The sequence below is a fragment of the Pseudophryne corroboree genome, chromosome 3 (assembly GCF_028390025.1).
Source record: "Pseudophryne corroboree isolate aPseCor3 chromosome 3, aPseCor3.hap2, whole genome shotgun sequence".
NCBI classification, from domain to species: domain Eukaryota; kingdom Metazoa; phylum Chordata; class Amphibia; order Anura; family Myobatrachidae; genus Pseudophryne; species Pseudophryne corroboree.
The window spans coordinates 351,709,221-351,997,578 of NC_086446.1; the positions used below are offsets into that span (position 1 = coordinate 351,709,221).

At 46.9% G+C, this 288,358-nt stretch overlaps 1 protein-coding gene across 3 annotated transcripts; it reads right to left on the reverse strand.

Annotated features, from left to right (window-relative positions):
* Positions 1-439: 439 nt before the first annotated feature.
* Positions 440-233,132, reverse strand: MED24 (mediator complex subunit 24). Of its 3 annotated transcripts, none has more exons than XM_063959759.1 (26): positions 233,027-233,132; positions 229,065-229,203; positions 203,930-204,012; positions 197,479-197,517; positions 187,618-187,691; positions 178,586-178,809; positions 165,787-165,898; positions 130,042-130,192; positions 129,656-129,769; positions 122,149-122,196; positions 119,012-119,094; positions 118,440-118,526; positions 118,251-118,356; positions 117,560-117,702; positions 117,437-117,474; positions 117,105-117,187; positions 95,739-95,920; positions 92,497-92,596; positions 90,719-90,894; positions 86,508-86,772; positions 83,579-83,760; positions 83,363-83,456; positions 82,401-82,503; positions 17,744-17,824; positions 2,750-2,898; positions 440-1,924 (listed from the first exon to the last, which is right to left on the reverse strand). In XM_063959759.1, the coding sequence occupies exons 2-26, from the start codon at positions 229,192-229,194 to the stop codon at positions 1,808-1,810; spliced, it is 2,964 nt and encodes a 987-aa protein (XP_063815829.1). In that variant the 5' UTR covers positions 229,195-229,203; positions 233,027-233,132; the 3' UTR covers positions 440-1,807. The 3 variants fall into 3 exon arrangements, with proteins under 3 accessions (XP_063815829.1, XP_063815830.1, XP_063815828.1); XM_063959760.1 differs by having other exon boundaries at positions 17,744-17,821; positions 229,065-229,236; XM_063959758.1 differs by having other exon boundaries at positions 229,065-229,236.
* Positions 233,133-288,358: the final 55,226 nt, after the last annotated feature.

A 288,358-nucleotide genomic window follows, 5' to 3' on the forward strand; every position in this document is an offset into this window, starting at 1 on the left:
GTGCACCCTTCTCCTGAGGGCACTTTTTAATAAACTGCCTGTGGGAGGGGGCAAAGAGGGGAGGAGCCGGCACACCAAGTTGAAGAAATTTAAAGTGCACCGGCTCCTTTGGACCTCGTCTATACCCCATCGTACTACGTCTCCCCAATATCCCTTATGGATGCTAGAGAAATTGGGGTACAAGGTACGGGACAGGTATATCGGAGTTCTTTATGAGTGGGACAAGTGTCTTTAGACTTGCAGATAGGAGTTATCAGTCTGTTTCTACTTTTTTTTTTCTTTAAAGTCCCCTAAAATGACCCAACTATATACTTATACCCATTTTTATGTACCCCAAATTTAATTATTTTGCTGGACAAAAAAAATGCTTTCTATAATTTTTTTTACATAAAAAAAAAAAAAAAAAAAAGAATATGCATATAACAGCCATTTGACCCAATTTAAGTACCAGAAATACCTTTATTATAATCAATATTAAACTTTTATACTGTTATCGATGTTAGTTTCACTTTTTTGGGAGGTACGGACAGATTTACCCATTTTTCACTTTCGACGCCAATTTTTGCGGCAATCCCGTTTTAGATAATTTGCCGATAAATAGGGCGAAATGCGGGAGCGCACAGATCCGCGAAAACTGACTTTTGGGTGCAAAAATGGTGAAAACGGCAACTGCGGTAAATTGACACAATTTAGTTGCTAATTGATTACCCCCATAGTCTTAGACAAACCTGTATCAAAAGCACACTTGTAAGAAAAACTTTAATTTTCTAAAATAAATTATACAATATAGTATAATACTAACATAAGACCCTACAAATGTTTGCCCCCTGCTAGAGAACCCCTCTTCCCTGGGATATATGACAGCCACTATAGTCGGGAGCAGTTAATTGAATGAGACATATATCAGCACAACCAGCTGTTATTCAAAAACATTCACTTGTTAAAAACTTAGTTGACCGATATGAGTCAGACAGTTACGTGTTTTAGCTCAGGGGTGCATAAAATAATATTGAATTCGCAACTACTCAACTCAAGTTAGGATGTGCATCCATTGCCATTAACAGAAAATATACTTAATAGTTAAATGCCAGCAGTAAGGTTTTAGGCACACTGGCAACCTTGTTGGTGGAGTTGACCCTATTCGTTCAAGAGAATACATCAATTCATTACTGTAGATCCACGTGAATTTAAAAACTGCAGTACTGATCAATTTTGGTTCAGTGAACAAAATGGCCACCTTCTCTGGGTAAAGTTGATGGATTAAAAAATAAAACCAATATATATATATGCGCACACACACACAAAGATATGGGAATTATCTTGTAGAATACTTAAGGCTTAGGGTTCTTCTACGATTTGGCCGTACAATGTATTAATATACTATTAAAATTTACCCCTGACCATTAAAGTGATTATCAGAGATGATGACCTGTTTACTTGTATAACAAAATCACATTATTGGGCATCAAGGTATGTTTTGGGCAATAACTGCTGCAATATCGGTTCTACTACTGTTATCACCATGTTTGTGGCCCTCTTCACTTAATACGGGCATATTTAACTCAATTAGGAATTTTAAGGCATCTTTTACTGGGTAAAGATTGTAGATTTTACGTTTAAGTCCTAAAGTAGAACATTAGCAAGAAGTTTGACACAGGGTGACACTTTAGCAGCAAAAGGTACAATGGATAGAAAAATGGATGGACTTTTGTTTGCAGAAGTCTTGGCAAGATTAGGAAATCGGTCAAGTTGGTTTCAGGCAAACAGCAAACCATACTGCAGAGAGAAATGTTCATAGAATAGATCATCATAGAGCAGTCAAAGCCTTGGCAGCCACTCTTCTCCCAAGTGGGAGGGTCAGGTCTGTGATAGCCAAGACAATTTTAGGGCTAGACAGGGTGGAGACTTTAACCAACTCAGAAACCTGTGTAAAAAAAAAAGTAAAATATGAAAATAAATAAATATTAAAATAAAATCACATTCAGCAGCCATTAGTCAACACTCCTAGTGAATTTTAACAACTGTACCAAAATATTTACAAATCAGACACTATTAACCATTGAGAGAAAGATTTGTAGACCACTGACATCCTTCACCTCCTACTATATGGTTGAGCAAGGCTACAAACGGTTAACACGTAGCAGCGGAGTAGAAGTGTGTCTTGCCTAGAATAAGACTGTGGATAACATGTCCCACCCATCATGCAGGGGAGACCCAGGTTTTAAACGATATTTCCCCTTACAAACAGTTCATGTAAAAACAAAAGTTTTCCATAGATACTGGGGGCAATCTAAAGCCCACATCTCCCCCACACCTTATGTCAGATGAAAAAATGCAGGATTTCTACTCATAGTTTAAAAATTAGTAGGCTTTGTTGGGCTGCCATATTATTCTTAAGACGTCATAAGCATTTACATTAGATGGGGAAAATATTAGCAAAATATGATATTTTTTCTTTGAAACCCATTACTTTCATTTGCACATTATTAGTATTTCATAAAAGTCTACACTAGAATCCTGCTTTATTTTATTCTGGAAAGGATAATAATGTAGGTGCAAGTACCACAAAATGTGTGCATATCTATAAATGAAACAGTGAAAAATAGATTCATGCGCGCTTTTGGTTTACTTTCCTAGATTTCAATGAAATAAATAGTTTTTTGTCTATTTTGGTTTTATCTGACAAGCAAAACAACTAATGGTACTTTCTAAATATACAAAGTCTGCAGAAAAAAAACAAGGTACTTACCATGCTGAAGGGCATAAACTGCAAGATCCCTCCTTTCCCTCCCTGCTCCAAGCTCTCCACACATTCCTCCATAAACCACTGCACAAACTGAGTGTGGGCACCTGCCGTCCGGGCGCCGAGGATGGATGAGATCAACAAGAAAAGGTTGGCTGTGAGCAAGAAGAAACAAGAGAGTGATCATTGGAGAAGGGATAAAACATAATCCAGGTAATAGGTACACATATAGACATAGATGGGCACATACGTGAATAAGTGGCACTACTATGTGGTGTAATATGAATAAGGGGCACTATGGGGGGTTATTCAGGTCTGATAGCAAATCAAAAAAGTTAGCAATTGGGCAAAGCCATGTGCAATGCAGGTGGGGCAGATGTAACATGCGCAGAGAGAGTTAGATTCGGGTTGGTTATGTTGTTTCTGTGCAAGGTAAATACTGGCTGCTTAATTTCTACACTGCAATTAAGATTTCAGTTTGAAAATCCACCCCGCCTGCAGTACAACATGGTTTTGCCCAACTGCTAACTTGTATGCTAACCTGACTAACCCCCCCACCCCCAAAGTCCCTTAATTTGGTATATTGTGTGCGGTGTAATGTGAATATAATTAAGCTACTGTGTGGCATTATTTAAACTGGGAGTACTATTATGTAGCCATGCCCCTTTCTTGTGAGACAACACCCCTTTGTTTGTGGTGCGTGCTGTCCCTTTATACAGTATGGGAGGCATGGCGCAAGATTATAGTTTGTAGGGGGAGGGGGCGCGGAACATTGTAGCACCGGCCCTGTGTACAAGTATGTTACATGAGCTGGTCAGCCAGCTAGTGTGTATGAACAGTATAAATAATAATAATGTTATTTATAGAGCACTTTTCCCCTAATAGAAGTGTTGTACATTTGCCTTTTAAGCACAAAATGCAAAATAAGCTTAATAGTGGATTAGTGGAATTCTTAAGTAAATAGGTAAGTCTGTGTTCTATTTTTAAAGGAAGAAAAAGACGCAAGGCTAGTTCATATGCATAACTGAGGAGGAAACATAGGGGCTCAGTTTTATAACTCGTTGTGTATGATAAATGTTTCTCCAGTCAATCAGCTCCTGTCATGTTGTGTCATGAAAATTGACAGTTGGGAGCTAATTGGCTGGAGCACCATTTAACATATGCAACAAGTTTTAAAACTTTTTGCGTATGCTAAAACTCTTGATAAATCAGCCCCATAGAGTCTAAACCTGCATTCGCAAGTGTATTTTTTTAAGCTTCGGAAATGCTAATCTTCGCTAGTGATAATAAGACACCCACTAGAGAAATCGCAAACTCACTGGCAACTCCATACACTTAGACTACAGCAGGTAAAATAAGTATGGGCTATTGTAATCACATTTTCTCCAAATGTCAGCAACAACCCACGCATTCCACACATGCCAAGAAATCAAACCATATATGTTCGTAAATTATGTTTAATAATGTGAAATGACACAGGGAAAAGGTACTGAACACATGAAGAAAGGGCGGCGCAAAAAGGCATGGAAAGCCAAGACACTGGGTGATATCAGTAATTAGAAAGCAATCCTACCCCTTGTCAGTGCAAATTAATATAAGCTGGTGCAGTCCCAACTGATGGTCTAAAGGTGTGTCATTACCAAGGAAACAAGAAACATCTCATGATGGTTAAAAGCAAAGAGCTCTCTCAAGACCTTTGTGACCTTATTGTTGCAAAACATACTGATGGCATTGGTTACAGAAGGATTTCTGAACTACTGAATGTTCCAGTGAGAACTGCTGAGGCCATAATCCGGAAGTGGAAAGAACATCATTTCACCATAAACCGGCCACAACCAGGTGCTCCTCGCAAGACTTTTTGACAGAGGAGTGAAAAGAATTATCAGAAGAATTGTCCAAGAGCCAAGGACCACTTGTGGAGAGCTTCAAAAAGACCTGAAATTAGCAGGTACAATTGTTTCAAAGAAAACAATGAGTAATGCACTCAACCACCATGGCCTGTATGCACGCCCACCACGCAAGACTCCATTGATGAAGAAAAAGCATGTTGAAGATCGTTTAAAGTTTGCTGCACAACATTTGGACAAGCCTGTGAAATACTGGAAGAAAATAATCTGGTCAGATGTGACCGTAATTGAACTCTTTGGATGCCATAATACAAACCGTGTTTGGAGGAGAAATTGTACTGCACATCATTTAATAAACACCAAACCAACAGTGAAGAATGGAGGTGGGAACATCATGGTGTGGGGCTGTTTTTCAGCATACGGTACTGGCATACTTCATATAATTGAAGGAAGGATGAATGGAAAAATGTATCGAGATTCTTGATAAAAATTTGCAGCCATCTACCAGGATACCAAAGATGAAACGAAGGTGGACATTTCAGAATGACAATGATCCCAAACACACAGCCAAGGACACTCTCAATTGGTTTCAGAAAAATAAAATAAAGCTGGCCTGAATCCAATTGAAAAACTATGGAAAGAACTAAAGATCAGAGTTCATAGAAGAGGTCCACGGATCCTTCAAGATTGGAAGACTGTTTTTGCGGAAGAATGGGTCAATATCACACCTGAACAATGCATGCGGCTAGTTTCTCCACACAGGAGGCTTCTTGAAGCTGTCATTACCAACAAGGCTTTTGTATGGTTTGATTTTTTTTGCATGTGTGGATTGCATGGGGTGTTGCTGACATTTGGTGAAAATTTAATTACGAGAGCCCCATTACAAATATATTTACTGAGAAAAAAGTTGGTGTGTTCAATACTTATTTTACCCGCTGTATATACAAGAACGAGGAACAGGATTGCTAGGGTTGCCTGCTGGTTACGCAGACTGGCCACAGCAGTAGCGACACTGGTACGTTTCTCTACATACATGATCGCAGCCAACGGCAGATACACACCCTGAAAACAGCAGTGACGCCTGCTTTCTTGCTGCCACTTCCCGTTACCACCCCAAAAGGTCCCTACGATAAAAAATCTCAATGCGATCGCAAAAGTACATTGACACACGTGCAGTACAATCGCAAATAATCGCCCACTTGTGTGAACATTGGCGATTGTGTACAAAAATGAATTAGGCCCATAGACAGAAGGGTATTAGGGTATAGTGCAACTGTTAAATATGAGGAATAAATAAGAGGTTTAGGGCTGGTGTAAATAATGGGGTATTGGGATTAAATCTAAACTTGTTTTCATACAATCTTAAACAATGACGTCTGCCAATAACTAAAATGGTTGTACAGATTGGTGCTTTGTAGGTCCCCTTTTCCTGGTTTTAATTCTCTCTATTCCATAGGCTCTTCAACACCCTTCTGCACAATAGAAAATAAGAATTTACTCACCGGTAATTCTATTTCTCGTAGTCCGTAGTGGATGCTGGGTACTCCGTAAGGACCGTGGGGAATAGACGGGCTCCGCAGGAGACTGGGCACTCTAAAAGAAAGATTAGGTACTATCTGGTGTGCACTGGCTCCTCCCTCTATGCCCCTCCTCCAGACCTCAGTTAGGGAAACTGTGCCCGGAAGAGCTGACACTACAAGGAAAGGATTTGGAATCCAGGGTAAGACTCATACCAGCCACACCAATCACACCGTACAACTTGTGATAACTATACCCAGTTAACAGTATGAACAACAAATGAGCCTCATTAACAGATGGCTCATAACAAAACCCTTTAGTTAAGCAATAACTATATACACGTATTGCAGAGAGTCCGCACTTGGGACGGGCTCCCAGCATCCACTACGGACTACGAGGAATAGAATTACCGGTGAGTAAATTCTTATTTTCTCTGACGTCCTAGTGGATGCTGGGTACTCCGTAAGGACCATGGGGATTATACCAAAGCTCCCAAACGGGCGGGAGAGTGCGGATGACTCTGCAGCACCGAATGAGCAAACTCAAGGTCCTCCTCAGCCAGGGTATCAAACTTGAAGAATTTTGCAAATGTGTTTGAACCCGACCAAGTAGCAGCTCGGCAAAGTTGTAAAGCCGAGACCCCTCGGGCAGCCGCCCAAGAAGAGCCCACCTTCCTCGTGGAATGGGCTTTGACTGATTTAGGATGCGGCAGTCCAGCCGCAGAATGTGCAAGTTGAATCGTGCAACAGATCCAGCGAGCAATAGTCTGCTTAGAAGCAGGAGCACCCAGCTTGTTGGGTGCATGCAGGATAAACAGCGAGTCAGTTTTTCTGACTCTAGTCGTCCTGGAAACATAGATTTTCAGGGCCCGGATTACGTCCAGCAACTTGGAAGCCTCCAAGTCCCGAGTAGCCGCAGGCACCACAATAGGTTGGTTCAAATGAAACGCTGATACCACCTTAGGGAGAAATTGGGGACGAGTCCTCAATTCTGCCCTGTCCATATGGAAGATCAGATAGGGGCTTTTACATGACAAAGCCGCCAATTCTGACACACGCCTAGCCGAAGCCAAGGCCAAAAGCATGACCACTTTCCACGTGAGATATTTCAACTCCACGGTCTGAAGTGGCTCAAACCAATGTGACTTTAGGAAATCCAACACAATGTTAAGATCCCAAGGTGCCACTGGGGGCACAAAAGGGGGCTGAATATGCAGCACTCCCTTAACAAACGTCTAAACCTCAGGCAGTGAAGCCAGTTCTTTTTGAAAGAAAATAGACAGGGCCGAAATCTGGACTTTAATGGATCCCAATTTTAGGCCCATAGTCACTCCTGACTGTAGGAAGTGCAGAAATCGACCCAGCTGAAATTCTTCTGTTGGGGCCTTCATAGCCTCACACCAAGCAACATATTTACGCCATATGCGGTGATAATGTTTTGCTGTCACATCCTTCCTAGCTTTAATCAGCGTAGGAATGACTTCAACCGGAATGCCCTTTTCCATCAGGATCCGGCGTTCAACCGCCATGCCGTCAAACGCAGCCGCGGTAAGTCTTGGAACAGACAGGGCCCCTGCTGTAGCAGGTCCTGTCTGAGAGGCAGAGGCCAAGGGTCCTCTGAGATAATTTCTTGTAGTTCCGGGTACCAAGTCCTTCTTGGCCAATCCGGAACGATGAGTATAGTTCTTACTCCTCTCTTTCTTATTATCCTCAGTACCTTTGGTATGAGAGGAAGAGGAGGGAACACATAAACCGACTGGTACACCCACAATGTCACTAGAGCGTCCACAGCTATCGCCTGAGGGTCCCTTGACCTGGCGCAATATCTTTTTAGCTTTTTGTTGAGGCGGGACGCCATCATGTCCACCTGTGGCCTTTCCCAACGATTTACAATCAGCTGGAAGACTTCTGGATGCAGTCCCCACTCTCCCGGGTGGAGGTCGTGCCTGCTGAGGAAGTCTGCTTCCCAGTTGTCCACTCCCGGAATGAACACTGCTGACAGTGCTATCACGTGATTTTCCGCCCATCGGAGAATCCTTGTGGCTTCTGCCATCGCCATCCTGCTTCTTGTGCCGCCCTGTCGGTTTACATGGGCGACCGCCGTGATGTTGTCTGACTGAATCAGCACCGGCTGGTTTTGAAGCAGGGGTCTTGCCTGACTTAGGGCATTGTAAATGGCCCTTAGTTCCAGAATATTTATGTGTAGGGAAGCTTCCTGACTCGACCATTGTCCTTGGAAGTTTCTTCCCTGAGTGACTGCCCCCCAACCTCGGAGGCTTGCATCCGTGGTCACCAGGATCCAGTCCTGTATGCCGAATCTGCGGCCCTCGAGAAGATGAGCACTCTGCAGCCACCACAGCAGAGACACCCTGGCCCTCGGGGACAGGGTGATCAGCCGATGCATCTAATGATGCGATCCGGACCACTTGTCTAACAGATCCCACTGAAAGATCCGTGCATGGAACCTGCCGAATGGAATTGCCTCGTAAGAAGCTACCATCTTTCCCAGGACTCTCGTGCAGTGATGCACCGACACCTGTTTTGGTTTTAGGAGGTCTCTGACCAGAGATGATAACTCCTTGGCCTTCTCCTCCGGGAGAAACACCTTCTTCTGTTCTGTGTCCGTCCCCAAACAATTCCTCACCCTTATAAGGCAAAATTTCCATGTGCCTTTTAGAATCAGCATCACCCGTCCACTGCCGAGTCCATAATACTCTCCTGGCAGAAATGGACATCGCATTAATTCTAGATGCCAGCCGGCAAATGTCCCTCTGTGCATCTCTCATATATAAGACTACGTCTTTAATATGCTCTATGGTTAGCAATATAGTGTCCCTGTCAAGGGAATCAATGTTATCAGACAGGGAATCAGACCACGCTGCTGCAGCACTGCACATCCATGCTGAAGCAATAGCAGGTCTCAGTATAGTACCTGAGTGTGTATACACAGACTTCAGGATAGCCTCCTGCTTTCTATCTGCAGGCTCCTTTAAGGCGGCCGTATCCTGAGACGGCAGTGCCACCTTTTTTGATAAGCGTGTGAGCGCTTTGTCCACCTTAGGGGATGTCTCCCAGCGAAACCTATCCGTTGGCGGGAAAGGGTACGCCATTAGTAACCGCTTAGAAATTACTAGTTTCTTATCTGGGGAACCCCACGCTTCTTCACACAATTCGTTTAACTCATCAGATGGGGGAAAAATCACTAGCTGCTTTTTCTCCCCAAACATAATACCCTTTTTTGTGGTAACCGGGTTTATGTCAGCAATGTGTAAAACATCTTTCATAGCCGTAATCATACATCGGATGGCCCTTGTGGACTGTACATTTATCTCATCCTCGTCGACACTGGAGTCAGACTCCGTGTCGACATCTGTGTCTGCCATCTGAGTCAGCGGGCGTTTTTGAGCCCCTGATGGCCTCTGAGACGCCTGGGCAGGTGCGGACTGAGCTGCCGACTGTCCCATGGCTGTCACGTCGTCAAACCTTTTATGTAAGGAGTTGACACTGTCGGTTAAAACCTTCCACATATCCATCCACTCCGGTGTCGGCCCCACAGGGGGCGACATCACACTTATCGGCTTTTGCTCCGCCTCCACGTAACCCTCCTCCTCAAACATGTCGACACAGCCGTACCGACACACCGCATACACACAGGGAATGCTCTGACTGAGGACAGGACCCCACAAAGTCCTTTGGGGAGACAGAGAGAGAGTATGCCAGCACACACCACAGCGCTATATAATCAGGGATGTACACTAACACAAAGTGATTTTTCCCTATAGCTGCTTTACATATACAATTTTGCGCCTAAATTTAGTGCCCCCCCTCTCTTTTTTACCCTTTGAGCCTGGAAACTGCAGGGGAGAGCCTGGGGAGCTGTCTTCCAGCGGAGCTGTGAAGAGGAAATGGCGCCAGTGTGCTGAGGGAGATAGCCCCGCCCCCTTCTCGGCGGACTTCTCCCGCTCTTATATTTATATTATGGCGGGGGATTTTGCACATATATAGTTTATTGGACTATATTATGTGCTTTTTGCCATAGAAGGTACTCTAAATGCAGCCCAGGGCGCCCCCCCTCCCAGCGCCCTGCACCCATCGGTGACCGGAGTGTGTGGTGTGCATAGGGAGCAATGGAAGACCGAAGTCTTCAGCCGCCGATTTTCAGGATGTTCTTCTTGCTTCTGGATCTGCAAGGGGGACGGCGGCGCGGCTCCGGGACCGGACGATCGTGGACGGGCCCAGTGTTCGATCCCTCTGGAGCTAATGGTGTCCAGTAGCCTTAGAAGCCCAAGCTAGCTGCAAGCAGGTAGGTTCGCTTCTCTCCCCTCAGTCCCTCGTAGCAGTGAGTCTGTTGCCAGCAGATCTCACTGAAAATAAAAAACCTAACAAATACTTTCTTTACTAGAAGCTCAGGAGAGCCCCTAGTGTGCAACCAGCTCGGGCCGGGCACAGATTCTAACTGAGGTCTGGAGGAGGGGCATAGAGGGAGGAGCCAGTGCACACCAGATAGTACCTAATCTTTCTTTTAGAGTGCCCAGTCTCCTGCGGAGCCCGTCTATTCCCCATGGTCCTTACGGAGTACCCAGCATCCACTAGGACGTCAGAGAAAATAAGATTTTAAACCTACCGGTAAATCTTTTTCTTCTAGTCCGTAGAGGATGCTGGGGACTCCGTAAGGACCATGTGGTATAGACGGGCTCCGCAGGAGATATGGGCACTCTAAAGAACTTTTAGTATGGGTGTGCACTGGCTCCTCCCTCTATGCCCCTCCACCAGACCTCGGTTAGAGAAACTGTGCCCAGAGGAGATGGACAATATGAGAAAAGGATTTTGTAAATCTAAGGGCAAGATTCATACCAGCCCACACCAATCATACCATATAACTTAGAATATACGCAACCAGTTAACAGTATGAACGAAAAAAACAGTATCAGTCAAAGACCGATTCCAACTGTAACATAACCCTTATGTAAGCAACAACTACATACAAGTCTTGCAGATTTAGTCCGCACTGGGACGGGCGCCCAGCATCCTCTACAGACTAGGAGAAAAAGATTTACCGGTAGGTTTAAAATCTTATTTTCTCTTACGTCCTAGAGGATGCTGGGGACTCCGTAAGGACCATGAGGTTTATACCAAAGCTCCAAACCGGGCGGGAGAGTGCGGATGACTCTGCAGCACCGATTGAGCAAACGCGAGGTCCTCATCAGCCAGGGTATCAAACTTGTAGAATTTTGCAAAAGTGTTTGAACCCGACCAAGTAGCCGCTCGGCACAACTGTAATGCCGAGACGCCTCGGGCAGCCGCCCAAGAAGAGCCCACCTTCCTAGTGAAATGGGCCTTTACCATATTCGGTACCGGCAATCCAGCCGTAGAATGAGCCTGCTGAATCGTGATACAGATCCAGCGAGCAATAGTCTGTTTAGAAGCAGGCGCGCCAATCTTGCTGGCTGCATACAGGACAAACAGAGCCTCTGTTTTGCTAACCCTAGCCGTCCTGGCTACGTAAATTTTTAAGGCCCTGATAACATTCAGGGACTTGGAGTCCTCCAAGTCACCCATAGCCACAGGCACCACAATAGGTTGGTTCATATGAAAAGAAGAGACCACCTTAGGCAGAAATTGAGGACGAGTCCTCAACTCTGCTCTATCCACATGAAAAATCAAGTAGGGGCTCTTGTGAGACAAGGCCGCCAACTCTGACACCCGCCGTGCAGATGCCAAGGCTAATAACATAACCACCTTCCAGGTGAGAAATTTTAATTCCACCGTTTGAAGAGATTCAAACCAGTGTGATTTAAGGAACTGTAACACCACGTTAAGGTCCCATGGTGCCACTGGTGGCACAAAAGGAGGCTGGATGTGCAGCACTCCCTTTACGAAAGTTTGGACTTCTGGGAGAGAAGCCAATTCCTTTTGAAAAAATATAGATAGGGCCGAAATCTGTACCTTAATGGAGCCTAATTTTAGGCCCATATCCACTCCCGTCTGTAGGTAGTGGAGAAAACGGCCCAGATGGAAATCTTCCGTAGGAGCATTCTTGGTTTCACACCAAGATACATACTTCCTCCAGATACGGTGATAATGCTTCGCCGTTACTTCCTTCCTAGCCTTTATCAGAGTAGGGATAACTTCCTCCGGAATACCCCTCTCTGCTAGGATTCGGTGTTCAACCGCCATGCTGTCAAACACAACCGCGGTAAGTCTTGGAACATGCAAGGCCCCTGCTGTAACAGGTCTTCCCTGAGAGGAAGAGGCCACGTATCTTCTGTGAGCATTTCCTGAAGATCCGAATACCAGGCCCTTCGAGGCCAATCTGAACCACGAGTATTGTTTGTACTCTGTTTCGTCTTATGATTCTCAACACTTTTGAGATGAGAGGTAGAGGAGGGAACACATAGACCGACTCAAACACCCATAGTGTCACTAGGGCGTCTACCGCTACTGCCTGAGGGTCCCTTGACCTGGCACAATACCTCCGAAGCTTTATGTTGAGGCGTGACGCCATCATGTCTATTTGAGGAAGTCCCCAAAGACTTGCTATCTCTCCAAAGACCTCTTGATGAAGTCCCCACTCTCCTGGATGGAGATCGTGTCTGCTGAGGAAGTCTGCTTCCCAGTTGTCCACTCCCGGTATGAAGACTGCTGACAGAACACTTACGTGATTTTCTGCCCAGCGCAGAATTCTGGTGGCTTCCGCCATTACCACTCTGCTCCTTGTCCCGCCTTGGCGGTTTACATGAGCCACTGCTGTGACGTTGTCTGATTGAATCAGAACCGGTAGGTTGCGAAGAAGATACTCCGCTTGTCGTAGGCCGTTGTATATGGCTCTCAATCCCAGTACGCTGATGTGTAGACACGCCTCCTGGCTTGACCATATCCCCTGAAAATGTCTTCCTTTTGTGACTGCTCCCCATCCTCGGAGGCTCGCGTCCGTGGTCACCAGAACCCAGTCTTGAATGCCAAACCTGCGACCCTCTAGAAGGTGATAACTCTGCAGCCACCACAGGAGAGACACCCTGGCCCTGGGGGACAGGCTTATCTTTTGATGAAGGTGTAGATGGGACCCCGACCATTTGTCGAGAAGGTCCCACTGAAACGTCCTCGCATGGAACCTGCCGAAGGGGATGGCCTCGTAGGCTGCCACCATTTTCCCAGAACTCGAGTGCATTGATGAACAGACACTCTCTTTGGTTTTAGCAGGTCCCTGACCATGTTCTGGATGTCCTGGGCTTTTTCTATCGGTAGAAAAACCCTCTTCTGTTCCGTGTCCAGAATCATGCCTAGGAATGATAGTCGAGTCGTTGGAAGCAACTGAGACTTTGGCAGATTGAGAATCCAACCGTGTTGATGTAACACTCTCAGGGAGAGTGACACGCTTTTCAGCAATTGATCCCTTGATCTCGCCTTTATCAGGAGATCGTCCAAGTACGGGATAATTGTGACACCCTGCTTGCGCAGGAGCACCATCATTTCCGCCATTACCTTGGTGAAAATCCTCGGGCCGTGGAAAGCCCAAACGGCAACGTCTGAAACTGGTAATGACAGTCCTGTACCGCGAAACGCAGGTATTCTTGATGAAGAGGAAATATGGGGACATGAAGATAGGCATCCTTCACGTCCAGCGACACCATAAAATCCCCTGCTTCCAGACTGGATATCACAGTCCGGAGTGATTCCATGTTGAATTTGAACTTTTTCAAGTATAGGTTTAGGGATTTTAGATTCAAAATTGGTCTGACCGTCCCATCCGGCTTCGGGACCACAAACCGTGTTGAATAGTACCCTTTTCCCTGTTGGCCTAGGGGAACCTTGACAATCACTTGCTGTTGACACAGCTTTTGAATTGCATCTAATACCACTCCCCTCTCCGGGGAAGAGGTTGGCAAGGCCGACTTGAGAAATCGGCGAGGGGGCAGCTCTTCGAACTCCAGTTTGTAACCTTGGGATACAATTTCCAAAGCCCAAGGATCCACGCCTGATAGGACCCAGACCTGGCTGAAGAGTCGAAGACGTGCCTCCACCGGTGAGGACTCCCTCTGTGGAGCCCCAGCGTCATGCGGTGGATTTAGCAGAAGTCGGGGAGGACTTCTGCTCCTGGGAACTAGCCGAAGCAGGTGTTCTCTTACCTCTACCCTTACCTCTGGTGAGGAAAGAGGAGCCCCGACCTCTTCCGGACTTATGCGACCGAAAGAACTGCATCTGATATTGTGGGGTTTTCTTTTGCTGTGGGGGAACAAAAGGCAAAAATTTAGATTTACCCGCGGTAGCTGTGGAAACCAGGTCCGCGAGACCATCCCCAAACAAAACTTCACCCTTGTAAGGTAAAACCTCCATATGCTTTTTTGCGTCGGCATCACCCGACCATTGGCGGGTCCACAGAGCTCGTCTTGCCGAAACTGCCATGGCATTGGCTCTGGAACCAAGCAGCCCCACATCTCTTTGAGCGTCTCTCATATACAAGACTGCGTCCTTACTGTGACCTAAAGTCAGGACAATGGTATCCTTGTCCAGGGTATCCATGTCAGCCAACAAGATATCTGTCCATGCTGCAACAGCGCTACAGACCCATGCCGATGCTATTGCCGGTCTGAGTAAAGCCCCCGTATGTGCATAAATAGACTTTAAGGTAGTCTCCTGTCTACGATCCGCAGGATCCTTAAGGGCCGCGGTGTCTGGAGACGGTAGCGCCACCTTCTTGGACAGACGCGTTAATGCCTTGTCCACCCTGGGCGAGGATTCCCAACGTACCCTGTCCTTTGCTGGGAAAGGATACGCCATAAGGATCCTCTTGGGAATCTGCAGTTTTTTGTCTGGAGTTTCCCAAGCTTTTTCAAATAATTTGTTCAGTTCATGAGATGGAGGAAACGTTACTTCAGGTTTCTTCCCCTTAAACATGTGTACCCTCGTGTCAGGAACAGAGGGGTCTTCATGAGATGGAGGAAACGTTACTTCAGGTTTCTTCCCCTTAAACATGTGTACCTCGTGTCAGAAACAGAGGGGTCTTCATGAGATGGAGGAAACGTTACTTCAGGTTTCTTCCCCTTAAACATGTGTACCCTTGTGTCAGGAACAGAGGGGTCATCTGCGATATGCAAAACATCTTTTATTGCCATAATCATATAATGAATACTTTTGGTCACCTTAGGGTGCAACCTTGCCTCATCGACTATGGAGTCAGAATCCGTGTCGGTATCAGTGTCTACTATTTGTGATAAGGGACGCTTTTGAGACCCTGACGGGCCCTGTGACCCAGCCAAATCCGCGGATTGACTCCCTGCTGTTTCCTTGGACTCAGCTTTGTCCATTCTCTTATGTAATAAGGTCACATTAGCATTTAAAAAATTCTACATATCATACCAATCATGAGTCGGCGTTGCCAACGGAGACACCACAATCATCTGCTCCACCTCCTCCTTGGATGAGCCTTCCTCTTCAGACATGTCAACACACGCGTACCGACACCCGTACACACACACAAGGATATATCTATAAGGGGACAATTCCCCAACAAGGCCCTTTGGAGAGACAGAGAGAGAGTATGCCAGCACATACCCAGCGCCAACTGACACTGGAAACAATTCCCAGATATAGCGCTTTTATATACATGTCAATCGTGTGATACACTCACCGCGCCAAAATGTCCCCCCCCCTCTTTTTCAGCCCTGTATCACCGTTCTGCAGGGGAGAGTCCGGGGAACAGCTTCTCTTCAGCACACTGTGGAGAAAATGGCGCTGGTTAGTGCTGTGCGACCAAGCTCCGCCCCCTCTAGTGGCGGGCTTCGGTCCCGCTCAAATTCACAATTAATGGCAGGGGATGAACATATCCACTGACTCCGCAGCCCATATGTGTAATAACATGCCAAAACAGAAGTATGTATTGCTGCCCAGGGCGCCCCCCTGCGCCCTGCACCCATCAGTGCCTGTCCGTGTGTGTAACGTGTGGGAGCATTGGCGCGCAGCGAACCGCTGCACGCTTACCTCAGGGAAGATCTGAAGTCTTCTGCCGCCTTAGAAGTCTTCTTTTCTTCTTATACTCACCCGGCTTCTATCTTCCGGCTCTGCGAGGAGGACGGCGGCGCGGCTCTGAGACGAACAGCAGGGGGAGACCTGCGTTCCGATCCCTCTGGAGCTAATGGTGTCCAGCAGCCTAAGAAGCAGAGCCTATCATTTAAGTAGGTCTGCATCTCTCCCCTCAGTCCCACGATGCAGGGAGCCTGTTGCCAGCAGTGCTCCCTGAAAATAAAAAACCTAACAAAATTCTTTTATCAGTAGAGCTCCCCTGTAGTGCACCCATTCTCCTCTGGGCACAGAATCCAACTGAGGTCTGGAGGAGGGGCATAGAGGGAGGAGCCAGTGCACACCCATACTAAAAGTTCTTTAGAGTGCCCATATCTCCTGCGGAGCCTGTCTATACCTCATGGTCCTTACGGAGTCCCCAGCATCCTCTAGGACGTAAGAGAAATTAACTGTACTAGATGAGTCAAGATGTTGGATAACATGACAGATGGAGAACTGATAAGACTATCAACGCATATCTTTAGTTTACAGGAATACAGTTATAGGCATCTTGCAGGAATAGATCAAGATGTTTAGGAATAGTAATGTTTATTACTCATCGTCAATGGAGAAGAAGCCGATACACACAACACTAATGTAAATGTAGTGGTTGATACACAAAGTTTGCATGGTTCGTTCCTGTCCTTTATATATAGCTTAGATCTAGAAATGAAAGCAAGCAGTAATCCACACCGCTGTCCCTTTCACCAGTACCATTTTGTACCTTCTAACAGTGTGCAAGTATTGGCATGAGGATTTATCTTTAAATCTCCACCCAAACTACCTTCCAGGATACCTGATCTGGTAATCTAAGACGTCTCTTTTCTTCCTTTTTCTGAAACCCTTAGTGATCAAGTGTGGCATTTGTCCACAGGAACTCCTATATGTAACTAGGAGGCAACACCTGAAGTTCATTCAGTGCCACACACTAAGGATGTAGTTGACAGCATTCGGGATCTCGTGGTCAAAATACAGGTATTGGAATCCCGACAGCTATCAGAATCCCAACGCCGTAATCCCAAATGTAAGTATGCCGAGAGGATTAGGGTTAGACTGCGGGGAGGGTGGGTTAGGCTGCGGGGGAGGGAGGGTTAGGCTGTGGGGAGGGAGGAGATAGGGTTACTTTGCACCAGTGCCCCGGTCAGTATTTCAGGCTTTCGACTGCCGGTAGCCCATACCCAACCCTGCAAATAGATGCTGGGGCTAAGATGTTGCAGCTAGCAGTCAATGTTGTGGCTCAGGACCAACAAGTAATGCAGAAAAAGGTAATGTACCCAGAAATTCACAGATGAGACCACAAGTAAATTCCCATAATCCAGCAGGAGCCGCCTGCCAGCAACTTTTTAGGGTTTATGGAGATTATATATTAGACCGTATTGTGTAGTAATACATCCGCCAATCCAGCTGCAAAACGTGCTTGAAAACCCTTGATAATTTACATGATGCTGAGTTTGCTCAATGAAAACCTCTTGCAGCAATAACATGAGACACATTAAAATTCTCCTGGACGCCCATATTATGAGTTATCATTAGATGTGAAGGAACAAAGGACACTAGGAAGGTGTGATGTGTAATCTTACCTAGCACTCTGTTTAGTGGCTCTTTGGAGCTGATGTTGTGGATTTGTGAGGCAGAGAGCGAGCTGTTCATGGGACGATCTGCTGCGAGTGGAAAAGACATTATTTGATTATTCATCCAGATGTATTACTGGATCAGGATAGAACACGTCCAAGGAAGATCAAAATAAAATAAAATAAAAACAAAACATAAAAACATTATTTCAATTAAAGAGATTCACATATACAAGCCTATATGCAAATTAGTTTAATATAATTGCCCTTGGACACACCTACACGCCAGTAAACCCTTGAAGCAATAAGTAAAAACTGTCTGCAGGAAGAAAACACATTTTAAAGAGACTCCTTCAAAATATATTTAAAACAAGTTTACTTTTAACTAGTAAATTTAGTTATGAATTTCGCATCTTTAATCTTACCCAAACACGCTTTTATCAAGAAAAAGTTAAAAAGGAAAATCATATTTACAGTACAGTGTTTGTTTTATGTACGCATGTAATGGACCATATGGAAGAAGCTCTCTGTCAAAATGCCTATAATTCCCTTGGGCACACCTGTTCCACACAACTGTGACAGCTAAAGGGAAGCCGTACTGACTACCATTTCAGCACATCCCCATTGCAGCAGTCTTATCTATAGTGAAATGCCAATCATCTCTTGAAATATACTGTAACTTCTACTGGACAACGTCCAATTTATTATGAACCCTGTTGAGATCTCTAAAGTTAGAGTGCCTGAGGCAAAAACTTGTAACCTGTCTTTTTCTGACAACAAAGGCAATGTTAGAATTGCAGAACTGCCTCCAAAAATACCACACAGAACACCAGTAGTTATTTGAGGATGCCCATCTGTGCCATTTGCATAATCAGTATTTATGGACCTGCTCAGGAGTAATTTATATTTTACCTGTTTCACAATCCATCGTGTATAAAGAATCTTCCAACAGTTATATTTCCTTAGGTGAGCCACATTTACCACCATTATATATAGTATCCAGGATCTGTTCTCACACCTATACTTACAGATTTACAAGAGACATGGTTTTTCATTTCCGATGACTATCTACCCATACACTTATTCAATTAATATCACAATATATTGTCAATAATACAATTACAAGAACATCCTATCCCTGTCATTATGCTCCATCAACAGTTTATAACAATGTATAGTGTATAACAAGTATACTTTTTTCTAGAATTTTTGCTCTGTATTGTGAATCATTTTCTACTTTGTTCATACGTTTTTTTTTAATCATCTGTTTTTTTATTATTTTATTTTATGTTCAATATGAGTGACAAAAAAGACAAAGTATAAAAAATAAGGGCCCAAAACAGGGATGTAGTTGGAATACCGGCGGTCAAAATACAGACGCCGGAATCCTGGCAGCGCCACCACAGCTATTCCCACTCCTGGGTGTCCACGACACCCATGGAGTGGGTACAGAACCTGTGGCGAGCGAAGCAAGCCACCGAGTCCGCAGCATGGCAAGCCCACAAGGGGCTTCGTTCCGCTTGCCTCCCTGCCGGCATTCTGACAGTCGAGATTCCGGCGTTAGCATTTTGACGCTGGGATTCTGACTGCCGGGATCCCATACCCAACCCCCCAAAACATAGTAACACACATGAACAACAAATCGCTATAGAGAGTAAAACCAATCCTAACGTTTTATAAATACATAAACAGTAAAAGGTTAAAGAAGGAGAAAGTAGGCCCATTACAAGATTAATTGGGAGCTTTGATAAACGATGATAAAATAAAATCTGAAATACTGAACAAATTTTTTTCCTCAGTATTCACCAGGGAGGATAAGACGGTGAGAGTAGTGTATAACGATAGTGAAGGTAATGACTCTTGGCTTGAGGCTTGTTTAAGTGAGGAAGTAGTCCTGGAGACACTAGGCAACAAAGATTAATAAATCACCAGGCCCAGATGGTTTTCATCCAAGGGTTATTATGCAGCTTAAGTCACAGCTAGCAAAACTCCTATACATGATTTTCCATAGTTCAATTACATCAAGCATGGTACCAAAGGATTGGCGCATAGCAGTGCCTTTATTTAAAAAGGGAACTAAAAATAATCCTGGTAACTATAGACCAGCTAGTTTAACCTCTATAGTAGGTAAAATATTGGAAGGTATTTTGAGGGATGGCATACAGAATTATCTGCAGGTAAATAAGATTATTAGCAAAAGTCAGCATGGGTTTGTAAGGGACAGATCATGTCAAACTAACTTAATCAACTTCTAAGAGGAAGTGAGCGAGAATCTTGACCAGCAAAAAGCAGTGGATGTGGTGTATTTAGATTATGAAAAAGCCTTCAATACGGTGCCTCACAGGAGACTGATCACCAAATTAAGGGAACTTGGCCTAGGATATACCATTTGCACATGGATAGGTAGTTGGCTAGTACGGGTAGTGGTCAACGGGATGTTCACCAGCTAGGCACCAGTAGTCAGCGGAATACCACAAGGGTCCGTACTTGGCCCGCTACTGTTCAATATATTTATCAATGATCTAGGAATAGGCCTGGAAAGCACACTGTCAATCTTTGCAGATGATACTAAACTGTGTAAGGTAATTAATTAAGAAAGCGATGTGACTTATTTAAACTTGAAACCTGGGCGTCTAAATGGGGAATGAGGTTCAATATAGAAAAATGCAAAGTTATGCATTTGGGACAAAAAACACACATGCATCCTAAACTGTAAATAGGGTATATTATAGGGGTAACCAAGGTGGAAAAAGATCTGGAGGTGCTCATAGATAATAGGATTTTAAATAGCTACCGGTAAATCCTTTTCTCATAGTCCATAAGGGGTATTGAGGACAGATAAGTATAGACGGGTCCAAAGGAGCCAGTGCACTTTAAATTTCTTCAACTGGGTGTGCTGGCTTCTCCCCTCTTTGCCTCCTCCTACAGCTCAGCTATAGGTAAAACAGTGCCCAAAGGAGAATGACATACTTGAGAAAAGGAACATAACAACAATAAGTGTGGTGAGATTTTCACACCAGCACACCAACATAAAACTTAGCCAGCAACATCTGGCAAAATTAACAGCAACAGCTGAACAGCAACACATAACAGAGAACCTGTAAAAAGTCACCGCACAGAGGCGGGGGCCCAATATCCCTTATGGACTACGAGAAAAGGATTTACTGGTAGGTATTTAAAATCCTATTTTCTCTAGCATTCATAAGGGATATTGGGGACAGATTAGTACGATGGGGATGTCCCAAAGCTTCCAGAACAGTCGGGAAGGTGCGTAGACATCTGCAGCACCGCTTGCCCAAACTGGGTATCCTCTTTGGCCAGGGTATCAAAACTTCACAAAGGTGTTCTTCCACGACCAGGTAGCAGTTTGACATAGTTGTAGGGCCGAGACTCCACGGGCAGCCGCCCAGGAAGAGCCCACCGATCTTGTACAGTGGGCCTTCAGAGACTGCGGAACAGGTAAGGCTGCCGACGCATAGGCCTGTTGGATAGTAAGCCTAATCCAACGAGCAATGGACTGCTTAGAAGCAGGGCAACCCTTTTTCCGTGCATCATAGAGCACGAACAAGTAATCCGTCTTTCTGATCCGAGCCGTCCTCTTGACATAGATTTTCAAGGCTCGCACAGCATTAAATGCCTCCGGAGGAGCAGAAGTGTCAGAACTGTACGGAATCACAATAGGTTGATTCATGTGAAACACGTAGACCACCTTCGGCAGGAACTGCTGTCTAGTCTGGAGCTTCGCTCTGTTCTCGTAAAAGACCAAGGGGGTCATTCCGAGTTGTTCGCTCGCAAGCTGCTTTTAGCAGCTTTGCACACGCTAAGCCGCCGCCTACTGGGAGTGAATCTTAGCATAGTAAAAGTGCGAACGAAAGATTCTCAAAATTGCGATTACACACCACTTAGCAGTTTCTGAGTAGCTTCAAACTTACTTGGCATCTGCGATCAGTTCAGTGCTTGTCGTTCCTGGTTTGACGTCATAAACACACCCAGCGTTCGGCCAGACACTCATCCGTTTCTCCAGTCACTCCCGCGTTTTTCCCAGAAACGGTAGCGTTTTTTCGCACACACCCATAAAACGTCCAGTTTCCGCCCAGAAACACCCACTTCCTGTCAATCACATTACGATCACCAGAACGAAGAAAAAACCTCGTAATGCCGTGAGTAAAATTTCTAACTGCATAGCAAATTTACTTGGCGCAGTCGCACTGCGGACATTGCGCATGCGCATTAGCGACTAATCGCTCTGTTGCGAGAAAAAAATAACGAGCGAACAACTCGGAATGACCCCCCAAGTACGGACTTTTGCACAAAAATGCCCCCAATTCTGAGACATGCCTAGCAGAAGCCAGGGCCAGTAACATCACCGTTTTCCACGTGAGGTACTTATCTTCTACCGTCGTCAGAGGTTCAAACCAGGAGGACTGTAGAAAGCGTAACACTTCATCCAGACCCCAAGGCGGCGTAGGCGGCACAAATGGAGGTTGTATGTGAAGCACCCCTTGCAAGAAGGTCTGAACCGCCGGCAATAGAGCCAACTTCTTCTGGAAGAAGATGGAAAGAGCTGAAATCTGGACCTTAATGGATCCCAGACGTAAGCCTTTATCCAGTCTAGCCTGCAGGAACCTTCTCAAGTTGAATTCTGCAGAGGAATATATGCGTTCCTCGCAGCAAGAGACATATCTCCGCCATATATGATAGTGTTTCGACAGTGCAGGTTTTCTGGCTTGCACCATAATGGCAATTACCTTCTTGGAAAACACTTTGTGAGCTAGGATGTTCTGCTCAACTTCCATGCCGTCAAACGAAGCCGCCATAAGTCCAGGTAGACGAACAGTCCTTGTTGAAGAAGATCCCTTTTTAGTGGTAGAGGCCAAGGGTCCTCTACGGACATGTCCAGAAGAGCCGCGTACCACACTCTATGGGGCCAATCAAGATTGTGTCCACTCTTTGATGTCTAATCTGCTTGAGCACCCTTGGGATCAGCGGAATTGGAGGTAACAGGTAGACCAGCTGGTAAGGACAAGGCAATGTCAGCACATCCACTGCGCTCACCTGAGGGTCCCTGGCGCATGACCAATAGCAGCAAAGCTTCTTGTTGAGACGAGAGGCCATCAAGTCGATCTGTGGGCATCCCCACCTATCGATGATCTGTTGAAACACCTGAGGGTGTAGTCCCATCTCCTCCGGGTGGGGGTCGTGGCGACTTAGGAAGTCCGCTTCCCAGTTGTCCACTTACGGAATGAAGATTGCGGACAGTGCTCTTGAATTTCTTTCTGCCCAGAGGAGTATTCTGGACACTTCTCGCATGCAGGCCTGCTTTTTGTCGCTCCTTGTCTATTGATGTACGCCACTGCCGTGGCGTTGTCCGACTGCACCTGGATCGCCTGATCCCGGAGTAGAGGGGATGCCTGAATCAGAGCATTGTAGATAGCCCGAAGTTCCAGAATGTTGATCGGAAGTAGGGCCTCTTGGACAGACCACCTGCCCTGGAACTGCGCCCCTTGGGTGACAGCTCCCCATCCTCTCAGACTCGCAACCGTCGTGAGGAGGATCCAATCCTGAATCCCAAAGCGTCGACCTTCCAGCAGGTTGGAGTACTGTAGCCACCACAGGAGAGAAATGCTGGCCTGAGGTGACAGTCAAATAATTTGGTGCATCTGAAGATGGGAATCGGCCCACTTGTTCAGGATGTCCAATTGGAATGGTCTGGCATGAAACCTTCTGAACTGAATCGCCTCGTACGAAGCCACCATCTTTCCCAACAATTTTATGCAAAGATGAATCGAGATTTGAGTAGGTTGGAGCACCATGCGAACCATTTCTTGAAGTGTTCTCACTTTTTTCTCTGGGAGTAACACTTTCTGTGCTACAGTATCCCGTAGTATCCCCAGAAACAGGAGCCACTGAGACGGTACCAGGTGGGACTTCTGCAGATTGAGGATGCACCCGTGGTGCAACAGAAATTGGATAGTGCGATCTATGTGGAGCCATAGAAGCTCTCTGGAACTTGCTTTTACCAGGAGAGCTGTAGACAGGTCGAAGGGTAATGCCTGAAACTGGTGGTGATCGTTCAGTAGGGCAAACCTCAGATAGGCCTGATGAGGAGGCCAAATTGGGATATGTAGGTACGCATCCTTGATATCCAGGGACACTAGGAATTCCTGTTCCAGGCCTGCGATCACCGCTCTCAAAGATTCAATCTTGAATTTGAAAAACTTCAGGTAAGGATTCAAGGGCTTCACATTCAGAATGGGTCTCACAGACATGTCTGGTTTTGGTACTACGAACAGAATGGAGTAGTAACCCTGTCCTTGTTGTAGTAGGGGCACTGGAACAATGACCTGGGCTTGTTTATGGCCAGTAGTAGCGTACCACACATTTTCCAAAGCTGGTAAGCTTGATTTAAAAAATCGTTGGGGAGGAGCACCGTCAAACTCCAGCTTGAAACCCTGAGAGATAAGGTCCCTTACCCAAGCATCTTGGTAGGAACCGTCCCAGATGTGGCTGTGGTGACGTAACCGAGCTCCAACCATGAGATTCCCTTGGGGTGGGAGGGCACCATCATGTCGAAGGCTTTGCAGCAGTAGAACTGGTGTTCTGGTCCTGAGATCCGGCAACGGCTGGTTTCTTAGGTTTTCCTCTGGAGCCTCTAGCTGCATTGGAGGCTCCTCTGGCCCTAGATCGAAGTCTTGAGGACCGAAAGTACTGAGTAGACGGTCCCAGGTAGGTACGTCTAGCAGGTGGAGCCCCCCAAGGGAGAAACATGGATTTCCCAGCAGTAGTTTTGGAAATCTATGCCTCCAATTCACCTCCACAGAGCCATTCACCTATGTAGGGATGAGATTCCACATTACGTTTGGAGTCAGCATCAGCAATCCACTGACGCAGGGCCGTAACTACGTGTGTGCCAATTGTGCCTGGCACACAGCGCAGTCGCCCTGAGGGCGCAAAGACCAGCGGCACGTAATGAGTCAAATTGACTCATTACATGCCGCCTCTGCTGTGTGCCGTGCGCCGCGCTGGAGAAAGTAGCGCCGGGCAGCGGTGAAGGAGGAGGAGGGAGGGGGACTGGAGCCGCAGCATCGCTATGTCATTGGTAGTAGCGCCGCTGCAGCAGCCCCCTCTCCTTCCGTATAGGCTGCCCGGCGCTGCTGTGAATGCTGGGATGCGCTTCCTTCATCCCAGCATTCACAGCAGCGCCAGGCAGCCTATACGGAAGGAGAGGGGGCTGCTGCAGCGGCGCTACTACCAATGACATAGCGATGCTGCGGCTCCAGTCCCCCTCCCTCCTCCTTCTTCTCCGCTGCATGCACCGAGGGAGATGCCAGCACGAGGAGCCTGACTGCCAGCGGGGAGATGGTAAGTATATCTCTCTCTCGCTCTATCCTTTCTGCCGCAATGTGTAAAAAGGGGGACACCGTCTGCCATAATGTGTAAAAAGGGGGACACCGTCTGCTGCAATGTGTAAAAAGGGGGACTGGCTGCCGCAATGTGTAAAAAGGGGGACGTCTGCCATAATGTGTAAAAAGGGGGACGCTGTCTGCCGTAACGTGTAAAAAGGGGACGCTGTCTGCCGTAACGTGTAAAAAGGGGACGCTGTCTGCCGTAACGTGTAAAAAGGGGGACGCTGTCTGCCGCAGTGTGTAAAAAGGGGACGCTGTCTGCCGTAGAGTGTGTAAAAAGGGGACGCTGTCTGCCGTAAAGTGTGTAAAAAGGGGACGCTGTCTGCCGTAAAGTGTGTAAAAAGGGGACGCTGTCTGCCGTAAAGTGTGTAAAAAGGGGACGCTGTCTGCCGTAGTGTGTAAAAAGGGGACGCTGTCTGCCGTAGTGTGTAAAAAGGGGACGCTGTCTGCCGTAGTGTGTAAAAAGGGGACGCTGTCTGCCGTAGTGTGTAAAAAGGGGATGCTGTCTGCCGTACTGTGTAAAAAAGGGGGACGCCGTCTGCCGTAATGTGTAAAAAAGGGGGACGCCGTCTGCCGTCATGTGTAAAAAAGGGGGGCGCTGTCTGCCGGAATGTGTAAAAAAGGGGGGCGCTGTCTGCCGTAATGTGTAAAAAAGGGGACGCTGTCTGCCGTAATGTGTAAAAAGGGGACGCTGTCTGCCGTAATGTGTAAAAAAAGGGGACGCTGTCTGCCATAATGTGTAAAAAGGGGACGCTGTCTGCCATAATGTGTAAAAAGGGGACGCTGTCTGCCATAAAGTGTCAAAAAGGGGGACGCTGTCTGCCGTAATGTGTAAAAAAAGGGGACGCTGTCTGCCGTAATGTGTAAAAAGGGGGACTGTCTGCTCTAATGTGTAAAACGGGCTCTACCTGGTGTAGTGGCACTACTGTGCAGTGTAATTTGAATAATGGAGACTACTGTGCACCGTAGTATGCATTGGTATTATTTTGTGGCCACGCCCCTTCCCCACGAAGCCACGCCCCTATACAATTTTTTACACGCCATGGGCGCGCACTGCCCCTATCTTGCATGTGGGGGGCGCCAATGCCGTTTCTTGCACACAGCGCTAAAATGCCTAGTTACAGCACTGCACTGACGCAACCATATGGCTCTGCGCGCAGACAAAGCCATATCTGTAGTCCTAGCATTAATATTGCCAATCTCTTTAAGGGAGTCACAGAGGACACTTGCCATGTCCTGAATGTTATTCAGGAAAGTAACAGTATTATCTAAGGTCATATCACCCGAGAGACCTTCCTTAATTTGATTAGCCCAGGAATGAATTGCATGTGTCATCCAGCAACCTGCAATGACCGGCCTTTGAGCAACACTTGCAGCAATGTAAATAGATTTTAGAGTGGTCTCAATTTTTTCTATCTGCCGGGTCCTTTACTGTAAAGGAGCCAGGAGCAGGGAGTACCACCTTTTTAGAAAGGTGAGAGACTGAGACGTCTACTGCTGGAGACTCTTCCCAGAATTTTCTGCCTTCAGGGGCAAAGGGAAATATATGCAAAAACAGCTTTGACACCCGATATTTTTTTATCCTCCAGGGGGAGCTTTAACACATCCCTAATAGCCAATATGAGGGGTTCATACACATATGCCCCCAGCAGTGCAGTGCCAGATACACATAATATGCAACCACAGTGTCAGATACAGATACACGTGCCCCCCCCAAGTGTCAGATACACGTGCCCCTCCAGTGCCAGATACACGTGCCCAACACAGTGTCAGATACACGTGCCCCTCCAGTGCCAGATACACGTGCCCAACACAGTGCCAGATACACGTGCCCAATACACGTGCCCAACACACGTGCCATATACACGTGCACCCTGTAGTGCTTCTCACCGCCGCCGGCCTCTCCAGCTGCTCCCATCGCTTCCGCTCTCTGTGTGAGGGGAGGAGAGCGTAGCGTGCGCCTCTCCTGCTCCTCATTCCTGTCTCCGTCGGCCCCCTGCCTGAAGCTGCCGGTCCATCAGCCAATCAAAGCTCTGATTGGCTGACGGACCAGCGGATGATTTGAAATTGCGGCCGGCTACCGGCCGCCCTTAGGAGTCGGCACCCAGCACGGTCTCTCCTAAGGAACGTGCATGGAGCCGGCCCTGGCCATCAGATGTTACTAATTAAAAAACAATTTATAAATTTATGCAAAGCCGCACTCCTTATGCTCAATGAAATCCATACATAAAAATAAATCTAAAATGACTGGAGATCATGGGGCGCAATTCAACTGTTTTTCCCCCCCGTGCTGATCGTGCCCAGAAAGGTCAGGTTTAGCCACGACCAAAGTAACAGGCGCAACGTGATTCCCATTTGAGCGCTCAAACGGGTCACTTTTCACGCATTCCCGCTCAAACATGTCACTTTTTATACTGTATGGGAAAAAACTGATAGCTTGCTGCGCTTGTGATGATCTGCTCAGTTTCTAGATCAGTGGATCAGATTTATGGAGAGTTTCACTAAGCGCTGTGTCTGTCTTTAGTGCGGTGAATAAAATAATAGAACCAGTAATAATAATAAAAAAATAATATATATATATATATATATATAATAAGAATTTACTTACCGATAATTCTATTTCTCGGAGTCCGTAGTGGATGCTGGGGTTCCTGAAAGGACCATGGGGAATAGCGGCTCCGCAGGAGACAGGGCACAAAAGTAAAGCTTTCCGATCAGGTGGTGTGCACTGGCTCCTCCCCCTATGACCCTCCTCCAAGCCAGTTAGGTACTGTGCCCGGACGAGCGTACACAATAAGGGAGGAATTTTGAATCCCGGGTAAGACTCATACCAGCCACACCAATCACACCGTACAACTTGTGATCTAAACCCAGTTAACAGTATGATAACAGCGGAGCCTCTGAAAAGATGGCTCACAACAATAATAACCCGATTTTTGTAACTATGTACAAGTATTGCAGATAATCCGCACTTGGGATGGGCGCCCAGCATCCACTACGGACTCCGAGAAATAGAATTATCGGTAAGTAAATTCTTATTTTCTCTATCGTCCTAGTGGATGCTGGGGTTCCTGAAAGGACCATGGGGATTATACCAAAGCTCCCAAACGGGCGGGAGAGTGCGGATGACTCTGCAGCACCGAATGAGAGAACTCCAGGTCCTCCTTAGCCAGGGTATCAATTTTGTAGAATTTAGCAAACGTGTTTGCCCCTGACCAAGTAGCTGCTCGGCAAAGTTGTAAAGCCGAGACCCCTCGGGCAGCCGCCCAAGATGAGCCCACCTTCCTTGTGGAATGGGCATTTACATATTTTGGCTGTGGCAGGCCTGCCACAGAATGTGCAAGCTGAATTGTATTACACATCCAACTAGCAATAGTCTGCTTAGAAGCAAGAGCACCCAGTTTGTTGGGTGCATACAGGATAACAGCAAGTCAGTTTTCCTGACTCCAGCCGTCCTGGAACATATTTTCAGGGCCCTGACAACATCTAGCAACTTGGAGTCCTCCAAGTCCCTAGTAGGTGCAAGGCACCACAATAAGCTGGTTCAGGTGAAACACTGACACCACCTTAGGGAGAGAACTGGGGACGAGTCCGCAGCTCTGCCCTGTCCGAATGGACAAACAGATATGGGCTTTTTTGAGAAAAAACCACCAATTTGACACTCGCCTGGTCCAGGCCAGGGCCAAGAGCATGGTCACTTTTCATGTGAGATGCTTCAAATCCACAGATTTGACTGGTTTTAAACCAATGTGATTTGAGGAATCCCAGAACTACGTTGAGATCCCACAGTGCCACTGGAGGCACAAAAGGGGGTTGTATATGCAATACTCCCTTGACAAACTTCTGGACTTCAGGAACTGAAGCCAATTCTTTCTGGAAGAAAATCGACAGGGCCGAAATTTGAACCTTAATGGACCCCAATTTGAGGCCCATAGACACTCCTGTTTGCAGGAAATGCAGGAAACGACCGAGTTGAAATTTCTTTGTGGGGCCTTCCTGGCCTCACACCACGCAACATATTCTCGCCACATGTGGTGATAATGTTGTGCGGTCACCTCCTTTCTGGCTTTGACCAGGGTAGGAATGACCTCTTCCGGAATGCCTTTTTCCCTTAGGATCCGGCTTTCCACCGCCATGCCGACAAACGCAGCCGCGGTAAGTCTTGGAACAGACATGGTACTTGCTGAAGCAAGTCCCTTCTTAGCGGCAGAGGCCATAAGACCTCTGTAAGCATCTCTTGAAGTTCCGGGTACCAAGTCCTTCTTGGCCAATCCGGAGCCATGAGTATAGTTCTTACTCCTCTACGTCTTATAATTCTCAGCACCTTAGGTATGAGAAGCAGAGGAGGGAACACATACACCGACTGGTACACCCACGGTGTTACCAGAACGTCCACAGCTATTGCCTGAGGGTCTCTTGACCTGGCGCAATACCTGTCCCGTTTTTTGTTCAGACGGGACGCCATCATGTCCACCTTTGGTATTTCCCAACGGTTTACAATCATGTGGAAAAAAAACTTCCCGATGAAGTTTCCACTCTCCCGGGTGGAGGTCGTGCCTGCTGAGGAAGTCTGCTTCCCAGTTTCCATTCCCGGGATGAAACACTGCTGACAGTGCTATCACATGATTTTCCGCCCAGCGAAAAGTCCTTGCAGTTTTTGCCATTGCCCTCCTGCTTCTTGTGTCGCCCTGTCTGTTTACGTGGGCGACTGCCGTGATGTTTTTCCCACTGGATCAATACCGGCTGACCTTGAAGCAGAGGTCTTGCTAAGCTTAGAGCATTATAAATTTACCCTTAGCTCCAGTAAATTTATGTGGAGAAAAGTCTCCAGACTTGATCACACTCCCTGGAAATTTTTTCCTTGTGTGACTGCTCCCCAGCCTCTCGGGCTGGGCTCCGTGGTCACCAGCATCCAATCCTGAATGCCGAATCTGCGGCCCTCTAGAAGATGAGCACTCTATAACCACCACAGGAGAGACACCCTTGTCCTTGGATATAGGGTTATCCGCTGATGCATCTGAAGATGCGATCCGGACCATTTGTCCAGCAGATCCCACTGAAAAGTTCTTGCGTGAAATCTGCCGAATGGAATTGCTTCGTAGGAAGCCACCATTTTTACCAGGACCCTTGTGCAATGATGCACTGTTTTTAGGAGGTTCCTGACTAGCTCGGATAACTCCCTGGCTTTCTCTTCCGGGAGTAACACCTTTTTCTGGACTGTGTCCAGAATCATCCCTAGGCACAGCAGACGTGTCGTCGGGATCAGCTGCGATTTTGGAATATTTAGAATCCACCCGTGCTGTTGTAGCAGTATCCGAGATAGTGCTACTCCGACCTCCAACTGTTCCCTGGACTATGCCCTTATCAGGAGATCGTCCAAGTAAGGGATAATTAAGACGCCTTTTCTTCGAAGAAGAATCATCATTTCGGCCATTACCTTGGTAAAGACCCGGGGTGCCGTGGACAATCCAAACGGCAGCGTCTGAAACTGATAGTGACAGTTCTGCACCACGAACCTGAGGTACCCTTAGTGAGAAGGGCAAATTTGGGACATAGAGGTAAGCATCCCTGATGTCCCGGGACACTATATAGTCCCCTTCTTCCTGGTTCGTTATCACTGCTCTGAGTGACTCCATCTTGATTTGAACCTTTGTAAGTGTTCAAAAAATTTTTTAGAATAAGTCTCACCTAGCCTTCTGGCTTCAGTACCACAATATAGTGTGGAATAATACCCCTTTTCTTGTAGTAGGAGGGGTAATTTAATTATCACCTGCTGGGAATACAGCTTGTGAATTTTTTCCCATACTGCCTCCTTGTCGGAGGGAGACCTTGGTAAAGCAAACTTCAGGAGCCTGCGAAGGGGAAACGTCTCGACATTCCAATCTGTACCCCTGGGATACTACTTGTAGGATCCAGGGGTCCTGTACGGTCTCAGCGCCATGCTGAGAACTTGTCAGAAGCGGTGGAACGCTTCTGTTCCTGGGAATGGGCTGCCTGCTGCAGTCTTCTTCCCTTTCCTCTATCCCTGGGCAGATATGATCTTATAGGGACGAAAGGACTGAGGCTGAAAAGACGGTGTCTTTTTCTGCAGAGATGTGACTTAGGGTAAAAACGGCGGATTTTCCAGCAGTTGCCGTGGCCACCAGGTCCGATGGACCGACCCCAAATAACTCCTCTTCCTTTATACGGCAATACACCTTTGTGCCGTTTGGAATCTGCATCACCTGACCACTGTCGTGTCCATAACATCTTCTGGCAGATATGGACATCGCATTTACTCTTGATGCCAGAGTGCAAATATCCCTCTGTGCATCTCGCATATATAGAAATGCATCCTTTAAATGCTCTATAGTCAATAAAATACTGTCCCTGTCAAGGGTATCAATATTTTTAGTCAGGGAATCCGACCAAGCCACCCCAGCTCTGCACATCCAGGCTGAGGCGATCGCTGGTCGCAGTATAACACCAGTATGTGTGTATATACTTTTTATGATATTTTCCAGCCTCCTGTCAGCTGGTCCTTGAGGACGGCCCTATCTATAGACGGTACCGCCACTTGTTTTGATAAGCGTGTGAGCGCCTTATCCACCCTAAGGGGTGTTTCCCAACGCGCCCTAACTTCTGGCGGGAAAGGGTATACCGCCCATAATTTTCTATCGGGGGGAACCCACGCATCATCACACACTTTATTTAATTTATCTGATTCAGGAAAAACTACGGTAGTTTTTTCACATCCCACATAATACCCTCTTTTGTGGTACTTGTAGTATCAGAAATATGTAACACCTCCTTCATTGCCTTTAACGTGTGGCCCTAATAAGGAATACGTTTGTTTATTCACCGTCGACACTGGATTCAGTGTCCCTGTCTGTGTCGACCGACTAAAGTAAACGGGCGTTTTAAAACCCCTGACGGTGTTTTTGAGACGTCTGGACCGGTACTAATTGTTTGTCGGCCGTCTCATGTCGTCAACCGACCTTGCAGCGTGTTGACATTATCACGTAATTTCCTAAATAAGCCATCCATTCCGGTGTCGACTCCCTAGAGAGTGACATCACCATTACAGGCAATTGCTCCGCCTCCTCACCAACATCGTCCTCATACATGTCGACACACACGTACCGACACACAGCACACACACAGGGAATGCTCTGATAGAGGACAGGACCCACTAGCCCTTTGGAGAGACAGAGGGAGAGTTTACCAGCACACACCAAAAACGCTATAATTATATAGGGACAACCTTATATAAGTGTTTTCCCTTATAGCATCTTTTTTATATATTTCTAACGCCAATTTAGTGCCCCCCCTCTCTGTTTTAACCCTGTTTCTGTAGTGCAGTGCAGGGGAGAGCCTGGGAGCCTTCCCTCCAGCCTTTCTGTGAGGGAAAATGGCGCTGTGTGCTGAGGAGATAGGCCCCGCCCCTTTTTCGGCGGCCTCGTCTCCCGCTCTTAACGGATTCTGGCAGGGGTTAAATATCTCCATATAGCCTCCGGAGGCTATATGTGAGGTATTTTTAGCCAAAATAGGTATTCATTTGCCTCCCAGGGCGCCCCCCTCCCAGCGCCCTGCACCCTCAGTGACTGCCGTGTGAAGTGTGCTGAGAGGAAAATGGCGCACAGCTGCAGTGCTGTGCGCTACCTTTAGAAGACTGAGGAGTCTTCTGCCGCCGATTCTGGACCTCTTCTTACTTCAGCATCTGCAAGGGGGCCGGCGGCAAGGCTCCGGTGACCATCCAGGCTGTACCTGTGATCGTCCCTCTGGAGCTGATGTCCAGTAGCCAAGAAGCCAATCCATCCTGCACGCAGGTGAGTTCACTTCTTCTCCCCTAAGTCCCTCGTTGCAGTGATCCTGTTGCCAGCAGGACTCACTGTAAAATAAAAAACCTAAGCTAAACTTTTCTAAGCAGCTCTTTAGGAGAGCCACCTAGATTGCACCCTTCTCGGCCGGGCACAAAAATCTAACTGGCTTGGAGGAGGGTCATAGGGGGAGGAGCCAGTGCACACCACCTGATCGGAAAGCTTTACTTTTGTGCCCTGTCTCCTGCGGAGCCGCTATTCCCCATGGTCCTTTCAGGAACCCCAGCATCCACTAGGACGATAGAGAAATATATATATATATATATATATATATATATATATATTTGAGCCGCTGAAAGTTTGTGAATTATAGAAAGTAAATGCGGCTTAACTGTTTGTCAACAAGATAAAAGTCACCTTGTAAAATTTAATAGGTACAGGGACACTTTACCCGTCCACAGAGTCCAAAGTTAATAAAGTCTGTCCGACCGCTGATATACACTCCTTTAGACGCAGTCTTGTCCAGAGGAAATAAACATAAAAACATCCATGGTGTGGAATTTCATCTCCCCAATCAATAGGACGCTTTTCTGTAATACGTGTCAAAGATGCAGTGACATGCTTACCGCTCCCATCAGCGTACCGCTGTGTTTGTGTGTTGCAGAGATCCCGATGGTTTCCTCGGTTAGGGGGAATAAAACAGTAGCCTGTTAGTGAGCTCCCAGTCAGATTAACGCGTTTCCCTGCCTGTGACCAACCTCGGCGGCTTCCTCAGAATGCATTCATTTTTCATCTCCACTGTAGAGTGCCGCTCAGCCCTCACGCACCTTTGTAGCAGATGTTCACCTCTGACACTAATGGCACGTTGTACTCCGCAGTTTCTACGTCGGTTATTTGTTGGTGCTATTTGTCCAGTCACAATACACCTTCACCACAGCAGCACGCAAACAGTTCATAAACTGTGCTGTTTCAGAAATACTGCCACCTTTGGCCCGAAAACTGATAATCATCCCTTTTTGCAACTGGTATAAATCGCCCCTTTTTACCTATGACAGCAACGAGTAATGTGTGTGCAGATGGCCTATCGCACAGCTTATACAGTATACCCACCAAGCCTGCATAGGTAGGTACATTTCCATCATGCAATACCATCAGGAAGATCCATGATTAAGTGAGCTAGTGCACAAAACGCGTTGGGTACCATAGGAGTGAAAGCGCTGAAACCAAATATGGGATCCGGTCTGAAGATCGACACTGTCTAGGTCGACAATGTTTAGGTCGACAGTCACTAGGTCGACAGGGTTTCTAGGTCAACATGTGCTAGGTCGACATGAGTTTTTTAAATTTTTTATTTTTTTGAACTTTTTCATACTTAACGATCCACGTGGACTACGATTGGAACGGTAATCTGCCCGAAGCATGGCGAGCGAAGCAAGCCATGCGAGGGGACACGGTGCTCTCATTGGAGTTCCCGGTCACTATGAAGAAAACGACACCAAAAAACAAAACTCATGTCGACCTTTTGACCTGTCGACCTAGCACACGTCGACCTAGAAACCCTGTCGACCGTCCAAACCTGTCGACCTAGTCACTGTTGACCTATAGTGGTCGACCTAAACATTGTCGACCTAGACACTGTCGATCTAATGATCCACACCCCCCAAATATATAGCCTGTAGAATTGCAGAATTCCTCATCCTCTCTATTCCACTGACTGAATTTGTTTAATTAAGTTTGTGATAACTCCTATTGGAGTCATTGATTAGATATAGTATGAGGTTTCTCTGCAATACCTGCATGTAACCTGAGCTGACAGATGCCTTTGGATTATTTAATTTACCCAAAATATTAGTGACTGACATTGCTGTAAGATCATATGTTTTATGCGAGACCGTGGATACTGTATATTCATCATTCTGGATTGCTCTGATTTTCATTATTCTTAATGATATAACATTGAAGTGGCGATGAGTCATTATAGTTTGGAGCTATAATATAGGGAGTTTCTGGATTTCATCAAACAAGAAATATTAGACCTACATTTGGTCATAGGTGAGGCTCTATTGTAGCCGATTTTTTATATGTAAATAATTTCTCAATGTTATTTGTTTTATATTTACTTTTTAATCTTCGGCATAAGATGCATATGTGATTTATGCTTTTACTGTGGTTATTTATTTTTTAAGTTTATATATTCAGTAGAGAGAAGCATGAAGACAGTGACACGTACAGAAAGATAAAGAAATGGAATACCACATGCATCACATGTTCCATATGTTACTAGTATAAACATGGAGCCAAAGAAGTTAATGCAGCAGCAAGCAGAAACTTGGACTGTGATGGAATAAGGGAAAACTATAAAAGCATATCTTATTGATAACTGTGTAGAGGGCTTGAGGGGTAGACTTTTTCCATCTTTAGCCACATGGGGTTTGTCTGCAGACATATTGATGCTGCGTATTGGTTTATGTAGCAGAATCGTGAAAAGCTCTTAATTAGGTTGAAGAGATATATTTTCTATGAGAGAAACAACTTCTTTCCATAGACCCCCACTACCGCCAGTATAACTCAGATGCCTGAGGGAAAATGGCATGGATTTTAGTGGGTGTAAACTCTGTAAAAATATTCCTTAATAGTCACACTAAGAGGCTTTTGACGCTTGTCGATACATTTTAGTCCACCCCAACGTCTACATTCCACCCCCCCCCCCCCCCCTCCCAACCCATCTACATCCTGTTCCTATGCCAGTTTCACTGAATCAGAACTGGGCGGAAGCACGGACTGATAGACTGGGATTATTTCTCTGCTTCATCAGGATTGCAGGTGTAAACTCTTTCAGAAGGAGCGAGTAACCTCATTTTGGATGATTTGAGCTGGGACTGGATAAACTGTTGCATCTAATAAAAAAACATTTGTATTGAGTGGCGGATATGACAAATTTTACAAACTCAACCAGAGAGCCATTGTTATATAAGAATGGTATGTAGTCATTATGTTGACATTCAGAATGTCACACAGAATGCTGACATGGACATTATGTCAACATTGTGAATGTTGAAAGTCACAATGTCGAGAGTATGGGGCTGATTCAGAGGTGGGAGCAAAGCACAGGAAGCAGGTAATTTTGGGGCAGATGTATTAAGCTTGGAGAAGTGATAAAGCAGTGATAAGTGGTAGGCGATAATACACCAGCTTCTGTCATTTTTTCAAATCCGTAAAGACTGGCTGGTGCGTTATTACTCCTTTATCACTTCTTTATCCCTTTCTCCAGGTTAATACATTTGCCACATTGCATCTGGAACAAACCCAGCTGTGATGCAATGGGTGCAGGGTAAATACTGGCTGCTTTTGCATGTAGTCCACAAATAATGGGCAGCGCTGACTTACACTGCAATTTAGATCTGATTTTGGACACAGTCCTACAAAGTCTAAATCTCCCTGCACATTTTAAGACTGAATCAGCCCACATACAGTATATCAGGGTGACGTTTAGGGTTAGGCTGAGGTTAGGGGATGCGGTCAATTTACCTACAATCAAAATCCTGACAGTCAAAATCCTGACAACCATAGACCAACGGTCAAAATACTGACAAGGTCAAAATCCCGACATTTAGAATACAGACAAGGTCAAAATACCGACATTTAAAACGTCGGCAGGTCAAAAAGTCGACATGAGTTTTTCATTGAAACCGACTTGTTCACACTTTACCATCCCAGTGGACCTGAGTGGGGAATATAATAGTGCGCGTGGCACCGTACCCGAAGAATGGCAAGCCATGCAAGGGGATGCGGTACACTTATACGGTGTCCATGTCAACCCTGTGTCGACATACACACCCCAAAAAACAATGAAAAACTCATGTAAACTTTTTGACCTGTCGACATTTTAAATATCTGTATTTTGACCTTGTCGGTATTTTGACCGTCGGTCAATTGTTGTCAGGATTTTAATTGTAGGTCTTCATACTAAACCCGTGGTTAGAGCTTAAATCATGTAAAATTGCTATGTCAAAATGCAGATATGTCGGCATAACATCTTGACCATGTCAACATTCTGAATGTCAACATTTCAGATCACACTCAACTCTATGATACTAGTGCTAGTAAACAGCAATACTAGCTAATGTGCCACTCATTTTGTCTGGTCACTGGCTTAGAATGGTCCAATATACCAAATTTCCTGATACAGATGTGTCCATCTACATCTAGCCTGCCTGCACATTAAACAGCCATTCTAGTCACACCATGCTGTGACTCGGTAGCACCTAGCATCTTTACGTGCATTTTTTTTCCATTAAAATGCATCTTATTCACAAAACAGTATGAATAGGACACACAAGCAGCATCTACTAATTAAAATACTAAGCAGCATGCCTATATTATATGTGTGTCCGCAGCTGTATCTGCATATGAAATGCTACGTTACAGTGTTTTCCTAGAAAACACTAATGTAGCATTTCATATGCAGTTATAGCCACAGACACACACAGAATATAGGCATGCAGTATATCATTTTAATCAGTAGGAGCTCCTTGTGCGTCCTATTTGCATAGTGATGCGAATAGGACGCATTTTCGCCAGAAAAAAAAAAAAGACGCCCGAGGCTAATGGAGTTGCACGGGACCTGTCAGCTCCAATGCACGGTGCATCTTGCCTTAATGCATGGTGTATTGAGGCAAGATGTATGACTACACATGTGTAGTAGTTTTTACCTCAATAACACTCCAAATACGCCCGATATGCATAACAGGACTGAACATGGGGCCTAATTCAGACCTGATCGCAGCAGTAAAAATTTGTTAGCTAATGGGCAAAACCATGTGCACTGCAGGGGGCAGATATAACATGTGCAGAGAGTTAGATTTGGGTGGGTTATATTGTTTCTGTGCAGGGTACATACTAGCTGCTTTATTTTTACACTGCAATTTAGATTTCAGTTTGAACACACCCCACCCAAATCCAAATCTCTCTGCACGTTATATCTGCCCCCCTGTAGTGCACATGATTTTGCCCATTGGCTAACAAATTTGCTGCTGCGATCAGGTCTGAATTAGGCACATTGCTCTATCCCATAAAGAGCCATTACTTTAGGCTGTCCTTTTATGGATCAATACCTGCTATGTAATAATACACATCAGTTAATTTGTGTGAGGTATCTAATTACCCCACACCTAACTTTTCTTCCTTTTATTTTTCATTATATTCAAAATATACTGTTTTGGGTTTACTGCTGAAACGTTGTATGGTTTTCGCTTACGTCACAATACATATGCTATTAATTAGAGCTGGACACATCCATATGTGGGTTACACCTTAGGAGAAGTTCAGTGGAGAAGTATTTCCCTCAAACACCTGGGGGAGTATTTAATAAAGATCGATTTTTTAATCAATTTTAAATAGATGAAAATTGGTCTCAATCGATGTTGGGTGTCAGGGGCTGAAGCACACATTTACTAACAGATGAATTTTTTATATTAATATTTAAATGTTAAGATCATCCCTTTCACACTACCAGCTACATCCTGGGTTATTTCACATGAATGCGCAGAAACCCTACCCAAATCTAACAATCTCTGCACATGTTATATCTGCTCCACCTGCAGTACAACATGGTTTTGTCAAGTTGCTTGCTTTTTTGGTTTGCTAACAAAGCTGAATAAGGCCCTACATCCTGTTCTAAACCCACACCTATACATGGAAATACACCAACAACTCACTGTCTGACCGGAAATCCGTAATTAAAAAATTCTAGAATTACAGCATTTGCAGTGAAGTAATATCCTATAGTAATGGATCAGGCTGAAGTTTACTCATGGAGTTCAAAAATGTTCCAGTGCTATATTTAAGCCTCTAAAAGCAGAAACTTCACAACATGCGTCAACTGATGACGTAAGCTGCTGACGAAAAATAAATTGACAAACTGTCAAGTAATGGAATCAACGTTTCAAGAGAAAGAAGAAGTTGAGCGTCTATTACAGAGTGATCAAAAGGAAGTTTTCAGATTTGTATTTTTCCCTTTCCCCAGGATGTCAAGCCCGCGGTGAGCACATGTGCATTCATCAGTAAAAATAGGCAGCTAAAAGATGCATGGGAAAAAGGATAGTTATGGTAGACTTACCGTTGTTAACTCTCTTTCTTCGAGGTCCACAGGGTCAACAGGGGAGACAATGGAGTGTAGGAGGTAGTAAGGACTGGGCACCAAACTGTTCAAGCTTTAGGTATCCCAGGATGTTCTTGTCCTCCCCCCTCTCACGTCCCGGGAGGCCTCCCAAATTGAAAGGTCCGGTGAGGCCTCCCCCATTGAGAGGTTAAGGTGGAAACAGAACCAGACCTTGGGAAGGTAGCCAGGCCAAGTTCAGAAAACAGCCCTGTCCTGATTAAAAATCAGAAAAGGAGAGCAACAGGAGAGCGCCCCTAAATCTGAGACCTGCTGGTCAGAGTCAATGAACAAAAGGAAAAGAGTCTTTGCTGTTAGCCATTTGAGGTCCCCCGATTCCAGAGGTTCAAACGGAGGCTCCTGAAAAATGACAAATCCCGCGGAGCCACTGCAGGGACGAAGGGAGGTTGAAAAAGAAGGACATCCTGAAGAAAGGTGCGAACATTTGGCAATTCTGTGCTGGAACCATATTGACAGAGCAGAGACGTGCATTTTAAGAGAGGCAAGGTGGAGTCCGAGATACAATCCAGCTTGAAGAAAGGCAAGGATCTGGGAAACTCTAAAAACAAAAAGGGTCATAGCGCATGATGAGAGGGTGCTATAGATACATGCAGGTAAGCAACCTGAATGTCCAGGGACACCATAAAGTCCCCAAGCTCCATAAGTAGTGGAGGGTTTCCATACAAAACCTGGGCACTCTGAATAAACCTGTTAAGGTATTTGAGATTGAGGATAGGCAGATGAGACCCACTGGGTTTCTGAACCAGGAACAGGGTAAAGTAGAAACCTGTCCTGCAATGTCAGCAGGGGACTGGCACTATTACCCTTGATTGCAGTATGGACTGAATGACCTTCTGGAGTGCAAAAGCCTTGCTTGAGTCTGATGAGGGCCTGTGCAAAAGACAACTTCTCCGGAATGAGACAGACTTCTGTGGTGGTCTGATGCCAGAAGTGTGCGAACTGAAGAAGTTGGCCTTCCACCCCTGGGATCCCCTAGGAGGAGGCCTGCCCCGACAGGCTGAGGGCCTGTCTTCAGACTTGTTAGTTGGTCATCTGGCAACCCAGGCCTGTTTGGTTCTGGGCTTGGTGGTCTTTGTGGAAGCAGATTGTCTGGGGAAGGACTGACTTTTAGCTTTGCCTTGTGGGCGAAAGGACCGAAAGATGGATATCCAAGACCTTGGAGCAGAGGCTGAGGGCAGGAAAGCAGTCTTGGCGGCTGCCAGAGTAGCCACGATTTTGTTAACTCTGCGATATCCCCAGTGTAAGACAGCAATTCTAGGGCCTTCATGGAATCCGTGTCTGCTTTCCATGAGCCTAGCCAGAGGATGCAGCGGGCTACCACAGAGGTAGCAGATGCCCTGGAAGCCAGGGGACCAGTATCCAAAACAGCTTCCCTGATATGAGTGATGTGGGACAGATGTTCTCTGGAAACGTCAGAGGTAAGGCCTTCTTCCAGAGCAGAACAAAAAACTGCAACAAGCGCCTAATCTTCAAATAACAATGAAAACCAATACGTGTTTCGTGGGATCAAATGATCACAATTTTATGTTCCTGATAGTCTGCGCTTGCCGGAATACTATGTGTAGTATTGTGGTGATGGCATAGAAAAAGAACAAGCGGCTGCGCTGAATATCAGGAACGGAACACAATGTACAGAGAGCCAACGTAAAAAATAACAGTGTTTATTTGTAAAACATATAAAAAGATTAATTATCATATGACCGGTGAATAATATATATATAAGAACATTCACTAGACGTGAACTGGTGGTCTGTTGTAATAGCTCAGCTTTTTGGGGTGAGAAGTTCCGTGTTCAACTAGTTAAAACATTGATAAGTACCAGGTGTACTAGTGGAATCCTAATAGATTCAAAGTCCCTCAGTTGAATTTGAGATTCAATACCTTTCCAGATGGGCTGGTGAAAGCCGAGCGTCCTCGGCTTCAATGTCCTGCAATGTCCATATACGCTGTGCAGCGGAAAGGAGGAGACCGTCTCTCTCACAACCCGGTCGTGGCGGCGTGCGTGCTGAAGCCGCTGATGTCGGATGCTGTAGACGGAGGGTGCAGCGGGGACCAAGGAACACCTGGAGGATTTCACCTGAGCAGAGTACGGATAGGGGCGGGTCCTGACGCGTTTCGTCACGTTCACGTGACGAAACGCGTCAGGACCCGCCCCTATCCGTACTCTGCTCAGGTGAAATCCTCCAGGTGTTCCTTGGTCCCCGCTGCACCCTCCGTCTACAGCATCCGACATCAGCGGCTTCAGCACGCACGCCGCCACGACCGGGTTGTGAGAGAGACGGTCTCCTCCTTTCCGCTGCACAGCGTATATGGACATTGCAGGACATTGAAGCCGAGGACGCTCGGCTTTCACCAGCCCATCTGGAAAGGTATTGAATCTCAAATTCAACTGAGGGACTTTGAATCTATTAGGATTCCACTAGTACACCTGGTACTTATCAATGTTTTAACTAGTTGAACACGGAACTTCTCACCCCAAAAAGCTGAGCTATTACAACAGACCACCAGTTCACGTCTAGTGAATGTTCTTATATATATATTATTCACCGGTCATATGATAATTAATCTTTTTATATGTTTTACAAATAAACACTGTTATTTTTTACGTTGGCTCTCTGTACATTGTGTTCCGTTCCTGATATTCAGCGCAGAAGCTTGTTCTTTTTCTTCTTCCAGAGCCTCTGCCCAGCTTCTCAATGGCATTGGCCACCCAGGCAGTAGCCACAGCAGGCAGAGTAATAGCTCCTGTAAGGTAATAAACGGGATGTGATTAAATTACTGGCTGTCGGAATACAGACACCGGAATACTTACAGCCGTCACAATGCCAGCGCCGAAATCTAGAAAAGTACGGGACACCGTCACCAGAATCCCAACTGTCGGCATCCCAACCTAAGTAAGTATAGCGCAGAGGTTATGTTTAGGGCCGGGGAGGGCTTTATTTTAGCTGCCCTCCGGGGATGTTAGTGTTAGGCTGCGGGAGTGGGGGAGGTTAGTGTTAGGCTGCGGGAGTGGGGGAGGTTAGTGTTAGGCTGTGGGGAGGGGGGTTAGGCACCCACAGGGAAGGTTAGGGTTAGGCAACAGGGGAGGGAGGGTTAGGCTTTGGGGAGGGGTTAGGTTTGGGCACTGCCACACACAGAGAGCTAGGGTTGGGCACCATAGGGGGAGGTTAAGGTTAGGCTGCAGGAAGGGAGGATTAGAGTTAGGGGGTAGGGGACAGTGGAGAAAATCCCCAACTCACCCCTGTCAGCTTTCCAAACTTTGGGATCCCGGCGTCGGTCTTCTGACTGACGGGATCCCATGCATTTCGTACTGAATCTGAATAGACAGATTTGAGACAGGTTACAATCCTCCTATTCGTAGTCTCCTCTAAGGAAGATGTTTTAGGGATAGGTAAAGTAGAGGTTTTAACCAGACGGACCACAAGAGAATACACAACTGGGGGAACCTCCCTTAGCATAGACAATGCAGAATACAATATGATGAACTGCAATGGCACTAAATCAACTACACAGACCGCAGTGGATGGTAGGAAATAGTGCCGTGTAACCTAACTTTTAGGACAGGTATACAGGGAATCTGGACCCAGTGTTTCCGGAGACCTCTAAGCTGCAGAATGAAAATGGCTATCATGGGTCTCTCAGGGGTAGGAGGGGAAGAGAGAAGCAGCTCAGGTGCAGGAAGATTGCAGTGAAATGCTCTGACCCGAGAGAGGCCGCAGGGAGACAGCCGACTTCTCCTATGCTGACATCAACCACTGGTTCCCTGGCCTATGCTAATGAAGCCATGCCCCAGTATAGTTTGTACTGGTAGTCTAGTGGAGTCCCAGACGAACTGGTGTCCACGTCAGCACCTCCGGCCTGTCTCCTGAAACCAGAGGTAGGACTGCACAAAAGATATGGCGCCTTACTTGTCCCCACTGTGCCAGCTGCAGTCCGAAGTCCTCCTGTGGAGCCGTGATAGCTGTGCTCCCAGGCTTCCCGATGGAAGTACCAGACTTGGGGCTCAAGTTTTAGTGCCGGCAGGGGGTGATGGAGCAACAGACTTGGCGTTCAGAGGACTGTGCTGCTGGTCAGTCCAAAACAGAAAATAGGATTTTGGTTACCTACCGGTAAATCCTTTTCTCGTAGTCTGTAGAGGATGCTGGGGTCCACATTAGTACCATGGGGTATAGACGGTACCACCAGGAGCCATTGGCACTTTAAGAGTTTGAGAGTGTGGGCTGGCTCCTCCCTCTATGCCCCTCCTACTAAATTCAGTCTAGAAACTGTGCCCGAGGAGACCGACATCTTCAAGAGAAGGATTTTACACAGATAGTGGCGAGATTCATACCAGCTCACACATACAATGCACATCAAGCTAACTAGCTTGAAAAACTCAGCAACTGCTGAAACATTACTTACCAAGTAACAATGCAGTACATAACTAAACAAAGTTGTACTGAACCAGATAACGGTTGCAGGGAAACGAAGAGCTGGGCGGGCGCCCAGCATCCTCTACGGACTACGAGAAAAGGATTTACCGGTAGGTAACCAAAATCCTATTTTCTCTTACGTCCTAGAGGATGCTGGGGTCCACATTAGTACCATGGGGATGTACCAAAGCTCCCAGAATGGGAGGGAGCGCGCGGAGGCTCCTGCAGAACTGATTGACTGAACTACAGATCATCAAAGGCCAAAGTATCAAACTTGTAAAACTTAGCAAACGTGTTCGACCCAGACCAAGTTGCTGCTCGGCAATGTTGTAATGCCGAGACACCACGGGCAGCCGCCCAGGAAGACCCCACCTTACGAGTAGAGTGGGCCTTAACAGATTTTGGACACGGCAATCCTGCTCTAGAATACGCATGCTGGATAGTGAACCTAATCCAGCGAGAAATAGTCTGCTTTGAAGCAGGACACCAAATTTTCTTGAAACATACAGGACAAACAAAGTCCGAGTTCCTGTGACGAGCAGTCCTCTTCACATAGATTTTCAAAGCCCTCACAACATCCAAGGACTTTGACGAAACTGAGGAGTCCGTAGCCACTGGCACCACAATAGGTTGGTTGATATGAAATGCAGACACAACCTCTGGAAGAAACTGCTGACGTGTCCGGAACTCCGCTCTATCTTCTTGGAATAACAAGTAAAGCTTTTACAGGACAAAGCCCACAATTCTGACACACGTCTAGCAGAAGCTAAGGCCAACAGCGTGACAGCCTTCCATGGTAAGAAATTTGAAATCAACCTCCTGTAGAGGCTCAAACCAGTCCGACTGGAGAAACTGCAACACCACTTTAAGGTCCCAAGGTGCCGTAGGCGGTACAAAGGGAGGTTGGATGTGCAGAACTCCCTTCAAAAAGGTCTGAACCTCAGGGAGGGCAGCCAATTGTTTCTGGAAGAAAATGGACAGGGCCGAAATCTGGACCTTCACAGATCCCAACCTCAGGCCCATATCCACACCTGCTTGCAGGAAGAGGAGAAAACGTCCCAGTTGAAACTCCACCGCAGGAAACTTCTTGGACTCACACCAAGAGACATATTTCTTCCAAATACGATGGTAATGTTTAGACGTTACCCCTTTCCTAGCCAGGGTAGGAATGACCTTCATCGGAATGCCCTTCCGAGCTAGTATCAGGAGTTCAACCTCCATGCCGTCAAACGTAGCCGCGGTAAGTCTTGATAGGCGAACAGCCCCTGCTGCAGCAGGTCCTCCCGAAGAGGAAGAGGCCTCGGCTCTTCCTGCAAGAGATTCAGAAGGTCCGCGTACCAAGACCGCCTTGGCCAGTCTGGAGCAATGAGGATCGCCTGAACTCTTGTTCTCCTTACGAACTTTAGAATTCTTGGAATGAGTGGGAGTGGTGGAAACATGTACACCAACTGGAACACCCACGGAGTCACCAGGGCGTCCACTGCCACTGCTTGTGGGTCCCTCGACCTAAAACAATAGCGTTGAAGCTTCTTGTTGAGACGAGAGGCCATCATGTCTATTTGGGGTAACCCCCAAAGGTCTGTTATTTCCTTGAACACTTCCTGATGGAGACCCCACTCCCCCGGAAGGAGATCGTGTCTGCTGAGTAAGTATGCTTCCAAGTTGTCTACTCCCAAAATGAAGATTGCAGAGCGCGCCAACGCGTGTGATTCTTGTCACCTCTGACATCGCAGCTCTGCTCTTCGTTCCGCCCTGTCAGTTTATGTAAGCCACCGTTGTTACATTGTCCGACTGTACTTGAATAGCCCAGATTTCTTAGAAGATGGGCCGCCTGAAGAAGACCATTGTAGACGGCTCTTAGTTCCAGGATGTTGATCGGAAGGCCGGCTTCCAGACCTGACCACCTTCCTTGGAAGGTTTCCCCTTGAGTGACTGCGCCCCAGTCCCGGAGGCTCGCATCCGTGGTTAGAAGGACCCAGTCCTGAATCCCGAACATGTGGCCCTCCAGAAGGTGAGGCAATTGGAGCCACCAGAGGATTGAAATCCTGGCCTTTGGCAATAGACGAATTCTCTGGTGCATGTGTAGATGAGATCCTGACCACTTGTCCAGGAGATCCAGTTGGAAGGCCAGAGCATGGAACCTCCCGTACTGGAGAGCCTCGTAAGAGGCCACTATCTTCCCCAGAAGGCGAATACATTGATGAACTGACACCTGGGCTGGCTTCAGGACATCCCGGACCATTGTTTGTATCACCAACGCCTTTTCCTGTGGAAGAAACACCCTCTGCACTTCCGTGTCGAGGATCATCCCCAGAAAAGACAACCTCCGGGTTGGTTCCAAATGAGATTTTGGAAGGTTCAGAATCCAACCGTGGACTCTAATTAGGCGGGTTGTGAGTACAATGGACTGCAACAGCTCCTCCTTGGACGATGCCTCTATCAGTAGATCATCCAGATACGGAATGATGTTTACCCCCTGTTTTTGGAGTAGAACCATCATCTCCGCCATCACCTTGGTGAACACCCTTGGTGCTGTAGAGAGGCGAATGGCAGGGCCTGGAACTGGAAATGACAGTCCAGTAATGCAAAACGGCGATAAGCCTGATGCGGTAGCCAAATCGGAATGTGGAGGTACGCATCCTTCATATCCAGGGATACTAGGAATTCCCCCTCTTTCAGACCTGATATCACCGCCCTGAGAGACTCCATTTTGAACTTGAACTCCTTCAGAAAAGGGTTCAGTGATTTTAGGTTCAGAATGGGCCTGACCGAACCATCCGGTTTCAGTACCATGAAAAGGTTTGAATAGTAACCCGTGGCTTGCAAATGAGGAGGTACTGGCACAATGACCTGTGCCTCCACCAACTTCTGGACTGCTGCTTGTAGGACAGTCCTGTCCGCCAGCCGAACTGGCAAGCCTGATTTGAAAAATCGGTGAGGGAGATTTTGAAATTCCAACCTGTAAACCTGGGACACAATATCTATCACCCAGGGATCCAGGCCAGACGATACCCAGACGTGACTGAACTGTCTAAGCCTCGCTCCCACTGGCCCCACCTCCAGGCCGCGCGGTCCACAGTCATGTGGAAGACTTCGGCGTACTGGAAGCAGACTTAGTTTCCTGGGAACCTGCCGCAGCAGGTTTCTTGGATTTAGCTCGACCTTCCCAAAAGAAGGTATTGGACGGTTTGGCCTTTCTAGGCTTGTTAGACCGAAAGGACTATGATGCTGATGAAGAGAAGGATTTCTTCGGAACAGGTGCAGCTGAGGGAAGGAATGAAGACTTACCCGCTGTAGCCGTAGATATCCACGCATCCAAAGCTTCCCCAAAGAGAGCCTGACCTGTGTAGGATAGGGACTCCACACTTTTTCTGGATACCGCGTCGGCCAACCAGTGGCGCAGCCACAGTCCCCGATGAGCTGAAACAGACATGGAAGAGATCCCCACAGCCATGGAACCCAGGTCTTTCATGGATTCTACCATAAAACCTGCTGAATCGTGAATGTTACGCAAAAACAATTCAACATCACCCTTATCCATTGTATGCAAATCCTCAAGTAAGGTGCCTGACCATTTTACTATAGCTTTTGCAATCCATGCACTAGCAATAGTGGGACGTAATATGGCCCGCGAAGCGGTGTACATTGATTTAAGTGTATTATCAATTTTTCGATCAGCCGGCTCCTTTAAGGCGGTAGATCCAGGAACAGGTAAAACCACCTTTTTTGAGAGTCTGGACACAGATGTGTCAACAATTGCCGGGCTTTCCCTTTTTTTCCTATCCTCCTCAGGGAAAGGAAATGCCACCTGGACCCTTTTAGGGATCTGGAATTTTTTCTCAGGGTTTTCCCATGCTTTCTCAAATATAGCATTTAATTCCTTTGACGCAGGGAATGTTAGCGAGGCTTTCTTATTTTCAGTGAAAAAAGCCTCCTCAACCTGCTCAGGTGTTGTATCATTAATATTCAATACATCCCTGATAGCCTCCATCATCAATTGCACCCCCTTTGCAAGAGAGGCAGACCCCTGCAACACATCCCCAGTACAGTCTCTGGTATTAGAATTGGTATCCGTGTCATCTTGCATGACATGAACAAGCGCACGTTTGTGGGGGTATATAGCAGAGCGTCCTGAGGTACCAGGATCGGGCCATACTGCTATAGAGTTCTGTAATACCTGGGTTGCAGATTCATTACTTGCAACCCTATCTGAAATCTGAGAAATCCAAGATTTGATAGAGGAAAACCACTCAGGTTCCCATGCTGGAATCTGTGCTAAACCAGTGCTATCCTAATTACATGGAATGGGATCATCCAGGGAGGACATATCCTTCACAGCATATGACACAGTGTCCCTGGACATAGCTAAAGGAAACCACAAAACACCACACACACACACACACACACACACACACACACACACACACACACACACACACACACAGAGGGCAGACAGAGTTTCCCCCCAAGAATGGCAAGAGAGGCACAGAGATTGGAGTCAACCCACCCACAACGCTTTTAACCGAAGGGAGACCCCTTGTCAGCGCTGACTGTGCACCTTAATAGGATACACAGTCGTATTGCAGCCTCCCCCCCTGCTACAACCCCCTGGTACCGTGAGAGATAGCTAGAGTTGCTGTAGAGGGACCTTCTTTCTCCGGATCAGCGCTGTGCAGGCAGTAAAATGGTGCTGAACGCTGCTGGGTCCGCTCTGAGGAGAAGCTCCGCCCCCAAAATGGCGCTGTCTTCCCGCTCTTCATCTGATTATACTGGCCGGAGGATTGATGCTGGCTGAGATCCTGGGATCCCGACAGGCTTTACAACCAGTGTAGGGTGTAAGCGCTGGCTCAGGGCGCCCCTCAACGCGCCGCACTATGTACCGCTAAGCCATCCCGAAGCGCAGTTAATACTGCGCTCCTACCCTGCTGCCGCCATCTTCATACCGGCTTCCTGCTTCCAAGGGGGATCGGTGTCTTACTCGCCACAATCTTCACCTCTATAAGGGGGTGGCGGCATGCTGCTGGGGTGAGCGATCCCCTGTGGCGGGGAGTGATCTATCACCTCAGGAGCTCAGTGTCCTGTCAGCAGAGTAAGTGGCTCAGACCCCGTAGGGTGGACACTACTCCCCCCCTTAGTCCCACGATGCAGGCAGGCTCTTGCCAGCAGCCTCCCTGTAAAATAAAAAGCTCTAAAATAACTTTTTACTAGAAAAGCTCAGGTGAGCTCCCCTAGATGTGACCGGCTCCTCCAGGCACATTTTCTAGACTGGGTCTGGTAGGAGGGGCATAGAGGGAGGAGCCAGCCCACACTCTCAAACTCTTAAAGTGCCAATGGCTCCTGCTGGACCCGTCTATACTCCATGGTACTAATGTGGACTCCAGCATCCTCTAGGATGTAAGAGAAATCAATAAAACCAAAAAAGGAATCTTAGGCTGCTTAATAGCAGCCCCACTGCTTAATTGTGAACTGAAGAGCCTGAGCTGTGGGTGGAGTAAGGGGGGGGGGGGGGAGGAGACCAGAGCTTCCTGGGATACCTAAAGCTTCAACTGTTTGGTGTAGGGTCCTTACCCTGTCCTACACCGCATTGTCTCCCCTGTGGGGCCCTATGGAACACGAAGAAGAAACACTATTTTGTGAATTCAGAATATGATACACTAAAAAACTCCCATGAAATTTCCTTTTGCGCTGTGCATGATCCTGCATTCTAGTTATGTTCTTCAACAGATATAAAATGTGACTTCCTGTTCTGCTTCCATGGAAGTTAGGCGTGCATAATCTAAAAAGGAAAAGATTAGCTATTTATAAGTGGAGCATATTTTCATAAAAAACATATAGTAAAGGGAGTAGATGGTTCTACACAAGGATCCTCAAATTTTGTTATATTTATATTCCCAACTGCCCTGGATGAGTTTGGTTCACATCAGACAGCCCCCATAGACATAAACAGTAGGCCTTGGTTAAGGATCTTCCTCACTATGTGAGGTATATGTCTACCAATAAGAAAGCTGTACATAAACATCATAGGGTTACTGTTACTTGATTATGACATTTTTTAAATGTTTTTGATTGGACAAGGTAAATTTAAGGACTGTCAACAGGATGAAACAAATGTATGCCACCTTATAGTGACCCTCCCCCTCACCCCCAAAAAAAAGTGCAACATGACCTATTTTATAGTGCTATATTTTTTGTGATTTCTTTCACTTCTGTAAATATGGTTGTACAAGTAACATGTGTCACCAATGGAACAATGTGCTATTTTGGCCCATTTGCACTAGGGGTTCAGCTCAAAGAATAAAAACTTTAACACAAGTAACTGCTGGTTTCACTGCAATACGAAACCCATGGATATATACTAGTTCTCATTAGCAGGTGTTGGTGCTAGGCATAACATTTATAGCCATACCCAGAGTATGACTAGGGTGACTCTTGCCAGTACAGGTCGGGTATCTGTTATCCGGCTACTCGAAAAACAAAATATTTAAAAAACTGGAATATTTCAGCCCTATAGTGACGTCAAAGTGGCTGGCGTCATGATGTCATTGGAGTCCATGGCCAATCACACACAGGTGAGGGAGTGGCTTTGCAGCCATTCCCTCAACGTCACTGCTGACAGGACCCGCTGATGTGCCTGACCTGCCGCGGACCCCCCGCCAACGCGCCGGACCCATCTGTTATCCGGAAAAATAGGATTTTAATACCCACCGGTAAATCCTTTTCTCTTAGTCCGTAGAGGATGCTGGGGATGCTTCAAGAACCATGGGGTATAGACGGGATCCGCAGGAGACATGGGCACTTTAAGACTTTAAAAGGGGTGTGAACTGGCTCCTCCCTCTATGCCCCTCCTCCAGACTCCAGTTATAGGAACTGTGCCCAGGGAGACGGACATTTTGAGGAAAATAATTTATTTAATTTTTAAACTAAGGTGAGATACATACCAGCTCACACCTCAAACACGCCGTACAACATGGCATTCAACAATAATGCATGCAACGGCATGACTAACATCAGCCACAGAGTGACTGAACTCAACACAACATGTGTGTAACCATAACCAATAACTGCAGATACAGCCCGCACTGGGACGGGCGCCCAGCATCCTCTACGGACTAAGAGAAAATAAGAATTTACTTACCGATAATTCTATTTCTCGTAGTCCGTAGTGGATGCTGGGAACTCCGTAAGGACCATGGGGAATAGCGGCTCCGCAGGAGACTGGGCACAAAAGTAAAGCTTTAGGACTACCTGGTGTGCACTGGCTCCTCCCCCTATGACCCTCCTCCAAGCCTCAGTTAGGATACTGTGCCCGGACGAGCGTACACAATAAGGAAGGATTTATGAATCCCGGGTAAGACTCATACCAGCCACACCAATCACACCGTACAACCTGTGATCTGAACCCAGTTAACAGCATGATAACAGAGGAGCCTCTGGATAGATGGCTCACAACAACAATAACCCGATTTAGTTAACAATAACTATGTACAAGTATTGCAGACAATCAGCACTTGGGATGGGCGCCCAGCATCCACTACGGACTACGAGAAATAGAATTATCGGTAAGTAAATTCTTATTTTCTCTGACGTCCTAGTGGATGCTGGGAACTCCGTAAGGACCATGGGGATTATACCAAAGCTCCCAAACGGGCGGGAGAGTGCGGATGACTCTGCAGCACCGAATGAGAGAACTCCAGGTCCTCCTCAGCCAGGGTATCAAATTTGTAGAATTTAGCAAACGTGTTTGCCCCTGACCAAATAGCTGCTCGGCAAAGTTGTAAAGCAGAGACCCCTCGGGCAGCCGCCCAAGATGAGCCCACCTTCCTTGTGGAATGGGCTTTTACAGATTTTGGCTGTGGCAGGCCTGCCACAGAATGTGCAAGCTGAATTGTATTACAAATCCAACGAGCAATAGTCTGCTTAGAAGCAGGAACACCCAGCTTGTTGGGTGCATACAGGATAAACAGCGAGTCAGATTTTCTGACTCCAGCCGTCCTGGAAACATATATTTTCAGGGCCCTGACTATGTCCAACAACTTGGAGTCCTCCAAGTCACTAGTAGCCGCAGGTACCACAATAGGTTGGTCCAGATGAAACGCTGAAACCACCTTAGGGAGAAAATGAGGACGAGTCCTCAATTCCACCCTGTCTGAATGGAAGATCAGATAAGGGCTTTTACAGGATAAAGCTGCCAATTCTGACACGCGCCTGGCCTAGGCCAGGGCCAACAGCATGACCACTTTCTATGTGAGATATTTTAACTCCACAGATTCAAGTGGTTCAAACCATTGTGACTTTAGGAACCCCAAAACTACATTGAGATCCCAAGGTGCCACTGGAGGCACAAAAGGAGACTGTATATGCAGTACCCCTTTTACAAACGTCTGAACTTCAGGAACTGAAGCTAGTTCTTTCTGGAAGAAAATTGGCAGGGCCGAAATTTGAACCTTAATGGACCCCAATTTTAGGCCCATAGACACTCCTGTTTGCAGGAAATGCAGGAATCGACCTAGTTGAAATTCCTCCATCGGGGCCTTACTGGCCTCGCACCACGCAACATATTTTTGCCTAATGCGGTGATAATGCTTTGCGGTTACATCCTTCCTGGCTTTGATCAGGGTAGGGATGACTTCATCCGGAATGCCTTTTTCCTTCAGGATCCGGCATTCAACCGCCCTGCCGTCAAACGCAGCCGCGGTAAGTCTTGGAATAGATAGGGTCCTTGATGGAGCAGGTCCCTTCTTAGAGGTAGAGGCCACGGGTCCTCCGTGAGCATCTCTTGAAGTTCCGGGTACCAAGTCCTTCTTGGCCAATCCGGAGCCACGAGTATAGTTCTTACTCCCCTCCGTCTTATAATTCTCAATACTTTTGGTAAGAGAGGAAGAGGAGGGAACCCATACACTGACTGGTACACCCACGGTGTTACCAGAGCGTCCACAGCTATTGACAATGCTATCACATGATTTTCCGCCCAGCGAAAAATCCTTGCAGCTTCTCTACGTGGGCGACTGCCGTGATGTTGTCCGACTGGATCAGCACCGGCTGACCTTGAAGCAGAGGTCTTGCTTGGCTTAGGGCATTGTAAATGGCCCTTAGCTCCAAGATATTTATGTGAAGTGATGTCTCCAGGCTTGACCACAAGCCCTGGAAATTTCTTCCCTGTGTGACTGCTCCCCAGCCTCGCAGGCTGGCATCCGTGGTCACCAGGACCCAGTCCTGAATGCCGAATCTGCGCCCTCTAGAAGATGAGCACTCTGCAACCACCACAGGAGAGACACCCTTGTCTTTGGTGACAGGGTTATCCGCTGATGCATCTGAAGATGCGATCCGGACCACTTTTCCAGCAGGTCCCACTGGAAAGTTCTTGCGTGGAATCTGCCGAATGGAATTGCTTCGTAGGAAGCCACCATTTTTCCCAGGACCCTTGTGCACTGCTGCACTGACACTTGGCCTGGTTTTAGGAGGTTTCTGACTAGTTCGGATAACTCCCTGGCTTTCTCCTCCTGGAGAAACACCTTTTTCTGGACTGTGTCCAGGATCATCCTTAGGAATAGAAGACGTGTCGTCGGGATCAGCTGCGATTTTGGAATATTAAGAATCCAACCGTGCTGCCGCAACACTACTTGAGATAGTGCTACCCCGACTACCAACCGTTCCCTGGATCTTGCCCTTATCCGGAGATCGTCCAAGTAAGGGATAATTAAAACTCCCTTCCTTCGAAGGAGTATCATCATTTCGGCCATTACTTTGGTAAAGACCCGGGGTGCCGTGGACAAACCAAACGGCAGCGTCTGAAACTGATAGTGACAGTTCTGTACCACAAACCTGAGGTACCCTTGGTGAGAAGGGTAAATTGGGACATGGAGATACGCATCCTTGATGTCCAGAGACACCATATAAACCCCTTCTTCCAGGTTTGCCATCACTGCTCTGAGTGACTCCATCTTGAATTTGAACCTTTGTATGTAAGTGTTCAAGGATTTCAGATTTAAATTAGGTCTCACCGAGCCGTCCGGCTTCGGTACCACAAACAGCGTGGAATAATACCCCTTTCCCTGTTGTAGAAGGGGTACCTTGATAATCACCTGCTGGGAGTACAGCTTGTGAATGGCTTCCCATACCGCCTCCCTGTCGGAGGGAGACGTCGGTAAGGCAGACTTTAGGAAAACGGCGAAGGGGAGACGTCTCGAATTCCAATTTGTACCCCTGAGATACCACCTGAAGGATCCAGGGGTCCCCTGTGAGTGAGCCCACTGCACGCTGAAATTTTTGAGACGGGCCCCCACCGTGCCTGAGTCCGCCTGTAAAGCCCCAGCGTCATGCTGAGGACTTGGCAGAAACCGGGAGAGGGTTTCTGTTCCTGGGAACTGACTGTTTTTTCCTCTCCCTCTGCCACGGGGCAGAAATGAGGAGCCTTTTGCCCGCTTGCCCTTATGGGGCCCAAAGGACTGCGCCTGATAATACGGCGTCTTCTTATGTTGAGAGGCTACCTGGGGTAAAAATGTGGATTTTCCAGCCGTTGCCGTGGCCACCAGGTCTGTTAGACCTACCCCAAATAACTCCTCCCTTTTATAAGGCGATACTTCCATATGCCTTTTGGAATCAGCATCACCTGACCACTGTCTTGTCCATAACCCTCTTCAGGCAGAAATGGACAGCGCACTTACTCTTGATGCCAGTCGGCAAATATCCCTCTGTGCATCACGCATATATAGAAATGCATCTTTTAAATGCTCTATAGTCAGTAATATACTGTCCCTATCTAGGGTATCAATATTGTCAGTCAGGGAATCCGACCAAGCCACCCCAGCACTGCACATCCAGGCTGAGGCGATTGCTGGTCGCAGTATCACACCCGTGTGAGTGTATATACATTTTAGGATATTTTACTGCTTTCTGTCAGCAGGTTCCTTAAGGGCGGCCGTATCCGGGGACGGTAGTGCCACCTGTTTAGACAAGCGTGTGAGCGCTTTATTCACCCTAGGGGGTGTTTCCCAACGTGCCCTATCCTCTGGCGGGAAGGGGTATGATGCTAATAACTTTTTAGGAATTAACAGTTTTTATCGGGGGAAACCCACGCATCATCACACACTTCATTTAATTCCTCAGATGCAGGAAAAACTACAGGCAGTTTTTTCTCACCCAACATAATACCCTTTTTAGTGGTACTGGTATTATCAGAAATGTGTAAAAACATTTTCCATAGCCTCAATCATGTAACGTGTGGCCCTACTGGAAGTCACATTCGTCTCTTAATCGTCGACACTGGAGTCAGTATCCGTGTCGGCGTCTGTATCTGCCATCTGCGGTAACGGGCGTTTTAGAGCCCCTGATGGCTTTTGAGACACCTGGACAGGCACAGGCTGAGTCGCCGGCTGTCTCATGTCATCAATCTTTTGTAAAGAGCTGACTCACATAATTCCTTCCATAAGCTCATCCACTCAGATGTCGACTCCCTAGGGGGTGACATCTCTGTTACAGGCAATTGCTCCGCCTCCACCTCATTTTTCTCCTCATACATGTCGACACAACGTACCGACACACAGCACACACACAGGGAATGCTCTGATAGAGGACAGGACCCCACTAGCCCTTTGGGGAGACAGAGGGAGAGTATGCCAGCACACACCAGAGCGCTTTATATATATACAGGGATAACCTTATATAAGTGTTTTTCCCCTTATAGCTGCTGTATTGTTATACTGCGCCTAATTAGTGCCCCCCTCTCTTTTTTAACGCCTTTCTGTAGTGTAGTAACTGCAGGGGAGAGCCAGGGAGCTTCCCTCCAACGGAGCTGTGAGAGAAAATGGCGCCAGTGTGCTGAGGAGATAGGCTCCGCCCCCTTCTCGGCGGCCTTTTCTCCCGTTTTTCTGTGGAATCTGGCAGGGGTTAAAATTCATCCATATAGCCCTGGGGGCTATATGTGATGTATTTTCGCCAGCCAAGGTGTTTTTATTGCTGCTCAGGGCGCCCACCCCTAGCGCCCTGCACCCTCAGTGACCGAAGTGTGAAGTGTGCTGAGGAGCAATGGCGCACAGCTGCAGTGCTGTGCGCTACCTTGGTGAAGACAGGATGTCTTCTGCCGCCGATTTTCCGGACCTCTTCTTGCTTCTGGCTCTGTAAGGGGGCCGGCGGCGCGGCTCTGGCACCGGACTCCGAGGCTGGGCCTGTGTTCGGTCCCTCTGGAGCTAATGGTGTCCAGTAGCCTAAGAAGCCCAATCCACTCTGCACGCAGGTGAGTTCGCTTCTTCTCCCCTTAGTCCCTCGATGCAGTGAGCCTGTTGCCAGCAGGTCTCACTGAAAATAAAAAACCTAAAACTAAACTTTCACTAAGAAGCTCAGGAGAGCCCCTAGTGTGCACCCTTCTCGGCCGGGCACAAAAATCTAACTGAGGCTTGGAGGAGGGTCATAGGGGGAGGAGCCAGTGCACACCAGGTAGTCCTAAAGCTTTACTTTTGTGCCCAGTCTCCTGCGGAGCCGCTATTCCCCATGGTCCTTACGGAGTTCCCAGCATCCACTAGGACGTCAGAGAAAAGGATTTACCGGTAGGTATTAAAATTAGTGATGAGCGGATTCGGTTTTACTCGGTTCTCAAAACCGAATCTTATTGGCTATCCAAAACACGTGACATCAGTGAGCCAATAAGATTCGGTTTTGAGAACCGAGTAAAACCGAATCCGCTCATCACTAATTAAAATCCTATTTTCTCATACGTCCTAGAGCAGTGGTGGCCAACGCGTGGCTCTAGAGCCACATGCGGCTCTTTCTATATTCAAATGTGGCTCCCAACACTAAAAGTCACGTGACCACAAGAGATCTGTAAATCGCTGCACTCCAGCCAGACATGCAGCAGCATTACGTAGACTGAGAACTGAGGGAGCCAAATACACATGGAGGAGCTGGCTGGAGTGACACAGGCGGGTGCTGGCTGGAGTGACACAAGCTGGTGCTGGCTGGAGGGACACATGGGGGAACTTAAGTGTATTATGTGAATCTGGCTTTTCAATATATTTTATGCGGCTCTGGCTTTTTCAATTATTTGATGTAGAAGTGGCATTTTCATTGCATTTAATGTTGGATCTGGCTTTTTCAATGTATTTTATACCAGGGGTGTGGCCTAGCAGGCACAAGGTCACACCCCATTTTTGCAAGTGCGCCGTCGGCTCTTTGATGTACCTAACAAGATTTCTTGGCTCTTTGTCTCTGACTGGTTGGCCAGCCCTGTCCTAGAGGATGCTGGGGATGCTTCAAGAACCATGGGGTTTATTCCAAAGCTCTAGAACGGTCGGGAGAGTGCGGATGACTCTGCAGCACCGATTGACCAAACAAGAGGTCCTCCTCAGCCAGGGTATCAAACTTGTAAAACTTTGCAAAAGTGTTTGATCCCGACCAAGTAGCAGCTCGGCAAAGCTGTAATGCCGAGACCCCCCGGGCAGCCGCCCAGGACGAGCCCACCTTTCTGGTAGAATGGGCCTTCACCGATTTCGGTAACGGCAATCCAGCCATAGAATGAGCTTGCCGAATCGTATTACAGATCCAGCGTGCAATAGTCTGCTTGGAAGCAGGAGCCCCAATCTTGTTGGGAGCCCACAGGACAAACAGAGCCTCTGTTTTTCCTAATTTGAGCCGTTCTGGCGACATAGATTTTCAAAGCCCTGACCACATCGAGAGACTTCGATTCCGCCAAGGCATCAGTAGCCACTGCCACCACAATAGGCTGGTTTAAGTGAAACGATGAAACCACTTTTGGCAGAAATTGCTGACGAGTCCTCAACTCCGCTCTATCAGCATGGAAGATTAAATAGGGGCTTTTGTGAGACAAAGCCGCCAATTCAGATACCCGCCTTGCGGATGCCAAGGCCAACAACATGACTACTTTCCAAGTAAGGAATTTTAACTCAACCTTACGCAAAGGTTCAAATCAATGAGATTGCAGGAACTGCAACACCACATTCAGATCCCATGGTGCCACTGGGGGCACAAAGGGAGGTTGGATGTGTAGTACGCCTTTCACGAAGGTCTGAACTTCTGGAAGGGAGGCCAATTCTTTCTGAAAGAAAATTGACAAGGCCGAAATTTGTACTTTAATTGAGCCCAACTTTAGGCCCGCATCCACACCTGCTTGCAAAAAATGGAGCAAACGCCCCAACTGAAATTCCTCCGTAGGAGCCTTCTTGGATTCACACCAAGAGACATATTTCCTCCAAATACGGTGGTAATGCTTTGCCGTTACTTCTTTTCTAGCCTGAAGAAGTGTGGGAATGACTTCACTGGGAATACCCTTCCGGGCTAGGATTTGGCGTTCAACCGCCATGCCGTCAAACGCAGCCGCGGTAAGTCTTGATACACGCACGGTCCTTGTTGTAAAAGGTTCTCTCGTAGAGGAAGAGGCCAGGGATCTTCTATGTGTAATTCCTGAAGATCGGGATACCAGGCCCTCCTTGGTAAGTCCGGAACAATGAGTATCGCCTGAACCCTTGGTCTTCTTATCATCTTTATCACCTTTGGAATGAGTGGAAATGGAGGGAACACATATACCGACGGAAACACCCACGGTGTCACTAGGGCGTCCACCGCCATCGCTTGAGGGTCCCTTGACCTGGAACAATATCTCTGAAGTTTCTTGTTGAGGCGGGACACCATCATGTCTATTTGAGGAATTCCCCAACGACTTGTCACTTCTGCAAAGACCTCTTGATGGAGACCCCACTCTCCTGGATGGAGATCGTGTCTGCTGAGGAAGTCTGCTTCCCAGTTGTCAACTCCTGGAATGAAGACCGCTGACAGAGCGCTCGCATGTTTCTCCGCCTAGCAAAGAATTTTTGCGGCCTCGGTCATTGCCGTTCTGCTCTTTGTTCCACCCTGGTGGTTTATGTACGCCACTGCTGTTATGTTGTCTGACTGAATTAAGACGGGCAGACCGCTTGCAGAATGCAGTTGTAAATGGCCCTTAATTCCAGAATGTTTATGTGCAGACAAGCTTCCTGGCTTGACCATTTTCCCTGAAAATTTCTCCCCTGTGTGACTGCTCCCCAGCCTCGGAGACTTGCATCTGTGGTCACCAGGATCCAATCCTGAATCCCGAACCTGCGTCCCTCCAAAAGGTGAGAACTGTGCAGCCACCACAGAAGGGAGATCCTGGTCCTGGAAGATAGGAATATTTTCCGGTGCATGTCCAGGTGAGACCCGGACCACTTGTCCAGCAGGTCCCACTGAAACACCCTGGCTTGGAACCTGCCATACTGAATGGCATCAGAGGCCGCCACCATCTTCCCCAGCAACCGAGTGCATTGAAGAATCAACACTCCAGCCGGTTTCAGAATCTGTTTTACCATGTTCTGTATTTCCAGAGCCTTTTCCACTGGAAGAAAAACTCTCTGTAATTCTGTATCCAGAATCATACCCAGGAACGACAGCCGTGTCGTCGGAACCAACTGTGATTTTGGCAAGTTTAGAAGCCAACCATGTTGTTGCAGAATCGTCAGAGAGAGTGCAACGTTTTTCAGCAATTGTTCCTTGGATCTCGCCTTTAAGAGGAGATCGTCCAAGTACGGGATCATTGTGACTCCCTGCTTGCGCAGGAGAACCATCATTTCCGCCATAACCTTGGTGAAAATCCTCGGAGCCGTGGACAGACCAAACGGCAACGTCTGAAATTGGTAATGACAATCCTGAACAGCAAACCTCAGGTAAGCCTGATGCGGAGGATATATGGGGACGTGTAAGTAGGCATCCTTTATGTCGACCGACACCATAAAAATCCCCCTCCTCCAGACTGGAGATCACTGCTCGGAGAAATTCCATCTTGAATTTGAATTTTTTTAGAAAGAAATTGAGGGATTTTAGGTTCAGAATCGGTCTGACCAAGCCATCCGGCTTCGGTACCACAAACAGACTCGAACAAAAACCCTCCCCCTGTTGTGACGGGGGTACCGTGACAATGACTTGATTTTGACACAGCTTTAGTATCGCAGCGAATACAACCTCTCTTTCTGGAAGAGAAGCTGGCAAGGACAATTTGAAAAATCGGTGAGGGGGCACGTCCTGAAACTCTAACTTGTACCCTTCGTCTACTATTTCTAATATCCAAGGATCCAGGTCCGAGCGAACCCAGACCTGACTGAAGAGTTTGAGACGCGCCCCCACTGGTACGGACTCCCGCAGAGAAGCCCCAGCGTTATGCGGTGGATTTGGTAGAAGCCGGAGCGGACTTCTGTTCTTGGGAACTTGCCACAGCCTGTGACCTTTTTCCCCTTCCTCTCGCAGCAAGGAAGGACGATCCTCGTCCTTTTTTGTATTTATTGGCCCGAAAGGACTGCATCTGATAGTGGGGCGGTTTCTTTGGTTGCGCAGGAACATAAGGTAAAAATGACGACTTACCCGCGGTAGCCGTAGATCGCAGGTCAGTGAGGCCGTCACCAAACAAGACACTACTGTTAAACGGCAGAGACTCCATAGCCTTTTTTGAGTCAGCATCAGCATTCCATTGATGAATCCACAATGCCCTCCTGGTCGAGACTGCCATGGCATTGGCCCTTGATCCCAAAAGGCCAATATCCCTTGCAGCTTCTTTTAAATATGTTGCAGCGTCCAAGATATGACCCAGAGTCAAAAGCACGTTATCCCTGTCCAGGGTATCTATCTCAAATGACAAGTTATCTAACCACTTTTCAATAGCGCTACTCACCCATGCCGAAGCAACGGCAGGCCTGAGTAGCGAACCTGTAGTGACATAAATGGATTTTAGTGTATTTTCCTGCTTACGATCCGCAGGATCCTTTAGGGCTGCCGTGTCAGGAGACGGAAGAGCCACCTTCTTGGACAGACGCGACAGAGCTTTGTCCACTGTGGGGGTTGACTCCCACTTTTCCCTGTCCCCAGAGGGGAACGGATATGACACTGGAATTCTTTTGGGAACCTGTATCTTCTTGTCAGGATTTTCCCAAGCCTTTTCAAAAAGAGCGTTCAGTTCATGAGAGGGAGGAAACGTTACCTAAGGTTTCTTTCCTTTAAACATACAGACCCTTGTATCAGGAACAGCAGGGTCCTCAGTGATATGTTAATACGTCTTTTATTGCCACAATCATGTACTGAATACTCTTAGCCAGTTTAGGATTCAATCTAGCATCACTACAATCGACACTGGAATCAGAGTCCGTGTCGGTATCTGTATCTGCTATCTGGGTAAATGCACGTTTCTGTGACCCCGAAGGGGTCTGAGCTTGAGACAATGCATCCTCCATGGATTTCCTCCATGTCTGGTTCTTAGACTCAGATTTATCTAATTTCTTAGTCAACCGAGCCACATTTGCATTCAAAACACTCAACATATTTACCCACTCAGCAGTCGGCGGTGCCGACAGGGTCACTCCCACCGCTTTTTCTGTCCCCACTCCGGCTTCCTCCTGGGAAGAGCACTCAGCCTCAGACATGTCGACACACACGTACCGACACCCACAATCACACTGGGCTATAGGGGACAGACCCACAGGAAAGCCTGTTAGGGAGACCCAGAGGGAGTTTTCCCCCTCACAACACAGCGCCTATGCCGGTACTGAAACTTTATATTCAATGCCTCAGACCTGGTAGCGCTTTCATAATAAAGATAATAGTACCAAATTTACTGTGTCCCCCCCCCCCCCCCCCTCCTCCCCCCAGTTTTGCACCCTGTTACTTGTACAGCAGTGTGGAGGTCAGGGCCAGCGTCTCTGCAGCTTCTGTGAAGAGAAAATGGCGCTGGTCAGAGATGTGAGGGCTAAGTCACGCCCCCTCACCGGCGCGCTTCAGTCCCGCTTATTTTAACATTTTTATACTGGCGGGGGTCTATATTGAGTGCCTAGGCACTTTTCATATAACTTTTGCCAGTTACTTTCATGTGCACATGCTGCCCAGGTCGCCCCCCCTGCGCCCTGCACCCTGTCAGTGCCGCTGTGTGTTTGGGAGCATGGCGCGCAGCGCGACCGTTGCACGGTACCTCAAGACCTGAAGTCTTCTGCCGTCACTGAAGTCTTCGTTTCTTCTTTTACTCACCCGGCTTCTTTTTTCTGGCTCTGCAAAGGGGGGTGACGGCGCGGCTCCGGGAACGAGCAGCTAGGCGTACCAAGTGATCGAACCCTCTGGAGCTAATGGTGTCCAGTAGCCTAAGAAGTGAGCCTTTGAACTCACAGAAGTAGGTCTGCTTCTCTCCCCTCAGTCCCTCGAAGCAGGGAGCCTGTTGCCAGCAGCGCTCCCTGAACATGAAAAACCTAACATGTCTTTTTTCAGAGAAACTCAGTAGAGCTCCCCTGTGTGTGACCAGTCTCCCTGGGCACATAATCTAACTGGAGTCTGGAGGAGGGGCATAGAGGGAGGAGCCAGTTCACACCCCTTTTAAAGTCTTAAAGTGCCCATGTCTCCTGTGGATCCCATCTATACCCCATGGTTCTTGAAGCATCCCCAGCATCCTCTAGGACGTATGAGAAAATCTAATTTCCGGAATGCTTCTGTTCCAGAGCATTCTGGATATGGGATACGCGACCTGTATAAGGACATAATGTACAGTCAGAATTGAATGTCTTTATATGGAGCGACACTCTCAAGTTGCCACAGATGGTGCCATTTCTGTCTACTTATTGAGAAAGAGGCCCAGATAACTAAACTACCCAATTTGTTAATAAGGAGGTCCTCATAGCTTGATCCAGAGTGGGGTCAGGGAATGAAGCATTAACTTCGTATTTTCTGGGGAAGGCTGTTAAATTTTTTCCCTTGGCATTCAGTAAACATATCCTTTGGCATACATAAAAAGGGAAAGTATATGTTGTCTTAATAGGTGTATGTATATATATATATATATATATATATATATATATATATATATATATATATATACTATTATACAGTATAAGTTATGATAGCCTTACCCTTATTAATTCTCTTTCTTCGAGGTCCATAGGGTTCCACAGGGGAACATCGGGGGTTGTAAGTGGTAGGATCAGGTCCTGGGCACCAAACATTTAAGCTTTTCAGATTTCCCAGGATGCATCGGTCCTCCTCCCTATAACCCCGCCCCCATGCTCAGGCAGGTCAGTTTAGTTAACAAGCACAAAGTAGGAAGAGGATTAAGAGAGTAGAAAGATATGGTACACATAAGAACACACTCTCACAGACAGTAGAAGGGAACCAGTGACCAAAGCCACAAACCCATATAGGCCAGGTGCGTCAGGGTGGGCACCCTGTGGACCGTAATTACCTCAAAGAAAGAGTTAACAAGGGTAAGTCTACCACTCTCCTTTTCTTCTTCGGGTTCCACAGGGGAACATCTGGGATGTCATAAAGCAGTACTTCAAGAGTGGGGATGCTCCTGAATGGATAGTAGAATCTGGCGTCCAAATTAAGCATCTTGGGAGGTGAATGTATCAAATGCATAAAACCTAAGAAAGGTTTAGATAGCCACCTTGCACAATTGTTCAGCAGACACACCACGGCGCACCACCCATGACTGTCCCACAGAGAGTAGAATGAGCAGATATAGAAGCTGGTACTGAAAGATCAGCTTGAGAGTATGCTTGTGCGATAGCCATTCTAATCCATCTGGTGTCTGTTTATTAGCTGGCCAACCACGTTTGTGAAAACCATAGAGGATGAAGAGGGAATCTAATTTTTTAAGTGAACTGGTCCGATCTACATAGATATAGAGAGCATGAAACACATCCAGAGAACTTTCCCCTGTAGAGAGGTCTGAGGATACGGATGCCGGAACCACAATCTCTTAGTTCAAGTGGAAACGGGAGACCACTTTAAGTAAGTAACCGGGTCAAGTACAGAGAACAGCTCTGTCCAGATGAAAGATCAGGAAAGGAGGGCGACAGGAGAGAGTGCCAAAATCAGACACCCGTCTGGCAGATGCAATGGCCAGGAGGAATAAAGCCTTTGAAGTCAACCATTTTAGATCAACCGACTCCAGAGGTTCAAACAGAGGCTGCTGAAGAGCGTCTAGAACCACAGATAAATCCCACGGAGCCACAGGAGGTTCGTAGGGAGGCTGGACCTGGATAACTCCCTGTAGGAAGGTGCGAACATCCGGCAGTGGAGAAATCCTGTGTTGAAACCATACTGACAAAGCAGAAATATGCACTTTGTGGGAAGCCAGGCGAAGGCAGAGGCTCAATCCACGTTGCCAGGAAGGCAAGTATACTAAATATCCTGAGACAGTAGGGTCATAACGCTAGAAAAAGCACCACCGAAAGTAAGTATGCCACACCCTATAGTATATACAGACTGAGGCCGGTTTTCTGCCTAAAGTATGGCTTGCATAACCAAGTGAGAAAAACCTTTTGCCCTCAATATGGAAGATTCAAGATCCACTCTGTCAAAGACAGTCATGCTAGGTCCGGGTGTAGACACGGTCCCCGAGACAAGAGGTCCTGTCGCAGAGAAAGTTGAAGGGGAACTCCTACTGAGAGACCCTGGAGGTCGGAGAACCAATGACGTCTGGGCCACTACGATGGGTTTGCCGCCTTCCCGTTTGTATTTCTGTAGAACCCTTGGTAGAAGGGCTACTGGAAGGAAGATGTACATGAGATGGAAGGTCCATTTGACAGAGAGAGCATACATGAACCCTGCCCGTGACCGGGATCTGTACACCGGAACCTTGTGGTTGTGTCGTGAGGCCATGAGATCAACGTCTGGTGGACCCCACCTGTCCACTAGAAGTTGAAAGACTTCTGGAAGTAGGGACCATTCGCCAGCTTGAACATCCTGGCGACCCAGTTGTGGGTCCCTGGTATGAAGACGGCTGAGATTGCCGAAAGGCCCACTTGAGGATTCCGGCCACTTTCTGCATCGCCATTAGATTGCGAGTGCCACCCTGGTGATTGAGATAAGCCACTGCTGTGGCATTGTCGGACTGAATCTGAACAGGTCTGCATTGAAGGACAGTGTGTGCCAGAGTCAAGGCTTTGCATACGGCTTGTAGTTTCAGGACATTGATTGGTAAGCGAGACTTCGTCTGTGTCCAACGACCCCTGAAACGAAACGAGCGTTGTTCAGTCACTGCTCCCCTAACCGCAGTCGCCCTTTGTCTAGGTGGTTCGTTTGTAGCCACCAAGTTAGAGATAGGCGAACTTCCGAAGTTAGAGTTAACATTTGTGATTTGATCAAATGTGGACGTCCATTCCACTTGGACAGGATCAGATACTGTAACAGGAATGAATGAAACTGGACATACACCACCATTTCGAAGGTCGAGACGATCATTCCAAGGACTTACATGGCTGTGTATTTGGACAATCGGCGAAGCTGGAGCAACTTGCAAACTCGGGCCTGCAGTCTTGAGATTTTGTCTGCTGGCAGGAAGAGACACTGACTCGCAGAGTCCTACAGTGCTCCCAGGTGTAACATTCACTGGGATGGCATGAGGGATGACTTTTTCCAATTGATGAACCGTTGCAAGACGTCTGGTGAAGTGGCTAGGAGCAGTATCTCATCTAGATAACGGAGTATTCTGACTCCCTGACGACGCAGCCGTGCTGCCATGACTGCTATATATATATATATATATACGTTATGGTAAGAACTTACCGTTGATAACAGTATTTCTCCTAAGTCCACAGGATCCACAGGTTAACAATGGGAATGATGAAGCGACATCGGATTTGCACCAATCGGTCAAAGCTTTCCGGCCTCCCAGCATGCAACGGGCCCGTCCATATATCCCTGCCTCCTTGCTCAGGCAAATCAATTGTATTCCATAGCTCAAGACAGGAGCATCATGGATAGCCCTAATCAGGCGAAAAGAACACACATGCACACCCTTCCGTACAAAAAGGAGGAGGTTAGCGAGTAAAAGGATCCTCAAATGAAGTGCGTCAGGGTGGGATCCCTGTGGATCCTGTGGACATAGGAGAAATACCGTTACCAACGGAAAGTTCTTACCATAACGTATATTTGTCCGGCAGGGTCCACAGGTTATCCACAGGATAACAATGGGATTTCCCAAAGCAATTTAGTGGTGGGGACGCTCATGATTGGACAGGAGAATCCTTCGCTCAAATTCAGCTTCATAAGAGGCAAAGGTATCCATGGCATAATGTCTAATGAATGTGCTGCCCATGATGGACCTACCTTATGAGTGGAGAGAGCAGAGACATTGGGGGTTATTCAGAGTTGATCGCACGCTGCAACTTTTTGCAGCCCGTGCGATCAACTAGACGCCGCCTATGGGGGAGTGGATTTTTGCATAGCAAGGCTGCGAACGCTTGTGCAGCCCTGCTATGCAAAAAAAGTTTTGTGCAGAAGTAGACTAGGGTAAGAGTTACTCACCCTGTGCGATCACTTCAGCGTTACAGGTCCCGAAATTGACGTCAGATATCCGCCCTCCAAACGCCTCGACACACCTGCGTTCGGATCTCCACGCCCCGAAAACTGAGTTGACGCCCGAATCCGCCTTCTTCTTGCGGTCACCGCTGCGACCGCTTTCTTCGTTGGAGGCGTCGGTGACCGATAAGCAACGACGCGCTGCGCAATGCAGCCACCGCGCATGCGCAGTTCCGACCCAATCGCACGGCTATGAAGAAGCGCAGCATGCGATCGGGTCGGAATGACCCCCATTAGCCGGAACAGGGAGATCAGCCTGAGAATATGCTTCTGAAATCGTCATCCGAAGCCATCTTACCAGTGTTTGCTTATCAGCACGCCATCCTCTCTTGTGAAATCCATAGAGAACGAAAAAAGAATCTGTTTTTCTGATGGCACTGGTACGATCCACGTAGATCCTTAATGCACGGACCACGTCCAGCGATGCATCTCCCGCAGAAAGGCCCGGTACCTGGAAAACCGGGACTACAATTTCTTCATTAAGGTGGAATTTAGAAACAACCTTCGGAAGATACCCAGATCTAGTTCGGAGAACTGCTTTATGTGGATAAAAAAAATCAGAAATGGGGAACGACATGATAATGCCCCTAAATCTGATACTCTTCCAGCTGACGTCATAGCCAGTAGAAAGAGAACTTTAGCTGTCAACCATTTAAGATCCACTTTATTAAGTGGTTCAAATGGGGCAACTTGAAGGGCTTTCAGGACTAAATTTAAGTTTCAAGGCACTGTAGGAGGAACAAAAGGAGGTTGAACGTGCAGCATTCCTTGGAAAAAAGTATGCACATCCTGTAAATTGGCAATTTTCTTTTAGAACCATACAGTCAATGTTGACACTTGCACTCTCAAGGAAGCCACCTTCAAACCTTTATCCATTCCTACCAGAAGGATTGCTTAGACCCTGGAAACTCTGAAAGACTTAGGGTCCATTTTCCGTTCACTGCATCAATGAATATAGGTTTGCCATATTCGGTGATAAAGGAAGGTTTCCTTGCTCTGAGCATAGTTTGAATTACCTGTTGTGAGAATCCTCTTGACTTCGGTATAGAGGTTTCAAGAGCCACGCCGTCAAAGACAGTCGATCCAGATGTCTGTGATAACAAGGACCCTGCATCAGTAGATCTGGACGTTGAGGGAGCAGAAGTGGAGCATCCATCGACATTCTCTGCAGATCCGTGTACCAATGCCTTCTGGGCCAAGCCGGAGCTATTAGTATCACGGCACCTTTCCCTTGCTTAATTTTTCTCACCACCCGGGGTAATAGGGTGATTGGAGGAAACACATAAGCCAGATGAAAGTCCCATCGCACCGACAGGGCATCCACAAAGATCACTCTGGGATCCTTTGTTCTTGACCCATATGCAAGAACTTTGCTGTTCAGACGGGACGCCATGAGATCTATCTCTGGCAACCCCCACTTGTCTACTAGAATCTGGAAGACCTCCGCTTCGCTTGCCTGAATGGCGTGTCGACTGAGAAAGTCCGCTTCCCAGTTTAGGGCACCCTGAACGAACACTGCGGACAAGGCTGGATGATGAAGTTCTGCCCACTTTAGTATGTGACTTACCTCCTTCATCGCTTTTCGGCTGCGAGTTCCTCCTTGATGGTCGAGGTATGCTACTGCCGTCGCATTGTCCGAGCGGATCTGGACTGGTTTTCCCCGAAGAATGTCCTTTGCCTGAAATCAGTGCCATGTATATGGCCAAAAGTTCAAATATATGTATTGGCAGGCAACCTTCTTCCTTGGTCTATTGCCCCTGGAAACACAACCTTCCTGACACTGCTCCCCAGCCCTGGAGACTGGCATCTGTCGTCAGAATTTCCCAATCTGACATCCAAAAGGGTCTCCCCTTGTCCAGATGGGATGTCTGTAGCCACCAGGCTAATGACTTTCTTACTTCTATCGTAAGAACCATAGTCTGTGTTTTTATAGTCTGATGCAACCCATTCCATTTGGCAAGAATCAGACGCTGCAGAGGCCTCGAGTGGAATTGTGCATACTCCACCATGTCGAATGCTGACACCATCACACGTATTGCTGCGTGAATGGATACCTTTTGACTGTGTAGCAAGTCCTGGATCCTTGACTGAACCTTGGATATCTTGTTCAGAGGTAACATTACTCTCTGAAGACTTGAATCCAGAACAGCCCCCAAGTGAGTCATCCGTTGTGACAGAACCAGAGACGATTTTGCCCAATTTATGAGCCACCCATGCTTCTGCAGACACGATATGGTCTGTTGCAGATGACATAGGATCAATTCCTGCGACTGTGTCAGGATTAAAAGATAGTCCAGGTATGGAAAAATTCTTATCCCCTGCTGGCGGAGATAAGCTGCTATTACCACCATAATCTTGGTAAATACTCTGGGGGCTGTGGCTAGCCCAAAAGGTATGGCCTGGAACTGAAAATGCTGTTGGAGGATAGCGAACCTGAGATAGCACTGATGGGACAGTGCTATAGGAACATGTAGGTAAGCACCCTGTATATCCAGGGATACCATATAATCCCCTGGCTCCATGGTCAAAATGATGGAACGTAAGTCTCCATGTGAAACCGAGGTATCCAAATGTATTTGTTCAGCACTTTGAGATTGAGAATGGGCCGAAATGACTCATTTGGCTTCTGAACTAAAAACAGGTTGGAGTAAAACCCCTGTCCTCATTGTGCATGAGGAACTGGAATGACTACTCCTGACTGAAGCAATTTCTGAACTGCCTCTTGCAAAGCCCTGGCATTCGTCTCTATCCGAGATGGGCTGGTACAAAAAAACCTTAGAGGAGGGTGCTTCTTGAAGGCAAAAGCATAACCAAGAGATCCTGCACCCAGGCATCTGTTGTAGACTGCTGCCAGATCTGTGCAAACTGAAGTAGTCGGTCCCCCACCCTGGGATCCCCCAGGTGGAGGCCCGCACCATCAGGGTGATGGCTTATCTGTTTTACCAACTGGTCGTCTGGTAGCCCAATGCTTTTTAGTCTTACCAGACCTATTGTATTGGGACTGCCTGCTATCACTTTTACCTTTAGCTTTTCCTTGAGACCGAAAAGCCAGAAATTTAGGTTTGAAATTGTATGTGGAAGGGAACTTTACTTTCTTGGAGTCTGCTTCTGACCCCAAAATATTTGCCAATTCTTTACCAAAAAGAATATCTCCAGAGAAGGGCAAAGATTCCAAAACCTTATTAGATTCTGAATCGGCTTTCCACGTACGTAACAAACTGCTTTACTAGCAGCTATTGTTGATGCCCTGGAGGCAATACTACCCATATACATTGCTGCTTCTTCCAAAAACATTGCATCCTGTTTTATATGTGCTATATGGGATTTTTGCTCTCTAGATGCTATTGAAAAATACCCCTCCAATGCATCAACCCAAGCAGCCACTGCCTTTGCCATCCAAGCTGAAGCCATGGCTGGCCTTATGACTGCCCCAGACAGGGAAAAAATGGTTTTTAGAAAACCATCCACTCTCCTATCTGTGACATCATTTAATGATGTTGAAGGCAAAGGTAATGTAGATTTTCGCACTAATCGAATTACATGCGTATCTACTTTAGGAGCCACCTCCCTTTTTAAACAATCCCCAGCTGGAAGAGGATAATTGGAATTCCAGTTCTTAGGCATTCTAAACTTCTTATTAGGCGTAGCCCAAGCCTCTTCCATGATTTCCGTCAGCTGATTTGACCCTGGAAACTCAGTATTAACTGTTTTGGGACGTTTAAACACAGTTGCCTTGGTTTTTAAACACAGGCTCTGCTGAATCCTCTAAGTTCATTGCTTTAATTAACTCAGCTATATCCACTGAGCTGAGACCTTCCTCCTCCTCTTTGTATGCTGAAGTAAAATTAATTGAGCTTTCATCCGCCGATGTATCCTTATCTGAACCATACAGAAAAACAAAAATGTAAAGACGGCGCTTCACTTCATAGGTGCTGCAACCCACCAGACAGGACGGTCACCTTAGTCCTTTAATAATTCTTTGTAGAGTTCTTGTATTTGCTGTGGTGCGCTCCCTGGGTTTTAGCGGCAGTATTCTCAATCCAACAATGAGGCCAACAAAAGTTCATAAATGCCTGGTCACAGAAGCAACAAGTCCGTCTATCTTCTATCCACAAAGACACTTCACCAATCCACCAATTTAAGAATCCCCAAAATATAAGGAGAGAGTTTATATATGGTGAAGTACAGTTTAATAAATTCCAATACAATGACAAATGTGCAAATCACGTAAAAATGTGCAAATAGGCAAAAAACATAGGATGTTACTTCCAAATGTGCAAATTGCATATAATGTGCAAAACAGCAAATTCATCAGATGTTACTTTTCAACTGTGCAAAATGGCATAAAACTGCAAATTAGCAAAAGTTACTTTAGAATGAAATAAAAATCCACCACTGATTGGCGGACCAGATAATATGGGGTGTCAAATAGCCCACCCAAGATCGCATGAGAGGTTACTTCCCGGGATTTTTAGCAAAAATCAGCTGATGCGGGTTTCTCGGCTACTCTTACTCTCCCCTCTGGCAGTGGAAGGTCCCTCCAAACAATCACCAACGCATTTCTGCTCGAAATGAGCCTCTCTCAAGATGTGTGGTGTGGCTGGGGTGTGAGGTCTTTTTAAACCCCTCTCTGTGCATTGATTGGACGGAGTTCCACTGTCATTTAGACCATTTCTATCTTATCCTATTTAATTCCTAATCGCTCCCTCTGCCGCTATAAACTCCCTTTATTATTTACTGATGGTCTGCGTCTCATCTGAACCATATGTAGCCTGAGTATGAAGATTTACTTACCACCGGCTTATCAGCCTGTTTCTTTGGAGAGGTAGCTGCTGGAAGTGATACACCACAGGTGGGAAACTACATGTAAGGGTTAACCGTGTAACCTATCCCCGGTACAGGAGTTGGAGAAATTATCCTTTCAGCTATACTGGATAAAGTCTGTGCAAACATAGCCCAAGGTGGATCAACCTGCACCTGAATCTGCCTTGTATTTTTCAAGAACCTCTAGTGAAAGCTAAAACAATTGGCACACAACCCATCCTGAACCAGATCCTGAGAGGATAACACAGCTTTGCAAGAAAAACATGATATGAGTGTTGGTATTGCTGTAAGTGTATCTTTGTCACCTTTGCCGCTCTTAGACATGATAAATAATCAACACTTCCACAGTGTACTACACAATTTGTGACTGTAATCACTTTAAGCTTTTTAAAGTGACATACAATCTGACCCTACCCATGCACCAGCATTGAGGATCGGAATAGAACAAAACTGACAGAATATAGTAAAGTCAGCAATCACACTAGCAGTCAGTCAGATATTGGGGGTAATTCCAAGTTGATCGCAGCAGGAATTTTGTTAGCAGTTGGGCAAAACCATGTGCACTGCAGGGGAGGCAGAAAGAGTAAGATTTGGGTGGGTTATTTTGTTTCTGTGCAGGGTAAATACTGGCTGCTTTATTTTTACACTGCAAATTAGATTGCAGATTGAACACACCACACCCAAATCTAACTCTCTCTGCACATGTTAAATCTGCCTCCCCTGCAGTGCACATGGTTTTGCCCAACTGCTAACAAAATTCCTGCTGCGATCAACTTGGAATTACCCCCATTATACATTAGTATAATAAGCAATATGAGCACATCATCAACTACATTTCAAGTATGTAGGAGAACATATTACCAAATCATGTTTAAACAGATCTACCGTACAACAGTAAATGTATACACACTCATATGCAAAGGGCAGTTATCCAACTATTCATACTCAAAAAGGTAGATAGAGACTTAGTGCTGTATTACCCGTACTCAGTAGAGTGGGATACAGGGAGACTCACCTCGCTTCCAGGACCGATCAATACGTTAGCAAACGCTGAGTGGATCCAGACGCTAATAGTGTACAGTGCTGCACCATGAACCTACAGTGAACACAGACGCTCAGTGAAAACAGACGCACCAGTCACACAGCCGCCTATGCTGTGACTGGGTCCCCTTCGTGTACAGCGTCTGAGACGGAAGCAGGAAACATTCATGGCGGGGGACTCGGAGGAAACTGGTCATGAACCGGGTGGAGGGGCGACCAGGAGAGCGTCTGACTCCCCACTGCTGACATCAACCCTGGGGATCGCGGCCTCATACTATTCCTGGAGCCTATGATCCCTAAGGCCTAGCGCTGGTGCACCCGAAGTGGCAGCCGCATCAGCGACTGTTTGGTAGTCTCCTCCCAAAACAGTGCGGCTGTGTCCGTATTCCCCTTCTAAGTGGAACCGATGCCTTACCATCTCCCCATGCTCCGGCCACAGCATGCTAACGTCTGCTGGACCTGCTAGTTTATCCGACACGGAAGCCCGCCGAAACAGCACTTGTACCGTGGGTAAGCATTGTTGCGACCCGGCGGAGAGTTGTTGGAGCGACTCTTTCTAAGGTACGTATAAGAAACTGTTTAGAAAGATTGCCCAGAAAAATAGTAAGGCTATAAAAATAAAATAAGAAAGCTTAGGGCTGCTAAAAACCAGCAGCCCTCTGACCATGGTCCGGCTCCTGCCGCACCAAACAAAAAACTGATTTGCCTGAGCCAGGAGGCGGGGATATATGGACGGCCCATTGCATGCTGCGAGGCCGAAAACCTTTGACCGATTGGTGCAAATCCGCTGTCGCTTCATAATATCCCATTGTTATCCTGTGGATAACCTGTGGACCCTGCCGGAGAAAACCTTGGTAAAAATTCTGGGCGCCGTAGACAGCCGAAATGGCAGAGCCTGGAATTGATAATGTTGGCTGGAAATAGCAAACCATAGGTATTGTTGATGCGTAGAAGCGATAGGCAAATGCAGATAGGCATCTTGTATGTCCAGGGATACCATAAAGTCCCCCGGCTCCATAGCACAGACTATGGAATGAAGAGTTTCCATGCGAAACTAGGGAACCTTTAGCGAGATTTGAGGTTGAGGATGGGTTGTTGGGGCCCGTTGGGCTTGGGCACGATAAATGGGGAGGAATAATAGCCCTTGCTGCATTGGGACTGAGGGACCGGAACTAACACCCCTGACTGTAGGAGGAAGTGACCAAGTTCTTGTACAATTTGAGCCTTTTGTGGGTTTGAAGGAAAGCCAATGCAAAAGAACTGTGGCGGGAGGCGTCTCTTGAACGAGACGGCGTACACATGAGACCATCTCTTGCACCCAGACGTCTGAAGTGGCCAGAGTCCAGACAAGCGCAAAGTGAAGAAGTCGGCCTCAAACTCTGGGGTTCCCCAGGAGGAGGCCCGCCCCTTCAGGCTGCTTGCTTGAAGTTGTCGTGCAGCCCAGGGTTGTTTGGCCTTAGGCTTTATGTTGGATGTGTGTCTGGGAAAAGTCTGTCCTTTCGCTTTGCCTTTTGGAACAAAAGGAACGAAAATTTTAACTCTTAACATGTGGAGGAGTGGACTGGAGAAAGGCTGTCTTAGCTGCAGCCAGGGCAGTGACAATTTTGTCCAATTTAGCTCCAAATAACACATCATCCGCAAAAGGTAGAAATTCCAATGTTTTCTTGGAATCAAGGTCAGCTTTCCAGGAACATAGCCAGAGAATGCGTTGTGCCAGTACAGAAGTGGCTGACGCCTTTGCCGCCAATACTCCAGCATCAGAAAGAGCTCCATGACTGTAAGAAGCTGCGTGCTTAATAAGGGCCAAATATGACACGCAGTCCTCAGATATAGCTTAGGGCAATTCCTCCTCTATGGCCCGTAACCATGACTCACTGGCTTTTGCAGCCCAAGAAGCAGCCACTGTAGGTCTATTGACAGCACCAGTGAGAGAAATTATAGACTTAAGGCAATTTTCGATACATGCATAGAATTACAATAATACAACTGCAATGAGCACTTTATCAACTACTCAGCTTTGATTGGTAGCAGGTAGGATATAAGTGATGTAAAAATAGGATTTTAATTACCTACTGGTAAATCCTTTTCTCGTAGTCCGTAGAGGATACTGGGGTACATTTAGTACCATGGGTATAGACGGGTCCACTAGGAGCGATGGGCACTTTAAGAATTTGATAGTGTGGGCTGGCTCCTCCCTCTATGACCCTCCTACCAGACTCCGTTTAGGAAACTGTGCCCGAGGAGACGGACATTCTTTGAGAGAAGGATAGATAAGGATAGTGGTGAGTTTCCGAACCAGCACACACAACAAGAGGAAAGCCAAGCTACCCAAACTTGAAACAGGAACAGCAACGGCTGAACCAACATTACTTAACCAAGTAACAGTGCAGGAAGAACGAAGCACTGGGCGTGCGCCCAGTATCCTTTACGGACTACGAGAAAAGGATTTACCGGTAGGTAATTAAAATCCTATTTTCTCTTACGTCCTAGAGGATACTGGGTCCATTTAATACCATGGGGATGTACCAAAGCTCCCAAACCGGGTGGGAGAGTGCTGAGGTTCCTGCAGAACCGATTGACCAGAACTTAGCAAACGTGTTCGAACCTGACCAAGTAGCTGCTCGGCAGAGCTGTAAAGCTGAGACACCCCGGGCAGCCACCCAGGAAGAACACGCCGACCTAGTAGAGTGGGCCTGTACAGATTTTGGACACTGCAAACTTGCCATGGAATAAGCACGCTGGATAGTAAGTCTGATCCAGAGTGCAATTGTCTGCTTTGAAGCAGGACACCCAAACTTATTGGGATCATAAAGAACAAACAGCGAGTCCGTCTTTCTGCAACTAGCTGTTCTTTTCACATACACCTTCAAAGCCTTCACAACATCCAAAGACTTTGAAATAGCAGAGGTGTCGGTGACAACCTGAACCACAATAGGTTGGTTGATGTGAAATGCGGACACCACTTTAGGAAGAAATTGCGGACAAGTTCTGAGTTCAGCTCTGTCCTTATGGAAAATTAAATAGGGACTTTTGTGAGACAAAGCCCCCAGCTCCGACACACGTCTTGCTGAAGCCAAGGCCAACAGTGTGACGGTCTTCCACGTAAGATATTTTACGTCCACCTTCTGTAATGGTTCAAACCAGTTTGATTGGAGGAACTGCGGCATCACATTGAGATCTCAAGGTGCCGTGGGAGGCACAAAGGGAGGTCTGGACCTCAGGGAGAGAAGCCAATTGTTTCTGAAAGAAAATGGACTAGGCCGAAATCTGGTCTTTTATGGAGCCCAGATGCAGGCTCACATCCACGCCTGCCTGCAGAAAAAGTCCCAGATGACATCCCACCGCAGAATAATTTCTGCTCTCAACCCAAGAGACGTATTTCTTCCAAATACGATGGTAATGCTTAGATGTTACCCCTTCCTTGCTTGGATCATAGTCAGGATAACCTTGTTAGGGATCCCTCTCCTGGCTAGAATCAGCCATTCAATTTCCAATCCTGTCGAACATAGCCGCATTAAGTCCTGATAGACGAACGGGCCCTGTTGCAGAAGATCCTCGCGAAGACGTAGAGGCCACGGATCTTCGAGGAACACCTACAGAAGATCCGCGTACTAGGCCCTTCTTGGCCAGTCCGAAGCAATGAGTATTGCTTGAACCTTTTCCCTTTTTATTCGTTTTAGAATTCTTGGGATCAGAGGAAGTGGAGGAAACACATACATCATCTGACAGATGCCCTGACAACTCCATGGGTCTACCTCCACTGCCTGTGGGTCTCTCAACCTGGAACAATAACACCTGAGCTTCTTGTTGAGACGAGAGGCCATCATGTCGATCTGTGGATATCCCCATCGACTTGTCAAGCACCTGAACACTTCCAGGTGAAGGTCCCACTCCCCCGGGTGCAGGTCATGTCTACTGAGGATGTCTGCCTCCCAGTTGTCTACTCCCGGAATGAAGACTGCTGACAACGCCACAGCGCTTCTTTCTGCCCAGAGGGGAATCCTTGACACCTCTACATTGTGGCTCTGCTTTTTGTTCCGCGCTGTCGGTTTATGTACGTTACTACCGTCACATTGTCCGACTGGACCTGAATTGCCCGATCTTGTATAAGATGTGAGGCCTGCAGAAGGGCGTTGTATATGGCCCTGAGTTCCAGAATGTTGATTGGAAGGATGACTTCCTGACTTGACCATCTTCCCTGTAACTGCACCCCCTGAGTGACTGCTCCCCAACCTCTGAGGCTTGCGTCTGTGGTTAACAGAATGCAGTTCTGAATTCCGAACCTCCGTCCTGTGACGAGGTGAGAAGACTGTAGCTACCACAGAAGGGAGATCCTGGCCTTTGGCAACAGACGGATCCTCTGGTGCATGTGAAGATGCACACCGGACCATTTGTATAACAGATCGAGCTGGAAGGGTCTTACGTGATACCTTCCGTATTAAAGTGCCTCGCAAGAGGCCACCATTTTCCCCAGACGGCGAATGCACAGATGCACCGACACCCGGGTTGGCTTCAGGACATCCCGAACCATCGACTGAATTACCAATGCCTTTTCCAACGGAAGGAACACCTTTTGTGACTCAGTGTCCAGCATCATTCCCAGGAATGGGAGCCTCCGTGTTGGCTCTAGGTGAGATTTCGGAAGGTTCAGAATCCACCCGTGATCCTGGAGGAGTTTGGTTGAGAGTGCAATGCTGTCCAGCAACCTTTCCCTGGACGGCGCTTTTATCAGGAGATCGTCCAGGTACGAAATTATGTTCACTCCCTGTTTGCGGAGTAGAAACATCATCTCTGCCCATCACCTTGGTCAACACCATCGGTGCCCTTGAGAGACCAAAAAGCAGGTCCTGGAACTGGTAGTGACAGTCCTGCAGTGCAAACCGGAGATAAGCCTAATGAGGCGGCCAGATAGGAATATGAAAATACGCATCCTTGCTATCCAGAGACACTAGGAATTCCCCCTCCTCCAGACCTGAGATCACCGCTCTCAGAGACTCCATCTTGAATTTGAACACTCGTAAGTACGGGTTCAAAGACTAGAGGTTCAGATTGGTAAGTTGGAACAGTACCCCTTGTTTAGTAGATGAGGTGGAACTGGAACAATGACCTGAGTCTGTACCAGTTATTGAATGGCATGCTGTAGAGTTACACTTGCCTCTCTTGTGAAACTGGCAAGCCTGATTTGAAGAATCTGTGAGGTGGGAGCTTTTGGAACGCCAGTCTGTAGCCTTGGGAAATAAGATCTATGACCCAGGGATCCTGGCACGAATTTGACCAGATGTGCCTGAAGAATTGTAGTCGGGCTCCCACCAGACAGCCTTATAGGCATTGCGGTCTACCGTCATGCTGAAGTCTTTGAGGAAGCAGAGCCTGAGCTCTGTTCCTGAGCACCTGCTGTTGCTGGTTTGCGTGGTTTACCTCTTGCGCCGCTGGAGGACGTAGAAGGACCTCTGGATTTGCCCTTGAACTTGGCCGTCCAAAAGGACTGTAAATTTGAAGCTGAATAAGCTTTCTGTCAGGTCTGTGTAATTGTCTGTTCCCGGAGGGGGCACTAGTGGGTCAGTGGTGGTAAGATGGAGGAAACAAGGAGGCCGTAGTAAGTTACTGCGCATGCGCACAATGATGTTTATTAAATACACACAGCAATATAATGATTACTGGAACAGGAATAACAATACAGAAGTTTCACAGCGTGGACGCTGACACTGGTTTTAAGTACAGGCACGAAGAATGAGCTGATCTGGAAACCAGCGGTGATTAGAGAACAGTAATGACTGGCCTGGGAGCCGAAGGCAATCAATGATGGTCGGCCTGGGAGCCGATGGCAAATAAACGATGGTCGGCCTGGAAGCCGATGTGAAGCAGAGTCTATATCCTGAGGATAAATAGTGACAGAGGATCGGCCTGGAAACCGATGGGAGAATGTGATGGAACAACACAGGCAATAAGTAACTTTTGGTATTCAGTCTGGAAACCGTTAACAACTTGCAAATAACGATGGTCGGCCTGGGAGCCGATGGCAACTGAAATCAGTACTCTGGAGGTAAGTAATACAAATGGTATATAACAGTCACAGGTAATGAACTGGTCTGGGAACCAATGTAATTAGCAAACTGCGATGACCGGCCTGGAAGCCGATGGTGAACATCGATGGCTGGCTTGGAAGCCGATGGTAACAGGATCAATATGCAGTAGGTAGGTAATGCAACCGATGGTAGTAAATACAGGCAATAAGTAACTCCGGTAATCAGTCTGGAAACAGACAGCAATAGATTCACACAGTCAGAATATATGCACAAATTCCACAGAGCCAAGCAAGGCTATAGCAGGAGACAGTTGGTAATATACAAGCTGGTTGTTTAAGTGCTGGATGCAATAGCACAGTGCTGAATGCAGATTAACAACACAGGTGAGAATGATGAGGCAGCACCTGGAGAGAGTCTCTTACTGCACGTAGAAGTGGAAGCTGACTGTGGAAGGAGTTGTAGCAGAGCTGGATGGCTGTAGCCTGTAGTTCCACAGAAACACTGAAGCTAGGAAGTCACTGGAGACAGCTGGTGACTGGATCTGAATGCAGATGGAACTGCACCAAACTGGATGGCTGATGCCTGTAGTTCCACGGAGCTAATACACAGGGGAATCTCTGAAGACAGGAGACTAGAGCCAAGAGACGCTTGTTCACAGGACGTGACGCGTTGTTCAAGGCAATGATACGGAGCAGGAAACTCTGAGTATATACCCCCTGGTCAGTAGGGATTGGAGAATCAAGTCATGTGAGCGCTCCAATGCTCAGGAGTGGATAGCACCAAGTCAGCTGACTGCAGGTGTCATGGCAGCACCCATACTGTGGAAATAGTGGGAATACATCAGGGTACACGCTGTATGGCGAGCAGGGTACACACTGGAGAGAGAGTCTCTGCACATTGCAGGCAATCATGGAACATGCTGCCAGGCTGGGAATGTGACCTCCGGAGGCAAGAACATCAGAGCACTGGTAAGTGACGTGATGCAAAATGCAGATTCCTGACACTTTCCTGGCTGGGGGAGCTACGGAAGGAAGATACGTAGAGACTTACCCGCAGTAGCTGTGGAAATTCATTTGTCTAATCCTAGAGTCAGCGTCAGCAGTCCACTGCGTAGCCACAAGCCCCTGCGTGCTGACACTGCCATAGTGGTGGTGCGTGCGTTAAGCACACCTATTTCCTTTATGGCTTCCACCATAAAGTTCGCAGAGTCCTGTATATGCTGCAGGAGTAAGAAAACGTCCCCCCTAGATAAGGAATCTAACCCCTCAATTAGGTTACCTGACCATTTAGCAATGGCTTTAGTGATACACGCACATGCAATAGTGGGTCTTTGGGCCACCCCAGCAGCTGTGTACAATGATTTAAATGTAGTCTCAATTTTACGATCAGCCGCGTCTTTCAGGGAGGCTGCACCAGGGACAGGCAGTATAATTTTATGTGACAGCCTAGAGACTGATGCATCCACTATCAGTGGATTTTCCCATTTTTTCCTATCCTCCAGAGGAAAAGAAAAAGATGAGAGCAACCTTTCAGGGATCTGAAACTTCTTATCAGGATTAACCCATGGTTCTTCAAACAGGGTATTCAATTCCTTTGACACAGGAAAAGTAACTGATGACTTCTTTTTTACATTAAAATAAGATTCCTGATACTCCTCTGACACCTTATAAGGAGTATGCAGAACATCTCTGATAACCTCTATAAGAGCCTCTATTTCCTGTGACAGAGCTGCATCCACCACCCCCTCCTCCATGTCTGACCTGTCGGCGTCAGAATCAGACTGCAGGATATGGGCTAGAGATCGCTTTTGCGGGCAAATTGGGGGACTGAGAAGCTGTTTTGGGGACTGAGTCTCTGTTCATAAACTCATCCACAGTCTGCTTTAAGTATTGTGTCTTTCTCATTGCGGGACAATTTTGTAGAAAGAGTGGACATCATTCCTTTAAGAGAATTAACCCACTCCGGTTCAGCCCCGCTATTCTGTGAACCCTGAGTACCCAGTAGTGAGCCCCTGGTGAAGGGGAACACTCCGCTGTACAAGAAACACACTCTTTGCCTGACATAATGTAAAAAATACAGCACACACACACACAGGAAAAGGTTAAGCACAAGTAACCCACAAAGAGCCCTTCAGGAAGACACATTGTTTGGAGCAAGCCCCCACCGCGCCCTTCCCGCTAATGCCAAGCTTAGCCGGGTCGCAGACGAAGTACCCTGATAGGGGACTTAGTACGGTAATAGTCGCTCCCCCCCTGCTATGACCCCCTGTTACAACTGAGGTAATTTGGAGTCACACCGGAGGAGCTGTGCATCCCTGTCAGTCAGCGTCTGTGTCCACTGCAGAGGGAAAATGGTGCTGGTGAGCTGCTGGAGCCTCTTATAGTGAAGCCCCGCCCCTTCAATGGAGCACGGTCTTCCCGCTTTTTTTTATACTGGCTGAGGTTAATTTTTGTGCTTAAAATGGAGCAGAACTGTTTGAAGGCTGTGTTTGCCAGTCTGGGTACTGTGTACAGTGTACTGAGACGCAGTTGTGTACTGTGTCTGGAGACGCATTCCGCCCGTTTAGAAGCCGTGCATCTCCGTACCCTCGTGCCGCCATAATGGCCGGCGCCCCGCTAACCGGGACGCCGACTCAGTAATCACCACTCTTTATTCTTCTGGCTCTGTTAGGGGTGGCGGTGTGCTGCGGGAATGTACGCTTGCCGTGGTGGGGCTTGTGAATAGTTCCCTCAGGAGCTCAGCGGGGAACGGGACCATTAACCCTTCAAGGAGGTTGGGCCGTTCCCCCCCTAAGTCCCAAGAAGCAGGAAGGCTGGTGCCAACCAGCCCTGTCTGAAAATAACAAATAACGGGTGGTTTAGTCGAATCCCTGGTCGGCACTAGTGTCCACACTAGCGTCGCTGTCCGTCACCCATGATGCGTAGCGGATCAAGGTTTCAGTGTAGGTCACGGAAACCACTTACCTGCTCCCCTGTTGCCGGCCATGCAGTCCTGGGGTCATCACAACAGCAGCGGTGCTAGTCGCTCCGTGCGGCCCCTGCCGCAAGTGCCCATTTTGGCAGTGGCCGTGTGGGAGTTTTGGCGCCAGCAGGGAGTGATGGAACCCTCAGTGCTGAAGTCTACGAGAATTCCAGCGGTGACAGGCTCAGTAGAAAAGTGTAAAAAGAAAAAGCTTGGGGCTGCAAAAGAGCAGCCCCTTCCAGAAAGGTGCGTCCAGCTTCCTACTGGCACCAGCTCAAAACTGCCTGAGCATGGAGGCGGGGTTATAGGGAGGAGGACAGAGGCATCCTGGGAAATCTGAAAAGTTTATCTGTTTGATGCCCAGGACCTGATCCAACCACCTACAACCCCCGATGTTCCCCTGTGGAACCCAATGTAACCCGAAGAAGAAATTTCAAAAGATTTGCAATATGACTGACTGCTTACCTGTTTCAAAAAATAATATAGGGAACTATTTAGAGGTGAATGAAAATTTAAAAAGAAAGAAGAGGAAATGGACTGCAGAAATAGTAAACTAAGAAATATGTGTGGTTTTTATTATTCACGATGACTGATGGCCTTTCTCGCTTATGATGCCAAGAGACTGCCCAGGTGTATTGTTTTAACAGAAGGGAATTCTCAACAGGCTTTTGGAGGGTGTGTTGCCACCAGCACCACCAGGAAGTTGAGAGAAAAATGTCAAAAAGATGAAAGGATTACAATGAAATGTTACACCCTTACCTAGATGAAACCGTCACAACCAACATAAAGCTATGCAACAAATTAGTAACTTAATATTTGAATATTAAAGGCACAATGAAACCTCTGGAAAATGAGTTCCTGTATATGTAGATTAAGTTAGTTTGCAACACTGCTTTCACTCACCACCCTACTTTACTTATCCAATATCCACCCCCACTCTTCTAATATACTCAACTTCCTTTTCTGCTCACTAGCCCCACATTCCCTTCCTCCACCGCATTTAATGATGTTCCCAACTACTTCAAAAAACAAAATCAACATCATTCAACTAAAAGACCATATCATCCATCTTCTCCTGTACTCCCCAATCCAGGCTTCAGGTTTTCATCTTTTTTTTTTCTTTTTCTTTGAGCTCTTTATATAGAACTCTATGTAACGACAGATAAGGTGTGCGCTCCCCCTCGTAGACTGTGCTAGCTGCAGAAACTACTCTAGAGAGGAATCTGGCTCTCTTGGGGGTAAATTTACTAAGATGGGAGAGTCCTATTTAAGATGGGATGTTGCCCATAGCAACCAATCAGATTCTACTTCTCATTTATCTAGCACCTTCTAGAAGATAATACCTGTACGCTGATTGGTTGCTATGGGCAACACCCCATCTTAAATAGAACTCCCATCTTAGTAAATTTACCCCACGGTCATTAGATAATGTAAATGGGAGGGTGACGGAGTACAAGAATCTACATTATTTACATTACTAAAGAACTACCCAAACCCACCCTTTCAAAATAACTGCAATATAATGTTGTCTGAACCTTTTTAAGTGAATCACTTATTTCTATACTGTACTCAGTATACTGTATATAAACTTTTATTCAATAATATAACATCCATTCACAACTGTTGTGTTGGAGTTAGTCCATGAGCTTGTAGGGAGAACTCTACTTACTGGGGTTAGCTTGCACAGAAACATGTTCCTCCTCATTGGAGCTGAGAAGACGCATCAGTTTGGATTGCTGTGTGTCATCCAGAGGAAAAAGGCTGCTGTAATCCTACACAAAGAAACATTCATTGTCTTCAGAACCATTAACATCCCACAAAGTATTAGTACACTTAAGTCTAAGGGTGAAATGTAACCTTACGATTATGACTATATAGTCAAAATCGTAGGGAAATTAGTGCAAATCGCACTTTGTGTACACAACTTGATACCGATGCGCGTTTCCGTGGGGTCGGTATCGCAAGAAAAGATGGACTGTGCAGGCAAGTCAATCTTGACTATATTGTGTACAATCTAGTACATAGTATAGTAAAAATTGGCACTTAGTCAAAGTCTCACAGGTAAAATCTTAAGTAAAGATAGTCAATATCGGGGCTTCGGGGAGTTCAGGGGAAATCGCAAAGTCAAAATCAGAGATAGTCAATATGTCACAGTGTGTATGCACCTCAACAACTATCCATTAAAGGAACAGAATAAGATCTTTCCCATATATACAAAACTACACTGTTTCAAACTAAAAGATTAATGCAGGGTTCACCAATAGGCTGCAAAGCAGAGTGGGTACACCTATTCTATACGCACTGTAAGTGCAACTACATTCTATATAGAATATCCAGTGACCTAAAGTAAAATTCCTAATCAACAGAAGTCTTGAGAGTTGACTTTAATACATTTTGAGAAATATTGAAAACCATTTTGAGAAATATTGAAAACGGACTAATTTTTCTGAAGAAATTCAAAGATTTATTGGATTCAATAATGTATGAGGCCTTAAGTCTTGTCAGTAATTCTTAGCTGAGACTTTGAATTCTCATTTCATGCCTGCCTTTGTGTAGGCTATAGGTAGAATTTAATAAGGCATCTTTAATTGAAATCATTGTAAATGAATAAAAACTGGACTGATTGCACACCTCAATGTCTTCCCTATGTCTTTTCCGTTGTCGGGGAGAAGGTTGTCCTTTGTTGTGGATGGAGTAAGAAGTCATCGCACACCAGACAGACAGCCTATAATAAAACAATACAACCATTATGATGATGGGCATCGGGTGACAAGCTAACCCCAAAACGCAGAGGCAGGACAGATTTAATGTACAAAACTGAAGGAGGACAGTGAAAGATTAACTCACTTTGCCAGAGCCCGGCCTGGTGGGTCCATCAATGTGTGCCATTTGGCAGAATCTGTCAAAAGAGAAGGTAGAACATGTCCTAGGAGAGTGAGTGTGAGCTGCTGCATGTCCAAGCAGAAGATAGCATACAGCAGTTCTACTGCCCGCACCGCAAATTCCATCCGAGTTTCTCTCAACAGCTCCTGCACAAAAGAGAGTGATTGCGCACTTACAGACTATACCTCAATTACTAAAGAGAAGACTTTATTACTTTATAAGTCTTACTACTTTATTACTTTATTTATTTATACTTTATAAGACTGAATTACTGTCTTATCACATAGAATACTGTACATTTAGATTCTGTCAATGAAAAAAACATTTTAGGAGTATAAAATAAGAGTGGGTAAGAAATCTGCAATTAATGAAGTCCTAACTAAAGTAGAATGCGCATCACCTGTCCCCCCCTATGTGGGACATTTACTCTCTGATGGTAGTCTCCCTTATATTACGTTATCTGTACTGATGAATAGTAGCTAGGATAGAAGTACCAAGACAGGAGCCGTCAAACTAAACTCATCCTTAGGAATAAGCTTGCATTCCCGGCAGATGTGGTGTGAATGCAGCACCTGAATGGATTTCCTGTAATCATGCCCATTCTGGTGCTGTATTCTCTACACACATCCACCTAAGGCATTTTGAACCTCCCATCAGTACTTTATAATGCAGGAAAACCATTCTTGCACAGCTGTCACAGGCAACATTGTGGCAGCTCACTTCAGCTAAGAATAGAGGTGCTAAGAGGATGAGGAGTGGCAACGGTTTCTTTGCCTAGTAAGCTCCGACTGCTTTCTAATGGTACATGATAGGAAGTGATAAGTGAAAAGGGTAATTGCCTGCTAATGGAATATGGGCCTTATTCAATTTTGTTACCAAACCAAAAAAGCACATTAATGGGCAATACCATGTTGCACTTCAGAGAGATTTATATTCAGGTGCGGTGTGTTCAGACTGAAATCTAAATTGCAGTGTAAAAATTAAGCAATCAGTATTTACCACAGAAACAATATAACCCATCCAAATCTATATCTCTCTGCACATGTTACACTTGCCCCACCTGCCGTGCAACTTGGTTTTGCCCAGTTGATTGCTTTTTTGGTTTCCTGAGGTCTAAAGAAGTCACAGAATGACTACAAATGTGACAAATAGTCTGATCATAGAACTAAAGTAGTTTTTATTACCTACAAATTCCATTTTGTATTGTACGTACTGTATGTGCTGGGCACACATTCTCTGAAATTGAGTGTGGGCTTCAGAAAACGTGGTCTCTAAGGCCAGTTTGATCACAGTTGTAGTTACAGTTTCAGACATTACTTACCACTCTGTCTGCTGATTAAGTATATAAAGCAATATTTATCTTCCAAAAAATGAAATCTATTCTATAAATGCAGTTATTGTTCTTTGGCTAAAGCGTACGATCCTTGTTTGCTATTACATAGAACAGTTGATTGCTGTTATTACATACAGTAATCCTTTAATTCTGAAATGCTGCACACAGAAAAATTAAAGTCCTGTACTAAAAGGGTCACTTAACATAAAAGACAAGGTCATCTGACATGAGGAAACATATTTGGAATATTTACAATATATGTTTCAAATATATATTATTAAACCAATTCATGTAACATTGTTTATCTATCAACTTTAGAGGCTGTATTGTTTTCAGCTATTGCTTAATATACTAAAACAGGAAACAGAAGAAAGCTGGGGCGCTGTAAGTAGCACCGAGCAATAAGAAATGCCCAGATTTCAGTAGGAAAAATAATAACAAAAATTCAGGGCAGACAATTTTGACTAGTATACACACACCATATATACAAATAGGTACCAATTTGCTGCAGGTCACATCTCTTCACTTGGATTTAGCTGTCCTTTTATGAAATTATGTTCCTGTTTGATGGTCTGTCTCACTCTGCTGCCCCCCATCATCATGTTACAGTCACAGTCCCTCATCTCTCTCTGCCTCTTTGCTTTAGCTTCTTACCCATGGTAACCACTGTCACCCTTACTGCTTGTGTTCAACCAGCTGCTGGCCTAGGTGTTTACAAGGCTTGAAGAAGGACATTAAAGCTATGAGTTATACAGCTACTAATCTGCTGTCAGGATCAGGGTGTTTTAATAGCTTCACTTCTTTGTGTCCGCTAATAGCACAATCCAGCAGCCGGGTGAATTGCAAGGCAGCCACACAGTTACTATAGCAACACGCTGTTTTTATTTACCCTACCTATAGTCTTCTTTCCCTGCCGATTGGTTTTTCTGTCTTTGCAGTGGATAAAACCTTGACAGGCTGGGAAAGGAGACTATAGCGAGGGACCAAGCATCTTGCTGATCCTGTAACTACGTACCGCCTGAATTGTACATTTACACCAGGAGACACATGAATATTTTAAGACAAACCTATTTTCAATCTTAAAAAGTATGATAGGATTCAAAACATTAAATATGCAGATTCCTTTGCTGACTGATCTCTGCAGAGACTGTCATTTCGTGCTTAGCTACCATTTGATGGAGTAGACTGCTTTTGCCCTATGCTGTACAAAGAGCACATATACCTACAACCAAAGCCAACACTGGGGTTTGCATATTGCTTAATTATTATTGACTCCTTTCTGTTGCACTTGCACTCAGGAAATAGGACACTGGTGATTACCAGCTATGGGTTGCAATGCCCGACCAACATTATCATCAATAGATTTACTGGATTATACAGATGTTTGTGACTATCACTAATAGATTACGCACTAAAATAATATTTTCCTTTATATTTAAAGCCATTCAATGTCTACAACAGATTATTATGTTACTGCAATGACCCATGTTGATGATATTACTTAATGAACTCCATTTACTATGTCTGGAAGTGCTTTAGAGTAACAACAACTAGCCGCACCTTCACCAAGTTGTTGCAGAACCAGTAGACTCCTCCCATGTGAAGTAGTGTGTCAAAGATGTGGAGTGATCTGATGTCCACCCAGCCATTTTCTAATGTGGTGCTGAAGGCTCCATGTAAGACCTCTTTAATAGGCTTTTTGGGGGGTAGCCGGTGAACATATGGCACAGGCTCACTGCCGGTCACTGAAAATTTTATCTGAGTGGCCGTCTGCTGCAGGACTTCAGAGCACATATTCTCCAGTATGGAACTCATGATGATCACTCTGGGCAACCAAAATAGTTAGTCAGAAGAATTGAGGTGATGGGGAGAAAACAAAATATTAAAACGAGACAGAGAAAATAGAACACGCAAGATGATGTCGGCAATGAAAACGAGCAGGGAAAAAAAAATGAAACAAAATATAAGTAATTTGTCATAAATAAGAATGCTGTGAAGGAAGATGACAAAGCTTCTTGCAGACTGCAGTATAACAGTTATACAGTGGTTTTCAGTAAGCAATGGATGGGCAATCTAAAATAATATTGGGAGTGCCAGAGTCTGTGTTAATGTCCTATGCATTCTCTCTCTGGTTCCGTTACTTTATGTTAAAGCAGAAGTACTCTAGCGGTGAAATAGTGAGAAATGAGAGAGATCTGCTTAGTACACTGGGGCTAATTCAGACCTGATCGCAGCCGTGCAAAATTTTGCACGCCTACGATCAGCCACCCTGACAGGCAGGGGGGGGATGCCCAGCACAGGGCTAGTCCGCCCGTATGTCTGGCCCTCCCCCCGTGCGATGCTAATGTACCCGGCGAGTAAGTCCCTACCTGCGCACTTTTTCGCCGTGTCTCGGGTCGCAGCGGCTGCATGTGACATCATGCCGCCGCAGCCCGCCCCCCGCACGGTCTGGGCACACCTGCGTTGCTCGGACCACGCCCCCAAAACGGCGGTCGATCTCCGCCGGCCCGCCCAGCAAACGCCTCTGCCTGTCAATCAAGCAGAGGCGATCACTAGGCTGAGATGCCGATAGCATTTCTTGCATGCACATGCTCACTGCGGCGCATGCACATTTCAGACTTGATCACCCGCTGTGTGAAAACGCACAGCAACGATCAGGTCTGAATTAGCCCCACTGTTTTCAGAGACGTGGGTAGCAGTGAAGAAGCATAGCAAAAACCACATGGGACTGTAAGATGCATATCATTAGCTACTGAGGCTGACTAAGTAAATAGCTCCATGGATATTAGGATGCTGAATATGGGATTTATTACCTGCACATAAAAAAGCTGATTAATACAGAACAGATATACAGAAATATAAAATACAACTAAAAATGTATAACATCAGTCATTAACCTAAACGCTCACCACTATTGTTTATAAAAAGAGGATATTTGGTTGCTTACAGTTGAATCCTTTTCTCTGAATCTGACTAGGGAACACTGGACAACGAGATTGCTAACGGGGACCACGGGAGCTGGCACTTAAACAATACTATCACTTTAAATATAAGCAACTCCCAGTACGCCAGTACAACTTAAAAAGAGCCTGCAAAGGAGAAGCAGAAACCCAGTGAAACTGTAACAACCAAAACAAAACAGAACCACAGGGAAACAGTGGCAAAATAAAGAACCTCACGATTGAGCGTGAGGGAGGGAACGCAGTGTTCCTCAGCCGGATTCAGAAAAAATAATTCAACGGTAAGCAACCAAAAATCCTTTTTTCACCTGCTTCCAGGCTGGGTGACAATGGACAATGCGACGTTGAACAACCGTCCCTAGGGGAGGAAATGCTCAGGCTGCCTGACTGGAGAACAGTACACTCAAATACTGAAAATGATCAAACCGAGCCAACGTGTGGACAGAGGACCAGGAAGCTGCCCGGCAGACCAGTTCAGTGGAAGCCCCATGAAGCGCTGCCCAGGAGGTCACCACTGCTCCAGTGGAGTGCTGTGACAGCGGTTCTGCAGCCTGACACCCAGCACTGGAACAGACCCGAGTAATAACAGAAGATCCACCGCGCAATGGTCTGCCAAGCACATTTATGAGCACTTGTAGAGAACCAGAAGGGAACTTGTGCGGTGGAAGGAGGACGTCCTGTCCAAATATAGCTGAAGAGCCCAGACCACGTCCAATAGAGCCAGATCCTCTCAGTCAGTCTGTGAAGAATGGAAACACAATTTCCGGATTAACGCGAAAAGCCGAAACAACTTTAGACTGGAAATAAGGAACTGTACCAAGAACAGCCCTATCATCATGAAATACGAGAAAAGGCTATCTGCAAGACAATACCCCCAACACGGAAACTTGCCAAGCTGAGGCAATGGCCATGAGAAAAATCAATTTCCAAGTCACGAACCTAAAGGCTCAAGAGGAGCCTTCCTGAGAGCCAAAAGGACCAGATTACGTTCCCATGGTGCCACAGGTGGACGAAACAGATGTTGAACCTGCAATACACCCTGTAAAAATGCCTGAATTCCGGAAGAAGTGCCAGGCGCTGCTGAAAATAAAACAAGAGCCGAAACCTGTACCTTCAAGGAACTAAGCCGTAAACCTGCTTCCAAACTGCATCTGAAGGAAAGCTAAGAAACGAGGAAGGCAGAACCGTGAAATATGAAAGTCATGCCTCTCACACCAGAGTATGCAGAACCTCCAGTCTCTGTGGTAATTGCGAAACAAACCAGTTTCCGGGCCCACAACATAGTACGGATCACAAAAGGAGAAACCCTTAGCCTTTAAGAGCCCAGTCTCAAAAGCCAGGCCGTTAAAACCAACTGAGGAAGGTCCTCGTGCAGAAAGGGACCTTGCAACAGCAAATCTGTCCATAATGGAAGATACCACCATGGGACCTACCGCCAGTTTGAGAAAGCCATCGTACCAGGACCTGCGCGGCTAGTCCACAATCACTAGGATCACTGGTACTTGTCGCTCCTTGACCCATTGAGAACACAAGGTACAGTAAGCAGGTAATAGGATGGAGCAGAATTCCAGGATCCATTCCAACTCCAGGACTGGAAGAAATAACTTCTGAAAGCAGAGAATATATTGCCTGGTCTAAGGACACCCTCTTCACCGTATCCCGGGGAAGAGGTCGATCACGTAAAGCTAGGAAACTATGCCCTGTATCCAAGCATCGGAACCCCACCCACCTGTCGCTGAACTGGAGCATTGTGCACCCGTAAAAAAACATAACGCCATAGTGACACCCTTAGCCTTGACAGTCTTTGCCTTGTCCACCATTAACTCTGTGCTGCAAATGGTCAATAAACAGATCTAGAAGGTAAAAACAGTGGTATCACATAAGGGCACAGAGAAAGCACCAAAAACAAAAGGGGTATTTAGCCGTTCAGCAGGCCAACAGTTTAATAACACAGTCTCTGTAAAGGAGTCTGATATAGCCTTTACAAGATCTTATAATAGGTCTCTTCTTCTTCTCATCTCTCCACTTCAAAATCTTCCTTTCCTTTTGATGGTGTGATCACGTTATATTAAATGGCCCACACAAATTTCGTGGGGTGTTCAAGCATGTCTACCCATAAAGAGCATAGATTATTCAATACCCTCCCGGGTTAAAGGTACCAGATTACTGTCAAGATGGAGCCTTCTGATTCTCCCCAAGAAAGAGCTGGTAGGTATGTCTGATCACAGACGCGTTTCTGCTCTCTAGGAGCCTTTTGTCAAGGTCACATAACTTACACCCCCCCCCTCAGACATTGTGCAGTTGGTATGTTTTGCTGCCAGTCACCCTCTCTGACTTTTTGATTAAAGATTTCTTATGGTACAGATACTAAGCATCTGCCTATTACAAAGGATCTCAAAACCTGGACCGTTTGGGTGCCTTGAGGATCGTGTTTGAGAACCTCTGGCCTATTAGATACACTTATTCCTAAATTGAGCTATACCTAGCTACTCTTATTCATGCCACATCTCTTTCCATCCCAGCCAGCAACCCCCCCCCTCCCCTTCTCCCCAACTCCACTAAACCTTTCTGCCCTCCCCAAGCCACCTTCTATTCCCACTTACCCAAGCAAATTTATGGAAAAAGTCATATGTATCTGTTCGATTCGGAATTTGTTAAAGGTTTGATTTTTTTCGAAATCATTTAGAAAGGTGAACTCCCATATGATGCTGAGTATGTATTCCATGTTTTCTAATCAACTCATCACTTGGTTGGTGGCCTACTATGTGTTGTATCTTCAAATTCGGAAAAAAACCAAAAACAAAATCTCACCGCTCATTGTAGAACTGCAATATGTTGTCTCCATACATGGATGTCCCCAATTGCCGGATCATCTGCAAAGACTTATCCCTCTCATCTAGACCCAACATCCGAACATGAGCCACAAGCCAGGCTACAGCACACACTGCCAGGCTGCACACCTTCCCTTTTATATTGTCTGTAATTTTCTGCAATTTACAAAAACAGATGGACTGAGATAAATGCTTGTGTAATAGGAAGAGGTGAGAGGAACATGCAATGATGTCCATGTACTAGGAAGGGTATAAGCACAGATGACTGTACGAGGAAGGGGATGAGAGGTATATGCACAGATGTCTGTATTAGGAAGGGGATGAGAGGTATGTGCACAGATGTCTGTACCAGGAAGGGGATGAGAGGTATGTGCACAGATGTCTGTACCAGGAAGGGGATGAGAGGTATGTGCACAGATGTCTGTACCAGGAAGGGGATGAGAGGTATGTGCACAGATGTCTGTACCAGGAAGGGGATGAGAGGTATGTGCACAGATGTCTGTACCAGGAAGGGGATGAGAGGTATGTGCACAGATGTCTGTACCAAAAAGGGGATGAGAGGTATGTGCACAGATGTCTGTATTAGGAAGGGGATGAGAGGTATGTGCACAGATGTTTGTACTAGGAAGGGAGTGAGAGGTATGTGCACAGATTTCTGACTAGGAAGGGGATGAGAGGTATGTGCACAGATTTCTGTACGAGGAAGGGGATGAGAAGTATGTGCACAGATTTCTGTACGAGGAAGGGGATGAGAAGTATGTGCACAGATTTCTGTACTAGGAAGGGGATGAGAGGTATGTGCACAGATGTTTGTACTAGGAAGGGGATGAGAGGTATGTGCACAGATGTTTGTACTAGGAAGGGGATGAGAGGTATGTGCACAGATTTCTGTACTAGGAAGGGGATGAGAGGTATGTGCACAGATGTTTGTACTAGGAAGGGAGTGAGAGGTATGTGCACAGATTTCTGTACTAGGAAGGGGATGAGAGGTATGTGCACAGATTTCTGTACAAGGAAGGGGATGAGAGGTATGTGCACAGATTTCTGTACTAGGAAGGGGATGAGAGGTATGTGCACAGATTTCTGTACTAGGAAGGGGATGAGAGGTATGTGCACAGATTTCTGTACTAGGAAGGGGATGAGAGGTATGTGCACAGATGTTGTACTAGGAAGGGGATGAGAGGTATGTGCACAGATTTCTGTACTAGGAAGGGGATGAGAGGTATGTGCACAGATGTTTGTACTAGGAAGGGAGTGAGAGGTATGTGCACAGATGTCTGTACCAGGAAGGGGATGAGAGGTATGAGCACAGATGTCTGTACGAGGAAGGGAATGAGAGGTATGTGCACAGATGTCTGTACGAGGAAGGGGATAAGCGGTATGTGCACAGATGTCTGTATTAGGTAGGGGATGAGATGTATATGCACAGATGTCTGTACTAGGAAGGGGATGAGAGGTATGAGCACAGATGTCTGTACTAGGAAGGGGATGAGAGGTAGGAGCACAGATGTCTGTACTAGGAAGGGGATGAGAGGTATGAGCACAGATGTCTGCACGAGGAAGGGGATGAGAGGTATATGCACAGATGTCTGTACTAGGAAGGGGATGAGAGGTATGAGCGCAGATGTCTGTACGAGGAAGGGGATAAGCGGTATGTGCACAGATGTCTGTATTAGGTAGGGGGTTAGAGGTATGTGCACTGATGTCCGAGTACTAGGGGGAGGTGAAATGAAAGTCTATTTAGAGATGGATTTATACCTGAATGGCTTCAAAAGAAAGAACTCCATTCTCCCAGGCATTATGAACCTCTAAGATTGCAGCAGGAATACTTAGACAAACTTCATGCCACTTTGTCTGACTGCACAAAATAGAGAAACATTTCTTTATATAAAAACTCAAATAAACAAATAATAAAACATACTATATTACAGCTTCATTTCCATAGCTGCAAAGTTTACTGTTAATGTGTAGGTTACAGTGGTTATACCAGAGTGTCAATTCCAAAATGATGGTGTAGTGGTTAGCATTACTGCCCCACAGCACTGATGTCATGCGTTGATTTCGAACCATGGCACAGTGTGGAGTTTATACAAGCTCCCTGTGCTTTTGTGGTTTTCCTCTGGGTATTCCGGTTTCCTTCCAAAATCCAAAAATATGGTAGTATTTTACAGCGTTTCACTTTTTTCACATTTTGTTATGTTACAGCCTTATTCCAAAATGGAATAAATTAATGTTTCCCTCAAAATTCTACAGACAATACCCCATAATGACAACGTGAAAAAAGTTTTTTTTTATATTTTTGCAAATTTATTAAAAATACAAAACTAAGAAATCACATGTACATAAGTATTCACAGCCTTTGCTCAACACTTTGTTGATGCACCTTTGGCAGCAATTACAGCCTCAAATATTTTTGAATATGATGCCACAAGCTTGGCACACCTATCTTTGGGCAGTTTTGCCCATTCCTCTTTGCAGCACCTCTCAAGCTCCATCAGGTTGGATGGGAAGAGTCGGCGCACAGCCATTTTCAGATCCTTCTAGAGATGTTCCAAGTCTGGGCTCTGACTAGGCCACTCAAGGACATTCACAGAGTTGTCCTGAAGCCACTCATTTGCTATCTTGGCTGTGTGCTTAGGGTTGTTGTCCTGCTGAACGATGAACAGTCACCCCAGTCTGAAGTCAGGAGCGCTCTGGAGCAGGTTTTCATCCAGGATGTCTCTGTATATTGCTGCATTCATCTTTCCCTCTATGCTGACTCGTCTCCCAGTTCCTGCCGCTGAAAAACATCCCCACAGCATGATGCTGACACCACCATGCTTCACTGTAGGGATGGTATTGGCCTGTTGATGAGCAGTGCCTGGTTTCCTCCAAACATGACGCCTGGCATTTACGCTAAAGAGTTCAATCTATGCCTCATCAGACAAGAGAATTTTGTTTCTCATGGTCTGAGTGTCCTTCAGGTGCATTTTGGCAAACTCCTGGCGGGCTGCTATGTGCTTTTTACTAAGGCGTGGTTTCCGTCTTGCCACTCTACCATACAGGCCTGATTGGTGGATTGCTGCAGAGATGGTTGTCCTTCTGGAAGGGTCTCTCCTCTCTCCACAGAGGAATGCTGTAGCTCTGACACAGTGACCATCGGGTTCTTGGTCACCTCCCTGACTAGAGACCTATTCTCCCGAAGGCTCAGTTTAGACGACCAACCAGCACTAGGAAGAGTCCTGGTGGTTCCGAACTTTTTACATTTACGGATGATGGAGGCCACTGTGCTCATTGGGACCTTCAAAGCAGAAGATATTTTACTGTAGCCTTCCCCAAATTTGCGCCTCGAGACAATCCAGTCTCGGAGGTCTACAGACAATTCCTTTGACATCATGCTTGGTTTGTGCTCAGACATGCACTGTCAAGTGTGGGACCTTATACAGACAGGTGTGTGCCTTTCTAAATCATGTCCAATCAACTGAATTTACCACAGGTTGGCCTCCAATTAAGCTGTAGCAACATCTCAAAGATGATCAGTGGAAACCGGATGCATCTGAGCTAAATTTTTTGCTTCATGGCAAAGGCTGTGAATACTTATGTACATGTGATTTCTTAGTTTTTTTAATTTTTAATAAATCTGCAAAAATTAAAAATAACAAAAACTTTTTTCACGTCATTATGGGGTATTGTGTGTAGAATTTTGAGGGTTAAAATTAATTTATTCCATTTTGGAATAAGGCTGTAACATATCAAAATGTGGAAAAAGTAAAGTGATGTGAAAACTTTCTGGATGCACTGTATGTATGTGTGTGCATGCAAGTACATGTAGTAGGGAATATAGGATTTTTTTTATTGTACCTGTTATTTGAAAAGGGTTTAGTGGCCTTTCTTTTTCAATCCAGCTGCATAATTAGTTTGGACATTTGTGACATATTTTGTTCAATATAGGAGTCTATTTACGAAGCCTTGGAGAGAGATAAAGCACCAATCAACTGCATTGTTACAGGTGTGTTTGAAAAATGACAGTTAGGAGCTGACTGGCTGGCACTTTATCTCTCTTTAAGGCTTAGTAAATAGACCACATAGATTATTAACTCCACTGGGACAGGGCCTGATGTGAATGGACAAATGCACTTTGTAAAGCGGTGCGGAATATGTATGCACTATATAAATAACTGGTAAAAAATGAAGAGTCAAGTGGATGAAGGTGTTCGGTTTAGAAGAAACTGAAAAATGAACACCTTTATCCACTAAAACTGACTTAAGAATTGGACATAGCACTTTTATCCACAAAACATATCAGTAAATAGACTATCAACATTTAAAATAACTTTAATACTATGATCCCTAGGTCATAATCATCATCCATTAAAAAAAAAAAAAAATTCTGAAAATTGTTACATAACCCCTTCATCCACTTGCCTCTTCAAATAAATAAAATGTGTAACAAAAACATGTGCGCTAACCGCTTTACAGTAATTTCCCTTTTAAACAGTTGTACACTAAAGGTGGGTACACACTTAGCGATAAAGTAAACAACGTCACTCATTCTGACCCCTCCTGAGCGACGTCGTTAACTTTATCGCTAAGTATGTATGCTGCCGCCGGCGAGTGTTGCACGGCCCTGTGGGTCATTAACGACCTACAGTGTTGGCTGTGCATGCAGCTCAATTTGGACTCATCATCCAAAACTGCATGCTCCGGCAGGCTGCGGCATGACGTCACTGTGCGATATCATTAGTGATATCACACAGTGTGTATGCCCGCCATTGGGCAGCCGGCCCGGGAACCACTAGGCGATGTCGCTCATCAAGCACATCGCCTAGTGTGTACCCACCTTAAGTCAATATGGCTCCAACCCTGCAGTTGCACTTAGAGGTCTTGTAGGGCGCAGACTTCAAAATAAAATTATACCAGTGTCTAATTATTGCAGGAAAGCACATGTAACCTTTGACTGCAGTGGCAAGCAGAGGTATGGTAGCTTTTGGTTTATATTATCACAATATTACATGACATACACCAGTTTCATCTCTGTAGATGTATTCAGAAGAGTAACCAAGGCTTCCACTTTTGGGATATCAGGGTGGCGGAAGCAGGGATGCTCTGGGTTTAGGACCTTGCCCTCTCCTGGCATGCACGTTTGCATCCAGCTCTCAAAGAATGGAGTCTCTGATCCAGCACTCCCATCTGACAGGATCATCTGTAACAAAAAGACAATGTTTAAACTAGTATAAGGAAATGTTCCGTCTGCCTCTACTTGTCCTTTCTTCCCAATTTCTTGCATCATCCAGCTTTGGCAAGCACAGCATAAAAAGATAGTTGCCTAGGAAGCCAATGGGGGTATATAGAGGCCAAGGAGCTTGAGCTTTTGCTGGTAAATTAAAAGTTCCTAAGCTACTGTCTCTGCTCTATGTAACCCATGAATTAGGAAGAAAACTTCTCAACAGGACTTATACAACTAAATTGTTGCTAAATAAAAAAAAAGAAAACTAACTGATAAATGTAATAGCCTCAGAGATCCAGATGTGCAGAAATTTTGTGCGAGTCTGCCTGTTTTTTTAAAGCAACAATCATTTGCAAGGCAAAACCAGGTTTGTTTTGCCTTGTAAATAATTGCTGCTTTAAAAAAGGACAGAATCGCACCACCAGAACTTGGAGAATATTACATTTAGCCGTATGTGTCTTTCTGGGGCACACAATCATTTAATAAAATTTTACTTTTATTATTATACACTTAGGTGAAAATAGACATACAAACAATTCACGTCTATTTTCGCCTTTTAGTGTATAATAATAAAAGTTACATTTAAATAAAGTATTGTAGGTGTGCCACAGAAAGTCATGGGATCCGGTCTGAAGATCGGCACTGTCTAGGTCAACCACTATAGGTTGACAGTCACTAGGTCGACAGGGTTGGAAGGTCGACAGGTCAAAAGGTCGACATGAGTTTTTAAAAAAAAAAATTCTTTTCTTGAACTTTTTCATACTTAACGATCCACGTGGACTACGATTGGACCGGTAATCTGCGAGGGGACACGGTGCACTAATTGGGGTTCCCGGTCACTCTACGAAGAAAACGACACAAAAAAAAAGGAAAAGAAAACCTCATGTCGACTTTTTGACCTGTCGACCTAGCACATGTTGACCTAGAAACCCTGTCAACCTTCCAACCCTGTCGACCTAGTGACTGTCGACCTATAGTGGTCGACCTAAACATTGTCGATCTAATGATCCACACCCTCCGCCATCACCTTTGTGAATACTCTCGGAGCCGTGGACAAGCCAAAGGGTAATGCCTGGAACTGGTAGTGATCATCCAGTAGGGCAAACCTCAGATAAGCCTGATGATGTGGCCAAATTGGAATATGAAGGTAGGCGTCCTTGATATCCAAGGAAACCAGGAATTTCTGTTCTTACAGGCCCACAATCACTGCCCTCGGGGATTCCATTTTGAACTTGAAAACCTTCAAGTAACGGTTCAAGGACTTTAGATTCAAAATGGACCATACAGAGCCGTCCGGCTTTGGTACCACAAATAGGTTGGAGTAATAACCCCTGCCTCATTGTGGTATCGGTACTGGAACAATGACGTGGGACTGGACCAACTTTCAGATGGCCTGTTGCAACGTAACTTGCGTATCCTCCAAAGCTGGCAAGCTTGATTTGAAAAATCGTTGGGTATGAGCACCGTCGAACTCCAGCTTGTAGCCCTGAGAAATTAGGTCCCATACCCAGGTATCCTGGCAAGAGCTTTCCCAGATGTGGCTGAAGTGACGCGGTCGAGCTCTCACCTTGAGATCTTCTCAGGGTGGGGGAGAACCGTCATGCTGAGGACTTAGTGGAAGCAGAACTGGTGCTCTGTTCCTGAGAACCGGTGGTTGCAGGTCTATTTGACTTACCTCTGGTGCCTCTATTCGCAATGGAGGCACCACTGGCCCTAGATCGAAATCTGTTAGACCGAAAGGACTGAACAGACGGCCCCGGGTAGGAACGCCTAGCCGCAAGGCCCTAGAGGGGAGAAAATAGGATTTTGGTTACCTACCGGTAAATCCTTTTCTCGTAGTCCGTAGAGGATGCTGGGGTCCACCTTAGTACCATGGGGGTATAGAAGGGTCCACCAGGAGCCATTGGCACTTTAAGAGTTTGAGAGTGTGGGCAAGCTCCTCCCTCTATACCCCTCCTACCAGAATCAGTCTAAAAACTGTGCCCGAGGAGACGGACATCTTCGAGAGAAGGATTTAACACAGATAGTGGCGAGATTTATACCAGTTCACACATATAAGGCACATCAAGCTAACTTAGCTTGAAAACTCAGCAACTGCTGAAACATTACTTACCAAGTAACAATGCAGTACTCAACTAAAACGAAGTTGTACTGAACCAAATAACGATAGCAGGAAAACGAAGCGCTGGGCGGGTGACCAGCATCCTCTACGGACTACGAGAAAAGGATTTACCAGTAACCAAAATCCTATTTTCTCTTACATCCTAGAGGATGCTGGCGTCCACATTAGTACCATGGGGATGTACCAAAGCTCCCAGAACGGGAGGGAGAGCGCGGAGGCTCCTGCAGAACTGATTGGGCTCTGATGATCTGAAGTTCAGTAAAAGTATCGAACTTGTAGAACTTTGCAAACGTGTTCGACCCAGACCAAGTTGCAGTTCGGCAAAGTTGTAATGCCAAGACACCCCGGGCAGCCGCCCGGGAAGACCGCACCTTACGAGTAGAGTGGGCCTTGACAGATGTAGGACCCGGCAATCCTGACGTAGAATATGCATCCTGGATAGTGAACCTGATCCAGCGAGAGATTGTCTGCTTAGAAGCAGGACACCCAATTTTCTTGGGATCATACAGGACAAACAGAGTACGATTTTCTGTGACAAGTAGTCCTCTTCACATAGATTTTCAGAGCCCTTACAACATCCAAGGATTTTGATGAAATTGAGGAGTCAGTAGCCACTGGCACCACAATAGGTTGGTTGATATGAACTGCGGACACCACCTTTGGAAGAAACTGCTGACGTGTCCAAAGCTCAGCTCTATCTTCGTGGAAGATCAAGTATGGGCTTTAACAGGACAAAGTCCCCAACTCCGACACACGTCTAGAAGAAGCTAAGGCCAACAACGTGACAGCCTTCCATGTAAGAAACTTGACCTCAACCTCCTGTAGAGGCTCGAACCAGTCCGATTGGAGGAACTGCAACACCACTTTAAGGTCCCAAGGCGCCGTAGGCGGTACAAAGGGAGGTTGGATGTGCAGAACTCCCTTCAAAAAGGTCTGAACCTCAGGAAGGGCAGCCAATTGTTTCTGGAAGAAAATGGATAGGGCCGAAATCTGGACCTTCACAGATCCCAACCTCAGGCCCATATCCACACCGGCTTGTAGGAAGAGGAGAAACCGTCCCAGTTGAAACTCCCTACCGCAGGAAATTTCTTGGACTCACACCAAGATACATATTTTTTCCAAATTCGATGGTAATGTCTAGACGTTACTCCTTTCCTAGCCTGTAGGAATAACCTGCAGCAGGTCCTCCCGAAGAGGAAGAGGCCTCGGCTCTCCTTGCAGTAGATCCAGAAGATCCGCGTACCAAGCCCTTCTTGGCCAGTCTGGAGCAATGAGGATCGTTTGAACCCTTGTTCTCCTTATGAGCTTTAGAACTCTTGGGATGAGTGGAAGTGGAGGAAACACGTACACAGACTGGAACACCCACGGAGTCACTAGGGCGTCCACCGCCACTGCTTGCGGGTCCCTCGATCTGGAACAATACCGCTGAAGCTTCTTGTTGAGACGAGAGGCCATCATGTCGATCTGGGGTACGCCCCAAAGATCTGTTACCTCCTTGAACACCTCCGGATGGAGATCCCACTTCCCTGGATGCAGATCGTGTCTGCTAAGGAAGTCCGCTTCCCAGTTGCCTACTCATAGAATGAAAATTGCCGACAGCGCCAACACGTGTTTTTCTGCCCAGAGGATGATTCTTGTTACCTCTGACATTGCAGCTCTGCTCTTCGTTCTGCCCTGTCGGTTTATGTAAGCCACTGTTGTCACATTGTCCAACTGCACTTGAACGGCCAGATTTCTCAGAAGATGGGCCGCATGAAGAAGACCATTGTAGACGGTACTGTTCATCGGCAGGCCCGCTTCCAAACTTTACCACCTTCCTTGGAAGGTTTTTCCTTGAGTGACTGCGCCCCACCCCACGGAGACTGCATCCGTGGTTAGAAGGATCCAGTCCTGAATCCCGAACCTGCGGCCCTCCTGAAGGGGAGGCAGTTGCAGCCACCAGAGGAGTGAAATCCTAAGCTTTGGTGACAGACAAATTCTCTGTTGCATGTGTAGATGGTATCCCGACTACTTGTCCCGGAGATCCAGTTGGAAGGACCGAGTGTGAAACCCCCCGTACTGCAGGGCCTCGTAAGAGGCCACCATCTTTCCCAGAAGGCGAATGCACTGATGAACAGACACCCGGGTTGGTTTCAGGACATCCCGGACCATTGTTTGTATCACGAACGCTTTTTCCTCTGGAAGAAACACCCTCTGCACTTCTTTGTCGAGGATCATTCCCAGAAAGGACAACCTCCTGGTTGGTTCCAAATGTGATTTTGGAAGATTCAGGATCCAGCCATGTTCCCTGAGAAGCTGGGTCGTGAGAGCTATGGACCGTAACAGCTTCTCCTTGGACAATGCTTTTATCAGCAGATCGTCCAGATATTGAATTATGTTCACCCCCTGTCTGTGGAGGAGAATCATCATTTCCGCCGTCAACTTGGTGAATACCTTCGGTGCTGTGGAGGCCGAATGGCAGGGCCTGGAACTGAAAATGACAGTCCAACAGTGCGAATCGAAGATAAGCTTGATGCGGCAGCCAAATCATAATGTGGAGGTACGCATCCTTGATATCCAGGGATACCAGGAATTCCCCCTCCTCCAGACCGGATATCACTGCCCTTAGAGACTCCATTTTGAACTTGAACTCCCTCAGAAAGAGGTTTAGTGATTTTAAGTTCAGGATGGGCCTGACCGAACCATCCAGTTTTGTTACCACGAAAAGGTTTGAAGTTTAACCTTTGTTTTGCATATGAGGTGGTACTGGCACAATGACCTGTGCCTCCACCAACTTCTGGACGGCTTCTTGCAGGACAGTCCTGTCCGCCAGCAGAGCTAGTAAGCCTGATTTGAAAAATCGGTAAGGAGGGAGATTTGGAATTCCAGCCTGTACCCCTGAGACACAATATCTTGCACCCACCTCTGGGGCGTGCAGTCCACCGTCATGCAGAGGGCTTTGGTGTACCTGAAGCAGGTTTCTTTTCCTGGGAACCTGCAGCTGCAGGTTTCTTGGACTTGGGCCGACCTCCCCGAAAGAAGGTGTTGGACGGCTTGGCCCTTCTGGGCTTGGGAAACCGAAAGGGCTGTGATGTAGCTGAAGAAAAGGGTTTCTTCAGAGCAGGTGTAGCTGAGGGAAGAAAGGGCGACTTACCAGCTGTAGCCGTGGAGATCCACGCATCTAACGCTTCCCCAAAGAGAGCCTGACCTGTGTAGGGTAGGGTCTCCACACTTCTCCTGGATTCCACGTCGGCAGACCACTGACGTAACCACAGTCATCGACGAGCTGATACAGACATGGAAGAAATTCCCGCAGCCATGGAACCCAGGTCTTTCATGGATTCTACCAGAAATCCTGCCGAATCCTGAATGTTACATAAAAACAATTCAACATCACATTTCTCCATAGTATCCAAGTCCTCAAGTAACGTGCCTGACCACTTTACTATAGCTTTGGCAATCCAAGCACTGGCAATAGTGGGACGTAGTATTGTCCCAGAAGCCGTGTACATGGATTTGAGCGTATTATCAATTTTACGATCAGCCGGCTCTTTGAAGGCGGTAGATCCTGGAACAGGTAAAACCACCTTTTTTTTTTTAGAGTCTAGATACTGACGCGTCAACAATAGGCGGCTTTTTCCATTTTTTCCTATCCTCTACCGGGAAACGAAACGCTACCAGAACCCTTTTAGGTATCTGGAATTTTTTATTCAGGTTTTCCCAAGCCTTTTCAAAAATAGCATTTAATTCCTTTAATGCAGGGATGGTTAGCGAGGCTTTCTTATTTTCAGTGAAGTAAGCCTCCTCAACCTGCTCGGGTGTTGTATCAGCAATATTCAACACATCCCTAATAGCCTCTATCATCAACTGCACCCCTTTTGCAAGAGATGCTGCCCCCCGCAACACATCCCCATCACCGTCTGTAGTATCAGAATCGGTATTATCCTGAATGATCTGGGCAAGAGCACGTTTATGTGAATATACAGCAGGGAGCCCTGAGGTACCAGAACTGGGCCAGACTGCCATAGAGTTCCGTAAAGCCTGAGTTGCAAATTATTTTTTTTGCAACCCTATCTGAAATCTGAGAAATCATAGATTTAATAGAGGATAACCACTCAGGCTCCCTTGCTGGAATCTGTGCTAAACCAGTGCAATCCTGATTACATGGAATGGGATCATTCTGAGAGGACATATACTCTGCAGCATATGACACAGAGCCCCTGGACATTGTTTAATGGAGACCACAGACACTCCACACACACACAGGGGAGGACAGACAGAATTTTACCCCCAAGAACAGCAAGAGAGACACAGAGATTGGAGCCAACCCACACACAGCGCTTTTAATATAAAGGGAGACCCCCTATCAGCGCTGACAGTGAACCTTAATAGGTAACACAGTCGTTTTGCAGCCTCCCCCACTTCTACAACCCCCTGGTACCGTGAGAGATAGCTGGAGTTGCTTTGGAGGGACTTGCTCTTCCTGGACAGCGCTGCGCAGGTAGGAAAATGGCGCTGAACGCTGCTGGGTCCGCTCTGAGAAGCTCCGCCCCCCAAAATGGCGCTGTCTTCCCACTCTTGCTATGATTACACTGGCCTGAGGATTTGTGCTGGCTGAGATCCCAGGACCCCGACAGGCTGTGTGACCAGTGTAGGGTGTAGGCGCTGGCTCAGGGCGCCCCTCACGGCGCTGCACTATGAACCGCTGAGCCTCCGGAGCGCAGTTAATACTGCGCTCCTACCCTGATGCCACCATCTTCACACCGGCACCCCGCTTGCTAGGGGGGTCGGTGACTCACTCACCACTGATCTTCAGCTCTGTAAAGGGGTGGCGGCGGCATGCTGCTGGGGTGAGCGATTCCCTGTGGCGGGGAACGATTTATCCCCTCAGGAGCTCAGTGTCCTGTCAGTGGAGATAGTGGCTCAGACCCCGCAGGGCGGACGTAGTCCCCCCCTTAGTCCCACAAAGCAGGGAGGCTGCTGCCAGCAGCCTCCCTGTAAAATAATAAACTCTAAAAATAAACTTTACTAGAGAACCTCTGGAGAGCTCCCCTAGCTGTGACCGGCTCCTCCGGGCACATTTTCTAAACTGAGTCTGGTAAAAGGGGCATAGAGGGAGGAGCCGGCCCACACTCTCAAACTCTTAAAGTGCCAATGGATCCTGGTGAACCCGTCTATACCCCCATGGTACTAATGTGGACCCCAGCATCCTCTAGGACGTAAGAGAAATGTGTATTTGCCAGCAGTTACTTTGGAAATCCACGTATCAAACTCAACCCCAAAGAGCAATTCCCCAGAAAAGGGGAGGGATTCCACACTGCGCTTTGATTCTGCGTCCACTATCCACTGACGCAACCACAAAGCCCTGCGCGCTGACACTGCCATGGCAGAAGTCTTAGCATTAATATTCCGCATCTCCTTGAGCGAGTCACACAGGACACGTGTAGTGTCCTGAATGTATTTGAGTTGAGTCACCATAGTGACCATGGGCATAGCCCTGGAGAGGCCCTCCTGAATTTGAGTAGCCCACATATGAATGGCATGGGTCATCCAGCAACCTGCTATGACTGGCCTTTGCGATACACCTGCTGCTGTGTAGATAGACTTTAGCGTAGTCTCTATTTTTCTGTCCCAAGGGGCCTTCATGGTAAAGGAACCCGGGGCAGGTAGCACCACCTTTTTGGACAGTCGATAGACTGATACGTCAACCCCCCAGGGGGTTCCTCCCAGAATTTCCTACCTTCAGGAGCAAATGGGAAAGTGCGCAAAAACTTTTTTGACACTTGAAATTTTTTGTCTGGATTTTTCCAGGCCAACTTGAATAGGTCATCTAACTCTGCAGAATCAGGGAAAGTGACATTAGACTGATGCAGCGTCCTCTAGAGGGAGCTTTAACACGTCCCGTATAGCCAGAATGAGGGGATACCCTGAGCAGAATCGGAATCCCCACTAATGGGATCTAAGTCCTCCCCATCCTCCTGTATGTCCTCATCTGAGTCAGAGTAGGAAGGTAAACAACACTTCTGTGGACCTGCATGAGAGATGGAGGGCTGTGTAACATCTGCCCTAGTAGCTAAATCTGCATCAGTCTGTTGTAGTAGCTGAGTTTTCTGAACATTAGCAGTGAGTTGTGATGACATATCAGACATCATAGTTTTAAGAGCCTCTAGCCAGGAGGGCTCTGGACCCTCTCCCCCAAGCCCCTTCACTGATTTGTGAAGATTGGCTGCATTGGCTGCAAATTTCACTGCTCTCTCATACAGCCACCACTCCCCCTATTCTCATTTTACTACCAGTTTACACCCCATCCACACTATGGCCAGGCTGGCAAACCCCATTACTCATTGTCTTTCTAATCCTTTATTCTGTCCCCTGTTACCACCTCTATCCCTCTCTCCCAGTCTCGTACATCTCATCCTCTCTCCTCTCCTCTGTCTGCCTCCCTACCCCTCTTCTGTTTCCCCATTGCAATTCACTTCTGCCCCTTCACACCATTTATACCCCACCACTCAACCCTGCTCTCTCCCTCCTCTGCCTGTCTCCTCACCTCTCCTCCACCAGTATCAAACTGCACTCCCTCCCTGTCTCACTCATGCAGTCTCCCTTCCTAGCCAAGGCCCCAGCACCATCATCACACCCTCTTTATCCTTTCCTTCCAAATTACTCCTACCTCAACGCTACAGCAATCCTGATAATCTCATTCACATCTCTCCCACAAACTCATAGCCCCTATCCTGTGCACTCTGGAATGCCAGATCTATTTGCAACAAACTGGCCCCCACTCATGACCTTTTTATTTCCAACTCCCTGCACCTCCTGGCCATTACAGAAACCTGGATTACTCCTCATGACACCACTTCTCCTGCTGCTCTCTCTGCTGGGGGCCTCACATTCTCACACACACACCCCGACCCGGGGGTCGCCATGGGGGTGGTGTTGGGATCCTTTTACCCTCAAGCTACACATACCAACTTATACCTCCAGAACCTTCTCTTACATTCTCTACATTTGAGGTCCATGCAATACGCCTCTACCAACCTACTAATCTTCGAGTTGCTGTCATTTAGCGTCCACCTGGCATTTCCTCCAAATTCCTCGACAACTTTGCTTCCTGGCTACCTCACTTCCTCTCTTCTGACATTCCCTCCATTATTCTAGGTGATTTCAACATCCCTATCGATAACCCCACAAAATCACCTGCCTCTAAACTCCTTAACCTCACCTCTTCACTTGGTCTCTCCCAGTGGACCACCTCACCCTCCCATGTGAATGGGAGCTCACTGGATCTGGTTTTCACTCACCGCTGTGATATTTCTGACTTCTCCAATTCCCCTTTTCCCCTCTCTGACCACCACTTGCTCTCTTTCAACTTATCTATCTCTGCTTCCCCATCTCTCCCTCCTAAGGCTACCACCACGAAGCGTAACATTGAGGCTATTGACACCTCATCCCTATCCTCCCTGTTTGACTCCCTTCTCTCTCCTCTTCTCTCTCTCACATGCCCTGAACAAGCCACATCCCTATACAATGCATCTCTTACTTCTGCCCTTGACTCTGTTGCTCCGCCAACCACTATTCACCGTCGCAAATCAACACCTCAACCCTGGCACAACAAATGCACCAGATATCTACAAAAATACTCACGTACTGCCGAGCGACAGTGGAGGAAATCACGCTCTAAGGCAGACTTCCTCCATTTCAAATTCATGCTCTCATCCTTCAGTACTGCCCTTTCCCTTGTAAAACAATCATACTTCAAAATCCTCATCTCTACCCAGTCTTCCAACCCCCGGCGCCTCTTTGCCACTGTTAACTCCCTCCTCTGCCCACAACCACCTCCTCTCCCTTCCTCATTGTCTGCTCTTGACTTTGCCACTTATTTCACATTTAAGATTGACTCCATACGTCAGGATATCACATCCCACCAGACCAGCAACCAGCCACCACCCATCCCTTGCCAACCCTCCCCTTCCCTCTTACCAACTCTGACATCTTTCTCCCAAGTATCTGGCGAGTAAGTCATGGCCCTCATCCGTTCCTCCCCCCCCACAACCTCACCGCTCGACCCTATCCCCTCCCACCTCCTCCGCTACCTCTCTCCTTCTGCCTGTTCCCATCTTGCCCACCTTCTCAATCTCTCCCTTTCATCAGGCACTGTCCCCTCTGCCTTCAAGCATGCTCTTGTCTCCCCATTCTTAAAAAACCTACCCTTGATCCTAACACTCTCTCCAACTATCGACCCATCTCTCTCCTCCCCTTTGCCTCCAAACTTCTTGAGCGTATTGTCTATAATCGCCTCACTGCCTTTCTTTCCTCTCACTCACTGCTTGACCCATTCCAGTCTGGTTTCCGTTCTCTCCACTCCACTGAAACTGCCCTCACAAAAGTCTGCAATGACCTCCATGCAGCCAAATCTAAGGGCCACTACTCTCTGCTTATTCTTCTTGACCTCTCTGCTGCTTTTGACACTGTGGACCACCCTCTCCTTCTGCAAATTCTTCACTCTCTTGGTCTGCGTGATACTGCCCTCTCCTGGCTGTCCTCCTACCTCTCTGATCGTTCCTTCTCTGTCTCCTCTCATGATGCTATCTCCCGCCCACTTCCACTAACTGTTGGTGTCCCCCAAGGCTCTGTTCTTGGTCCTCTCCTTTTCTCTCTCTATACGTCCTCTTTAGGTGAACTCATTAGTTCTTTCAACTTCCAATACCACCTCTATGCTGATGACACTCAAATCTACCTCTCCTCCCCTGATCTCTCCACGGCTCTCCTCACTCGGACCTCAAACTGTCTTTCTGCTATCTCTTCCTGGATGTCTCAGCGCTTTCTTAAACTCAACATGTCTAAGACTGAGCTGATCATCTTCCCACCCTCCCGCACAGCCTCACCTCCCACAATCTCATTATCCATTGATGGCACGACTATCTCCATTAGCCCCCAAGTACGCTGTCTTGGCGTAATCCTTGACTCCTCCCTCTCCTTCAAACCACACATTCAGCAGCTCTCACAAACCTGTCATTTTCATCTCAAAAACATTTCTAGAATCAGACCTTTTCTCACCCAGGATGCCACTAAGATCATTATTCACTCACTGATTATTTCCAGACTGGACTACTGTAATCTCCTCCTAACTGGCCTCCCTGACAATTACCTCTCTCCACTCCAATCTATCCTCAATGCTGCTGCCCGGCTCATCTTCCTCACCAAACGCACTACGTCTACCTCCCCTCTCCTACAGGCCCTCCACTGGCTTCCCTTCCCTTTCAGAATCCAATTCAAACTTCTCACACTCACTTACAAAGCTCTCACCCACTCCTCTCCCATCTACATCTCTGACCTTATCTCCCTTTACTCTCCCACCCGTCCTCTTCGCTCTGCTAATGCACGCCGACTCTCCTGTCTTCTGATTACTTCCTCCCACTCCTATCTCCAAGATTTTTCACGTGCTGCTCCCTTTCTCTGGAATTCTTTACCTCTCCCCCTCAGACTCTCCACCTCTCTACAAAACTTCAAACGGGCTCTTAAGACCCATTTCTTTACCAAACCTAGCCAAATCTCAACCTAACCCTCTGTTCCATGCGCTCTATGTACCCCATCTGTGTCACCCCTGTCTGTCTACCCCTCCCCTTAGAATGTAAGCTCTCCCTCTTCCCTCATGTGTTTATACTTTTCTTACTTTAATAATCCTCAACTGCCCAGATCCCGCAGTTTTTTGGCCACCTGGAACTTATCTCTATGTTTACTGGTGTAGTTATGCTTAGTTGCCCTTTACTTGTCCTATATTGTCTTCAACTGTAAGTCACTGTTTTCCTGTTTTGATTATGTGCATATGTATTCTGTAATTGGGCGCTGCGGAACCCTTGTGGCGCCATAAAAATAAAGGATAATAATAATAATAATTGTTCACATGAAACAGAATCAGTAGATAAGGGAGAGAATCTGGTGTGACATATACTAGAGTTTGTGTTTACCCATGTTTACAGTAATTACACTGACATACACACAGACAGTAATACTGATCAAGCCTGCCCTTGCTGTATGTGAGAGGAGACACACAGAGAAAGAGGCCAGCACACCCCTACCTGCACAGTCCCAGTGAGACTGTCAGCTAACTATATCACAGTGAAACACTAGTAAAGTCTGTCCTGTAGAAGACAGAGATTGCTACAATAGCGGCTCTCCCCCTTTGCTACACCCTGTACCAGTTTTCCAGGGTGTCTTGGGAGTCAGGAAGAGCTGTGTATGCTGGTTGCTGAAGAAATGGAATATAGTGGCGAAGTAGTGCTGGGATGTGGAGTGCACCATCTACAGGGTGAAAATGATGGATGCTTGCCTGCGCTGCCATGCTGAGAACAAGCAGGGAGACTGTGTAGTGCTGTTTGTATACAGACCTGTTGTTTCTTTGCTCACTGAGGAAGGAAGTGGGGGATAAAGTGGTCGTATACCAAGCCAGTATATACCACCCCACTTCGATCTAAAAAGATCACCAACTAAGGAGGAGTTCGGTTGAATTTCTTTGGTGATCAAACCATGAAACTTAAAAGGATTGGGACATCCCCTGAACATGAACCTGCAGCACAGATGGTCAAATTCCACCTTGATCAGCAGACTTTCAGGGTAAAGGATAAAGGTCATCTATCTATATATGATAATAACAGCCATCACTGCTATGATCTTTACAAATACTCTAATCAGGCTGAAATGCAGAGCTTGAAAATGAAAGTGATGGAACTTAATGGCAAAGCTGAGCCAACACTGGGCCCATCCAGACTGGAAATTGCAAGTAAACATCCTTGATGTCCATAGACTCATATGGGTCTAAGGCAGTGGTTTCCAAACTTTCTTGAATCACGGCACTCTAGAGTATCATAAAGTTTTGAAGGCACCCTTAGGCCAAGAGTTCCTCATTAAGAATTTCAGCAAAAATAAATACATTAAGTAAACTGTGCTTACCTGTCACTTAGGGCCAGTTATGTGGTGGTGGATAGGGTTACTCTTCAGTTTGTCACATATGTTATGACTGGCAGCCACCATCACTGGTTTGCCTGTCACACTGACTGACTAAGAAATACCCCTACCACTATGTAAGTAGACATAAAGGTCTTCTCAAACTTCCTATCTGAGTTGTTCCTCAGAACCACAACACTCAGAATCAAAATGGTGGTGGTCTGAGAAAGTTTTGCTATGGAAGCACCTACACAAGATGGGGACTATATACTAGTATATACTAATAGAGAATAAAGCTTTTGCAGCCTACATGAGACCTGGAAACTTCTAGAAGGTCTGATCCCCACATTATCTGTTTTTACCCCCTCTTCAACAGAGAATTGTCAGCACAACAAACTTCTCACTATCTTGAACATTCAGTACTTGCCTGGCTGGCACTATTCCAAACTCCCTACTGCCTATGGGAATTCTCAAAGGATGAAATAACTCTCCACCCTCACCTTCCTCACCATCATAGAAAACTCCTCAGAGTAAGTGACTATAGTGCAGTCACAGCCAGACATTACCACATATTGGCAGTTGATCCATATCCCAGGTAGGAAGGGCATACACTATAAAATTATCATGCAGATAATTTGTGGTTGGAATGAGAACCTGGTAATGGATGAGAGCAACTGACAATCGATCATTTGCTACCAAACACTGGAAAATGGACAAAACCTGTCCGTGATTAAACCAATTTGTATGAACAACCATTTGAGTGTTTGGTAGCAAATGGTCGATTGTCAGTTGCTCTCATCCATGCCGAGGTTTTCATTCCAACCACAGATTATCTGACAGATAATTGTGTAGTGTATGCCCAGCTTTACTCTCCTGAAAAGATGAGATCCTAAAACAGTCATGGATTGACTTTCACCATTACATCTGGCCAAGCTGGCTCATCTGTTTATGAGGAATACAGTATAAAGCACAAACACCCCTCTCATTGTACTACCAGTATAGAAATATTGGATCCCAAGGCTCACAACTACAAAAACTCCAGATAGGCCATGCAAAACACCTCGTTTGAGCAAGTTCCTGAATTTCAGTGGATACCTCCACAACTGAGTGTGGCTGCTGTACCTTCATTTCATATACTGCTCTTTTTTTTTTTTATCCCAACAGTTTTCTGATTGTGAGATGCCACGTCAGCATAGCTCTGACCAGCCTTCATGAGATTATATAGAGAAGCTCACAATACGTATTAAAAAGGGATTCTATCTACAAAATGGCATTAACAGTCTGAGGAAGTGGGCAGTTTGCCCTTGAAATGGGTTACTAGAGTTTTTGAGGGGCCTATCCTGATGAGCCACATGAGATGATGAACACCTATCCGTGTATTTGTATGAAAATATACGACTAAGACTTCTCAGTAATTAGGACCTATGATCTATTACAAGTGGGCTTTATTTGAGAGATTTTGGAATCCTTTCCCCTTTGTAAAGCAAACACTAGTGATTGGCTGAACGGTTTCTCCAGCGAGTGGGCGTGAATCACCCATTTCCTAAAAGTGTCAGAACCTAATTGGCCACTACAGTAGCACTTGGACCAGGTAATAAAATATTACCTATGCCTCCTTCTAATATATAATAGGATTTTAGTACCTACCGGTAAATCCTTTTCTCTTAGTCCGTAGAGGATGCCATGGGGTATAGACGGATCCGCAGGAGCTTGGGCACACTATAAAGACTTAAACTGGGTGTGAACTGGCTCCTCTCTCTATGCCCCTACTCCAGACCCCAGGAGAGATGGACATTTCGGGGAAAGAATTTATAAACACGGTGAGTGTCATACCAGCTCACACCACGAACATACCGCAGAACGTGGCATTCAATAGAAAACCAGCCTACGGCATGAAAAATACACAGCCACATGCTGAGAGAATATGTAACACAACCTGTGTGCCAACACAACCAATAATAAGACACCTCATGTCATGGCATGAACAACGTCAGCAACAGTCTGACAGAGAAGAAACACCACTAAAGTGTAACCAAAAGCAATAACTGCAGACACAGTACGCACTGGGACGGGCACCCAGCATCCTCTACGGACTAAGAGAAAAGGATTTACCGGTAGGTACTAAAATCCTATTTTCTCATACGTCCTAGAGGATGCTGGGGACTCCGTAAGGACCATGGGGATTATACCAAAGCTCCAAAACGGGCGGGAGAGTGCGGACGACTCTGCAGCACCGATTGAGCAAACATGAGGTCCTCATCAGCCAGGGTATCAAACTTGTAGAATTTTGCAAATGTGTTTGAACCCGACCAAGTATCCACTCGGCAAAGTTGAACCGCCGAGACTCCTCGGGCATCCGCCCAAGAAGAGCCCATCTTCCCAGTAGAATGGGCCTCCACCGACTTCGTGACGGCAATCCAGCCGTAGAACGAACATGCCAAATAGCATCACAGATCCAGCGTGTAACAGACTGCATAACACAGTTACCTAACTCATGCTGGGAACAAACCAGACAAACAGAGCCTCTGTTTCCCAAATTGGTGACCTAAATATTGAAATCCCTGGCTACATCGAGAGAATTTGAATCAGCTAATGCCTAAGTAACCACCGGCATCAAAATCGGCCGATTTCTGCAAAAGCCAGAAACCACTCTTGGCAGAACTACTAACCGAGTTCTCAATTCCTCTCTATCCACATGAAAGAGCAAACAAGGCTCTTGTGAGACAAAACCACCACTTCCGACACCCGCCTTGCGGATGTCAAAGCCAAGAGCATGACCACTTTCCAAGAGAGAAATTTTTGTAAAGAAATTATTAGGCCACACTGCACTGAAATGGAGCCCAACTTTAGGCTTGCATCCACACCGGTTTGTAAAACATGGATAAGAACGACCTAGCTGAAAACCTTCCATAGGAGCCTTCCTGGATATACACCAAAACACATAGTTACGCCAACTACGGTGGTAAAGCTTAGCCGTTACTTCTTTCTTAGCTTGAAGAATTGAGGAAATGACGTCACCGGGAACACCCTTTCGGCTTAGGATATGGCCTTCAACCGCCACGACGTCAGACGCAGCCGCGGTAAGTCTTGAAACATGCCCTGATCTTATTGTAACAGATCCTCACGTAGAGGAATAGTGCAGGAATCTTCTATGAGTAAGTCATGAAAAACTGGATAGCAAACCCTCCTTGTCTAGACCGGATCCAAGAGGATCGCCTGAACCTTTGTTCATCTCACGTTTATCACCTTGAGAAAAAGTGAAAGCGGAGAGGCCACATAGACCGACTAAAAGCACCCACGGTGTCACGAGGGTGTCCACAGTTATAGCTTGAGCTTCCCTTGACCTGGAACAATATCCCTGAGGCCTCTCGTTGAGGCGAGACGCCAGCATATCCAATTGCGACATTCCTCAAAGACTTGTCACGTCTGTGAAAACTTCTCGATGATGACTGAATTTCTCCCGGATGGAGATCGCGTCAGCAGAAGAAATCAATTTCTCAGTCGTTCACCTCCGGAACGAAGACTGCTAATATAGCGTTCACCAGACCTTCCACCCAACGGCAAAACTGTGCATCATCTGCCATTGCCGCTTTTCTCCTTGTTCCGCCATAGCGGTTTACTTACGCCACTGCTGACAAGTCGTCTAGCAGAACTAACACGGGCAGAACATGACGAATACGTTTGTCGAAACTAACTCTTAATTCACGAAAGCTTATAGCAGACAAGCTTTCCAACTTCACATCCCCTGGAAACACGTCCCTTGCAAGGTCTGCTCCCCCGTCTCGGAGATCTGTATGCACGGACACCAGGATCTACACCCGGAACCCGAACCTTCATGCCTCCAGAAGGAGAGAACCGAGCAGACACCACAGGAGCGATGTCCTGGCCGTTAGGATTATATTCATGTGCAGGTGATACCCGGACCACATTTCCAACTGGTCTCTTGAAAGCCACTCTGGCATTAGACCCACTCACCAAAAAAGGCCTCTCAGGCCGCACCCAAACGGTTTAGTAATGGAACACCTTGATGAAGTGTCACAGTAAAGCTGATCCAACTCTGGATCTTCAGACCTCTTTCCACATAGAAAAACACCGAACCTCAACCGGTCATTATCTACTCTGAAACCCCCTTCCGACCTCTGTGTCGTTGGAAACAACAGCCAATCCCTGTGTCGAAGAACAGATCGAGAGAAACAACGATATGCACCTTTATACAGGGACAACCGGACAATGTCCTGATCTTGACGCACCTTTGTATGGCGTCGCGTACTATCTTCCCTTCCAGAGTGGAACGGCAAGAACTATTAGAAAAACAGCAAGGGGAAAAAATCATAACTTAGAATGTTCCCCCTTGGATTCTATAAATAACCCACAGGTCCTAGTCTATTCCTGGACCAACTGAAAATTAGTAGACAAGTGCCCACCGGAGTGGGGACCAGTCCTATAGACTCAGCGACAAGTGGTGGATGTGGAGGAAACAGAAAACGCATCCACTACTGCGAACCTAACAAGGCTGCAGAACTCTTACCTTTTCACCTTCCACTGTCTGCACAGAAAAGGAAAAAAAGAACGGTATCGAACCGGTTAAAACGACTGCATCCCACAAAAGAATGCGTCACCAACCGTTGTGAAGGAGGCTAACTCACGAAGTTAGACTTACCAGTGGTATCTGCAGAGATTGACTGAACAGAGGCCACACCAAACAGCTGTATACCTCCCTCCAGTATCTCCCGGAGACCTCCTCTGCATTTTTCCAGTCACACCTCCTGCTGTCACGTGGCAGCCTGCTGTAATGTTATAAGGTAGAATCAACATAGGCAAGCCCACCCACTCTGGGTAGGGTAATTCTATCGGATGCCTACCCGAATACAACACTCCCTCAAGTGCATACAGTGCAAATAAGGTCAAAGTATAGAAATAAAATTTCACTTAGCTTCCTGTGTATGATCCTTTTCGACCGGGCTCTGCGTCGACCAGGAGTTGACTGTCATAATGTTCCCTCCACGTCGGGAAGAGAATAATATCTGGACTCTTTGAAAGGATCGAAACCCAACTCGTCACGGCCAATCTAGAGCTTAATCAACAGAGCGACCAGCACATGATAAGAATACCATTATTTCAGCATTCCTGGATATACATCATATAATACACAATAAAACACATATACCCTAACCATGCATATATAAACCTATATCTACATATATATACATATAGATATAACCTATACGCAAGTGGATTGTCCAGACCTGTCAGGTCCCTAGAGACAGTAATGTGTTGTGAATGTGTACGACCATGTACTGACATGCCCCCGAAGTGGATCTACCAGGAACGTTATGGTAGACAGAAACTAAGTAAATGTCAACAGCCAGGAACAGTAATCAGGTAAAAAATAATAATAATCTTGGAACCCGAGGGGTTTGAGGGACGCATACAAATACAATTTCGATAACACTCCCCCCACATATACCTAGAAATATATATATACAGGTACCAGGCAATAACAGCCTGTTAATGTTTTTAACCAGGAGGTTACCATTGATGCCGACAGGGCATCTACCAACCACTGTGTCTCCCCTAGCGTGTTTACTGTTTTAAGCACACAAACACCAACTTGCTAATACTTAATTTTCCGAAACAAGTACCGCCATGCGCCGGCGAAGCCGACAGTTATCACCACAGCAGCTTGTGACAAAGCCCTCACACCTGTCGACATATGTCGACTAACCGATAGTGGGTAAACAAACAGGGAAACAGTGAATTTATGTATTACAACAGGGATTATGCGTCCATTATCAATCATAATGCTATATGACACCCATATAGCATTAAAAACACTGTGCCCCCCCTCCTTCTTACTACACAGCAAGTCCTGGTGGGTATCTGAGGAAAATGGCGCTGACTCCTCTGTGAGGGCTAAGCTCCGCCCCTTCCCGGCGCGCTTAACCCCGCTCAAATATAATATATATAACCCTATATTGACCCGGGGGACCCTATATACAGGGAGTTTTACATCTGAGAGGGGCAACATAACACCCAAACACTACGCCCCCCCCCCCTTAGTTTGTGCTTTACAAACTTCTTGGCAGGGACAGCAGGGAAAATGGCGCTGACACTATGTGTGAGGCTAAGCCTCGCCCCTCTCGGCGCGCTATAGCCCCCCTGTATTCTAAAAAACAAACAGGTCGATGAACATATATAGCGTAAAAACACTATACCCACACAGACACCAATGCTGCTCAGGGCGCCGCCCCCCCACCCCACCCCCACGCGCCCTGCACCCCAGGCAACCAACGGCTCTAATGGCGGGTTATCGTATGCGGCGCCCGGAACCCCCAAAACACCTCTGCTGCCCAGGGTGCCCCCCCCCCCCCCTGCACCCATGGAGGCTGACGGGGGAGAATGGCGCGTAGGGGGGTCTGTATATGGAGCCCCGGCAGCGCAAGCAGTCAGCTGAAAAACAAACTGACTCGCTGCCCAGGGCGCTCCCCCCCCCGCGCGCCCCCTGCACCCATATAAGCGGCGGCGGGGAAACAAAGGCGCGTGGCGCTAAACCACGCTGGCGAGGGATGAACCACGGTGCCTCGGCACCGAAATGCTTTTATATGCCAGATCACATTAAGAAGACTAGTAACTTGCTGCCCAGGGCGCTCCCCCCCCCCCCCCCCAACACCCTGTGAGCGCGTTGGTGTGTGGGAGCATGGAGCGCAGCGCTACCGCTGTGCTGTACCTCCGTTACTGAAGTCTTCTTTTCTTCCAATACTCACCCGGCTTCTTTCTTCTGGCTTCTGTGAGGGGGGTGACGGCGTGGCTCCGGGAACAAGCAGCTAGGCGCACCAAGTGATCGAACCCTCGGGAGCTAATTGTGTCCAGTAGCCGAGAAGCAGAGCCTTTAAACTAAGAAGAAGTAGGTCCTGCTTCCCTCCCCTCAGTCCCTCGCTGCAGGAAGCCTGTAGCCAGCAGGTCTGCCTGAAAATAAAAAACCTAACAAAGTCTTTCAGAGAAACTCAGGAGAGCTCCCCTAGTGTGTGACCCATCACTCCTGGGCACAAAGTCTAACTGAGGTCTGGAGGAGGGGCATAGAGGGAGGAGCCAGTTCACACCCAGTTTAAGTCTTTATAGTGTGCCCAAGCTCCTGCGGATCCGTCTATACCCCATGGTCCTTACGGAGTCGCCAGCATCCTCTAGGACGTATGAGAAATACCTTTATCACTCTTTATAGAACCAATGAGTAGAGATAGAAAACAACTGCTGTGCAAAAAGGCAAACAGGCTGGACTGCAAAATAGACACTAATTTCATAAGCAACAAAGCATAAGCTGCTATCTACTGCAGTGTATAACTTCAAGCGGGCTTGGCTCTGTGAGGGAAGCCCTGCACACATGAGGTGCTCAATAGGGTTAGTACCTCCACCTCAGTGTCCAAAAGTAAGATGGTTGCCCTCCAACCCAGTCTTCTCGCTAATATGGCGCTGCCTGGTCAGGGATCCTCCCCCTGAACTCCACTTTATATGGAGTAATCCACAAATAAAGAGCCCACTGCCCTCTTTCAAGGAGTGGATTACTGTGTCCCAATGCGCTGGAGGTGTCCCAGTGCGTTGGAGGAACAGGGACCCAAGGCAGCGGATTCCTCCACTCAGTGATGGTCTGAGTGGAGGAATAAATAAAATATTAAAGAATAGCCATTGTAGCAGAGCTCTGCTGTTGTGTGCACTTAATAAAAAAAGAAACACAAAAAAAAAAAAAAAGAGAGAAAAAAAAAAAGAGCTTCCTGGAGGCTTTCCAGGGTATAAAGGAGTTGGTGCTTGAGCTCAGGGAGGTGACTTTACTGTTCATAGTTCCTGTCATTGCACACTATCAATTTTTATGATCACACGCAACCCCAAAATTAAGACTGAATGATTTAGCAACAATGAGTACTCATACACAGTATGTTACATTTCACTGGACACATATAACTGCTTTGAAACTACTTTTTTCAGGCTGGTAAATGAATATTGGGCAACAGCTCTCTCTTGTGGATTTGAAGCAAAACTATTTCCAGAAACCATAGGCAATTTTAGAATTCTAAAAAAAAAAAAAAAAGCAGACTTTTAAAAAATGACTGAATAATGAAATACCTCTGAGCCATAAGTCTGTGCCACATGACAGAGCATCAGGAAAGAGATATCGAAAAGCAGAGCACGGGTTGATGCAGCCTTTGCTGTAAAAAAAGGAATAAAAAAGTGGGCCAATTATTTCATCTGAAAAGAAAACAAGTACTCAGATCTAAATCACCTACTATAGTGTTTCAGAAAATCTGCTAAAGTATAAATAATGAGTCTATATGTGGTCAGCTGGTAACTGTGTGATTAATAATGCGCAGGTAAAAGCAAAAAAAATGGACACAATAAGGAAAGTGTGTATATGTATATTGTTGGCAATGAAGCAAAGAGAAAGATGTCCCACTTACAGCTTTCAGCACCGATATGTCGGGTGAATTCATTTAACCTGGAGGAATGAAGCACATATAAAATGCAGGTAACTGCAGGAGCACAGTTTCACCACTACAAGTTACCCAACACATATAACTTACTGGATAAATTTGCGGGCAAAAGATTTCAATTTCCCGGTAGCAGCTGCAGCGGCCAATAGCAGATCCAGACTCTTCCCAGTCAACATATGGCCCAAGACTCCCAAAAGACCCTCCGGAGACTTTGAATGATCTGCATCCATAGTCTGTAGAACAAATACTAACTCTAAATAAGAGGGATCCCCTATGAGTAAACAGATTATACCAAAATATTAATTATTCTAAAAACAATGATATTTTCTTAATTTCCTTCTTCGTTCACCATGATGTTTTGCAAAAATATGTAGGACTTGGGAGAGGAAAAAAAGGAGTGTATTACATCAAGTCCTGAGGGCCAACTGTGTGCCTATTAAAACCATTTTCGCTTCCAAAGAAATAAGAATAGCAACATCCACTCCGCAAAAAATACAGGGACATATTTTACCTTTAGGTGCACACATCAGAAGACAGTGAAGAAAGTCATTCTGAGGTTTGTACACATCTAAGAGGATGTAGAACATCACTTCACTATGAACAGTAATATTACGGTTATCTTACCAGCGAATGGATAGATTGACTTTTGGTTGAGCTCACACAACAGTTTTCTACACCTTGGCATAGTAGTAGCACAAAGGTGAAAGTAGGAGGAGGACACTGTTCAATGGTACATCACAAACCGCTTTCTGTTCAGCTATGACCCTAATAGATCTCTCACCTTCAGGATGTTGGTGACAGTGGGCTCTGCACGGAGTATGAGTCCTGGATTAGGTTGGATGGCGGAACTTTCAGATGAGCGTGGAGCGTGTTCTCGGTCAGCAGACCTAGGTAATGAGGTGTTACAGGATATTGATTTGGAAAGTATGCTAGGAAAGAGGAACGCTGGGAACAAAATGCGTTATGTTACCTTTTAGCTACAAGATTTTCCAAGTGAAGATCAGACAGCAAACCCAGCTTGTTACATTCCTGTAGTAACAGACTGACACAGTCACAGCTGGAGAAGAGACATACAAATACTGAAGTTATTCTTGATTGGTTTACCTAAACTGAAAGTGGGCTTATGTAATACCCAATCAAATATCATCGTTCAAAAGTTTGCTGCAGTCAGAATAATAAAAGCAAATATCACATTAGTAGCTATGGGTTACTGCATGTTATGACCATACTGAGTGAAAATTGTAATATTATACTGAAACATAATTTATTTAAAAAATATAAACTATCAAAGGGTGATGTTTTGTTGCAATAGTATTATTCCACAATTTCTTCAGATAAAGCGGACTCTAGTAGACTACTTTAAAGGTGTATGGGTGATATTTAATGTGAGCCCACCCCAAGAAAAGCTCCTTCTAATACCAGCATGAAAGAAGAAAATGTGAAAACAAATGCCTCATATAAATCACATGTATTCCTTCTTTAAAGACAATTAATTGATCAGAATATGATCTTAAAGATTAAACCCAGAAGTAGGCGACTTACTTGCATCTCTGGTCAGCTTTGTCTAGTAGCGGGGTAAGTTTGAGTAAATACTCAAAAGCCGTGTTCATATCTTCGCTGAAATCCTATGAGAGATAGGATAGTGACAGCATTAGATGTTTAATGTCCATATAATATTCAATAACTGCTGAGTGATAGGATGGAAGGGGATGAGGTTAGTATCCCGGCACTGAAGATGTGGGCGGTCATGTAACCGACGTGCCCGCTGGCATCCCGACCACCAGGATCCCGCACCACACCGCATGCAATATGTGCATACATATAATGCTCAGTGACTGCTGAGTGTTTTAAATGGATATGCATGTACAGGTAATACTCAGTGTCTGCCGAGCGAGTCTAATCCCAGTGTATGATGGAATATGTCTGCACATTTAATACATAGTGACTGCTAAGTGATAGGATGGAATACAAGAGTGCATGTAATAGAGGATGCAATACGAGAGTACATGTACAGCGCATTCGGAAAGTATTCACAGCGCTTCACTTTTTCCACATTTGTTATGTTACAGCCTTATTCCAAAATGGAATAAATTAAGTTTTCCCCTTAAAATTCTACACACAATACCCCATAATGACAATGTGAAAAAGGTGTTTTTGAGATTTTTGCAAATCTATTAAAAATAAAAAAGAAGAAATTACATGTACATAAGTATTCACAGCCTTTGCCATGAAGCTCAAAATTGAGCTCAGGTGCATCTTGTTTTCACTGATCATCCTTGAGATGTTCAGACAGTTTTGTTGGAGTCCACCTGTGGTAAATTCAGTTGACTGGACATGATTTGGAAAGACATACATCTGTCTATATAAGGTCCCACACTTGACAGTGTATGTCTGAGCACAAACCAAGCATGAAGTCAAAGGAATTGTCTGTAGACCTCCGAGACAGTATTGATTCGAGGCAGAAATCTGGGGAAGGGTACAGAAAAATATCTGCTGCTTTGAAGGTCCCAATGAGCATAGTGGCCTCCATCATCCATAAATGGAAGAAGTTCGGAACCACCAGGACTCTTCCTACAGCTGGCCGGCCGTCTAAACTGAGCAATCGGGGGAGAAGGGCCCTAGTCAGGGAGGTGACCAAGAACCTGATGGTCACTGTGCCAGAGCTACAGCATTCCTCTGTGGAGAAAGGAGAACCTTCCAGAAGGACAACCATCTCTGCAGCAATCCAATAATCAGGCCTGTATGTTAGAGTGGCCAGACGGAAGCCACTCCTTAGTAAAAAGCACATGCAGCCAGCAAGGAGTTTGCCAAAATGCACCTGAAGGACTCTCAGACCATGAGAAAAAAAATGCTCTGGTCTGATGAGACAAAAATTGAATTCTTTGGCGTGAATGCCAGGTGTCATGTTTGGAGGAAACCAGGCACCGCTCATCACCAGGCCAATACCATCCCTACAGTGAAGCATGGTGGTGGCAGCATCATGCTGTGGGGATGTTTTTCAGCGGCAGGAACTGGGAGACCAGTCAGGACAGAGGGAAAGATGAATGCAGCAATGTACAGAGACATCCTGAATGAAAACCTGCTCCAGAGTGCTCTTGACCTCAGACTGGGGCGACTGTTCATCTTTCAGCAGGACAACGACCCTAAGCACACAGCCAAGATCTCAAAGGAGTGGCTTCAGGACTACTCTGTGAATGTCCTTGAGTGGCCCAGCCAGAGCCCAGACTTGAATCCGATTGAACATCTCTAGAGAGATCTGAAAATGGCTGTGAACCGACGCGTCCCATCCAACCTGATGGAGCTTGAGAGGTGCTGCAAAGAGGAATGGGCGAAACTGCCCAAAGATAGGTGTGCCAAGCTTGTGGCATCATATTCAAAAAGACTTTAGGCTGTAATTGCTGCCAAAGGTGCATCAATCGGAAAAAGTGAAGCGCTGTGAATATTTTTCGGATCCAATGTAATACTCAGTGACTTGTAAATAAAAGGATGGAATACGCATGTAAATGTAACATTTAGTGACTTCTGAGCAAAGATGGCATATGCGAGTACATGTAATACTTAGTGACTTCTGAATGAGAGGATTGAATATGCAAGTACATGTAACACTTAGTGACTGCTGAAAGGATGGAATACGTGATCACATGTAATACTTAGTGACTTCTTAGAGATAGGATAGATTACACAAGTACATGTTAGTGCTCATTCTAGCACCCTGCACCTTTCAAAACCTGCGCAGTTCCTCTTTCCAGCCTGTGGTGTCGCTCTCTACTGTGGTGCTCCTAGCAAAGTCTGGTCTGTATCTCAGTGCTGAGATACAGACCGGAGTGTGCTAGAAGCACCAGAGCAGAGTACAACATTTAAGTTAGGAAAAAGGAAGTGCACAGGTTGAGACAGGTGCAGGGTGCTAGAATGCACACTACATGTAACACTCAAGGCCTAATTCAGATCTGATCGCAGCAGCAAATTTGCAATCAGTAAGTATTACACCTACACAAGATCTTATCATTTCGCAGTCACTGAGTGTTTATTACATGTACTCACTTATTCCATCCTTTCACTGAGAAGTCACTAAGTGTTACATGTACTCATGTATTCCAACCTTTCACTCAGAAGTCACTGAGAGCCTAATTCTGGATTTGTTAGCTAATGGGCAAAACCATGTGTACTGCAAGTGGGGCAGATATAACGTGCAGAGAGAGTTAGATTTGGGTGGGTTATATTATTTCTGTGCATGGTAAATACTGGCTGCTTTATTTTTACACTGCAATTTAGATATCAGTTTGAACACACCCCACCCAAATCTAACTCTCTCTGCACGTTATATCTGCCCCTCCTGCAGTGCACATGGTTTGCCCATTAGCTAACAAATCCAGAATTAGGCTCTCAGTGACTTCTGAGTGAAAGGTTGGAATACATGAGTACATGTAACACTTAGTGACTTCTCAGTGAAAGGTTGGAATAAGCGAGTACATGTAATAAACACTCAGTTACTGCGAAATGATAAGATCTTGTGTAGGTGTATTACTTACTGATTGCAAATTTGCTGCTGCGATCAGATCTGAATTAGGCCTTGAGTGTTACATGTAGTGTGCATTCTAGCACCCTGCACCTGTCTCAACCTGCATTTACATATAATAATCAGCGACTACTGAGTGATAGAATGAAATACAATGTCTTACCTGATCCACTTGCCAGAATTTCTTTAATTTTGAAAGCACTTGTGGGATCTGAAGAAGGAACCACCAGAATAAATAAATTGTAAGAGTGAAAACAGGGCCTTCTTAACTCTGTGTGTGTGTGTGTGTGTGTGTGTGTGTGGGGGGGGGGGGGGGGGGTACAGTGGGAGAAAGCCTTATTGACGAGTTTGACCTAAAACCAGCTAGTAGGTTGGGGGAAACGTTGTATCCTAGTTCTCTTGTTTGTGTTAGACCCTTACTGAGACCCTTCTTGTACAAACAACACTGTCTAAAGAGTAATCCTTGAGTCTTCCTTCTCCTTTAAACCACACATTCAATACCACTCTCAGTCCTGCCATTGCCATCTAAAAAATGTTTCCAAGATCAGACCCTTTCTCACACTAGATGCCGCTCACTGGTCATTTCCAGAATGGAATACTGCAATTTCCTCCTATCTGGCCTCCCTGACAAACATCTCTATCCACTCCAGTCTGTCCTCAGTATTGTATCCTCTGTAGCATGGTGAGTGCTATTCATCAAATAATGGAAAGCCTTGCTTTCCGCTTCTCGAGTGTGTTCAAATTCGCTATCTCAGGATAGCGTAATCGGAAGATGTAAATTAGGCACACTGAAGCTCCTCAGTATGTAAAGCCCTAACTTTTACCCAAGGAATCTTTCCAAACCATAATAAAATAGATTTGGTTGCACTGAAAGGAACAAAGGGTCTTGGAGGAACTATGTACCAGTAGAGCCTGAAAATTAGACAGCAACTGAGGTACTATGTTCATTTACGTGTGATGGTGCATAAAAGTTCAGGGTAGTTAGCAGAGTAGAGTGTATAGTCTGGTTATAAACAGGCCCAAGTATTAGAGGAGGTGCTTTGTCCAATTGTGATTCAATGGTAGTATAGCTTGGAGTGAGTCTGAGAGGTGGGGGTTTAAAAGTTCTGCTTTAGAAGAATTCATTTTGAAACTGGAGCACTCACCAAAAATGGGTAAATCTTCCAAAAAGTTGAAGAGAAATGAGCGGATTTGTGAGAGATAGGCAGGATATAGTCAGCATACAAGGAGATCTCGTATTCTGACGAGCCTATATGCATACTACGGAGTTATCTGGATTATGTCTGGATTACATCAAATGTTAGACGCCAAAGGTTCCATCATATGGGTGAAAAGTAAAGGTAACAAGGGGCCTCCCTGCCTGGTGCCATTGCAAATGAAAAGGGATGAGAATTAAAGCCAGGGCAAAATTTTTAGTACGCAGCATCCAAGAGGTGTGACCTAACATCCCCAAAAGATTGCCAATAGATGAAACATTAATGTGAAGATAACTACTAAGTAGATCTTTAAGAGCCCATTCCTTTTACTATGCAATCCCTTGTAACAGCTAAGCCTTTTAGGAGACAGCTACATCACCCAATTACCAGTTTATACAGCCCCAGCAATGAGTAGTAGATCTTGACATGACTGACGGAAGCACAGTGCAGCTGTATCATAAGAATGACACGCATACAAAAATAACGTGACATGTCACATGCTCAGCTGCCAGAGCAGAAAGTGCAGTTACAATATTGAGAACATAACCACTATGTGCATACACTGGAAGCAGCCATTTTGTAGATCTAAACGTATAAGACTAAATCGTATCCATTCAAGTAAAAGACAGTGACACCAGTGGGAGATGAGGCACAAGTGATCCAATACTTCAGAGATGTGACCAATTATTAGGGAATAAATGAAATGGAAAAATTAATACCAGTTCTCCTAAGGTCAAGCTTAATCCTGTGTTAACATTAAATGCTTATGAGCACTGACAGGCTTTATGCTATAACACTTAAAAATACAAAAGCAATACTTCCTATTTTGATGCTTCCATGGCCTGATGGTTTAGACAAGCAAATGGGCGCAGAGATACATAAAAAAAAATAAGATTTTACTTACCGATAAATCTATTTCTCGTAGTCCGTAGTGGATGCTGGGAACTCCGTAAGGACCATGGGGAATAGCGGCTCCGCAGGAGACTGGGCACATCTAAAGAAAGCTTTAGGACTAGCTGGTGTGCACTGGCTCCTCCCCCTATGACCCTCCTCCAAGCCTCAGTTAGGATACTGTGCCCGGACGAGCGTACATAATAAGGAAGGATATTGAATCCCGGGTAAGACTCATACCAGCCACACCAATCACACCGTACAACTTGTGATCTGAACCCAGTTAACAGTATGATAACAACGAAGGAGCCTCTGAAAAGATGGCTCACAACAACAATAACCCGATTTAGTTAACAATAACTGTGTACAAGTATTGCAGACAATCCGCACTTGGGATGGGCGCCCAGCATCCACTACGGACTACGAGAAATAGATTTATCGGTAAGTAAAATCTTATTTTCTCTGACGTCCTAGTGGATGCTGGGAACTCCGTAAGGACCATGGGGATTATACCAAAGCTCCCAAACGGGCGGGAGAGTGCGGATGACTCTGCAGCACCGAATGAGAGAACTCCAGGTCCTCCTCAGCCAGGGTATCAAATTTGTAGAGTTTAGCAAACGTGTTTGCCCCTGACCAAGTAGCTGCTCGGCAAAGTTGTAAAGCCGAGACCCCTCGGGCAGCCGCCCAAGATGAGCCCACTTTCCTTGTGGAATGGGCTTTTACAGATTTTGGCTGTGGCAGGCCTGTCACAGAATGTGCAAGATGAATTGTACTACAAATCCAACGAGCAATAGTCTGCTTTAGAAGCAGGAGCACCCAGCTTGTTGGGTGCATACAGGATAAACAGCGAGTCAGACTTTCTGACTCCAGCCGTCCTGGAAACATATATTTTCAGGGCCCTGACCACGTCAAGTAACTTGGAGTCCTCCAAGTCCCTAGTAGCCGCAGGCACCACAATAGGTTGGTTCATGTGAAAAGCAGAAACCACCTTAGGGAGAAATTGAGGACGAGTCCTCAATTCTGCCCTGTCAGAATGAAACATTAAGTAAGGGCTTTTATATGATAAAAGCCGCCAATTCTGACACACGCCTGGTTGAAAACAGGGCTAACCGCATCGTCACCTTCCATGTGAGATATTTTAAGTCCATAGTGGTGAGTGGTTCAAACCAATGTGACTTAAGGAACCTCAAAACAACATTGAGATCCCAAGGTGCCACTGGAGGCACAAAAGGAGGTTGTATATGCAGTACCCCTTTTACAAATGTCTGAACTTCAGGTACTGAAGCCAGTTCTTTCTGGAAGAAAATCGACAGGGCCGAAATTTGAACCTTAATGGACCCTAATTTTAGGCCCATAGACAGTCCTGTCTGCAGGAAATGGAGGAAACGACCTAGTTGAAATTCCTCTGTAGGGGCCTTCTTGGCCCCACACCACGCAACATATTTTTGCCAAATGCGGTGATAATGTTTTGCGGTTACATCCTTCCTGGCTTTGACCAGGGTAGGGATGACTTCATCTGGAATGCCTTTTTCCTTCAGGATCCGGCGTTCAACCGCCATGCCGTCAAACGCAGCCGCGGTAAGTCTTGGAACAGACAAGGCCCCTGCTGGAGCAGGTCCTTTCTTAGAGGTAGAGGCCACGGGTCTTCCGTGAGCATCTCTTGAAGTTCCGGGTACCAAGTCCTTCTTGGCCAATCCGGAACCACGAGTATCGTTCTTACTCCTCTCCTTCTTATGATTCTCAGTACTTTTGGTATGAGAGGCAGAGGAGGGAACACATACACTGACTGGTACACCCACGGTGTCACCAGAGCGTCCACCGTTATTGCCTGAGGGTCCCTTGACCTTGTGCAATATCTGTCCAGTTTCTTGTTAAGACGGGACGCCATCATGTCTACCTTTGGTTTTTCCCAACGGTTTACAATCAGTTGGAAGACTTCTGGGTGAAGTCCCCACTCCCCCGGGTGGAGGTCATGCTGAGGAAGTCTGCTTCCCAGTTGTCCACTCCCTGAATGAACACTGCTGACAGTGCTATCACATGATTTTCCGCCCAGCAGAGAATCCTTGCAGCTTCTGCCATTGCCCTCCTGCTTCTTGTGCCGCCCTGTCTGTTTACGTGGGCGACAGCAGTGATGTTGTCCGACTGGATCAATACCGGTTGACCCTGAAGCAGAGGCTTTTCTTGACTTAGGGCATTGTAAATGGCCCTTAGTTCCAGGATATTTTTGTCTCCAGGCTTGACCATAAGCCCTGGATATTCCTTCCCTGTGTGACTGCTCCCCAGCCTCGCAGGCTGGCATCCGTGGTCACCAGGACCCAGTCCTGAATGCCGAATCTGCGGCCCTCTAGAAGATGAGCACTCTGCAACCACCACAGGAGGGACACCCTTGTCCTTGGTGACAGGGTTATCCGCTGATGCATCTGAAGATGCGACCCGGACCATTTGTCCAGTAGGTTCCACTGGAAAGTTCTTGTGTGGAATCTGCCGAATGGGATTGCTTCGTAGGAAGCCACCATTTTTACCCAGAACCCTTGTGCATTGATGCACTGAGACTTGGTTCGGTTTTAGGAGGTTCCTGACTAGCTCGGATAACTCCCTGGCTTTCTCCTCCGGGAGAAACACCTTCTTTCTGGACTGTGTCCAGGATCATCCCTAGGAACAGAAGACAAGTCGTCGGAACCAGCTGCGATTTTGGAATATTGAGAATCCACTCGTGCTGCCGCAACACTACCTGAGATAGTGCTACACCGACCTCCAACTGTTCTCTGGATCTTACCCTTATCAGGGAATCGTCCAAGTAAAGGATAACTAAAATTCCCTTCCTTCGAAGGAATATCATCATTTCGGTTATTACTTCAGTAAAGACCCTGGGTGCCGTGGACCATCCCTACGGCAGCGTCTGAACTGATAGTGACAGTTCTGTACCATAACCTGAGATACCTTTGGTGAGAAGGGTAAATTTGGACATGAAGGTAAGCATCCTTGATGTCCCGAGACATCATGTAGTCCCCTTCTTCCAGGTTTGCAATCACTGCTCTGAGTGACTCAATTTTGAATTTGAACCTCTGTATGTAAGTGTTCAAAGATTTTAGATTTTAAAATTGGTCTCACCGAGCCGTCTGGCTTCGGTACCACAATAGTGTGGAATAATACCCCGTTCCCTGTTGCAGGAGGGGTACCTTTATTATCACCTGCTGGGAATACAGCTTGTGAATGGCTTCCAAAACTGCCTCCCTGTCAGCGGGAGACGTCGGTAAAACAGACTTTTGGAAACGGCGAGGGGAATACGTCTCGAATTCCAATTTGTACCCCTGAAATATTACCTGAAGGATCCAGGGGTCTACTTGCGAGTGAGCCCACTGCGCACTGAAATTCACTGAGAACGGGCCCCCACCGTGCCTGAACTTGTAAAGCCCTAGCGTCATACTGAGGGCTTGGCAGCGGTGGAAAAGGGTTTCTGTTCCTGGGAACTGGCTGATCTCTGCAGCCATTTTCCTCTCCCTCTGTCACGAGCAGAAAAGAGGAACCCTTTGTCCGCTTGCCAACCAGGACTGCGCCTGATAATACGGCGTCTTATTTTGAGAGGCGACCTAGGGTACATCCCCTTTTTTTTTTTAAGGCAATACTTCCAAATGCCGTTTGGAATCCCTGACCACTTTACTAGAATACAAAACACTTATACTTGATGCCAGTCGGCAAATATTCCGCTGTGCATCATGCATATATAGAAAAGCATCTTTTAATTGCTCTATAGGCAAAAATATACTGTATCTAGGATATCAATATTTCCAGTCAGGGAATCCGACCACGCCACCCAGCACTGCACATCCAGGCTGAGGCGATTGCTGGTCGCAGTATAACACCAGTATGTGTGTAAATACATTTTTGGATACCCTCCTGCTTTTTATCAGCAGGATCCTTAAGGGCGGCCATCTCAAGAGAGGGTAGAGCCCTTGTTCTTACAATCGTGTGAGCGCCTTATCCCCTGTAGGGGGCGTTTCCCAACGCACCCTAACCTCTGGCGGGAAAAGGTATACTGCCAATAACTTTTTAGAATTATCAATTGTTATCGGAGGAAAACCCACGCATCATCACACACCTCATTTTATTTTTCAGAGTCAGGAAAACTATAGGAAGTTTTTCCTCACCAAACATAATACCCCTTTTTTGGTGGTATTCATATCAGAAAAGTGTAAACATTTACCATTGCCTCAATCATGCAATGTGTGGCCCTATTGGAAATCACGGTTGTCTCTTCACCGTCGACACAGGAGCCAGTATCCGTGTCGGCGTCTGTATCTGAGGTAACGGGCGCTTTAGAGCCCCTGTATGAGACGTCTGGACAGGCACAAGCTGAGTAGCCGGCTGTCTCATGTCAACCACTGTCTTTTATACAAAGCTGACACTGTCACGCAATTTCAACAGTACATCCACTCAGGTGTCGACCCCCTAGGGGGTGACAACACTATTACAGACACTCTACTCCGTCTCCACATCATTTTTCTCCTCATACATGTCGACACAAAAGTACCGACACACAGCACACACACAGGGAATGCTCTGATAGAGGACAGGACCCACTAGCCCTTTGGGGAGACAGAGGGAGAGTTTGCCAGCACACACCAGAGCGCTATATATATACAGGGATAACCTTATATAAGTGTTTTTCCCTTTATAGCTGCTGTATTGTTTATACTGCGCCTAATTTGTGCCCCCCTCTCTTTTTTAACCCCTTTCTGTAGTGTAGTGACTGCAGGGGAGAGCCAGGGAGCTTCCCTCCAACTGAGCTGTGAGGGAAAATGGCACCAGTGTGCTGAGGAGATAGGCTCCGCCCCTTTCTCGGCGTCCTTATCATCCGTTTTTTTATATGTTTTGGCAGGGGTTAAATGCATCCATATAGCCCAGGAGTTATATGTGATGCATTTATTTTAGCCATATAAGGTTTTATCGATTTATTGCGTCTCAGGGCGCTGCCCCCCCAGCGCCCTGCACCCTCAGTGACCGGAGTGTGAAGTGTGCTGAGAGCAATGGCGCACAGCTGCGGTGCTGTGCGCTACCTTATCTGAAGACAGGATCGTCTTCTGCCGCCGATTTCACCGGACCTCTTCGCTCTTCTGGCTCTGTAAGGGGGACGGCGGCGCGGCTCCGGTGACCCATCCAGGCTGAACCTGTGATCGTCCCTCTGGAGCTAATGTCCAGTAGCCTAAGAAACCCGATCCACTCTGCACTCAGGTGAGTCCGTTTCTTCTCCCCTTAGTCCCACGATGCAGTGAGCCTGTTGCCAGCAGGTCTCACTGAAAATAATAAACCTAAACTAAAACTTTCACAAAGAGCTCAGGAGAGCCCCTAGTGTGCACCCTTCTCGTCGGGCACAGAAATCTAACTGAGGCTTGGAGGAGGGTCATAGGGGGAGGAGCCAGTGCACACCAGCTAGTCCTAAAGCTTTCTTTAGATGTGCCCAGTCTCCTGCGGAGCCGCTATTCCCCATGGTCCTTACGGAGTTCCCAGCATTCACTAGGACGTCAGAGAAATAAAAAGGGCCCGTTTGCTTTCCCCCTAATAAAACACTTTAAGGTGACATACCTTAAGGAAAGTGAATGCAGTCCACTTCAGCTCATCGGTTCCGGCAGGGGACTCTATTAACCCCACAACACATGCTTTCCAGATCTCCAGCAGGAAGAGGTGAGATGGGATGCGCTGTGTAGGAGAGGACATTGTCATAATTAGACATTTAATTAGCACACAAAAAAAAGAGGAATAATTGCACAGTATTATCACTGCAATTAATTCACATAGTGAAGGATCTGGAAGCTGATCAGAAGTACTGAAAAAAGGGCATGGTAGTAGTAATTGTGGTACGTATAGTAGTGATGGCAGGCAGCAGTGGTATTGGTGGCGGGAGTAGTAGTACTAGTCTACTGAAAACGTTAGGATTGTCCTACAGTGAATATACTACTGTAAGTTATAACCTGCATCCTCTTCACAGTGTTCAGCTGTTCCACCAATGGCTGTGCCTCCCCTGTCAGGTTCATTGCGCCTTCTAACATAACGACAGCATGTACCGTTGGGAAGCCAGTCCTGTGTAGCTGGTCACAGTGAGCGGACAGCAAGGATGGAATGCTGTGGACGGCAAGAGAGAAACAGAGATGGTACCTTAAGAAATGAAATGTGCTGTAACACACCAGACAGACAATTAAAAGAAAGGGAAATTGAAATATTTTACACTTTTTGCCTCTACAAATCTTCATGAATTAAAAATAAAATAAAATAAGGAATTTAAAATTAGTATAATAACAAATAGAAATGAATTATGCAAGACAATGACCATGTAAGCCTAAGACCTATCTGCAGTAGAAAACAGAGTTTTGGTAAAGTAGATTTAAAATGTATTTATGGTTCTACAAATAAAAATACAAACAGATGAATGAAATAATTTGCCATCTTCTAATATTTGCCCTGGTGTCAGCTCACCTGGAGAAAAAGCGTGATTTTTGGACTTACCATAAAATCCATTTCTCCAATTCCATGGGAGGTTGGGCGGCACTGGAACACTGGGTTGTACACGGTGGTGTATGGACCCAGCACTTTAAAACTTGAATTGTTTTGAACAGGGCTTCCTCCCTCCTCCTCAATACCTCAGACAGCCCCAGAACTCCGTTAATTATAACTAGAGAGATGTGCAAGTTCGGATTTACTTGGTTGTACTCTGATCTCAAAAACGGCATTCTATTGGCTATCAGCTCTCACGTGTTTTGGATAGCCAATAAAATAAATCCAGATTAATCCAAACTAGCAATAGTTTGGGGAAAAGAACCAAGTAAATCTGATCCAACACTTCTCTAATTCTGACCATGCCCAATAAAGAGATGGGTGGGTGGGGGGGGGCAGGGGAGAGAAGAAACATAGAACTACAGTAAAACAGTCAAAACAGATGTACAGACAGAAAAATAAGAATTTACTTACCGATAATTCTATTTCTCGTAGTCCGTAGTGGATGCTGGGAACTCCGTAAGGACCATGGGGAATAGCGGCTCCGCAGGAGACAGGGCACATCTAAAGAAAGCTTTAGGATCACCTGGTGTGCACTGGCTCCTCCCCCTATGACCCTCCTCCAAGCCTCAGTTAGGATACTGTGCCCGGACGAGCGTACACAATAAGGAAGGATTTTGAATCCCGGGTAAGACTCATACCAGCCACACCAATCACACTGTACAACTTGTGATCTGAACCCAGTTAACAGCATGATAATAGAGAAGCCTCTCGAAAAGATGGCTCACTACAACAATAACCCGAATTTTTTGGTAACAATAATTATGTACCAGTATTGCAGACAATCCGCACTTGGGATGGGCGCCCAGCATCCACTACGGACTACGAGAAATAGAATTATCGGTAAGTAAATTCTTATTTTCTCTGACGTCCTAGTGGATGCTGGGAACTCCGTAAGGACCATGGGGATTATACCAAAGCTCCCAAACGGGCGGGAGAGTGCGGATGACTCTGCAGCCCCCAATGAGAGAACTCCCGGTCCTCCTCAGCCAGGGTAACAAATTTGTAGAATTTTACAAACGTATTTGCTCCTGACCAAGTAACTGCTCGGCAAAGTTGTAAAGCCGAGACCCCTCGGGCAGCTGCCCAAGATGAGCCCACCTTCCTTGTGGAGTGGGCATTTACAGATTTTTGGCTGTGGCAGGCCTGCCACAGAATGTGCAAGCTGAATTGTACTACAAATCCAACGAGCAATAGTCTGCTTAAAAGCAGGAGCACCCAGCTAGTTGGGTGCATAGAGGATAAACAGCGAGTCAGATTTCCTGACTCCAGCCGTCCTGGAAACATATATTTTCCGGGTCCTGACAACGTCTAGCAACTTGGAGTCCTCCAAGTCCCTAGTAGCCGCAGGCACCACAATAGGTTTGGTTCAGGTGAACGCTGAAACCACCCTAGGGAGAAACTGAGGACGAGTCCTCAATTCCGCCCTGTCCGAATGGAAAATCAGATAAGGGCTTTTACAGGATAAAGCCACCAATTCTGACACGCGCCTGGCCCAGGCCAGAGCCAACAGCATGACCACTTTTTCTGTGAGATATTTTAACTCCACAGATTTAAGTGTGTCAAACCAATGTGACTTTTGGAACCCAAAAACCACCTGGAGATCCCAAAAGTGCCACTAAAGGCACAAAAGGAGGCTGTATATGCAGTACCCCTTTAACAAATGTCTGAACTTCAGGGACTGAAGCTAGTTCTTTTTTGGAAGAAAATTGACAGAGCCGAAATTTGAACCTTAATGGACCCCAATTTCAGGCCCATAGATACTCCTGTTTGCAGGAAATGTAGGAATCGACCCAGTTGAATTTCCTCCGTCGAGCCTTACTGGCCTCGCACCACGCAACATATTTTCGCCAAATGCGGTGATAATGTTTTGCGGTTACATCCTTCCTGGCTTTGATCAGGATAGGGAAGACTTCATCCGGAATGCCTTTTTCCTTCAGGATCCGGCGTTCAACCGCCATGCCGTCAACGCAGCCGCGGTAAGTCTTGGAACAGACAAGGTCCTTGCTGGAGCAGGACCCTTCTTAGAGGTAGAGGCTACGGATCCTCCGTGAGCATCTCTTGAAGTTCCGGTTACCAATTCCTTCTTGGCCAATCCGGAGCCACTAATATAGTGCTTACTCCTCTCCATCTTATCAATCTCAGTACCTTGGGTATGAGAGGCAGAGGAGGGAACCCATACACTGATTGGTACACCCACGGTGTTACCAGAGCATCTACAGCTATTGCCTGAGGGTCCCTTGACGTGGCGCAATACCTGTCGAGTTTTTCCCAACGGTTTATAATCATGTGGAAGACTTCTGGGTGAAGTCCTTACTCTCCCGGGTGGAGGTCGTGCTGAGGAAAACTGCTTCCCAGTTGTCCACTCCCGGAATGAAAACTGCTGACAGTGCTATCACATGGTTTTTCGCCCCGCGAAGAATCCTTGCAGCTTCTGCCATTGCCCTCCTGCTTCTTGTGGCACCCTGTCTGTTTACGTGGGTGACTGCCGTAATGTTGTCCGACTGGATCAACACCGGCTGACCTTGAAGCAGAGGTCTTGCTAAGCTTAGAGCATTGTAAATGGCCCTTAGCTTCAGGACATTTATGTGAAGTGATGTCTCCAGGCTTGACCATAAGCCCTGGATATTCCTTCCCTGTGTGACTGCTCCCCAGCCTCGCAGGCTGGCATCCGTGGCCACCAGGACCAAGTCCCGCATGCCGAATCTGCGGCCCTCTAGAAGATGAGCACTCTGCAACCACCACAGGAGGGATACCCTTGTCCCTGGTGACAGGGTTATCCGCTGAAGCATCTGAAGATGCGACCCGGACCATTTGTCCAGTAGGTTCCACTGGAAAGTCTTGCGTGGAATCTGCCGAATGGGATTGCTTCGTAGGAAGCCACCATTTTTACCCAGAACCCTTGTGCATTGATGCACTGAGACTTGGTTCGGTTTTAGGAGGTTCCTGACTAGCTCGGATAACTCCCTGGCTTTCTCCTCCGGGAGAAACACCTTCTTTCTGGACTGTGTCCAGGATCATCCCTAGGAACAGAAGACAAGTCGTCGGAACCAGCTGCGATTTTGGAATATTGAGAATCCAATCGTGCTGCCGCAACACTACCTGAGGTAGTGCTACACCGATCTCCAACTGTTCCCTGGATCTCACCCTTATCAGGGAATCGTCCAAGTAAAGGATAACTAAAATTCCCTTCCTTCGAAGGAATATCATCATTACGGAAATTACTTCAGTAAAGACCCGGGGTGCCGTGGACCATCCCTACGGCAGCGTCTGAACTGATAGTGACAGTTCTGTACCATAACCTGAGATACCCTTGGTGAGAAGGGTAAATTTTGACATGAAGGTAAGCATCCTTGATGTCCCGAGACATCATGTAGTCCCCTTCTTCCAGGTTTGCAATCACTGCTCTGAGTGACTCAATTTTGAATTTGAACCTCTGTATGTAAGTGTTCAAAGATTTTAGATTTTAGATTTTAAAATCGGTCTCACCGAGCCGTCTGGCTTCAGTACCACAATAGTGTGGAATAATACCCCGGTCCCTGTTGCAGGAGGGGTACCTTAATTATCACCTGCTGGGAATACAGCTTGTGAATGGCTTCCAAAACTGCCTCCCTGTCAGCGGGAGACGTCGGTAAAACAGACTTTTGGAAACGGCGAGGGGAATACGTCTCGAATTCCAATTTGTACCCCTGAAATATTACCTGAAGGATCCAGGGGTCTACTTGCGAGTGAGCCCACTGCGCACTGAAATTCATTGAGAACGGGCCCCCACCGTGCCTGAACTTGTAAAGCCCTAGCGTCATACTGAGAGCTTGGCAGAGGCGGAAAAGGGTTTCTGTTCCTGGGAACTGGCTGATCTCTGCAGCCTTTTTCCTCTCCCTCTGTCACGAGCAGAAAAGAGGAACCCTTTTGTCCGCTTGCCAACCAGGACTGCGCCTGATAATACGGCGTCTTATTTTGAGAGGCGACCTGGGGTACATTCCCTTTTTTTTTTTAAGGCAATACTTCCAAATGCCGTTTGGAATCCGCATCACCTGACCACTTTACTGGTATAATTGGACAACGCACTTATACTTGATGCCAGTCGGCAAATATTCCGCTGTGCATCATGCATATATAGAAATGCATCTTTTAATTGCTCTATAGGCAATAATATACTGTCCTTATCTAGGATATCAAATTTCCAGTCAGGGAATCCGACCACGCCAACCCAGCACTGCACATCCAGGCTGAGGCGATTGCTGGTCGCAGTATAACACCAGTATGTGTGTAAATACATTTTAGGACACCCTCCTGCTTTCTATCAGCAGGATCCCTAAGGGCGGCCATCTCCAGAGAGGGTAGAGCCCTTGTTCTTACAAGCGTGTGAGCGCCTTATCCCCCCTAGGGGGTGTTTCCCAACGCACCCTAACCTCTGGCGGGAAAAGGTATACTGCCAATAACTTTTTAGAAATTATCAATTGTTATCGGGGGGAAACCCACGCATCATCACACACCTCATTTTATTTCTCAGATTCAGGAAAACTACAGGAAGTTTTTCCTCACCAAACATAATACCCCTTTTTTTGGTGGTATTTATATTATCAGAAGAGTGTAAACTTTTTCCATTGCCTCAATCATGCAATGTGTGGCCCTATTGGAAATCACGGTTGTCTCTTCACCGTCGACACAGGAGTCAGTATCCGTGTCGGCGTCTGTATCTGAGGTAACGGGCGCTTTAGAGCCCCTGTATGAGACGTCTGGACATGCACAAGCTGAGTAGCCGGCTGTCTCATGTCAACCACTGTCTTTTATACAAAGCTGACACTGTCACGCAATTTCAACAGTACATCCACTCAGGTGTCGACCCCCCAGGGGGTGACAACACTATTACAGACACTCTACTCCGTCTCCTCATCATTTTTCTCCTCATACATGTCGACACAAACGTACCGACACACAGCACACACACAGGGAATGCTCTGATAGAGGACAGGACCCCACTAGCCCTTTGGGGAGACAGAGGGAGAGTTTGCCAGCACACACCAGAGCGCTATATATATACAGGGATAACCTTATATAAGTGTTTTTCCCTTTATAGCTGCTGTATTGTTTATACTGCGCCTAATTTGTGCCCCCCTCTCTTTTTTAACCCCTTTCTGTAGTGTAGTGACTGCAGGGGAGAGCCAGGGAGCTTCCCTCCAACTGAGCGGTGAGGGAAAATGGCGCCAGTGTGCTGAGGAGATAGGCTCCGCCCCTTTCTCGGCGTCCTTATCATCCGTTTTCTTGTATGTTTTGGCAGGGGTTAAATGCATCCATATAGCCCAGGAGTTATATGTGATGCATTTATTTTAGCCATAAAAGGTTTTCTATCGATTTATTGCGTCTCAGGGCGCTGCCCCCCCAGCGCCCTGCACCCTCAGTGACCGGAGTGTGAAGTGTGCTGAGAGCAATGGCGCACAGCTGCGGTGCTGTGCGCCTACCTTTATCTGAAGACAGGAAAGTCTTCTGCCGCCGATTTTTCCGGACCTCTTCGCTCTTCTGGCTCTGTAAGGGGGCCGGCGGCGCGGCTCCGGTGACCCATCCAGGCTGAACCTGTGATCGTCCCTCTGGAGCTAATGTCCAGTAGCCTAAGAAGCCCAATCCACTCTGCACGCAGGTGAGTTCGCTTCTTCTCCCCTTAGTCCCTCGATGCAGTGAGCCTGTTGCCAGCAGGTCTCACTGAAAATAATAAACCTAAACTAAAACTTTCACAAAGAGCTCAGGAGAGCCCCTAGTGTGCACCCTTCTCGTCGGGCACAGAAAATCTAACTGAGGCTTGGAGGAGGGTCATAGGGGGAGGAGCCAGTGCACACCAGGTGATCCTAAAGCTTTCTTTAGATGTGCCCTGTCTCCTGCGGAGCCGCTATTCCCCATGGTCCTTACGGAGTTCCCAGCATCCACTAGGACGTCAGAGAAAAGAACAGAAAGCTCTAGGAGGGCATATCTGGAGCAGCATGGTTAGTTTGCTGGCGCGGCTCAATCGCAAAGTCTATGGCGTGCTAAACGGGATTATTTGAGGATAGGTGTAAGTAAATATTATAGATCCAATTAAGAAGTAATAGCCCTGTGACAGTGTCAGTATATTCAACCTAATATAGAGTTTTAAGCATCCATGCGCCCAACGTGGTTTCTTAGCAGTCATCACAACGAGTGCGCAATTGCACTACCACTTTTATGTAAAAGCTGCATTTAAAGACTGGTACTTCCACGTACACTCAATTCTGCACACACTGCAGTTGCTAGTGCACTGTGTCCATCCCGGTATTCCCTTACAGCATGGATAAAATCATGGTTGCAGGATAGAAAACTGAGAGTCGTAGTAAATGGAGTGCATTCACAGGAGGGAAATGTTACCAGTGGAGTACCCCAAGGATCTGTACTTGGACCAGTGCTCTTTAATATCTTTATTGGTGACTCTGCAAAATCTTTTTAGGAGAAAGTATGCCTTTTTGCAAATGACACAATGATATGCAACAGGGTAGACACGCCAGGAGGTGTAAAACAAAGGATTAATGATCCAGGTAGACAAGAGCATAGGTTCTCAAAGTCGGCGCTCAGTACCCCAAACAGTCAACATTTTACAGGTAATCCAGCAGGTGCACAGGTGTACTCGTTACTTACTGAAAATTTTAAAAGATCCATCTGTGAGGAGACCTGCAAAACATGCACTTTGTGGGGTCTGGGGGACCGCGGCTGAGGACATGTGTATTATAGAGGAATGGTTAAGAACGTGGACACTACAGAATAATGCCAAAAAATAGGATTTTAATACCTACCAGTAAATCCTTTTCTCGTAGTCCATAAGGGATATTTGGGGAGAACTAGTACAATGGGGTACAGACGGGGTCCAAAGGAGCCAGTGCACTTTAAATTTCTTCAACTGGGTGTGCTGGCTTCTCCCCTCTATGACCCTCCCACAGGCAGTTATAGGTAAAATGTGCCCGAAGGAGAAAGGACATATATGAGAGAAGGAACAAGATAACAAAAGGTGGTGAAATTTACACACCAGCACGCCACAACCATACAACAACCAGCAACGGCTAGTAACAACAACAGCAACAGTTGAACAGGTAACTACAGAACAAGAACCTGCAGAAAAGTCAACGCACTGAGGAGGGAGCCCAATATCCCTTATGGACTACGAGAAAAGGATTTACATGTAGGTTTTAAAATCCTATTTTCTCTAGCATCCATAAGGGATATTGGGGAGAACTAGTACGATGGGGAAGTCCCAAAACATCCAGAATGGGCGGGAACGTGCGGAGACAGCTGCAGCACCACCTGCCCAAACTGGGTATCCTCTTTGGACAGGGTATCAAATTTGTAGAATTTAACAAAAGTGTTCTTCCCCGAGCAGGTAGCAACTCGGCATAGTTGCTGGGCCGAGACTCATGGGCAGCCGCCCAGTAAGAGCCACCGATCTTGTAGAATGGGCCTTTAGAGACTTAGGAACAGGTAAGGCTGCCGACACATAGGCCTGTTGGATAGTAAGCCTAATCCAATGAGCAATAGACTGCTTTGAAGCAGGACAACCCTTTTTCTGCGCATCATAGAGCACGAACAAAGAATCCGTCTTTCGGACCCGAGCTGTGCGCCTGACATAGATCTTCAAAGCACGCACAACATCCAAGGTCTCCGGAGGAGCAGAAGCGTCAGAACTGGACGGAACCACAAAAAGGTTGATTCAGGTGGAACGCGGAGACGACCTTCGGCAGGAACTGCTGTCTAGTCCGGAGCTCCGCTCTGTCCACATAAAAGACCAAGTAGGGGCTTTTACACGATAAGACACGTCGAGCAGAAGCCAGGGCCAGTAACATCACCGTCTTCCATGTGAGGTACTTGACTTCTACTGTCATCAGAGGTTCAAACCAGGAGGACTGTAGAAATTCCAACACTACATCCAAATCCGAGGGTGCCGTAAGCGGCACAAAAGGTGGTTGTATGTGGAGTACCCCTTGCAAGAAGGTCTGAACTTCTGGCAATACTGCCAATTTCTTCTGGAAGAAAATGGAAAGGGCTGAAATCTGGCCCTTAATAGAACCCAGATGTAAGCCCTTATCCACACCAGCCTGCACGAAACGTCCCAAGAGAAATTCAGCAGGCGGATACTTGCGTTCCTCGCACCAAGAAACATAACGCCTCCAGATATGATGATAATGTTTTGACGTCACAGGTTTCCTGGCCTGAACCATGGTTGCAACAACCTTCCTGGAAAGGCCTTTGAGAGCTAGGATGTTCCGTTCAACCTCCATGCCGTCAAATGAAGACGCCGTAAGTCCGGGTAGACGAATGGTCCTTGTTGAAGAAGATCTCTTAGTGGCAGGGGCCAGGGGTCTTGGATGGACTTGTCCAGAAGATCCGCGTACCACACCCTCCGAGGCCAATCCGGAGCAATCAGAATTGCCTGGACACCTTGATTCCTAATTCACTTTAGCACTCGTGGGAGCAATGGAATCAGAGGAAATAGGTAAACCAGCTGGTACGTCCACTGCCCTTGCCTAAGGGTCCCTGGTCCCAGGGAAGTTTCTTGTTGAGACGAGAAGCCATAATGTCTATTTGTGGGCAACCCCACCGGTTGATGATCTGCTGGAACACCAGATGGTGGATTCCCCATTCCCCCGGGTGGAGATCGTGACGACTCAGGAAGTCCGCTTCCCAGTTGTCTACACCCGGAATAAAGATTGCTGACATGGCTCTTGCATTTCTTTCCGCCCAGAGGAGTATCTTTGACACCTCTCGCACGCAGGCTCTTTTTGTCCCTCATTGTCAATTGATGTACGCCACTGCCGTGGCGTTGTCCGACTGCACCAGGATTGCATGGTCTGTGAGCAGAGGAGAGGCTTGAAGTAGAGCATTGTAGATCGCCCGAAGTTCCAGAATGTTGATTGGAAGGAGGCTTTCGTGGGCTGACCAACTGCCCTGGAACTGTGCCCCATGGGTGACCACTCCCCATCCTCTCAGACTCTGATCCGTCGTGAGGAGGGTCCAATCCTGAATCCCGAAACTCCTGTCCTCGAGGAGATTGGAGGACTGAAGCCACCACAGGAGGGAAATCCTGGCCTGAGGTGACAGACGAATCATCCGGTGCATCTGAAGATGTGATCCGGACCACTTGCTCTGGTGATCCAACTGAAACGTTCTTTACATGGAGCCTCCCATAATGGATCACCTCGTAGGAGGCAACCATCTTTCCCAACAATCTTGTGCGAAGAAGGATGGACACTCGAGAAGGTCGGAGCACCATACGGACCATTTCCTGAAGTGTTTTCGCTTTTTCCACTGGTAATAAACACCTTCTGGGCCACAGTATCCAGCAACATCCCCAGGAACAGAAGCCTCTGAGTGGGCTCCAGATGGGACTTCTGTAAATTGAGGATCCACCCGTGGTCCGACAGAAGATGGATGGTGAGGTCGATATGGAGCAACAAAAGTTCTCTGGATCTTGCCTATATCAGAAGATCGTCCAGGTAGCGGACCATATTGACCCCCTGAACCCGGAGCTGTAACTTCATCTTTTCCATCACCTTCGTGAATACCATCGGGGCTGTAGACAGACTGAAGGGTAGGGCCTAGAACTGGAAGTGATCGTCCAAGTAGGGCAAATCGTAGGAACGACTGATGAGGCAGCCAAATCGGAATATGGATGTAGGCGTCCTTGATATCCAAGGAGACCATAAATTCTCGGTCTTCCAGACCCGCATTCACTGCTCGCAGGGATTCCATTTAGGACTTAGAACACCCTCAAATACGGATTTTAAAGACTTCAGATTCAAAATGGGCCTTACCGAACCATCTGGTTTCGGTACCACGAACAGGTTTAACTAAAACCCCTTGCTGCGTTGCAGCAGTGGTACTGGAATAATGACGTGGGACTGGACCAACTTTTGGATAGCCAGTTGCAAAGTAACTTGCATATCCTCCAAAGCTGGTAAGCTTGATTTCAAATATCGTTGGGGTGGAGTACTTTCGAACTCCAGCTTGTAGCCTTGAGAAACAAGCTCTCTGACCCAGGCAACTTGGCAGGAATTCTCCCAGACGCAGCTGAAGTGACGCAATCGAGCTCCCACCTCGAGATCCCCTTGGGGTGGGTGAGCACCGTCATGCTGAGGCCTTAGTGGAAGCAGAACCGGTGGACTGTTCCTGAGAACTGCTTATAGGTTTTCTGGACTTACCTCTGGTGCCTCTGACCGCATTGGAGGCACCTCTGGCCTTCGAGTGAAATCTGTGAGACCAAAAGGACTGGACAGACGGCCCCGGATAAGAGCATCTTGCCGGCGGGGCCCCAGAGGGGAGAAACATGGATTTTCCAGCCACAGCCTTGGAAATCCAGGTATCCAACTCAACCCCAAAAAGCCATTCCCCAGAAAAGGGGAGAGATTCTACACGTTTGGATTCTGCGTCCGCAATCCACTGACGCAACCACAAGGCCTTGCGTGCCGACACCGCCATGGCCGACGTCCTAGCATTAATATTCCTCATCTCCTTGAGGGAATCACAGAGGACCCGTGTAGTGTCCTGAATGTGCTTCAATAGGGTGCCCATAGTAACTAAGGGCATGTCCCCCGAGAGACCCCCTGAATCTGAATGGCCCAAGAATAGCATGGGTCATCCAACAACCCGCAATAACCGGTCCTTGTAAAAGGCCGGCCGCAGTGTATATAGACTTTAAGTTAGTCACCATCTTCCGATCCCCAGGGTCCTTCATTGAAAAGGAGCCCAGGGTAGGTAGTACCACCTTCTTACACAGGTGAGAGACAGACATCCAGCCCAGGGAGTTCCTCACAAAATGTTCTACCTTCAGGAGGAAAAGAGAAAGTGCGCAAAAACTTTTTAGACACTTGGAATTTTTTGTCTGGATTTTTCGAGGCCTGTTTGAATCATCTAACTCTGGAGAATCAGGGAAAGTGACATTGGGTTTATTTTGCACAAAGAAAAACGACTGCTGAGATGTAGCATCCTCTAGGGGGAGCTTAAACACCTCCCTTATAGCCAAAATGAGGGGTTCAATACCCTGAGCAGAATCAGGATCCCCACTAACTGGATTCGGGTCATCCCCATCATCTGGTATATCATCATCATCTGTATCAGACAGCAGTGCAGGTAAACCACGCTTCTGGGGACCTGCATGGGAGAGGGGGGGGGGGGGGGGGGCTGTGCATCAGCCCTAGCAGCTTAATCTGCCACAGCTTGTTGCAGTAACTGAGTTTTCTGCACATTTGCAGTGAGTTGAGATGACATATCAGACACCATGGTTTTAAGAGACCCTAACCAGTGGGGCTCTGGACCCTCTCCCCCAACCTCTTCACTAAGTTGGGATGATTGACTATATTGCTCGCAGGAAACAGAGTCATTAGATAATGGAGAGAATCTGGTGTGACAGATACTGCACAATTTGTGCTTACCCATATTTCACAGTAAACACAACAACATACACATACACATACACACAGACAGTAATAATGCAAGCCTACCCTACTGTATGTGAGAGTAGACACAGAGAAAATGCAAAATCATGTACTCGGGTCTCAAAACACCAAAGGCTAAATATAGTATTAATGGCACTATACTGGAATTGACTGAGTAGGAAAGATCTACAGATAGAGCCGCACTAGATGAGTGTGGCTCTATCTCATATGTGCACTCCCAGCGGGACTAGGCGATCCGTCCGACCTATCCCCGCCGGGAGTGCAAAGAGATGCTCCCATTCTAGTGAATGTGGTGCGTGCGCGGCATGGACGCACGTGTACCACAGACGCGGTGATAGGTGCGCCCCAGACACAGACGGAGCCACGATTAGCGCAGCTCCATCTGTAGCAGACACTATTTCAGGTGACTTACAGGCAAGGAGGCAATGCAACAAAGCAATGAGGAAGGCTAGTCAGATGCTTGGTTGCATTGGGAGAGGAATCAGCAGCAGAAAGAAAGAAGTAATAATGCCACTGTATAGGTCATTGGTGCGGCCTCATCTAGAATACTGTGTTCAGTTCTGGAGAAAATATCTCCAGAAAGATATTAATACATTAGAGAATGTACAAAGAAGGGCAACTAAAAGGGTGCATGGCCTCCATCACAAAACTTACATGAAAAGACTAAAAGATCTTAACATGGAGCAGAAAAGCGAAAGGGGGGACATGATATAAACTTTCAAATATATCAATGTACAGGAGGGAGACATTCTTCAAAGGAATTTAAGTATTAGAACACAAGGACATGCACTGAAACTGGAGGGAGGCAGGTTCAGGGGAAATATGAGGGAAAGGAGATTTATGGTAGACTTACCATGGTTAAATTTCCTTCTGCGAGGTACACTGGATTCCACAGGGAATACATCAGGGTGTAGAGTTGGATTTTGATGCGAGGCACCAACAGGCTAAAGATTGGACTGTTCCCAGGATGCACTGCACCGCCTCCTCTATAACCCCACCTCCAGGCACTGGAGCTCATTTTTTCGTTAACCAGTCCAATGCAGTAGCAGGTAAAAGAGAGACGGCAGATGTTTGTCACATAGAACCACATTCTCACGACAGAAGAAGGGACTAGCGGCTAATGCCTTACAAACCCAAAGACACTAAGTGCATCAGGGTGGGTGCCCTGTGGAATCTAGTGTACCTCGCAGAAAGAGATTTAACCACGGTAAATCTACCATAAATCTCCTTTTCTGCAGCGGGCACACTGGGATTCCACAGGGAATACATCGGGGATGTCCTAAAGCAGTTCCTCGTGGGAGGGGACACACCGTAGCGGGCACAAGAACCCAAAGTCCAAAGGAAGTATCCTGGGAAGAGGATGTATCAAAGGTAAAAAACCTAATGAAAGTGTTCACTGAAGACCACGTAGCCGCCTTGCACAATTGTTCAGCGGACACGCCTCGACCCAAGAAGGTCCAACAGACTGAGTAGAATGGGCTTTGATAGCAGCAGGAGCTGGGAGTCCAGCCTGCGCATGGGCTTGTGCAATCACCATTCTAATCCATCTGGCCAAGGTTTGCTTATTCGCAGGCCAGTCACGTTTGTGAAAACCAAAAAGTACAAAAAGGGTATCTGACCTCCTGATAGAGGCAGTCCTCTCCACATAAATACAGAGAGCCCTCACCACATCCAAAGACCGCTCTTTGGAGGACAAACCAGAAGAGATAAAAGCAGGAACAATCATCTCTTGGTTAAGATGGAAAGATGGCACCACCTTCAATAGATAACCGGGGCGAGTTCTAAGAACTGCCTGGTCACGGTGAAAAATTAGAAAGGGTGGACGACAGGACATAGCGCCTAAGTCCGACATCCTCCTAGCAGAGGCAATAGCCAACAGAAACACGAACTTAAGCGTAAGGCATTTAAGGTCCACAGACTCAAGAGATTCAAATGGAGACTCTTGTAGGGCATATAAGACAACAGACAGATCCCATGGAGCCACAGGAGGGACATAGGGAGGCTGAATCCGTAAAACACCCTTAGTAAAAGTATGAACGTCAGGAATAAACGCAATTTTCCTCTGAAACCACACCAACAAGACAGAAATATGAACCTTGAGGGAGGCCAGACGAAGGCCTAAATCTAGGCCTTGTTGCAGAATAGCCAAAAGCCTGGAAGTTCTGAATGAATAGGCATAAAAAATTCTTAGCAACACACCATGCGAAGTAAGAGTTCCAGACCCTGTAATAAATCTGTGCAGAAGCCGGTTTGCGGGCCTTCAACATAGTTTGAAAACCATTTCAGAGAATCCCTTGGCCCTCAGGAGTGAAGCTTCAAGAGCCACGACGTCAAAGCCAGTCTGGCCAGGTCCGGATAGACAGAAGGGCCCTGAATGAGGAGGTCTGGGCATTGAGGAAGTAGAAGAGGACGCTCCTTTGATAAACCCTGCAGGTCTGAGAACCAATGCCGTCTGGTCCAAGCTGGAGTGACTAGAAGTAGTATTCCTCTTTCTTGCTTGAACTTCCGTAGTACCCTGGGCAGGAGTGACACTGGAGGGAACACGTATGGCAGCCGAAAGTTCCATGGAATTGCCAGTGCATCCACGAACGCTGCTCGAGGATCCCTTGTCCTTGATCCGAGGATCGGAACCGTGTGATTGTGTCGAGACGCCATCAGGTCTACATCTGGTAGGCCCCACGTGTCCACTAGGAGTTGAAAGACATCCGGATGAAGACTGCACTCTCCGGCGTGAACGTCCTGACAACTGAGGAAATCCGCTTCCCAGTTGAGGACTCCGGGAAGGAACCCTGACGATTTTGCTGGCAGATGGCGTTCCGCCCAACGGAGGATTTTTGATACTTCCAGCATTGCCATGCGGCTTCGAGTGCTGCCTTGATGATTTATGTACGCCACCGCAGTGGCGTTATCTGATTGTACTTGAACAGGCCTGTTCTGTACCAGAGGAAGGGCCAGTATCAACGCATTGAACACTGCCCGCAATTCCAGAATGTTTATCGGGAGGAGAGATTTCTCCCTGGTCCACCGACCCTGGAGAGTGTTTCTCCAACACCGCACCCCAGCCGCGCAGACTGGCATCCAGAAGGGACAGCCTCTGCTCAACTGTTGGTCTTGAAGCCACCAGCTCAGTGACGGACGAACCTCTGGAGTCAGGGAGATCATTTGAGACCTGATCCGATAAGGCAGGCCGTCTCACTTGGAAAGGATTAACCTCTGCAGAGGGCGGCAATGAAATTGAGCGTACTCTACCATGTCGAAAGCCGACACCATGAGGCCTAGTACTTGCATCGCCGAGTGTATCGACACTCTTGGCGAGAGAGGAAGTATCTGATCCTGTTCTGAAGTTTCAGGACTTTCTCTGGAGACAAAAACAATCGTTGGCTGTGTGTGTCCAGTAGTGCCCCCAGGTGCATCATGCTCCGAGCAGGGACCAGCGAGGACTTTTTCCAGTTGATGAGCCACCCGTAGTCTTGTAGGAATTGAACAGTCAGTTCCAGATTACTGAGGAGAACCTCTTGGGAGTTCGCCAGGATCAGCAAGTCGTCCAGAAATGGCAGGACAAGGGCCGTCATCACGGTCATAACTTGGTAAAGATCCGAGGGGCCATGGCCTGGAATTGATAATGTAGGTTGCTAATAGCAAACTTCAGATATTGCGACATGGCAATAGGTATGTGCAGGTAAGCATCCTGTATGTCCAGGTATACCATATAGTCCTCAGGTCCATGGCCAGCACAATAGAGTGCAGTTTCCATATGGAATTTGGATACTCTCACAAATTTGTTCAATGTTTTGAGGTTGAGTATAGGTCGGAAGGACCCATTTGGCTTCAGAACTAGAAACAGGGTCGAACAGTATCCCTTGCCTCTCTGAGACAGAGGTACCGGCACTACCACTCCTGTGTCCAGGAGGGATTGTACGACCAAGTGTAGAGCTTGCACTTTTAACGGAACCCGAAGGGATAACCGTTGTGCAAAACTGGCGAGGTGGACGTCTCTGGAAAGAGACTGCGTACCCATGAGACACAACTTCCCGCACCCAGGTGTCCGAAGTGGTCTTTAACCAGGCCTGGACGAACTGCAGAAGTCAGCCTCCCACCCCAGGGGTAGGCCCGCCCCGTCATGCAACAGGCTTGTCTTGTTTGGAAGCAGGCTGACGGGTGGCCCAGGATTGTTTAGATTTGGGCTTAGTGGTTTTGGAAGCATGAGCCTGTCTCGGGTACGCCTGACCTTTTGCTTTTCCTGGAGGTCGAAAGGAACGAAAAGTAGTACTCTAAGCCTTCGGCGCAGAAGGATTAGTACTTGGGAGAAAAGCAGTCTTGGCACTCGCCAAGTCAGTCACAATCTTGTTCAGATCCTCCCCAAATAGGACGTCTCCCTTAAAAGGTCTTTCTGGAGTCAAGGTCCACCATCCAAAACCTCAACCACAGAATTTGGCGAGCCAGGATAGACATAGTAGACGCCTTGGCCGCCATTACACCTGCATCAGAAACCGCCTCCTGAATATAGTGGGAGGCTGTAGTAATATAAGACAGATATTGTCTGGCAGTGTCAGAAAAATCCTGAGGCAGCTCATCCTCAATTGCCTGAACCCATGCTTCAATTCCTTTCGCAGCCCAGGAGGCTGCCATAGTGGGTCTATGTACCGCACCGATAAGAGAGTAAATAGACTTCAGGCAACCCTCCATGCGCTTATCCGTCGGTCCCTTCAGTGAGGTGACAGTGGTGACAGGCAGAGTAGATGACGGGCAACATGGGAGTAAACCAGTGGTGGAGTTTCCCACTGGTTACTCAACTTCGCAGGGAAAGGATAACGAGCTAGCATCTTTTTAGACAGGGAAAATTCCTTTCCTGGAGACTACCAGGATTCCTGACGTATGTTGATTAAATGGTCAGAATGTGGTAAAACTACTTTAGCAACCTTCTGACGTTTGAACGTATCAGGTTTCTTAGACGCAGTAGTAGGCTCAATCTCATCATCTATTTGGAGAATCAGCTTAATAGAGAGAAAAGCAACTAAGAAAGCGCTGACACACTGCACAATAGTAAAATACACTCACTTTTTATTAAAATATGTAAAATACATAAGGACTGTTCCTAGACTACCTTTAAACACTATATTACTATAGTATTCCTGATCAATCCCTAACAGTAATTTAGACAAATGAGTTCCCTATAATCACAACACTATACATTTGGCCAAAAGTAGATGCAATAGATTTATACAGCAGAATTAGTGCACTTGATACAGCCAGATGTTTATATGGCAGCAGAATATATAAGTAACTTTGTAGTAGTAACTGTTGTGGTATTTGTTTCATATAGCACAAATGGTTACAAGTCCATGCAGTTATTTCCAAGTATTATAACAAGAGCTCCAGTTGTCAAATGATAGTTTGCCAAGCAGATTTGGAACTTTTATGCATGCAGAGTTGAAATGGCACAGGAGGTCCCACAGGGGGGCGTAAGACGTGTTACAAGTGCATTCAGCATACTTGAGAACGCTGCCCAAGGTGGTTCCTGAATGGCCACAGGGGCTGCGGGTTGACTGGGAGGTGTAGGGCACCCAGCGCCTGAACTAGCAGCTAAAACTTCCCCCTCAGGTAAATCCGTGGTGCCAGCACTGCAGGATCCACAGATTTCCCGCTCTGCGTGGCAGACATTATAGTGAATGTAGCCTTAGAGCGTAACAGTACAATATAGTCAGACAAACACAATACCTGCAAATAACCCCATGTGTTATGCAACAGTAAATAGAGGGTACAAACAGAGAATTTAAGTGGTATGAGGTGACTGAAATATACAGTGAAAAATACCAAACCGTATATACTGTGTAGCACTATATATATATATATATATATATATATATATATATACACGCTTCTACACATCTTGAAAAAGGGGTTAAAATCCCCGAAACGTCGATGTATTGATTTTGATGTTTCAATTATAACTAACTTTTTGACAAGACCTTGAGTGCCGCAGCCTTCTTTAATTTACTATTGATTCCGTTACTGGAGGCACCGGGGCAGATCTTACATTACAAACAGAGTGCCGGGCTGAATTTCAACATATATATATATATATATATATGTGAACCTGACGTACCTAGCCCCTCAGGGTACAGAATATAGTGATAGCAATAAGTGTGATACAGGAGATGAAATCAACACAACAGCTGCAGGCACACTCAGTCACAGGCACAATGCAGAAGTTATTACATATAAACAATAAAACTGCACTGGACTAGTAAAACTACATATAAATATGTATGAATAGAGATATAAAAATGCACAGTAGATACTGGATGTATATCACAGAATACTTGTACTAAATATTCAGATAGCAGTACACTTGTTTTTAACTAACACTGTCTAAAATGACATGTAGAATGATGAGACAGGCGGCTTTACAGAGGAGACAGTGCCCTGCAGTCCCGGAGATCAGCCCAGCTAGTAGTGAAGATGGTGCCAAAATCTCTGTCACGGAGTGAGGGAGAGTGAAATGCAGCTCCAGGGCGGGAACACCAGCAGTAGATGGCGCCCCCGTAGCTGGGGGAGGGGTAACAGGTCAGCGCCTTATCCCCTATGCTGGGCCTCACTACCGGGTACTGTGGAGCCTATGTAAAATGGATTTTAGTAAATCCGATCTGTGCTCCCTGCCCTGGTGGATATAGTAGGGTCCCTGTGCAGTACAGTGTCCACGCCAGCGGCGAGGTCAGTCTCCTGGGACCGCGATTTACCGGCGGGTCCCACCTGGGGGACCCTCTTACCTCCTCCCTGATGTGCAGCCACGCGATCCTGGACAGCATCAGCAGTGGTGTGCCTGATGACTGGTGCGCCTCCGCTGCATGTACCCGGGAACCCAGCCACGGGAGTATGCAGTGCTGCTGGGGAGGTGATGGACCCGCAGCACAGAATGTCAGAATGGCAAACAGTACTGCGGCCCTTGAAGTCTTCTTAAAAAAGCTCTTTTCAGGGCTGCCTAGCGCGGCCCCACCTGTTAGTGACCTGCTCTGCAGGCACCAACTTACAAACTGAGCTCCAATGGCTGGAGGCGGGATTATAGGAGGCGGTGCAGTGCATCCTGAGAATAGTCAAAGCTTTAGCCTATTGGTGCCTCGGATCAAGATCCAACTTTACACCCCGATGTATTCCTTGTGGAATCCCAGTGTACCCCGCTGTAGAAACAGTATTTCACAGAAAGGGTAGTGGACAAGTGGAATAACCTCCCATCAGAGTTGGTAGAGGCTTCTACAGTAGAGTCATTTAAAAATGCTTGGGATAGACATAAGGATATTGTTTACAATATGATTATACTACACACTTATAAGACCCTAAACTTATGACTGACACACAAACATAAACTGAATGTTAAGCAAACTATACTTAAAATCAATTTTGACATGTGACTCTTGTAACATAAGAAATGTGACTGACAGGGCACAGGGCTCTGATACAAATAAATCAAACCTGTAGAATTCACGTGAATTCATCAATGTAGGTCTGTTTATCTTCCTGATTAACAGTGAAGATAACAGGATTACCTTCTCTAAGGTCCTAGATGACAGAATGATGCCAATCCAAAATGGTCGGCTCCCTGTGTTCTCCCACATTTAGCAAGAGGTGTCCGAAGGCAGCAGTCGCTAGTCCCATCCCCCCCCCCCAACATGCCTAACAACTCCACTCCCAACAGAAGATCTTGTCCCCTGCATAGACACAGCTATAAGGGTGGAGTGGAGACAACAAGGGCTTGCCGATAGGGGATCCATCTGAAGATGGAACAATACTTAATGCTACAATTCTGTCTCCAAGTGCGGAGTACGAGAGGCAGTGGCAGATGACAGCTGCACAGGGATTCCAAACAAAAACCTGTTTTAGGTTCTCCTGAAACATCCTACTACCATGCTGTCATTTTACTCAAGATGTGCCTCAGGGTGTTCACTAGTTCTAAATTAATTCCTAGATGTCATAGCACTAGGGTATTTTTTATTGATTCGGTTTGGAGTCCTTTGGAAGAGCTGTATGTGCTGGAGTATGAGTCAAGCTGGATAGCCTAATAATGCTATTTCTAATGTGGACCACTAGTAGTAGCAGGAGACTGATGCAGCAGAATGGGTAGGACAGATACAGATAACCGATGCAATATAGCTTGTAGCTGTACGCAAGATATCTTGGAGCAAAGTGCAAAACACTGGAACGGGTTCCTGGAGTACAATTGTAGCAGGATGCAGGAAACACTGGAACTGGGTGCACTAATGGATCAGTAGCCATGATATATACTGTTAAGCAAATACTAAAGCAGGTTTGCTGGAACACAGAGGCAAAGAGTTGTGCTAGAGCACACTGAGGCAGAATGCTGTAAAGCATAGGTCTTCAACCTGTGGCCCTCCAGCTGCTGCGGAACTACACATCCCAGCATGCCCTGCCTCAGTTTTACCATGCCTTAATAGCAAAACTGTGGCAGGGCATGGTGGGATGTGTAGTTCCGCAGCAGCTGGAGGGCCACAGGTTGAAGACCCATGCTGTAAAGCAAACCTGGAGCCGGAACTAAACCAGGAGCCGGGATACTGATACAGGTTGAGTATCCCTTATCCAAAATGCTTGGGACCAGAGGTATTTTGGATATGGGATTTTTCCGTATTTTGGAATAATTGCATACCATAGTGAGATATCATGGCGATGGGACCTAAATCTAAGCACAGAATGTATTTATGTTTCATATACACCTTATACACACAGACTGAAGGTCATTTAATACAATATTTTTTATAACTTTGTGTATTAAACAAAGTTTGTGTACACTGAGCCATCAGAAAACAAAGGTTTCACTATCTCACTCAAAAAATTCCGTATTTCGGAATATTTGGATATGGGATACTCAACCTGTACTTTGAGAGAGATGTTGTACTGGCAATGCGCTGTCAGCAGTTCCTGGTTTAAACATGGCGCTCTAAGCACTGGTAGACTGGGTGAAACATGTCACCAGAGTTACTGAGAGCTGGTTGGCAAAGCGGGTGATGTTATTCAATCCAAGATGGCGGCGCCCACGGTTCAAAATGGGGAAACCGCCGGGAGGAGAACGTCAGCCGCAATAACAGATAAATGGCAAAACATTTTGAGGATTCCACACGTGGACAGCGGGAACATGGATGGCCACAAAAGTGCCAGAGCCAGACCCAGTAACAGGGTTCTGGCCTCCATCGTGTGACACTAGACATTTAGTTACAGGTATAAGTACAAAATAGTTGATTTTAATGTATATAGATGAATGCACTATTAAGATTGCCTGATAATCATATCAGCTGTTTTCCTTTAATAATTCCTCACTGTTGCACTTGACTGGAGATGTGTGTGAGACATTCTAGCATAATCTTGCAAGATTCAACCCAGATGGTGCTGCAATGGATGTGTTGAGCACTTCTGACTTATACTATCGCTGAACACAATGTGGACATTACTACTATTACTTTGGAAGCGCTGACCTTTTCTCTACATGGAAATTCTTGAGCAAACTGTTTCCTTTGATTGTACCCTAAGAGAACTGCAGAAAGTGATATAATTTGAACGAACAACTGTTAATCTTGTACAGACCAGCATTGCAAAGATAGAAACTGTAATGAAATTAGCAAATTGATTTAAAAAGTGCACAATGTCAAAGAATCTTCTGTGAATGTAGTCTTGCTCATATCCTTGTCTCTTTATGTAATCCCAGATAAACTCGATGAAGTTGAGATTAGGTCTCTGTGGGGGCCATATCATCATTTCCAGGACTCCTTGTTCTTCTTTATGCTATAGATAGTTTTGAATGACATTGACTGTATGTTTGGGGTCGTTTGGCCTCCTGCAGAATAAATTTGGATCCAATCAGACGCCTCTCTGATGGTATTTCATGATCAATAAGTACCTACCTATATTTCTCAGCATAGAGGACATGATTAATCTCCTGACCAAATCCTCAACTCCATTTGACGAAATGCAGCTCCTCACTTGCAAGGAAGCTCCACCATGCTTCACTGTTGCCTGCATCCACTCATTATTGTACCTCTATCCAGCCCTTCTGCGAACAAACTGCCTTCTGTTACTACCAAATAGTTAAAATTTTGACTCATCCATCCAGCGCACCTGCTGCTATCTTTCTGCATCCCAGTTCCTGTGTTATCGGCCATAGTGGAGTTGCTTGGCCTTGTTTCCACGTCAAAGGTATGGCTTTTTGGCCGCAATTCTTCCAAGAAGACCACTTCTGGACAGACTTCTTCGAACAGTAGATGGGTGTACCTGGGTCCCGTGGGTTTCTGCCAATTCTGAGCTGATGGCACAGCTGGACATATTCCGATTTCAAAGGGAAGTAAGCATGATGTGTCTTTCATTGATGCACTAAGTTTCCTTGGCCAACCGCTGCGTCTATGGTCCTCAACGTTGCCCATTTCTAAGTGGATTTTTTAAATAGAGCTTGAACATCACATCTTGAAACATCAGTCTGCTTTGAAACCTTTGCCTGGGAGAGACCTTACTATAACTACCCTGCGTCCTGTTGCTGTGCTCAGTCTTGCCATGGTGTATGACCTGTGACATTAAACTGTCTACCACAACCTCACCATTGAGTTTGGCTGTTCCTCATGAAGTACCAGCTGATTCTGTTCCAGTTAATGCTGTGTTTCAACCTACATATGAAAATGATGATCAATGTCGCCTGTTTAGTATGATTGGTTAATCATACACCTGACTATAATCCTACAAAATCCCTGACTTTGTGCAAGTGTACCTAGAAGAATTGATACGGTTTTGAAGGCAAAGGGTGGTCAAAACAAACATTGATTTGATTTAGATTCTCTTCTGTTCATTCATTTTGCTAATTGATAAAAATAATTTTTTACTCACTATTAATATTTCTATTTTTGAAAGCATTCTTACTTTGCAGCATTTTTTCCACACTTGCCTAAAACCTTTGCACAGTATTGTATAAGGGGCAGGACTGCGTAGGCAGGGGTAATGGACAACAGGCCTGGCCCCCTCCTCCTTGCCTCAGCTGCCACTAACCTTGTGACAGAGTCACAAGCAATGTCAGTATGTACGGGTTCTACGAAAATCGGTGCTCCTCCAGACTGATTTTTAGAGAGACTGAGGAGGAGATGCATCAAACTTTCCACAGAGGACAGGTATAGAAACTGCCTGTAGCAACCAACCAGCATCTAGCTCTTATTTTGTAGAATGCACTAGATAAATAACAGGTAGAAGCAAACTGGTTTCTGTAGGCAACATCTCCAGACTCCACCTGTTCTCTTTAGAAGGTTTGATACATCTCCCCCTTCAGTGACCCTGTGGTTTTCTTCCCCCGTGCACTGAGCACTCCCGTCTGTTATGCCCATAGCCAGAATGAGGAGTGAGAGGAGGTCATGTTGTGAGCACTCTGTAAGGAATCCTGTGGGCTTACCGGATGCTGCCTGTCCCATATTACCAAGTCTCCAGACCACAGATAATCTCCTGATTTCCAGCGGCCTGTGTGCAAATCACCACAGAACTGCAGCAGCATTTCCTGTAATAACCAAAATGTCCTGTGTAACAAAACACTTCCTGTATGACAAGTGGATAGCAGTGATACACTCCACATACGTGTGAGGGCAGATAATAAACACTTCGCCCAGCAACATACCTTCCAACATTTTTGTCATCCGAAACGAGAGCCTTTCATGGCTGAAAAGAAGGCGTGGTCTCGGGAAAAGGGAGTGTGGCTTTGCCTCGTTTTCGTCACTGTGGAAGCATACCCAGCAGTGAGCTGCTGGCCATACCCCCATCCCAGTGAATAGACGCTGTGCGGATTTTATATGTATGTGCAAGCTTTCAGGATTCTATGGTCCCTTCAACATGCAAACCACCCTAAAAAAAATTGCAACCTTAAAAGCTACACTAACCCTATTCTTAAAACTAAAAATTATTCCTCTAATGAAAATGTAATATAATAATGTATTTAAAAAATAAGATTTTACTTACCGGTAAACCTATTTCTCGTAGTCTGTAGTGGATGCTGGGGACTCCGTAAGGACCATGGGGAATAGACGGGCTCCGCAGGAGACTGGGCACTTTAAGAAAGAATTTGGGTACTGGTGTGCTCTGGCTCCTCCCTCTATGTCCCTCCTCCAGACCTCAGTTAGAGAAACTGTGCCCGGAAGAGCTGACAGTACAAGGAAAGGATTTTGGAATCCAGGGCAAGACTCATACCAGTCACACCAATCACACCATATAACTTGTGATAAACTTACCCAGTTAACAGTATGAACAACAACGGAGCATCAGATCAACCCTGATGCAACCACAACATAACCCTTATTTAAGCAATAACTATATACAAGTATTGCAGAAGAAGTCCGCACTTGGGACGGGCGCCCAGCATCCACTACGGACTACGAGAAATAGATTTACCGGTAAGTAAAATCTTATTTTCTCTAACGTCCTAGTGGATGCTGGGGACTCCGTAAGGACCATGGGGATTATACCAAAGCTCCCAAACGGGTGGGAGAGTGCGGATGACTCTGCAGCACCGAATGAGCAAACATAAGGGCCTCCTCAGCCAGGGTATAAAACTTGTAAAACTTTGCAAAAGTGTTCGAACCTGACCAAGTAGCTGCTCGGCAAAGCTGTAATGCAGAGACCCCTCGGGCAGCCGCCCAAGAAGAGCCCACCTTCCTTGTGGAGTGGGCTTTTACGGATTTTGGAAGCGGCAATCCAGCCGCAGAATGAGCCTGCTGAATCGTGTTACAGATCCAGCGAGCAATAGTTTGCTTTGAAGCAGGAGCACCCAGCTTGTTGGATGCATACAGGATAAAAAGCGAGTCAGTTTTCCCGACACCAGCCGTCCTGGAAATATAAATTTTTAAGGCCCTGACTACGTCCAGTAACTTGGAATCTTCCAAGTCCCTAGTAGCCGCAGGCACCACAATAGGTTGGTTCATATGAAAAGATGACACCACTTTTGGCAGAAATTGTGGACAGGTCCGCAATTCTGCCCTGTCCATATGGAAAACCAGATAGGGGCTTTTTATGTGACAAAGCCGCTAATTCTGACACACGCCTAGCTGAAGCCAAGGCTAATAGCATGACCACCTTCCACGTGAGAAATTTTAACTCCGCGGTTTTGAGTGGCTCAAACCAGTGTGACTTCAGGAAACTCAGCACCACGTTAAGATCCCAAGGTGCCACTGGAGGCATAAAAGGGGGCTGAATATGCAGCACTCCCTTTACAAAAGTCTGAACTTCAGGAAGAGAAGCCAGTTCTTTTTGAAAGAAAATGGATAGGGCCGAAATCTGGACCTTAATGGAACCCAATTTCAGGCCCAAAGTCACTCCCGACTGTAGGAAGTGATGGAAACGGCCCAGCTGGAATTCCTCCGTAGGGGCATTCCTGGCCTCACACCAAGCAACATATTTTCGCCATATACGCTGATAATGTTTAGCCGTCACGTCCTTCCTAGCCTTTATCAGCGTAGGAATAACCTCATCCGGAATGCCTTTTTCTGCTAGGATCCGGCGTTCAACCGCCATGCCGTCAAACGCAGCCGCGGTAAGTCTTGGAACAGACAGGGCCCCTGTTGCAACAAGTCCTGTCTTAGAGGCAGAGGCCATGGGTCCTCTGTGAGCATTTCTTGCAGATCTGGATACCAAGTCCTTCTTGGCCAATCCGGAACAATGAGTATTGTTCTCACTCCTCTTTTTCTTATGATTCTCAGCACCTTGGGTATGAGAGGAAGAGGAGGAAATACATAAACCGACTGGAACACCCACGGTGTCACTAGTGCGTCTACAGCTATCGCCTGAGGGTCTCTTGACCTGGCGCAATACCTCTGTAGCTTTTTGTTGAGGCGGGATGCCATCATGTCCACCTGTGGCAGTTCCCACCGACTTGCAATCTGCGTGAAGACTTCTTGATGAAGTCCCCACTCTCCCGGGTGGAGGTCGTGCCTGCTGAGGAAGTCTGCTTCCCAGTTGTCCACTCCCGGAATGAACACTGCTGACAGTGCTCTTACGAGATTCTCTGCCCAGCGAAGAATTCTGGTGGCTTCCGCCATCGCCACCCTGCTCCTCGTGCCGCCTTGGCGGTTTACATGAGCCACTGCAGTGATGTTGTCTGACTGAGTCAGCACCGAGTGGTCGCGAAGCAGGGTCTCCGCTTGACTTAGGGCGTTGTATATGGCCCTTAGTTCCAGGATATTGATGTGAAGGCAAGTCTCCTGACTTGACCACAGACCTTGGAAATTTCTTCCCTGTGTGACTGCCCCCCACCCTCGGAGGCTTGCATCCGTGGTCACCAGGACCCAGTCCTGAATGCCGAATCTGCGGCCCTCGAGAAGGTGAGCACTCTACAGCCACCACAGGAGAGACACCCTGGCCCTGGGGGATAGGGTGATCAGCCGATGCATCTGTAGATGTGATCCGGACCACTTGTCCAACAGATCCCATTGAAAGGTCCTCGCATGGAACCTGCCAAAGGGAATGGCCTCGTATGATGCCACCATCTTTCCCAGGACTCACGTGCAGTGATGCACCGACACCTGTTTTGGTTTAAATAGGTCTCTGACCAGTGTCATGAGCTCCTGAGCCTTCTCCATCGGGAGTTAAACCCTCTTCTGGTCTGTGTCCAGAATCATGCCCAGGAATCAACTGCGACTTTGGAATATTTAGAATCCAGCCGTGCTGTTGTAACACTTCCCGAGAGCGTGCTACGCTGATCAGCAACTGCTCTCTGGACCTCGCCTTTATGAGGAGATCGTCCAAGTATGGGATAATTGTGACCCCTTGCTTTCACAGGAGCACCATCATTTCCGCCATTACCTTGGTAAAAATTCTCGGTGCCGTGGAGAGACCAAACGGCAACGTCTGGAATTGGTAATGACTATCCTGTACCACAAATCTGAGGTACGGCTGATGAGGTGGATAAATGGGGACATGAAGGTATGCATCCTTTATGTCCAGAGACACCATAAAATCCCCCCCTTCCAGGCTTGCGATGACCGCTCTGAGCGATTCCATCTTGAACTTGAACCTTTTCAGGTATATGTTCAGGGATTTTAAATTCAATATGGGTCTGACCGAACCGTCCGGTTTCGGAACCACAAACATGGTCGAATAATAACCCTTTCCTTGTTGAAGGAGGGGAACCTTGACCACCACCTGCTGAAGATACAATTTGTGAATTGCAGCTAACACTATATCCCTCTCTAAGGGGGAAGCTGGCAGGGCCGATTTGAGGTATCGGTGAGGGGGCATCTCTTCGAATTCCAGCTTGTATCCCTGAGACACAATCTCTATTACCCAGGGATCCACCTGGGAGTGAACCCACTTGTGGCTGAAATTTCGGAGACGCGCCCCCACCGGGCCTAGCTCCGCCTGTGGAGCCCCAGCGTCATGCGGTGGATTTAGTAGAAGCCGGGGAGGACTTCTGTTCCTGGGAACTAGCTGTGTTGTGCAGCGTCTTTCCTCTACCCTTGCCTCTGGCAAGAAAGGACGCACCTCGGACTTTCTTGCCTTTTTGTGAACGAAAGGACTGCATTTGGTAATACGGCGCTTTCTTAGGTTGTGAGGGAACATATGGCAAAAAATTTGACTTTCCAGCAGTAGCTGTGGAGACCAGGTCCGAGAGGCCCTCCCCAAACAATTCCTCACCCTTGTAAGGTAAAACCTCCATGTGCCTTTTTGAGTCGGCATCGCCTGTCCATTGCAGAGTCCACAGGACCCTTCTGGCAGAAATCGACATTGCATTTATTCTAGAGCCCAGTAGGCTAATGTCTCTTTGAGCATCTCTCATATATAGGACAGCGTCTTTTATATGCCCTAGGGTCATTAATATAGTATCCTTGTCTAAGGTATCCAGTTCCTCAGATAACGTATCCGTCCATGCTGCTACAGCACTACACACCCAGGCCGACGCAATTGCCGGCCTTAGTAAGGTACCTGAATGTGTATAAATGGACTTCAGGGTACCCTCTTGCTTTCTATCCGCAGCATCTTTTAGGGTGGCCGTATCCTGTGACGGCAGGGCTACCCTCTTGGATAAGCGTGTTAGAGCTTTATCCACCCTAGGGGAGGATTCCCAGCGTAACCTGTCCGTATGGCGGGAAAGGATACGCCATAAGCATCCATTTGGAAATCTGCAGTTTTTTATCTGGAGATTCCCAAGCCTTTTCACATAATAAGAATTTACTCACCGATAATTCTATTTCTCGTAGTTCGTAGTGGATGCTGGGACTCCGTAAGGACCATGGGGAATAGCGGCTCCGCAGGAGACAGGGCACAAAAGTAAAGCTTTAGGATCAGGTGGTGTGCACTGGCTCCTCCCCCTATGACCCTCCTCCAAGCCTCAGTTAGGATACTGTGCCCGGACGAGCGTACATAATAAGGAAGGATTTTGAATCCCGGGTAAGACTCATACCAGCCACACCAATCACACCATACAACTTGTGATCTGAACCCAGTTAACAGTATGATAAAACGTAGGAGCCTCTGAAAGATGGCTCACAACCATAAACAACCCGATGTTATTGTAACAATAACTATATACAAGTATTGCAGACAATCCGCACTTGGGATGGGCGCCCAGCATCCACTACGGACTACGAGAAATAGAATTATCGGTAAGTAAATTCTTATTTTCTCTGACGTCCTAAGTGGATGCTGGGACTCCGTAAGAACCACGGGGATTATACCAAAGCTCCCAAACGGGCGGGAGAGTGCGGATGACTCTGCAGCACCGAATGAGAGAACTCCAGGTCCTCCTCAGCCAGGGTATCAAATTTGTAGAATTTAGCAAACGTGTTTGCCCCTGACCAAGTAGCTGCTCGGCAAAGTTGTAAAGCCGAGACCCCTCGGGCAGCCGCCCAAGATGAGCCCACTTTCCTTGTGGAATGGGCTTTAACAAATTTTGGCTGTGGCAGGCCTGCCACAGAATGTGCAAGCTGAATTGTACTACAAATCCAACGAGCAATCGTCTGCTTAGAAGCAGGAGCACCCAGCTTGTTGGGTGCATACAGGATAAACAGCGAGTCAGATTTTCTGACTCCAGCCGTCCTGGAAACATATATTTTCCGGCCTTGACAACGTCTAGCAACTTGGAGTCCTCCAAGTCCCTAGTAGCCGCAGGCACCACAATAGGTTGGTTCAGGTGGACGCTGAAACCACCTTAGGGAGAAACTGAGGACGAGTCCTCAATTCCGCCCTGTCCGAATGGAAAATCAGATAAGGGCTTTTACAGGAAAGCCGCCAATTCTGACACGCGCCTGGCCCAGGCCAGAGCCAACAGCATGACCACTTTCATGTGAGATATTTTAACTCCATAGATTTAAGTGGGTCAAACCAATGTGACTTTTGGGACCCAAAAACTACATTGAGATCCCAAGGTGCCACTGAAGGCACCAAAGGAGACTGTATATGCAGTACCCCTTTTACAAACGTCTGAACTTCAGGGACTGAAGCTAGTTCTTTTTGGAAGAAAATTGACAGAGCCGAAATTTGAACCTTAATGGACCCCAATTTCAGGCCCCTAGACACTCCTGTTTGCAGGAAATGTAGGAATCGTTGAATTTCCTCCGTCGGGCCTTACTGGCCTCGCACCACGCAACATATTTTCGCCAAATGCAGTGATAATGTTTTGCGGTTACATCCTTCCTGGCTCTGATCAGGATAGGGATGACTTCATCCGGAATGCCTTTTTCCTTCAGGATCCGGCGTTCAACCGCCATGCCGTCAAACGCAGCCGCGGTAAGTCTTGGAACAGACAGGGTCCTTGCTGGAGCAGGTCCCTTCTTAGAGGTAGAGGCTACGGATCCTCCGTGAGCATCTCTTGAAGTTCCGGTTACCAAGTCCTTCTTGGCCAATCCGGAGCCACGAATATAGTGCTTACTCCTCTCCATCTTATCAATCTCAGTACCTTGGGTATGGGAGGCAGAGGAGGGAACCCATACACTGATTGGTACACCCACGGTGTTACCAGAGCCTTTACAGCTATTGCCTGAGGGTCCCTTGACCTGGCGCAATACCTGTCGAGTTTTTCCCAACGGTTTATAATCATGTGGAAGACTTCTGGGTGAAGTTCCCACTCTCCCGGGTGGAGGTCGTGCTGAGGAAATCTGCTTCCCAGTTGTCCACTCCCGGAATGAATACTGCTGACAGTGCTATCACATGGTTTTCCGCCCAGCGAAGAATCCTTGCAGCTTCTGCCATTGCCCTCCTGCTTCTTGTGGCACCCTGTCTGTTTACGTGGGTGACTGCCGTAATGTTGTCCGACTGGATCAACACCGGCTGACCTTGAAGCAGAAGTCTTGCTAAGCTTAGAGCATTGTAAATGGCCCTTAGCTTCAGGATATTTATGTGAAGTGATGTCTCCAGGCTTGACCATAAGCCCTGGATATTCCTTCCCTGTGTGACTGCTCCCCAGCCTCGCAGGCTAGCATCCGTGGTCACCAGGACCCAGTCCTGAATGCCGAATCTGCGGCCCTCTAGAAGATGAGCACTCTGCAACCACCACAGGAGGGATACCCCTGTCCTTGGTGACAGGGTTATCCGCTGATGCATCTGAAGATGCGACCCGGACCATTTTTCCAGTAGGTCCCACTGGAAAGTTCTTGCGTGGAATCTGCCGAATGGGATTGCTTCGTAGGAAGCCACCATTTTTACACAGAACCCTTGTGCATTGATGCACTGAGACTTGGCTCGGTTTTAGGAGGTTCCTGACTAGCTCGGATAACTCCCTGGCTTTCTCCTCCGGGAGAAACACCTTCTTTCTGGACTGTGTCCAGGATCATCCCTAGGAACAGAAGACAAGTCGTCGGAACCAGCTGCGATTTTGGAATATTGAGAATCCAATCGTGCTGCCGCAACACTACCTGAGATAGTGCTACACTGACCTCCAACTGTTCCCTGGATCTTACCCTTATCAGGGAATCGTCCAAGTAAAGAATAACTAAAATTCCCTTCCTTCGAAGGAATATCATCATTTCGGTCATTACTTTAGTAAAGACCCGGGGTGCCGTGGACCATCCCTACGGCAGCGTCTGAACTGATAGTGACAGTTCTGTACCATAACCTGAGGTACCCTTGGTGAGAAGGGTAAATTTTTTGACTTGAAGGTAAGCATCCTTGATGTCCCGAGACATCATGTAGTCCCCTTCTTCCAGGTTCGCAATCACTGCTCTGAGTGACTCAATCTTGAATGTGAACCTCTGTATGTAAGTGTTCAAAGATTTTAGATTTAGAATCGGTCTCACCGAGCCGTCTGGCTTCGGTACCACAATAGTGTGGAATAATACCCCGTTCCCTTTTGCAGGAGGGGTACCTTGATTATCACCTGCTGGGAATACAGCTTGTGAATGGCTTCCAAAACTGCCTCCCTGTCAGAGGTAGACGTCGGTAAAACCGACTTTTGGAAACGGCGAGGGGGAGACGTCTCGAATTCCAATTTGTACCCCTGAAATATTACCTGAAGGATCCAGGGGTCTACTTGCGAGTGAGCTCACTGCGCCCTGAAATTCATTGAGAACGGGCCCCCACCGTGCCTGAGCTTGTAAAGCCCTAGCGTCATACTGAGGGCTTGGCAGAGGCGGGAAAGGGTTTCTGTTCCTGGGAACTGGCTAATCACTGTAGCCTTTTTCCTCTCCCTCTGTCACGAGCAGAAAAGAGGAACCTTTTGTCCGCTTGCCAACAAAGGACTGCGCCTGATAATACTGCGTCTTATTTTGAGAGGCGACCTGGGGTACAAACGTGGATATCCCAGCTGTTGCCGTGGCCACCAGGTCTGAAAGACCGACCCCAAATGTCCCCTTTTTTAAGGCAATACTTCCAAATGCCGTTTGGAATCCGCCTCACCTGACCACTTTACTGGTAGAATTGGACAACGCACTTATACTTGATGCCAGTCGGCAAATATTCCGCTGTGCATCACGCATATATAGAAATGCATCTTTTAAATGCTCTATAGGCAATAATATACTGTCCTTATCTAGGATATCAATATTTCCAGTCAGGGAATCCGACCACGCCAACCCAGCACTGCACATCCATGCTGAGGCGATTGCTGGTCGCAGTATAACACCAGTATGTGTGTAAATACATTTTAGGATACCCTCCTGCTTTCTATCAGCAGGATCCTTAAGGGCGGCCATCTCAGGAGAGGGTAGAGCCCTTGTTCTTACAAGCGTGTGAGCGCCTTATCCCCCCTAGGGGGTGTTTCCCAACGCACCCTAACCTCTGGCGGGAAAAGGTATACTGCCAATAACTTTTTAGAAATTATCAATTGTTATCGGGGGGAAACCCACGCATCATCACACACCTCATTTTATTTCTCAGATTCAGGAAAACTACAGGTAGTTTTTCCTCACCAAACATAATACCCCTTTTTGGTGGTACTCATATTATCAGAAATGTGTAAACATTTTCAATCATGTAACGTGTGGCCCTATTGGAAATCACGGTTGTCTCTTCACCGTCGACACAGGAGTCAGTATCCGTGTCAGCGTCTGTATCTGCCATCTGAGGTAACAGGCGCTTTAGAGCCCCTGACGGCCTATGAGACGTCTGGACAGGCACAAGCTGAGTAGCCGGCTGTCTCATGTCAACCACTGTCTTTTATACAGAGCTGACACTGTCATGTAATTTTCAACAGTACATCCACTCAGGTGTCGACCCCCTAGGGGGTGACATCACTATTACAGACAATCTGCTCCGTCTCCACATCATTTTCCTCCTCATACATGTCGACACAAACGTACCGACACACAGCACACACACAGGGAATGCTCTGATAGAGGACAGGACCCCACTAGCCCTTTGGGGAGACAGAGGGAGAGTTTGCCAGCACACACCAAGCGCTATAAACTGTATAGGGACAACCTTATAATAAGTGTCTATCCCTTATAGCTGCTTATATATATTTTTAGCCAAATAAGTGCCCCCCCTCTCTGTTGTACCCTGTTTCTGTAGTGCAGTGCAGGGGAGAGTCTGGGAGCCTTCCTACCAGCGGAGCTGTGTGGGAAAATGGCGCCGTGTGCTGAGGAGAAAGGCCCCGCCCCCTTCACGGCGGGCTCTTCTCCCGCTTTTATCTGGAAAACTGGCAGGGGTTAAATACATCCATATAGCCCAGGGGCTATATGTGATGTATTTTTTGCCATAGGAGGTATTTTCATTGCTGCCCAGGGCGCCCCCCCCCCCAGCGCCCTGCACCCTCAGTGACCGCAGTGTGAAGTGTGCTGGGAGCAATGGCGCACAGCTGCAGTGCTGTGCGCTACCTTAATGAAGACAGGAACGTCTTCTGCCGCCGATTTCTGGACCTCTTCACTCTTCAGCATCTGTAAGGGGGCCGGCGGCGCGGCTCCGGGACCCATCCAGGCTGTACCTGTGATCGTCCCTCTGGAGCTAATGTCCAGTAGCCAAGAAGCCCAATCCACTCTGCACGCAGGTGAGTTCGCTTCTTCTCCCCTTAGTCCCTCGATGCAGTGAGCCTGTTGCCAGCACGTCTCACTGAAAATAAAAAACCTATTTAAACTTTACTTCTAAGCAGCTCAGGAGAGCCACCTAGCCTGCACCCTTCTCGTTCGGGCACAAAAATCTAACTGAGGCTTGGAGGAGGGTCATAGGGGGAGGAGCCAGTGCACACCACCTGATCCTAAAGCTTTACTTTTGTGCCCTGTCTCCTGCGGAGCCGCTATTCCCCATGGTCCTTACGGAGTCCCAGCATCCACTTAGGACGTCAGAGAAAACTCATTTAGCTCATGTGAAGGGGGAAAGGTCACCTCCTGCCTTTTTTCCCCATACATATGAACCCTCTTTTGTCAGGGACTGGGGTTTCCTCTGTGATGTGCAACACCTCCTTCATTGCTATAATCATATAACGTATAGCTTTAGCCAATTTAGGCTGTAACTTTGCATCATCATAGCCGACACTGGAGTCAGACTCCGTGTCGGTGTCTGTGTCAACAATTTGGGATAGTGGGCGCTTCGGAGACCCTGACGGCCTCTGCGACATAGGATTAGGCATGGGCTGAGACCCTGACTGTCCTAAGGTTTCAACTTTATCCAACCTTTTATTCAAGGAATTAACATTATCATTTAAAACCTTCCACATATCCATCCAATCAGGTGTCGTCGCCGTCGGCGGCGACCCCACATTCATTTGCTCCCGCTCTGCTTCCACATAGCCTTCCTCGTCAAACATGTCGACACAAGCGTACCGACACACCACACACATACAGGGGATGCTCTTTTTGAAGACAGTTCCCCCACAAGGCCCTTTGGAGAGACAGAGAGAGAGTATGCAAGCACACACCCCAGCGCTATATGTCCCAGGAATCACACAGTAACTTAGTGTTAACCCAGTAGCTGCTGTATATAAAGCTTTTTGCGCCTAATTTATGTGCCCCCCTTCTCTTTTTACCCTCTTCTACCGTGTTTCTGCAGGGGAGAGCCTGGGGAGCTTCCTCTCAGCGGAGCTGTGGAGAGAAAATGGTGCTGGTGAGTGCTGAGGAAGAAGCCCCGCCCCCTCAGCGGCGGGCTTCTGTCCCGCGTTTGTGTGTAAAATAATGGCGGGGGCTCATGCATATATACAGTGCCCAACTGTATATATGCTACTTTTTGCCAAGAGGTTCCTAATTGCTGCCCAGGGCGCCCCCCCTGCACCCTACAGTGACCGGAGTGTGTGGGTTTAATGTGGGAGCAATGGCGCACAGCTGCAGTGCTGTGCGCTACCTCAGTTTGAAGACTGGAGTCTTCTGCCGCCGCTTTTGAAGTCTTCTTGCTTCTGTCACCGGCTTCTGTCTTCCGGCTCTGCGAGGGGGACGGCGGCGCGGCTCCGGGATCGGACGACAAAGGGTGAGATCCTGTGTACGATCCCTCTGGAGCTAATGGTGTCCAGTAGCCTAAGAAGCAGGACCTATCTTCAGTGAGTAGGGCTGCTTCTCTCCCCTCAGTCCCACGCTGCATAGAGTCTGTTGCCAGCAGATCTCTCTGAAAATAAAAAAACCTAACAAAATACTTTTTTATAGCAAGCTCAGGAGAGCTCACTAAGTAGCACCCAGCTCGTCCGGGCACAGATTCAAACTGAGGTCTGGAGGAGGGACATAGAGGGAGGAGCCAGAGCACACCAGTATCCAAATTCTTTCTTAAAGTGCCCTGTCTCCTGCAGAGCCCGTCTATTCCCCATGGTCCTTACGGAGTCCCCAGCATCCACTAGGACGTTAGAGAAAGGAAAATGCGAGCATGCTACCTGCAGTTAAAACAGATATGTGACCAAGTATACTTTTGCTTAACTACATGGTGCCATGTACAGTAGCGGCCAGCGTGGACCACTTATGGCTGATTGTTTTGTTTTCTAGGCACACCAGACTGTTTGTAAGACCAATAAAAGGTATTGCAGTTAGTTAATCTGAGCCCAAACTGGCTGATAACAGAGTAATGAAAAGGTTGCAATGTAACACATTGAGTATAAGAGTATATGGAGATTTTGCAGGAATATTTTGGAATGACAGATTGTATAAATTCTAGGTTTAATGACACTTTAACACTCTTCACTATACAGGACAAGTGAATCAACTTTGATCCTATCATATAAACATTGTTAAGACTCAGGGCATTAAGTATAAAAATGCACAAAGCTTTTGGGTTCCCAGACACAATAAATTCATGCAGTTCCCTCTTCTATAAAACTACATGTAAAGTAAAATAAGTCAGTCAGACAGACCATACCTCCTGATTAGTGAGACACAATCTTCTGCAAGGTTCCTCAGCTGAACACTGGGAAGGAGATTTATGCATTCAGCAAGTCGTAGCAATGACTGTTCGACGGCTGCCCAGGAGGCTACAAAACAGACAAGACATGATAACCAGGTCTGACATAACTGCCAGCTACAGAATATCACAAAACAAATGCTACACTCTAGATGACACTGCTGATCAGATACAGAAATTAGGTACAGCAATGATTAAAAATGAAACACAAAAAGACTACTAGGAGGTAGAAGCTATCATATGCAGTGGATCTCACAATTATAAAGAGAAGCTTTGAAAGATCTAAAAAATATAACAGTATGTAGAAATACAGGGCTTTTAAAATAAAAACATCCCTACATATGGTACTCTGGAGTGAGTTCTACGGTACTTCAGAGTATGCGCTAGACATTTATGGCAAAATAATTATTAGTTACAAATTGTGTCACCAGGTGGCAATGTGGCTACACAAATTACTTGAAGATCACTATGGATTTACCAAAGAATGGGTCATCAGCCGCTACTTTCAGACATGCTAGCCACCATGATCACCGGATCTCGCCTAAGTGCAACTTTTGGTTGTGTGTTGTTGTTTTTTTTATGATGCAGGTGTATTGGGAAGAATTTTATAACTATTCAGATCTGAAAGACTGCTTTAGACATCAGCGGCGGAATAGAATGCCGCCTGAGTCCGGTGGCCGCGTGGGATGCCGGCAGAACTCAGGTGTTTTTTTTAAAGGGGCAATCACTTACAAGGCAAAAACATGCCTTGTAAGTGATTGCCCCTTTACAAAAACACACAAGTTCGGCCAGCATTCCGCACGGCCGCCGGGCGGCAATACATCTCACCGCATGTTTTGGCTATTTCAACTAATGTGATATGTTCTGTTTTAAAGAACAGGATTTTTTTTTATATTAAAACTGTTGTTGACCACAAAAGGACGACACACTTGTTGCACCCCGTGATTTGCATCACCACATCAACAACTGGTGACAAAATTTGTAACTAATATTGTTAAATAAATAGCACATCCTCTCAAGAACCTGAGTGCTCTAAGAAGGTATACGTCCATTTTAATTGCCCTGTATATTGTTTCATATACCAAGCATATAAAGGTTGCCAAAAGTATTTTTCTCTAAGGAGGCACACTCCTAGCTCCCTCATCAGACAGTAACATACTTTGCAAGATCTCACCAAAGTGGGGCAGCACGGACGGTGTAATGGTTAGCATTACTGCCTCACAGCACTGAGGTTATGGGATCAATTCCCACCACGGCCCTAACTATGTGAAGTTTGCATATTCTCCCTGTACTTTCGTGGGATTCTTCTGGGTATTTCTAGTTTCCTCCCACACTACAAAAATATACTGGTAGGTTAATTGGCTCCCAACACAAAATTACAACTACTGTGCATGTAAATGTGTTTAGGGAAGATTAGATGGGCCAAGTTGTTCTGATCTACCGACAAATTCTAGATTTCTATACTGTAACTTCACATCTGCATAAAAGGACCTTTAAGGTAGAATTACCATTGTTAAATCTCCTTCTGCGAGGTACACTGGATTCCACAGGGAATAACATCGGGGGTGTAGAGTTGCATCTTGATCCGAAGCACCAACAGGCTAAAGCTTTGACTGTTACCAGTATGCATTGCATCGCCTCTTCTATAGCCACGCCTCCAGGCACTGGAGCTCAGTTTCGTTAACCAGTCCAATGCAGTAGCAGGTAAGAAAGACGGTAGATGTTAGCCACATAGAACCACATTCTCACGACAGGAGAAGGGACCAGCGGCTAATGTCATACAAACCCAAAGAAGCCAAGTGCATTAGGGTGGGCGCCCTGTGGAATACAGTGTACCTCGCAGAAAGATATATAACAATGGTAAGTCTACCATAAATCTACTTTTCTGAAGCAGGGTACACTGAGATTCCACAGGGAATAACTTCGGGGATGTCCTAAAGCAGTTCCTCGTGGGAGGGGACACACTGAACCCGGCGTCCAAAAGAAGCATCCTGGGAGGCGGAAGTATCAAAGGCATAGAACCTGATGAATGTGTTCAGAGGACCACGTAGCCGCCTTGAACAATTGTTCAGCGGACGCGCCACAACGGGCCGCCCACGAAGGTCCAACCAACCAAGTAGAGTGGGCCTTAATAGGAGCAGGAGCTGGGAGCCCAGCCTGCGCAAAGGTTTGTGCAATCACCATTCTAATCCATCAGGCCAAGGTTTGCTTATTCGCAGGACAGCCACGTTTGTGAAAACCAAAAAGTACAAAAAGGGAATCTGACCTCCTGATAGAGGCAGTCCTCTCCACATAAACACAGAGAGCCCGTACCACATCCAAAGAATTTTCTTTGGAAGATAGACCAGAAGAGGTGCAGGTCAGAACCACAATCTCCTGGTTAAGGTGAAAAGATGATACCACCTTAGGCAAATAAGCAGGGCGAGTTCGAACAACAGCCTGGTCACAGTGAAAAATCAGAAAGGGTGGACGACAGGACAAAGTGCCTAAGTACGACATAAACAACAGAAAATAGGATTTTAATACCTACCGGTAAATCCTTTTCTCCTAGTCCGTAGAGGATGCTGGGGACTCCAAAAGGACCATGGGGTATAGACGGGATCCGCAGGAGCTTGGGCACACTAAAAAGACTTTGACTGGGTGTGAACTGGCTCCTCCCTCTATGCCCCTCCCCCAGACCTCTGTTATAGGAACTGTGCCCAGGAGAGACGGACATTTCGAGGAATGGATTTTTGTTAAACTAAGGGCGAGAAACATACCAGCCCACACCACAAACATACCGTACAACCGGAGTAGCAGGAAACCAGATAACAGTATGAACTAACAACAGCAACAAGCTGAATATAACTGATACACAACCCACGTGTAACCAAAAATAACCAGTATCAATACAACTGCAAGTAACAGTCCGCACTGGGATGGGCACCCAGCATCCTCTACGGACTAGGAGAAAAGGATATACCGGTAGGTATTAAAATCCTATTTTCTCTTACATTCTAGAGGATGCTGGTGATTCCAAAAGGACCATGGGGTCTATACCAAAGCTCCAGACCGGGCGGGAGAGTGCGGACGACTCTGCAGCACGGATTGTGCAAACATAAGGTCCTCATCAGCCAGGGTATCAAACTTGTAGAACTTAGCAAAAGTGTTTGAACCCGACCACGTAGCTGCTCGGCAAAGTTGAAGTGCCGAGACCCCTCGGGCAGCCACCCAAGACGAACCCACCTTCCTGGCAAAATGGGCCTTTACGGACTTCGGCAACGGTAGCCCAGCCGAAGAATGAGCCTGCTGAATCGTATTACAAATCCAGCGTGCAAGTTTGCTTAGAAGCAGGGTTTCCAATCTTGTTGGAAGCATACAGGACAAACAGAGCCTCTGTCTTTCTAGTAAGAGCCCTTCTGGCGACATAAATTTTCAAAGCTCTTACAACGTCAAGAGATTTTGGGACCGCCACAGCCTCCGTAGCCACAGGTACCACAATAGATTGGTTTATGTGAAACGAAGAAACGACCTTTGGCAGAAATTGTTGACGAGTCCTCAATTCCGCTCTATCCGAATGAAAGATCAAATATGGGCTCTAGTGAGACAAAGCTGCCTATCGGACACTCGTCTGGCAGACACCAGAGCCAAAAGCATGACCACCTTCCAAGTGAGAAACTTTAACTCAACCTTACGCAAAGGTTCAAACCAGTGACTGCAACACCACTTCAAGGTCCCACGGCGCCACAAATTGAGGATGGATATGAAGCACTCCCTTCACGAAAGTCTGAACCTCAGGAAGGACGGCCAATTCTTTTTGAAAGAAAATAAAGCCGAAATCTGCACTTTGATGGAACCCAATTTCAGGCCTGCATCCACGCCTGCCAGCAAAAAATGGAGGAAACGACCCAAGTGAAATTCCTCCGCAGGAGCTGCTTTGGTTTCACAACACGACACATACTTTCTCCAAATACAGTGATAATGCTTCGCCGTAACCTCTTTCCTGGCTTTAAGGAGAGCGGGGACGACCTCCCCTGGGAATACCTTTCCGAGCTAAGATTTGGCGCTCAACTTCCACGCTGTCAAACGCAGCCGCGGTAAGTCCGGAAACACGCAGGGCCCCTGCAGTAACAGGTCCTCTCTTAGACGAAGCGGCCAAGGATCTTCTACAAGCAATTCTTGAAGATCCGGATACCAGGCCCTCCGTGGCCAATCTGGAACAACGAGTATTGCCTGAACCCTTGTTCGTCGTACGATCCTCAGCACCTTTGGAATGAGAGGAAGTGGAGGGAACACATACACCGACTGAAACACGCACGGAGTTACCAGGGCGTCCACTGCACTGGCTTGGGGGTCCCTTGACCTGGAACAATACCTCGGAAGCTTCTTGTTGAGGCGAGACGCCATCATGTCTATCAGAGGAATTCCCCAACGCCTTGTCACTTCTGCAAATACTTCTTGATGAAGAGCCCACTCTCCCGGATGGAGACCGTGTCTGCTGAGGAAGTCTGCTTCCCAGTTGTCCACGCCCGGGAGGAAGACTGCTGACAGAGTGCTCACGTGCTGTTCCGCCCAGCGAAGGATTCTTGTGGCCTCCGCCATTGCCGCCCTGCTCCTTGTACCGCCTTGGCGGTTTACGTACGCCACCGCTGTTATGTTGTCCGACTGGATCAGGATAGGGAGAACCTGAAGAAGGTTCTTCGCTTGCAGCAGACTGTTGTAAATGGCTCTTAACTCGAGAACATTTATGTGGATTCCTGGCTTGACCACTTTCCCTGGAAATTTCTTCCTTGCGTGACTGCGCCCCAGCCTCGGAGACTTGCATCTGTTGTCAGTAGGACCCAGTCCTGGATCCCGAATCGGCGCCTCCCTAGAAGGTGAGAACCTTGCAGCCACCACAGGAGAGAAATCCTGGCCCTGGAAGATAGACTTATTTTCCGGTGCATGTTCAGGTGAGACCCGTTTCCCACTGAAACAGATCCCACTGAAACACCCGGGCATGAAACCTGCCAAACGGAATGGCTTCGTAAGCTGCAACCATCTTCCCTAGTACCCGAGTGCATTGATGAATCGACACACTTGTCGGCCTCAGGAGCTCCCTGACCATGTTCTGGATTTCCAGAGCTTTGTCCTCCGGAAGAAACACTCTCTGTAGCTCCGTGTCTAGGATCATACCCAGGAAGGGCAGCAGAGTGGCCGGGATCAACTGAGACTTTGGCAAATTTAGAATCCAACCGTGATGTCGCAGAACCGAAAGGGAGAGATCCACATTTCTTAACAACTGTTCCTTGGACCTCGCCTTTATCAGGAGATCGTCCAAGTACGGGATAATTGTGACCCCTTGCTTGCGAAGGAGAACCATAATTTCTGCCATTACCTTGGTGAAAACCCTTGGGGCCGTGGAAAGCCCAAACGGCAACGCCTGAAATTGGTAATGACAATCATGTACCGAAAACCTCAAGAAGGCTTGATGAGGAGGGTATATCGGGACGTGCAAGTAAGCATCCTTTATGTCTACTGACGCCATAAAATTCCCCCCTTCGAGGCTGGAGATCACAGCTCGAAGAGACTCCATCTTGAACTTGAAAATTTTCAAGTATGGATTGAGGGATTTTAGGTTCAGAATCGGTCTGACCGAGCCGTCCGGCTTTGGCACGACAAAGAGGCTCGAATAGAACCCTTCCCCCCGTTGGGACGGGGGAACCGGCACAATGTCCCTCTGTTGACACAACTTTTGTATAGCAGCCTTTACCACTTCTCTTTCGGGAAGAGAAACTGGCAAGGCCGACACGAAAAAACAGCGGGGGGGCATCTCCTGAAACTCTAGTTTGTACCCTTGGGACACTATGTCTAAGACCCAAGGATCCAGGGCCGATTGAAACCAGACCTGACTGAAGAATCGGAGATGGCCCCCCCACCGGTACGGACTCCCGCAGGGGAGCCCCAGCGTCATGAGGTGGACTTGGTAGAGACGGGGGGAGGACTTTTGTACCTGAGACAAAGCCTCCTCCATGGATTTTCTCCATGTTTGTGTCTGCGAATCAGATTTATCCAGTCTTTTAGACAATAAAGCCACATTTGCATTCAGTGTACTCAGCATAGTCACCCAATCAGCAGTCGACAGAGTTATACCCAAATCCCTCTCTGCTCCCCCAGTAACTTCCTCCGGGGAGGAACACTCAGCCTCAGACATGTCGACACGGAGTACCGACACACCCACACTGGCCAAAAACAAGGGGACAGACCCACAGGGAAGCCTGTAGAGAGAAACACAGACGGAGTATGCCAGCTCACACCCCAGTGCCCATATACTAAAAGATATAATATATGTGACCAGCGCTGTCTATAATATGATAAAAGCACCAAATTTTATGTGCCCCCCCCCACTCCCCGTTTTTGCCCCCTTGTTACTTGAGGGAGCTTGGAGGTCCGGGCCAGCGTCTCTGCAGCACTGTAGAGAGAGAAAATGGCGCTGGTGAGCAATGTGCGTCTAAGCCCCGCCCCTTCCCGGCGCGCTGTAGCCCGCTCAATTTAAAATTTATTATACTGGCGGGGGTATTCTATACGGTGCCCGGGCACCGTATAATCCTTTCTGCCAGTCCTCTGACCCCAGTAACTGCTGCCCAGGGCGCTCCCCCCCAGCGCCCTGCACCCTGTGAGTGCCGTTGGTGAAGTGTGTGTGGGAGCATGGAGCGCAGTGCTATTCCGTTACTGAAGTCTTCGGTTCTTCTAATACTCACCCGGCTTCTTTCTTCTGGCTTCTGTGAGGGGGGTGACGTCGCGGCTCTGGGAACAAGCAGCTAGGCGAACCAAGTGATCGAACCCTCTGGAGCTAATGGTGTCCAGTAGCCTAAGAAGCAGAGCCTTTAACTAAGAAGAAGTAGGTCTGACTTCTATCCCCTCAGTCCCACGATGCAGGGAGCCTGTAGCCAGCAGGTCTCCCTGAAAATAAAAAACCTAACAAAAGTCTTTCCAGAGAAACTCAGTAGAGCTCCCCTAGTGTGTGTCCAGTCACTCATGGGCACAAAGTCTAACGGAGGTCTGGGGGAGGGGCATAGAGGGAGGAGCCATTTCACACCCAGTCAAAGTCTTTTTAGTGTGCCCAAGCTCCTGCCGATCCCGTCTATACCCCATGGTCCTTTTGGAGTCCCCAGCATCCTCTAGGACGTAAGAGAAATACGACCTTAAGCAAAAGGAATTTAAGGTCCACAGACTCAAGAGGTTCAAATGGAAACTCTTGCAGGGCATTCAATACTACAGACAGATCCCAAGGAGCCACATAGGGAGGCTGAATCTGTAGGACACCCTGAGTGAAAGTGTGAACGTCAGGAAGAGATGCAATTTTTCCGACAAGGCAGATATATGAACCTTGAGGGAGGCCAGACAAAGGCCCAAGTCTAGGCCTTGTTGTAGAAAAGCCAACAGTCTGGAAGCTTTGAAAGTATATGCATCATAATTCTTAGCAGCACGCCAGGTGAAGTAAGAATTCCAGACCCTGTAATAAATCCGAGCCGAAGCTGGTTTACGGGCTTTCAACACAGTTTGACTGACCGCCTCAGAGAATCCTTTTGCTCTCAGGAGTGATGCTTCAAGAGCCACGCCGTCAAAGCCAGTCTGGCCACAAAGGCCCTGAACGAGGACGTCTGGGCGTTGAGGAAGTAGAAGAGGACGCTCCATCGAGAGACCCCGTAGATCCGATAACCAATGCCGTCTGGGCCACGCTGGAGCGACTAGTACTATTCCTCTTTCTTGCTTGAACTTCCATATTACCCTGGGCAGGAGTGACATTGGAGGGAACACGTATGGCAGCCGAAAGTTCCATGGAATTGCCAGTGCGTCCAAGAACGCTGCTCGAGGATGCCTTGTCCTTGCTCCGAAGACCAGAACCTTGTGATTGTGTCGAGATGCCATCAGGTCTACATCTGGTGGTCCCCACTTGTCCACTAGGAGTTGAAAGACTTCGGGATGAAGGCTGCACTCTCCGGCGTGAACGTCCTGACGACTGAGGAAGTCCGCTTCCCAGTTGAGGACTCCTGAAATGAACACCGCCGATTTGGCTAGCAGATGGCGTTCCGCCCATTGGAGGATTTTTGACACTTCCATCATTGCCATGCGGCTTCAAGTGCCGCCTTGATGAATTATGTATGCCACCGTGGTGGCGTTGTCTGACTGTACTTGAACAGGCCTGTTCTCTACCAGAGGTAGGGCCAGTGTCAATGCATTGAACACTGCCCGCAATTCTAGAATGTTTATCGAGAGGAGAGATTTCTCCCTGGTCCACCGACCCTGGAGATAGTGTTGCTGCGACACCGCGCCCCAACCTCGCAGACTGGCGTCCGTTGTCAGGAGGACCCAGTTGGAGATCCAGAAGGGATGGCCCCTGCTCAACTATTGGTCCTGTAGCCACCAGCTCAGTGACAGACGAACCTCCGGAGTCAGGGAGATCATTTGAGACCTGATCCGATAAGGAAGACCGTCCCATTTGGAAAGAATTAACCTCTGCGGAGGGCAGGAATGAAATTGAGCGTACTCTACTATGTTGAAAGCCAACACCATGAAGCCTAGTACTTGCATCGCCGAGTGTATCGACACTCTCTGGTGAGAGAGGAAGCATCTGATCTTTTCCTGAAGTTTCAGGACCTTCTCCTGAGACAGAAAGTCTTTGGCTGTGTGTGTCCAGCAGCGCCCACACGTGCACCATGCTCCGAGCAAGGACCAGCGAGGACTTCTTCTAATTGATGAGCCACCCGTGGGCTTGTAGGAATTTGACCGACATCTCCAGTTGACTGAGAAGGACATCTTGGGAGTTCGCCAGAATCAGCAAGTCGTCCAGATACGGCAGGATCCCGATTCCCTGATGGAGGAAAGCCGTCATTACGGCCATGACCTTGGTGAAAATATGAGGTGCCGTGGCCAGTCTAAATGGCAGAGCCTGGAATTGAAAATGAAGGTCGTCAATAGCAAACCGCAGATACTGCTGATGCGAAATGTCAATAGGTATGTGCAGGTAAGCATCCTGTATGTCCAGGGATACCATATAGTCCTCGGGTTCCATGGCCAGCACAATAGAGCGCAGAGTTTCCATACAGAATTTGGACACTCTTACAAACTTGTTCAATGATTTGAGGTTGAGGATAGGCCGGAAAGACCAATTCGGTTTCAGAACTAGAAACAGGGTCAATAGTATCCCTTGCCTCTCTGGGACAGAGGTACCGGCTCTACCACTCCTGTTTCCATGAGGGATTGTACAACCAGGTGTAGAGCTTGCGCTTGTAACAGATCCGAGGGTATAACCGTTGAATAGAACTGGCGAGGGGGACGTCTCTTGAAAGAGATTGGGTACCCGTGAGAGACACCTTTCCGTACCCAGGCGTCTGAAGTGGTCTTTAACCAGGCCTGGGCGAACTGCAGAAGTCGGCCTCCCACCCTGGGGTCCCCCCAGGGCGAGGCCCGTCCAATTGTGCAGCAGGCTCGTCTTGTTTGGAAGCAGGCTGACAGGCGGCCCAGGATTGTTTAGATTTGGGCTTAGTTGTTTTGGAAGTACGAGCCTGTCTCGGGTACGCCTGACCTTTTGCTTTACTTGGAGGTCAAAAGGAACGAAAAAGTGGTACTCTTAACCTTCTGAGCAGAAGGATTAGTACTTGGGAGAAAAGCAGTCTTGGCCATCGTCAAGTCAGTCACAATCTTATTCAGATCTTCCCAAAATAGGATGTCTCCCTTGAAAGGGAGTACCTCCAAGGTCTTTTTAGAGTCCAGGTCCACTTTCCAGGACCTCAACCACAGAATCCGGCGAGCCAGGATAGACGTAGTAGAAGCCTTGGCCGCCATGACCCCTACATCAGAGGCCGTCTCCTGAATATAGAGAGGCTGTGGTAATATACGATAGATATTGTCTGGCAGTGTCAGAAAAATCCTGAGGTAGCTCATCCTCAATTGCCTGAACCCATGCTTCAATTCCTTTTGCCGCCCAAGAGGCAGCCATAGTGGTTCTATGTAAGCACTGGTGAGAGTGTAAATAGACTTCAGGCATCCCTCCACACGCTTATCTGTCTGTTCCTTAAGTGAGGTGACAGTGGTAACAGGCAGAGTAGATGACACCACAAGACGGGCGACATGAGTCCACTGGCGGTGGAATTTCCCACATGTTGCTCAAATCCGCAGGGATAGGATAACAAGCTAGCATCTTTTTAGACAGGGAAAACTTCTTTCCTGGAGAAACCAGGATTCCTGACGTATGTCAATTAAATGGTCAGAATGTGGTAAAAGTACTTTAGCAACCTTCTGACATTTAAACTTATCAGGTTTCTTAGATGTAAAAGGAGACTCAATGCCATCACCAATTTGGAGAATCAGCTAGATAGACTCCACAAGGTCAGGAACATCAACCTGGGTTGTAGATTCCTCATCAGAAGCAACTGTATCAGTGTCTGGCGGATCAGTATATGCCCCATCCTCATCGAAAGAATTATCCAAAATATTTGTGGATTGTGAGGAAGAAATGGCCCGCTTAGATGACCCCTTGGCCCCAGAGGGACGTGGGGTGGACTCTTGTCTAACCAAAGTCTGATTTAATTGCTGTAACTGGGTAAACAAAGTATCCGCCCATGGCGGATTAACTACAGGGACAATATGTGGCTGTAATGGCACAGGAGGCCCCACAGGGGGCGTGAGACGTGTCACAAGCGTAGTCAGCATATTTGAAAAAGCTGCCCAAGGTGGGTCTTGATTGATCACAGGTGCCACAGACGGACTGGGATATATATGACCCCCAGCGACTAAACCAGCAGCTAACATTTACCCCACTGGTAAATCCGTGACGACAGCACTGCATGATGCAGGAGCGTCCGCGGATGTACCACCCTGTGTAGCAGACATCATATGGGATGTAGCCTTAGGACGTAATAGTACAATAGAGCCAGACAAACACAAAAACTAGCAAATAATCCCCTGTGTTTTGTGACAGTAAATACAGAGCACAGAGGATATAAGTGGTGTGGGGTGACTGAAAACACAGTGAGATATACAAACATTATAACCTGTGTAGCACTATATATTATACGAGACCTTGAAGCACCTAGTTCCCCAGGTACAGAATATAGTGATAGCAAACGTGATACACAAGAGTGGAATCCACACAGCAGCTATAGGCACACTCAGTCACAGGTACAATGCAGGAATTATCACATATAACAATAAAACTGCAGTGGACTAGTAATTACATATTAGGTATGTATACAGATATAACAATGCACAGTAAACACTAGATGTATATCACAGAATACTTGAACTAAATATTCAGATAGCTGAACACTTGTTCTTAACTAACACGGTCTAAAATGACATGTAGAATACTTAAGTGTCTGTAAATGCACAGCGCTGATGATACAGGCGGATTTATAGAGGAGACAGTGTCCAGCAGTCCTGGAGATCAGCCCGGCTATGTAATGGCGCCAAAATCTCTTCAGGGAGTGAGGGAGAGATAGAGATGCAACTCCAGGGCGGGAACACCAGCAGTAGATGGTGCCCGGAGCAGGGGGAGGAGCTACAGGTCAGCACCTTATCCCCTCTGCTGGACTTCACCACCGGGTACTGTGGAGCCTTTTGCAAACGGATTTTAATAAATCCAACCTGTGCTCCTCACCCTGTGTGAAACAGTGTCCACGCCAGCAGCGCGGTCCCGAACGGATCGCAATTTACCTTACCTCCCCCCTTTTAGTGCAACCCCGCGATCCTGGAGAATGACAGCGGTGGTGTGCCTGAAAAAACGGTGTGTCTCTGCTGCAAGTACCTGGAAACCAGGCCGCGGGAGTATGCAGCGCCGCTGAGGGAGGTGATGGAGCCGCAGCACAGAATGTCATAAAGACATAGAAAGTGCTGCGGCCCTTGAAGTCTTCTAAAAAGCTCTTTTCAGGGCTGCCTAGCGCAGCCCTACCTGTTAGTGACATGCACTGCAGGCACCAACTTACAAACTGAGGTCCAGTGCCTGGAGGCGGGGCTATAGAGGTGGTGGTGCAGTGCACCCTGGGAACAGTCAAAGCTTTAGCCTGTTGGTGCGTCGGATCAAGATCCAACTCTATACCCCCGATGTTATTCCCTGTGGAATACCAGTGTACCCCGCTGCAGAAACAAAGTTTCAGTGATCCAGAGCTAGCGTCTCACAAGTGTGAAATCTGCTATACAAGACAGCAAAACCAACAAACATGACAGGCCAATGCAATGTTGAATGTAAAAAGAAAAAATTCTAAATTAGGTTATTAAGCCTATTCGGACATGCAGATTTAGTATACATGATTACAGTCTGCTGTAATTTCTCATTGCTTGAGCACTATACAGTAAGATCTTATTCAACTTTGCATATTAAGTGACATTCTTATCCCTTCTGTGCTTCTGCCCCTACATTTCTAATGAGTTGGCTGCCCCCACTCTGCTGCTTGAGTGGTATGCTTACTGATGCAGCAAAACCATGTCCTTGTCCTGCATTGTTTTGTACTGTAAGTAAGTCATGGTTTTCTTGTTTAACTCAATTGTTTATGTACTTTGGGGTGTCATATAAAAGTATAATAATAATTCTGTGCAAGAAGCAAAAGCAGCATATATTGGCTAGTGATTCTGCTAGTTACTTACTAAACCACTAATGGTGAAATCGAAGATATTAAAAAACCCCAGGGTGCTCTTTGACCAATTAGTAACAGACATTGCTGAATTCAGTAGAAAAAAATCTAAGTATATTTGTAGTATTCAAAACAGAGGAAGAAAAGAGAAACATTAGATTGCCTACTTGGTTCCTCAAGCTTGGCAATATGGACAAGTGCACGATTCTTGGTACTGGAAAGGATGGACTCGAGCCTCTTCAGGCACATTGACAGTTGACATTCCCCAGTCACTGGATCTAAAACCTCCCTTAGCTTCTCAGCATAGAAGGTGGAGCATCGCAGGAGCCAGTTTGTAACACTCATTAGGGCCCGACATAGGCTGATGCATTCTTCTGCTTTTCCATGACAGCTGTGAGTACAGAAAAACTTGTAAAGACCTTAATGTCAAAGATGGAGCAAAGGATGACTCATGACTCCAGAATCAATGCACATTACAAGAGATTAAAGAAGCAATCATACTGTATGTAGGAGATTGCACCTACAGTCATGTGAGAAGCCCATAAGGCCGTCTGTAGCAAAGACTTGTCTCTCTCGACTGTCAAATAGTTTTCTCTGTTGACGCAACAAACTATTCTCCTCGGAAAACCTGCTCATACAGATCAACGGAGAGTAAAGTTAAGTGGGGTACACACGGGGGAGATGTGTGCTGAGCGATCTAGCACAGACTGCTCAGCACACATATCTCCCCCCGCTCAGCACTCAGCACTATGGTTGCTGAGCAGGGGGGGGGGGGGGGGGAAGGGGGGCGCGTTCACTTTACGCAGCGGTGAAGTGAGCGACCTAACTAGGGCCGGCAGTAGCGAAGCGCGGGTGACCGTGCATCGCTGTTGCCGCCACCCTACACACGGAGCGATGTGTGCTTCATTTTTAATCAATCTGGTCAGATTGTTTAGAAATGAAGTAAAAATCGCTCTGTGTGTACCCCCCTTTAAACTCCATGGCAAAGCTGCTAAAACTCTGCAAAAAGTTACAGCAGCCATATGTTTACAAAGCCCATAAAGGCAGGCTCTACATTGGACAATAAACTCTGATAAATGCGGATACTCGGCTAGAGAGATTGCTCAAACTACATGCATTCTGAGCTATATGCCAGGCAGAACACTATAAACATATGTATCATGTGTCACTGATTACTACTTAATAAGGTACTGTCGAAGTCAAAAATATTACATAGAGAGAACATACAGACTCCATACATTATGAGTCGCTATACTTGCAAATACGCGCTGTGAGCACAGCAATATATGGTAACAAACGCATTTACACAGACATGCCACAGAGATAGATTTGACACATATTTCATACAGCACATAATTTGAACATATCAAGCGCCAGACATCATAATGTTTTAAATGTATTTAATGGAGTAATGTCATGTATGTGTATTATTGGAACACAGCAAGATGGACAAGTCGAATTTGGTATTAAAGCAACCAGATGAATGTGTATATCAATTTGATGCCTGTTATTAAGTTGTAGCTCATTGAAACAAGTAGATATGATTAAATGTATGAAAGCTAAAGTCACTCTTATTAGAACAATGGACATTCCAAGCATGTGATGGACAGGAAACTCAGGCCAGCCCTTTTGATGTCTTCAAGGCTTGCATATGAACTGACCAATGACTCATCATGAATGAGAAAGTTCCCTCCCCTAGACTAGACACAAGAGATCTGTGCACGCCCCCAACTCTCAGTGTATTGCTGATCAGACACACAGAAGTTTCTGTTTTCCCCTGGGTCCTGAACGAGATGGAGTGTTGATAATATTTTGCTTCTGTTAGCTGGAGTTGAGACACAGCTGAAAATGGAGGAGCTGGAGCGATTATAAAGTGCATTGAGAGAGATGGTGATGTATTACTGGCCGTGTCTGTATTTTGAATTACATTGTAATGACTGCTTACTGTATAAATTTTAACCATGTAACTATATATACTGTACATTGTGATATATTGAATACATATCCTTTTAATATCAAATATATACATCAATGAGCTTTGGAACTCAGACAATGTGTGCGTGTATTGTTTTCTCTTAAGGGATGTAGTGTTTTGCGACGTACAGCACACTTTTATCGTATATGGTAATAAGATGCGCCTGGCGTCCGTAGTATATTTTAGAGCTGGCATTTTTTTTTTTTTTTTTCAAAACAATGTTTATTGAAGAAAGGTAGAGATAGATGTACAAAATTCCATGTCTGGATTCATAGTGGAGAGGTACAAATAACAGAAATACGAGGTAGGTCAGGGTCATACAATAAAGTCTCGGTATGTGGAAAATACATGCATAATTACATATAGTACATGTAAGAATTTGGTAATAAATGATATCTATAGGATATATTCCACTCCTATTGTCTAGGGTTACCATTTTGCTTAGTGAAATGTGAGATCTGGTATTAAAGAGACATGAAGGTATCTAGTGGAAGTAAAGACTTGTAATAAGCCTCAGTATCTGACCATATAGACCCTTAGCAGCTGAGAGACCACTACAGACAAGGAGAAAGAAAACAGAAAGTGAAGAGATAATAACCCTTCTTCAAATAATTTTCTATTTTATAAAGAAGATTGGTTAGGTAGAAAAATCGAATTCGTATAGATTGTAGAGGGAAGAGAAATGAGAGGAGAAAGAAAGAAAAAGAGGGGGTGGGAGATGGAAGGGAAGGGGGGGGGTGGACAAGACATGAAGACAGGACAACATACAGCATCGTTCTCTAAAGGGAAAACTATACCATAAGGTTGTCAGGTTGTATATATGTCCTGTGGACTGCGATAAGTAGACATTATTTACCGGCTCAACACATTTCAAACTTAGCATAGTTAATAACATTAATCAATCTGTCTATACAAATACCAAGTGGTGGGTTCGAAAATTTTCTGGATTCTGAGCCGAGTGGCATTATCAAAGCTTTGTATAACAGTTTCCCATTTCCCATAGAATCTAGGGGCCCCTGACTCTATATCCGGTCCTAGAGCCTGTCGCTCGTAAAATATGTTGTTTAGCAGAGAGGTTCTCATTTCTGTAATAGATGGAGGTGGTCTGTGTAACCAATGGGTGAGGATTAATTTTTTAGCGATAGTGAGGATAACTGTCAGGGCAGGTATAATCTTCTGTTTGTGTGGTCCCAGGTCCCAATCTGAAAAGCAGTAAAATAGACATGCGGTAGGGAGCTTGGTGATTCGAACTGAAAAGATATCATTAACATGGTTTATCAGTTTGTCCCAGAAAGTTCTTATTTTCCTGCAGTCCCAGAAGTTATGATAGTATGTGGCCTCAGCCATCCCACATTTAAAACATCGACCCGTAGAGGCCAGGGTGAAATAGGAATGCTGTTTCGGGGAGATGTAGGCTCTATTTAAGAATTTGAGGTGCGTTTCCTGCAAAGCTGCGGATTTTAAATATTTAAATGTGGGGGACAGTTTGGATATAAGTACCGACATAGCCGGGAAATCAGGTATGTCCCGCTGCCAGCGCGAGTGGAGAGCACTTTGCAAGGGTGTTTTCCCTGAGTCTATGAGAATAGAATATAAATTACGCAGCCTATATCCTATGGTCAGATTAAAACGCAAGAGAGGGGTAAGAGGGTCAATGGCCGTATCAAGGGCCATTCCAGGTGGTAACGACCGTGCAAAATGACGGGATTGGAGGTACATATAAAATTGGGAGTTGGGTAGACCATATCTATCTGATAATGCAGAGAAAGAGTAGATCTTACCCCCAGGGTCAAAGATATCTCGAATGCACGAGATGCCCTTCTCTTTCCACGTCAAGTAAGCACGGCCGTCCAAACCAGGAGGAAATTGTGGGTTGCCCCAAAAGGTGGTATAAGGGGAGTTAGAGGAATTCCTGTGCAATCGTTTATTGATAGATTTCCAGGCTTTATAAGTGTCATGAAAGAGTATGTTGGATTTTATATGGGAAGGAATCAGTGAGGTAGGTGCATGAAGGAGAGCAGCTGGGGAGAAAGGATGGAAAAGGTGTTCCTCTATGTTGGGGAGAGTATATACGGAACCACCAGAAAACCAATCCACCATGTATCGATACATAGCTGCATTTGAAAAAGCAGAGATGTCTGGCATCCCAAAACCACCCTCCGGCCACGGCAGTCGCAAAATATGGCGGGATACCCTAGATTTCTTTTTTGCCCAGATAAATCTTGTAAACAGGGAGTCAAATCGTTGGATATCTGACTTGGAAAGTTGCAAGGGAAGCATTTGGAGGACATAGGATAATTTGGGGAAAATAAAGCTTTTAATAACCACTACCCTACCAGACAATGATAGAGGTAAATCCATCCATCCGTTCAATAATTTCTCCGCTGAGGAGTATATCTGGTGGAAATTAGCAGAGTATAGGGCGTCCAGATTAGGGGGAATCATGATGCCTAAGTATTTAAGTGGAGAGCGGCAAATTGTGAATTGTGTCAGCGTGGGGGATAGAAGGTTTGTGGAGTGACCAGGGCCTAGAGGGAGGAGGCGTGACTTGTCATAGTTCACGCGAAATCCCGAGAAAGAGCTAAAATTATCTATAATGTGCTTTATAGCAGGGATGGAAAATTGGGGGTTAGAGATAAATAAAAGCATGTCATCGGCAAATAGACTGAGTTTCACTTCAGTCGACCCAACGACAATACCAGTATATTCTAGAGACATGCGCAGTGCAGTTGCTAGGGGTTCTATAGCTATAGCAAATAGAAGAGGTAAAAGGGGGCAACCTTGTCTGGTCCCTCTATGGAGGGGGATGGGAGAGGACATATAATTGTTAGAGAGGATTTGAGAGGAAGAGTCATGATAGAGAAGACGTACTGCATGGATGAAGGCCTCCGGGAATCCAAACCTGTGCATGGTGTCAAAAAGGTGATCCCATGTGACTAGGTCAAAAGCCTTCTCAGCATCAAGGGAGAGAAGGGCATAGGGGTTCTGGTCTCCCGAGGTCTCCAACCACTGCATGACAGTCAGTATCTTACGCACATTCACCGTAGAGTGGCGCCCCCAAATAAACCCTGTCTGGTCTTCCTGGACCAGAGAGGGCAAGAGAAGCTTTACCCGGTCTGCCAAGATCTTGGTATATATCTTGTAATCCGTATTCAATAAGGATATAGGTCTATATGAACTGGGAAGCAGGGGGTTTCTCCCTGGTTTATGGAGGATTTTTAGAATCGCAGCGTTGAAGTATAGTGGAGGAGGTGTTCCGGACAACAGCAAGTTGAATAGTTTACAAAGGGGTTTGACCAATTGAGGGGCCAGTATTTTATAGTATTCATTGGTTAGACCGTCAGGTCCAGGGGTTTTGTTTGGTTTCAAACAGTGAATTGCATGGAGCACCTCCTCCTCAGTAATGGGGTTCAGTAGGGGTTGGGATGAGGTAGAAGATAGAGAGGGAAGCGTAAGGGAAGACCAGAAAGAGTGTTGTTGTTGGTAATCAATAGAGGGTTCAGAATATAGTGAGGAATAAAAAGACTGCAGAACCTCAGACACCTGGTCACAATCATGTACCACAGTGCCGTCAGCCCTAGTTAGAGCATGGATAAGTGTTGGGGGATGTTGACCTTTCAGGAGATTTGAAAGCAATCGACTAGATCGATTGCCGAATTTATGAAATCTACATTGAGACATAAATGTTAATTTAGATTCGGTTTGGGTTAAGAGTTTGTCAAAAAGGGATTTCTGTTCATGGTAGAGTTTTCTGGTAATTGGGGTGGGGGACTGCGTGAACGCTTGGTAGGCGTCAGTAAGTTTAGATTGAGCATCAAGGTACAGAGCTTGTGTGTCTTTCTTATGTTTGGAGGTGAAGGAGATGATAGCACCTCTTAGTACTGTCTTAGACGTCTGCCAGAACAGGAGCGGTGATTCCTTCTCTGCAGTTATATTACAATGTGTGAAGTCAGCCCATGATGCCTCCAGCATATTTCTAAATTGAATGGAATTGGTCAGGTGGGATGGGAAGCGCCATTGTCTGACAGGGCCTCTATTGGGGAAGGTGGCGAGAGCCATCCAGCAGACCGCATGATCCGACAAGGACACCGGTTCAATTTCAGAAGTTTGCACCCTGGTAAACATAGAAGCCGAGATGAGCAGATAATCGATTCTCGACAGTGTACCATGAGCAGCCGATAAACAAGTGTATTCACGGTCGACTGGATGACAGGCTCGCCACACGTCCACCAAGTGCAGCTGTGACATTAGATATGGTAAACCATATTTGGGAGTATAACGGCTAGATCTGGATTTGGTGTTCCTATCAAGAGCATTGGATACAGTAGAGTTAAAGTCACCTGCGAGTATCACCTGTTTATGAGAGTGTGGGTGCAGTTTAGCGGCAATGGACAGAAAAAAGGGTTGGGGATCGATATTGGGGGCGTATACATTACACAGTAGAAAGCGTGAGTCATCTAGAGTGGCGTCTACAATGAGGTATCTGCCTTCAGTATCAGATTGGGAGGAGTGAAGGTCTACTTGGACGGAGCGTCTAATCAAAATGAGTACCCCACGGGCCTTGGCAGTAAATGGGGCGGACGCCAGCACTCTCCAGCCCAGGCAATTGAGCTTGTCAATCTCAGGGGGAAGGAGATGAGACTCCTGGAGGAATGCAACATCTACATGTAGTTTAGATAAGTAAAGTAAGATTTTCTTCCTCTTTATGGGGGAGTGGAAGCCACCTACATTATATGTGCAAATTTTTAAACTGGTCATCATTCTGCTGAAGAAAGGTATGGTTCATGGCAATAAATAAAGCCGATAATATCATATCTACAAAATACATTGCTATCATAGACATAGAAAACCAACAGGACAAGACACAGAGAGGAGAGAACAATGGGTAGAAAAAGTGGGGGAAAGTAAAGCAAAGGATCCAGAAAAGAATGGATCAAAGGATTAGCATCAAAAGTGCACTTCAGGTACAAAGATAATCTAAATTGACCTATAGTTCGCCAATTGGAGAACCAGATAAGAACTCCAGGCTTGCCCCAGCCCTGGTACTGAGAAATAATAAGCATAGCTTATATATGGCATAAACAAAACATAACTTAGAATAATATGTGGAAAACTTTAGGTGGAAGGCGCCTTAAAAGAAGGATCCCATTCAGAATGGGATTAATGATGAAATGGCACCCGCCATAGCATTTACGCCGGTAAGAGAGGCGTCTCCTCCCACCAATAATTTCAAGAACTTCTAGCGATTAACAGCTATAACATAAACAGATATATCAAAGTAATAGAGTAATCGCCAGTAAAGGAGGAGATAACCACGCTAAGGAATTTTATAGCAGTGGTTAGCAGTCAGGAGTCGAGTCCGTTGAGGGCTGGCGCAGTGAGGAACGGCCGTTCTCCTCTTCCAGTAGATATGCTTCCGCATCAGCCACGGTGGAGAAGTCTGTAAATGAAGATCCTTTGAACAGGCGTAATCGTGCTGGGTATATAAGAGCAAATTTTCTATTTGCTTTTGCTAGGCGGGAACAAAGTGGGGTGAATTCACGTCGTGCCCTGGCCACCTCTGCCGAATAATCTTGGAAGATAAAAATCTTCACATCGTTCCATTGTAAGTTACGCTTACGGTGAGACGCAGACCAGATGGTGTCTTTGTGGATGTAATTTAGACAACGGAAAATAACAGCTCGGGGTCGGGAATCATGCGTAGGCCTTGCAGGACCAATGCGATGGGCCCTCTCCACAATCATACCCGTGCAGGAATCTTGGATATCAAGCAGATCTGGCAGCGTGTCTTGTATGAAGGAAAGGAGTGCTGGCCCTTTAAGGGTTTCGGGTAGCCCAACAACCCTCAGATTATTTCGACGTGATCTATTCTCGAGATCGTCGACCTTATTAAGAAGCTGGTAATGGGATTTCTGAAGAAAGGCGCACTGTTCCTTTAAATCGGCAACGTCATGAAATGTCTCCCCAAGGCGCTGTTCATTAGCCTGCACCCGTTTGGAAAGCTGTTTAAACTGTGATTTGATGTCATGCACTGCCTGTGTGACTTTGGCAGCATGAGATTCCATAATAGGATTAATGGAGTCCTGAATTGCCTTTACCATGTCAGAGTATGTAATTGGGCCCTCAGCCTGCTCTGTAGTCTTATTAGACTTCTGTGTAGAGGGGGCAGCATGTACAGGGAGAGCTGTGTTCACAGAGGAGTCAGAGGAGGAATGTAACTCACGATCTGTGTGTATTTGCTGCTGCTGCGGATGTGTCTGCTGTCCGGCGGCCATCTTGGATTCCCCTTTCGTTTTTGCAGGACGTTGTTTGAGGGGCTTAGCCGCTTCTGGGGCGGCCAGGAAGCGCTCCATCAGGTGCCAGAGGTGTTCCCACAGGCAGGTGAGCGGTTCTGGAGCGGGCTGTAACGCTATGTGCAGCGTACAAGCTAGCGCGGGCTGGGGCGGCACACGGAGCTCACACTGCTGCTGCTGCACGCATCGGCGCCGTACCCGGAAGTCTAGAGCTGGCATTTTAAATATTTGTTAGAAAGCTATTTGGCATTTACAGTACCCTAAAAGTGACAAAAATATTAATGAGCCCTAATTAAGATTTCATTTAAAATTATGCGGACAATAATATTTGTGTATGTAAATGTGGGCCATACTGACAATAGAAGCACCAATCATATTAAAACTTGTGGCACTACAAGTGTCAGCATTGGTGTAGTGCCAACGTTAATGTATGTGTCCTCAATTAACAAAATATATAACGGTCTTCAGAATTTCAAATAATTTTTATATTTTTAACATCCCCCTACCCACACCCGTCCTAAAATAAAAATAATAAATCATGACCAATCAAGATATTTGGGGAGGGGGGCATAACTGAGAATTAAGCAATGACAAAAGTGTTACATATGTTTAATGTGGTTTCTTCGTTATGTTTTCTGAACGGATAACATAAAATGTATGCAGTTAGAGCAATCTCACCCACAAGTGGGGCCTCTTATTCAGTGAGCCAACTACTTTAAAATCAAAATGTCCACTATTTGACAAGATACTTCCACATGCCAAATCCCATATCCCCCTCCACCACTTTATTATAGACACTCCCCAATCTGTCCTAAATATATTTTCTTCAGGAACGGAGTATGAAGGCTCCGCACTCATCATCTCACCCTAACCCCCACATCCTATCAAGTGGAATAAAACACTGGTCAATATAATTCTTGATAGTAGTTACCTCAGATTATCACAGAACATGTCCATGACTTCTAATAGGGACTGGATGCAGAGATCTCTTGAGAAGTCATCAAACTAAACAGGAAAAAAAAAAGATAGTTATTTGTATATACTGTATGTAATACCCCACTATGCAGGTTATCATACTGACACTGTCCATCACACCACATACTGTATATGCAGTCTCTCATTACACAGACCACAATTCCAAGCAGCCGCTGTAGCTGTTCAGGAGGTCAAGTGCATATCATATGACTGGTGTCAGGTGGTACAGCAAATGAGCAGCAGTTGGGAGGGGCAGTCAAGAGGGGTGTAGTATGGTATGCCGGCGGCCGGGCTCCCGGCGACCAGAATACCGGCGCCGGGAGCCCGACCGCCGGCATACCGACAGCGTGGCGAGCGCAAAGGAGCCCCTTGCAAACTGACTCGTTACAAGCCGCCTCTGCTGTGTGCGCCGTGCTGGAGAAGCCGGAGGCAGGGGAGGAGCAGCAGCAGCGCCGGAGGCAGGGGAGAAGGAGGAGGGAGGGGGACTGGAGCCGCAGCAGCGCTATGTAATTGGTAGTAGTGCCGCTGCAGCAGTCCCCCTCTCCTTCCGCATTGGCTGGCTGGCGCTACTGTGAATGCTGGGATGCGCTTCCCTCATCCCAGCATTCACAGCGGCGGCGGGCAGTCAATGCGGAAGGAGAGGGGACTACTGCAGCGGCGCCTCTACTAATTAAATAGCGCTGCTGCGGCTCCAGTCCCCCTCCCTCCTCCTCCTTCCCCCCTGCCCGGGATCTGCCAGCACCGTGGAGCCTGACTGCCAGCGGGGAGAGATGGTAAGTATCTATCTGTCTCTCTCTATCTATTCAGTCTGCCGCAATGTGTAAAAAGGGGGACGCTGCCTGCCGTAATGTGTAAAAAGGGGGACGCTGCCTGCCGTAATGTGTAAAAGGGGCTCTACCTGGTGTAGTGGCGCTACTGTGCAGTGTAATTTGAATAATGGAGACTACTGTGTACCGTAGTATGAATTGGTATTATTTTGTGGCCACGCCCCTATATATTTTTCACGCTCATTGCCCCTATCTTACATGGGGGGGGAGGTGGAGCGCCAATGCCGTTTCTTGCACACAGCGCTAAAATGCCTAGTTACGGCACTGTTCATAGCATAATAATTGCTGTGTACTACTGAAATGTATGAATATACTGTATGTGCATGCAGGTAAATTAGGTCTAATTTAACTGACCCAGTTGACTGTCCATAGTTCTTGTGGAGGTCAACTATCTGTTGCAGGGTTCCTGATTAGAAAAATGTTTCATTTGTTCTAAGTGTAATTTATTGTTGAATGTACTCAATGGTAATTTATGTATTAATGTGACGGTAGTAACACGTCAGTGATTCAGAATCCAGCTGAGTAGACTTTCTCCTGTGATAAATTGAACCATTAGTTGAAAAACAATTGCAGTAATTATTTGTGACCAGAATCCTCCCAACTAGGGCCCATCTTGTCATGTGGCCGCAACTGGTTGCAACCCCCAACCCTGCTGGAGAGTCAGAGCTTACAGCAGTTCCCCAGACGGGTTGGGAGGAGGAGTAGCAAATGGGGAAAAGGGATGCAAGGAAGAGGAAGAGATGAGGGAATGAGAAAAAATAGGATTTTGATTACCTACCGGTAAATCCTTTTCTCGTAGTCTGTAGAGGATGCTGGGGTCCACATTAGTACCATGGGGTATAGACGGGTCCACCAGGAGCCATTGGCACTTTTAAGAGTTTGAGAGTGTGGGCTGGCTTCTCCCTCTATGCCCCTCCTACCAGACTCAGTCTAGAAACTGTGCCCGAGGTGACGGACATCTTCGAGAGAAGGATTTTACACAGATAGTGGGGAAGATTCATACCAGCTCACACATACAAGGCAAACCAAGCGAACAAGCTTGAAACTCAGCAACCGTTTAAACATTACTTACCAAGTAACAATGCAGTACTCAACTAAAACGAAGTTGTACTGAACCAAATAATGATAGCAGGAAAACGAAGCGCTGGGCGAGCACCCAGCATCCTCTACGGACTACGAGAAAAGGATTTACCGGTACCTATTTTCTCTTATGTCCTAGAGGATGCTGAGGTCCACATTAGTACCATGGAGATGTACCAAAGCTCCCAGAACGGGAGGGAGAGCGCGGAGGCTCCTGTAGAACTGATTGACCAAACTTTAGGTCCTCAGAGGCCAAAGTATCGAACTTGTAGAACTTAGCAAACGTGTTCAACCCTGACCAAGTAGTCACTCGGCAAAGCTGTAAAGCTGAGACACCCCGGGCAGCCGCCCAGGAAGCACCCACCTTACGAGCAGAGAGGGCCTTAACAGACATAGGACACGGCAATCCTGCAGTAGAATACGCATGCTGGATAGTGAACCTGATCCAGCGAGAGATTGTCTGCTTAGAAGCAGGACACCCAAGTGTCTTGGGATCATACAGGACAAACAGAGTCCGATTTCTTGTGACGAGCAGTCCTCTTCACATAGATTTTCAGAGCCCATACAACATCCAAGAACTTTGATTAAATTGTGGAGTCAGTAGCAACTGGCACCACAATAGGTTGGCTGATAGGACACGCTGACACAAAAAACTGGTGACGTGTCCGAAGCTCAGCCCTATCTTCATGGAAGATCAAGTATGGGCTTTTACAGGACAAAGCCCCCAACTTCCACACACGTCTAGCAGAAGCTAAGGCCAACAAAGTGACAGCCTTCCATGTGAGAAACTTGATCTCAACCTCCTGTAGAGGTTCAAACCAGTCTGACCGGAGGAACTGCAACATCACGTTAAGATCCCAGGGCGCCGTAGGTGGCACAAAGGGAGGTTGGATGTGCAGAACTCCCTTCAAAAAAATCTGAACCTCAGGGAGGGCAGCTAACTGTTTCTGGAAGAAAATGGATAGGGACGCAATTTGGACCTTTATGGATCCCAACCTCAGGCCCACATCCACACCTGCTTGCAGAAAGAGAAGAAAACATCCCAGTTGAAACTCCACCATAGGAAACTTCTTGGACTCACACCAAGATATACACTTTTTCCAAATACAATGGTAATGTTTAGACGTTACTCCTTCCCTAGCCTGTATCAGGGTAGGGATAACCTTGTTCGGAATGCCCTTCCGAGCTAGAATCTGGCGTTCAACCTCCATGCCGTCATACGCAGCCGTGGTAAGTCTTGATAGGCGAACGGCCCCTGCTGCAGCAGGTCCTCCCGAAGAGGAAGAGGCCTTGGCTCTTCTAGCAGAAGATCCGCGTACCAAGCCCTTGTTGGCCAGTCTGGAGCAATGGAGATTGAACCCTTGTTCTCCATATGAGCTTTAGCACTCTTGGAATGGGTGGGAGTGGTGGAAACACGTACACCGACTGGAAGACCCATGGAGTCACCCATGGCGTCCACCGCCATTGCTTGCGGGTCCCTCGACCTGGAACAATATCACCAAAGCTTCTTGTTGAGACGAGAGGCCATCATGGCTATTTGAGGAACACCCCAAAGATCTGTCACCTCCGTGAACACCTCCGGATTGAGTCCCCACTCTCCTGGATGGAGATCGTTTCTGCTGAGGAAGTCAGCTTCCCAGTTGTCTACTCCCGAAATGAAGATTGCGGACAGCACAAACGCGTGTTTTTCTGCACAGAGGATGATTCTTGTTACCTCTGACATTGCAGCTCTGCTCTTCGTTCCGCCCTGTCGGTTGATGTAAGCCACTGCCGATTTCTCAGAAGATGGGCCGCTGGAGAAGACCGTTGTAGACGGCTCTTAGTTCTAGAATGTTTATCGGCAGGCCGGCTTCCAGACTTGACCACCCTCCTTGGAAGGTTTCACCTTGAGTGACTGCGCATCCGTGGTTAGAAGGATCCAGTCCTGAATCCCGAACCTGAGGCCCTCCAGAAGGCGAGGTAATTGCAACCACCAGAGGAGTGAAATCCTGGCCTTTGGCGACAGACGTATCCTCTGGTGCATATGTAGATGGGATCCCGACCACTTGTCCAGGAGATCCAGTTGGAAGGACAGAGCATGAAACCTCCCATACTGTAGAGCCTCGTAAGAGGCCACCATCTTCCCCAGAAGGTGAATGCACTGATGAATCGACACCCGGGCAGGCTTCAGGACATCCCGGACCATTGTTTGTATCACCAACGCTTTTTCTCCGGAAGAAACACCCTCTGCACTTCCGTGTCAAGGATCATTCCAAGAAAGGACAACCTCCTGGTTGGTTCCAAATTTGATTTTGGAAGATTCAGGATCCAACCGTGTACCCTGAGCAGGTGGGTCGTGAGAAGAATGGACTGTAACAGCTTCTCCTTGGACGATGCCTTTATCAGCAGATCGTCCAGATATGGAATTATGTTCACCCGCTGTCTGCGGAGGAGAACCATCATTTCCGCCATCACCTTGGTGAATACCCTCGGTGCTGTGGAGAGGCCGAATGGTAGAGCCTGGAACTGATAGTGACAGTCCAACAGTGCGAATCGGAGATAAGCCTGATGCAGCGTCCAAATCAGAATGAGGAGGTACGCATCCTTGATATCCAGGCATACCAGGAATTCCTCCTCTTCCAGACTTGAAATCATCGCCCTTAGAGACTCCACTTTGAACTTGAACTCCTTCAGAAAGCGATTCAGCGATTTTAGGTTCAGAATGGGCCTGACCGAACCATCCGGTTTCGGTACCACAAAAAGGTTTGAATAGTAACCTTTGTTTTGCATATGAGGAGGGACCGGTACAATAACCTATGCCTCCACCAATTTCTGGATAGCCCTGTCTGCCGGCAGAGCTGGCAAGCCTGATTTGAAGAACCGGTGAGGAGGGAGATCTTGAAATTCCAGCCTGTAGCCCTGGGACTTAATATCTAGCACCCAGGGATCCAGGCCGGACGACACCCAGATATGACTGAAATGCCCGAGTCTCGCTCCCACCGGCCCCACCTCTGGGGCGTGCCGTCCACAGTCATGCGGAGGACCTTGGAGTACCTGAAGCAGGTTTCTGTTCCTGGGAACCTGCAGCCACAGGTTTCTTGGACTTGGGCCGACCTCCCCGAAAAAAGGTGTTGGACGGTTTAGCCTTTCTGGGATTGGCAGGCCGAAACGGTTGTGGTGCAGTTGAAGAAAAGGGTTTCTTCGGAGCAAGTGCAGCTGAGGGAAGAAAAGGTGACTTACCCGCCGTAGCCGTGGAGATGAACGCATCTAACGCTTCCCCAAAGAGAGCCTGACCTGGGTAGGGTCTCCACACTTCTCCTGGATTCTGCGTTGGCAGACCACTGGCGCAACCACAGTCCTCGACGAGCGGAGACAGACATGGAAGAAATTCTTGCAGTCATGGAACCCAGGTCTTTCATGGAATCTACCAGAAATCCTGCCGAATCCTGAATGTTACGTAAAAACAGTTCAACAGCATATTTCTCCATAGTATCCAAATCTTCAAGTAACGTGCCTGACCACTTTACTATAGCTTTAGCAATCCAAGCACTGGCAATAGTGGGACGTAGTATTGCCCCAGAAGCCGTGTGCATGGATTTGAGCGTATCATCAATTTTACGATCAGCCGGCTCTTTCAAGGCGGTAGATCCTGGAACAGGTAAAACACCTTTTTTGAGAGTCTGGATACTGACGCGTCAACAATGGGCGGGTTTTCCGATTTTTTTCTATCCTCTACCAGGAAAGGTGGTAACCAGAACCCTTTTAAGGATCTTTAAAAATAGCATTTAATTCCTTTGACGCAGGGAAGGTTAGCGAGGCTTTCTTATTCTCAGTGAAGTAAGCCTCCTCAACCTGCTCCGGTGTTGTATCCGCAATATTCAACACATCTCTAATAGCCTCCATCATCAACTGCACCCCTTTAGCAAGAGATACGGCCCCCACAACACATCCCCACCACCGTCTGTAGTATCAGTATCTGTTTCCGTGTCATCCTGCATGATTTGTGCAAAAGCACGTTTTTGGGAATATACAGCGGGGAGCCCTGAGGTACCAGAACTGGGCCAGACTGCCATAGAGTTCTGTAAGGCCTGAGTTGCAGATTCATTTAGTGCAACCCTATTTGAAATCTGAGAAACCATAGATTTGATAGAGGATAACCACTCAGGCTCCCTTGCTGGTATCTGTGCTAAACCAATGCAATCCTGATTACATGGAATGGGATCATCCTGAGAGGACATATCTTCTGCAGCATAAGACAGAGTCCCTGGACATAGCTGTAAGGAGACCACATACACTCTACACACACACAGGGGAGGGCAGACAGAGTTTCACCCCCAAGGATGGCAAGAGAGACACAGAGATTGGAGACAACCCACACACAGCGCCCTTTAGGTAAAAGGTGATCCCCTACCAGCGCTGACTGTACACCTTAATAGGTTACACAATCTGAATTTAGCCTCCCCCCCTTCTACAACCACCTGGTACCGTGAGAGATAGATGGAGTTGCTGTGCAGGGACTTGCTCTTCCTGGACAATGCTGTGCAGGCAGGAAAATGGCGCTGAATGCTGCTGGGTCCGCTCTGAGTAGAAGCTCTGTCCCCAAAATGGCGCTGTCTTCCCGCTCTTCACAGTGATTATACTGGCCTGAGGATAATGCTGGCTGAGATCCACGGGCCCCAACAGACTTTCTGACTAGTGCAGGGTTTAGCCGCTGGCTCAGGGCGCCTCCTCACAGCGCTGCACTCCCTACCCTGTTGCCGCCATCTTCACACCGGCCCCCAGCTTGCAAAGGATGTCTGTGACTCACTCGTCACCGATCTTCTGGCTCTGTAACGGGGTGGTGGCATGCTGCTGGGGTGAGCGATCCCCTGTGGCAGGGAATGATCGATCCCCTCAGGAGCTCAGTGTCCTGTCAGCAGAGATAGTGGCTCAGACCCCGCAGGGCGGACACTACTCCCCCCCCCCCCCTTAGTCCCACGAAGCAGCCTCCCTGTAAAATAATAAACTCTAAAAATACACTTTACTAGAGAAACTCTGGAGAGCTCCCCTAGCTGTAAGCGGCTCCTCCGGGCACATTTTCTAAACTGAGTCTAGTAGGAGGGGCATAGAGGGAGGAGCCAGCCCACACTCTCAAACTCTTAAAGTGCCAATGGCTCCCGGTGGACCCGTCTATACCCCATGGTACTAATGTGGACCCCAGCATCCTCTAGGACGTAAGAGAAATAGGAGGAATAGAGGATAGTGGCAGTGACAGAGAAAGAGAGGAAGACAGTGTAGAGTGATGGGATGGTGGGAGAAGAGAGGGAAAAATCCTGAAATGCCAGGCACAATAGGAAGTGACTTGGTGGATGACCGGTCCAAAATTCTAGTTTGCACAAAATGCTAGTTGACACATAATTATATTACACATAATTATATGCACTGTGCATCTACATACAGTATTCTGTGGTTTTAAATTAGCATTATTGCCTGCTGTATTTCATGAGTTATGAATGGCTCACTGTAGTGTTAATTTTAGACAAGTAAAATTGCATACTGTTTGCAGTTTCAGTATGCAAAGACATGTAAAGCGTTAAAGCATATCATATTAAAAACTACATACTGTAGGCCTTTAGAGGTTAAAATGTCACCCTGTGAGCAGGGCCATCATTCATAACATATAGGCACACTGTATTTAGAATTCTGTGCTGCTCTACTGTATTAGAGAACAGTTCATGTGTGGTATGACAAATAAGGCTACACTGTGAATTATAAACAATCAGAGCGGCCAGGCAGCATTCTCTAACGTGCTCCCAGCCTGCAGCCAGACAGTGAATGGCTGTCACCATGCTGATTGGTGGATGGCTGAGCTATCCACCAGTCAGAGTGCTGATAGCCATTCACTCTATGGAAGCATGTGGAGAGACAGTGAGGGACCACAGGAGGACTAAGCTATGAGTTACTGTTTTCAAAGTATTCCTGTGAATGGATGGGAAGGGGTCCCAGTGCATTGCTTTGCCTAGGGTCTATGTCACTTTCAGTACGTACAGCCTAAAGTAGCAAGCAGGATTCTTTCTTAACCTAACTGCCAATAATAATCATTTCAAGAAGCACAATGAAATGCCTTTTCCTCCTGACTGTGATGTCCTTCCTTAGGCTCATATGGCAGCTATAGTCTGAAAAGCACTTCCTATTGCACCACAAATCCATCATACAGTGTATGTCCATATACTCCTCACATTATACCTATATTTAGTATAACCGTATCTCTTAATCATAAGCACAACATATGCTCCTTCTCAAATCCTATTTTCCACATTATGCTCTCAATTCTGCACTGCATTGCATGGCACGGCACAAAAGGAACTCATCTTTCTATGACAAACCCCATATAACCTCACCATGGCTCATTCTGCAAACACTAAAGGGTTACATTCCTCTTACATACATCTCTCCCTTGCAGCTGACCATATTTCTTTCCCTAATGTAAATATTTGCGTTTCTCAGCTAGAGACCTGATTCCTTTTTTTTTTCCGCTCTGGAGGCAAGGTGACCAGAGAGCAATATTATGTACACATAAATGTATACATGAAAGTGTAAACATGCAGTCCTCATTTGCCTTCAACAATCCAATGTTTCTTTATAAAAAGGAAAAACAGTCTCTCTCTCTGTAGTTCCTGCTCAGTGACATAGATCCCCAATGAGGCTACGCATATCATCTTCAATCTCGTCTGGCTTATTTGAGATGGGAAAATATAGATTACAAACAGAATCCAGTTATGGTATTTATTTAACTGCAGCAGTCTACTGGGTGTTACATAAAAATAGTCTACTTGGTGACTGTATGGTTATTTAGGATGAAGAGACATATGTCCATGTAAAATCCTTAGTTTCCCAGCTAGTTGGTTGTCATGGACATCTATACATTATTTTGGTAGTGGGTATGTAATGATCATAAATGCATTTAATTGTATCCGTTTCTGAGTCACACCTCCTACAGTGATTCACTTCTAATGGCCCATACACACAGTGAGATTCGGGATATGCCCGATTCTCACTATGCAACAGGGGCTAGGTCGGCACATAGTCAGTCTCGCAAGCAGACTCATTATGTGCTTGCGATACTGACTATGTGCGATTTTGGCTATCTCTTCTATAGAGATAGTCAAAATTGACTTGCTTGCACAGTCAATCTATTCTTGCAATGCCGACCGTGCGGGACCGCGCATCGGTATCGAATCGCAAGGTGACTTTCACCTTGCGATCTGCACTAACTTTTCTTACACGCCATAAGTATACTACCCAAAATCTGTCTGCTTCCAAGATAGATAGAGATATATATATATATATATATATATATACACATACAAAGTTTCCAGAGCCCTTGGCTAACTACCAGCACCTGAGACTTGTCTTCAGGGATCTAATCAAGCCTCACCTCTATGTGTAATTCCATAAATAGAAGATGCAAGACAAAGCTTTGTTCCCCAATAGCTATCCATTTGAATTAATTCTTTTCAGAAACATGTAGCTATTGCTTTCTTGAAATACACCTTGAGTTCCACACATCTAAGGCCTGCTAAACCTAGGAATCAAGCCTAACAATTTACAAGTCACACTTTCAGAGCTATAAATGTAACTGCTGCCAAGCATCACCAATAGAGGTCTATAGATGCGGAGGCCTCATCACAAATGATGCAATGCGGATCATCCAAATTGCATCACTGAAGTGGGTATCATGCAATTGGCCAAATACTGCAGAATGCATCGCCTGAAAATGAATGCAATACCAAACACTGATTCTACTGAAATTACCAAGACCATATGAGGAATTTTCTTAAAAAACCCTGACAAGGCGTACACAATATCTATGTTTTTATAATCATTTAAGAATTTACAATTAGAAGACACTAACAATATGCTGTACCCCATACACAAACTGTAGATTATACCTTGCTGATAGCCATCAGGACTGTAGAGTAAGACACCATCTGAAAGAGAAAAACTATGGATGAATGCAAGTACATCAAGAAAACTCATGTATCAAATTAGATTTTCATAACCACTAGGTCAGATACACAATGTGGGTTGCCATGCCTATAGCAGTCTTTTTCATTTTTGCAGTAATTGTTAATCTTGCTTTCATTATATTGCACAAGCACAGAATTTCCTAGGAATCCATCCTTGTTAACGGTAATATACCTAGATCTATTTATAGCATTAAAAATAGGATTTTGGTACTTACCAGGTAAATCCTTTTCTTTGAATCCATAGGGGTCACTGGAGTACTCTTGGGATATGGACGGCTTCCGCAGGAAACAGGGCACTGAATATTTAAATTTAGAACTCTCCACCCCTCCATATCCCCGAGTACCTCAGTGTTTTTTACTGAGCCGAACAGGAACTATAGAGAGGTTGACAAATGGAGAATTACATATAACATAACGGACAACAAAGTTGACACATAACGTTACTGACAACTAAACAGTTGACACCATAACCGATAGAACCTTATAATTTGAACCAGTCTGTGAAAATGTGTTACCATAAGATCCCCTGAGCTTAATACAAACCAGGTAAAACTGCTCTGGGTGGGCGTCCAGTGCCCCCTATGGATTCAAAGAAAAGGATTTACCTGGTAAGTACCAAAATCCTATTTTCTTTTTCATCCACTAGGGGTCACTGGAGTACTCTTGGGACGTACCAAAGCTTCCCCCGTGGGCGGGAGAGCTGTTTGACACCTGTAACACTAGGCGGCCAAAGCTAGATGCGGATGCCGCAAACGTATCAAACTTGTAAAAGCGCACAAACGTGTGCACTGAAGACCATGTAGCCGCACGGCAAAGCTGCGTCGTAGAAGCTCCCCGACCAGCTGGCCATGAAGTTCCCACAGAACCTGTGGGATGAGCTATTACTGATGTAAGCGGCTGTAACCTAGCCTTAAGGTAAGCCTGACGTATAGTCAGTTTTATCCATCTGTATAAGGTCTGCTGAGAAGCTGGCCAACCCCACTTGGCAGCATCATAGAGAACAAACAACGTATCCGTATTACGAACTGTAAACGTTCGGGACACAAACGCGTAATGCGCGTACCACATTCAGAGTTCCAGAATGTGCTGTCAACACAGGAACTACTATTGGTTGATTGATGTGAAAAGATGACACTACCTTTGGTTAGAAAGCGGGATTCGTCCGAAGTTCCGCTCTGTCATCAGGAAACACCAAATACGGTGGCTTGCATGACAAGGCACCCAAATCTGAAACACGCCTTGCCGAAGCTAAGGCTAGAAGAAAAATTGTTTTCCAAGTGAGAAACTTTATATCCACTTGCTGTAAGGGTTCAAAATATGAAGACTGTAATAAATGTAAAACCAGATTCAAGTCCCATGGCGCTGTAGGTGGAATGACTGGAGGCTGTACTCTGAGGACACCTTGTAGAAAAGCGTGTACCGACGGCAATAGAGCCAGTCGTCTTTGAAAATAAATTGACAACGCAGATACCTGCACCTTTAGTGTAGATAAACGCAGTCCTCCATCTAACCCCGTCTGCAAAAATAACAAAAGACGAGATAACTTGAAAGATGATGTCGGAAAACTTCCGAGCTTCACACCAACCTATATAGGCACGCCAAATTCTGTAATAATGAGCTGCCGTAACCGGCTTCCTAGCTCGTAACATGGTTGGTATAACCGATACTGTAATTCCCTCTCTTCTTAAGAGGGCGGTCTCAACAGCCACCCCGTCAAACGCAGCCGTGCTAAATCGGGGTAAAAGAACGGACCCTGTTGTAACAGGTCTGGACGTAGTAGGAGCGGGCAAGGATAGTCTGCGAGTAGTCCGCGGAGATCTGAGAACCAAGCTCTCCGAGACCAATGAGGCATCACTAGTATGACTGTGACAGACTCTCTTTTGATCCGTTTTAGCAACTGAGAGAGCAGCGGAAAACGGTGGAAACAGATACACGAGGCTTTACGGCCACGCGATTGTGAGAGCATCCACTGCCACTGCCCTTGGATCTCTCGTTCTGGACACATACTGGGGCGTTTGTAATTGTGGCGAGGTGCCATCAGGTCCACCTGAGGGTAACCCCACCTGTGGACCAACATGTGAAACACCTCTGGATTTAATGCCCAGTCTCCTGGATGAAAATCCCGACGGTTGAGATTATCCGCCTCGCAGTTGTCCACTCCCAGAATGAACCCAGTCGACAATATCACCTGGTGGTATTCTGGGCAATTGAGGATTCGAGCTACTTCCCGCATTGCCATGCTGCTTCTCGTTCCTCCCTAGTTGTTGAGGTATGTGACTGCCATCACGTTGTCTGACTGCACTTGGACAGTCTGAGAGCGAAGCATGTAGTGCATTGTAAATTGCACGGAGTTCCAGGACATTTATAGACAGCAATCTGTCGTGATCCGCCTAGAGACCCTGTCGCTGACCATTTTAAACTACAACTCCCCAACTTCTGAGACTCTCGCCCAGAGTAGAAACACCGTCGCCCCTGGCGACAACCTCACCCTGTGGGGAATCTGCCTATGCGAGGGCGACCACTGCTGTTGAAATGGACGCGAGTGAAAACCTCCGAACTGAAGCACTTTGAAAGCCACCACCATTGCTCCTAATAGGCGAATACACAAATGTACCGATAGTGTGCGTGGCTTGAGCACTAATTGTACCAGATGGCGTATAATCTGTAGTTTCTGGTGTAGTAGGTAAATTCTTTGATTTACCGTATTTGGAATCATACCTAGGAATTGAAGTCGTTGAGACGGAATTAGATGCGATTTCTTGAAGTTGACACTGCAACCGTGGTGTACGTTAGCAGCGCAAGTAGGAGGAGCATCTGTTGAGACGGAGCTCTTATGAGCAGATCGTCTAAGTACGGAACGATTGTCACTGCCAGAGATCTGAAATGAGCTATCATCACAAACATCACTTTGGTGAATACCCGAGGCGCTGACGAGAGGCCAAACGGTAGAGCCTGAAACGGTTAATGGTTGTGGCGTATTGCAAAACGCAAGAACCTCCGATGAGGTGACCAAACCGGAATGTTTAAGTACGCATCCTGGAGATCAAGCGCAATCATGCAATCTTGTGGCTCCAAATCTGCAAATACTGACCGCAGAAATGCCATCTTCAATCTGTAGTAAGTGACTTACTGATTGAGACTGTGACGGAGCCCTCCGGCTTCGGTACCACAAACAGACGTGAATAATAACCCTGACCTTGTTGGTGTACCAGGCCTGGAATTAAAAACTGCTGAATCCAGCAGAGACTGAATGGCAACCTGCCAAAACGCCTTCTTGTCGTCCGACAGAGGCAGTCATGTCTTGAAAAAACGCAGTGGCGGGAGACAGCTTTCTTTTAACACTAAATAGCGGATACATCCATCAGTGGATGTCTGGAAACCCAGCAAATGTAACGTCTAAAGGCGCGCTCCCACAATTGGAAATCCGAGATGGGCTGGGAGCCCGTCAAGCCACTGCTTGTTGGTGACTTTAGCGCCCTGGCGTTACAAGGCGTGACTGTTTTTGTACCACAGCCTTGAAAAGACTGAAGTCTAAAGGATTTAAACGCCGGACCAGAGTATTTCCGTCTTGATACCGGAGGCGGCTATGGCGGGAAACTAGACTCCCCCCCCCCCCCCCCCCCAGCCTTGGCCTGAGAAATGCATTTGTCAAATTTAGGACCAAACAACTTCTGCCCACCGTATTCTTTTGACCTCTGACTCCGCTTGCCAAGAACGCAGCCAGAGTCCTTGTCGTGCTGTAACTAGCGACGATGAAAAGCGAGAAGCGAGCTGACAGCCGGCAGCAGAAGCTGTACAGAGATACTCAGCAGCTTCTCAGATTTGATTAACAATAAGTATAACGTGATCGTCATTGTTTCCATACATAGAGCGCCCTAGTGACCCAAATGTATCTTGGGTCTTTATAAGGTTTGACACAGACGAATTCACCAATGGCGGATTCTCCAACGTAGATGTCACTGTGTGGAAACAGGTAAATAGACTTAAATCTTAGTAAGATATCCTAAATAAGAAGCCCATTGAAGATCTGTCGTTTAGTAAATACGACGGATTATATGTTAGAGGCTCCTTAGTCTCTGTAAACTTCAGAGACTGACGCACTGGTCATTATCAATGTCTGGTTGTCAAAACCCGCACTATCTGACTGCTGGTCTAATGTACCCTCCTCACCCTTATTTAGCGCCGTGAGGTTTGACATTGTCAGACTGCAACATAGCAGAAATGGTTAAATTATAAGACCAATTAAATTAACACCCTGTTACCCAAAGTGAAGTTGGACCTTTGCAAAGGCTGACACTCCTCCGTTAGAGCTGGCGGAGTAACTTCCGAGACTCCGATCTTGCCGCTCCTGTCGAGCGGCGGTCAATTTGAATTGCCAACCAAGCCATTACATTTGCTTAACATAGGATCTGGGAATGAACCGGCTTCCGGAGTGGAAACCTACCAAACATACTGAACATGTGGTAGATTTATGTAGACATTGTAGTAAAACTTATTTTTAGTCTTTGCTGGTGCCTTACTCCTTATGCAGACAGACAACACAATAGCCAAAGACAGACACTTGCACGACTCAGTAAAATTATTACTTAAGGTGTGTAATTATATATATATATATATATATATATATATATATATATATATATATATATATATATATATATATATATATATATATATATATATATATATATATATATATATATATATATATATATATATATATATATGGCCGAAGTGCAGTTCACATGGCCAGCCTATGTGAAACCTGAACCAAAATTCCCACTAACACCCCTGCGCCTCCGGTGGAGTAGAGATGTAGGGCAGGAACGTTCTGGAATTACAAACAGGAAGAAACAGGAAGCATGGTTAAAATGGCCCCCATGCCATGCTTACACTGATAATCACAGTACAGGTTACAATACATGCCTCCAGTGTTAATATAGGCTCAATAGTCTATTATACAGTGATAATCACAGGCAGGTTACAATACATGCCTCCTGACTGCAGTTTACTATAGGCTCTCTATTAATACCACCTATAGATATGGCAGCCTGTCATACAGGCTATTCTTCCCCTTTAGATTTTCCCCCTTGCAGCTGCGCTGTAATCAGCCATGTCCCCCCCCCCCCCCCCTGTACTCCCTGTAGCGCTGTGTCTCAGCGGGGAGCGTTGCCGGGAAGCTCATTGCAGGGAGGCGAGGGACACTTCTTGCAGAGCAGCGGAGGTCGGCTGGCCGGAGCGGCGCGTAGCGGCTTCCGGCGTCGCTAGCCGAGCTGCGGCGGTTCCCCTCCCTGCGGCTGGGGCGGGCGGGCTGTATGAGCGGTGGGTGCGGGCGGCATTACAACACGGACCCCACACAGCGGGGCGGCAGCCTGCGCTGACCGCCCCGTTCCCCCCAGCATACCTTGTTGTAGGGAGGGCTGCGACGGGGCTTCTATCTGTAAGCTCCGTCCAGCTTTTCAGTTCATGGCTGCGATGGGGCTTCTATCTGTAAGCTCCGTCCAGCTCTTCAGTTCATGGCTGCGACGGGGCTTCTATCTGTAAGCTCCGTCCAGCTCTTCAGTTCATGGCTGCGACGGGGCTTCTATCTGTAAGCTCCGTCCAGCTCTTCAGTTCATGGCTGCGACGGGGCTTCTATCTGTAAGCTCCGTCCAGCTTTTGCAGTAGGCAGTGGGCTGCGTGTGGCTGTGAGGGTGCTCTTTGTGAGGACCGACACGCCATGCTTCCGTGCAGCGGCACTATCCCGGACCCATGTTTTTACAGAAACTGGGAAGGGATGTGCTAAGTGCAAAAATGTAAAAGTAAAAATGAAAAATTAATAAAATATTCAACTAAGTGTGGGAACTCCACACAAGCCTTGTTAGTGCTGTGAGCACAGAAAAAAACACTGAGGTACTCGGGGATATGGAGGGGTGGAGAGTTCTAAATTTAAATATTCAGTGTCCTGTTTCCTGCGGAAGCCGTCCATATCCCAAGAGTACTCCAGTGACCCCTAGTGGATGAAAAAGAAATAATGAGATAAATCCAACTTTAAAATTGAATAATTGCAAAACCAATTGATAGAGTGAAGGTATTCATATACAAAGTAAGTCTGATGGTAATTTTAGCCCTACCTATAAATCTCTGAAAATATGGGTCAAACATGACTATTAATCCCAATCAACTTCTGATCTGGATCTATTAAACGTCAATCAGGACTAGCAGAAAAAGTGATGGAATAAGAACACCAATCTGATAATATAAGCAAACGCTGTCCAACCAAACTGTATGCCACTCAAAGGAAATGACTTTCTGACCTAAGCACTTAATGTATGGGATGGTTAAAGGTGGAGCCTTGGTCAATAAAGGTTACCACTGGAATCAACGGACATACCTGAGAGTTAATTGCATATTTGAGATAGGAGAGGATAAGAGGGTTCGGTGCTGGTCCAATCATGGCCTGATCCAAAAGTGCTTCTGTCAATGCACAAAAACACAGCTGACATTACTGCGATATATTTATGAATTTCATTGGTTTACCAAGGCAACAAAAATGACGAGGGGTAGGGAAGCAGAAAAGGTTAGGGAAAAGAACAATTCGGCATGAATTATACATTTGAAATATTCTGTTGGTATAGTGATAAAAAGCCACACATTCCAATCACAATTACCCTAAACAAACAAAATGCTCATATGAACTGCTGTGGGAGGAATGAAAGAACGTGTTAGCATGGAATAGGGGTGTAGGTAAGACAGGAAGCACCTGGTGTGGGAAGTAGGCAGAGTCTTGACCATTATTACAAAGTTAAGACAATACTAATTGGTGTGGGGAAATCTAACAATCAATCTAAGTTCTATGGAACCTGAAGCAGCAGTCATGTAATTTGCTAGTAATATGCTTAAGGTGGTATATCTGCCAGATTCTATTGATTGTTCTAAATCGGGAATATCAGTCTTTTTCAAATTAGCTACCACTAGGCAACACTTGGCATATGTCAAACTGGGTACACACTGAAACTACTGTATATCAGCCAGATGTTGTTGTTTCTGGCCAAATCGGAGCAACAAATCGGGCAAATCGCACAGTATGTGTACCCAGCTTTAGGCTGAGTATACATAAAAAAAAATAAGAATTTACTTACCGATAATTCTATTTCTCATAGTCCGTAGTGGATGCTGGGGACTCCGAAAGGACCATGGGGAATAGCGGCTCCGCAGGAGACTGGGCACAAAAGTAAAAGCTTTAAGACTACCTGGTGTGCACTGGCTTCTCCCCCTATGACCCTCCTCCAAGCCTCAGTTAGGATACTGTGCCCGGACGAGCGTACACAATAAGGAAGGATTTTGAATCCCGGGTAAGACTCATACCAGCCACACCAATCACACCGTACAACTTGTGATCTGAACCCAGTTAACAGCATGATAACAGAGGAGCCTCTGAAAAGATGGCTCACAACAATAATAACCCGATTTTTTGTAACAATAACTATGTACAAGTATTGCAGACAATCCGCACTTGGGATGGGCGCCCAGCATCCACTACGGACTATGAGAAATAGAATTATCGGTAAGTAAATTCTTATTTTCTCTGACGTCCTAGTGGATGCTGGGGACTCCGAAAGGACCATGGGGATTATACCAAAGCTCCCAAACGGGCGGGAGAGTGCGGATGACTCTGCAGCACCGAATGAGAGAACTCCAGGTCCTCCTCAGCCAGGGTATCAAATTTGTAGAATTTAGCAAACGTGTTTGCCCCTGACCAAGTAGCTGCTCGGCAAAGTTGTAAAGCCGAGACCCCTCGGGCAGCCGCCCAAGATGAGCCCACTTTCCGTGTGGAATGGGCTTTTACAGATTTTGGCTGTGGCAGGCCTGCCACAGAATGTGCAAGCTGAATTGTACTACAAATCCAACGAGCAATAGTCTGCTTAGAAGCAGGAGCACCCAGCTTGTTGGGTGCATACAGGATAAACAGCGAGTCAGATTTTCTGACTCCAGCCGTCCTGGAAACATATATTTTCAGGGCCCTGACTACGTCCAGCAACTTGGAATCCTCCAAGTCCCTAGTAGCCGCAGGCACCACAATAGGCTGGTTTAAGTGAAATGCTGAAACCACCTTAGGGAGAAATTGAGGACGAGTCCTCAATTCTGCCCTGTCCGTATGAAAAATTAGGTAAGGGCTTTTATAGGATAAAGCCGCCAATTCTGAGACACGCCTGGCTGAGGCCAGGGCTAACAGCATTACCACTTTCCATGTGAGATATTTTAAGTCCACAGTGGTGAGTGGTTCAAACCAATGTGATTTTAGGAACCCCAAAACTACATTGAGATCCCAAGGTGCCACTGAAGGCACAAAAGGAGGCTGTATATGCAGTACCCCTTGACAAACGTCTGAACTTCAGGAACTGAAGCTAGTTCTTTTTGGAAGAATATTGACAGGGCCGAAATTTGAACCTTAATGGACCCTAATTTTAGGCCCATAGACAGTCCTGTTTGCAGGAAATGCAGGAAACGACCCAGTTGAAATTCCTCTGTAGGGGCCTTCCTGGCCTCACACCACGCAACATATTTACGCCAAATACGGTGATAATGTTGCACAGTTACATCCTTCCTGGCTTTGATCAGGGTAGGGATGACTTCATCCGGAATGCCTTTTTCCTTCAGGATCCGGCGTTCAACCGCCATGCCGTCAAACGCAGCCGCGGTAAGTCTTGGAACAGACATGGTCCCTGCTGGAGCAGGTCCTTTCTTAGAGGTAGAGGCCACGGGTCTTCCGTGAGCATCTCTTGAAGTTCCGGGTACCAAGTCCTTCTTGGCCAATCCGGAGCCACGAGTATAGTCCTTACTCCTCTCCTTCTTATGATTCTCAGTACCTTGGGTATGAGAGGCAGAGGAGGGAACACATACACTGACTGGTACACCCACGGTGTTACCAGAGCGTCCACAGCTATTGCCTGAGGGTCCCTTGACCTGGCGCAATATCTGTCCAGTTTTTTGTTGAGGCGGGACGCCATCATGTCCACCTTTGGTTTTTCCCAACGGTTCACAATCATGTGGAAGACTTCTGGGTGAAGTCCCCTCTCCCCCGGGTGGAGATCGTGTCTGCTGAGGAAGTCTGCTTCCCAGTTGTCCACTCCCGGAATGAACACTGCTGACAGTGCTATCACATGATTTTCCGCCCAGCGAAGAATCCTTGCAACTTCCGTCATTGCCCTCCTGCTTCTTGTGCCGCCCTGTCTGTTTACGTGGGCGACTGCCGTGATGTTGTCCGACTGGATCAGCACCGGCTGACCCTGAAGCAGAGGCCTTGCCTGACTTAGGGCATTGTAAATGGCCCTTAGTTCCAGGATATTTATGTGAAGTGACGTTTCCATGCTTGACCACAAGCCCTGGAAATTTCTTCCCTGTGTGACTGCTCCCCAGCCTCTCAGGCTGGCATCCGTGGTCACCAGGACCCAGTCCTGAATGCCGAATCTGCGGCCCTCTAGAAGATGAGCACTCTGCAACCACCACAGGAGAGACACCCTTGTCCTTGGAGACAGGGTTATCCGCTGATGCATTTGAAGATGTGATCCGGACCATTTGTCCAGCAGATCCCACTGAAAAGTTCTTGCGTGGAATCTGCCGAATGGAATCGCTTCGTAAGAAGCCACCATTTTTCCCAGGACCCTTGTGCATTGATGCACTGACACTTGGCCTGGATTTAGGAGGTTCCTGACTAGGTCGGATAACTCCCTGGCTTTCTCCTCCGGGAGAAACACCTTTTTCTGTACTGTGTCCAGAATCATCCCTAGGAACAGCAGACGTGTCGCCGGAATCAGCTGCGATTTTGGAATATTTAGAATCCATCCGTGCTGTCGTAGTACTACTTGAGATAGTGCTACTCCGACCTCTAACTGTTCTCTGGACCTTGCCCTTATCAGGAGATCGTCCAAGTAAGGGATAATTAAGACGCCTTTTCTTCGAAGAATCATCATTTCGGCCATTACCTTGGTAAAGACCCGGGGTGCCGTGGACAATCCAAACGGCAGCGTCTGAAACTGATAGTGACAGTTCTGTACCACAAACCTGAGGTACCCTTGGTGAGAAGGGTAAATTGGGACATGGAGGTAAGCATCCTTGATGTCCAGAGACACCATATAGTCCCCTTCTTCCAGGTTCGCTATCACTGCTCTGAGTGATTCCATCTTGAATTTGAACCTTTGTATGTAAGTGTTCAAGGATTTCAGATTTAAAATAGGTCTCACCGAGCCGTCCGGCTTCGGTACCACAAACAGCGTGGAATAGGGGTATTATGTACCCCTGTACCGTTCCCTGTTGTAGGAGGGGTACCTTGATTATCACCTGCTGGGAATACAGCTTGTGAATGGCTTCCAATACCGCCTCCCTGTCGGGGGGAGACGTTGGTAAAGCAGACTTCAGGAACCGGCGAGGGGGAGACGTCTCGAATTCCAATTTGTACCCCTGAGATACTACCTGCAGGATCCAGGGGTCCACTTGCGAGTGAGCCCACTGCGCGCTGAAATTCTTGAGACGGGCCCCCACCGTGCCCGAGTCCGCTTGTAAGGCCCCAGCGTCATGCTGAGGACTTGGCAGAAGCGGGGGAGGGCTTCTGTTCCTGGGAAGAGGCTGTCTGCTGCAGTCTTTTTCCCCTTCCTCTGCCCCGGGGCAGATATGAGTGGCCTTTTGCCCGCTTGCCCTTATGGGGACGAAAGGACTGAGCCTGAAAAGACGGTGTCTTTTTCTGCTGAGAGGTGACCTGGGGTAAAAAGGTGGATTTCCCAGCCGTTGCCGTGGCCACCAGGTCCGATAGACCGACCCCAAATAACTCCTCCCCTTTATACGGCAATACTTCCATATGCCGTTTGGAATCCGCATCACCTGACCACTGTCGCGTCCATAACCCTCTTCTGGCAGAAATGGACAGCGCACTTACTCTTGATGCCAGAGTGCAAATATCCCTCTGTGCATCTCTCATATATAGAAATGCATCCTTTAAATGCTCTATAGTCAATAATATATTGTCCCTGTCCAGGGTATCAATATTTTCAGTCAGGGAATCCGACCAAGCCACCCCAGCACTGCACATCCAGGCTGAGGCGATTGCTGGTCGCAGTATAATACCAGTATGTGTGTATATACTTTTTAGGATATTTTCCAGCTTCCTATCAGCTGGTTCCTTGAGGGCGGCCGTATCAGGAGACGGTAACGCCACTTGTTTTGATTAGCGTGTGAGCGCCTTATCTACCCTAGGGGGTGTTTCCCAACGCGCCCTAACCTCTGGTGGGAAAGGGTATAATGCCAATAATTTTTTAGAAATTAGCAGTTTTTTATCGGGGGAAACCCACGCTTCATCACACACCTCATTTAATTCATCTGATTCAGGAAAAACTACGGGTAGTTTTTTCACACCCCACATAATACCCTTTTTTGTGGTACTTGTAGTATCAGAAATGTTCAAAACCTCCTTCATTGCCGTGATCATGTAACGTGTGGCCCTACTGGAAAATACGTTTGTTTCCTCACCGTCGACACTGGAGTCAGTGTCCGTGTCTGGGTCTGTGTCGACCACCTGAGGTAACGGGCGCTTTAGAGCCCCTGACGGTGTTTGAGACGCCTGTACAGGTATTAACTGATTTGCCGGCTGTTTCATGTCGTCAACAGTCTTTTGTAAAGTGCTGACACTATCACGTAATTCCTTCCATAAGACCATCCAGTCAGGTGTCGACTCCCTAGGGGGTGACATCACTAATACAGGCAATTGCTCCGCCTCCATACCATTTTCCTCCTCATACATGTCGACACAACGTACCGACACACAGCACACACACAGGGAATGCTCTGATAGAGGACAGGACCCCACTAGCCCTTTGGGGAGACAGAGGGAGAGTTTGCCAGCACACACCAGAGCGCTATATATATACAGGGATAACCTTATATAAGTGTTTTTCCCTTATATAGCTGCTGTATAGATTTATCTGCCAAATTAGTGCCCCCCCTCTCTTGTTTTACCCTGTTTCTGTAGTGCAGGACTGCAGGGGAGAGTCAGGGAGCTTCCCTCCAACGGAGCTGTGAGGAAAAATGGCGCCAGTGTGCTGAGGAGATAGGCTCCGCCCCCTTCTCGGTGGCCGTTCTCCCGCTTTTTTATGGAAAAACAGGCATGAGTTAAATGCATCCATATAGCCCAGGAGCTATATGTGATGCATTTTTTGCCCCCTAAGGTGTTTATATTGCGTCTCAGGGCGCCCCCACCCAGCGCCCTGCACCCTCAGTGACCGGAGTGTGAAGTGTGCTGAGAGCAATGGCGCACAGCTGCGGTGCTGTGCGCTACCTTATTGAAGACAGGACGTCTTCTGCCGACGATTTTTCCGGACCTCTTCTGCTCTTCTGGCTCTGTAAGGGGGACGGCGGCGCGGCTCTGGGACCCATCCATGGCTGGGCCTGTGATCGTCCCTCTGGAGCTAATGTCCAGTAGCCTAAGAAGCCCAATCCACTCTGCACGCAGGTGAGTTCGCTTCTTCTCCCCTTAGTCCCTCGATGCAGTGAGCTTGTTGCCAGCAGGTCTCACTGAAAATAAAAAACCTAAAATACACTTTTATTCTAAGCAGCTCAGGAGAGCCACCTAGACTGCACCCTTCTCGTTCGGGCACAAAAATCTAACTGAGGCTTGGAGGAGGGTCATAGGGGGGGGAGCCAGTGCACACCAGGTAGTCTTAAAGCTTTTACTTTTGTGCCCAGTCTCCTGCGGAGCCGCTATTCCCCATGGTCCTTTCGGAGTCCCCAGCATCCACTAGGACGTCAGAGAAAATGTGTTTCCCAGTCAATGATATATTGGTCGGCCGTACAAACTGAACGATATAATCGCACAACCACGTGATATATTGTTCACAGCTGCATTTAAAATGCTTGTCGTCATTGGCATGATCATCCCATTGGGCGTGCAGCATACTCGACACGAAGACCCAGAAACCACCCACCGGAGCACGTGATTGGCAATACATACTAGACATTTCGATCTGTGTCGGGAGGATATATCGTCTAATGCGTGCCAAGCCTAAGTCTCTAACGGGGAGATTTATGAAAGCTTGGATAAAGTACCAACCTATCAGCTCCTGTTATTTTTGAAACACATCCTGTAAAATAACAGGAGCTGATTGGTTAGTACTGGGGGAGATTCAGTTGCCGGCAATGGAGGGCGAGTTTCTGCTGACGTGGCGTTTAAATGCTGGCAACGGCAGCCTGACACGCACCCCTATTTAAAAGTGCTCGCTACCCTATGGGGTTGCAAACAATTTTGAGCGACATCCTGCCACCGGAAAGTGCGATGGGTGAAGTGCAAATTCGGCTGGGTTAATCCGTTCGGTAGCGATGGAATTTCACCATGTCTCGACTTTATCACTCTCCATGCTTTGATAATTTTCCTCCTAAATGTTTACTTACAACTGGGATGATGCACAGTATGAGAGAATAAGATGGGTCAGGAAAGAAGACTAAAGAGATCAATCTCACAACAAAAGTGCCCAGCCATCAAATGCGACATTATGGCGTTATCCTGTCCACGTTCTCTCCAGATGCAACTGGTTGCAGTCGAAAATATTGCAATTAGATGATAGGGGAACAAGTGCACGCTAGTCTTTGATTCTGATGCCGATGGAGCTCTTTACAACCCTTTATCTTCTTTTAACTCATTCATCAGGATCCATGGGGATGATTCAGACCTGATCGCTGGGCTGCTCACTTTGCTGTCCTGCGCTCAGATAGTTGCTGCCTCCAGGGGTAGTGTTAATTCACCAAGCAAGTGTGCGATCCCATGGGTACGCCGAGCTGCAAAAATCCACTTTGGTGCAGTTTCTGCGCAGCCCAGGACTTACTCCTACAGTGCAATGAGAAGATGCTGATCGGAGCTGACATCAACACCCTCCCTGAAACGCTTGGGCGCGTCTGCGTTTTTCCGGACACTCCCAGTAAATGGTCAGTTACCACCCACAAATGGCTTCCTTCTGTCAATCACCTTGCGAACGCCCGTGCGATCGTATCTTTCGCACCATCCCGTCGCTGACCAGCGATGCCATTTGTTGCTGTCCGACACGTGAGCGCATTGCGGAGCATACGCATGCGCAGTTAGTACCTGATCGTTCACCTGGCTTCATGTGGATGATTTGGCGTAATATTAGTCAAGAGCAGGAATCTACTACTGAAAGTATAAAATCTAACTTGCAACCCAGGTGTTTCTCAAAACTACATGTTTCTGGCACATTGAAGGATTTAATACACCAATGTAAAACATTCCTAGTTTTTCATTTATCATTGCTGCTTTAAATTCCGCTGTAAAACATTTTTAAACGATAAACCACCAAGACTTTTAAAGGCTACCACCGCATTTATTAAAAAATATTTCTCTCTATAATTAGGCACAATGTTCTTTTTCAAATTATAGTCTATGATTTGCTGTATTAATGTTATAAGATATGAATTTGTTACGCTATAATATTGACGTTGGCTGATTAGTGATGTGGGATAAATAATGTACCCGGGGAGGGGCTTTTATGTTTTTATCAAGATACACAGTCAATCAATAGTTTTAGCCAACAAGACATTATCCTAGACTCTACATAATTATTTGAGCCAGGTCAACCCTTAGTTTAGGCCTGTTACAATATTTCTGTAGCGTTGCCTTTTAAATGGCCATGTAAAGGTGTCCTAACAGTTTATCTGAGTTGAAAAATTATTGTCGAAGTCAGAAAAATGTCTCAATGCACACTGCCATATTTGCACCGCACACTGGTCCGTGCTGCGCATGCGTATGCTCTCCCGTGGAAGCGCATACCCGCAATAGCGTGCACTCGCACGCGCAGTATGCGCATTTACGGTAGAGTTTATGTGATCGTAGCGTGCGACTCATTCGTTACAAAAGTTCACAATTAATGTCGTTTATAGATCATGTTCCCCTCAATAGTTTCTGTAAGTTTGGTTTAGATAGAATGTCCCTGAGCGGAGGAGTCCCTCTTTGTATTGCACGAAGGGTCTAACAGGAGTCATACAGCAGTATTTGGTACCCATCGGAAGAGTATTTAATTAGCAATATTCCGGTGTTGGTTTGGAGCGTATTAATCGCTCGTGCGAATAGTTATGAACATAAGAAGTTTATGTCCATTTCTATTATTTACCCATACTCAGGTATGCGGCGGGAAACCCAGTTTCCCACCCACCTGAGCCGTTTAAACTCAGCACAGCCCACCTGTATGAATCAACCTATGACCTTTGGTTACAGTACAGGGCCGAATTCCTGTGTCCAATAAACTGAAGGATTGTAGGACCAGGAGATTGCATTGTGTGTGGGGCATAAATAGGCAGGCCGACCACATCCAGCTCACTCTCTCATCAACGGTTATCTGCTGATAATCGGGAGCTGGATATCGAGGCGCAGGCGATCATACCCTTTGTGCGTAAGTTCTCTCCGTAATCATTGTCTTTCTGTGAGCCAATTCCTCTCTCTCCCTCTGTGTCTATTTCTCTCTCTCTATTTTCTCTTTTCTCTCGTAACTCCCCTAGACTAAACTTTATAGTATTGTATTGTATTGTGTTAGGCCAGGATAGTATTGTAGTTTATCCCTTAGTTAGGTGTTTGGTTAGGAAGTCTTTGTTATATTGTAGTGTATCATTTGTACTGTGTTACTCTTTTACAAGTATACTAGATATAATACAGATAATAGGCTTTGGAACCCTAAAACAGTATCTGTGTATTTACTATAGTGTTAAGTGTTCACTTGAGCGTCGGTGACGCTCAAACAGCTTTGTAGGTAGTCAGGCTACACAAAGTTGCATTTACACCCTGTACTCACATTAAAGGTATTCTGTGTGTTTCGTCGGTATAAGGTTTAATATCAAGGTATAGTGTTGTGAGCGTCTGCATCGCTGGTGACCTCCTCGTGGTCTCGAGTGTATGCTACGCCATAGCGAATCATTCCCCTAGACATAACCAATAACGTGTCCTGTGATCGCTGGGCCGTGAGCGAACGTGACGCTTGAGCGTCTCGCCTACGGCTGAGCGATCGTTACGCAAATAGCGTACCATTACGGTATTTCTTAAGTAAACAGCGTACAGTGTTCTTAGCTTCATAAGGGTTGTTTATACGACATAGGAATTTAGCATTGTCAATTGGGGACTCGTCCGATCCTTTTCACATCTGCACTAGGTAGATCAGCAGACATTATCCCCCAGCAAAAGGGTGGGAGGTTGTCTCGCAGTTGCTGACGGGATAAGCGTCTGCTTCACTTAGGTAAAGAGTGCTGAAGGAATCCGGTAACCGGAAGTAAGAACAAAACGCTTGTCTTTTAAAAAACTGTTTATTTGTCTTTTGTCTTGCGTACGCACGCATATATCTGCATTTCTGTTCCATTTTTCGTATATCACTATTCCTGTTTGCCAAATTTTATAGTTGATAGAAAGTGCTAAAAGGAGATTTGCTGTTATTTAATAAATAGAGGTAATAGTTAAAGAATAGAACAACACACGGCTTGTCCGAGAGACGAGGCAGCCAGTGTGCAGTGTGGATTGCGGTAGATGATCAGGGATCATCTACATTGATAAAATATATATTGTGTTACGGTGGATCCTTTGCATTGCGTACACGTGTCGCTAACAAAGACTAGCGTACGCAATCCGAAAGGCAGACGCACGCAGCGTACATTACGCAACGTAGCGTCTGGTTACGCCCACGTAGCTCAAGTTGTGATAAAGTTGAATTAGCGCAAAAGCGATAAGTAGCGCAAAAGCGATAAGTGGCGCAAAGGCGATAAGTAACGCACAGCGGTAGATAACGCGACGCGGTAAATAACGCAAATCTATTTTTGGAAAATCTGAAATTTAGTTTAACAGATCCTGCTCCTAATTGGTAACACTCTTGGCCTGAAGACAATTTCTGCGCAGAAATAGATATAGAAACAAAAGTGTACATGTGTTGAGTGAGTGTGTTTTGTATACAAAAGTTTATATAACTTTAAGGTGGAACCAAAAGGAAAGTCGGGTACTCGTTAAGGAACATACGTGTAAGTGACATATACGGTGGCCAGGGAGGCATCTCTGGTTAAATAATATTTGAGCATTAGAGTATAGCGGACCATAAGGTAACAAGACCAGGAGGTCATAAGGTAACAAGACCAGGAGGTCATAAGGAACAAGACCAGGAGGTCATAAGGTAAAAAGGTCCGCTATAAAAGTCCAGTGGCACAACGCCTGGGGTGTTGGTGCAGAACCCATATAGGCCATTAAGCTCTGGCTGAAGGAATTCGCAGCCGAAATTTTCGATTCCACTGGTCGCTCCGCACATAAGATTAGTTGCTTATGTGCTGAACGATTGTACCGCACGTAATTGTGTGCATTAGTAAACCTGACCGGTACTATTTGTGTACGAAGGTCATAAACGCTATTTGTACATTCTGACGTGATTTGTGTAATTTTTTATTTTTGGAAGGGAAGTTCGCTGGTCACTCAGGAACTATCTAACAACCCCAACGTTTACTGGAAAGAGTAAGTGTCCTGCGGGTATCCCTCATATGTTCCAGTAAACTGAAGGTTCCATAGGGGCCCTGTATCGAGTACGCCAGCACCACGTCGGTGTGATCAGGTCGTATTGGTCGAGGTGGGCGAGTGAGTGGGGTACTCGGTAAACCGCCACCGCCGGCCTACTGCGGAGTAATTTGGTTGTCTGTAAAGGCTTGCTGAAAACCTTGATACAGAAAATCCAAGGAGGACTAAGCAACACCTACAGACGATGGGGGCCAGTTGCTCAGGTAGGGGGCGATCAACCCTGGTTCAGGTTGATTCTGTGAACCGACCAGTTGGGTCGGCACGATATGTAATGTGTGAAAAATATGGAATTCACACCGAATCTTTATGTGATGAATGGGAGAGAATGACTGTTCAAGACAGAGACAAGTTCCCAAGAATAGGTAGCTTCAGTCCGGAAGTGTTACAAAATTTAAGGAGGAGGATATGTCTCGTAAAATCATCAAAGAGACGAATTCAGCATCATGATTACTTACAGTTATGGCACCAGGAAGGTGAGATACAGAGAGGTTTGGCTCTGGCGGCAGGATCTGGGGCAGTCAGGAAGTTGATTGCCACAGCTCCTCCTCCACCATATATTGCAGGAGAGAAGTTGATTGCGGAGAGAAACGCACTGGGTTGTAAAACACAAACTCTTAGTAACAATGTAAATGTTAATGATGTTAACCAAATAACTCATGCAAGTATTAACCCGTGCAAGTTGTACCCTGTTTTGAACCTTCCTCAGGAGTGTGAACAAGAAGACGATTCGGCAACGATTTCAGCGCTCTCTCTAGCGGCCACCATAGCAGAGACCACAGTAGGCACAGCACCACCCACGAGATTAGTGAAGGCCCCTAGCGGAGGGATAGGTGAGGTCGTGTCAGCGGGTAAGTACGGCACCATGCATTACACTGAAACAATTGTACCACAAGTTGTAGAATCTACACAGAATGAAGTTGTTAGAATTGCTCCTGTAAAGGTGATAGTAGTTCCCAATGGGAAAACAGATGCATCAGGAGTCACACCCGTCAGGAACATTGCCATGTATTGCCCGTTAACTAGAATGGAATTGAGGACCATAGTGTCTGAATTCCCAGACCCCAGAAAGGATTTAGTGGCAAGCCAAAAATACATCAGGGATTTAGGAAACACTTTAGAGCCCAATAATAAGGATTGGCAGATAGTGTTAAGAGCTTGCTTACCTCCCAGTGTCGACTCAGTTAAATTCTTAGCTGATTGTCTATTAGATAAAGATGTACCACTTACAGATGTGTACGACCAGGATAATGTAAAAAGGATAAATTTGCAGCTAAAAGAATATTTCCCAGCCGTTGCTAAATGGAATAAACTATTCTCCATTAAACAAAAGGAGTCTGAAACGGCAGCAGAATATTTCCACCGGGCATTATCAGAAATGGCAAAATACACTGGTATAGAAGACATAAAGACCAACCCAAACCATCGAGAAGTAGCAGTATCTGTACTGATGGATGGTTTGAAAGAAACATTAAAGGCTAGGGTACAGACCACGCAGCCATGCTGGCGAGGTCTGTCAGTGTCCACTTTGAGAGAGGCTGCTGTTGATCACGACAAAAACATCACTAGGCACAGGGAGTCGCAAAGTGATAAGTTGATGTCCGTAAGTATACAGGCGCTGACCACAAGGCAGCCTGCGTATGTACCACCGAATCCTGTGGATAAGGCAAGTATGATAACATGTTTTTCTTGTAACAAACCAGGACATTTTGCACGAGACTGTAGAGTAAGAAATGTACAAAGATCTTTTCAACCCCCTAGACAACAACACCACACACGACATTGGGAGCAGGGTCCACAGAGGCGGAGTTTTGAGCCACATACAGGGGAAACAAAAAGATATCCCCCAAACAGAGATTGGCATGCCTCTGGTAGTTCCCAGCTAACCCCCGCACAAGTAGTTGCTGCCAATGGGATTCAGGGCGGTCAGCATACCCAATAGGGGTGTGGCCATACCTGTAATCTGCAACCAGTTAAATTGATTGCCAGTCTTGGAAGCGAACCAGAGATTGCAATCAATGTGGCTGGTAAAACTTTAAACTTTCTTGTAGACACAGGGGCGGCCAAGTCAGTGATAAATTCGACAGTGGGCATGAGAACCACTGGTAGGACAGTTCCAGCCATAGGAGTAACAGGAGTAGTCCAGCACTACCCTGTTAGCAAACCAGCCGAGATTACAATAGGGCCTCTGCACACCAAGCATTCCTTTTTGCTGGCTGCATCGGCACCGACCAATCTCCTGGGAAGAGACTTACTATGTAAAATGGGTTGCGTCATTTATTGTACTCCTGAAGGTGTATTCTTGGACATACCTGAGAATCACGCTCAAGAAGTACGAGATATGTTAGACTCCCCATCAAAATTAATGTCACATTCCATTATGACAAATAGGAATCCATCCCAGGTAGAAGAGATGACATCTCAGATACCAGATTCACTTTGGACAAAAGATGGACAAGACACTGGATTAATGGCAAACGTAGCTCCAGTAGTAGTGCAAGTAAAAGATGGTAGGATAGCTCCAAAAATCCCACAGTATCCTCTGAAGCCAGAGGTGGAGTTAGGAGTTTTTCCCGTAATAGAGCGCTTGCTACAACAGGGCATTCTAGTAAGAACGTCCAGCACAGCAAATAGTCCCATCTTCCCTGTTAAAAAGAGTGGGGGGAGGGGTTACAGGCTAGTGCAGGATCTAAGGGGGATTAACAAAATAGTCGAGAGTCAGTTCCCCGTAGTGCCTAATCCAGCTGTCATCCTAATGCAAATTCCTCCCACTGCCAAATTTTTCACTGTTATTGACCTCTGCTCCGCTTTCTTTTCGGTACCTCTGCACCCTGACAGTCAATATTTGTTTGCATTCACATACAGAGGAGTCCAATACACGTGGACTCGATTACCCCAAGGTTTCATAGATAGTCCAAGTATATTTTCTCAGGCTTTGCATGATTGTTTACAGTCTTTTCAACCAGAAAGTGGATCAGTGTTGATACAGTATGTGGATGATCTACTACTGTGTTCTGATTCATTGGAGGCATCCCTGAAAGATACGAAACAGCTCCTGTTTCATCTTTCAGACACAGGTCACAAGGTCTCCAAAGACAAGTTGCAATTATGCCAAGCTAAGGTAAAATATTTGGGACACTGTCTAACACAAGGACTGAGACACCTGACCGCTGATAGAATCCAAGCCATAAGAGACATGACACTACCACAAACCCAGCAACAGATCAGAACGTTTTTAGGAATGTGTGGGTATTGCCGTAATTGGATCCCAGGGTTTTCCATATTGGCACTACCTCTGCAGGAAATGGTCTCCTCAAACAAACCTGATCGGATTTCGCATACAGACGAATCTGAAACGGCATTTGAGAGACTCAAACAGTGTCTAACGCAGGCACCTGCACTAGGTATGCCAGACTATGGGAAACCCTTTGAACTATACGGAACAGAAAGTGCTGGGTGCGCAGCAGGTGTACTAACACAAAAACACGGTGACGCCAGCAGGCCAGTTGCATACTACAGCGCTCAGCTAGATACGGTAGCGCGGTCCCTCCCCACATGCTTGCGTAGCGTTGCGGCGATAGCATTGCTAGTGACGAAAAGCGAAGATGTCGTGCTAGGCCACAACCTCACAATCCATACACCACATGCAGTATCTGCCTTATTAAATTCTGCCCAAACCAGACATGTCTCATCAGCAAGGTTTACGAGATGGGAATTGGCATTAATGGCCCCAGTAAACATCACCATAAGGAGATGCAGCGCATTAAACCCTGCAACATTTCTCCCAGGTGTGCCTGGACAGGCACAAAGGGTGGGAGGTGAGAGTGATGGGGAAGGAGGATTTTATACAAAGGAGGATGCACATGATTGTATGGAATATTTGACCCAAAATTTTACCGCAAGGCCTGACATCAGTGACAATCCACTAGAAGATGCAGAACTCACGTTCTACACGGACGGTAGTTGTCACAGACAGTCAGACTCGGGAGACTTGTGTACTGGATACGCAGTCGTAGATGACCAAGACACCATAGAAGCGGAACCGCTAGGCCCACCTCACTCAGCCCAGGTTGCTGAACTGGTCGCCCTAACCAGAGCATGTGAATTGGCTAAGGGTAAGTCTGCCAATATCTACACCGATTCTAGATACGCGTTCGGGGTAGTCCATGATTTCGGAGCCCTATGGCGGCTCAGAAATTTCATGACGGCAGCTGGCACACCGATAGCGCATGCAGCGTATATAAAAAGGCTTCTAACAGCGATACAGGAACCCGACAGAGTGGCTGTTATCAAATGTAAAGCACATACGTATAGCCAAGACCCAGTATCCCTTGGTAACAGCCGAGCAGACGAAGCTGCAAAGCTTGCAGCTGCTACCCCCATACGGACAGACACCACACAGTTGATGGTATTTAATACCATCAACACACAGAAGTTGTGTGAGATGCAGAGTTTGTGTTCCACTCAAGAGAGAGCAGTCTGGAAGGCAAAGGGATATGGCCAGGAGCCCTCAGGGCTCTGGACGGATGGACATGGTAAACCAGTGGCCCCCAGGGCATACCTTCCATGTCTGGCTGAAGCAGCTCACGGGCTGACTCATCTAGGCAAGGAGGGGATGTGCAAATTGGTAAGAGCATACTGGTGCGCCCCAGGATTCTCCTCTCATGCTGGTAAAAGAGCAATGTCATGCCTTACCTGTCTGAGAAAGAATATTGGAAAGGCAATACCTACAGAACCCTCCCATATCCCACCTGCCGGCGGCCCTTTCCAAGTAATACAAATTGACTTCATCCAATTGCCCCCATGTAGAAACTTAAAGTATGTACTTGTCTGTATAGATGTTTTCTCGAATTGGGTCGAAGCTTTTCCAGCAGCTACAAATACCGCTATGTTTACAGCTAAGAAAATTGTGCAGGAATTTGTATGTAGATATGGTATCCCTAGAATCATTGAAAGTGATAGGGGTACCCATTTTACAGGTGATGTCTTTCAAGGAATGTGTAAGTTGATGGGAATTGATAGCAAGCTGCACACTCCGTACCGTCCACAGGCGAGTGCGAAGGTCGAAAGAGTGAACAGCACTATTAAAAATAAATTGAGTAAAGTAATGGCAGAGACAGGATTGACGTGGCCAGAAGCTTTACCCATTGTTTTGTATAGCATCAGAACCACTCCCAGGTCCCCTCTTAATCTGTCTCCTTTTGAAATTCTGTTTGGTCGACAACCGCATGTCATGATTAACCCTCAGGATGATTTGAAATGTAACAATGAAGTAACTGTAAAGTACTTGATTAACATGAGTAAGCAGTTGAGGAGTCAAAATGATAATCTGAAGTTGGTGATTCCTGATTTACCAGATAGTAATTGTCATGACATTGAACCTGGGGATTATGTAATGATACGAAATTTTCTACGCTCAGGTTGTCTTATTGATAGATGGGAAGGACCATACCAGGTCTTATTGACTAGCACCACAGCATTGAAGGTTGCTGAGAGAGAGACTTGGGTCCATTCATCCCACTGCAAGAAGGTTGCTGACCCAGAGAAGTCCCGTGATAAGGAACAGACGGTAGAGGTTGTATCACTGGAGTGTCTGTTCCAGGAGGACTGAGGCGGCACCTGAGCCTTGAAGATCGAAAGCAGTTGTCGACTCCCTTCTCCCTTTTATTGTTTTTCTCCACTTCCCATCCCTTCTCCCTTGATATTTCTTTTTCCCCTTTCTCATTCTTCTCCATTTCCTCCTCAAAGATGGACTTGCCCAAAGAGACTGTGATCCGGATTTTGATGTTAACCATGATGTTGACCAGAGCAGTCTGTTCCGGCGAGAGTACCATAGAGGTCGAGAGAGGTTCTGGAATGGGTTCCGATTATGATGATGGAGGCGTAGTTTTCCAAGATCAACCAATCCAACAAGCAAAGGCGAGTATCAGAAAACGATCCGATAGAAGAAATTGTGATGGATTGTTAGCTGAGGAAAATTGTATCTGTAGGCTCTGTGGTAATCTGGTTGAAGATGGATGCATAAAGCAATGCCAATCTAGTTTTAATATCCATATGGACCGGCATCCATTGAGTGACTATCACTCTCTAGTGGGTAACGTGTTGAACCAAACAGATTGTTGGGTATGCTCTCAAGTACCTCAGGGTCACAGCAAATCAGGGCTAGTACCATTTCCTTTAACGTTAGGGGAGGTACTTGAGCTAAGTGGTGGGAGACCGGTGGACCGGAGGTTTAACATCTCCAGCCCTCCCAGTTTGAAGCTCCACCAATACCATGTGGATAGGTCCCTCTTATGTTTTAACATCTCCAATCCTAGAAAACCGGGAAATTGGGAAGTGTCATGGAGCAACCTTACCATGACCTTTTCACACAGAGCAGATAGAATGCCTACAGATACAGAGCTTGTACGCCACATAGCCAGTAGAGGAAAATCTTTCCGGTATAGGTATACCTTAGGAAATAGAATTACTAAAGTTGGAGAGGTATCACCAGGATACTGTGCACATATCGTACAAACCGATACATGTATTAGACAGATGGAAGAATTAGGGTCAGGAGATTTCACCTGGAAGGTTTGTAACATGGTCATGTCCTTCTCCGTCCCTTATGTTCTCCCCGATGATGCATATTTCATATGCGGGAGAAAGGCGTACAAGTGGCTTGCCCCAAACTCTGAAGGATTGTGTTATATTGGAAAAGTATTGCCTGAAGTGATGACTGTAACACATGACAAAATGAAGGACATACACCGTGGTGCCCAAGCTCCTTATACTCACACTCACTACGAGCACCTTGTTAAAAGACAACTGTCAGAAAGGTTAGAGCATCCGGCCTCTGATCTTATCCATGAATCCACCGGGATTCAGGTTCTGGTAGCGTTAGATTTCACTCGTACCGCTCGAGGAGTGATGAATTATAAATACATTTCCGCACTCGCCAATTTGTTAGATAATATCACTGAAATGTATGATGACACGTTTAGATACACTGGAAGAGAACTTCAAGCTTACAAAACAGAACTAGTTCAGCATAGGATGGTTCTTAATTACCTTACAGCAGTAACAGGCGGATATTGTGTTACATTGGCAACACAGTACGGTATAAAGTGTTGCACGTATATCACAAATAACACCGAGGATCCGGTAGAGGTCATAGACCAAAAGATGGACGATATTCTGCAATTAAAGTGGGAATTTCGTCGGAAACACAATCTCACCCTTGCTGCTGTAGGTAATGAGCTGACTGGTTGGGTGTCATGGTTGAACCCGCGAAATTGGTTCTCCGGTTTGGGAGAGTGGGCTCAAGGAGTCATAATGGATGTTGGAAAGTTTCTCCTGTGTATCTTAGGTGTTGTTATATCTATTGGATTGATATTTAGATGCGGGCAGGCTTTGATGAGGTGTAAACAAAGTACGAAAGTGATGAGCTTGAGGAGTGAGGAAACTGTAATTAACCTGGATTTGATTTATGACCCAATGCTAGAAACCATGACGTAATGATGTAATGAGTATACGGTCCGTCTTTCACCCATTTCTATGTTTTCCTCCGAGGTACAAAGACCCACGTAGACGAAGGACCTGATGAGCCAAGGGGCCGACAACGGAAAGATGGAAAGAAGAAGAGCAGACGACCTGATATACAAGATTTTATGGACAATGCCATGGGTACCCCAGTTTCCCTAGGAACTTTAAAATCACGCTAGCCCAACATTTTTTGTAAATCCATGGACGTTGTTTGCTTTACTCACGATTTATGAGCAAAAGCACAAAGAAGAAGACTGCAATCAAACGACACCAATCAAGACCTCAATCGACGAACGTACATTAACCTGACATAGAATATCATTGCATTTTTCGTAAGTGTTCTTTATCTTCATCTCTGCAACCCTCAGGTAATAACACACATAGTCGATAGGGAATACAGGCACAGATAGCAGCAACCACATACCCCCCCAATTCATGTATCATCAACTAAAATGTGCATCCCCATTGTGTTACAACCACAGCCGAAATGAGCTCGGTAGAGTTTGACAGCCCATCCACAGACCTGTACCACAGGATAAGAAGGAATTCAAATGTATACTTCGCAATACCTCGAAGCTTGATTTACCACACGTACGGCACGATGATACATGACCCCCCCAAACATGGACTCATACACACATGCTCCTGCTTTCTCACTAGGTCATACTCTCTTCACACCTACTCCATTCTTCCTCCTTTCCCCACCATGGAAATCAATTAACCCCTGACTTACATTTTTCTCCTTAAATATTTTGTGGCAGTTATTATTGACTGCCAAAGGGTGGACTGTCGAAGTCAGAAAAATGTCTCAATGCACACTGCCATATTTGCACCGCACACTGGTCCGTGCTGCGCATGCGTATGCTCTCCCGTGGAAGCGCATACCCGCAATAGCGTGCACTCGCACGCGCAGTATGCGCATTTACGGTAGAGTTTATGTGATCGTAGCGTGCGACTCATTCGTTACAAAAGTTCACAATTAATGTCGTTTATAGATCATGTTCCCCTCAATAGTTTCTGTAAGTTTGGTTTAGATAGAATGTCCCTGAGCGGAGGAGTCCCTCTTTGTATTGCACGAAGGGTCTAACAGGAGTCATACAGCAGTATTTGGTACCCATCGGAAGAGTATTTAATTAGCAATATTCCGGTGTTGGTTTGGAGCGTATTAATCGCTCGTGCGAATAGTTATGAACATAAGAAGTTTATGTCCATTTCTATTATTTACCCATACTCAGGTATGCGGCGGGAAACCCAGTTTCCCACCCACCTGAGCCGTTTAAACTCAGCACAGCCCACCTGTATGAATCAACCTATGACCTTTGGTTACAGTACAGGGCCGAATTCCTGTGTCCAATAAACTGAAGGATTGTAGGACCAGGAGATTGCATTGTGTGTGGGGCATAAATAGGCAGGCCGACCACATCCAGCTCACTCTCTCATCAACGGTTATCTGCTGATAATCGGGAGCTGGATATCGAGGCGCAGGCGATCATACCCTTTGTGCGTAAGTTCTCTCCGTAATCATTGTCTTTCTGTGAGCCAATTCCTCTCTCTCCCTCTGTGTCTATTTCTCTCTCTCTATTTTCTCTTTTCTCTCGTAACTCCCCTAGACTAAACTTTATAGTATTGTATTGTATTGTGTTAGGCCAGGATAGTATTGTAGTTTATCCCTTAGTTAGGTGTTTGGTTAGGAAGTCTTTGTTATATTGTAGTGTATCATTTGTACTGTGTTACTCTTTTACAAGTATACTAGATATAATACAGATAATAGGCTTTGGAACCCTAAAACAGTATCTGTGTATTTACTATAGTGTTAAGTGTTCACTTGAGCGTCGGTGACGCTCAAACAGCTTTGTAGGTAGTCAGGCTACACAAAGTTGCATTTACACCCTGTACTCACATTAAAGGTATTCTGTGTGTTTCGTCGGTATAAGGTTTAATATCAAGGTATAGTGTTGTGAGCGTCTGCATCGCTGGTGACCTCCTCGTGGTCTCGAGTGTATGCTACGCCATAGCGAATCATTCCCCTAGACATAACCAATAACGTGTCCTGTGATCGCTGGGCCGTGAGCGAACGTGACGCTTGAGCGTCTCGCCTACGGCTGAGCGATCGTTACGCAAATAGCGTACCATTACGGTATTTCTTAAGTAAACAGCGTACAGTGTTCTTAGCTTCATAAGGGTTGTTTATACGACATAGGAATTTAGCATTGTCAATATCTATACCTCAAATTAGTAATTTATTCCAGAAATGCTTTTATTTTTCGGCCTCCGCCATTGCTATTACTGGCAGCTTCTTCCAATATGCAGTTCCCATTTAGACAGTTGACACCAGCAGACATTTTGGTGGACCCATTGCCACGCCACTGGGCAGGCATTTGAATTTGCCTGCCCAGATGTGACCGCAGCCCCTGCAGAAAGTGTACAGGCGGATGAGCTGATATATCAATATCTATATATATCTGTATATATCTATATCTATATATATATAGCGCTAGTGTGTACACACCCACCAACAGGTTCACAATATATCGGCCGTTCGCTGGAATGGTCAATGTGTCGCATAGTGTCTAACCAGCTTTAGAATGCGGACACTGTTAGGTCGAACGCAAGATACCGAATTGCTAATAATGCAGTTAAAAGAATTTAAGAGTGTCAGTTTTAAACTTAATACTAATGGCACAGTATCACGGGTGAATGAGCAGACAGAAGCTGCAGGAATGCTAATAGTTTGGGAAGAAAGATGGGGTCTGTCACTTTAACTCTGGGGTAAGAAGATGAATGAGAAAAACAAAAGCTCACTTCTTTTTTTCATTTGAACACAATGAAATATGCAAATTATTACTATTTGGTATGCTAAGTATTCCAAGCAAATAAAAAGGAACTAGAATCCCCCCCACCGCCTTTGATGGAAAAGACAAGAACCAAAATAACCATTTATTTATTTTGGCTTGTAAACAGTTTATTGAAAGTATCAAAAGGACAACAAAAGATTGAAATAGTGAATTACATAGAGGTTCAGAAAAACAACAAAATATAGTGACAAATTATACTGCTACAACTGCAGACAAGGGTGCGAGTTAACAATTATAGCTTTTTTGCATGAGGTAGGCATAAAAGATGGCTTGTGAAAGGAACACAGTAAGGGGAATAGAGTGTGTCCAATCCAGTGGTAGTCTATGAGAGTGTGCTTTAGCCAGCAGTGGACAAACGACATTAGGCAAGGTTCTAGATTTGAAATTTAGCCATGGTTAATTGTGAAAGCCGGTGCTATAAAAGGATGCAGAGGAATTCATCAGAATGATGGCAAGGTGTTAATTTGTTATGTGAGGCAGATACTGTTGCACGCCTTCTTTTCCAAATTTCTCAAATGGTTATAGCAAAGAGGTTTGCACACAATGACACAAATGAATGGTAAACCATTAAATGCAGCTGTCAAAAGGAGTTTGTGCATAAACTCCTTTACAAGGGAAACATTGAAGATATTAACAAACTACAAACTATAGCTGCACTGAAAATAGTGATAGATCTCTAAATTCACTACAAAGACATTTAAACTCTAGGGGGTAAATTTACTAATGTGGGAGATTTTTTTAGAACTTGTGATGTTGCCCATAGCAACCAGATGCTATCTATTATCTTCTAGAAGCAGCTAGATAAATGTTAAGTAGAATCTGATAGGTTGCTATGGGCAAGATCACCAGTTCCAAAAAAAACAAAAAAAAAAAACAACCTCCTAACTTAGTAAATTTACCCCCACAACTCTTAAATGTTTAGTTTCTAGTGCGGCTTCCGCGCGTGCGGACACTGCAGAAGGGCTTCAGCATGCAAATGCGTAGTAGATGCGTTCCATGCTGAATCTGGCTCTATGTGTAGAAGGTGTTTACACTTACTTATGTTACATCCCAAAATATGAAAGAAAAAAAAAAAAAAAAAAATCGGAAATCCTAAATATTTCTGGCCCCAAGCATTTTGGATAGGTGTCAGAACATACACTGCGTCGCATAATCCTGCGTATGGAACAGCGTAGTTGCAGACCAGAGTGCCCATGCTGATACCTGTCCACTGCTGAAAGCAATCACAATGGGCAAGTGAGTGTTAGAAGTGGACCATTGAGCAATTTAATAGGCCATACACACTGGGCGATAATACGGAAAGATATGAACGATCTCGTTCATTAATGACCGAGATACCGTTCATATCTTTCAGTGTGCAGGCAGCAACGATGAACGATGCGCGGCCCCACGCTTGTTCATCGTTGGTGCCCCATCGCTTGTGGCTGCAGGCCAATATGGACGATCTTGTTATTATTTGCATGCACTACTACAGAGCCGGGTGACGAGGGGAGTGAAGAAACTTCCCTACCCCCCGCCGATCGGCCGCATCCGCTGTCGGGCAGCTCAGCGGCGGATCACATAGTGTGTAGGGCGCTTTAGAAGGTCGTCTGGTCTAATGAATCATGTTTTCTGTTACATCATGTGGACAGCTGGAGGCCTGAGTATCATTTACCTGGAGAAAAAATGGCACCAGGATTCACTATGGCAAGCCTGGTCAACTTATGGCTCTCCAACTGTTGTGAAATTATAAGTCCCAGCATACCTTCCCACCAATCAGCTGGTAAAGCATGCTGAGACTTGTAGTTTTGCTGGAGAGCCACAGGTTGACCAGGCCTGCACTATTTAAAGAAAGGCAAGCTGGCTCAGGGCAATGTTCTGCTGGAAGACCTTAGGTCCTGGCATTCATGTGGATGTTACTTTGACACATACCACATACTTAAACATTGCTGCAGACCCAGAACACCCCTTCATGACAACAGTATTCCCAGATTGTAGTGGCCTCTTTCAGCAGGATAATGCACCCTGTCACACTGCAAATAATGTTCAGAAAAGGTTTGAGGAATATGACAAGAGTTCAAGATGTTGACTTGTCCTCTAAATTCCCCAGATCTCAGTCCAATCGAGCATCTGTGGGATGTGCTGGAAAAACAAGTCAAAGCCATGGAGGCCACACCTCACATCACCTTCAGAGATTTTGTAGAGGCCATACCTTGATGGGTCAGAGCTGTGAAAGGGCCTCACACAATATTAGGAAGGTGGTTTAACGTTATGGCTGATGGGTGTGTACGTAACACCAGTACATGACCAAAAACGGGTGTGGTTGCAAGGTCGATAGTAACTAGGTCGACAGTAACTAAATAAACAGGGTCTCTAGATCGACGGGTCAAAAGGTCGACATGACTTTTTTTGGTGTCATTTTCTCCGTACAGTGACTGGGAACCCCAATTAGTGCACCATGTCAGCTCGCCATGCTTCGGGCAAGGTGCCTCGCAGCGCTCGGCACAGGTTACTATTCCCAATCGGTTACTATTCCCAATCGTAGTCCGCGTGGATCGTTAAGTATGAAAAGGGCAAAAAAGGATTTTTGGGGGGAAAAAACTCATGTCAAACTTTTGACATGTCGACAAATAGTGGTTGACCTAGTTACTGTCTACCTAGAGACCGGATCCCACCAAAAACAGTAAGGAACAAAACTTTAATAAAATGAATGATTAAGAAAATGTAAACATATTTACAGAAACAATGTTCATACATAAACCATTGAAGTGAAAATAACGGCCTCATCTTGTACTTCATAGAAAATGCAAAGATTCTCCATTTCATTTATTAACAGTGGTGGAGTCCCCCTAGAGCGTGTGATTAAAATCCACCAAAATACTAAGGGGAATGATTTGTTATTTTATTGTGTACTGGTGACTAAGGATGTCAACTGTGTCTGTCCTATCCACCATGTGACGAGACAAATCGACTGACCCTGAGCTGTTTCCTTATTGGGCATAAACAAAGTGCAGCACAAATGGCACATTTGCTCACAAATACAGGCATACACATCTTGAGCTGCATTGCTCTGTATCAGCAGCACATGCTATTGGGATAAGCCCGTCATCATCAGTGTGTAGTTGGACCAGCCTGCTAAGTGTTTCTGCAGCTATGCATGAGCCAAATTTGCATGAACAAAGCCTTCTAATATCTGGCCTTTGTCAGATCTTCCTTCCCCCATTATACCTCGCTAGTCACGTGGCAGATGCACACAGCTCTACAATGACGCATATGGGTCTGTTCTCTTTGTTAGCACGCATAGTATGCAATTTATGCTACACAAACCAAGTGTTCACTCTAGGTGCAGGGAGCTGATCAGTCAGGAGTGCATGTTTACATTTTGATAGGCAATATATCAAGTCTATAATTTTGTCCTCCATGATGTACATATGCCCTCCTCACTAGTCTGCATCTTGCACCTAGAGTAACCACTACAAACTGGCAAAAGTCCAATTCCACATGTGCTGAAGACTATAGCAGATGAATGTTTAACTTGAGTATTCTGCGCTCTGGGTAAGAAGTTACAGTACATTTGTTCATCTGACCTGCCAAGTTCAAGATGTCCCATGTGACTCCTTTCGGAAAGAACCTCTTCATGTTGATAGCCCATTGGTAATCGCTCCACCTCTCCTTCCAGGCCTGTAGAATGGCCTGCTTAAGGTTAACCAGTTTCATTTCTCAAGTCTAAGAAGAAAAAGTCTAAGTTGACCATCAAACCTAATGGAAAAGATGATACATTTGTAATGAACAATGATTCAGCACACAACACCAGTCTGCTTCATAGCTGCTGGAGCAACCAACACAAAGATAAGTAAACATTATAGACTTAATAATAATAATAATACATAAACAGATTATTGGACTAGAACACCACAACATTTTCCAGTATTATTTGTGCCTTTTTTGGGTTATCCTTTTGTACAGGCTTTTTCACATAAATTGCTGCTCACAACCAGGAAGTGGTGCGTGCAGAAATAGCCTCTACCATAATCGCTAGTTTGAGATGGATTTTACTTAGACAAAGCGACTAACAATTTTATTATATGCGGCCTATAGACCACTTTACTGACATGGTCAGATCACATGCGACCGCGTCGCCCCACTGTGTCCCCCAGTTTTTGACGAGGAGATCCGTTCTGCAGATGTGCATAATATATGTTAAAAAATTATTTTAGAAACTATTAAAAAAATTTTTTTTAAGAACACACAAAAAAGCCACACACAACTATATGAACGGTTTTGAATAGAAAAATTGTCAGTTCAGTGGTTAAGTAATGACCTTACAAATGCAAAACCCAATCACTGGATCAGATTTCATCAAGTGTGAAAAAAGAGAAATCAGAACAGCATTGCTTTTTATTTGGACTCATTATTAAACCAGAGAGTGCGTGCGATTGTGTGATCAGTTTTGCAATGTGATACTTTCTTTCAGCACAGCTGCATTCAGTGGTCATGGCATAAAGCCAATTCTCAGTTTGTGTGGGCCCCATAAGGTAACCTGTGTGCTGCATGCTAACAGGCCATTACGTAACACGCAGACCACCAAAAAAAAAGTATTTCTCTGTGGTGTCTACAAATTAGAATAGAGAGAGCTGAATATTATTATCATATAATTGAGGATACCTATGATTTACAGTTTAGACAGCCACAGAACATGTGTAAATTATAGCCGTCACAGATTAAAGAGCTACTGGGATAAACGTAATAGCCTCCAAGTTGCAGGACTTCCTGCGAGTCTACTTTTTTATTTAAAGCAGCAATCATTTACAAGACAAAACCAGGTTGACTTTGCCTTGTAAACGATTGCGGCTAAAAAAAGAAAACATGAAAACAGGCAAACTCGCAGAAAGTCCGCAACCTTCGGCAACTCAGAGGCCATTACATTCAGCCCATTAGATCACATATATTATATACACACACAAACACATCGATCAGCCATAACATTAAAACCACCTGCCTATTATTGTGTATGACCACCATTGTACCGACAAAACAGCTCTTACTCATCAAGACATGGACTCCACAAGACCTCTGAAGGTGTCCTGTGGTTTCTGGCACCAAAATGTTAGCAGCAGATCTTCAGTCCTGTACGTTGTGAGAAGGGTCCTCCATGGTTAGGACTTGTTTTTCCAGCAAAACACCATGAATTCTTTTGCCATGTTCCTCAGACTTCCTCATTCTTGAACAACATTTGTAGTGTGGTAGGGCACATTATCATGCTGACAGAAGCCACTGCCATCAAGGAATACAGTTACCACAAGTGGGTGTACTTGGTCTACTATGAATAGGTAGGTGGTATGTGTCAGAGTAACATCCGCATGAACATAAATGACACCAAGGCACCGGGCCATCAATATGATGTAAGAGAATATGGGATTCATCAGACCAGGTCACCTTCCATTGCTCCAGTTCTGATACTCACATGCCCATTGTAGGATGTTTTGACAGTGGATAGCATGGGCACTCTGAGTGGTCTGCGGATATGCAGCAAGCTGCACTGTTAGGACTCTTTTCTATCATAGCCAGCAATAATGTTTTCAGCACTTTGTGCTACTGTAGCTTTTCAGTGGGATAGGACCAGACCGGCTAGCTTCCACACCCTATGCCAACAGTGAGCCTATGATTTTATCGCTGGATCACTGGTTATCCTTCTTCAGACCACTTTTGGTAGTACTAACTACTGTATACTGGGAACACCCCGCAAGGCCTGCCCGTTTCAGAGATGCTCTGACCCACTCGTCTAGCCATCACAATTTGGTCCTTGTCCAAGTCCCTCCGATCTTTATGCTTCCAGTACATCAACTTCAAGAACTGAGTGTTCATTTGGCTGTCTAATATAGCCCACCCCTTGATAAGCACCATTGTAACAAGATAATAAATGTTATCCAGTTCAACTATCAATGGTTTTAATGTTAAGGCTGGGCAGATATATACTTACACACACTTGCTATGAAGTCGCTTTAAAAAAAACAAACCAAAAAACAACACTTTTGTATGGTCTGTCATTAGATGTTATGGGGGAGATGTACTAAGCCTTGGAGACAGATGAAGTGGAGAAAGATATGTACCAGCCAATAGGCTCCTAACTGCCATGTTACAGGCTGTGTATGAAAAATTATAGAAGCTGATTGGCTGGCACTTGATCACTCGCCAAGGTTTAGTACATCTGTCTCCCAAATGTGTTAAAAGCATAAAAGTAGAAAAAAAACCAACGGTACTTTCCACTGAAAAAAAGGTGTGTGAACTGGGGTGTGTACTGCATAAAAACAAAATAGGGTTATTGATGTTAAAGTGTGACAATGGTAAACGTTGAAAATAAACTCAGCATCGATGGTGGTCACTAGGTCGACATGAGTTTTTCACAATTTTTTTTTCTTCATTTTTTGACCTTTTTCATACTTAACGATCCACGTGGACTACAATTGGGAACGGTAACCTGTGCCGAGCGCAGCGGTAGTGGAGCGAGGCACCTTGCCCGAAGCATTGCAAGCAAAGCGAGGGGATACGATGCACTCATTGGGGTTCCCAGTCACTTTATGAAGAAAACGACACCCAAAAAAAGTTTCAAATAAAACTCATGTCGACCTTTTTCCATGTCGACATAGCACATGTTGACCTAATGATCATGTCGACCTAGCAATCATGTAGACCTAATGCATGTCGACCCAATGTATGTCGACCTAACTCATGTCAACCTAATGAACCACACCCACCCAGCATAGGGGTGAGAAAACCTTCAGAGAGAGCAGCAAAGGGAGGAGACAGACAGGATGATGCTACTGAAGTTTTCCAAGTGTAAAGGCGGGTACACACTACGCGATTCGGGATTTCCGGTGATGAACGACTATATCGTTGAACAATATAGCGTTCAACAATATAGTGTGTACACACTGAACATTATTGTACAATGATAACGTTCAGTAACGTCACCGCCGGCAATACCGAACTTGCAGATCAGCCCGAGACTGACGGGTTGAGCTGCATGTCAGCTCAATATTGGTGAATGCCAAACAACGTAAGGGAGCGCACATAATTCAACAATTCACCCCTATATACACTGGACAATTTCAGGCTAAAAATAAATGATAACATATATGTTGTTATTGTTTATTTTTTTTATTTAGAAATCGCCTAGTGTGTACCCCCCATAATGCTCCCACCTGATCCACCAACATATCTTATAATAAGTGCATACACACTTGCCAATAGTCCGCCTGATGTGCCATGCCTGATATAAGAACTGGGTGGGCATTTACATGTTGCTAAAAGACTAGATCCAACCTTTGGCTGGCACGGTGTGGGGGGGATTTGTAGTTCCACTGCTGCTGAAGACACAATGAACACTTCACAGTCACACAATGCAACATTAATATATAGCCCACAACACACACACACGGGTGACCAGGATGCACAGGTGGGTGGGGTCAGCAGTGAATGAGAGCATGTACCCCCAGTGCCGGGCAGCGCACATTATAGCGCTGATCTACAGGTCCAGCATCCCTCTTACCTCCGGTCACTACACTCACACCTCCGCGCTAACAGCCGCCATGACAGCTCATCGCAAATGATTGGCTAAGTCGCACGCGAATGACGTCATTATTTCGGCGAGCGGTAGCTCGGGAAATGTAGTATTGTAGCGCAGGGAACATGGCGGGGAAAGTAGCAGCAGCAGGGGGAGGAGGAAGAGGAGGGTATGTTGTTTACCGAGTGAGAGGGCGACCGCTGCTGCTGCTGACAAGTGGGGCCGTGCATTACAGCCCATCTATATTTTAAAATAATGACTAGTGATCCCGGGCGCGTTGTTGCAGCCAGAGCCCATCATCTCAGCATGTCTGATACCGGGTTCAGTCACACGGATACATTGAGGGCTCCAAACTACGTCATGGTATATTTGCTGGACTTGATTAGAATGGTATTAATTTCGTTTCCTTATACAGTAACGAGGTACGGATCCCATATGGTGAGCATTAGGGGTAGTAATGAGCAGCATTGTATTCATCTTGCTCAGGGCCGATTCTAGCCCTTCTGGCGCCCGGGCAAAATAGGGGGCGTGGCTTCATAAAGGGGCGTGGTCAGTTGTGCTCCCAGTAGAGTTGTGCCGCTTTCAAAAATAAAAAAAAAAGAATACCGTCCCCGCTCCTGGTTCCCGACCGCTGCTGCCCTCTGTCTCCGGTCGTCGGCGCCGCTCCTCTGACCTATGGGAGAGACGTCATGACGTCTCTCCCATAACACCGCATAGACACTAGAGGTCAATCATGACCCCTAGTGTCTGTGCCGCTCCCACAATGCCGTTAGGTGCGCGATTACTTCATCACGCACTGCATCGCATCTACCGAGGACCGGGGGGCGCCAGTAGCGGATCTTGCTATGGCGGCGGCGCCCTCTGGAAGCAGGCGTCCCGGGCAAAAATCCTGCGCGCCCGTAGCAAGATCCGCTACTGATCTTGCTAGTAACAGTGACGAGGCTGAAGTGAATAAGAAGCTGGCCGAAAAAGAAGCTAACTTCAGCCTCGTGTAACAGTGCTGAGCTGCCCGTGGCCATGCTATTAAGACGGAGTGCTTTTTCAGATACATTTCTCATACGTCCTAGAGGATGCTGGGGACGACATCAAGACCATGGGGTATAGACGGGATCCGCAGGAGACATGGACACTCTAAAGACTTTTCATTGGGTGTGAACTGGCTCCTCCCTCTATGCCCCTCCTCCAGACTTCAGTTTTAGAAATGTGCCCAGGTCGACTGGATGCACTCTGAGGAGCTCTACTGAGTTTCTCTGAAAAGACATGTTAGGTTTTTTATTTTCAGGGAGATCTGCTGGCATCAGACTCCCTGCTTCGTGGGACTGAGGGGGCAGAAGTAGGAACCAACTTCCTAAAGAGTTTCATGGCTCTGCTTCTGGCTGACAGGACACCATTAGCTCCTGATGGGAACTGAATGCTAGCCGTGTCTAGATGCTCACTCCCACAGCACGCCGTCACCCCCCTCACAGAGCCAGAAGTCAGAAGACGTAGGGGAAGGGGAAAAGGAAAGAAATCCGCAGCGTCTCTCGGATCGCAGGAGCAGAAGTCCATCCCTGCTTCTGCCAAATCTGCAGCATAACGCTGGGGCTCCCTTGCGGGAGTCCGCTCGGGTGGGAGCACGTCTGAAACTTTTCAGCCAAATCTGGATTCAATCTGGCCTGGACCAATGGGTCTTACAAATAGTGTCCCATGGGTACAAACTAGAGTTTTAAGACGTCCCCCCATGACGATTTTTCAAATCGAACTTGCCAGCTTCTCCTCCGGGAAGAGAGGCAGTAACAACGGCAATTCAAAAATTATGTCGGGATCAGGTCATTGTCCTGGTACCCTTGGCACAGTAAGGAGAAGGTTTTTTTATTCAAGCCTCTTCGTAGTTCCGAAGCCGGACAGCTCGGTCAGACCGATTTTAAACCTGAAAATCTGAATCTCTACCTGAAAAGGTTCAAGTTCAAGATGGAGTCCCTGAGGGTAGTGATTTCCAGTCTGGAAAAGGGGGACTTCATGGTGTCAGTAGACATAAAAGATGCTTACTTGCATGTTCCCATTTATCCTCACCAAGCTTATCTGAGATTCGCAGTACAGGATTGCCATTACCAGTTTCAGACGTTGCCATTCGGACTCTCCACGGCACTGAGGGTATTCACCAAGGTGATGGCGGAGATGATGGTCCTCCTTCGTTAAAAAGGAGTCAATATAATTTCTTATCTGGACGATCTCCTGATAAAAGCGAGATCCAGGGAACAGTTGGTGCAGAACATCGCACTCTCCCTGTCAATACTCCAACAACACGGTTGGATCATGAATTTTCCAAAGTCGCAGTTGGAACCGACGACAAGATTGTCCTTTTTAGGGATGATTCTGGACACAGAAGTACGGAGAGTATTTCTTCCAGTGGAAAAGGCTCTGGAAATCCAGAAAATGGTTAAACAAATATTGAAACCAACAAGCGTGTTGATCCATCAATGCATTCGGTTGTTGGGGAAAATGGTAGCGGCCTACGAGGCCATACAGTTTTGCCGATTTCATGCCAGAGTATTCCAGTGGGACCTGTAGGACAAGTGGTCTGGATGCCACCTACACATACACCGGAAAATAATCCTGTCCCCCAAAGCCAGGATTTCGCTCCTGTGGTGGCTACACAGTTCTCACCTACTAGAGGGACGCAGGTTTGGGATTCACGACTGGGTCCTAATAACCACGGATGCAAGTCTCCGAGGCTGGAGAGCTGTCACACAGGGGGAACGCTTCCAAGGCAAGTGGTCAAGTCAGGAAGCCTGCCTTCACATAAACGTTCTGGAATTGAGAGCCATTTACAACGGCCTTCTACAAGCGGTATATCTTCTTCAAGATCCCGTGCAGATCCAGTCGGACAATGTAACAGCAGTCGCGTACATAAACAGGCAAGGCGGAACGAAAAGCAGAGCGGCAAATGCAGAGGTGACAAAGATTCTCCTCTGGGCAGAAAGACATGTTAGAGCTCTGTCAGCAATTTTCATTCCGGGAGTGGACAACTGGGAAGAAGACTTCCTCAGCAGACACGATCTCCATCCAGGAGAGTGGGGCCTCCACCAAGAAGTCTTCGCAGAGGTGACAAGTCTTTCGAGAGTTCCTCAAGTAGACATGATGGCATCTCGTCTAAACAAGAAGCTTCAGAGATATTGTTCCAGGTCGAGAGACCCTCAAGCAATGGCAGTGGATACACTGGTGACTCAGTGGGTGTTTCGGTCGGTATATGTTTTCCCTCCACTTCCACTGATTCCAAAAGTTCTCAAAATAATAAGAACAAGAGTTTGAGCAATCTTCATTGCCCCAGACTGACCAAGGAGGACTTGGTATCCAGATCTTCAAGAGTTGCTCATAGAAGATCCTCGGCCTCTTCCTCCTCGAGAGGACCTACTACAGCAGGGGCCGTGTGTGTATCAAGACTTACCGCGGCTACGTTTGACGGCATGGCTGTTGAGCGTTGGATCCTAGCCCGAAAGGGTATTCCCAAGGAAGTCATCCCCACTCTTATTCAGGCCAGGAAAGGAGTAACGTCTAAACATTACCACCGTATTTGGAGAAAATATGTGTCTTGGTGTGAATCCAAGAAGGCTCCTACGGAAGAGTTTGAGTTGGGACGTTTTCTCTGTTTTCTGCAGGCTGGTGTGGATGCGGGCCTTAGATTGGGGTCAATCAAGGTTCAGATTTTGGCCTTATAAGTTTTCTTTCAAAAACAATTGGCCTCTTTTCCAGAAGTTCAGGCGTTCGTGAAAGGGGTTCTGCACATCCAGCCTCCATCTGTGCCTCCAGTGGCACCATGGGACCTTAATGTGGTGTTGCAGTTCCTTCAATCGGGTTGGTTTGAGCCTCTACAAGAAATAGAGTTGAAGTTTCTCACTTGGAAAGTGGTGATGCTTTTGGCGTTGGCATCCGCAAAGCGGGTGTCTGAATTGGGGGCCTTGTCCCACAAGAGCCCTTACCTGATCTTCCATGAAGATAGGGCTGAGTTGAGAACTCGTCAACATTTTCTTCCAAGGGTGGTTTCCTCTTTCCACATAAACCAACCTATTGTGGTGCCAGTTGCTATTGACACGTTTGCTGAGTCAAAGTCTCTAGATGTGGATAGAGCTTTGAAGATTTATGTCGTTAGAACAGCTCGAATACGGAAAACAGAGGTTTTGTTTGTCCTGTATGCTCCCAACAAGATTGGGTGTCCTGCTTCCAAGCAGACTATTGCGCGCTGGATCAGACGCATCGGCGGGTTCCACATCATCTCTAAGGAAGCCGCCGATGCATTGTAGGTGGAGAAACGCGTAAGACGTCACTCTGGTCCGGTACCGGCTATTTTTACACAGCACGCGGAGTTCACCTTAAACAGTCCCCGGATTAGATCCTCCAGATATGGCACCGTCTAAGGTTTAAAAGCACCAGGAGCCGGGAGTAATCATCAGCTACCTATTTAAAGGACTGGTCAATCAGGTGATATTAAGCCGCTCATGCTATGCTGTATAGCATTGCTGTCTCTCTGCAAAACAAATGCACTAGAACTGCTAAATAACGTACTAATACAGCTTGATTAACATCTGCTTCAATATCAGTGCACTGATTTCTGCTGCTTGTAGGAACTTTAATAATCTTAGGAGCTTTACTAATACCGGGACTAATGCACCTATGGATTTGGTTTAATTGTCCATCGAGAAGTTGCTATATTGATGTTTTAATTATATGTACGTGGTTATGTAAGTTTACTATCTGTTTATATGAGATAGTTGTGTAATATAATTCAATACTGGCCGGTATTGTGATTTTAGTTATATTATTTCTCTAACGTCCTAGTGGATGCTGGGGACTCCGTCAGGACCATGGGGATTAGCGGCTCCGCAGGAGACAGGGCACAAAAATAAAGCTTTAGGATCAGGTGGTGTGCACTGGCTCCTCCCCCTATGACCCTCCTCCAAGCCTCAGTTAGGTTTTTGTGCCCATCCGAGCAGGGTGCAATCTAGGTGGCTCTCCTAAAGAGTTGCTTAGAAAAAGTTTTTAGGTTTTTTATTTTCAGTGAGTCCTGCTGGCAACAGGCTCACTGCAACGAGGGACTTGGGGGAGAAGAAGTGAACTAACCTGCGTGCAGGATGGATTGGCTTCTTAGGCTACTGGACACCATTAGCTCCAGAGGGATCGAACACAGGCCCAGCCATGGAGTCCGGTCCCGGAGCCGCGCCGCCGACCCCCTTACAGATGCCGAAAAGCGAAGAGGTCCAGAAACCGGCGGCAGAAGACTTTTCAGTCTTCATGAGGTAGCGCACAGCACTGCAGCTGTGCGCCATTGTTGTCACACACTTCACACCAGCGGTCACGGAGGGTGCAGGGCGCTGCAGGGGGCGCCCTGGGCAGCAATGAGAATACCTTGTTCTGGCTAAAAAATACATCACATATAGCCCTTGGGGCTATATGGATGTATTTAACCCCTGCCAGGTCTCACAAACTCCGGAGAAGAGCCCGCCGAAATAGGGGGCGGGGCCTATCTCCTCAGCACACAGCGCCATTTTCCTGCTCAGCTCCGCTGCGAGGAAGGCTCCCAGGACTCTCCCCTGCACTGCACTACAGAAACAGGGTAAAAAAGAGAGGGGGGGGCACTTTTTTTGGCGTTTTTGATATATATTAAGCTGCTATAAGGGAGACAACACTTCTATAGGGTTGTTCCTATATATTTATAGCGCTTGGGTGTGTGCTGGCAAACTCTCCCTCTGTCTCCCCAAAGGGCTAGTGGGGTCCTGTCTTCGATAAGAGCATTCCCTGTGTGTCTGCTGTGTGTCGGTACGTGTGTGTCGACATGTATGAGGACGATGTTGGTGTGGAGGCGGAGCAATTGCCGGTAATGGTGATGTCACCCCCTAGGGAGTCGACACCGGAATGGATGGCTTTATTTATGGAATTACGTGATAATGTCAGCACATTACAAAAATCAGTTGACGACATGAGACGGCCGGAAAACCAGTTAGTACCTGTACAGGCGTCTCAGACACCGTCAGGGGCTGTAAAACGCCCTTTACCTCAGTCGGTTGACACAGACACGGACACCGAATCTAGTGTCGACGGTGAAGAAACAAACGTATTTTCCCGTAGGGCCACACGTTATATGATCACGGCAATGAAGGAGGCTTTACATATCTCTGATACTGCATGTACCACAAAAAGGGGTATTATGTGGGGTCTGAAAAAACTACCTGTAGTTTTTCCTGAATCAGACGAATTGAATGAAGTGTGTGATGAAGCGTGGGTTAACCCCGATAGAAAACTGCTAATTTCAAAGAAGTTATTGGCATTATATCCTTTCCCGCCAGAGGTTAGGGCGCGCTGGGAAACACCCCCTAGGGTGGATAAGGCGCTCACACGCTTATCAAAACAAGTGGCGTTACCGTCTCCTGAAACGGCCGCCCTCAAGGATCCAGCAGATAGGAGGCTGGAAACTACCCTGAAAAGTATATACACTCATACTGGTGTTATACTGCGACCAGCCATCGCCTCTGCATGGATGTGCAGTGCTGGGGTGGTTTGGTCGGATTCCCTGACTGAAAATATTGATACCCTGGATAGGGACAGTATTTTACTGACTATAGAGCATTTAAAGGATGCATTTCTATATATGCGAGATGCACAGAGGGATATTTGCACTCTGGCATCGAGAGTAAGTGCGATGTCCATATCTGCCAGAAGAAGTTTATGGACGCGACAATGGTCAGGTGATGCGGATTCCAAACGGCATATGGAAGTATTGCCGTATAAGGGGGAGGAATTATTTGGGGTCGGTCTATCAGATTTGGTGGCCACGGCAACAGCCGGGAAATCCACCTTTCTCTATCGTCCTAGTGGATGCTGGGGTTCCTGAAAGGACCATGGGGAATAGCGGCTCCGCAGGAGACAGGGCACAAAAAGTAAAGCTTTCCGATCAGGTGGTGTGCACTGGCTCCTCCCCCTATGACCCTCCTCCAAGCCTCAGTTAGATTTTTGTGCCCGGCCGAGAAGGGTGCAATCTAGGTGGCTCTCCTAAAGAGCTGCTTAGAAAAGTTTAGCTTAGGTTTTTTATTTTACAGTGAGTCCTGCTGGCAACAGGATCACTGCAACGAGGGACTTAGGGGAGAAGAAGTGAACTCACCTGCGTGCAGGATGGATTGGCTTCTTGGCTACTGGACATCAGCTCCAGAGGGACGATCACAGGTACAGCCTGGATGGTCACCGGAGCCTCGCCGCCGGCCCCCTTGCAGATGCTGAAACAAGAAGAGGTCCAGAATCGGCGGCAGAAGACTCCTCAGTCTTCTAAAGGTAGCGCACAGCACTGCAGCTGTGCGCCATTTTCCTCTCAGCACACTTCACACGGCAGTCACTGAGGGTGCAGGGCGCTGGGAGGCAAATGAAAACCTATTTGGCTAAAAAATACCTCACATATAGCCTCCGGGGGCTATATGGAGATATTTAACCCCTGCCAGAATCCACTAAAGAGCGGGAGACGAGCCCGCCGTAAAAGGGGCGGGGCCTATCTCCTCAGCACACAGCGCCATTTTCCTTACACAGCTCCGCTGGTCAGGACGGCTCCCAGGTCTCTCCCCTGCACTGCACTACAGAAACAGGGTAAAACAAGAGAGGGGGGGCAAAATAGTGGCAAAAATTATATTATAAAAGCAGCTATACAGGGAGCACTTATTATAAGGCTATCCCTGTCATATATAGCGCTTTGGTGTGTGCTGGCAGACTCTCCCTCTGTCTCCCCAAAGGGCTAGTCGGGTCCTGTCTTCGTTAAGAGCATTCCCTGTGTGTCTGCTGTGTGTCGGTACGTGTGTGTCGACATGTATGAGGACGATATTGGTGTGGAGGCGGAGAAATTGCCAAATATGGGGATGTCACCTCCTAGGGGGTCGACACCAGAATGGATGCCTTTATTTATGAAATTACGGGATAGTGTCAACACGCTAAAGCAGTCGTTTGACGACATGAGACGGCCGGACAATCAATTAGTGCCTGTCCAGGCGCCTCAAACACCGTCAGGGGCTGTAAAACGCCCTTTGCCTCAGTCGGTCGACACAGACCCAGACACAGGCACTGATTCCAGTGGCGACGGTGACGAATCAACCGTATTTTCCAGTAGGGCCACACGTTATATGATTTTGGCAATGAAGGAGGCGTTACATTTAGCTGATACTACAGGTACCACTAAACAGGGTATTATGTGGGGTGTGAAAAAACTACCTATAGTTTTTCCTGAATCAGAAGAACTAAATGAGGTGTGTGATGAAGCGTGGGTTGCCCACGATAAAAAGATGCTAATTTCAAAGAAGTTATTGGCTTTATACCCTTTCCCGCCAGAGGTTAGGGCGCGCTGGGAAACACCTCCTAGGGTGGACAAGGCGCTCACACGCTTATCTAAACAAGTGGCGTTACCCTCTCCTGAGACGGCCGCACTTAAAGATCCAGTAGATAGGAGGATGGAAAATATCCAAAAAAGTATATACACACATACAGGTGTTATACTACGACCAGCTATAGCGACAGCCTGGATGTGCAGTGCTGGAGTAGCTTGGTCAGAGTCCCTGATTGAAAATATTGATACCCTGGATAGGGACAATGTTTTACTGTCTTTAGAGCAAATAAAGGATGCATTTCTTTATATGCGTGATGCACAGAGGGATATCTGCACACTGGCATCACGGGTAAGTGCTATGTCCATTTCGGCCAGAAGAAGTTTATGGACGCGACAGTGGTCAGGCGATGCGGACTCAAAACGGCATATGGAAGTTTTGCCGTATAAAGGGGAGGAGTTATTTTGAGTCGGTCTATCAGATTTGGTGGCCACGGCTACAGCCGGGAAATCCACCTTTTTACCTCAAGTTACTCCCCAACAGAAAAAGACACCGACTTTTCAACCGCAGCCCTTTCGTTCCTTTAAAAACAAGAGAGCAAAGGGATATTCATATCTGCCACGAGGCAGAGGAAGGGGGAAGAGACAGCAACAGGCAGCTCCTTCCCAGGAACAGAAGCCCTCCCCCGCTTCTACAAAAGCCTCAGCATGACGCTGGGGCTTCTCAAGCGGACTCGGGGGCGGTGGGCGGTCGTCTCAAGAATTTCAGCGCGCAGTGGGCTCACTCGCAGGTAGATCCCTGGATCCTGCAGATAATATCTCAGGGATACAGGTTGGAACTAGAGACAGATCCACCTCGCCGTTTCCTGAAGTCTGCTTTACCAACGTCCCCCTCCGAAAGGGAGACGGTCTTGGAAGCCATTCACAAGCTGTACTCTCAGCAGGTGATAGTCAAGGTACCTCTTCTACAACAAGGAAAGGGGTATTATTCCACTCTATTTGTGGTACCGAAGCCGGATGGCTCGGTAAGCCATTCACAAATTGGTACAAACAAATGTCATTGTTCCAGTTCCACCTCATCTAAGAAACAGGGGTTATTATTCAAACCTGTTTGTGGTACCGAAACTGGACGGTTCGGTAACGCCAATATTGAATCTAAAGTCCTTGAACCCATTCTTTCAAGTATTCAAGTTCAAGATGGAGTCTCTGAGAGCAGTGGTTTCAGGTCTGGAGGAGGGGACTTTATGGTATCCTTGGACATCAAGGATGCGTACCTCCACGTTCCAATTTACCCCTCACACCAGGGGTACCTCAGGTTCGTCGTACAAAACTGTCACTATCAGTTTCAGACGCTGCCGTTCGGATTGTCCACGGCACCTCGGGTCTTTACAAAGGTAATGGCCGAGATGATGATTCTTCTTCGAAGAAAAGGCGTATTAATTATCCCATACTTGGACGATCTCCTGATAAGGGCAAGGTCCAGAGAACAGCTAGAGATGGGATTAGCACTGTCTCAAGAAGTGCTAAAACAGCACGGGTGGATTCTGAATATTCCAAAATCCCAGTTAATGCCAACAAATCGTCTGCTGTTCCTAGGGATGATTCTGGACACGGTTCAGAAAATGGTTTTTCTCCCGGAGGAAAAAGCCAAGGAGTTATCCGAGCTTGTCAGGAACCTCCTAAAACCAGGAAAGGTGTCTGTACATCAATGCACAAGAGTCCTGGGAAAAATGGTGGCTTCTTACGAAGCAATTCCATTCGGCAGATTCCACGCAAGAATTTTCCAGAGGGATCTGTTGGACAAATGGTCAGGGTCGCATCTTCAGATGCACCAGCGGATAACCCTGTCTCCAAGGACAAGGGTATCTCTTCTGTGGTGGTTGCAGAGTGCTCATCTATTGGAGGGCCGCAGATTCGGCATACAGGATTGGATCCTGGTGACCACGGACGCCAGCCTGAGAGGCTGGGGAGCAGTCACACAAGGAAGAAACTTCCAGGGAGTGTGGACGAGCCTGGAAACGTCTCTTCACATAAACATTCTGGAACTAAGAGCAATCTACAATGCTCTAAGCCAGGCAGAACCTCTGCTTCAGGGAAAACCGGTGTTGATCCAGTCGGACAACATCACGGCAGTCGCCCATGTGAACAGACAGGGCGGCACAAGAAGCAGGAGTGCAATGGCAGAAGCTGCAAGGATTCTTCGCTGGGCAGAGAATCATGTGATAGCACTGTCAGCAGTGTTCATCCCGGGAGTGGACAACTGGGAAGCAGACTTCCTCAGCAGACACGACCTTCACCCGGGAGAGTGGGGACTTCATCCAGAAGTTTTCCACATGCTGGTAACCCGTTGGGAAAGACCAATGGTGGACATGATGGCGTCTCGCCTCAACAAAAAACTGGACAGGTATTGCGCCAGGTCAAGAGATCCGCAGGCAATAGCTGTGGACGCGCTGGTAACGCCTTGGGTGTACCAGTCGGTGTATGTGTTTCCTCCTCTGCCTCTCATACCAAAAGTATTGAGAATTATACGGCAAAGAGGCGTAAGAACGATACTAGTGGTTCCGGATTGGCCAAGAAGGACTTGGTACCCGGAACTTCAAGAGATGATCACGGAAGATCCGTGGCCTCTACCTCTAAGGAGGGACTTGCTTCAGCAGGGTCCCTGTCTGTTTCAAGACTTACCGCGGCTGCGTTTGACGGCATGGCGGTTGAACGCCGGATCCTAAAGGAAAAAGGCATGCCGGAAGAAGTCATTCCTACTTTGATTAAAGCAAGGAAGGAAGTAACCGTGCAACATTATCACCGCATTTGGCGAAAATATGTTGCGTGGTGCGAGGATCGGAGTGCTCCGACGGAGGAATTTCATCTGGGTCGATTCCTACATTTCCTGCAATCAGGATTGTCTATGGGTCTCAAATTGGGATCTATTAAGGTTCAAATTTCGGCCCTGTCGATTTTCTTCCAGAAAGAATTGGCTTCAGTCCCTGAAGTCCAGACTTTTGTTAAGGGAGTGCTGCATATACAGCCTCCTGTGGTGCCTCCAGTGGCACCGTGGGATCTCAATGTGGTTTTGGACTTTCTAAAATCTCATTGGTTTGAACCACTAAAAAATGTGGATTTGAAATATCTCACATGGAAAGTGACCATGCTACTAGCCCTGGCTTCGGCCAGGAGAGTGTCAGAACTGGCAGCTTTATCTTACAAAAGCCCATATCTGATTTTCCATTCGGACAGGGCGGAACTGCGGACTCGTCCGCATTTTCTCCCTAAGGTGGTGTCAGCATTTCATCTGAACCAGCCTATTGTAGTGCCTGCGGCTACAAGTGACTTGGAGGACTCCAAGTTACTGGACGTTGTCAGAGCATTGAAAATATATATTGCAAGGACAGCTGGAGTCAGAAAATCTGACTCGTTGTTTATATTGTATGCACCCAACAAGATGGGTGCTCCTGCGTCTAAGCAGACGATTGCTCGTTGGATCTGTAGCACAATCCAACTTGCACATTCTGTGGCAGGCCTGCCACAGCCTAAATCTGTAAAGGCCCACTCCACAAGGAAGGTGGGCTCATCTTGGGCGGCTGCCCGAGGGGTCTCGGCATTACAACTTTGCCGAGCAGCTACGTGGTCAGGGGAGAACACGTATGTAAAATTTTACAAATTTGATACTCTGGCTAAGGAGGACCTGGAGTTCTCTCATTCGGTGCTGCAGAGTCATCCGCACTCTCCCGCCCGTTTGGGAGCTTTGGTATAATCCCCATGGTCCTTTCAGGAACCCCAGCATCCACTAGGACGATAGAGAAAATAAGAATTTACTTACCGATAATTCTATTTCTCGGAGTCCGTAGTGGATGCTGGGCGCCCATCCCAAGTGCGGATTATCTGCAATAATTGTACATAGTTATTGTTAACTAATTCGGGTTATTGTTGTAGGGAGCCATCTTTCAGAGGCTCCTCTGTTATCATACTGTTAACTGGGTTTAGATCACAAGTTGTACGGTGTGATTGGTGTGGCTGGTATGAGTCTTACCCGGGATTCAAAATTCCTCCCTTATTGTGTACGCTCGTCCGGGCACAGTACCTAACTGAGGCTTGGAGGAGGGTCATAGGGGGAGGAGCCAGTGCACACCACCTGATCGGAAAGCTTTACTTTTTGTGCCCCGTCTCCTGCGGAGCCGCTATTCCCCATGGTCCTTTCAGGAACCCCAGCATCCACTACGGACTCCGAGAAATAGAATTATCAGTAAGTAAATTCTTATTTTTTACCTCAGGTCCCCTCCCAACAGAAAAAGACACCGTCTTTTCAGCCGCAGTCCTTTCGTTCCTATAGGAACAAGCGGGCGAAAGGACAGTCATATTTGCCCAGAGGCAAAGGAAAGGGTAAGAGAGTGCACCAAGCAGCTTCTTCCCAGGAGCAGAAGCCCCCCCCCCCCGGCTTCTGCAAAGCCCTCAGCATGACGTTGGGGCTTTACAAGCGGACTCAGGGGCGGTGGGGGGTCGACTCAAGAATTTCAGCGCACAGTGGGCTCACTCACAGGTGGACCCCTGGATCCTGCAGATAATATCTCAGGGTTACAGGTTGGAATTCGAGAAGTCTCCCCCTCGCCGGTTCCTAAAGTCTGCTCTGCCAACGTCTCCCTCAGACAGGGCGACGGTATTGGAAGCCATTCACAAGCTGTATTCTCAGCAGGTGATAGTCAAGGTACCCCTCCTACAACAGGGAAAGGGGTATTATTCCACACTATTTGTGGTACCGAAGCCGGACGGCTCGGTAAGACCTATTCTAAATCTGAAATCTTTGAACCTGTACATACAAAAATTCAAGTTCAAGATGGAGTCACTCAGAGCAGTGATAGCGAATCTGGAAGAAGGGGACTTTATGGTGTCCCTGGACATCAAGGATGCTTACCTGCATGTCCCAATTTGCCCTTCACATCAAGGGTACCTCAGGTTCGTGGTGCAAAACTGTCATTATCAGTTTCAGACGCTGCCGTTTGGATTGTCCACGGCACCTCGGGTCTTTACCAAGGTAATGGCCGAAATGATGTTTCTTCTACGAAGAAAAGGCGTATTAATTATCCCTTACTTGGACGATCTCCTGATAAGGGCAAGGTCCAGGGAACAGCTGGGGGACGTAGTAGCACTAACCCAAATAGTGCTGCAACAGCACGGGTGGATTCTGAATTTTCCAAAATCTCAATTGACCCCGACGACACGTCTGCTGTTCCTGGGAATGATTCTGGACACGGTTCAGAAAAAGGTGTTTCTTCCGGAGGAGAAAGCCAAGGAGTTATCCGAACTTGTCAGGAACCTCCTAAAACCAGGGAAAGTGTCTGTGCATCAATGCACAAGAGTCCTGGGAAAGATGGTGGCTTCTTACGAAGCGATTCCATTCGGCAGATTCCACGCACGAACGGACAAGGGTGTCTCTTCTGTGGTGGTTGCAGAGTGCTCATCTGTTAGAGGGCCGCAGATTCGGCATACAGGACTGGGTCCTGGTGACCACGGATGCCAGTCTGAGAGGCTGGGGAGCGGTCACACAGGGAAGAAACTTCCAGGGAGTATGGTCAAACCTGGAGATGTCTCTTCACATAAATATACTGGAGCTAAGAGCGATTTACAATGCTCTAAGCCTGGCAAAACCCCTGCTTCAGGGTCAGCCGGTGTTGATCCAGTCGGACAACATCACGGCAGTCGCCCACGTAAACAGACAGGGCGGCACAAGAAGCAGGAGAGCAATGGCAGAAGCTGCAAGGATTCTTCGCTGGGCGGAAGATCATGTGATAGCACTGTCAGCAGTGTTCATTCCGGGAGTGGACAACTGGGAAGCAGACTTCCTCAGCAGACACGATCTACACCCGGGAGAGTGGGGACTTCATCCAGAAGTCTTCCACATGATTGTGAACCGTTGGGAAAAACCAAAGGTGGACATGATGGCGTCTCGCCTCAACAAAAAACTGGACAGGTATTGCGCCAGGTCAAGAGACCCTCAGGCAATAGCTGTGGACGCTCTGGTAACGCCGTGGGTGTTCCAGTCAGTGTATGTGTTTCCTCCTCTGCCTCTCATACCAAAAGTACTGAGAATTATACGGCAAAGGGGAGTAAGAACGATACTCGTGGCTCCGGATTGGCCAAGAAGAACTTGGTACCCGGAACTTCAGGAGATGCTCACGGAAGATCCGTGGCCTCTACCTCTAAGACGGGACCTGCTTCAGCAGGGACCGTGTCTATTCCAAGACTTACCGCGGCTGCGTTTGACGGCATGGCGGTTGAACGCCGAATTCTAAGGGAAAAAGGCATTCCGGAAGAGGTCATTCCTACACTGGTAAAAGCCAGGAAGGAGGTGACTGCACAACATTATCACCGCATTTGGAGAAAATATGTTGCGTGGTGTGAGGCCAGGAAGGCCCCCACGGAGGAATTTCAATTGGGTCGATTCCTACATTTCCTGCAAACAGGATTGTCTATGGGCCTCAAGTTGGGGTCCATTAAGGTTCAAATTTCGGCCCTGTCGATTTTCTTCCAGAAAGAATTGGCTTCAGTTCCTGAAGTCCAGACTTTTGTAAAAGGAGTACTACATATACAGCCCCCGGTTGTGCCCCCAGTGGCTCCGTGGGACCTTAATGTAGTTTTGGATTTCTCAAATCCCATTGGTTTGAGCCACTCAAATCGGCGGATTTGAAATATCTTACATGGAAAGTAACCATGCTACTGGCCCTGGCTTCAGCCAGGAGAGTGTCAGAATTGGCGGCTTTATCGTATAAAAGCCCATATCTGATTTTCCATTCGGACAGGGCAGAACTGCGGACGCGTCCTCATTTTCTGCCTAAGGTGGTGTCAGCGTTTCACCTGAACCAGCCTATTGTGGTGCCTGCGGCTACTAGCGATTTGGAGGATTCCAAGTTGCTGGACGTTGTCAGGGCATTGAAAATATATATTTCAAGGACGGCTGGAGTCAGAAAATCTGACGCGCTGTTTATACTGTATGCACCCAACAAGCTGGGTGCTCCTGCTTCTAAGCCGACGATTGCTCATTGGATTTGTAGCACAATTCAACTTGCACATTCTGTGGCAGGCCTGCCACAGCCTAAATCTGTCAAGGCCCATTCCACAAGGAAGGTGGGCTCATCCTGGGCGGCTGCCCGAGGGGTCTCGGCGTTACAACTCTGACGAGCAGCTACGTGGTCGGGGGAGAACACGTTTGTAAAATTCTACAAATTTGATACCCTGGCTAAAGAGGACCTGGAGTTCTCTCATTCGGTGCTGCAGAGTCATCCGCACTCTCCCGCCCGTTTGGGAGCTTTGGTATAATCCCCATGGTCCTGACGGAGTCCCCAGCATCCACTAGGACGTTAGAGAAAATAAGATTTTACTTACCGATAAATCTATTTCTCGTAGTCCGTAGTGGATGCTGGGCGCCCATCCCAAGTGCGGATTGTCTGCAATACTTGTACATAGTTATTGTTACAAAGAAATCGGGTTGTTATTGTTGTGAGCCGTCTGTTCAGAGGCTCCTACGTTGTCATACTGTTAACTGGGTTCAGATCACAAGTTGTACGGTGTGATTGGTGTGGCTGGTATGAGTCTTACCCGGGATTCAAAATCCTTCCTTATTGTGTACGCTCGTCCGGGCACAGTATCCTAACTGAGGCTTGGAGGAGGGTCATAGGGGGAGGAGCCAGTGCACACCACCTGATCCTAAAGCTTTATTTTTGTGCCCTGTCTCCTGCGGATCCGCTAATCCCCATGGTCCTGACGGAGTCCCCAGCATCCACTACGGACTACGAGAAATAGATTTATCGGTAAGTAAAATCTTATTTTTTTATATATATGTGTAATTGAATACATTTTACACGATTCTATAGAAGCGCTGTTTTTGTTTTTGTACTGTGTCGTAAAATAGAGGTTGAATAGCCCCTATATAACAGCAGCTGAAAGAACCGTGTATCATTTGACTAATTATAAATTTAGCATTGCCGTAAAATAATTGTGTTTTTTTATAGAAAAAGCCTTGCCAGGATCATTAATCGCAGAGTTCTTTCTTTTGTGTGTGTCTCCCTGGAAGACGTATTTATCAGTAGATCATCCAGAGTTGGAATTATGTTCACTACCTGCTTGCGGAGGAGGCGCATCATCTCTGCCGTGACCTTGGTAAACACCCTTGGTGCAGTGGAGAAGCCAAATGGCAATGTCTGGAACTGATAGTGACAGTCCTATAGTGCAAGTCTTAGATAGGCCTGGTGAGGCAGCCAGATCAGAATGTGAAGGTACGCATCCTTGATATCCAGGGAAACCAGGAATTCCCCCTCCTCCAGACCTGAAACCACTGCTCTCAGAGACTCCATCTTGAACTTGAATACTTGAAAGAATGGGTTCAAGGACTTTAGATTCAATATTGGCGTTACCGAACCGTCCAGTTTCGGTACCACAAACAGGTTTGAATAATAACCCCTGTTTCTTAGATGAGGTGGAACTGGAACAATGACATTTGTTTGTACCAATTTGTGAATGGCTTCCTGTAGGATAGCACTTTCTGTCAGCGAAGCTGGTAAGCCTGATTTGAAGAATCTGTGAGGCTGGAGTTCCTGAAACGCCAGTCTGTACCCCTGGGCAACAATATCTTTCACCCAGGGGTCTAGGCATGATGACACCCAGACGTGACTGAAATCTTTGAGTCTCACTCCCACCTGACCGATCCCAAGGCTGGGAGGTCCACCATCATGCTGAAGACTTGGAGGAAGCAGAACCTGGTTTCTGTTCCTGGGAACCTGTTGGTGCAGGTTTTCTGGGTTTTCCCCGACCTCCTCTAAAGAAGGTTGTGGGGCCCTTGGATTTTTAAAATTTTGCTGTCCGAAAGGACTGCAGTGTAGACGTAGGGTAAGATTTCTGAGCCGGTGTAGCTGCGGAGAAAGGTCGACTTAGGGAAGAAACTTAAGGCAATGACATCTAAGGTAATATTCTCCGAATTATTACCCGTGCCACGCGCTAGCCCAGGAAGACAGATGGAGATTAGGGAGGTAAATGTGTGGTTTAGGGATTGGTGCATGAAAGAAGGGTTTGTGTTCCTAGAACACTGGGCGGACTTCTCAGTCAGGCGCCATCTTTTTTGTCGTGATGGATTGCACCTGAATGAGGAGGGGGCAGCGGTGCTGGGGGGAAGGATGGTTAGAAGGTTGGAGATTTTAAACTAGGAGCCTGGGGGGAGGGTTTAGCAAGAAACTACGGGTCATGCAGTGAGAATAGTGGGGATGGCGGTAGTAAACGAAATGGGGGAGAAGTTGGGGGGAGGGTAAGAGCAGCTGGTAAGGTTACTAACATGGGTACTAAAAGATTTTACCAAAGCACTAACCAATGACGATTACAGGTCATCGTTGCTACATACGGTAAAAGATGTCCCTAACGCAAGGGGAAATACTTATCTTAGTTATATGTATGTGAACGCTAGAAGCCTTACTGGTAAAAAGGGTGAACTAGAAATACTTGCAGCAAGCAATCAGTATGATATTATAGGCATTACTGAAACTTGGTGGGACGAATCTCATGATTGGACAGTCAATCTAGAGGGCTATACGCTGTTTAGGAGAGACAGACTAAATAAAAAGGGTGGAGGGGTGTGTCTTTACGTAAAGCTGTTTTTAAAACCTGATATACCGGAAGATATTCAGGAGGGGACTGTAGACACTGTCGAGACGTTATGGGTAGAATTTGCATGCAGGGATAAAGGAATTAAAAAGTTGGTATTGGGTGTATGCTATAGGCCGCCTGGTATTAATGTATCTGATGAGGAATTGTTACTGAAGCAAATTGAAAGAGCAGCAGGAGTAGGTGACATAGTAATGATGGAAGATTTTAACTATCCAGAGATAAACTGGAAAAACGATTCATGTGACACTGCTAGGGGTAATATGTTTTTAAACACTCTAAATTATAACTACTTAGTTTAACTAATTGAGGAACCTACCAGGTACAATGCAATCTTAGACCTGGTATTAACAAACAATGGGGATTTAGTATCAGGTATTATAGTAGGGGAACCCATAGGAAACAGTGACCACAATATGGTCACATTCAATATCAGTTTTCATAAACAGTCCTATACTGGCTCGACTAGGACTCTAAACTTTAGCAAAGCGAATTTTGAAAAGATGAGGGTATTTTTCAGGGATATTGAATGGGAAGGTTTGTTTCTAAGAAAAAATACTATGGAGAAATGGGAAATGGGATGTACTAAAATTCCTGCTAGCTAAAAATACTCTCAAATTTATTCCTACGAGCAGCAAAAAAAGGAATAAAAATCATAAACCGATGTGGCTTAACAAAAGGATAAAGGAACTTATGGGCAAGAAAAGGCGAGCGTTAAAAAAATACAAATCTGACGGGGAAGCGGAGTAATTTCAGCACTATAAGGACTGTAACAAAATATGCAAAAAGGAAATAAGAGCGGCTAAAGTAGAAACTGAAAAACTAGTAGCAAAGGAAAGCAAAGCGAATCCCCAAAAATTCTTTAAATACATTAATAGCAAGAAATTAAAGAAGGAGAGTATAGGCCCTTTAAAAGACAAGTTGGGAGTCTTAAGCAAAAATGATAATGACATAGCAAACACACTAAATTAGTTTTTTTCAACAGTATTTACCAGAGAGGACCCAATTCAGGGACTAACACATAATCTCAATAATGAGAATATCCCACTGATAGGTACTTATTTAAGCGAGGAAGTAGTCTGTGACCAATTAAAACATTTAAAGATTAATAAGTCACCGGGTCCCGATGGAATTCACCCAAGGGTTCTAATGGAGCTTCACTCTGAACTTGCAAAACCACTATTTTTGATCTTTAAGGATTCAGTAATATCAGTAATATGGTTCCCAAAGACTGGCGTATAGCGGTAGTAGTGCCTATATTCAAAAAGGGAAGTAAAGCTGACCCAGGTAATTATAGACCAGTTAGTCTTACATCTGTAGTGGGGAAAGTATTGGAAGGTATTCTAAGAGGTAGTATTCAGAAGTTCCTTGAAGTCAATAAGGTCATTAAAAGGAATCAACATGGATTTGTGAAGGACAGATCCTGTCAAACCAACTTACTTGGCTTTTATGAAACAGTAAGTGCAAACTTAGATCAGGGTAAAGAGGTGGATGTAATCTTTTTAGACTTTGCAAAAGCTTTCGACACTGTACCACACATGAGACTTATCTACAAGCTACAAGAAATAGGGCTAGGAAGCACAATATGCACTTGGATCAAAAATTGGTTAGCTAATAGAGAGCAGCGCGTTGTGGTTAATGGATCCTTTTCAAATTGGACTGAAGTGTTAAGTGGTGTGCCACAAGGCTCAGTATTAGGACCGCTATTGTTCAATATTTTCATTAATGACCGAACAGAAGGTCTAGAGAGCATGGTGACAATTTTTGCAGATGATACCAAATTGTGTAAAGTTATAAATACGGAGGGGGATGCTGAGTCGCTTCAGAACGACTTAGTTAAATTAGAAGCATGGGCAGCGAAATGGAGAATGCGCTTCAATACGGACAAGTGTAAGGTAATGCACTGTGGTAACAAGAACAAAAATAACACCTACATACTATATGGGGTAAAATGAGGGGATTCTGTACTGGAAAAGGACTTAGGTGTCCTCATAGATAGCAAACTAAGCAGTAGTACCCAAAGTAGGATTGCAGCAAAGAAGGCTAATAAGATATTAGCATGCATAAAACGGGGAATTGATGCTAGGGACGAGAGTGTTATACTCCCGTTGTATAAATCACTAGTGAGGCCACACCTTGAATACTGTGTACAATTCTGGGCACCATACTACAAAAAGGATATCCTGGAGCTAGAAAAGGTTCAGAGGCGGGCAACCAAACTAATTAAGGGCATGGAGACGCTGGGATACGAGGAAAGGTTTGCAATGCTAGGCATGTTTACATTGGAAAACAGGAGACTAAGAGGGGACATGATCAACATCTACAAATATATAAGGGGACAATACACAGATCTTGCGCAGGACCTGTTTTTGGTTAGATCAACACAGAGGCCTCATGGACACTCGCTCAGGTTAGAGGAGAGGAGATCCTGCACAATATGGCGTAAATACTTTTTCACGGTAAGGACGATACGTGTTTGGAATTCCCTGCCTGAGGGAGTTGTAATGGCAGACTCAGTCAACACCTTTAAGAATGGATTAGATAAATCCCTAATGGATAAGGATATCCAGGGTTATGGTGCATAGTCACGCACTATAGTTATTATAAAAGAGGGATAAAACGTAACGGCAGACATCAGCATCAGTCAAAATTTATACCAAATAATCCTGCATAGGAGACCACAAATAGGTTGAACTCGATGGACAAATTGTCTTTTTTCAACCTTATATACTATGGTGGTCATTCCGAGTTGATCGCTAGCTGCTTTCGGTCGCAGCACGGCGATCAGGCAAAAAAACGGCATTTCTGTTCATGCGTATGGGCCGCAGTGCGCACGCGCGAAGTTATTTTACACAGAACTATGCAGTTTTACACAAGGTCTAGCGGCGCTTTTCTGTCGCACGGCTGATCGGGGAGTGATTGACAGGAAAGGGGCGTTTCTGGGAGGTAACTGAGCGTTTTCCGGGAGTGTGCTAAAAAACGCAGGCGTGACACGTAAAAACGCAGGCGTGCCTGGGGAAACGGGGGAGTGGCTGGCCGAACGCAGGGCGTGTTTGTGACGTCAAAGCAGGAACTAAACTGACTGAAGTGATCGCAAGGAAGGAGTAGGTTTGGAGCTACTCAGAAACGGCATGAAAATTTTTCCGAGCAGTTCTGCTAACCTGTTCGCACTTCTGCTACCCTAAGATACACTCCCAGAGGGCGGCGGCTTAGCGTTTGCATTGCTGCTAAAAGCAGCTAGCGAGCGATCAACTCGGAATGAGGTCCTATGTTACCCGCAGTTGCCATGGATATCCACGCATCCAGTGCTTCCCCCAAACAGGGCCTGACCTGTGAAGGGTAGATTCTCCACGCTCTTCTTGGATTCCGCATCTGCAGTCCATTGGCGTAGCCAGAGTCTTCTGTGTCCCAAGACTGACATGGAAGTAGCCCTCGCATTAAGCAGGCCAATGTCCTTCATGGCTTCCACCATGAATCCTGCCAAATCCTGCATGTGACGTAAAAAGTCAATGTCACTCCTATCCATTGTATGTAATTCCTCTAGTAATGTGCCTGACCACTTTACTATAGCTTTAGAAATCCACGCACAAGCAATAGTGGGCTTTAAGGCCACGCCTGTAGCAGTGTATAATGATTTGAGCGTTGTCTCAATCTTGCGGTCAGCCGGCTCCTTTAAGGCGGTTGAACCGGGGACAGGCAAAACCACCTTTTCCTTTACGTCCTAGAGGATGCTGGGTCCATATTAGTACCATGGGGTATAGACGGGTCCGCCAGGAGCCATTGGAACTTTAAGAGTTTAACAATGTGGGCTGGCTCCTCCCTCTATGCCCTTCCTACCAGACTCAGTTTAGACAATGTGCCCGGAGGAGCCGGTCACAGCTAGGGGAGCTCTACAGAGCTTTCTTAGTAAAAGTTTAGTGTAGAGTTTTTTATTTTACAGGGAGGCTGCTGGCAACAGCCTCCCTGCATCGAGGGACTGAGGGGGGGAGCAGTGTCCGCCCTGCGGGGTCTGAGCCACTGTCTCCGCTGACAGGATACTGAGCTCCAGAGGGTATAGATCGCTCCCCACCGCAGGGGATCGCTCACCCCAGCAGCATGCCGCCACCCCCTTGCAGAGCTGAAGTTTGTGGCGAGTGAGTCACCGACCCCTCTAGCAAGCAGGGGGTCGATGTGAAGATGGCGGCATCAGGGTAAGAGCGCAGTACTAACTGTGCTCCGGGGGCTAAGCAGTACTTAGGTGCGGCGCTGTGAGGGGCGCCCTGGACCGGCGCCTTAACCCTACACTGACCAGAAAGCCTGTCGGGGTCTGCGGATCTCGGCCAGCACAAAATCCTCAGGGCAGTATAATCTTGGAAGAGCGGGAAGACAGCGCCATTATGGGGGCGGAGCTTCTCAGAGTGGACCCAGCAGCGTTCAGCACCATTTTCCTGCCTGCAGACACGCTGCCAGTGGAAGAGCAGTCCCTCCAGAGCACCCCCAGCTATCTGGGGTTGTAGAAGGGAGGGGTGGCTGTGTAAGACTGTGTCACCTATTAAGGGACACAGTCAGCGCTGGTTAAGGGTCTCCCTATACCTATATAGCGCTGTGTGTGGGTTGGCTCCAATATCTGTGTCTCTCTGCCATTCTTGGGGGGGAACTCTGTCTGCCCTGTACCGTGTGTGTGTGTGTGTGTGTGTGTGTGTGTGTGTGTACAAGCAAACATGTCTAGAGACTCTGTCTCATATGCTGCAGAGGATTTATCTTCTCAGGAAGATTCCATCCCATGTAATCACGATTGCACTGTTGTAGCGCAGATCCCAGCTAGAGAGCCAGAATGGTTAGCCTCTCTTAGGGGGGCTATTTCTCAGATTTCTGAAAGGGTTGCAAGGACTGAGCATGCAACTCAGGTATTGCAATCCTCTATGGCAGTATGGTCTGATACTGCTCCCTCAGGGCCCCCTGCGGTACATTCTCACAAACGTGCTCGTGCCCAAATTATGCAGGATGACACAGATACCGATTCTGACACAGCAGACGGTGATGGGGATGTGTCGAGGGGGACGGCATCACGTGCTAAGGGGGTGCAGTTGATGATTGAGGCCATACGGGATGTGTTACATATTTCTGACACACCTCCTGAGCAGGTTGAGGAGGCCTTTTTCACGGACAGTGAGAAAGCCTCTCTCACCTTCCCGGCATCTAAGGAATTAAATGCTATATTTGAAAAAGCCTGGGAAAACCCGGAGAAAAAATTCCAGATCCCTAAAAGGGTCCTGGTTGCTTTTCCCTCCAGGCTGTCAAAACAGGTGGTCTTACCAGTCCCGGGATCTACCGCATTGAAGGACCCGGCAGATCGCAAAGTGGATGCTACGCACAAATCCATATACACAGCTTCAGGGACTATACTGCGGCCTACTATTGCCTGTGCATGGATTTCTAAAGCTGTAGCCAAGTGGTCAATCACTCTGCAGGAGGACTTTTCTACGATGGATAAAGGTGAGGTTGGTTTGTTTTTACGTAACACACAGGATTTTGCAGGGTTTCTGGTAGAATCCATGAAGGATCTGGGTTCCATGACTGCGGGTATCTCCTCCATGTCCGTCTCGGCTTGCAGGGGTCTCTCGCTGCGCCAATAGTCTGCAGACGCGGAATCCAGGAAAAGTGTTGAGAGCCTACCCTACACAGGTCAGGGTCTGTTTGGGGAGGCACTGGATGCGTGGATTGCCACGGCTACCGCGGGTAAGGCTCCTTTTCTCCCCTGAGCTGCATCGGCTACGAAGAAGCCTTTTACTCCGACCACGTCACAGTCCTTTCGGCCCGCGATCAAGCCTTCTCACACCTTCTTTAGAGATAGTCGTGCCAAAGCCAAAAAGACTGCTCCCGCAGGTTCCCAGGACCAGAAGCCTGCTTCTGGTGCCTCAAAGTCCTCAGCATGACGGTGGATCGCACAGCCTGGAGGTAGGTCAGGTGGGAGCAAGACTCCGGCATTTCAGCCACGTCTGGGTGTCGTCTGGCCTGGGCCCTTGTTTACAAGATATAGGGGTATATTTACAAAGATTCGTGTTTTGGCCGTTTTGAAGGGTGTTTGAACTCGAATGGTATCGGGTGCATTTTACTGCAACTTTTTGAATCCTGATACGATCATTCACTAAGCTGCCGAGTTTTGCACAATCGTTTTTTCCGATGTCGATGTGATTCGTAATATCAGGCAGTGTTTTACGGGAGTGATGAGTAAAACACTGCCTGACAAAACACAAGGAATCCCGGCCGGATCTGTGAGATCCGTGCAGGGCTTCATTGTGTACCTTAAAAAGTTGATTAAAGTCTTAAAAATTCAGAAAAAAATTGCTTGGGGTCCCCCCTCCTAAGCACAACCAGCCTTGGGCTCTTTGAGCCGGTCCTGGTTGAATAAATATGGGGTAAAAAATGACAGGGGTTCCCCCATATTTAATCAACCAGCACCGGGCTCTGCGCCTGGTTCCAAAAATACGGGGGACAAAAAGCGTAGGGGTCCCCCGTATTTTTTAAACCAGCACCGGGCTCCACTAGCCAGGTACATAATGCCACAGCCGGGGGACACTTTTATACTGGTCCCTGCGGCCCTGCCATTACATACCCAACTAGTCACCCCTGGCCGGGGTACACTGGAGGAGTGGGAACCCCTTAAATCAAGGCCCCCCCCCCTCCAGCCACCCAAGGGCCAGTGGTGAAGCCCGAGGCTGTCCCCCCCATCCAAGGGCGGCGGATGGGGGGCTGATAGCCTTTTGAAAAAATGTGAATATTGTTTTTAGTAGCAGTACTACAAGTCCCAGCAAGCCTCCCCCGCAAGCTGGTACTTGGAGAACCACAAGTACCAGCATGCTGTGGAAAACCGGGCCCGCTGGTACCTGTAGTACTACTACTAAAAAAATACTCCAAAAAAAACAGGACACACACACCGTGAAAGTATAATTTTATTACATACATGCACACCTCCATACATAGATACATACATACATACATACTTACCTATGTTCCCACGAGGCTCGGCCCTCTTCTCCATGTAGAATCCTTGGGGGACCTGTGAAAAAAATTATACTCACATAATCCAGTGTAGAATCAGACCTTTGTATAATCCACGTACTTGGCAAAATAATAAAACAGAAACCCAACCACGCACTGAAAGGTGTCCCATGTTTACACATGGGACCCCTTTCCCCGACTGCCAGGACCCCCCCTGACTCCTGTCAAAGAGGGTCCCTTCAGCCAATCAGGGAGCGCCACGTCGTGGTACTCTCCTGATTGGCTGTGTGCTCCTGTAGTGTCTGTGAGGCAGCACACGGCACAGATACAATGTAGCGCCTATGCGCTCCATTGTAGCCAATGGTGGGAACTTTGTGGTCAAAGCAGAAGCCAGGCCCCCTCCCAAAAAAAAACTAACTAACTGAATCCCCCCGCCGCAGCCACATTACTGAGCTGCTCCCCCCTTCCCCCCAGGCAAACCAAACCCCATGGCCACACAACTAAGGGGGTACCGCCTGGCAAACAACCACTCCACAGCCTCCCCCGGGCAAACAGTACCTCCTACCCTGTGGCCACATCACTACCCCTCCAAAGCCGCAATCCCTGGCCACGCATAGACCCTTATTGGAGATCTCTATGCAGCTGGAGTTTGGAGACAGCACACGGAGCTGTATGGGACAAACAGGCACAGCAGTCAGCGCAGGCTAAGACAGACACTCAGCACATGCACTCCTGTGCAATAAATGGCCGCCGCAATTCAGGCATTACTCTATAAATCTCCGTTGGGGCTGAAGAGGATCTGCTTCCTCCCTCCAAAATATGGTAGCCAGGCAGAAAAATCTAGGGGCCATGGCTACCTGGGATTTGTCGAGCCCTGTTCTAGACCCTTGTCCATTTATACAAAGGAAACACAGACTTCAGCCACATTCCTAATTATGTAAAAAAAAGAAAAAGTACAAGAAAACATACTGCCAACAAGATAATTTTATTGGATAACTCTCATTGGGGTCGATTCAATTGATTGTGAAGTTAAGCTATTCAATTCAGCAAGCTGCTTTGTTCAAGAATGCCATTACTCACGCCTTAAACAGGGTGTTTAGGCACGAGAACAGGCACTGTCTGACATAAGTGCTCCGCTGCGATGCTGTATGCGCAGCATAACATACTAGTCTTGGAACCCCCCTTTGCATTATGCAAGCCTCATATGTCTCCATTAAATAATTGGGTGTAGTACGGGTGACCGGCACCTTACCGACGCCGGGATCCCGGCGGGGAGGGGCGAGTGCAGCAAGCCCCTTGCGGGCTCGGTGGCGACCTATTCCCACTCTATGGGTGTCGTGGACACCCACAAGTGGAAATAGTCCCTGTTGGTCGGCATGCCGACCATCGGGATAGTGAGCCGTCGGGCTCACGGAGGAGGTCATGTGACTCTCGGTCAGCCGACCGGCGGTCACATGACTACCACCCAAATAATTATACCAGTCTGTTCGTCTGAGCACACAACAGCAACTTGTGCTATCACTGAACACCTGTGTACCGATTGTCCTGCACACCTCTGTACCAATTGACCACATAATGATAAATCAGACATCCACCGCTACCCCACACACAAATTGTGAATCCATTATATCTGCTGTAATTCTTCCTGTGGAAAGGGCTGCATTCAGGCTATAAAAGAGGCTGTCGCTGGTGAAGCTGCACTGCCTGTTCCATTTGTTAGAATGAAAGTTGAACAGAGCCAAATATCACCAGTGTCAGCCCCCACCGATATATTAGTCCTCTCAACATTTCTTTCTCATTGAGAATGTTGACAAAAACAAGGGGGGTGGTGGAAGGATGAGTGCTCCACAGGGTGGCCCCCACTCTTCAGCAAATTGATGGGTGTAAGATTTATTTCTCTTACGTCCTAGAGGATGCTGGGGACTCCGTAAGGACCATGGGGTATAGACGGGCTCCGCAGGAGACATGGGCACCTAAAAATAACTTTTCCTATGGGTGTGCACTGGCTCCTCCCTCTATGCCCCTCCTCCAGACCTCAGTTAGATTCTGTGCCCAGAGGAGAAAGGGTACACTGCAGAGAGCTCTCCTGAGTTTTCTGTAGAAAAAGAATTTTGTTAGGTTTTTTATTTTCAGGGAGTCCTGTTGGCAACAGGCTCCCTGCATCGTGGGACTGAGGGGAGAGAAGCAGACCTACTTAACTGATAGGCTCTGCTTCTTAGGCTACTGGACACCATTAGCTCCAGAGGGAGTCGGAACACAGGTCTCACCCTGAGGTTCGTCCCGGAGCCGCGCCGCCGTCCTCCTCACAGATGCCGGAAGATAGAAGCCGGGTGAGTATGAGAAGATAGAAGACATCTCAGGCGGCAGAAGACTTCAGATCTTCGTTAGGTAAGGCGCGCCATTGCTCCCAGACACAACACACAGAGGCAGCACTGATGGGTGCAGGGCGCAGGGGGGGGGCGTCCTGGGCAGCAATAATCCTCAATTTTGGGCACAATAGAGTATGATTAGGCTGCGGAGGCAGTAAATCACAGATCCCCCGCCATTTTATTACAATTGCACTGGGACCGAAGCCCGCCGTTGGGGGGCGGAGCTTGATCCTCAGCACTAACCAGCGTCATTTACGCCACAGAAGCTGCATGAGAACGCTGGCTCCCAGGTCTCGCCCCTGCTGAACACTTCACAGGCTGGAAAAAGAGGAGGGGGGGCACATTGGTAACGCAGTGAGTGAGAATTTGGATAGTATATAAAAAAGCGCTATCTGGTCATTTTGTTTTTCCAGTGTTATTTGAGCGCTGAGTGTGTGCTGGCATACTCTCTCTCTCTGTCTCTCCAAAGGGCCTGGTTGGGCATTTGTCCCCTTATAGGTATATCCCTGTGTGTGTGGGGTGTCTGTACGTGCGTGTCGACATGTCTGAGGCGGAAGGCTTCTCCAAGGAGGAGGTGGAGCAAATGAGTGGTGTGTCCCCGTCGGTTGTGCCGACTCAGGAATGGATGGACATGTGGCATATGTTGAATGCAAGTGTGGCTTCTTTACATAAGAGGCTTGATAAGGCTGAATCAGGGTAGGCATCAGGGGGTCAATCCTCGGATTGGACCGACTCACAGGGCCCGTCGGGGTCTCAAAAACGTCCCTTGGCACAAATTGTGGACACTACTACCGACACGGACTCTGATTCCAGTGTCGACTAGGATGAAGTAAAATTGCACCCTAAGGTGACAAAAAGCATTCAGTGTATGATTGTGGCAATAAGGGATGTGTTGCATATTGCTGATGAACCCTCTGTTCCAGACACGAGGGTACACATGTTTAAGGGAAAGAAACAGATTATACATTTTCCCACATCTCATGAACTAAATGAGTTCTTTGAAAAGGCTTGGGAGACTCCGGAAAAGAGACCGCAGATCCCAAAAGAATTTATATGGCATACCCCTTCCCTAAACAAGACAGGGTGCGTTGGGAATCACCTCCCACTGTGGACAAGGCCTTAACGCGCCTGTCCAACAAAGTGGCGCTACCGTCTCCAGACACAGCGACCCTCAAGGATCCTGCGGATCGCAGGCAGGAGACTACTTTAAAGTCTATTTATTCGCATACTGGAGCTGTGCTAAGACCTACAATTGCGTCGGCATGGGTATGTAGCGCAATTTCAGCATGGACAGATGATCTGACGGCTGAATTTGGTACCATGGATAGAGATACTGTATTGTTAATTCTAGCCCATATTAAAGATGCAGTCTTATTTATGAGAGATGCTCAAAGGGATATTGGATTGCTGGCTTCCAGAGCCAATGCCATGTCTATCTCAGCGAGACGATCCTTATGGACTCGCCAATGGACAGGTGATGCGGATTCAAAAAAGCATATGGAAGTCCTACCCTATAAGGGAGACGTATTGTTTGGGGACGGGCTGACGGACCTGGTTTCCACAGCTACCGCAGGTAAATCAAATTTTTTACCATTTATTCCCCAACAGCAAAAGAAAATACGACCGTATCAGATGCAGTCCTTTCGGTCGCAAAAGTCCAGAAGAGGTCGGGGGTCCTCCTTCCTTGCCAGAGGTAAGGCTAGAGGGAAAAGAGCACCCGCTTCGGCCGGTGCCCAGGAACAAAAGTCCCCCCCGGCTACTACAAAATCCTCGGCATGACGCTGGGGCTCCCCTGCGGGACTCCGCATCGGTGGGGGCACGTCTTCGACTTCTCAGCCAGGCCTGGGTCAGCTCAGACCTGAATCCTTGCGTGTTGGAAATAGTTTCCCAGGGTTACAAACTGGAATTCGAGGAGGTGCCCCCGCGCCGATTTTTCAAGTCGGCATTACCAGCTTCTACACCAGATCGGAATGTAGTGTTAGCTGCAATTCAAACGCTGTGTCTACAGCAAGTAATTATCAGGGTTCCCTTGAACCAGCAGGGAAGAGGCTACTACTCAACACTCTTTGTGGTCCCGAAACCGGACGGTTCGGTAAGACCTATTTTGAATCTAAAATCCCTAAACCTGTACATGAAAAGATTCAAATTCAAGATGGAATCGCTCAGGGCGGTTATAGCCAGTATGGAGGAGGGGGAGTTTATGGTGTCACTGGACATAAAGGATGCGTACCTTCATGTCCCCATATATCCCTCTCATCAGGAGTACCTGAGATTCGCTGTACAGGATTGTCATTACCAATTTCAGACGTTGCCGTTTGGGCTTTCCACGGCCCCAAGGATTTTCACCAAGATAATGGCGGAAATGATGGTGGTCCTGCGCAAGCATGGAGTCACAATTATCCCATACTTGGACGATCTCCTGATAAAGGCGAGATCAAGAGAGAAATTGCTGAGCAGTGTAACGCTCTCTCTGAGAGTGCTCCAGCAACACGGTTGGATTCTGAATCTACCGAAGTCACAGTTGATTCCGACAACTCGACTAACGTTCCTAGGTATGATGCTGGATACGGAACAAATGAAGGTTTTTCTCCCGTTGGAAAAAGCCCAGGACATCCAGAACATGGTCAGAGACCTGCTAAAACCGAAAAGGGTGTCAGTTCATCAATGCACTCGAGTTCTGGGAAAAATGGTGGCGGCCTACGAGGCCATCCCCTTCGGCAGGTTCCATGCGAGGACGTTTCAATGGGACCTTCTGGACAAATGGTCCGGGTCGTATCTGCACTTACATCGGAAAATAACTCTGTCCCCAGGGACCAGGGTGTCTCTCCTATGGTGGCTGCAAAGTGCTCACCTGCTGGAGGGACGCAGGTTCGGAATTCAGGACTGGATCCTGGTAACCACGGACGCGAGCCTCCGAGGGTGGGGAGCAGTCACCCAAGGAAGACATTTTCAGGGACTGTGGTCAGACCAGGAGTCCTGTCTACACATCAATGTGTTGGAACTCAGGGCCATATACAACGGCCTTTGACAAGCGGAGAGTCTTCTTCGAAACCTACCAGTACTGATTCAATCAGACAATGTCACAGCAGTGGCTCATGTGAACCGCCAAGGCGGGACAAGAAGCAGAGTCGCGATGGCGGAAGCCACAAGGATTCTTCGCTGGGCGGAAAATCACGTAAGCGCTCTGTCGGCTGTCTTCATTCCGGGAGTGGACAACTGGGAAGCAGACTTCCTCAGCAGACACGATCTCCATCCAGGAGAGTGGGGACTTCATCAAGAAGTCTTTGCAGACGTAACACGTCTTTGGGGAACTCCTCAAATAGACATGATGGCGTCACGCCTCAACAAAAAACTTTGGAGGTATTGCGCCAGGTCTCGGGACCCTCAGGCAGTAGCAGTAGACGCCCTGGTAACGCCGTGGGTGGTCCACTCGGTCTACGTGTTTCCTCCTCTTCCTCTCATCACAAAAGTGTTGAGGATCATAAGACGAAGAAGAGTACAGACGATACTCGTTGTTCCAGACTGGCCTCGAAGGGCCTGGTACTCAGATCTTCAAGAGATGCTCACAGGAGATCCCTGGCCTCTCCCTCTGAGGGAGGACCTGTTGCAACAGGGGCCCTGTATATTCCAAGACTTACCGCGGTTACATTTGACGGCATGGCGGTTGAACGCCGAATCATAGCGGAAAAGGGGAATCCGGAGGAGGTCATCCCTACTTTAATAAAGGCTAGGAAGGAGGTGACAGTGAAACATTATCACCGTATCTGGTGAAAGTATGTGTCTTGGTGTGAAACCAAGAACGCGCCTACGGAAGATTTTCATCTGGGGCGTTTTCTCCACTTCCTGCAGACAGGAGTGGATATGGGACTGAAATTAGGTTCTGTTAAGGTACAAATTTCGGCCCTTTCGATTTTCTTTCAGAAGGAATTGGCTTCTCTTCCAGAAGTCCAGACGTTTGTAAAGGGAGTACTGCACATCCAGCCTCCTTATGTGCCTCCAGTGGCACCGTGGGACCTGAACGTGGTGTTGCAGTTCCTAAAATCACACTGGTTTGAACCACTTAACAAGGTTGAGTTGAAATTTCTTACCTGGAAGGTGGTCATGTTGTTGGCCTTGGCATCGGCAAGGCGAGTGTCAGAATTGGCGGCCTTGTCTCACAAGAGCCCCTACTTGATTTTTCATGTGGATAGAGCGGAATTGAGGACACGCCCTCAATTTTTGCCTAAGGTGGTTTCTTCATTCCATCTGAACCAACCTATCGTGGTGCCTGTGGCTCCGAGTGACTTGGAGGATTCCAGGTCCCTGGACGTAGTCAGGGCTTTGAAGATTTATGTAGCCAGAACGGCTAGACTTAGGAAAACAGAAGCACTGTTTGTCCTGTATGCTGCTAATAAGATTGGCGCACCTGCTTCGAAGCAGACTATTGCTCGCTGGATCTGTAATACGATTCAGCAGGCTCATTCTACGGCTGGATTGCCGGTTCCAAATTCGGTTAAGGCCCATTCCACTAGGAAGGTGGGCTCTTCTTGGGCGGCTGCCCGTGGCGTCTCGGCATTACAGCTTTGCCGTGCGGCGACTTGGTCGGGGTCAAACACCTTTGCTAAATTCTACAAGTTTGATACCCTGGCTGATGAGGACCTAGCGTTTGCTCAGTAGGTGCTGCAGAGTCATCCGCACTCTCCCGCCCGTTTGGGAGCTTTGGTATAATCCCCATGGTCCTTACGGAGTCCCCAGCATCCTCTAGGACGTAAGAGAAAATAAGATTTTAAACCTAACGGTAAATCTATTTCTCCTAGTCCGTAGAGGATGCTGGGCGCCCGTCCCAGTGCGGAAACTCTGCAAGACTTGTATATAGTTGTTGCTTACATAAGGGTTATGTTACAGTTGGGGTCGGTCTTGGACCGTCACTGTTGTTGTTCATACGGTTAATTGGTTATGTATGTTCCAGGTTACATGGTATGATTGGTGTGGGCTGGTATGAATCTTGCCCTTGGATTTTTAAATCCTGCCTTGTATTGTCCATCTCCTCTGGGCACAGTTCTCTAACTGAGGTCTGGAGGAGGGGCATAGAGGGAGGAGCCAGTGCACACCCATAGGAAAAGTTCTTTTTAGGTGCCCATGTCTCCTGCGGAGCCCGTCTATACCCCATGGTCCTTACGGAGTCCCCAGCATCCTCTACGGACTAGGAGAAATAGATTTACCGGTAGGTTTAAAATCTTATTTTTTGGAAACTGATCCAAAAAAAATAAAATGTATTGCCTTTTAAATAAACAAACCCTTATGCCTCCTTCTGTGACAGATGCATTTTAATAATGTAATCCATTTTAATACGTATAGTTAAAGCTGAGCAGGACAAATAGTAGTCACCATGGCGACCAAAGCATGCGTATAATGCTGAAAAGCAGAAAGCTGCATAATAAGAATTGAATGTACATTGGTAACAATACGGGGACATATATTGAAACAGGAGGTTAGGAGATTCTGCTTTCCAATGCTTCATTTTCTAAGAATACTCCATATTTTCAAATGCAATTAAATTGTAATTGTCTTATATACAGTAAGCAACTCAGCCTCATTGTTTTATCAATTAAATGTTTTCTTTATTTAAATGTTTGTGAAGAAAGTCTTAAGTCACTGAACCTAGACAGTGAGTCATAGTCTGGTAAGGCCTATTGTGGTCTTATATTTTCTTTTCTCTATCGTCCTAGTGGATGCTGGGGTTCCTGAAAGGACCATGGGGAATAGCGGCTCTGCAGGAGACAGGGCACAAAAAGTAAAGCTTTAGGATCAGGTGGTGTGCACTGGCTCCTCCCCCTATGACCCTCCTCCAAGCCTCAGTTAGATTTTTGTGCCCGGCCGAGAAGGGTGCAATCTAGGTGGCTCTCCTAAAGAGCTGCTTAGAAAAGTTTAGCTTAGGTTTTTTATTTTACAGTGAGTCCTGCTGGCAACAGGATCACTGCAACGAGGGACTTAGGGGAGAAGAAGTGAACTCACCTGCGTGCAGGATGGATTGGCTTCTTGGCTACTGGACATTAGCTCCAGAGGGACGATCACAGGTACAGCCTGGATGGTCACCGGAGCCTCGCCGCCGGCCCCCTTGCAGATGCTGAAACGAGAAGAGGTCCAGAATCGGCGGCAGAAGACTCCTCAGTCTTCTTAAGGTAGCGCACAGCACTGCAGCTGTGCGCCATTTTCCTCTCAGCACACTTCACACGGCAGTCACTGAGGGTGCAGGGCGCTGGGAGGGGGGCGCCCTGGGAGGCAAATGAAAACCTTTTTTGGCTAAAAATACCTCACATATAGCCTCCGGGGGCTATATGGAGATATTTAACCCCTGCCAGAATCCGTTAAGAGCGGGAGACGAGGCCGCCGAAAAAGGGGCGGGGCCTATCTCCTCAGCACACAGCGCCATTTTCCCTCACAGAAAGGCTGGAGGGAAGGCTCCCAGGCTCTCCCCTGCACTGCACTACAGAAACAGGGTTAAAACAGAGAGGGGGGGCACTAATTTGGCGTTAGAAATCTATAAAAAAGATGCTATAAGGGAAAACACTTATATAAGGTTGTCCCTATATAATTATAGCGTTTTTGGTGTGTGCTGACAAACTCTCCCTCTGTCTCTCCAAAGGGCTAGTGGGTCCTGTCCTCTATCAGAGCATTCCCTGTGTGTGTGCTGTGTGTCGGTACGTGTGTGTCGACATGTATGAGGACGATGTTGGTGAGGAGGCGGAGCAATTGCCTGTAATGGTGATGTCACTCTCTAGGGAGTCGACACCAGAATGGATGGCTTATTTAGGGAATTACGTGATAATGTCAACACGAGCCAAGGTCGGTTGACGACATGAGACGGCCGACAAACAATTAGTACCGGTCCAGACGTCTCAAAAACACCGTCAGGGGTTTTAAAACGCCCGTTTACTTTAGTCGGTCGACACAGACACAGACAGGGACACTGAATCCAGTGTCGACGGTGAATAAACAAACGTATTCCTTATTAGGGCCACACGTTAAGGGCAATGAAGGAGGTGTTACATATTTCTGATACTACAAGTACCACAAAAGAGGGTATTATGTGGGATGTGAAAAAACTACCGTAGTTTTTCCTGAATCAGAAAAATTAAATGAAGTGTGTGATGATGCGTGGGTTCCCCCCGATAGAAAATATGGGCGGTATACCCTTTCCCGCCAGAAGTTAGGGCGCGTTGGGAAACACCCCTTAGGGTGGATAAGGCGCTCACACGCTTATCAGAACAAGTGGCGGTACCGTCTATAGATAGGGCCGTCCTCAAGGAGCCAGCTGACAGGAGGCTGGAAAAATATCATAAAAAGTATATACACACATACTGGTGTTATACTGCGACCAGCGATCGCCTCAGCCTGGATGTGCAGAGCTGGGGTGGCTTGGTCGGATTCCCTGACTAAAAATATTGATACCCTTGACAGGGACAGTATTTTATTGACTATAGAGCATTTAAAGGATGTATTTCTATATATGCGAGATGCACAGAGGGATATTTGCACTCTGGCATCAAGAGTAAGTGCGATGTCCATATCTGCCAGAAGATGTTTATGGACACGACAGTGGTCAGGTGATGCAGATTCCAAACGGCACAAAGGTGTATTGCCGTATAAAGGAAGAGGAGTTATTTGGGGTCGGTCCATTGGACCTGGTGGCCACGGCAACTGCTGGAAAATCCACCGTTTTTACCCTAAGTCACATCTCTGCAGAAAAAGACACCGTCTTTTCAGCTTCAGTCCTTTCGTCCCTATAAGAGTCATATCGGCCCAGGGATAGAGGAAAGGGAAGAAGACTGCAGCAGGCAGCCCATTCCCAGGAACAGAAGCGTTCCACCGCTTCTGACAAGCTCTCAGCATGACGCTGAGACCGTATAGGACCCCTGGATCCTACAAGTAGTATTCCAGGGGTACAGTTTGGAATGTCGAGACGTTTCCCCTGCGCAGGCTCCTGAAGGCTGCTTTACCAAGGTCTCCCTCCGACAAGGAGGCAGTATGGGAAAAAATTCACGAGCTGTATTCCCAGCAGGTGATAATTAAAATTACCCCTCCTACAACAAGAAAAGGGGTATTATTCCACACTATATTGTGGTACTGAAGCCAGAAGGCTAGGTGAGACCTATTCTAAATCTAAAAAAATTTGAACACTTACAAAGGTTCAAATCAAGATGGAGTCACTCAGAGCAGTGATAACGAACCGGGAAGAAGGGGACTATCTGGTGTCCCGAGACATCAGGGATGCTTACCTCCATGTCCCAAATTTGCCCTTATCACTAAGGGTACCTCAGGTTCGTGGTATAAAACTGTCACTATCAGTTTCAGACGCTGCCGTTTGGATTGTCTACGGCACCCCGGGTCTTTACCAAGGTAATGGCCGAAATGATGGTTCTTCTTCGAAGAAAAGGCGTCTTAATTATCCCTTACTTGGACGATCTCCTGATAAGGGCAAAGTCCAGGGAACAGTTGGAGGTCGGAGTAGCACTATCTCGGATACTGTTACAACAGCAGGGGTGGATTCTAAAGATTCCAAAATCGCAGCTGATCCCGACAACAAGTCTCCTGTGCTTAGGGATGATTCTGGACACAGTCCAGAAAAAGGTGTTTCTCCCGGAAGAGAAAGCCAGGGAGTTATCCGAGCTAGTCAGGAACCTCCTAAAATCAGTGCATCATTGCACAAGGGCCATGGTAAAAAAAATGGTGACTTCCTTCGAAGCAATTCCAGTCGGCAGATTTCATGCAAGAACTTTTCAGTGGGATCTGCTGGACAAATGGTCCGGATCGCATCTTCAGATGCATCAGCGGATAACCCTATATCCAAGGACAAGGGTGTCTCTCCTGTGGTGGTTACAGAGTGCTCATCTTCTAGAGGGCCGCAGATTCGGCATTCAGTTTTGGATGTTGGTGACCACGGAGGCCAGCCCGAGAGGCTGGGGAGCAGTCACACAAGGAAAAAATTTCCAGGGAGTGTGATCAAGTCTGGAGATTTTTCTCCACATAAATATAGCTAAGGGTAAATTTATAATGCTCTAAGCTTAGCAAGACCTCTGCTTCAAGGTCAGCCGGTATTGATCCAGTGGGATAGAACATCACGGCAGTCGCCCACGTAAATAGACAGGGCGGCACAAGAAGCAGGAGGGCAGTGGCAAAAACTGCAAGGACTTTTCGCTGGGCGGAAAATCATGTGATAGCACTGTCAGCAGTTTTTCATTCCGGGAATGGAAACTGGGAAGCAGACTTCCTCAGTAGGCACGTCCTCCACCCGGCAGAGTGGGAACTTCATGGGGAAGTTTTCCACATAATTGTAAACCGTTGGGAATTACCAAAGGTGGACATGATGGCGTCCCGTCTGAACAAAAAACGGGACAGGTATTGCGCCAGGTTAAGAGACCCTCAGGCAATAGCTGTGGACTTTTCTGGTAACACCGTGGGTGTACCAGTCGGTGTATGTGTTCCATCCTCTGCTTTTCATACCTAAGGTACTGAGAATTATAAGACGTAGAGGAGTAAGAACTATACTCATGGCTCCGGATTGGCCAAGAAGGACTTGGTACCCGGAACTTCAAGAGATGCTCACAGAGGACTTATGGCCTCTGCCGCTAAGAAGGGACTTGTTTCAGCAAGTACCTTGTCTGTTCCAAGACTTACCGCAGCTGCGTTTGACGGCATGGCGGTGGAACGCCGGATCCTAAGGGAAAAGGCATTCAGGAAGAGGTCATTCCTACCCTGGTCAAAGCCAGAAAGGAGGTGACCGCACAACATTATCACCACATGTGGCGAAAATATGTTGCGTGGTGTGAGGCCAGGAAGGCTCCACGAAGAAATCTCAACTCGGTCGATTCCTGCATTTCTTGCAAACAGGAGTGTCTATGGGCCTCAAATTGGGGTCCATTAAGGTTCAAATTTCGGCCCTGTCGATTTTTCTTCCAGAAAGAATTGGCTTCAGTTCCTGAAGTCCAGAAGTTTGTCAAGGGAGTATTGCATATACAACCCCCTTTTGTGCCTCCAGTGGCACTGTGGGATCTCAACGTAGTTCTGGGATTCCTCAAAACACATTGGTTTAAAACCAGTCAAATCTGTGGATTTGAAGCATCTCACATGAAAAGTGAACATGGTCTTGGACCTGGCCTGGACCAGGCGAGTGTCAAATTGGTGTTTTTTTTTCTCAAAAAAAGCCCATATCTGTTTGTCCATTCGGACAGGGCAGAGCTGCGGACTCGTCCCCAGTTCTCTCCCTAAGGTGGTGTCAGTGTTTAACCTGAACCAGCTTATTGTGGTGTCTTGCGCCTACTAGGGACTTGGAGGACTCCAAGTTGCTAGATGTGGTCAGGGCCCTGAAAATATAGGTTCCAGGACGGCTGAAGTCAGGAGAACTGACTTGCTGTTATCCTGTATGCACCCAACAAACTGGGTGCTCTTGCTTTTAAGCAGACTTTTGCTAGTTGGATGTGTAATACAATTCAGCTTGCACATTCTGTGGCAGGCCTGCCACAGCCAAAATATGTAAATGCCCATTCCACAAGGAAGGTGGGCTCATCTTGGGCGGCTGCCCGAGGGGTCTCGGCTTTACAACTTTGCCGAGCGGCTATTTAATCAGGGGCAAACACGTTTGTAAAATCCTACAAATTTGATACCCTGGCTAAGGAGGACCTGGAGTTCTCTCATTCGGTGCTGCAGAGTCATCCGCACTCTCCCGCCCGTTTGGGAGCTTTGGTATAATCCCCATGGTCCTTTCAGGAACCCCAGCATCCACTAGGACGATAGAGAAAATAAGAATTTACTTACCGATAATTCTATTTCTCGGAGTCCGTAGTGGATGCTGGGCGCCCATCCCAAGTGCGGATTATCTGCATTACTTGTACATAGTTACAAAAATCGGGTTATTATTGTTGTGAGCCATCTTTTCAGAGGCTCCGCTGTTATCATACTGTTAACTGGGTTCAGATCACAGGTTGTACAGTGTGATTGGTGTGGCTGGTATGAGTCTTACCCGGGATTCATAAATCCTTCCTTATTGTGTACGCTCGTCCGGGCACAGTACCTAACTGAGGCTTGGAGGAGGGTCATAGGGGGAGGAGCCAGTGCACACCACCTGATCCTAAAGCTTTACTTTTTGTGCCCTGTCTCCTGCGGAGCCGCTATTCCCCATGGTCCTTTCAGGAACCCCAGCATCCACTACGGACTCCGAGAAATAGAATTATCGGTAAGTAAATTCTTATTATAAGCTTGTATAGGGGCAAACAATGGAAACATCAAGTTACAGTCAAATGGTCTCTTACAGTCTTCCAGTCGCAGAGGGACGCATTTCAATGTCTTGTATATAGAAAGGAACTATAATTTTATTAAAGGGACGTTTCATTTGGAAACTTGGATATGATCTTTGGTCTCTTAATAATGACACAATTTTGGGGAATTTCAAGATTCTTCTAATAATTTTTATAGTCAAAACTCTGGAGTAAAAAGTCCATGGCAAGCGAGGCACTTTTCCGCATATCTATGATCAAAACTCAACAAATTTCCAGGGTTTTTTACTGCTGCACCGTTACATAATGCCCACATGAACGCTTTGGCTCGTATATGGGATACGGTCGTTAGGTCGACCCAACTTATGTCGACACTCATTAGGTCGACCACTGAAGGTCGACAATGCCTTTAGTTCAACATGCATTAGGTCGACATGGCCATTAGGCCGACATGTACTAGGTCGACAGGTCAAGAGGTTGACATTTTTCTGCGCACCCCCCCCCCCCCTTCACTTCCATAGAAAGTGCCCGCATCTTTTCAGCAAAAATTATGGTTTGTTTCGCACCTGAAATAGCCCCAGAGTCTACATTAGGGGATTGTGAGGCATGGTATCGGGATTCCGGCATTTGGGATGCCAACAGTCATAATACTGACAGCTACATCCAGACTCTTAGGATCCCGGCACCTAGTAGGTAAGTATTATATCCCTAATTTAAACTTTTTACTGCATTTTCTGGTTCTAAAAAGCCAAAAAAAATGGTCAAGATGCAAAATCTGGCAATTGATTTGACTAGAGCACCCTTCCTGCTGGTGTCCAGTAGGGGGAACTGTCTAATTTTATCATTGCTATCCATCACCAGCCAGCTTGGAAATTTCCACAAGTTACTAAACTATGGTGGTCATTTCCGAGTTGTTCGCTCGTTGCCGATTTTCGCTATATTGCGATTAGTCGCTTACTGCGCATGCGCAAGGTTCGCAGAGCGCATGCGCTTAGTTATTTTACTCAAAAGTTAGGTATTTTACTCACGGCATAACGAGGATTTTTCATCGTTCTGGTGATCGTACTGTGATTGACAGGAAGTGGGTGTTTCTGGGCGGAAACTGGTCGTTTTCTGGGCGTGTGCGAAAAAACGCTGGCGTTTCTTGGAAAAACGCGGGAGTGTCTGAAGAAACGAGGGAGTGTCTGGGCGAACACTGGGTGTGTTTGTGATGTCAAACCAGGAACGAAACTGACTGAACTGATCGCAATGGCTGAGTAAGTCTGGAGCTACTCAGAAACTGCTAAGAAATTTCTATTCGCAATTCTGCGAATCTTTCGTTCGCAATTCTGCTATGCTAAGATACACTCCCAGAGGGCGGCGGCTTAGCGTGTGCAATGCTGCTAAAAGCAGCTAGCGAGCGAACAACAGTGAGGGCCCATGTGCTTATATTATATAGACAAGTGGCCATTTCATGACTCCCCCCCCACCCTTCTTTCAGTTATAGAATACAAGCATTAAAGACGGCCTCTACTGTGTGTGTGTGTGTGTGTGTGTGTGTGTGTGTGTGTGTGTGTGTGTGTGTGTGTGTGTGTGTGTGTGTGTGATAATTGCCTACCCTCCCACATTCTGCAGGAGACTCCCTGAAATAGCAGCACTCTCCCTGACTCCCTGAACATACCAGCAACCTCCCTGATTTCACCTTATCCCCATTATGTACTATAGTTGTCTACCCTCCAGCAGTCTGCAGGAGACTCCAGAAATAGTAGCAACCTCCCTGACTCCCTGAATAGACACGCAATCTCCCTAATTGCACCTTATGCCCATTATGCAGCTGTTACATTTTCGGGAGGATAAAAAAAAGAATTCAGAGATTTCAACATTCAAATGTAATCAGCAGTGCCATTTCCATTGGTTATAAGGCACAATGATCCTTATGGGTACATGCATTTTAAATAAGGTTTCTCCTGGCCACTTACAGTATATGGAACATCTTGTAAAACGCAAACAAGCAAATCCTGAAAAATATCTGTCTTTTCTTCAGCAAGTAGATCTTATTAACTTTGGGGCTCATTTACATTTGGATGCAAGTCATTTTTATGACGAGCCTGTGCTTATAGGTGTTGCTTTCACAATCTCTCTGAAATGCTATTTCAAAACGTAGGCAAGTATGGTGTGTGTGTGTGAGAGAGATTGAGAGATGCTTCAAGACTCTGGTGATTATCATGTTTAACAGCGTTGGTCCCCTTGCTACAGTTTAACACTGTCTGTCTTCAGCTCAGGGTCAGTGCTCTATACCAAGGAGAAGCAAGTAAGTGGAGAGAGCACGCTAGGTATACATTTACCAATGAAGTTAATTTCCCAGGTCAAGTGGCTGGCATGAGGGGAAATATGTAAAATACTACTTCATAAAATAGTGACCGGTACCTGGGTTTCTCTGACGTCCTAGTGGATGCTGGGAACTCCGTAAGGACCATGGGGAATAGACGGGCTCCGCAGGAGACTGGGCACTCTAAAAATAAGAATTTACTCACCGGTAATTCTATTTCTCGTAGTCCGTAGTGGATGCTGGGAACTCCGTAAGGACCATGGGGAATAGACGGCTCCGCAGGAGACTGGGCACATCTAAAGAAAGATTTAGGACTATCTGGTGTGCACTGGCTCCTCCCCCTATGACCCTCCTCCAAGCCTCAGTTAGGACACTGTGCCCGGAAGAGCTGACACAATAAGGAAGGATTTTGAATCCCGGGTAAGACTCATACCAGCCACACCAATCACACGTATAACTCGTGATAGGAACCCCGGTTAACAGTATGATAACAAAAGGAGCCTCTGAACAGATGGCTCGCAATAATAACCCGATTTGTGTAACAATAACTATTTACAAGTATTGCAGACAATCCGCACTTGGGATGGGCGCCCAGCATCCACTACGGACTACGAGAAATAGAATTACCGGTGAGTAAATTCTTATTTTCTCTGACGTCCTAGTGGATGCTGGGAACTCCGTAAGGACCATGGGGATTATACCAAAGCTCCCAAACGGGCGGGAGAGTGCGGACGACTCTGCAACACCGAATGAGAGAACTCCAGGTCCTCCTCAGCCAGGGTATCAAATTTGTAGAATTTTGCAAACGTGTTTGCCCCTGACCAAGTAGCAGCTCGGCAAAGTTGTAAAGCCGAGACCCCTCGGGCAGCCGCCCAAGATGAGCCCACCTTCCTTGTGGAATGGGCTTTTACAGATTTAGGCTGTGGTAGTCCCACCGCAGAATGCGCCAGCTGAATAGTGCTACAAATCCAGCGCGCGATAGTCTGCTTAGAAGCAGGAGCACCCAGTTTGTTGGGTGCATACAGGATAAACAGCGAGTCAGTTTTCCTGACTCCAGCCGTCCTGGAAACATAAATTTTCTCTGACGTCCTAAGTGGATGCTGGGGACTCCGTAAGGACCATGGGGAATAGCGGCTCCGCAGGAGACAGGGCACAAAAGTAAAAGCTTTAGGATCAGGTGGTGTGCACTGGCTCCTCCCCCTATGACCCTCCTTCAAGCCTCAGTTAGGTTTTTGTGCCCGGCCGAGAAGGGTGCAATCTAGGTGGCTCTCCTAAAGAGCTGCTTAGAGTAAAAGTTTTATTAGGTTTTTTATTTTCAGTGAGTCCTGCTGGCAACAGGCTCACTGCAACGAGGGACTTAGGGGAGAAGAAGTGAACTCACCTGCGTGCAGGATGGATTGGCTTCTTAGGCTACTGGACACTAGCTCCAGAGGGACGATCACAGGTACAGCCTGGATGGGTCACCGGAGCCGCGCCGCCGACCCCCTTGCAGATGCTGAAGAGAGAAGAGGTCCAGAAATCGGCGGCTGAAGACTTCTCAGTCTTCATGAGGTAGCGCACAGCACTGCAGCTGTGCGCCATTGCTCTCAGCACACTTCACACCAACGGTCACTGAGGGTGCAGGGCGCTGGGGGGGGCGCCCTGGGCAGCAATGAAAGTACCTATACTGGCTAAAAATACATCACATATAGCCTCTGGGGCTATATGGATGTATTTAACCCCTGCCAGGTTGTCAGAAAAACGGGAGAAGAAGCCCGCCGAAAAGGGGACGGGGCCTATTCTCAGCACACAGCGCCATTTTCCCTCACAGAACTGCTGGTGGGAAGGCTCCCAGGCTCTCCCCTGCACTGCACTACAGAAACAGGGTTAAAACAGAGAGGGGGGGGCACTTATTTGGCGATATGCTTATATATTAAGATGCTATAAGGGAAAACACTTATATAAAGGTTGTCCCTGTATAATTATAGCGTTTTGGTGTGTGCTGGCAAACTCTCCCTCTGTCTCCCCAAAGGGCTAGTAGGGTCCTGTCCTCTATCAGAGCATTCCCTGTGTGTGTGTGCTGTGTGTCGGTACGTGTGTGTCGACATGTATGAGGACGATGTTGGTGAGGAGGCGGAGCAATTGCCTGTAATGGTGATGTCACTCTCTAGGGAGTCGACACCGGAATGGATGGCGTATTTAGGGAATTACGTGATAATGTCAACACGCTGCAAGGTCGGTTGACGACATGAGACGGCCGGCAAACAAATTAGTACCTGTCCAGGCGTCTCAAACACCGTCAGGGGCTTTAAAACGCCCATTTACCTCAGTCGGTCGACACAGACACGGACACTGACTCCAGTGTCGACGGTGAAGAAACAAACGTATTTTCCTTTAGGGCCACACGTTACATGTTAAGGGCAATGAAGGAGGTGTTACATATTTCTGATACTACAAGTACCACAAAAAAGGGTATTATGTGGGGTGTGAAAAAACTACCTGTAGTTTTTCCTGAATCAGATAAATTAAATGAAGTGTGTGATGATGCGTGGGTTTCCCCCGATAGAAAATTATTGGCGGTATACCCTTTCCCGCCAGAAGTTAGGGCGCGTTGGGAAACACCCCTTAGGGTGGATAAGACGCTCACACGCTTATCAAGTGGCGTTACCGTCTCCAGATACGGCCGCCCTCAAGGAGCCAACTGATAGGAGGCTGGAAAATATCCTAAAAAGTATATACACACATACTGGTGTTATACTGCGACCAGCGATCGCCTCAGCCTGGATGTGCAGCGCTGGGGTGGCTTGGTCGGATTCCCTGACTGAAAATATTGATACCCTTGACAGGGACAGTATTTTATTGACTATAGAGCATTTAAAGGATGCATTTCTATATATGCGAGATGCACAGAGGGATATTTGCACTCTGGCATCAAGAGTAAGTGCGATGTCCATATCTGCCAGAAGATGTTTATGGACACGACAGTGGTCAGGTGATGCAGATTCCAAACGGCACATGGAAGTATTGCCGTATAAAGGGGAGGAGTTATTTGGGGTCGGTCCATCGGACCTGGTGGCCACGGCAACAGCTGGAAAATCCACCTTTTTTACCCCAAGTCACATCTCAGCAGAAAAAGACACCGTCTTTTCAGCCTCAGTCCTTTCGTGCCCATAAGGGCAAGCGGGCAAAAGGCCAGTCATATCTGCCCAGGGATAGAGGAAAGGGAAGAAGACTGCAGCAGGCAGCCCATTCCCAGGAACAGAAGTCCTCCACCGCTTCTGCCAAGTCCTCAGCATGACGCTGGGGCCGTACAAGCGGACTCAGGTGCGGTGGGGGGTCGTCTCAAGAGTTTCAGCACGCAGTGGCCTCACTCGCAAGTGGACCCCTGGATCCTACAAGTAGTATCCCAGGGGTACAGATTGGAAATTCGAGACGTCTCCCCCTCGCAGGTTCCTGAAGTCTGCTTTACCAACGTCTCCCTCCGACAGGGAGGCAGTATTGGAAACAATTCACAAGCTGTATTCCCAGCAGGTGATAATCAAAGTACCCCTCCTACAACAAGGAAAGGGGTATTATTCCACACTATATTGTGGTACTGAAGCCAGACGGCTCGGTGAGACCTATTCTAAATCTGAAATATTTGAACACTTACATACAAAGGTTCAAATCAAGATGGAGTCACTCAGAGCAGTGATAGCGAACCAGGAAGAAGGGGACTATATGGTGTCCCTGGACATCAGGGATGCTTACCTCCATGTCCCAATTTGCCCTTCTCACCAAGGGTACCTCAGGTTCGTGGTACAGAACTGTCACTATCAGTTTCAGACGCTGCCGTTTGGATTGTCCACGGCACCCCGGGTCTTTACCAAGGTAATGGCCGAAATGATGATTCTTCTTCAAAGAAAATGGAGGTCCAGAGAACAGTTGGAGGTCGGAGTAGCACTATCTCAAGTAGTTCTACGACAGCACGGGTGGATTCTAAATATTCCAAAATCGCAGCTGTTTCCGATGACACGTCTGCTGTTCCTAGGGATGATTCTGGACACAGTCCAGAAAGGGTGTTTCTCCCGGAGAAGAAAGCCAGGGAGTTATCCGAGCTAGTCAGGAACCTCCTAAAACCAGGAAAAGTGTCAGTGCATCATTGCACAAGGGTCCTGGGAAAAATGGTGGTTTCTTACGAAGCGATTCCATTCGGCAGATTTCACGCACGAACTTTTCAGTGGGATCTGCTGGAAAAATGGTCCGGATCGCATCTTCAGATGCATCAGCGGATAACCCTGTCTCCAAGGACAAGGGTGTTTCTTCTGCGGTGGCTGCAGAGTGCTCATCTACTAAAGGGCCGCAGATTCGGCATTCAGGACTGGGTCCTGGTAACCACGGATGCCAGCCTGAGAGGCTGGGGAGCAGTCACACAGGGAAAAAATTTCCAGGGAGTGTGATCAAGTCTGGAGACTTCTCTCCACATAAATATACTGGAGCTAAGGACAATTTACAATGCTCTAAGCTTAGCAAGACCTCTGCTTCAAGGTCAGCCGGTATTGATCCAGTGGGACAACATCACGGCAGTCGCCCACGTAAACAGACAGGGCGGCACAAGAAGCAGGAGGGCAATGGCAGAAACTGCAAGGATTCTTCGCTGGGCGGAAAATCATGTGATAGCACTGTCAGCAGTGTTCATTCCGGGAGTGGACAACTGGGAAGCAGACTTCCTCAGCAGGCACGACCTCCACCCGGGAGAGTGGGGACTTCATCGGGAAGTCTTCCACATGATTGTGAACCGTTGGGAAAGACCAAAGGTGGACATGATGGCGTCCCGCCTGAACAAAAAACTGGACAGGTATTGCGCCAGGTCAAGAGACCCTCAGGCAATAGCTGTGGACGCTCTGGTAACACCGTGGGTGTACCAGTCGGTGTATGTGTTCCCTCCTCTGCTTCTCATACCCAAGGTACTGAGAATTATAAGACGTAGAGGAGTAAGAACTATACTCGTGGCTCCGGATTGGCCAAGAAGGACTTGGTACCCGGAACTTCAAGAAATGCTCACAGAGGACTCATGGCCTCTGCCGCTAAGAAGGGACTTGCTTCAGCAAGTACCATGTCTGTTCCAAGACTTACCGCGGCTGCGTTTGACGGCATGGCGGTGGAACGCCGGATCCTAAGGGAAAAAGGCATTCCGGAAGAGGTCATTCCTACCCTGGTCAAAGCCAGGAAGGAGGTGACCGCACAACATTATCACCACATGTGGCGAAAATATGTTGCGTGGTGTGAGGCCAGGAAGGCCCCACGAAGAGATTTCAACTCGGTCGATTCCTGCATTTCCTGCAAACAGGAGTGTCTATGGGCCTCAAATTGGGGTCCATTAAGGTTCAAATTTCGGCCCTGTCAATTTTCTTCCAGAAAGAATTGGCTTCAGTTCCTGAAGTCCAGAAGTTTGTCAAGGGAGTACTGCATATACAACCCCCTTTTGTGCCTCCAGTGGCACTGTGGGATCTCAACGTAGTTCTGGGATTCCTCAAATCACATTGGTTTAAACCGCTCAAATCTGTGGATTTGAAATATCTCACATGAAAAGTGACCATGCTGTTGGCCCTGGCCTCGGCCAGGCGAGTGTCAGAATTGGCGGCTTTGTCTCACAAAGCCCATATCTGATTGTCCATTCGGACAGGGCAGAGCTGCGGACTCGTCCCCAGTTTCTCCCTAAGGTGGTGTCAGCGTTTCACCTGCACCAGCTTATTGTGGTACCTGCGGCTACTAGGGACTTGGAGGACTCCAAGTTGCTAGATGTTGTCAGGGCCCTGAAAATATAGGTTTCCAGGACGGCTGGAGTCAGGAAAACTGACTTGCTGTTATCCTGTAGGCACCCAAAAAACTGGGTGCTCTTGCTTCTAAGCAGACGATTGCTAGTTGGATGTGTAGTACAATTCAGCTTGCACATTCTGTGGCAGGCCTGCCACAGCCAAAATATGTAAATGCCCATTCCACAAGGAAGGTGGGCTCATCTTGGGCGGCTGCCCGAGGGGTCTCGGCTTTACAACTTTGCCGAGCTGCTACTTGGTCAGGGGCACACCCTGGCTGAGGAGGACCTGGAGTTCTCTCATTCGGTGCTGCAGAGTCATCCGCACTCTCCCGCCCGTTTGGGAGCTTTGGTATAATCCCCATGGTCCTTACGGAGTCCCCAGCATCCACTTAGGACGTCAGAGAAAATAAGAATTTACTTACCGATAATTCTATTTCTCGTAGTCCGTAGTGGATGCTGGGCGCCCATCCCAAGTGCGGATTGTCTGCAATACTTGTACATAGTTATTGTTACAAAAATCGGGTTATTATTGTTGTGAGCCATCTTTTCAGAGGCTCCGCTGTTATCATGCTGTTAACTGGGTTCAGATCACAGGTTGTACAGTGTGATTGGTGTGGCTGGTATGAGTCTTACCCGGGATTCAAAATCCTTCCTTATTGTGTACGCTCGTCCGGGCACAGTATCCTAACTGAGGCTTGGAGGAGGGTCATAGGGGGAGGAGCCAGTGCACACCACCTGATCCTAAAGCTTTTACTTTTGTGCCCTGTCTCCTGCGGAGCCGCTATTCCCCATGGTCCTTACGGAGTCCCCAGCATCCACTACGGACTACGAGAAATAGAATTATCGGTAAGTAAATTCTTATTTTCAGGGCCCTGACTACGTCCAGTAACTTGGAATCCTCCAAGTTCCCAGCAGCCGCAGGCACCACAATAGGCTGGTTCAAGTGAAACGCTGATACCACCTTCGGGAGAAACTGAGGACGAGTCCTCAATACTGCCCCATCCATATGGAAAATCAGATAAGGGCTTTTATAGGACAAAGCCGCCAATTCTGACACACGCCTGGCCGAAGCCAGGGCCAACAGCATGACCACTTTCCACGTGAGATATTTCACATCCACAGTCTTAAGTGGTTCAAACCAATGTGATTTCAGGAACTCCAAAACCACATTGAGATCCCAAGGTGCCACTGGGGGCACAAAAGGAGGCTGAATATGCAGAACTCCCTTGACAAAAGTCTGAACTTCAGGCAGGGAAGCCAGTTCTTTCTGGAAGAAAATCGACAGGGCCGAAATCTGGACCTTAATGGACCCCAATTTGAGGCCCAACGTCACCCCTGCTTGTAGGAAATGCAGGAATCGCCCCAGTTGAAATTCCTCCGTTGGGGCCTTCCTGGCCTCACACCAAGCAACATATTTTCGCCAATGCAGTGATAATGTTTTGCGGTGACATACTTCCTTGCTTTGATCAGGGTAGGGATGACTTCCTCCGGAATGCCCTTTTCCTTCAGGATCCGGTGTTCAACCGCCATGCCGTCAAACGCAGCCGCGGTAAGTCTTGGAACAGACAGGGCCCCTGCTGCAGCAGGTCCTGTCTGAGCGGCAGAGGCCAAGGGTCCTCTGAAAGCATCTCTTGAAGTTCCGGGTACCAAGCTCTTCTTGGCCAATCCGGAACCACGAGTATAGTTTTCACTCCTCGCCTTCGTATTACCTTGGAAATGAGAGGCAGAGGAGGAAACACATAAACCGACTGGTACACCCACGGTGTTACTAGAGCGTCCACAGCGATCGCCTGAGGGTCCCTTGACCTGGCGCAATTCCACCTGTGGTCTTTCCCACCGGTTTACCAGTATTTGGAAGACTTCTGGATGAAGTCCCCATTCTCCCGGGTGGAGGTCGTGCCTGCTGAGGAAGTCTGCTTCCCAGTTGTCCACTCCCGGAATGAACACTGCTGTCAGTGCCAACACATGATTTTCCGCCCATCGGAGAATCCTTGTGGCTTCTGCCATTGCCCTCCTGCTTCTTGTGCCGCCCTGTCTGTTTACATGGGCGACCGCCGTGATGTTGTCTGATTGGATCAGTACCGGCTGGTTCTGAAGCAGGGGCCTTGCGTGGCTTAGGGCATTGTAAATGGCCCTTAGCTCCAGAATATTTATGTGAAGCGAAATCTCCTGATTTGACCACAGTCCTTGGAAATTTCTTCCCTGTGTGACTGCCCCCCAGCCCCGAAGGCTGGCATCCGTGGTCACCAGGACCCAGTCCTGTATTCCGAATCTGCGGCCCTCTAGTAGATGAGCCCTCTGCAGCCACCACAGCAGCGACACCCTGGTCCTTGCCGACAGGGTTATCCGCTGTTGCATCTGGAGATGGGACCCGGACCATTTGTCCAACAGGTCCCACTGGAAAGTCCTTGCGTGGAACCTTCCGAATGGAATTGCTTCGTACGAAGCTACCATTTTTCCCAGGACTCGTGTGCATTGATGTACCGACACCTGTCCCGGTTTTAGGAGGTCTCTGACTAGAGATGACAACTCCTCGGCTTTTTCCACTGGAAGAAACACTTTTCTCTAACGTCCTAGTGGATGCTGGGGACTCCGTCAGGACCATGGGGATTAGCGGCTCCGCAGGAGACAGGGCACAAAAATAAAGCTTTAGGATCAGGTGGTGTGCACTGGCTCCTCCCCCTATGACCCTCCTCCAAGCCACAGTTAGGTTTTTGTGCCCGTCCGAGCAGGGTGCAATCTAGGTGGCTCTCCTAAAGAGCTGCTTAGAAAAAGTTTTTAGGTTTTTTATTTTCAGTGAGTCCTGCTGGCAACAGGCTCACTGCAACGAGGGACTTAGGGGAGAAGAAGTGAACTCACCTGCGTGCAGGATGGATTGGCTTCTTAGGCTACTGGACACCATTAGCTCCAGAGGGATCGAACACAGGCCCAGCCATGGAGTCCGGTCCCGGAGCCGCGCCGCCGACCCCCTTACAGATGCCGAAAATCGAAGAGGTCCAGAAACCGGCGGCAGAAGACTTTTCAGTCTTCATGAGGTAGCACACAGCACTGCAGCTGTGCGCCATTGTTGTCACACACTTCACACCAGCGGTCACGGAGGGTGCAGGGGGCGCCCTGGGCAGCAATGAGAATACCTTGTTCTGGCTAAAAAATACATCACATATAGCCCTTGGGGCTATATGGATGTATTTAACCCCTGCCAGGTCTCACAAACTCCGGAGAAGAGCCCGCCGAAATAGGGGGCGGGGCCTATCTCCTCAGCACACAGCGCCATTTTCCTGCTCAGCTCCGCTGCGAGGAAGGCTCCCAGGACTCTCCCCTGCACTGCACTACAGAAACAGGGTAAAAAAGAGAGGGGGGGGCACTTTTTTTGGCGTTTATGATATATATTAAGCTGCTATAAGGGAGACAACACTTATATAGGGTTGTTCCTATATATTTATAGCGCTTGGGTGTGTGCTGGCAAACTCTCCCTCTGTCTCCCCAAAGGGCTAGTGGGGTCCTGTCTTCGATAAGAGCATTCCCTGTGTGTCTGCTGTGTGTCGGTACGTGTGTGTCGACATGTATGAGGACGATGTTGGTGTGGAGGCGGAGCAATTGCCGGTAATGGTGATGTCACCCCCTAGGGAGTCGACACCGGAATGGATGGCTTTATTTATGGAATTACGTGATAATGTCAGCACATTACAAAAATCAGTTGACGACATGAGACGGCCGGAAAACCAGTTAGTACCTGTACAGGCGTCTCAGACACCGTCAGGGGCTGTAAAACGCCCTTTACCTCAGTCGGTCGACACAGACCCAGACACGGACACCGAATCTAGTGTCGACGGTGAAGAAACAAACGTATTTTCCAGTAGGGCCACACGTTATATGATCACGGCAATGAAGGAGGCTTTACATATCTCTGATACTGCATGTACCACAAAAAGGGGTATTATGTGGGCTCTGAAAAAACTACCTGTAGTTTTTCCTGAATCAGACGAATTGAATGAAGTGTGTGATGAAGCGTGGGTTAACCCCGATAGAAAACTGCTAATTTCAAAGAAGTTATTGGCATTATATCCTTTCCCGCCAGAGGTTAGGGCGCGCTGGGAAACACCCCCTAGGGTGGATAAGGCGCTCACACGCTTATCAAAACAAGTGGCGTTACCGTCTCCTGAAACGGCCGCCCTCAAGGATCCAGCAGATAGGAGGCTGGAAACTACCCTGAAAAGTATATACACTCATACTGGTGTTATACTGCGACCAGCCATCGCCTCTGCATGGATGTGCAGTGCTGGGGTGGTTTGGTCGGATTCCCTGACTGAAAATATTGATACCCTGGATAGGGACAGTATTTTACTGACTATAGAGCATTTAAAGGATGCATTTCTATATATGCGAGATGCACAGAGGGATATTTGCACTCTGGCATCGAGAGTAAGTGCGATGTCCATATCTGCCAGAAGAAGTTTATGGACGCGATAATGGTCAGGTGATGCGGATTCCAAACGGCATATGGAAGTATTGCCGTAAAAGGGGGAGGAATTATTTGGGGTCGGTCTATCGGATTTGGTGGCCACGGCAACAGCCGGGAAATCCACCTTTTTACCTCAGGTCCCCTCCCAACAGAAAAAGACACCGTCTTTTCAGCCGCAGTCCTTTCGTTCCTATAGGAACAAGCGGGCGAAAGGACAGTCATATTTGCCCCGAGGCAAAGGAAAGGGTAAGAGAGTGCACCAAGCAGCTTCTTCCCAGGAGCAGAAGCCCCCCCCCCGGCTTCTGCAAAGCCCTCAGCATGACGTTGGGGCTTTACAAGCGGACTCAGGGGCGGTGGGGGGTCGACTCAAGAATTTCAGCGCACAGTGGGCTCACTCACAGGTGGACCCCTGGATCCTGCAGATAATATCTCAGGGTTACAGGTTGGAATTCGAGAAGTCTCCCCCTCGCCGGTTCCTAAAGTCTGCTCTGCCAACGTCTCCCTCAGACAGGGCGACGGTATTGGAAGCCATTCACAAGCTGTATTCTCAGCAGGTGATAGTCAAGGTACCTCTCCTACAACAGGGAAAGGGGTATTATTCCACACTATTTGTGGTACCGAAGCCGGACGGCTCGGTAAGACCTATTCTAAATCTGAAATCTTTGAACCTGTACATACAAAAATTCAAGTTCAAGATGGAGTCACTCAGAGCAGTGATAGCGAATCTGGAAGAAGGGGACTTTATGGTGTCCCTGGACATCAAGGATGCTTACCTGCATGTCCCAATTTGCCCTTCACATCAAGGGTACCTCAGGTTCGTGGTGCAAAACTGTCATTATCAGTTTAAGACGCTGCCGTTTGGATTGTCCACGGCACCTCGGGTCTTTACCAAGGTAATGGCCGAAATTATGTTTCTTCTACGAAGAAAAGGCGTATTAATTATCCCTTACTTGGACGATCTCCTGATAAGGGCAAGGTCCAGGGAACAGCTGGGGGACGTAGTAGCACTAACCCAAATAGTGCTGCAACAGCACGGGTGGATTCTGAATTTTCCAAAATCTCAATTGACCCCGACGACACGTCTGCTGTTCCTGGGAATGATTCTGGACACGGTTCAGAAAAAGGTGTTTCTTCCGGAGGAGAAAGCCAAGGAGTTATCCGAACTTGTCAGGAACCTCCTAAAACCAGGGAAAGTGTCTGTGCATCAATGCACAAGAGTCCTGGGAAAGATGGTGGCTTCTTACGAAGCGATTCCATTCGGCAGATTCCACGCACGAACTTTTCAGTGGGATCTGCTGGACAAATGGTCCGGATCGCATCTGCAGATGCATCAGCGGATAACCTTGTCGCCACGGACAAGGGTGTCTCTTCTGTGGTGGTTGCAGAGTGCTCATCTGTTAGAGGGCCGCAGATTCGGCATACAGGACTGGGTCCTGGTGACCACGGATGCCAGTCTGAGAGGCTGGGGAGCGGTCACACAGGGAAGAAACTTCCAGGGAGTATGGTCAAACCTGGAGATGTCTCTTCACATAAATATACTGGAGCTAAGAGCGATTTACAATGCTCTAAGCCTGGCAAAACCCCTGCTTCAGGGTCAGCCGGTGTTGATCCAGTCGGACAACATCACGGCAGTCGCCCACGTAAACAGACAGGGCGGCACAAGAAGCAGGAGAGCAATGGCAGAAGCTGCAAGGATTCTTCGCTGGGTGGAAGATCATGTGATAGCACTGTCAGCAGTGTTCATTCCGGGAGTGGACAACTGGGAAGCAGACTTCCTCAGCAGACACGATCTACACCCGGGAGAGTGGGGACTTCATCCAGAAGTCTTCCACATGATTGTGAACCGTTGGGAAAAACCAAAGGTGGACATGATGGCGTCTCGCCTCAACAAAAAACTGGACAGGTATTGCGCCAGGTCAAGAGACCCTCAGGCAATAGCTGTGGACGCTCTGGTTACGCCGTGGGTGTTCCAGTCAGTGTATGTGTTTCCTCCTCTGCCTCTCATACCAAAAGTACTGAGAATTATACGGCAAAGGGGAGTAAGAACGATACTCGTGGCTCCGGATTGGCCAAGAAGAACTTGGTGCCCGGAACTTCAGGAGATGCTCACGGAAGATCTGTGGCCTCTACCTCTAAGACGGGACCTGCTTCAGCAGGGACCGTGTCTATTCCAAGACTTACCGCGGCTGCGTTTGACGGCATGGCGGTTGAACGCCGAATTCTAAGGGAAAAAGGCATTCCGGAAGAGGTCATTCCTACACTGGTAAAAGCCAGGAAGGAGGTGACTGCACAACATTATCACCGCATTTGGAGAAAATATGTTGCGTGGTGTGAGGCCAGGAAGGCCCCCACGGAGGAATTTCAATTGGGTCGATTCCTACATTTCCTGCAAACAGGATTGTCTATGGGCCTCAAGTTGGGGTCCATTAAGGTTCAAATTTCGGCCCTGTCGATTTTCTTCCAGAAAGAATTGGCTTCAGTTCCTGAAGTCCAGACTTTTGTAAAAGGAGTACTACATATACAGCCCCCGGTTGTGCCCCCAGTGGCTCCGTGGGACCTTAATGTAGTTTTGGATTTTCTCAAATCCCATTGGTTTGAGCCACTCAAATCGGCGGATTTGAAATATCTTACATGGAAAGTAACCATGCTACTGGCCCTGGCTTCAGCCAGGAGAGTGTCAGAATTGGCGGCTTTATCGTATAAAAGCCCATATCTGATTTTCCATTCGGACAGGGCAGAACTGCGGACGCGTCCTCATTTTCTGCCTAAGGTGGTGTCAGCGTTTCACCTGAACCAGCCTATTGTGGTGCCTGCGGCTACTAGCGATTTGGAGGATTCCAAGTTGCTGGACGTTGTCAGGGCATTGAAAATATATATTTCAAGGACGGCTGGAGTCAGAAAATCTGACTCGCTGTTTATACTGTATGCACCCAACAAGCTGGGTGCTCCTGCTTCTAAGCAGACGATTGCTCGTTGGAATTGTAGCACAATTCAACTTGCACATTCTGTGGCAGGCCTGCCACAGCCTAAATCTGTCAAGGCCCATTCCACAAGGAAGGTGGGCTCATCCTGGGCGGCTACCCGAGGGGTCTCGGCATTACAACTCTGCCGAGCAGCTACGTGGTCGGGGGAGAACACGTTTGTAAAATTCTACAAATTTGATACCCTGGCTAAAGAGGACCTGGAGTTCTCTCATTCGGTGCTGCAGAGTCATCCGCACTCTCCCGCCCGTTTGGGAGCTTTGGTATAATCCCCATGGTCCTGACGGAGTCCCCAGCATCCACTAGGACGTTAGAGAAAATAAGATTTTACTTACCGATAAATCTATTTCTCGTAGTCCGTAGTGGATGCTGGGCGCCCATCCCAAGTGCGGATTGTCTGCAATACTTGTACATAGTTATTGTTACAAAGAAATCGGGTTGTTATTGTTGTGAGCCGTCTGTTCAGAGGCTCCTACGTTGTCATACTGTTAACTGGGTTCAGATCACAAGTTGTACGGTGTGATTGGTGTGGCTGGTATGAGTCTTACCCGGGATTCAAAATCCTTCCTTATTGTGTACGCTCGTCCGGGCACAGTATCCTAACTGAGGCTTGGAGGAGGGTCATAGGGGGAGGAGCCAGTGCACACCACCTGATCCTAAAGCTTTATTTTTGTGCCCTGTCTCCTGCGGAGCTGCTAATCCCCATGGTCCTGACGGAGTCCCCAGCATCCACTACGGACTACGAGAAATAGATTTATCGGTAAGTAAAATCTTATTTTTTCTGGTCTGTGTCCAGAATCATTCCCAGGAACAGAAGACGTGTCGTCGGGACCAGCTGTGACTTTGGAATATTGAGAATCCAGCCGTGCTGTTGTAGCACTTCCCGAGAAAGTGCTACCCCCACTACCAACTGTTCCTTGGACCTCGCCTTTATTAGGAGATCGTCCAAGTACGGGATAATTAAAACTCCCTTCTTGCGAAGGAGTATCATCATTTCGGCCATTACCTTGGTAAAGACCCTCGGTGCCGTGGATAACCCAAACGGCAGCGTCTGGAACTGATAGTGACAGTCCTGTACCACAAATCTGAGGTACTCCTGGTGAGGGGGGTAAATGGGGACATGTAGGTACGCATCCTTGATGTCCAGGGAGACCATGTAATCCCCCTCGTCCAGGCTCGCAATAACCGCCCTGAGCGATTCCATCTTGAACTTGAACCTT

Excerpts from the sequence above, each read along its gene's own strand:
- MED24 (XM_063959759.1), bottom strand. The coding sequence starts at position 229,194 with ATGAAACTGGTTAACCTTAAGCAGGCCATTCTACAGGCCTGGAAGGAG. Across the intron at positions 117,188-117,436 it reads ACATATCGGTGCTGAAAGCT|CAAAGGCTGCATCAACCCGT; the intron begins GTAAGTGGGACA and ends CTTTTTTTACAG. Across the intron at positions 1,925-2,749 it reads AGTTTATGCCCTTCAGCATG|GTTTCTGAGTTGGTTAAAGT; the intron begins GTAAGTACCTTG and ends TTTTTTACACAG.